This window comes from Dendropsophus ebraccatus, chromosome 7, assembly GCF_027789765.1.
Source record: "Dendropsophus ebraccatus isolate aDenEbr1 chromosome 7, aDenEbr1.pat, whole genome shotgun sequence".
Lineage (NCBI taxonomy): Eukaryota > Metazoa > Chordata > Amphibia > Anura > Hylidae > Dendropsophus > Dendropsophus ebraccatus.
Window position 1 is genome coordinate 102,942,500 of NC_091460.1, and position 222,453 is coordinate 103,164,952.

Consider the following 222,453-nt stretch of genomic DNA (forward strand, 5'->3'; position numbering starts at 1 on the left):
CGATCGCCGTGAACGGCCGGCCGGCCGTTCACGGCGATCGGGCCGGTGGCACGGCGATCACCATTACTTTTTACAGTAATGGCGGTCGGTGCCGTCCTCGGACAGCACTGACCGCCATTTTTTTCCGGGTCATCGGGTCGCCGATGACCCGGAAAGGTTCCGATCGCCGCTATTGGCTGATCTGAATTGATCAGCCTATAGCGGCGATCGTAAGCACGGGGGGTGTTAACCACCCCCCGTGCCGTGAAGCTAAGATGGCCTGCTATGATTTATAGCAGGCCATCTTCCCCAATCGCTGTGTGCGAACACGCAGCGATCGGGGAAACATCGGCCGTAAATTTACGCCCTGATGCGCCAAGTACCAGGGCGCGAGGGCGTAAGTTTACGCCCAATGTCGTTAAGGGGTTAAAAGAATTGTCAGCAACACACCGGTAATTCAATGGCCTTTGAATTGTTATGGTATTAGACACTTGATAAAGAGACTGGACCGGTCTTGAAACGCATTGTGTCGCTGGAATAATTCTATTAATAAATTTTATATCACTATTACCTCTTGAACCTGCGCCTGTGTACCCGATGTGGAGTGGAGGAGGATACTGACTATCTTTAGTCGGGAGTGGCTGTGGTTCATTCACATGCTATCAGTAAGAGTTGTGCCTTACACCAGCACAACCTACTCAGGCAAGAGTTCTATGTGCTTTCTTTCACCACTTTAGCCATGTCTGAATTATGCTATGGACCGCTGTCTTATATTTTGTTTGTGCCTTTAGGATTGGGCTCCCTCTAGTGGCAGGCATGCACCTATCCAACTGTATTTTTACGCTCAGCCCACAGGCTCTGGAGTCTTCTGATCTCCTGAGGGGGGGTATATAGTCTCCACCTTCTCACTCCGTCAGGGGCGGGCTGGGCCGGGGGGCAGGGTGGCATATGCCCCCCGGGCCGGTCCCCCCAGGACACTTAAGGGCCGCAGAGGCCGGATATTAATTTGGTCGCTCTGCCTCTTTAAGGCTCCCGGAAGTAGCGGCCGCTGCGCTGTGACGCTGTCTCTCTCTCTCACACTTCTCTTCATTGGTGGTGCAGGCAGCCTGCTGCATCAGGGAGTGAAGAGAAGTGCACTGCCCATGAAGGAGGGAGAGGAGGACGCCGGCCGGGAGAGGAGCCGCCCACTGCCAGGACTGGTATCTGGGGAGGGGGTCTGGGGGGGTCACTGTATAGTACTGGGGTCTGTAAGCTGTAAGACACCACCACTATACAGTAGCCTAGGGCTGGCTGGAGCAGAGGACACTCACCTTCCTGTCCGGTCAGCCAGCTGATTCTGCAGTGTGATTAGCACTGCCTGCTCCTCTCTGCTCTGGTCAGACCTGATTAGAAGAGGCCAGAGCAGCAGAGAAGCGTGGACCTGCTAGTAAGTATATTGGGGGGGAGGAGGAGGAGGGGGGCATTGTGCTTTATTCTACAACATGTGACTCTTCAGTTCTTGCATGACTACAACTCCCATTATACCCGGGTGGCAGGACATGATGAGAGTTGTAGTTTGGTAACAGCTGAGGAGCCACTTGTTAGGAAGCAATCATTTAGGGGTACAGTTTATTTAGTAGTGTTCTCCAACATGTGACTCCTCAGTGCAAAACTATAACTCCCATCATGCCCTGGTGGCAGTAGATAATAGGGATGGTAGTTTAGGAACAGCAGGAGGGTCACATGTTGGAGAACACTTCACTAAATAAACTGTACCCCTAAATAATTGCTTCCTAACAGTAGCTCCTCAGCTGTTACCAAACTACAACTCCCACCATGCCCTGCTGGCCAGATATAATGGGGGTTCTAGTTTAGGAACAGCAGGAGGGTCACATATTGGAAACACCACACTAAATAAACAGTACCCATAAATCATTGCTTCCCAACCAGTGGCTCCTCAGCTGTTACTAAACTACAACTCTCATCATGCCTTGCCACCAGGGTACAATGGGAGGTGTAGTTTTGCCACTGGTAGGGAAACAATAATTGAGGGGGGGGCAGTTTAATAAGTATAGTGTTCTCCAACATGTGACCCTCCAGCCGCTACAAGAATAGAACTCCCATCATGTCCTGCTGACATAATGGAGGTTGTAGTTTAGGAACAGCTGAGGGGCCACTGGTTGGAAAACAATGATTTAGGGGGGACAGTGGTACAGTACATTAGAGAGGACAGTGGTACAGTACATTAGAGAGGACAGTGTTACAGTACATTAGAGAGGACAGTGGTACAGTACATTAGAGGGGACAGTGGTACAGTACATTAGAGAGGATAGTGGTACAGTACATTAGAGAGGACAGTGTTACAGTACATTAGCGAGGACAGTGGTACAGTACATTAGAGGGGACAGTGGTACAGTACATTAGAGAGGATAGTGGTACAGTACATTAGAGAGGACAGTGGTACAGTACATTAGAGAGGACAGTGGTACAGTACATTAGAGAGGACAGTGGCACAGTACATTAGAGAGGACATTGGTACAGTACATTAGAGAGGATAGTGGTACAGTACATTAGAGAGGACAGTGGTACAGTACATTAGAGAGGACAGTGGTACAGTACATTAGAGAGGACAGTGGCACAGTACATTAGAGAGGACATTGGTACAGTACATTAGAGAGGATAGTGGTACAGTACATTAGAGAGGACAGTGGTACAGTACATTAGAGAGGACAGTGGTACAGTACATTAGAGGGGACATTGGTACAGTACATTAGAGGGGGCAGTGGTACAGTACATTAGAGAGGACAGTGGTACAGTACATTAGAGAGGACATTGGTACAGTACATAAGAGGACAGTGGTACAGTACATTAGAGGGGACAGTGGTACAGTACATTAGAGAGGACAGTGGTACAGTACATTAGAGAGGACATTGGTACAGTACATTAGAGAGGATAGTGGTACATTAGAGAGGACAGTGGTACAGTACATTAGAGAGGACAGTGGTACAGTACATTAGAGGGGACAGTGGTACAGTACATTAGAGGGGACAGTGGTACAGTACATTAGAGAGGACATTGGTACAGTACATTAGAGGACAGTGGTACAGTACATTAGAGGAGGCAGTGGTACAGTACATTAGAGGAGGCAGTGGTACAGTACATTAGAGGAGGCAGTGGTACAGTACATTAGAGGGGACAGTGGTACAGTACATTAGAGAGGACAGTGGTACAGTACATTACAGAGGACATTGGTACAGTACATTAGAGGGGGCAGTGGTACAGTACATTAGAGGGGACAGTGGTACAGTACATTAGAGAGGTCAGTGGTACAGTACATTAGAGAGGACAGTGGTACAGTACATTAGAGAGGACAGTGGTACAGTACATTAGAGAGGACAGTGGTACAGTACATTAGAGAGGACAGTGGTACAGGACATTAGAGGGGACAGTGGTACAGTACATTAGAGAGGACAGTGGTACAGTACATTAGAGGGGACAGTGGTACAGTACATTAGAGGGGACAGTGGTACAGTACATTAGAGAGGACAGTGGTACAGTACATTAGAGAGGACAGTGGTACAGGACATTAGAGGGGACAGTGGTACAGTACATTAGAGGGGGCAGTGGCACAGTACATTAGAGGGGACAGTGGTACAGGACATTAGAGGGGACAGTGGTACAGTACATTAAAGGGGGCAGTGGCACAGTACATTAGAGAGGACATTGGTACAGTACATTAGAGAGGACAGTGGTACAGTACATTAGAGAGGACAGTGGTACAGTACATTAGAGGGGACAGTGGTACAGTACATTAGAGAGGACAGTGGTACAGTACATTAGAGAGGACAGTGGTACAGGACATTAGAGGGGACAGTGGTACAGTACATTAGAGAGGACAGTGGTACAGTACATTAGAGGGGACAGTGGTACAGTACATTAGAGGGGACAGTGGTACAGTACATTAGAGGGGACAGTGGTACAGTACATTAGAGGGGACAGTGGTACAGGACATTAGAGGACAGTGGTACAGTACATTAGAGAGGACATTGGTACAGTACATTAGAGAGGACATTGGTACAGTACATTAGAGAGGACAGTGGTACAGTACATTAGAGAGGACAGTGGTACAGTACATTAGATAGGACAGTGGTACAGTGCATTAGAGAGGACAGTGGTACAGTACATTAGAGGGGACAGTGGTACAGTACATTAGAGGAGGCAGTGGTACAGTACATTAGAGGACAGTGGTACAGTACATTAGAGAGGACAGTGGTACAGTACATTAGAGAGGACAGTGGTACAGTACATTAGAGGGGGCAGTGGTACAGTGCATTAGAGAGGACAGTGGTACAGTACATTAGAGACAGTACATTAGAGAGGACTTTGGCACAGTACATTAGAGAGGACAGTGGCACAGTACATTAGAAAGGACAGTGTTACAGTACATTAGAGGGGACAGTGGTACAGTACATTAGAGGGGACAGTGGTACAGTACATTAGAGAGGACAGTGGTACAGTACATTAGAGAGGACAGTGGTACAGTACATTAGAGAGGACATTGGTACAGTACATTAGAGGACATTGGTACAGTACATTAGAGGACAGTGGTACAGTACATTACGGAGGACAGTGGTACAGTACATTAGAGGGGACATTGGTACAGTACATTAGAGGGGGCAGTGGTACAGTACATTAGAGAGGACAGTGGTACAGTACATTAGAGAGGACATTGGTACAGTACATTAGAGGACAGTGGTACAGTACATTACGGAGGACAGTGGTACAGTACATTAGAGGGGACAGTGGTACAGTACATGAGAGGACAGTGGTACAGTACATTAGAAAGGACAGTGTTACAGTACATTAGAGCGGACAGTGGTACAGTACATTAGAGAGGACAGTGGTACAGTACATTAGAGAGGACAGTGGTACAGTACATTAGAGGGGACAGTGGTACAGTACATTAGAGAGGACATTGGTACAGTACATTAGAGGACATTGGTACAGTACATTAGAGGACAGTGGTACAGTACATTACGGAGGACAGTGGTACAGTACATTAGAGGGGACATTGGTACAGTACATTAGAGGGGGCAGTGGTACAGTACATTAGAGAGGACAGTGGTACAGTACATTAGAGAGGACAGTGGTACAGTACATTAGAGAGGACAGCGGTACAGTACATTAGAGAGGACAGCGGTACAGTACATTAGATAGGGCAGTGGTACAGTACATTAGAGAGGACAGTGGTACAGTACATTAGAGAGGACAGTGGCACAGTACATTAGAGGGGACAGTGGAACAGTACATTGGAGGGCATAGGTTATATAGTTTATTAAGTAAGCAGTGGCAAACTACATTGTGGGCACAGTATAACACGGGGACAGTGGCACTATTTAATATAAACACAGTTAATAAGAGGCACAGTTTATCCAAGGGGGCGGTGGTACAGTTCATTAGGACAAAGGGGTACCATTTATTTAGCACAAAGGGGGGGCTAACTGCAGATGGAAGCACAAAGTGAGGGCAAAAAGTGAGGGCACAACTACAGAGGGCAAAGAGAGGGAGCACAACTACAGATGGGGCACAAAGAGGGGGTCTCATTACAGATGAGGGCACAAAGAAGGGGTCTTACTACAGATGAGGACACAATGATGGATCCTAACTACAGATACAGGCATAAAGAAGGGATCTAAGTATAGAAAGAAGCACAGAAAAGGGAAACGACTACAGATTGGTCTTCAAAGAAGTCTCTTCTACTGTTTAAGGGCACTATGATAGAGAGTTTGTATAGAGGTGGTTAAAGGTGCTGTAAAAGTAAGGTCCTGAAGATGTTTGTCTGGCAGATGATGCTGTGATGATTTGTGGTTGGAAGAAGTCTTCATGATGGAAAAGAAAAGGAAACCTGACCGTCTCTGATCAGAGAAGACGTCACCTGTGAGTCACTGGATGTGTCTGCACTGTACTTACACCTCTATTTGTTTGGGGGAATATTGGCCCCTGTGTGGTGAAGTGTAGTACCAGTATAGTAGTAATGCTTGTGGAGTGACGGTATTATTAAGGAACCATTTATAATGTAGTTACTGTGTGATTATAGTATGTGGTCATGGTGTGGGGGTATTATTGGTCCCTTTTATAGCAGTATTATTGGTTATATTAGTATACAGGGTTTGGTCAGTAATAGTATGATGTCCATGTCCATACCAGGTACAATCCAATCCAGAGCAGATTGAACTCTGGCCTTATATAAAAATCCTGGGCCAGGGGAACATAAAAAAGAATCTATACTTACTCAACCCCGTGCCCCTGCAGCACAGGGTCACCAGCTCTCTCACAGCTGCTGTTATCCTGTTCCTCACGTTCCTGCATTGTCATGTTCCGGCGGGAAGTACCCACTTGCCCCAGTGCGTGACATTGCAGGACCAGGAGCTGCAGGATGCCGGTCTGTGAGCAGAGACGCTGTACTGCGGGGGCACAGGGACAGGTAAATATGGATTCTTTATTATGTTCCCCTCACCCCCTGCCTGCTTGGGATGTTTAGGTTCAGCAACAGTTCTCCTTTAAGTATATGTGCCCTGACGATTGTCCGCTACTCATGGGCCACTGCTGTGTGCTTGCCCCCCAGGCCAAAGTTTGCCAGCCAGCCCCTGCACTCCGTTGTTGTTGTTTGTCAGTAAGCAACCACATCTGTGCTCCCTGGCTATCTGCCACTTCCTAGTCATTTTCTTGTTATTGGGATCTCCATCTATTCCTAGTTCCAGCTCAACTCCAGTCTGAACTATGTCCTAACGCTGTATTCTGCACTTTTACCACAAAGGAAGAGTACCTGGTCTCAGACTCCAGCACTCCTTCAGTCAGTGGTCACCAAAATCAGAACACACACTGCATCAGGGTTTGCTGCATATGGTGTAGTGTAGACACTTACTGGGCTAAGCACTTCTGTTTCTGGTGTGTTGTTGCATCAGACTTGTTTGAGTGATGTTTCATAGCAAGTCCATGGTGCCCGTCTCCTGCAAGGGGTTGCATGGAGCAGAACGTTTGTCAGTTTGTTTGTTTTTTAAATTAACAGTAATGTTTTAAAGTGTTACTGTCACCCCCTTATTCCCTATGTTCAGTTCTCTGCTCCATCCACAGGCTTAGATGCTGCACATTTAATATATATCTGTATAACACTTGTCTGTGTCTTCTTTCTGCTCTAAAGTCCCTTCATTTCATCGGTGGACAGCAGGGCCGGACTGGGACTGAAAATCAGCCCTGGCACTCACACCCCTCCAGCCCACATACCATATCACACTTAGGTCATGTTGTGTTGTATTGCAACTCATTTTTATTGACAGAAATGGTGCCAAGTCTATCTATCTATCTCCTATCTATCGAACTATCTATCTCCTATCTATCTATCTATCTATCTATCTATCTATCTATCTATCTATCTCCTATCTATCTATCTATCTCCTATCTATCTATCTATCTATCTATCATCTATCTATCTATCTATCTATCTATCTATCTATCTATCTATCTCCTATCTATCTATCTATCTATCTATCTATCTATCTATCTATCTACCTATTATGCAACAACAGGCTACAACAGTGATAATATATATAAGTAGGGTCCTAGGGAAATTGTTAGGATATGTAAAATAATATTACACATTTCCTGTATAATGTTAGCACTGGTAAGACAATTTTCTATGCATGATAATACTGTATATCTCTAAATAGCTATTATAGTTACCAAAAAACACCAGTATACAGGAAGCGAATATCATCATTACTGTTACTGGCCAATCTATTATAAAGAGACTGATACTACCATTATTACAGTATACAAGTAACAGATAATACCTCAACTACCATCATCACTACAACATGACTAATACCACTATGCTGTCACTGAATAAATCCACTACGGGAACACAAGTATTACCAATAAAATGAGTATACACAGGACAAATAATACCATGACCACTGCCATCATACAGTGACTGGATAATACTGCTGTACTGTCTATTAATAATATCCCCTTTATACCACCAGTATATAAAATGCAATATTCTACCTCAGCATTGACCAGAGATGAAGTTCAGAGCATTTGGGTTCATGTGAACCTAAACTTACTGTAAGGTCTCTCATCTCTAGCAGTGACCAAATAGAGGTAGAGATGCAGCTATACAAAGGATCTACAGACCTTAAGAGTGTGTTCACACACACAGGATTTGATGCTCAATGACAGAACCCAGCATCAAATCTGTTGCAGATCCTGTATGTGTGAAGTGATTAAGCATGATTGTGCAGTTACATCCAGTGACTTACAGGAGGCGTCTTCTCTACATGAATCATAAGTGACTTTTTGATAGTCAAAGCTGTCTGTTTTTTCCTTTTCTTTCCATCTGGCTCAGCCCATCATGAAGATTTCTCCAGCCATGACTCTTCTCCCCAGAATCTGCGAGACAAACACTTTAGGCTCCACGCTCCAGCACCAACCTAACCTTATACCTCATCATAACCTTATATTCCCCATTGCTTTACACAGTAACAGTGCCCCCTCTGTGCTCCTACATAAGCAGTCAGGCCCAATATGTGCCTCCAAATAGTAGTCAGGCATATAGCCCCCCACACATAATATAGATGCCCTGTGCAGTCCCACATAATATAGGCGCCCCACATAGTATAGCCCTTCCCACTGTGTAGCACCCACATAGTATATCCCCCTTTGTAGCCCCCACATAGTATAGCCACAACATATTATTCCCCCCTTCTTGTATCCCCCAAATAGTATAGGTCTCTGTGTAGCCAGCCCCCACATAGTATAGTCACAACATATAGGGATGTCACTCAGTATATGCACAGTATACAGGGATGTCACTCAGTATATGCACAGTATACAGGGATGTCACTCAGTATATGCACAGTATACAGGGATGTCACTCACTATATGCACAGTATACAGGGATGTCACTCAGTATATGCACAGTATACAGGGATGTCACTATATGCACAGTATACAGGGATGTCACTCAGTATATGCACAGTATACAGGGATGTCACTATATGCACAGTATACAGGGATGTCACTCAGTATATGCACAGTATAAAGGGATGTCACTCAGTATATGCACAGTATACAGGGATGTCACTCAGTATGTGCACAGTATACAGGGATGTCACTTAGTATATGCACAGTATACAGGGATGTCACTCAGTATATGCACAGTATACAGGGATGTCACTCAGTATATGCACAGTATACAGGGATGTCACTCACTATATGCACAGTATACAGGGATGTCACTCACTATATGCACAGTATACAGGGATGTCACTCACTATATGCACAGTATACAGGGATGTCACTCACTATATGCACAGTATACGGGGATGCCACTCACTATATGCACAGTATACAGGGATGTCACTCACTATATGCACAGTATACAGGGATGTTACTCAGTATATGCACAGTATACAGGGATGTCACTCAGTATATGCACAGTATACGGGGATGTCACCCACTATATACACAGTACACAGGGATGTCACTCAGTATATGCACAGTATACAGGGATGTCACTATATGCACAGTATACAGGGATGTCACTATATGCACAGTATACAGGGATGTCACTCACTATATACACAGTATACAGGGATGTCACTCAGTATATGCACAGTATACAGGGATGTCACCCACTATATACACAGTACACAGGGATGTCACTCAGTATATGCACAGTATACAGGGATGTCACTATATGCACAGTATACAGGGATGTCACTCAGTATATGCACAGTATACAGGGATGTCACCCACTATATACACAGTACACACGGATGTCACTCAGTATATGCACTGTATACAGGGATGTCACTCAGTATATGCACAGTATACAGGGATGTCACTATATGCACAGTATACAGGGATGTCACTCAGTATATGCACAGTATACAGGGATGTCACTCAGTATATGCACAGTATACAGGGATGTCACTCAGTACATGCACAGTATACAGGGATGTCACTATATGCACAGTATAAAGGGATGTCACTATATGCACAGTATACAGGGATGTCACTATATGCACAGTATACAGGGATGTCACTATATGCACAGTATACAGGGATGTCACTATATGCACAGTATACAGGGATGTCACTCAGTATATGCACAGTATACAGGGATGTCACTCAGTATATGCACAGTATACAGGGATGTCACTCAGTATGTGCACAGTATACAGGGATGTCACTCAGTATATGCACAGTATACAGGGATGTCACTATATGCACAGTATACAGGGATGTCACTCAGTATATGCACAGTATACAGGGATGTCACTCACTATATGCACAGTATACGGGGATGTCACTCAGTATATGCACAGTATACGGGGATGTCACTCACTATATGCACAGTATTCGGGGATGTCACTCAGTATATGCACAGTATACAGGGATGTCACTCAGTATATGCACAGTATACGGGGATGTCACTCACTATATGCACAGTATACGGGGATGTCACTCAGTATATGCACAGTATACAGGGATGTTACTCAGTATATGCACAGTATACGGGGATGTCACTCACTATATGCACAGTATACAGGGATGTCACTCAGTATATGCACAGTATACGGGGATGTCACTCACTATATGCACAGTATACGGGGATGTCACTCACTGTGTAGCCAGCCCCCACATATTATCCCCCCCCCCCCGTGTAGCCCCCCCCCCCCCCACATAGTATAGGTCCCTGTGCAGCCAGCCCCCACATAGAATAATCTCAACATATTATCCCCCCCCTGAAGCCCCCCACACAGTAAAAGCATCCCTCTGTAGCCCCCCACATGGCATTTTCCCCCTGTACAGCCCCCACATAGTATAGTATAGAGGGGTCTATAACTCCATGTTATAGGCCCCAAGTAAAGCTCCCACTGTGTAGGGGCATTCATGTAAAAAACAAAAAAACAAAAGTATACTCACCTCTGCTGGATCCAGTAGGTCCTCTTTGGTCCGGTGCTGTTATCTGCTTACATATTCCGTTACCGGCAGCCCGGCCCCTGAAGGCTCACAGCTCCAGCCCCGCGGCGCCTGCATCTCTCTCCTCTCCTGCTCGGGCGGGCAGCAACTGATGACGTCACACGTCTGCCGACGAGCAGGAGGGGAGAGAGATGCAGGCGCCGCGGGGCTGGAGCTGTGAGCCTTCAGGGGCCGGGCTGCATCGGGCTGCTGGTAACAGAATATGTAAGCAGCTAACAGCAGAGGACGGCAGCAAATGCAGGGCGGCCACACAAACTTCTTACGGCCGCGGCGGGCGGGGGGCGTGAGCGCGTGGTGGCTCGTGGTTTACTTAGCAGGGGGGCTGGTCGGCGGCCCTCCGACTGATAATCTGAGCAGCCCAGCGGGCATTTGCCCGGCCTGCCAGATTATCAGTCCGGGCCTGGTGGACAGTGTCACCTAGGCGGAGCTTCTCAGCAGTTGGGCCCTATTTCATGGCTGGGGAGGAGGCCCATCTGCTGTGAAGCTCCGCCTAGGTGACACAGTAAGGGGGCTGACAGTATCACTTTAATGATTAATGCAACTATCCAACCATGCAGTAGGAGACAAGACTTGGTCTTGCACTTTAAAATGTACTTTAAAATGTACAACTCAAGGCTGGGTTCACACTATGTATATTTGCGGCTGTATTTGGTCCTCATGTCAGGTCCTCATAGCAACCAAAACCAGGAGTGGATTGAAAACACAGAAAGGCTCTGTTCACACAATGTTGAAATTGAGTGGATGGCCGCCATATAACTGCCATTATTTCAATACAACAGCCGTTGTTTTAAAATAACAGCAAATATTTGCCATTAAATGGCGGCCATCCACTCAATTACAATATTATGTGAACAGAGCCTTTCTGTGTTTTCAATCCACTCCTTGTTTTGGTTGCTATACAGCCTCAAATATACATAGTGTGAACATAGCCCTTAAGTGTAAATACAAGTTGACTATGTAAAAGATTCAAAGAAATTAGATCCCATAGCCCAGGGGCCCCCAACTGGCGGACCGCGGTCCCAACCCGGACCGCGGAGGCCAGCTGTCCGGACCCCAGACCTCCCAAACACCCGGATCCGGCGGGACAATAATGTCCCGCTGTACCGGGACGGCCCCCATGTGTCCCGCTCCCCACTGCACTGCCTCCCTCCCCATAGGCGTACTGTCCTTAGATTTCAGTACGCCTGTGGGGCTAGGGGCAGTGTCGGGCCGGCCCCCGGCTGATACGCGCTCTCTGGGGACATCCCGGGAGATTCCCCAGCAGAGCACGCACCAGTGACCTCGGTGTGCGCTCTGCTGGGGAATACCCGGGACGTCTCCTGAGAGTGTGTGTATCAGTCGGGGGCCGGGTCGGCAGGGTGAGAGAAAAAGACAGCCGCAGCGGGGGAGCGAGGTGCTAGGCGAGTTGTGGTTAGTTTTTTTTGTCCAGGTGACGTACAAGGGGGCCATCTATAGGGGGAGAGCACACACGGGGGCTATATGGGAGGGGGAGAGCCCACAGGGGGGCTATATACTACAGGAGGAGAGCACACAGGGGGGCTATATGTGAGAAGTAGAGCACACAGGGGGGCTATATACTACAGGGGGAGAGCACACGGGGGGGCTATATACTACAGGGGGAGAGCACACAGGGGGGCTATATGGGAGGGGGAGAGTACAAGGGGAGAGCATGAGGGTTTTTTTATACTACTGGGGGAGAGCGCACAGGGGGGCTATATACTACAGGGGGGTTATATGGGAGGGGGAAAGCTCATAGGGGCTTGGGCTTTATACTACAAGGGGGCTATATGGGAGGGGGAGAGCACAGAGCGGGGCTATATACTACAGGGGAGAGCACACGGGGGGCTATATACTACAAGGGGGCTATATGGGAGGGGGAGAGCACACAGGGCTATATACTACAGGGGGAGAGCACACGTGGGGCTATATACTACAGGGGGAGAGCACACAGGGGGGCTATATGGGAGGGGGAGAGAACACGGGCTGTATACTACAAGGGGGCTATATGGGAGGGGGAGTGCACACAGGGGGCTATATGCTTACAGGGGGAGAGCGCACGTGGGGCTATATACTACAGGGTAGAGCACACAGGGGGGGCTATATACTACTAATGCAGTCACCCCCTTTGTACCTAATTTGAAAGGGCTACCTAATTAGCATCAATTCTGTATGTAAATAGTTGAACAACGTTTGTGAAAAGTAACAAAACACTTTTTCTACTGATGTTCAGCTCGGACCTTCACCTGACAATAGAACCCGGTAAGTGGACCTTCACTAAAAGTTGTTGAGTACCCCTGGTCTACCCTAAACTACTCTAAACATATCACCCAACTTCTTGTCCACCTCCATTTGTAACATAGCAAACACTAAACTACTGGGGATCCATAAATGCCAGGTTGTATTTTCTCCAGACTGTGGGCTGATGCCAGTATGAAGATTTTTGTCCTGTACACAGCTGAAGTAACACACCACTCTTGCAACAAAAAATTTAAATCTTTATTTCCAAAAATTATTCTTGGAGGACAAGCATCTCTCAGTGCATATTACATGAAAACTTCTTGCCTATCTAAGTACACGACACAGCAGTATAATAACTAGAATATACATTGTTTCACAGGAAAAATACATTTTCTTAAGTCTGTTATTTTTAAAGGAGTTATCAGACAAGTATTAGAGCATCTCTGAGAAAACATGACAAAATGTGGGACTAACCCTTTAACTTGACTAGTTCTGGAGGGCATGCATGCCAAGTAGCTCAGTCCTAATACCCGAAAACCCTTGTGCACACATGGCAGAACGAATTCTAAAGTAAATCAGCTTCTTACCTGTACTAAATATAGGTAGATGCCGAGGCTGTGTTCACACAGGACTTTTTTTTGCGTAAATTATGCACTTATGTTAATTGCTCGATCACCTTAAAATAGCATCATTTTTGCTGAGCACAATAGCATCAAAACCACAGCAAAAATGCAATCTAACGGAAAATGTGTGTGAACAGAGCCTTGTTATGACTCTTGTTCTTCTATGTAGGGATGTGAGCTGGCTGCCTTTGAACTCCATGCCGCTCCACTCTGGGTGCCTGGAGAAGCTGGATCCAGTCCTGGGAAACTGGAAAAAGTTCAAAGGCAGCAGACTGACAAGCCGACCGCCGAGCCTAGCGAAGCGCTTCTTTTTGCTAGTACTGTAAATTCGCTTATCCATAATAAGTATTAAATAGAAATAGACATAAAATAATTTTCTTTTAATGTTTCTACTTTAAAATGGTCATGCCTTGTGTAATCTAACAGAGATGTAATATTTCATTATGGGACGGTCCCTTTAAAGCAGACCTGTCAGCCCCCCTAACCCCACCCCAATGGAGCAATGATTTCCTATGGCCATCGGACTTATCTCAGTTTATCTGCATATTGAGCATGCAGATAAACCAACGGCGATATCTCCGCAGGGGGACCAAGACTGGGAAGCACAGGAGCCGGTATGTATGCCGGGCCCTGTCCGGGGGTGGGGTGAGTTCGGGAGGTTGACAGGTTCCCGTTAGAGCAGAGCTCTCAGCAGCTTTTTGCCTAGTAAAGTAATGACCCTGTAGAAAAGCTCTACTAACTCTCCTACTTTCTTGCAAAAACAGCACCACCCCTGTCCTCAGGTTATGTGTGGTATTGTAATTAAAGGAGTACTCCGGGCTGGGGTCCTTTTCAGTGCACAGCCGGGGAGAGGGTGAATATAGAAGGCACCGGTCACTTACCTCCCCAGTTCCAGCGCCGGGTCCTGGATTGCGCCGCCCTGTTCTCCCGTCCAGCTGCTGCTTCCTGGTCTGAGCTGCGGCTTGAGACGTGACGTCTTAAGGCAGCTCAGCCATTTATCGGTCGTAGTGGAGTCCTGCCTTGGCCACTAAATGGCTGAGCGGCCTCAAGATGTCACATCTCAAGTGAAGCAACAGCCAGACGGGAGAACAGGGCGGCGCAATCCGGGACTAGACGCTGGAACCGGAGAGGTAAGTGACCGGCGCCCTCTATATCTACCCCCTTCCCGGCCGAGCACGGAAAGGACTCCCGCCCGGAGTACTTCTTCAAGCTTCATTTGTTTCAATGAAACTGAGCAGCAAATACCACACCTAAACTGATGACAGGGGAGAAGCTGTTTCTGGAAGAAAGCTGCCATGTTTTCCTAATGCTGAACAACCCAGTTAAGCCCAGGAAACCACCTCAGCCATGTCAGTTCAGTAGTGTACTACTTTAGCTGTTTCGGCGCTCACTGCATCATAATGAACTATGATGCTGGGAGATCTGACAGTACAGTCCCTGACATACAATATATATATATATGGAACGTGTAAATCCAGCTCTAATAAATGTTTATCGTTATCTAAGAATGCTATAAAATTACAGTAGATAAAAATAAAAAATAAAAACATAATACATAATCTACATTTCTTGGTGCCAAAAAGGTAACAAAAAGTCTACAGAATCAACACAGCCTAACAGAGATGAAGAGACTGGATATAACAAGCTATATAGACAGTAATACTAATACAAGCCAGTATAAACTGCAACATATGAACAGCTGCTGTGCTTTCAATGCATGGCTCTATTGCTTGTCACACACTATATATGCAAATTTTCATGAAAGCCACGAGCCATTCCGCATAGCCCTGAGAATGTGTCTAAATGTTTCTTTCAGCATGAAAGACTAAAGAACTTTGGATACAAGGTTGTGCTGTGCAAACATACTAAAAAGCGTCAGTGTTAAAACTACAACCTCAGGATATCCTGGGATTATATAGAGTTACATACAACCACAATAGCACACGTTCTGTATGGCATTTATAATGCTGGAAAGGAAAAGGTGTGGCATTGACTCATTTATAAAAAGCTACAGTCATCGAGCTAATGCTGTAAGTGCTGATGTACAACTAAATCAGTTTTTTGGATGGATGGCAGCATATTTTACAATGACATATTAATACCAGTTGCACAGTAGTACATGCGGGAAGATTACAAAGTTTTCATGGTCCTGAAATTTAGCGAAGGTCTTGATTAGAGTAAGGGCCCTATTCCACGGGACGATTATCGTTTGGATAATCGTTAACGATTAACGATCTCAAACGACCGCTATTGCGAAAGACCTGAAAACGTTCACTCATTTCCATGGAACGATAATCGTTACTTATGATCGTAATTGCGATCGTTTCTCTTCGCTATTTATTCGCTATTGCGTTCGTATCTATTGAGAACGACCGAACGATGTCTTATTCAATGCGAACGATTTGCGAACGAGCAACGATAAAAATAGGTCCAGGTCTTATTAAACGATCAACGATTTCTCGTTCGGTCGTTAATCGTTAACTGCATTTCAACCAAACGATTATCGTTCAGATTCGAACGATTTAACGATAATCTGAACGATAATCGTCCCGTGGAATAGGGCCCTTAAGCAAACGTTGAGCATGATTGGGTTCATCCAAACCGGAGTGTGCAGCTTTTAATTAACGATGGTTGCTGATGTTGTATGCAGCCCTAGGGAGTCCTGGAAAACATGGATACAGCCTATGGCTCCCTTGGGTTTGCATCCAACTTCTGCAGCCACTGGTAATCAAATTCTGCACACTCAGGTTCCTATGAACCCAAGTAAGCTCAAAGTTTGCTCAACTCTAATCTTAAAGTGTCACAATTATTAAATTTTTTTTTGCAGAAATCAATAGTACAGGCGATTTTAAGAAACTTTGTAACTGGGTTTATTAGCCAAAAAAAAATACCATTACCATTTTTATCATGAAAAAGCAGTTTAAAGCTCTCCCCCCTGTCTTCATGGTTCTCTTATGGAGAGGGGAGGAGTGGAGGGAGATGAGGCACCAAAACAGGACAACAAAGAGTTAGCGTAAACTATCTCCTCCTCCTGAAGTTTGAACTGACCTCCGAATAGAGGCTTTAACACAAGTCTTGCTGTGTAATCCTTTGTTCTCTGCTGGCAACTACTCTCCCTCCTCCCCACTCCCCTTCCCCATAGAACAGACAGGGGCATGTCCGATGTAAAAGAGTCGAGATTTCCTGATAATGAGCAGTGGATGAGAGAGAGGAGGGAGGAAGGGAAAAGTATTTTTGAATTCAGATAATGGCATATTTGTCTAATAAACTCTATTACAGAGTTTCTTAAAATCGCCTGTACTATTGATTTCTGCACAAAAAATACGACAAAGACACTTTAAGGTGTGGAAGCATTGTGCACTAAGGCTCTGTTCACCCACAGTATTTCCGTCAGTCTTTTTTCAACCAAAACCAGGAGTGAAACCGACAGGGTAAAATTATAATGGAAAGATTTGCTCAGCTTCTGTGTTTTCACTCCACTCCTGGTTTTGGTTGGAAAAAGACTGAGCAAAAGACTGTGCTTTTCCCAGCACTCAAGCAAGAGCGGCAGTCAGTTAAATAGCAGCAGGCTGAGGAGCAGAGGGCAGAGATAATGAAATGCTTTGCTAGGTTATTACTGTGTAAATTCCCTCATCTCTCCGGTCTACCAAGATCAGGAACCTAGATAGGAGCAGACAGTCTATATCGAGAAGGACAGGTTTATTTTAATATGTGCAGCAGTGACGTTTCATCTGTTTATGTAGTTCTGGATCAGCTATTAACATAAAGAGACAGCAGATAATATAGAATAAGCACCTGACTCCTCAGAATATTTAAAGAAACCGGTAAGAGCTTAAAGATTTGCATCCTATTACTGTACATGCAAAGGAGCATTAGTATTTAAATGAAACCTCTACCTGATAGGTACAGAAGGAGGCAGGAGTCACATCACTGTGGAGCTCTACATCTACTTATCACTACATTCCATTCATTACCCACATGTATTTTGCAGAATTAGACTACACTAGGTCCATTACAGTGAGTACGCTGCATATCACCATACTATTGTGTCAGTATCCTAACACATGCCTCCGCTATAGAGCTTGAATGTAATCTAAAGGCTTCATTCACTCCATTCAAGCCATTTAGTGTTTTGGGGTTTGTTTTAAGCATGTTAAGGCTAGGTTCACACTGCGTTTTCAGCATCCGTTTAACGCATCCGTTTTTTGCAAAAAACGGATTCATTTGTGTGCATCCGTTTTTCCATTGACTTCCATTATAAAAAAAAACGGATCCGTTTTTTTTTTGGCGGACCAAAAAACGTTGCTGACCCTATTTTTCTGGACGTTAAAAAAAAACGGATCCGTTAAACGGATGCTGAAAACGCAGTGTGAACCTAGCCTAAGCAACATTTTTTTTTTTGTGGCCAGAGGTAACTGCAGTTTATTAAGTCACGTATTTATTATAGTTAAGTATATAATATTTTGTGTTTGTTTCCCCCTCAAAACACATGACGACCACAAGCAAAGGCTATTTAATTCAGAGCATACAGCCTCATTCACTCATCCACAACTATTGTCTGTAACTGCGGATCCCCAATTACAGACAAACTATGTTCTCATTGATTGCTATAGAGCCCGTTCACATATTTGTCATTTTATGGATCTGTGATTAACCAGCAGAAGTCAATGCAGTAATTTCTGCAAATTGTGGATATGTTCTAATTCTTTTGAAATCAACTCAACTTTTTGCAAATCCGCAATAACAGATGAATACAGGTGCGCTGCAGATGTAATTTTGCAGATTGTGGGCGGCCTGATTGCGCATGTGTGATCTCCAGAAACTTTTTACATGTTAAGAGTTACTAACTTCAGAGACCTGCTGCAGCACTGAGATACAGCCAGGGGAAGACAGTAGCAGCGTGCTTCAGTCCCCAGCTTCATTAGAGTCTATGGAACAAACAAGTCTGCTGCCCCTGCTGCCTGGGGAGTGGAGCACACTGCTGCTGAATCCCCAGGCTGCCTCTCAGGAATGCACTGGGTCTGAGGAGTGATCAGTAATGCTAAGAGATCTATCAAATCTTATGCAAAGGAACAGTGCAGCAACTGCCCATAGCTACCAATTGCAGCTTTCATATTTCAGAGGTGGAAAAAAAAAGTGAAGTGCTAGGGCCAGCTGTTCCTCTTCACAAGGTCTGATCAATCTCCCCACATTAGTTTTTAAACAAGTATATAAAAAATATATAATGTGTGTGAAGGGGGTCAGTCTGCTTTCACACCATACTAATATAGCTGCACATCAGGGTTCATACTACAGCCACAAATTTAAATATGCCAGTCTAATATAAATCCCCACCCCCATGCCCCGCTCCAGACTTAATGCCCTATTCCACGGGCCGATTATCAATTGCATAATCGTTAACGATGAACTATCCAAACGACCACTATTGCAAAAGACCTGAAATCGTTCACCCATCTACATGGAGCGATAATCGTTACCTATGATCGTTCTTGCGGTCGCGTTCATCACTACTGCGAGCCCATCTTATTCAATGCGAACGATTTGGGAACGAGCAACGATAAAAATGGATCCAAGTCTTATTAAACGATCAACTATTTCTCGTTCAGTCATTGAATCTATTCAAACGAACAATTATCGTTTAGATTCAAACGATTTAACGATAATCTGAACCATAGTCCCATGGAATAGGGCCCTTAGTAAATCCGGCAAATTTTAGGCAGTTACGGACAATAATTTACTCCTCAGAATTGCCCCGTGTAATAGGGGCTTTATCCTTGCTAGGAGGCGAGGGAGGAGTCATGACACCTTACCACGCCCACCTGCAGATTAGCCAGACGGGACTTACATTTGTAAATAATGGCGGTTTATTGCCAAAAATCTGTGATTTTTAACATTTTTGCTGTTTGCGTGCTTCTTAAATCATGGCCTATGAGTCTGATTCTGTAGAACTATGGATCTTAAAGGGGTTCTCTGGGCAGGTGGTGTTTTTTCGGTATCAGGAAGGGGGTGGATGAAAACAATGACATCCAATTACCTCCCGTCTCCAGCACTGGGGCCTGCATCACACTGCTCTCGGTCTCAGACTGGTCCAAGACGAAACGTTTCAAGCCCAGTCAGCCATTAAGCGGCAGAGGCAATGAATTGTTGAGAAGGCTCGAAATGTTACGTCTCAGACCAGGAAGTGGACGGACACCGCGGACCGAGAGCACCGTGATCTGAACCAGAGTGCTGGAGCTGAGAAGGTAAGTGGACATCATTGTCTTCATCCACCCCCTCCCCAGCAGTACTGAAAAAACACATCTTACCCAGAGTACCCCTTTAAAGATTGCAACCATTATATGAACCCCAAAGTATGGCCCTGTGAAACCAGTTCCAATGTACATAAGGGTGGAATAAATCCAATCCCTCACTGCTGTGTCCATGCACAGTGCCCACAAGCCCTCACCCAGATGAGCGGACCCTTTAAAGATGGTTAGGAACCACACATTCTACTTCTGCTGCCATTTTGTCCTTTAGTAATGCTAAACGAAAAGAAAATTAGATCATTTCATTTCCAAAATGAGAACAATTCATCCAGAAAAGTCAATAAAATAAATAAATACAATGCTGCGATCACTCACATGGATAGTAACGATAGAATAAAACAAAATGTCTAACAAAATATCTACATTTAACGCCCTAAATAAAAAAAATAAAAAAAGTGCAATTCCTATGGGATATTACTTTGAATGCTACTTGACACATTGAGGCCCAACAAGGTATGAGAAAGATAAAGACAACGTATTCGGGAAACCATAGATAAAATGAAAAAATATATATAAAAAAAATTATGGGGTAACATAAAGGTATAAAATAACAAACACATTGAGGAAGCTGAATTTGTTTTTCCTGTTAAGCCATTCTGCATGTCCATGGCGTAAGCATGACTAGACGACAAGACTCCACATGCTGACACCAGTTGTATCTGTGCTTAGTCCGTCCACTGGCTGAATGGATGGAGTCAGGATTATGGCCATTAATAGAGTTCAGTTCTGCTATATACTTCACCACTGCTGCCAACTAAAATCGTCGTTGCTTCCGAACACTAGGAAGAAGCCTAAAATGGTAGAAAAGATGACGGTGTTTCCTGTCAGGACGAGCGCACATGCTCCCCAATGAATCTGTGAACAAGAGAAACAATTATTATATCCACAATAAAACCTGACAGGTCATATGAATGTCATATGAGCTGATGGCACATGTGTATCCATATTAATATGACATATGTATCCATACCAGGGAAAGCTGTGGTAGTCTCTTTAAGGCTTTTAATCAGGCCAGGGTAGTGTTATTGAGGCGTGGCCTAGGGCGCCCTGACAGTGAGTCCTGCACTGTGATGTCCACTCCATTCTGGCACATCATGGTGCATTTACGGCAGTTGTGAAGGACTCTGACATAAGCCAAGTCATGCTTGCTGCTGCATATTCAAGGGCATCCATATTTATCCAGCAGTGGTTCAGACTAGGGATGGTCCGAAGCTGCTGAGGTTGGGGTTCGTACGAACCCGGACTCTCTGCAATGATTCCCGCTGTCTTAAACCTCCGTGCAGAGGGTGGATACAGCGGAAAGACCGTCTGGAAAACTGGGATACAGCCTATGGCTGTGTCTGTGTCCCGGTTTTCCCGGCGGTCCTCCCGCTGTATCCACCCTCTGCACGGAGGTTTAAGACAGCGGGAATCATTGCCGAGAGTCTGGGTTCGTACGAACCCGAACCTCGGCAGGTTCAGACCATCCCTAGTTCAGACCTAGGGCACCGGACATCCTGGACACAGCCTTAAAGCCACTCTGTAGCCACAATCTGACCCCCCCAAACCACTCGTACCTTTGGATAGCTGCTTTTAATCCAAGATCTGTCCTGCGGTCCATTTTGCAGGTGATGCACTTATTGTCCTAAAAAAATACTTTTAAACTTGAAGCCCGTGCCAAACGGGAGTATCTGTGTCCTAACTTTGCACAACCTCTCTGTCCCTCCTCCCCGCCCTCTTCATCATTAGGAATGCTCCAGGCAGATTGCCTCCTATTCCCCACCTGTGGCAGCCCGGCACATGGGCTGGATCGTTAAGGACCTGTGCAATGTTCAGCATGGAAAAAATGTTTCAGTGGCATTCCTAATGCTGAAGAGGGCGGGGAGGAGGGACGGAGGGGTGGTGCAAAGTTAGGGCACAGATACTCCCGTTCGGCACAGGGCTTCAAATTTAAAAGTATTTTTTAGGACAATAACTGCATCACCGGCCGAACGGACCTCAGGACAGATCTTGGATTAAAAGCAGCTATCCGAAGGTACAAGTGGTTTGGGGGGGGTCAGATTGTGGGTACAGAGTCGCTTTAACAACACTATTCTGGACTGATTAAGGACATCGACACAGTATTCCCAGGAATGGATACAACTGTTTTATTAAGATGGATGCACAGGTGCTTCTAATTAATATGACATTTGTGGCAACAGATTCACAGGTATAAAATACAGAAGCAAGTCTCAGCCTGATCGCAAGTCTAATGTATCACTAGGATGCTGTCAACTCAGTTTGCGAGACCCGTGGTTGGGCTGGACTGAACAAGATGGACAACCCGGATACATTCAAAGAGCCATGTTCAATCAATACTGACAGTCTATTGGTGCCAATACATATCAGTACAGCTAACCTGTCAGGTGATTTATGCTACCACATCAGAGTAGGGGTATGTGCACACTGAGCACTTGCAGCGGCTCCTGCCACTCATCCCGTGCGCTCCAGCTTCACTCTCCACCTGTGCCACTGCCTGACCATAGAATGGAGTCTATGGCACAGACGGAGAGTGAAGCGGGAGAGCGTGGGGACGAGCGTCGGAATCCCCCACAAGTCCTCTGCATGTTTTCCTCAGTGTGCACATACCCTAGCTCTGTAATACACAGATCTTGAGAGGATTTCTTCCCAAAAGGAGAGTAAGGGGGCATTCACACATCCACAAAATATTGCCTGTGCACAGGAGGGTGAGGGCCAGGAGCAGGGAGCGGTGTCGGAGTGGACTGAGATTTGATGATTCTATGCGTTTGGTAGGGGTGAATGTACCTAGATAACAGCAAAACTGTGCAGAATCTATAATAAATATTGAAAAGATGGAAAGCTATGGGTGGGCAACGTATTAATGCAAAAATAATTTTGGGGGAAATACTTCTTTAAGAGCAGCCGATATTAATGCATTTAAAGGAGAAGTATGGCCAAAATATATATTTTTGTATGTTATCGCCCCAACAAATTCTAAATATACACTAATTATGGGAAATGCACTTATAATGCTTTACTTCATGTACTACAACTTGAAGTCTTTTATTCCTAGCACAAATTGTGACCCACAGAGATGCGGGCTGCGCAGCGGTCGGGTCAGGAGCGTGAAGCAGGGTGTATCGTCAGAAGTAAAACATAATTTGTGAGAAATAACTAAAATCAATGCAAGAGCCTAGTAAGAAATCACAAATACCTCACACTGAATGAGAAGCAAAACAAGTTCAGGGCACTTACCAAGTGCGCTCTGGCAAAGACAATAGGAAGTCCAAACGCAGACACAACAATCCCGGTCGTGAGGAAGATGGCCAGTTCCTTGCACGCATTACTTGCCGCATCGGTGTCATCCACTACTCGTCTTGCTATACAGTATGGAATCGGCGCCAATACGTAGAAAAACAGCACAAACAATGGTAGATACTGACTGTATAGGGAACGGAGAGAAAAAAAAGACACACAAGGCAACCTGAGAACGACATCCATCCGAGAATGAAAGCAGAACAGTCTTCCTATTCATGTTACCATGAAAGAATTAATTTCATAGCAATAACTACGACTCTAGGTGCAAAACTACAATGTCCATCATGCCAGGACAGCAAAAGCTTTAGTTTTTTCAGGTGTGACAGGATCTGTAGTTTTACAACAGCCGGAGGGACAAAGATTTCTCCATCCCTGCTCTAAAACATAGCAAAGGATTAGAAAGGTAAGAATACACTGTTTGGTATGTTATCCCCATGGGCAGCACCATATGAAAAGTTATTTATTAAATACCCCTTTAATGGTTATGACATACAAGAAACCACTAAACCCAGTTATTGACTGCAGTAACGTGTGAACAATGTCATGTGACATATTAGCAGCATTCAAGTGGGGGATCCTGGAGTGGGATTCATATAGTATACTTTCGAACCAGTCTTTATAGGTTTTGCCCCAGATCATCATGGAGACAATATTTCCTACTTTGTACTCCTTGGAATTAGACCCAAGGAATACATAGAGGAACATACAGTCATGTACATGAGCCCTTCCTTTATGACCATCACCCTGGGTAAGATGTAACATTTATGTATACAAACCACACAATTATTCACATTTACAACTAATCACAATAGGAATTGTGCAAATGAGCAATGACACTTACCTATACTGAGGCAGCGCACATCCAAGCATTAAAAACATCAGTCCGATTGCTCCTCCGAATGAGAGGCTGATCAGAGCTACAACAAAGAAATCCTGGACATTAATCACTGAGGTTTTCTCCACACCTCCTATATCTCTATACTGGATTATACAAAGATCTGTATGTTACACCCGTCTCCCTGCTAAGGTGCTAAAAGGAACAATGAATTTTACATCCGGTTTGTTCTCCCATAAAATACAGAGACAGAAAGTACAACTCTACATTGTAACAGATTACAACATTGTCACATACATATAAAACCTTCTTTATTGAGAAGACAACAGATTCCTACCACAATTCTCCTGCCTAGTGGTTTCCATGGTCGGAGTCAGACGTCTGTAAGGCACAAACTGGTCACACTGGGATTCTGAGCTCTATAGTTGGGCAGAGAACCCGAGGAGCAGCTAAGACTGGAGAATGTGAGCATCAGCGGATGAGCCCGGCCAGTCAGCAGGCAGTCATCTGACCGCTGTAATCCCCCCCAGGCACTTTAATAAAAGACAACAGGGCATATTTCTGGATTTCTGCACACCCCTGAAGACTGGTAACATCACAATGAGAAGCTTGTGGACTACAGCAGGATTATCAGCCACCGACATGTAAGTGGGGTGCAGAATGAATGGAGTGACTCATCCACATTCATGCCGTGCCATACTAGGTCTGGATCAGGGAGGGAATGTGGATGACCCAGAGATCCCGTTATCTCTAGAGAGAAACTGGATCCCAGATCCCAGGATTAGTATACATCACCTATTCACAGGATTGGGGATTTGTATCTGATCGTGGGGGTCTGATCAATAGCCTACCTATTACAAGATCAGGGGATGACCATGTGCACTGATCCACCATTCTGTCACTAGGTTCCCACTGCGTTTTTGCAATCCGTTTTTTTGCAAAAAAACTGATGAAAAACGGATGAGAAAAACAGATGCATTTGTGCAGGGCCTAGAGCATTTGTGTGACAGGCCTACAGAGCCTCTTCTTGTTGCCCACCCTTCTTATTAGCTACGCCGCTGGGCTGGGTAGAGCAGATAGCAGGGAGAGGCTCTGCCGACAAACAGTGGTCTAAACAAGCCCATGGCACGATTGCTGGCATGTCTTTATCTCCATAGTCTGTTCCAGCGCAGAGATATACACTTTTTTTTCCCCAATTAAGTAAATGAAGCATAAAGTGACTGTACCACCAGGCCCAGGCTGAAGCACTGGAGGCGGGCTGACCCACCCTTAGTGGGAGGAAACCCTAGCCCCTCTATGATAGGGTTCCATTGATTCTAATGGAGTCACGTCATGGAGAGGCTGGAGTTTCTTCCCACAAAGGGTGGGTCGGCCCGCCTCCAGTGCTTCAGCCTGGGCCTGGTGGTACAGTCACTTTAAAAGCCCAGTGGCTGTTTCCCAGCACACAGGAGCCCAGTTCAGCCCAGCCCATGTACTCTTTTTCAAGCGGCCGTCACTAAAATAGAGTAGGCAAATACAAATGGAAAGGGTGGTGGTAAATGAAAGGACATGGGCTGGACTTACCTGGGCTCTTGCCCTGCTGGGGAACATCCCCTGGGCTTTTGAGAATCATTTACTTGTTAACTGTAAGGCGCTGGAAAGAATTTTGGAGATAAAAAAAAAGGTTTGCCCAGAACCTTGATGAGGAGACCTATCTAGCCATAGGCTTTTTTACACCACTATTTTTCTGCTGACAGCTCCACTTTAAGTCCCCATAACACATGCTTGATGGAAGAGAATGGAGACTATGCCAGCTGCTCCACAGACACCAACCATGGAGCAAGACCCAGCTGCAGCTATAACCACATGGACAAAGCGGTCATGTAACCACATCATGTCATCCATTCAAGCGGTACTCCGCTTAGGTAAAACACATGTTTAATCATTCCCCCTCCTAAAGACTAAAAATTTGTTCCATACTTATTATCTATTCAGTCTCCTTCACCCAGTTCTTAGGCTGCTGCTTTCTGCTAAAGACACAAAAACTGTATACAAGCTGCTCACACCCTCTCCCCCCTTCCGGAGACGTCTCATGTAATCAGCGTCCTTGGTTGTCTCTGCACTCTAATGCTGGAAGATCAGTAAGGTCACAAGTAACTCTACCATTACACAGAGAAGAACAGCCGGCCAGGGATGCTGTTTACATCCGCTGTCTTGGAAGGAGGGGGGAGGAAACAGCTCAGCAGAAAGCAGCTCAGCACTGAGGGAAGGAGACTGCATGGTAACAAGTATGGAATGAATTGTTAGTCTCCAGGAGGGGGCATGATTCAACATGTATTTTACCAGAGCAGAATCCCCCTTTAAGCTGCTTCTAGGCAAATTTCCACTATACCTACAACTAGGTCACCCAGCTTTCCTGGGCTCCTGAAGAGCCACACTGCTGGTGCTGATACAGTTAGCTGAACAGCTCCCTGGTATGCAGGATATAGGATACAGCAGGACTTTATGAATATCCCAATACACCATTCAGGAACCTGGGAAAGCCGGACAAGCTGTCACTTTTGCAAAACTGGATATAGGTAAGAAACCCTGGGCACACATGGACTTCTATGTTATAGTCATAGGTGACAGTTCTGTACAGCATTGCCGCCAACCTGGGGGAAACTACAACTCCCAGCATGCTGAGGGCTGGCGGGGCACACTGGGAGTTGTAGCTTTCCCACGGCTGAGAATGATTGAGGATGTGCAGTACACACGGCCGCAGGGTCCTAGCTCCCTCTCCCCCAGCTAGCTGCTTTCCCTACCTTACCTTTGATTCCAGCCATTGCCGCTTCCTTTAGCTGACCGGTACCGCACTGACGTCCACCGAGCCGGCTCCGTATTACCGCACAGCTCAATGCAGCTCGACGACCACACCGCTTCCGCCGGAAGTATCCTGCAGCCTGCTCAGCCCTGCTTTGTTTATCCTTTTGTATAACTTTATTAACAAATCGACACATATGGAAAGCCACGCCCCCTGTTCTGATGGTCGCCCAATCAGCGCTTGACAAGATTCAGGTACAGGAAGTTGTTTACATCCACGACTGATGTAACTCAGTGTAATGCGACATCTATAACAGACGCGGAAGGCGCACGTTACCGCTGTATACCGACCGACCATGACACCGCTGGGGCTGATGCTTCCGCTGCTGGCTGTGGTGCAGCTGTCCGGGGTCTGTGGATGGAGTCAGCATGGTAATACTGTATATAGTGTGTACAGCAGGGAAGGGGGGACCAGAGGCCCTCCAGCTGTTACCAAACTACAATTCTCATCAGGCCTGGAGAGGTGAAGTTGTAGCTGTCCAGGCATGATGGGAATTGTAGTTCTGTAACAGCTGGAGGGCTGCTACTTTGACACCTGTGTTTTAGGTAGTTCCTTGTGGAGTTGGGAATACAACTTTAAAGGAACAGTTCACAAAAAGGTTTTTCTTTCAGATGAACTGGTACCAGAAAGTGCCAGAGATTTGTAATTTACTTCTATCAGAAAATCTCCAGTTTTCCAGTACTTATCAGCTGCTGTATGTCCTGCAGGAAGTGGTGTGTTCTTTTCAGTCTGACACAGTGCTCTCTGCTGCCACCTCTGTCCATGTCAGGAACTGTCCAGAGCAATAGAAAATTTCCATAGAAAACCTCTCCTGCTCTACTTCCTGCAGGACATACGCAACTTCCTGCAGGGCATACAGCAGTTGAGAAGTACTGTAAGACTGGGGACTTTTTAATAGAAGTAAATTACAAATCTCTGTCACTTTCTGACATAAGTTGATTTGAAAGAATTTTTTTTATGGTGAACTACTCCTTAAAAAATATCTAGTCTTTTTGTACTCTCAGCTCTCTGCTGCCACCTCTGTCCATGTCAGGAACTGTCCAGAGCAGTAGCAAATCCCTATAGAAATCCTCTCCTGCTCTGGACCGTTCCTGACATGGACAGAGGTGGCAGCAGAGAGCACTGTGACAGACAGGAAAGAATACACCACTTCCTGCAGGACATACAGCAGCTGATAAATACTGAAAGACTGGACATTTTTTAATAGAAGTAAATTACAAATCTCTGGCACTTCCTCACACCAGTTCATTTGAAATGTTTTTTTCTTCTGGAGTATCCCTTTAACCAAAATTGTATTTATTTCAGATCGTGTTTTGCTCCGGGATATCCAGGCTGTCACATTATATGCCGATAGATACACAAATGCTCGGAGGACAAATCCTATCCTGCAGCTGAAATGTGTGGGAGGTAGTGCTGGCTGCAGCGCTGTAATACCGCAGGTGGTGCAGTGTCACAATAGAGGCTGGGATGGCATTGATATCCAGGTATTATTGACCTCCTACTCTACATTGTTTGCTATGTTGTCTCCATATGTTCTAGTGCTGGAGCCTCCTATGTACACTACAAGTTACCTATTTTAAGTGTACTTGTCATTAAAAAAAATAACTTTCAACACATGATCAGGCATGTCAAAAGTTATTGATCGTAGGAGGTCTCACTGCTGACACCTGCTGGGATCAGGAGATATAGCCGGGGGAAAGAGAGTGCAGGCGCCATGCCATCTATTCTGTGGCCACTCACTAATTCTGACAATGTAGCCTCATAGACTCCCATTGTGGAAATTAGCCGATCAGGCAATCCAGCTGGGGTGTGGATGGCGCTGCTGTCGTGCTCTCTCCCCGGCTAAATCTTCTGATCACCATAGGTGTCAGTAGTGAGACATCCTGAGATCAATAACTTTTGACATGTCTGATGACATACCAGAAGCAAAGGTCCAACAGCACCAACATTGGATCGAAGTCCAGTAGTTGGAGTGGAAGATGCAATCCCAGAATCACATATAGGTAGAGTCTGACCGCATCCAAGTAGGTTATTCACAGATTTATTTACATATGCAGGTGCAGGTAACTAGCAGCTTTTTGGCTGATGTTGTCTTTATCAGTGCTGTGTCAGTATAGTACAGCGAAGGTTCAAACCGTTCCAACGCTTCCGGCATTATAATAATATATCATGCAGAGGGTTCTGATAATCCTCTCTGTTGCATGGAAATTGTTAATGCCTCCTAACTGTAACAGTTACCTTAAGAGACTGTTGGTGGCGCTGCTGCCTAAAAGCTAGGGGTGTGTGACAGCTTATAACCCATCCCCTGCTGTCAGTTACACTGGTATCAGGGAATACACATAACACACATACATTAATACACCCTATTACATCCAGGAAACAGAACACAGGTGGGTGAGGGGCGCCATCCTAGGCCCAGCCACACTCTGGTATACTGCATTTGCCTCTGCTGTATTGAAAGGTGTAGTTGCCAATACTTCTTAAAGCGGTATTGTTTTCATCTACCACCCCCAACCCCAATTACACCATCCGCAAACCACAGGTACCGTTTGTCTCCTCTGCTGAAGTCCTTCCCGGTCCCGGGCGCATTATAAAACACAACCGGGAAGGCGTTCAGCAGAGGAGACGCACGTTACCTTTAGTTTGGGGGGGGTTGATGAATACAGTATCGCTTTAATATGTGAGTGCGAAAAGCATAACACAGAGTCTAAGTGTATGCTTCTCACTGCGATTGGATAGCAGCATATGGAGCTGTACAGGCAATGATGTATTTCAATCAGTATTATCCAGTATTATCTGTCGCTGTGATCTTAATGATATTTTGTGTTTAAAATCCAGTGGGAATGTAAGATGGACCTGGATAACGCTTACAGATTTGGGAAGATAGAAGTGAACTGCGAGGGCTTTGAGTATCCCGATGACCCCTATGTCCTGCGCGGCTCCTGTGGGCTGGAGTACACGCTGGAGCTTACAGAGGAAGGGCGGAGGAGATCTCAGAGCGACTACAGGTCTACAGGATTTGGCTCTGGATTTTTTCAAGGGAAATCAAGTGGCTGGAACTCTCAGTATTCCTCAGACGGCAGTGGGGTCATTGTCTTTTTGGTCATTCTGGGGCTGGCTTATGGTGTGTACAAGTTATTTTTGAGTGGGCCTTCAAGTCAGCACCAGCATCCTAACTCCGATTATGGACAAGACTACCAGAACTACAGCCAGGCTAGTGCACCCCCACCCCCAGGATTCAAATCCGGCTTTACTGGTAAATACCTAACTCTATGGGGGGGGTTATTTTTAAGACTTTAAAGCCAGTGGTGTCTAACACTTGTCCTTCTGGCTGTAGGAAAACTACAGTTCCTATCATGCCTGGACAGCCAAAGCTTTGCATGTTATTTATGGTGTTACATAGGACTGCAGGGAACATCTACATTATCTGTACTCTGCCCTGCAGTCCTTTGTAGGTGTCCTATTAGTTTAAGCAATTTTTTATTTTCAAAAAATAGCGCTTTTGCGAATGACCTGAAATCATTCCCCATAATATCCCATTAGTTACAATCGCAATTACGGTTGTTCGTATACAGTGGGTGTGTATAAGTATATGAACGATCGTAATAATGAACGAGCGATGTGTACATACACCGAATGATTAACAAACAATTAACAATTTAATGATCAGCTCCAAAGATGCCATCAACACATTTTTGTTAGTCGTTTGATCGATCTTTCTGTGTCATAGAGCCTTAATTGATAACTCTATGAGCAGAGATAAAGTAGTAGACGTTACTTGCAGTCCTATGTAACACCACAGCTAACACAGTGATAACTTTGACAACAAATACTTTAGTAGATGTTAGGGCTTGAGCCGCTTAGGGGAACTATCAGCGTAGCTGACTGGATCGGTGCTCAGGGCCAGTAACCTTGCCCCCAATGCTCCTTACCAGACAGAGAATTTCACAACTAACAGCATGGGAACGGGGATGAGGATGAAGGTAAGAGTCATACCTTCATCCTCAGCACCCTGTGCACATCTAACCTGCTGATAGAAATTACCTTTAAAGGGGAACTAGAGGGGGGTTGGTCAGCCTTCACCCCGGCACGGGGGGGGGGGTGACAGGTCTCCTTTAAAGAGGTATTTCCAGCCCATGTCTGCAGCTCGGAGCCTCCTATAGGGCTGAGGGATTCTCTGAAAAGGGATGTTAACTTGCTTGGTCTCCCTTGCACATAGTGTTGAGTGGTTTCTGCTCCAACAAACCAGACACAAACATCCTCCAATAAAAGAAGGTAAAAAATAAGTAATACAGATCAGTCAATTACGCATATTACCGAGATTTATTCTGTGGTGTCTTGTAGGTAGAGTTTTACTTTAATATTGGACTTTTCATTTTAATATTTCATTCAGGAGCTTCATCTGGATTTGGTAACTTTGGAGGAGCATCCACTTATGGTGGCCAGGCGAGCCAAGGACCTGGGTTCTGGACTGGCTTGGGGACGGGTGGTGTACTTGGTTATCTGTTTGGCAATCAGAGGTAAGAAGTAGACCGTATGGGAGAGATTTATCAAACATGGTGTAAAGTGAAACTGGCTCAGTTGCCCCCAGCAACCAATCAGATTCCACCTTACATTTTCCAAAGAGTCGGTGAGGAATGAAAGGTGGAATTTGATTGGTTTCTAGGGGCAACTGAGCCAACTCAGTTTGATAAATCTCCCCCTATTATGTGCGTATGACAATGTTAGCATGTATGTAGAGGACTGCATAGTTTCTAGGGTCCTGTACAGATCACACAGGGTCCCAGAGAAATAACATAAAGCCGCCCTCACCTGGTGCCCAAAGGAGCAGCTCTTCCTGGCCCAGGTAAAGAGCAGTACAGGACGTGTAGTATCAGACTGTACTGTAGAGAGGAGATGCCAGACACATAGCAGTACAGGACATGTAGTATCACATTATACTGTAGAAAGGAGATACTGTACTAGACACACACAGCAGTACAGGACATGTAGTATCACACTATACTGTAGAGGAGATACTAGACACACACAGCAGTACAGGACATGTAGTATCACACTATACTGTAGAGAGGAGATACTAGACACACACAGCAGTACAGGACATGTAGTATCACACTATACTGTAGAGAGGATATACTAGACACACACAGCAGTACAGGACATGTAGTATCACACTATACTGTAGAGAGGATATACTAGACACACACAGCAGTACAGGACATGTAGTATCACACTGTACTGTAGAAAGGAGATACTAGACACACGCAGCAGTACAGGACATGTAGTATCCCCCTGTACTGTAGAGAAGATACTAGACAGCAGTACAGGACATATAGTATCAGACTGTACTGTAGAGCGGAGATGCCAGACACACAGCAGTACAGGACATGTAATATCACATTATACTGTAGAGAGGAGATACTAGACACACACAGCAGTACAGGACATGTTTTATAACACTGTACTGTAGAGATGAGATACAAGATACACACAGCAGTCCAGGACATGTAGAGAGGATATATTAGACACACACAGCAGTACATGACATGTAGTATCACGCTATACTGTAGAGAGGAGATACTAGACACACAGCAGTACAGGACACATAGTATCACACTGTACTGTAGAGATGAGATACAAGATACACACAGCAGTACAGGACATGTAGTATCCCCCTGTACTGTAGAGGAGATACTAGACACACACAGGAGTACAGGACATGTAGTATCCCCCTGTACTGTAGAGGAGATACTAGACACACACAGCAGTCCAGGACACATAGTATCACACTGTACTGTAGAGATGAGATACTAGACACACACAGCAGTACAGGACATGTAGTATCACACTGTACTGTAGAGAGGAGATACTAGACACACAGCAGTACAGGACATGTAGTATCACACTATACTGTAGATAGGAGATACTAGACACACACAGCAGTACAGGACATGTAGTATCACACTGTACTGTAGAGAGGAGATACTAGACACACAGAAGTACAGGACATGTAGTATCACACTATACTGTAGAGAGGATATACTAGACACACACAGCAGTACAGGACATGTAGTATCACACTATACTGTAGATAGGAGATACTAGACACACACAGAAGTACAGGACATGTAGTATCACACTATACTGTAGAGAGGATATACTAGACACACAGCAGTACAGGACACGTAGTATCACACTACGGCTACTTTTGTGCGTCGATCATCTTAGTCTGTAGTATTGTATGTTAAGTCTGGTCTCAAATTACAATGGTCCATAAAAGAACATTGTATGTTGAAAATATTGTAACCTGAAGCCATTTTAAGTTGAGGGACAACTGTATATAATGTGCCTGTGCTGCTGAGCTTTTGCAAGCAATAAGTAATGAGCACTATATCATGATATTCCATGTATACCCTACAACTCTTGTGAATTAATTTTTTTTCAGATCAATTGGTGTTTAAAAGTTATACAGATCTGTAAATTACTTCTGTTTAAAAATCTCCAGCCTTCCAGTACTTTTCAGCTGCTGTATGTCCTACAGGAAGTGGTGTATTGTTTCCAGTGTGACACGGTGCTTTCTGCTGCCACCTCTGACCATGTCAGGAGGAGTAGCAAATCGCTGTAGAACACTACTTCTGCTCTGGACCGTTCCTGACATGGACAGAGGTGGCAGCAGAGAGCACGGTGTCAGACTGGAAAGAATACACCACTACCTGCAGGACATACAGCAGATGATAAGCACTGGAATACTGGAGATTTTTTAATAGAAGTAAATTACAGATCTATATAACATTCTGACACCAGTTATTTTGAATAACTGAAAAATTTGAAAAGAAAAATCACTGGAGTACCCCTTTAAGCTAAAAGCTGTCCTCTCATACCTACATCCCACAGCGTCTCCTATATCAGCGGGGTTGTGGGGTTGTCTGTGATAAGACTGTTTACCTTGATTGTTATAATGTGATTACTATTATAGTCAGGTATGGCTATAGTAAGACATGAGGGTTTTTATAATAAACATATATATTTTTTTTTTTTGCTTAGGGCTAGGACACCTTATTCACCATATACACCTTATCACAACACATGGAGTGGACCTTCCTATTCTGGACCTGTTCACGGAGACTTTCGGCCACCCTCCAGCTCTGGTGTCAGAACAGCATCAGGTAAGATTATGGTTACAGAAATATATTATCCAGGGCTCAATGGTAGACAGTGACTCCCTCTTCTTTTCCCACTGGAGGATTGCTTTAAACATGCTACTGTTAACTATTTGTTAACAGTAGCTATTATGTCAGCAATATGTAAACGTTCCTACTGCTGATGCCCCGTTTAACCCCTTAAGGACCGGGCCTAAAATGGCCTTAAAGGAAACCTGTCACCAACACCCATAGAGAATGATGGAGAGTCCATCGCTCCGCCATTCTCTATGGGTGTTGGAATCCTCTCTCAGCGCGCGCGCCGGGCTGCAGCGGCTGAAATCTTTGTCACCCGACCACCTCCAGAAGCGGGACCCGGCGAGATTAGGTGAGTATAGGGGGCTCTAACGGGGGGTCGGGAGCCTGTCACCCCGGCACGGGGGGGTGACAGGTTCTCTGGACCGAGGCAAATTTTATGAATTTGACCTGTGTCACTTTATTCATTAATAACTTCGGGATGCTTTTAACTATCCGGCTGATTCTGAGATTGTTTTCTCGTGACATATTGTACTTCACGTTTCTGGTAAAATGGAGTCGATACTTATAACAAATCTTTATGAAAAAATCCAAAATAACGGGAAAAATTGTGAAAAATTGCATTTTTCCAACTTTGAAACTTTTCTGCTTATTCAGAAAATGATTATGCCACATAAATTATATATTAAATAGCATTAGCAACATGTCTACTTTATGTTGGCGGCATTTATTAAACTATCTTTCATTTTTTTTAGACAATAGAAAGCGTAAAACATTAGCAGCAAATTTCCAAATTTTCAGTAAAATTTCAAAATCTGATATTTTTAGGGACCTGTTCAGTTTTAAAGTGTATTTGAGGGGACTGTATGTTAGAAATCCCCACAAAGCACCCCATTTCAGAAACTGCACCCCCAAAACTCTGCAAAAGCACATCCAGAAAGTTTTTAACCCTTTAGGGGAGTCACAGAAATAAAAGCTAAGTGTGTAAGAAATTTGAAAATTTTAATTTTCTGTGCAGAGATTTTATTGTAATCCAATATCTTTCATAATTATAAACCTATTACCAGAGAAATGCACCCCAATATTGATTTCCCTGTTTCTGCAGTTTATAGAAATACCCCATATGTGGCCCTAATGCGCTATTTGTTGCAACCACAAGCTTCAGATATAATGGAGTGCCTAGTGAATTTCAATGACTCCGTTATATTTGGTCATTTTTGACTGTACCACTTCAGGTTGGCAGAGGCTCTGGGGTGCCAAAACCTAAAAAACACCCCTAAAGGGACACCATTTAGAAAACTACACCCCTCAAGGAATGTAACTAGGGGTGCGGTGAGCATCTGGACCCCACAGGTGCTTCACAGATTTTCAGAACAATGTGGAGTGAAAAAAGAAAAATTTATTTTTTACACTAAAACGTTGTTCTAGCCTTCAATTTTTCATTTTCACAAAGGGATAAAAGGAATAACAACCCAAAAAACGTGTAGCGCAGTTTCTCCCGAGTACGGAAATACCCCACATGTGGAAATAAAGTGCCAAGCGGGCGCAGGACGAGCCTCCAAAGGGAAGGAGCGCCAATTGGCCTTTGGAAGCTTAATTTCACTGGAATGGATTTCAAGGGCCATGTCGCATTTACAGAGCCCTCGTGCTGCCAAAACACTGGAAACCCCCATTCTGGAAACTACACCCCTCAAGGAATATAACAAGGGGTTCAGTGAGCATATGGACCCCACTGGTGACGGGCACAAATGTGGAGCAATGTGACGTGAAAGTGAAAATTTTCATTTTTTTCACTTTCACGGCACAGATGTGCCCGTCATCAAGGGGTCCATATCCTCATTGCACCCCTTGTTACATTCCCTGAGGGGTGTAGTTTCCATAATGGGGTCACTTGTGGGGGGTTTCAACTGTCTTGGCAACACAGGGGCCTTTTACATGCAACAAGGCCCTCGAAATCCATTCCAGCCTCCAAAAGCCAAATGGCGCTCCTTCCCTTTGGAGGCTTACCCTGCACCCGCATGGCGCTTTATGTCCACATGTGGGGTATTTCTGAACTCAGGGGAAATTGCTCTACACATTTTGTGTTTTTTTTTATCTTTTAACCCCTTGTGAAAATGAAAAAATCAAGACAAGATCAATCATTTAGTGTAAACATTAAAAAAAATTTACATTAAATGTTGGTCTAGCCTGGATTTTTTTCCATTTCCACAAGGGGTTAAAAAAGAAAATGAACACAAAACGTGTAGGGTAATTTCCCCTGAGTAGGAAAATACCCCACATGTGGATATAATGTGCCATATGGGCACAGGGCAAGCCACCAAAGGGACAGAGCGCCATTTAGAGTCTGGAATGGAGGATGGAGGCCATGTCGCAATTACAAAGCCCCTGTGCTGCCAAGACAGTAGAAACCCCCCACAAGTGACCCCATTCTGGAAACAACACCCCATAAGGAATCTAACAAGGGGTGCAGTGAGCATATGGACCCCACTGGCGACGGGTACATATGTAGAACATGTGCCGTGAAAATTTAAAATACCATTTTTTCATTTTCACGGCACAAATGTGGCCGTCACCAGGGGGCCATATCCCGGCTGCCCCCCTTGTTAGATTCCTTATGGGGTGTAGTTTCCAGAATGGGGTCACTTGTGGGGGGTTTCTACTGTCCTGGCCGCACAGAGGCTTTGTAATTGCATCATGGCATCCTCTAATGGGAATGGCGGCCATACCTACTTAGCTGGGGAAAAGGGACAATTCTAATTTATTTGGGGGTATTAGGCCAATTATTGGTTTATAAGGTTGGAAATGACAGGTGTCCATCAAATTCAACCTGTGCTGATCCAAAGGAAGGCAAAAAACCCTTGTGAGGCAGACGACAGAAGCCTCATCACTGGGAAAAATTCCTTCCTGACTCGATAATGGCAATCAGAATAATCCCTGGATCAATGTGACCCCTGAAATAGGAATAAGGGGAAGAATTTAGATAATGTAGAACCCCAATGACGTGTGGTGCGCCTTGGAGCGATCCAGTATGCAGAGGCCGGGGTAATCAGGACAGGCGGCACACTGGAAAATGGTGTCCTTCCTGATCCCCCTGTTACGCAACACACTCTGCACTTCTTCTGGGGTCTTCTGTTCTCCAGTGTGGGGGACGTCACCTGGAAAATGTTGCCCTGGTGCGATACGGGGTCCTTCATATCCAGAAGCGCTGGGTCCGCTCCATGGCTGCTAAATATCAGGGCTCTATTACTGCTTCCGATATGTTCGGATCGTGCCGCAAGCTACAGTAGCTTGGGGCAGCAAGGGACCGGAAGAGGGGGGTGCTGGTATAAAAGTTATCCCCGTACAGGTGGTGGTGACCTTTATCCAGCAGTGGGAAGATCAGTTCCCAAACGATCTTCCCACTAACTCGGAGGATGGGGGGGGGGCATCTGGGGGCTGGATTCGGGTGTCCCTTCCTTCATACACTCTAAGGCTGGGTTTACACTATGTATATTTGAGGCTGTATTTGGTCCTCATGTCAGGTCCTCATAGCAACCAAAACCAGGAGTGGATTGAAAACACAGAAAGGCTCTGTTCACATAATGTTGTAATTGAGTGGATGGCCGCCATATAACGGTAAATAACTGCCATTATTTCAATACAACAGCCGTTGTTTTAAAATAACAGCACATATTTGCCAAAGGGTATATTCACACGGACGGGCTCGCAGCGAGATTCTCGCTGCGAGCCCGGCAGGTCCTGGCAGTTCCCATACACTACATACTTGCTGCGGTCTAAACGACCGCAGCGAGTATGTAATTATACCGCCCTTAACCCCTTCTGCTCCCCCGCTGTGTATATACTTTACCTGTCCTCGCTGCACGGGTCCGGCGTCCTGCTCTCCCGCCCGGCCAATCAGTGGCTGCGGCTGGGCAACACACTGATTGGCCGGACAGGAGAGCAGGACGCCGGACCCGTGCAGCGAGGACAGGTAAAGTATATACACAGCGGGGGAGCAGAAGAGGTTAAGGGCGGTATAATTACATACTCGCTGCGGTCATTTAGACCGCAGCAAGTATGTAGTGTATGGGAACTGCCAGGACCTGCCGGGCTCGCAGTGAGAATCTCGCTGCGAGCCCGTCCGTGTGAATATACCCTTAATGACTGCCATCCACTCAATTACAACATTATGTGAACAGAGCAGAACATGATGGAGGCGGTAGTGCTACAACCTGGAGAAACACAAACTGCAAAACTATAACACTCATCATGAGCTGACAGCCGGCATGATGGGTGTTGTAGTTCTGCAACCTGGAATGCCACAGGCTGCAAAACTACAACTCCCATCGTGAACTGTTAGCAGGTCATGATGGGAGATGTAGTTCTAGGGATAATCTCACCTGTCCAGGTTCCTGCTATTCTCTGGGGATCTGGCCTTCTCTGGTCAGGTCTGGCTCCTGTGTATAGGGGCGGGCCTAATCACTCTTCTCCTTATTACACTGAGTAGAAATCCCAAAAGGCAGGAGAGGAAGCCAAGGGCTCCTGCCAGCAGTATAGTCAGCTGTATCAGCTGTACAACTGAGACAGGACCAGGCTGGGACTAGAAAGCAGCCCTGGCATACAAAGCCTCCTTTTAGCCCCCACAAAATATCATAATTCCCCCACCCAGGGGCGGATTAACTTTACCAAAGGCCCCGGGCTGTTCACCAAGCCTGGGCCCCCCCCACCCCACTGTAACTATAGCGGCACTAGCCTGGCGTTTATAGTACAGGACAGATAATGTAATGATGTCCTGATTTGTGCAAAATTGCCATTAAAAAAACTGTGATTTTTGCAAATCATGGCGGAAGTGTAGCCAGGAGACAGTACACCACTGAAAGTATAAGTCTTTTTGGGTGGTCATGGGCCCCCCAGGAGCTCAGGGCCCCGGGCTGCCGCCCGAAACGCCCCTATTATAATCCACTACTGCCCCCACCCCATAAATAATAAAATTGGTGGTGCAAGGTGCACTGCAGTGAATTTTGTTGTTTTGGGTCACTCGCTCACATATACATGGGTGCTATGCATGGCTTTTTGGGCATCAGATTCATACTGTCTGGCCGCTCCGTGCAGCGGGTGGATACAGCGGGAGGACCGCCTGGAAAACTGGAATACAGCCTATGGCTATGGCTGTATCCCAGTTTTCTGGGCAGTCCTCAGGCTGTATCCACCCTCTCCACGGAGCGGCCAGACAGCGGGAATCTGATGCTGAGTGTTCGGGTTCATACGAACCCGAACCTTGGCAGGTTCGGACCATTCCTAATGTATGTATGTGTATATATATATAATATATACACACACACACACACACAGGCACATATTGTATATACACCCAGGCACATACATATAGACGCATACAGTCACATGAGTACATATGGTCTGGCACATATATACCCATTCAGAGACACATAAGCTGTACACACAAGCACATACAGTCACATAGATGCCCATGTATACATAGAGACACATACAGTCACATATACACACAGAGTCAGGCACATATACACACACATGCTGTGCACACAAGCACATAGAGACACATACAGTCACATGCACACAAGCACATATATATACCCATATACACATATGGACATGAACATACATACAGAGACACATACAATCACATATAGATAGACATATATAGCCATACAGAGACACACACACATGCTGTACACAGAAGCAGATACATACAGTCAGGTACATACATGCCCATACAGGGACACACATGCACAGAAGCACTTACATAGTCCTTCTCTCCTGCCGGGCAGTCTGTGGGCGGAGCTTCATCCTGCAGGGGGGCATGTCTCTTTGTCCTCTCCCCCATTGATCAGCGTCCTGGGACCTGTAGGCACAAGCCTTGTGCAGCACAGCAGCAGACATCAGGCTCGTCCTCCTAGTGCCATGTAATGGGGTCGGGCTGTCAGCAGTGTCTGGCAGCCATCCTCAGAAGATGCTTAGGCAGCATGGGGACGAGGAGGGGGGCCTTGGGCAGGAAGGAAGGGCTGTCCCCTGCGCTGCCTGTTACTTTTTAAATGCAGGCCCCCTATGAACTGGCAATCTGGTCAGCACACTGGTCTGCCAGATTGTCAGTCAGGCAGGGAGGGCTAAGTGCATTCCTCCTGAACTTGCTGTGATTATCACAGCCGGTTCGTGAGAACTACAGACTAGAGTGACAGGAAGTGGTGAGGGGGTCCAGCGGGCCCCCTTAGTGTAGGGGCCCGGTCGCCATGGCGACCGATGCGACCCCTATAGCTACGCCACTGTGTGGAAGTATACTAAGCACTAGCAGGGCTGAAAAATAAGAAAAAAAATCTTCTGTTTGCCTCCATCCCCTGTGCCTCCCGGATTCCTATAGACGGTGCTGACATGTTACAGACTGTAACAAAGTAGAAATTGGGGGGGGGGGGGGGAGTTATTTTCATATGGGTACTACTGTTGTGCCATCGCAATCTCTGCAATTTACATCATCTACTCTGAGAACAAGGTTCATTCACCCTTGTGACTTGGTATGCCAGTTGTATGTATATACTATGTATATACTATGTATTAGTAACTGTATGTATACAGCGCTCTTACTTTAGGCAGTGTCCTTGTTTCGGGCAGTTGTCACAGTCCAGTGCTGCTTTCTAAAGTTCATAGAATAGTGAGTGTTTCAGCTGCATGAGCATTTCCAGAGCGGCGGCTACATGCCACATGTCATTACAGGTCACTGCACCCATCAGCTGGCCACCAACCAAAGCCCAACACTGCTCTGCTGTTTGAAAAACAAAGTATTCTAGCACACGCTTGCAGGGGCAGCTATATTGGCAGTGATGGGCAGCTATATGGGACGCTTTGGGTGACAACTTTATACAGTGTCATCCATTATAGGTCACTCAGGTTTTTCTACCTATGGTCACAACTGCTACTACAAATACATAAGTTATATAGTTTCACCTCTGGACACATTTTACGGCTTATATACATATAGGATTAGTGTAAAATACTAAGTAACTGGGCAAATATGGTTTTCTTATCTTATGTTGGACTTAAGTCACAGGCTGAAACATTGACCATTGTTCTTCACAGATTTATATTGACCGATCCACATCTCCCAGCATTCCCTGCTGGCTCACTGTTTGCACATGGCTCACCCTAAAGAATTCCGCTAGTGTATAGTGATATAGGTAGAAAACATTTACACCCACAATGCAGTGCGGCACAGAGGAGTGTGTTGGAGCTGCCCAGATAAGTTGTGAAAGATAGGATTGTTAGTTGGTTCCAGTAACAGCCAGGTGACTGTCAATGACATGAGCATGTGCAAGTCAAGATGACACAAGCGTACATGTCAAGTCAAGATCAGTGCATAGTGAATCATACAGCCTCTGTTCAATCTTGTATGTCAGAGATATGTGGCGGGAGTGTTCCACTGGCTGGTATATACCTCCAAAAAAGTCTTATAAAAAAAAAATAAAGCCCAGGGACACTCATCATTATGACTACTCCCTGGTCGCAGGGCAACGATCAGATCCAATAATTATGACCTGTTATTATGATTAATGATTTTATCTTTTTTTTTTTTTCCTTTAAGGTTTTGGAGGCACAAAGAGAAGATAAAGAAGCTGAGAATCCTCCCCATGTGTAAGAAGAAGGAGCAGGGGATCAGGACTATAATACACCTGGGTTTTAGGAGCGCTTACACTGGGTAGAGCTGGTGTTTGTAGCACTTTGTGCAGGACAGATCATTTGATATGTATGGGGTGTGCTATTTTATTTATTTTGTACTGTGACATAGATTAGTATATATACATATAGCTTTATGTAGAAGTGACCTGCTAACAGCATACCTATTGCCGGGTATACAGACACAATTGTACATTTCAGACCAACATGCAGTAAGGGAGTTGGAGTTAAAGGGGTACTCCAGCGGGGGGGCACTTTTTTGCTGGGACCGGGGAGGAGGTGGCTGAGGGAAAAGATGTCCACTCACCTCCCCGGTTTCAGCGGTGGGTCCCGCATCGCGGCGCTTCGGTGCCCGTCCGCTTTCGGGTGTCTGACGTGACGTCTCAGGTCCGCTCAGCCACTCAGTGAAGGAGGCGGGATCCGTTTCAAGTCCGCTCAGATTCCGCCTCTGTCACTGAGTGGCTGAGCGGACCTGAGACGCCACGTCTCGGGCCCGTGTCAGACACCCGGAAGCGGCCGGGAACAGGAGCGCCACGATGCGGGACCCGCCACTGGAACCGAGGAGGTGAGTGGACGTCCCACCGAAAAAGTGCCTCCCCCCCCCCCCCCCCACTGGAGTACCTCTTTAATATGAATTTCAGGGCATTCAGAATCTACTAATGCTTTACTCTCCCTATCTGTCTATTGGTGTCATTCTGTTGCAGGCAGGGGGTATCGTTAGATATTGTACAGAATTTTACAGAGTTTTCATTGTAATCTAAGGATTCTAAAACAATTATTTTTATTAGAGTAATATATACACATTCCAACTGAGTCAGATATTCACATTTACACTGAGTAAAGGTATGTGCACACTAAGGAATTCTCGCAGATATCTCACTCCTGCTTGACTCTCCATCTGTGCCACAGACTCCATTCTATGCTATGGCAGATTCCGGCATAAGCCCAAAGAATTGACATGCCAAGGGGGGTTACTGAGCAATTAGAGGAGAAAAGGCAGCTCTGCAGAGCATATCATGCTTTAATCTTCTCTCACCAAGTTCCCAGACCCGCACTGAGCTTTCTGACATGTGAATCCAGTGTTTTCTGTGCCCAGACAGTTTCCAAACAACCGGGCTGTTTGTCTGCTCTTCCTGCTCACTCATCCCCCTCATCCCTTCCCCCCTCCATACATTATTATAGACTCGGCAAACCCATCTTCCCTTTGCTCATCTGTAACGTAGACTATTTTGCCTGATAATGACCAGATAAGAAATGGGGGGACAGCTTTTTGAGTACAGAAGGAAATTCTTTTGCCTAATAAAAGCTATTACATACTTTCTTAAAATCAGCCAAGAGAAACTATAAGATGTGATAAATCTCCCCCATACTATGTATAACAAAACGGAAAAAAAAGGAAAGGTTAAGAAGTTGTCAAAGCTCCACCCCCTTACTTCATGGCTGGTACACAAAGCACTTTAAATTAGGATTCGTTCAGTACCAGGATTTTGTCTTGCCGATGGTCTTCAAGAGGGGGGCTACTAAGGAAATGTTTCTAAGGTATTTGATGACCACAAAGAGAACTTGTGTGTTCTGTCCATATCCCCTCTATCAGATCAGAGACAGGAAAGTATATGAAGAAAGTAGTTAATACTTGATGTGCTATTTATTGTTTACACTGATCTATATAGAGAATTGCCCTTTGAATACTCTGTGAGTGACTACTATAGTACACTGTTATTACTATGATGCTGAGTGTAATATTAGGGTGGGGGAGGTTAGACCTGTGAGGTTTTGGGGTTCATTGTATGACACGTGCTGTGAGATTACCAGGAATTGTTCTGCTTCAAAGATTAAAGCTGTTCTAAATAAGAAATGAAGTCTGGTTTTCTGATGGTTAAACACTGCGAAGGTCGCACTCATTTGTGTTAAAGGAAGGAGGGCTGGGCGATATCAATTTTTTTTTCTTTTTTTTTTTATATTATGGGCATTTCACAATTTAAATCCTGATTTTCTTTTATTGCTAAACATTTTTCCCCACTCAGGTGCCTCTGATACTATTTTAATAGTGTTTGATCTCTATTGCTTCAAGTTATAGTAAGGGTCCCCATATAAGTAGTTATGCCCAATATGTGCCGCCAAATAGCATTGAGGCCATTCTGTGCCCCATATAGTATAGGATGTCATCTCTGTGCATCCATATAGTAGGTAGGCCCCTGTGTACACCCCCCTCCAGCTGTTAGCCCACCAAGAAGAATCCCCCATGTATCTATCATCCATGTAGGTAGTCCCCCTAGTAGTTAGACACCCCCCCATAAATTGTATTCCTCATGCAGGTTATCCCCTTGTAGTAAGCCCCCTTTTCAAGTAATCCTCCCTGCAAAAACCCGACCCCCCCACCCCCACACACAAATGTAAGACCCCCCCAGGAGTAAACACTCTCCCAGTCGGCAATCCCACCATGTAGGCATTACCCCCTTTGTAATATATAAAAAGAACACACTCACCGAGCTTGTGACCTGTCCCCCGACTGTTCTTCTGTCACTCCTGCACCAGGGAGCTGGAGGTGACAGTGGCATCTTGTGGCCGGAGGCAGAATGCTGTCTGCGGCCACAAGAGAGTGCCGCTGCTTAACCCCATGTCTGCTGCAGCATGTAAGTGACACACAGTTCACTTACATAATACAAAACAGAAGGTTAAAGAGCAGATTGATGCTTTATCGCTCTCACATAATTTTACTTGCTCTTTAACCCTTATTGTGTTGCAGCATGTAAGTGAACATTTTGTCAGTGACATGCTACAGCACATAAAGAGTTACGGTATGTGCACGACGGAATCCGCGCCCAAAAACGCAGCTTGCCCCCACCCGTGCGCATTTCTGCCTGTGCCATAGGCTCCATTCTATGGTCGGGCAGAGTCCGCCATCTGTCCAAAGAATGAACTTGTTCACTCTTTGGACAGACACGGGGGTGAGCTGCAGAATCCGTGCAGATACCGTAGTGTGCACATACCCTTGAGTAGCAAGACAGGACATTTATGCTTTATCGCTCCTGCACTGCCATCCTCCACATCGGATAACACAAGAGTTTTCTTTAAGAAACAAATTTGTGATTTCCAAAGAAAATGGGGAATCAGGCAGGAAGCATAATCCACAAAACAGACATGGGTGAAGATACATGGAGAATCAGCAGGATCACAGAAATGCACCTACACTTGGAATGCACAAATGCAACAACGCTCAGGCAAGAAGGGTCAGTTGGAACTAGTTTACATAGGTGAAGGTAGCATGTGGAGTCAAGTCAACACCAGTATCATCCAGCAGTGTTATAGTAGCCCATAGGTACCCAACAAAACCTCCTAGGTAGTCACAGCAGTCTAAGTAACAATGGCACAGCCAACCCACTTCCTCAACACCCATGTAAAAGTTACAACATGGGATTCCCAGTCCAACCACCTCCCTTCCAATCATTGCAGCTACTTCCTGTAATCATAGCAAGACTTTCTTCATCACCTCCTCCCCTTTCCCGGTAGTCACTGCAAGACTTGGAAGACACCCAAAGATGTTTTATAGTGTGACGAGTCTAAACGTGCTTACACATCCATGCACTCTGAGGCTCCAGGTTTCATGTAGAGGCATGTGTCCCCATATAAATCTGGGTGCCCATGCACCAGCGTGTCTTGATAATCCCCCTTCCCCCATGTGTATGGCTTGATTCATCTGATCATTTGTTCTATGGTTGTTTACATGCATGGCTATGTGAAGGCCTACTTGCTCTCCGCTGTAATAAGACTAAGGGTGGTATTACACGAAGCGATTATCGTTCGAATAATCGTTCAATCGGTCGTATTTGAACGATTATCTTTAAGTGTAATAGTAGACAACGATTAAACGACGAACGATTGGTCGCTGGTCGTTTCATAGGTTTTGAATCTATTTTTATCGTTTGTCTTTTACACATCGTTCGCACATCGTTCGTTTGAATAAGATGTCGTTAGCCGTTCCCTGTTCATTCGCAAATTGAAAGGGGAGTGTTCTTGAATTTTGTTGCTCCAATATAACCGATAATCTTTCCGTGTAGTAAAACGAACGATTATTAGGCAACCGCTATTGCGATCGTTGGAGATCGTTTATCGTTAATTGAAAAAAATCGCTTCGTGTAATACCACCCTAACATACAGAGATAAAGAGAACCGAAAATACGAGTCACTGGTATTAGACTTGGTTACTTGTTTATTGAAAATGATCCAATATCTGTTAGTGGTAAACGTATGTAAACCTTTGCTTCCCGTATCTGGTACTTTGTGCAGCAATACCTGCATGTAAAAATTTCTGGTAATTGTTGGATTAGTCCTGATCAGCAGCACCCAGCAAATTTGGGAAAGTGTTGGGTGCGGTGCCTGGCTCTTTAACCCAAAGCATTCATAATGAGTACTCACAGGCAAGTGATGCAGCACTATAGTATTGTATTCAGGAATAGTATGAGGGTCATGGTTATGGCAAATTTGCCTTGGCCTAAGTTTCCACACAGTATTTTTGCTCAGTATTTTGCAACCAAAACCAGGAGTGGATTGAAAACACGGTAAAGGTAGCTTCACACGTACCGACTCGCGAGCCGACTAGGTCCTGGCAGATCACTGTCACTACATAGACACAGCGGTCTGAACAACCGCTGCGTGTATGTAATTCTGCCGGCCGCTTAACCCCTTCAGCTGCCGCCCGGCTCCCGCTCTGTATACATACCTGTCCTCGCTGCACGGGGTCCGGCGAACTGTTCTCCCGCCCGGCCAATCAGTGGCTGCGGCAGGGCAACACTCTGATTGGCCGGGCGGGAGAGCAGTACGCCGGGACCCCGTGCAGCGAGGACAGGTAATGTATACAGAGCGGAGCGGGAGGCGGGCGGCATCAGAAGTGGTTAAGCGGTCGGCAGAATTACATACACGCAGCGGTCGTTCAGACCGCTGCGTGTATGTACTGACAGTGACCTGCCAGGACCTAGCCGACTCGCAGCATTATTAACGCTGCGAGTCGGTACGTGTGAAGCTACCCTAAGGCTATGTTCACACACTGAAAACTAAGTAAATGGCTGCCATTTAATGGCAAATAAGGCACTGCAGGCTGGAATCCCATGGGGCACATCACAGGGCAGTGGTTATCTGTGGTCTGACAGCTCCAGCATCACGCAGGACAGCAGTGTGAACGAGGCCTGATAAGTCAGTGGGCTCTGTGTGATTGGTCTAGCAGCTTATATCCATTATAATGCGAGAGCAGAGCCCAATAGCCGCCAGTGTGCGGTCACCTCCCCGGTTATCCCGGTACACTCCGCAGTCACTCTTGCCCAGCATTTGCCCCCCGGTTATCCCGGCATGCGCAGTCACTGTGACCCAGCACCTGCCCCCGGGTGTCCCGGAACACTCCTATTTATCCCAGTACAATCTGCAGTCACTCCCGGTTATCCGGGTATCCGCAGTCACTGTGACCCAGCACTAGCCCCTCGGGTATCCCGGTACACTGCCGGTATCTATAGTCACTGTGACCCAGCACCTGCCCCCCGGGGATCCCGGTACACTGCCGGTATCTATAGTCACTGTGACCCAGCACTAGCCCCCCAGGTATCCCGGTACACTGCCGGTATCTATAGTCACTGTGACCCAGCACCTGCCCCCCGGGTATCCCGGTACACTGCCGGTATCTATAGTCACTGTAACCCAGCACCTGCCCCCCGGGGATCCCGGTACACTCCGCAGTCACGGTGACCCAGCACCTGCCCCCCGGGGATCCCGGTACACTCTGCAGTCACGGTGACACAGCAGAGAGCCGGTGCAGCCGCCCCCTCCCCCCGCCGCCTCCCACTACATGTGCGCAGGGACTTCCGCGTTATGGCATTAGTGCTCCGGAGCCGCGGCCTGGGGACGGCAGTGCTGTGTACACGGTACCGGGGCTGCAGCCACCCTGTGCCCGCTCCTATCCCCGGCAGAGGTATACACAGCGGTACAGCACCCCGTCACATCAGCTACACCGGCTCCAGAGGGAGAGGAGGGCTCCTTATACCCAGGAGATCGGTGCCGGGGCTGAGCCGGGCCAGCCTCACCATGTCTCATAGCATCCCCGCCGAGGACGCCGGTGCAGTGTGCGGCAGTCACCACAAGCGGCGCCCTCACTGCTCCTATGACTACCTGGTGATCGGCGGAGGCTCCGGGGGTCTGGCCAGTGCCCGCCGGGCTGCGGAGCTGGGAGCCAGGGCGGCCGTGGTGGAGAGCAACAAGCTGGGGGGCACCTGTGTAAGTATTACCATGGAAACAAGAGCTGCGTGATACTTTACGGCAAACACTCCAACCACCTCACTCTATACTGCCCCCAGTGCACAGTCTACACTGCAACCTCCTCACTCTATACTGCCCCCAGTGCACAGACTCTACACTGCAACCTCCTCACTCTACACTGCCCCCAGTGCACAGAGTCTACACTGCAGCCTCCTCACTCTTCACTTCCTTATGGTGCACAGAGTCTACACTGCAGCCTCCTCCCTCTATACTGCCCCCTGTGCACAGACTCTACACTGCAGCCTCCTCACTCTATACTGCCCCCTGTGCACAGACTCTACACTGCAGCCTCCTCACTCTACACTGCCCCCAGTGCACAGAGTCTACACTGCAGCCTCCTCACTCTACACTGCCCCCAGTGCACAGAGTCTACACTGCAGCCTCCTCACTCTACACTTACCCCAGTGCACAGAGTCTACACTTACCCCAGTGCACAGAGTCTACACTGCAGCCTCCTCACTCTACACTGCCCCCAGTGCACAGAGTCTACACTGCAGCCTCCTCACTCTACACTGCCCCCAGTGCACAGAGTCTACACTGCAGCCTCCTCACTCTACACTGCCCCCAGTGCACAGAGTCTACACTGCAGCCTCCTCACTCTATACTGCCCCCGGTGCACAGACTCAACACTGCAGCCTCCTCACTCTATACTGCCCCCAGTGCACAGAGTCTACACTGCAGCCTCCTCACTCTATACTGCCCCCGGTGCACAGAGTCTACACTGCAGCCTCCTCACTCTATACTGCCCCTGGTGCACAGAGTCTACACTGCAGCCTCCTCACTCTACACTGCCCCAGTGCACAGAGTCTACACTGCAGCCTCCTCACTCTATACTACCCCTGTGCACAGAGTCTACACTGCAGCCTCCTCACTCTATACTACCCCTGTGCACAGAGTCTACACTGCAGCCTCCTCACTCTATACTGCCCCCGGTGCACAGAGTCTACACTGCAGCCTCCTCACTCTATACTGCCCCCGGTGCACAGACTCAACACTGCAGCCTCCTCACTCTACACTGCCCCCAGTGCACAGAGTCTACACTGCAGCCTCCTCACTCTACACTGCCCCACGGTGCACAGAGTCTACACTGCAGCCTCCTCACTCTACACTGCCCCCTGTGCACAGACTCTACACTGCAGCCTCCTCACTCTACACTGCAGCCTCCTCACTCTATACTGCCCCCGGTGTACAGAGTCTACACTGCAGCCTCCTCACTCTATACTGCCCCACGGTGCACAGAGTCTACACTGCAGCCTCCTCACTCTACACTGCCCCCTGTGCACAGACTCTACACTGCAGCCTCCTCACTCTATACTGCCCCCGGTGCACAGAGTCTACACTGCAGCCTCCTCACTCTATACTGCCCCCAGTGCACAGAGTCTACACTGCAGCCTCCTCACTCTACACTGCCCCTGTGCACAGAGTCTACACTGCAGAACCTTCCCCAATCTACACTGTATTGTACTCACTGTACACTGCACCCTCTTACCGTCACATTCTGCCTTGTCCGCCTTTCACTGTACTCTCTTCATTCTACCATGCACTGTTCTTGCTGGACCTCCTTTAGGCTACATTCACACCTCTACAAGTGCCATTCACAGTCACAAATTTGCAAAATTGCGTATGTGTGAATAGGCACTTAGAAACTATTGGTTTAAAACTTGTCTGTAATTGCAGCTATACAATTACAGACACATATCGCGGATGTGTCAATGAGGCCTTACTCTATAGTGCACCCTGCTTACTGCATCATTTTATCAGTACTTCCCTCCTCCTTCCTAGTTCCCTCCTCATAGGACACTGCATCCTTATACTACACAGCATTCTGATGCTACTCTACATCCTCATACTACACCGCATACTAAGGCTATGTTCACACTGCGTAAAATAACGGCCGTTATTTTGAGGCTAGTCGTGAAACTACGCCCGTTGTTTAATTTTGATAATACGCTGCATCCTCATGCTACGCTGCATCCTAATGCTACTCTGCGTCCTCATACTACACTGCATCCTCATACTATACCGCATCCTCATACTACACTGCATCCTCATACTACACTGCATCCTCATACTACACTGCATCCTCATACTACACTGCATCCTCATACTATACCGCATCCTCATACTATACCGCATCCTCATACTATACCGCATCCTCATACTACACTGCATCCTCATGCTACGCTGCATCCTCATGCTACGCTGCATCCTCATGCTACGCTGCATCCTCATGCTACGCTGCATCCTCATGCTACGCTGCATCCTCATGCTACGCTGCATCCTCATGCTACGCTGCATCCTCATGCTACGCTGCATCCTCATGCTACGCTGCGTCCTCATACTACACTGCGTCCTCATACTATACCGCATCCTCATACTACACTGCATCCTAATGCTACTCTGCGTCCTCATACTTCACTGCGTCCTCATACTTCACTGCGTCCTCATACTACACTGCATCCTCATACTACACTGCATCCTCATACTACACTGCATCCTCATATTACACTGCATCCTCATATTACACTGCATCCTCATACTATACCGCATCCTCATACTATACCGCATCCTAATGCTACTCTGCATCCTCATACTACACTGCATCCTAATGCTACTCTGCATCCTCATACTACTCTGTGTCCTCATACTATACCGCATCCTTATACTACACTGCATTCTCATACTACACTGCATCCTCATGCTACGCTGCATCCTCATGCTACGCGGCATCCTCATGCTACGCTGCATCCTCATGCTACGCTGCATCCTCATGCTACGCTGCATCCTCATGCTATACTGCATCCTCATTCTACACTGCACCCTCATGCTACGCTGCATCCTCATTCTACACTGCATCCTCATGCTACGCTGCATCCTCATACTACACTTCATCCTAATGCTACTCTGCGTCCTCATACTACACTGCATCCTCATACTACACTGCATACACATACTATACCGCATACTAATGCTACTCTGCATCCTCATACTACACTGCATCCTCATACTACACTGCATCCTCATACTACACTGCATCCTCATGCTACTCTGCATCCTCATGCTACTCTGCATCCTCATGCTACACTGCATCCTCATGCTACACTGCATCCTCATGCTACACTGCATCCTCATGCTATACTGCATCCTCATTCTACGCTGCATCCTCATGCTACGCTGCATCCTCATACTACACTTCATCCTAATGCTACTCTGCGTCCTCATACTACACTGCATCCTCATACTACACTGCATACACATACTATACCGCATACTAATGCTACTCTGCATCCTCATACTACACTGCATCCTCATACTACACTGCATCCTCATACTACACTGCATCCTCATACTACACTGCATCCTCATGCTACACTGCATCCTCATGCTACACTGCATCCTCATGCTATACTGCATCCTCATTCTACGCTGCATCCTCATGCTACGCTGCATCCTCATACTACACTTCATCCTAATGCTACTCTGCGTCCTCATACTACACTGCATCCTCATACTACACTGCATACACATACTATACCGCATACTAATGCTACTCTACATCCTCATACTACACTGCATCCTCATACTATACCGCATCCTGATACTATACCGCATCCTCATGCTACACTGCATCCTCATGCCACACTGCATCCTCATGCTACACTGCATCCTCATGCTACACTGCGTCCTCATGCTACACTGCGTCCTCATGCTACACTGCATCCTCATGCTACACTGCATCCTCATGCTACACTGCATCCTAATGCTACTCTGCATCCTCATACTATACCGCATCCTCATACTATACCGCATCCTCATACTACACTGCATCCACATACTATACCGCATACTAATGCTACTCTGCATCCTCATACTACACTGCATCCTCATACTACACTGCATCCTCATACTACACTGCATCCTCATACTACACTGCATCCTCATACTATACCGCATCCTCATACTACACTGCATCCTCAGGCTATGTTCACACTACGTAAAAGTACGGCCGTTGTTGCCATCAGCAACAATGGCCATACTTTATGTAGTGTGGAACATTTCTATGGAATCCCGGCAGGAGCGTGTACACATAACATTTCAGTTTTTTTTGCGGCCGCAATTCAATTAATTGCGGCCGTAGGAAACCCTGTCAGTTCACACAATGAAGCCAGCGGCTCTGGCCGCTTGGTTCATAGCGTGCTGTGGGAGGTTCTGATGCGGGCGCGCGCTGTTGCGCCCGCATCAGAACCCTGCGGCCAGAAAGATCATCCGGCTGGTACTTAAGTACCAGCTGGGATTATCCGGGCAGAGACCGGTCACAAAACGGCCGGTCCAATACGACGTGTGAACATAGTTCATACTACACTGCATCCTCCTCATACTACACTACATCCTCAGGCTATGTTCACACTACATAAAAGTACGGCCGTTGTTGCCATCTGCATCAGTGGGGGCATCAGTGGAGACTCTTGATTGAGTACTTCATTGGAGTTTTTTTCACTGTTCTCCTTGAGTTACATAGTTACATAGTTAATATGGTTGAAAAAAGACACATGTCCATCAAGTTCAACCAAGGAGGGGATGGATACAGGGAAGGGGGAGGGGTGATAGATTCTATACATATACATTTATATTATTTTGCTCTAAGAACTTGTCTAGCCCTGTTTTGAAGCCCTCTACTGTTGTTGCTGTGACCAGATCCTGTGGTAGACTGTTCCACAGATTCACAGTTCTCATGGTAAAGAAGGCTTGTCGCCTCCGGAGATTGAACCTTTTTTTCTCCAGGCGGAGGCAGTGCCCCCTTGTCCTTTGAGGGGGTTTTACCTGGAACATCTTTTCCCCATATTTCTTGTTGGGGCCATTTATATATTTAAATAAATTAATCATATCTCCCCTTAAACGTCTCTTCTCCAGACTAAACAAATGTAATTCTTTTAATCTCTCCTCATAACTAAGATGCTCCATTCCCCTTATTAGTTTTGTTGCCCGTCTTTGTACCCTCTCCAGCTCTAGAACGTCCTTTTTATGAATCGGGTTCCAAAACTGGCCAGCATACTCCAGATGAGGCCGCACCAAAGCTTTATAAAGCGGTAATATTATATCCCTGTCCCACGAGTCCAGGCCTGTTTTAATGCATGACAATATCCTGCTGGCCTTAGAAGCAGCTGACTGACATTGTGTGCTGTTCTGTAGTCTATTATCTACAAGTACACCCAGATCCTTCTCCATCAGTGACTCTCCCAGAGTAACTCCCCCCAGGACATATGATGCATGCGGGTTATTAGTACCCAGGTGTATAACTTTACATTTATCCACATTGAACCTCATTTGCCAAGTGGACGCCCAAACACTCAGTGTGTCTAAGTCATCCTGTAACATCTGCACATCCTCCATAGACTGTACTGTACTACAAAGCTTGGTATCATCTGCAAAGATAGAAACATTGCTGTTAATTCCAGTCTCGATATCATTAATAAACAAGTTAAACAGAAGAGGGCCCAGTACTGACCCTTGGGGTACACCACTTATTACCAGGGACCATTCGGAGTAGGAATCATTGACCACCACTCTCTGGGTACGATTATTAAGCCAGTTTTCAATCCAGTTACACATTAAACTTTCCAAACCGATAGACTTTAACTTACCCATCAGACGTCCATGAGGAACTGTGTCAAGCGCTTTTGCAAAATCCAGGTACACGATATCCACAGCTGCGCCGCCATCCAGGCTTCTACTCACCTCTTCATAGAAACATATTAGGTTGGTTTGACAGCTTCTGTCCTTAGTAAAACCATGCTGGTTATCACTTATAATACTATTAGCCACTACATATTCCTGGATGTAGTCCCTTATAAGCCCCTCAAATAGTTTCCCCACAATGGACGTTAGGCTTACAGGTCTGTAGTTACCTGGGGAAGTTTAAGAGACCTTTTTGAAGATCGGCATTACATTTGCCTTTCGCCAGTCCCTCGGCACAATACCAGTAAGCAAAGAATCACTGAATATTTCATACAAGGGTAGAGAAATTACAGAACTGAGTTCCCTAAGAACTCTGGGGTGTAATCCGTCAGGCCCTGGAGCTTTGGTTACATTGAGTTTATTTAATTTATCTTGGACCATATCTATAGTAAGCCAGTTCAGTACATTATATGTGTTAGCAGTACTGGCCCCACCCACCTCAGTACTGGCCCCGCCCACCACAGCTCCAACCTGTTCTTTTGTATATACAGAACTGAAGAAGCCATTAAGTAACTCAGCTTTCTCCTGATCCCCAGTTATTAACTCCCCATCGCCATTATCTAGGGGTCCTACATGCTCTGACCTTGGTTTTTTTGCATTAATATAGTTGCAGAATTTTTGGGGGGTTTCTATCTATGGCTACCTGCCTTTCATTGTGAATTTTTGCTGCTTTTATAAAATTTTTACAGGTTTTGTTGACTTCTTTGTAATGTTTAAAGGCTACAGCTGACCCCTCAGATTTATATTTTTTGAATGCCCCTTTTTTCTCATTTATAGCCCCTCTAACCTCGGCTGTAAGCCATGTGGGATTGGATTTTAACCGTTTATATTTGTTATCCATAGGAATATATTTGGCAGTACAGTTATTTAATGTTCATTTGAAGATTTCCCATTTATTAGCTGTATCCGTATGTGACAGCAGCCGCTCCCAGTCTATGCCCTGAAGTTCTGCCCTTAACCCAGGAAAATTGGCCCTTTTAAAATTAAGAGTTTTTGCCCTCCCAACATGTTTTTCTTTTCTACACTTTAAGCTAAAAGTCACTATATTGTGGTCACTATTACCCAGGTGTTCATGGACAGTGACATCCCCAACCAGCTCAGCGTTGTTAGAAATAACCAGATCCAACAAGGCATCACTTCTAGTTGGCTCCTCCACAAACTGGCCCAGAAAATTATCCTGCAGGAGGTTAAGAAATTCCCTCCCCTTTGTGGTTTTAGCTGAACCGTGACCCCAATCTATATCTGGGTAGTTGAGGTCCCCCATTACCACTACTGTCCCCTCCCGGACAGCCCGCTCTATTTGTCTATTCAACTGGCCATCTACCTCCTCAGTAATGTTGGGGGGTCTATAGATTACACCAAGAATAATTTTTTCACTCTTTACCTCCTTCTGTAGTTCTACCCACAATGCTTCCACATCATCACAGTCATTGCCCACTATTGCATCTTTTACACTCACTTTAATATCATTTCTGACATACAGGCCTACTCCTCCTCCCCTTCTGCCCACCCGGTCCCTTCTGAACAACGCAAATCCTTCAATATTGACAGCCCAGTCATGTGAGGAGTCCAGCCATGTCTCAGTCACACCAACCACATCAATGGACTCCTCCAGAACCAAGGCCTCTAGCTCCCCCATCTTGCTGGCTAGACTTCTGGCATTAGTAACCATACACTTTATATTACCATCGAGTTTAACCGCTTCATTATAAGAAATAGGATTTATTACTGTGCTGTGGCTGCAATCATCCTCAATGTTCATCCGCAACATATGGATCTCCCTATGCACTGCTCTTATCCTCCCCCCACAGGACCCTTCTCCTCCCTCCTCAATGTTCTGTCCCCTCTCTAACCTATCCGCCACTATATTACACACTACATTGTCCTTCCTCCACATCCCTAGTTTAAAAACCTCTCCACCCTTTCTAGGATTCTCTCCCCCAGCACAGCGGACCCCCTTCCATTAAGGTGCAAATTATCTGCGGAAAACAGTTTGTACCACAATGAAAATTCAGCCCAGTGCTCTAAAAACCCAAACCCTTCTTCTCTACACCACGACTTGAGCCATGCATTTAACTCATTAAGCTCCCGCTGTCTTTCTTGCGATGCGCATGGCACATGTAATTGCCACCAACTAGCCAGAATCCTACTCCACACTGACCAGGGGCAAATACCCCGAAACGGCTGTCTGTGGGTGGAAGCCTGCCTTGGCAAGCCCTTGTCATGATCGCAATACTCGTACCTCGAGTTAGACATTGACAAAAAGGGGGCACCCTGATGTTTCCCTATTTATGTTCCAATACTCGCAACCAAGTGGGACTTAAGGGGCTATCTATCAGGGTGGTGTGGTGCTCTCCCCATCATGGAGGCACCCCATGGCAACAGGCTAGAGATATCTGGCTATCCCGTGTTTTGAGACTCGCAACTGAGACTCCACAGACTGTTGTTTTGCATATTTAAATTTTTGGGGGCATCAGTGGAGACTCTTGATTGAGTACTTCATTGGAGTTTTTTTCACTGTTCTCCTTGAGTTCAGTGATTACTGTGTTTTGGGGGGGTTCTTTCTATGGGATCGCGGCCGGATCCCATGTGGGGCCGCAAATAACTGACATGTCAAGTTTTCTGCGGCCGCAATTCAATGAATTGCGGCCGTAGGAAACCCTGTCAGTTCACACAGTGAAGCGAGCGGCTCCTCACTTTGTGCTATGGGAAGCTCTGATGCGGGCGCGCGCTGATGCGCCCGCATCAGAGCTCTGCAGCTGGAAAGATCATCCGGCCAGTACCTATGTACCGGCCGAGATGATCCGGGCAGAGACCGGCCGTTCCATGACCCGGCCGGGGTCACGGAATGGCCGGTCCCTTACGTTGTGTGAACATAGCCTCATACTACACTGCATCCTTAGCCTACACTGCATCTTCATACTACACTGCATCCTCATACTACACTGCATCCTCAGGCTACACTGCATCCTCAGGCTACACTGCATCCTCATGCTACACTGCATCCTCAGCCTACACTGCATCCTCATACAACACTGCGTCCTCAGCCTACACTGCATCCTCATACTACACTTCATCCTCAGGCTACACTGGATCCTCATACTACACTTCATCCTCAGGCTACACTGGATCCTCATACTACACTTCATCCTCAGCCTACACTGCATCTTCATACTACACTGCATCTTCATACTACACTGCATCCTCAGGCTACACTGCATGCTCATGCTACACTACATGAGAACTCCTAGGCACTTCTACTAGGGGACTCTAGAGCAATGCTGGTGCTGGACTGTCAGCAAAACCGAGAGGGGTTATCCAGCATCGGAAAAACAAGGCTACTTTCTTCCAGATACAGCACCTCTCGAGTTGCCTCCAGTTTGGGTGGCGTTTTGCATCTCAGTTCCATTGAAGTAAATGGACCACCACTGAACTGGAGACAATAGTCTTGTCTTTGGAAGAAAGTGGCCAGGTTTTTTTAAACACTGGATAACCCCTTCAAGTTTTTTTTACTCTACTTTGAATGTTTTTGACAGGGTCTTCTGTTACATATCAAAAGTAGAACGCAGCACCAGCTTAAATTGCAAAAAAAAAAAAAGTTAGAAGTAGCTTTATTCCACCATACAAAACCAAAAGCATGCTTCAGCAGTGACATACTGACTTTTACAAGCTTGAAAAAGGCAGAAACGTCACATTTGTTTTGTTTGGTGATAATGCTCTTTGTTTTATGCAATTCAAGCTGGTGCTGTGTGTTTTTTTTTTTCTACTTTCTGGATGAGATGAAGGGGTCCCTGAAGGTCAGGAGCTGAATGCTGTAACAGACTGAGGGTCTTTTTTACTGTGGCAATGCTGATGGACTCTCTGGGACCGTTTCACCCGGTCTTCTGTTAGTTTTTTGTGCTTGGAAAACCTTTTTTCTCTGTCTCTGTAGAGGGATTACTTCTAGTGATGTAACCCACACTGCTGACTGTGTACGGACATTGACATGGTAATGGGGAACGCCCAGTTGTCAGTTTATTCATACAGTTCATGGGGAATGTAAGTATCATGGTATAGTAGCTATTATAGTACAGTGGTGCCTTGGATTAGGAACATAATTCGCTCCAAAGCCACTCTTAAACCGAAGCAAAGTTTCCCATTAGAAATCATAGAAATGCAGACAATTGGTTCCACACCCCAAAAATAATGATTTATTATTCTGAATAACATGTAAAATAGATGAAACAAACATTTAGAAACAGCTGAATATGTGATATTATAAGTTACTGTACAGTAATGGAGAGGATGGGAAACACAAGGACTGACAGAGACTGCAGAGAGCATGAAGCAATGAGTAGGGCAGATGTGCCCACATACATGCAGCACTCTTTGTCCGGGGAGAGAGGGGTTACAGCTATGAAGAGATTACCTCCACAGTCCTGTCCTCTGATGCAAGCCCCAGCCTGATGTGGATCTGGTATGTTTTGGAAGGTGAGGGAGACTTCCTGGGTCAGAGTGCAGGGCTGTAGACCCCACTATGCAGACCATGCTCCTCCTCCACTCGCGCTCCCACCCAGTACAGGGAGCTCTTAAACCAAAGCAATGCTCTGAAACCAAGTCACAATTTTGAAAAACTGTGAGCTCTTAAACTAAAACTCTCTTAAACCAAGGTACCACTGTATAGGCTATTGATACTTATTAACTAGCAAACAAGCTTCTACGTTTACCATATTACTTAGTAGCCAGAGTAACTGGTAACATAGGGCATAACCTATTCCTACAAAATCCCCTTGATCAAATACAGAGTCCATAACTGACAGTCCAGTATAGAGTTACATAGGTGTCCAGGAAGGAACACATTCCTAATCCCTGATATTGTGTTATTGGAGATAAATGTATATTATATTTGTATTAACTTTGTCTTTTTTTCCCCCAAAACTTCCAGGTAAATGTTGGATGTGTTCCAAAAAAGGTGAGTAATGCTTCCATAGACAGATGCCCCCCCAAAACTGTAGTTTTTCCTCCTTTTTGGCATTTTTCCAGGTGTTTTCTCAGTTTAGTGTAACTTACTATAGGCCGTTTCATCCTATATCATGTGATTCTATGATTTCTAGAAAAGAATTTGGTATATAAGGCAAAAAAAATACTGTTATGCATATAGACATGATGCTTTTCTTAGTGTCTTTACCCCCTTTCAGAAATCTATGGGGTAAACACGCTCATTTATTTGGGAGGGGGGGGACACCCAAGCACATAGCCAGCTGTGATTTAGCAAAAGAGCAGAAAAACACCAAAATTCCCTCAAAAAATATCAAACACAAAAACGTTGTGTAGTAGATGTGTTTCATATTGTTCCACTGACTCTCAGCTAACATCTGGCACACCAGTTTACTTCTACTTAAAAATCTCTCGTCTTCCAGTACTTATCAGCTGCTGTATGTCCTGCAGGAAGTGGTGCATTCTTTCCAGTCTGACACACTGCTCTCATTTCTGTTTTCTATGGGGATTTGCTGCTGCTCTGGACATTTCCTGACAGGAACAGGGGTGGCAGCAGAGAGCACTGTGTCAGACTGGAAAGAATACACCTCTTCCTGCAGGACATACAGCAAATGATAAGTACAGGAAGACTTGAGTTTTTGAAGTAGAAGTAAATAACAAATTTATATAACTATAAAAAAAAAGCTATGTGCCAATTTTGCCATTTTTATTGTTTGTTTTTTTCTGTAAAATGTCTTTATATTATAGCTTTCTCATGTAAAATCTTAAAAATGATGTGATAATTTGCGAAGTGCTGACATGAACAGTAGGTTGAATCCTATAGAAATGTACAGGATCTGAAAAGGAATCCTTTCATCCTTTCATCCATTCTTTGCCAAACAAGAATGTAATCACAGTCCTGTCACATGGCAGTCAGCAGATCACTGGGATTGTGGCAGTCAGCAGATCACTGGGATTGTGGCAGTCAGCAGATCACTGGCTTCTGCTGCTGGGATTGTATTATTGGGTAACCATTTAAACAACCTTCTGACATGTCATAGTGAGCTGAGACCCCCGCCGATTACTGGAATGAAGGGGCAGAGGGAATAGCCGGAAGTTCCATAGGCTTCCATTATAATTCTGTAGACTGATCGTAACAGCGGAGATAAAGAGGCAGAGCGCGCACTGCTGACACCAGTTGATTTCCTTCGCAGCCCACCAGATTACTGTCATTTATCTTTGGCATAAATTGTAGAGGAAATCTACAGAAGCTTATAGGGGCACTTTAGAGACTTTTTTTTTCTTTTAAATCAACTGGTGTCAGAAAGTTATATAGATTTGTAATTTACTCCTATTTAAAGGGAACCAATCAGCCCGTTTGAGCTGATATGGTTCCCTTGAGCATTGTATAAAGCACCTGGAGCGGCCCTTGCACGTACTGGCCGCGGCCGCAGCAGGTGCTTTATAAAGGAGAAAATGACTTTTTTTCCCCGGCTCGTGACTAGATACGAGCGGGGAAGTAGTCATGGTGGGCGGCTCCCCGCTCTAGTCACTGCGCTCTGCCTGTCAGCGCGCTCGGCTGGATGATTGACAGGCAGAGAGGCCAGTAACAAACCTCTCTGCCTGTCAATCATCCCCCTCAGCGCGCTGACAGGCAGAGCGCAGTGACTAGAGCGGGGAGCCGCCCACCATGACTACTTCCCCGCTCGTATCTAGTCACGAGCCGGGGAATAAAAGTCATTTTCTCCGTTATAAAGCACCTGCTGCGGCCGCGGCCGGTACGTGCAAGGGCCGCTCCAGGTGCTTTATACAATGCTCAAGGGAACCATATCAGCTCAAACGGGCTGATTGGTTCCCTTTAAAATCTTCAATCTGACACAGTGCTCTCTGCTGCCACCTCTGCCCGTGACAGGAACAGCCCACAGCAGTAAAGGTATTCTGTGGGGATTTGCTACTGCTGTGGACAGCTCATGACATGCACAGAGGTAGCAGCAGAGAGCTCTGTGTCAGACTGGAAAGATTACACAACTGTCTTCAGGGCATACAGCAGCTGATAAGTACTGGAAGACTGGAGATTTTTGATTAAAACTAAATTACAAATCTATATCTTTCTGACTCCAGTGGTCAGCCACTGATACCACAAATCTATAAAGATATTGGGCCCTGGTATTAAGTTTTTACTTACTTACTTTTCCGTAAAGTGTACTGTTACAAAGTCCACTGACCTGATCTGCAGTGAATTCCACTCTGCGGTCGGAAGATAGGGTATTCATGGAAACGACCACACTGTGATGGTAATGTACGCGACCTCAATTCTGATTTAATGGGGGTCATATGCGTTACTGTGACAGCACAGTCGTATCCATGAATAACCCAACATCCCACCACAGTAAGGAATTCACTGCAGATCAGGTCAGTGGACTTTGTATAGACACCTATTCCCATTGGTGTTGCTGTTTCTTGTTTCTTTCCGCTTTGTGATTAGTGACGTTGTTATATTCTCACCAGATTATGTGGAATGCCGCAATTCATTCTGAATATGTACATGATCATGAAGATTATGGATTCCAGACTTCAGATGTGAAGTTTACTTGGAAGTGAGTAAAACCCCAACAGTCTGATTAATTAATATCTATCCAAAGAAATGCCACAAATGTCTCTCATATATGTGGGCTCCACCTCTTGGGCTCCCACCTATACAGAGGTCTAGTGGTCCCAAGCTCACTTCGGTGGCCGGGAAGGCTCCCATTTATGTTTAACCACATAGCACTGTGAGCTGCACCGTATATGCAGTGCTACACTGTTTATGCGTCAACTCAGACCAAAAATATTTTTAAATATGTTATTACTTATGGAAAGTTAGACAAATTCATGTCTGCTGAGGGGATGGGGCTTGGTGAGGGGGATTTCCCTGGTAATACTCCTCCCATCATCTGCTCATACTATGAGCAGATGATGAGAGGAGTAGTAGTGTCTATCTGTCCCACTGCACCAAGCAGCGAGGGAGGAGGTAGTTAGATGCATCGGCACCTTTCTCCCTCCCTGCTGGGTGCCCTCCATTTAGGGAGCAAGTGTCCTTGCTCCCCAAATTATTCCATAAACCTAGTCCATCCATAAACATAGTCTGTCAATAAAGTGTAGTTTTTACATTACATTACATCTTCCATACACTTTAATACAGTCCATAGGCTTCTACATATAGTGCGCCCCCTGCTGGACACTCCATAGGAATTACACCTGATTCCTGACGTCACGGTTTTTGAGAGAATTTGAAATAAGAAATAACATATTAAAAAATACTTTGGGCTGAACTTCTCCTTTAATATCTATGAAAGTTACAGAAACTGTATAAAAAAAGCCTACTCAGCTGTTTTTGATTCCCCACCACATTGGGGGTTATTGAGGATTAGAAAAACATGGCTGCTTTCCTCCAGAAACAGAACAGTAACCTGAACAAATGGTGTTTTCTGTTTCTCCCAGAGTTATAAAAGACAAAAGAGATGCGTATGTGAGTCGCCTCAATGACATCTACCAAAGTAACCTTGACAAGGTATTGTATTAGTCATGATAACAGTTCAGTACAGAGGCCAGATGCTGGTGCTTCTCTAACCCTCTCAATTATTATTATTATGGTCTCATCACCTACTGAATATTTTTTGGAATTTTTGGTGATTTGTATTTTTTTTTTTTCATTTTCCATTTTACTATCTACAATTCAAAATATTTTTGATGGTTCCTTATTTGTAAGGACATGATTGGAGTTGTAGTTTTGCTTTGTTGCAGTAGTTTGATGAAATCCTTTTATTGTAATCCTTTACCTTGATCAGTAGGGAGGCCTCGCACCCATTGACCGCTGTTGGAATGAATTGAGCGTAGGCTTTAGACTGCGTTATGCACAGGTATACAGTGGTGCCTTGGATTATGAGCACAATTCGTTCTGGGACCGCGCTTGTAATCCAAATCCACTCTTAAACCAAAGCAAATTTTCCCATAAGTGTAAGGAAAATTCTTCTATATCAAGTAGGACCAAACACCGAGGTTATAGCAAGATTTTATTCCTGCAGGGAGAGCTCACACACAGATAGCATCCAGAGTGAGGTTTAAGGAAGACACAATGTGCAAAGCTTTTATAACAGCTGAGACAACAAGGAGCTAATGGTACAATACAGAGATAAAATTTGCTTATTCAGGAGTCAACTAAGCAGACCTTCAATCTTTATTTAGCCAAGAAGACCCCTTCACATTCCTTAACTGTGTCCTTCTCCCTGGCACACTACTATTCTTACACTGTACATAAATATATCAATAATACATATTAAATCAACCCTTAAACTAACCCTTTATGATATATATTTTAAATATTTTCCTAACAATAAGAAATCCACACCCCAAAAATAATGATTTATTATTCTGAATAACATGTAAAACAAATGAAACAAACATTCAGAAACAGCAGAATGTGATATTTTAAGTTACTGTACAGTAATGGAGAGGATAGGAAACACAAGGGCGGACAGAGACAGCAGGGAGAAGAAATGAGCAGGACAGATGTGGGCACATACATGCAGCACTTTCTGTCCGGGGAGAGAGGGGTTACAGCTATGAAGAGATTACCCCCACAGTCCTGTCCCCTGATGCAAGCCCCAGCCTTAAGTGGTTCTGCTATGATTTGGAAGGTGAGGGAGACTTCCTGGGTCAGAGTACAGTGCTGTAGACCATACTGTGCAGACCATGCCCCTCCTTCACTCGCCCTCCCACCAGTACAGGGAGCTCTCAAACCAAAGCAATGCTCTTAAACCAAGTTACTCTTAAACCAAGTTACCGCTGGTCAAAAGAGTGTCCTTTTGCCTCTGATGTGGCAGGTATATGCTTGTCTACCTCTGTCAAGTGAATGGGGACTTATGAATATGTTTAAAGAAGTATTCCCCCCTTATACTTTTATCGCCCCCCACTGCCAGATGCCTTGTATACTCACCTGCCATCATTACTTTCCTGTGCCGTGGCTTTACTATGGTGCTATGGTCCTGATGAGTCTTCAGTGCATCCCTATAAAAGCGCTCTGATAGAGATGCATTGAAGACCCTTACTGGGGAAAGAAGAAGGGTCAAAAGAGTGACAAGTACAATGTGAAAGTAGCCTTATATACCATTTTTGCTAATGTCTGTCTGGTTGAATGGATTTAGATCACCATGGCGGTATGTAAACATCTGGTGTATAGTCTTTCAACAACAGCAAAGCAAATGGAGATCCATCTCATAATAACATCACTGGATGTGAATAGGAGGAGACCTGATAGGAGTAAAATTGTTTCTACTGATGGGCAACGTTTGGTAGTTTCTTTCAACATATTAATAAAAATTCTATGTCTGCCTCTAACATAACAGATATTATTATAGGTGATCATAGAAATAATGTTCTTGTCAAGCATAGAACCATATAATAAATGTGCTTTTGTTTACACAGGCCCAGATAGAGATTATCAGAGGCCATGCAACTTTTACATCCGACCCAGAACCAACACTGGAGGTGAATGGTCGAAAATACACCGCTCAGCACATTCTCATTGCTACAGGGGGAAAACCCTCAATACCATCAGACGAAGAGGTTCCAGGTAAACACATTACACATGCTTTTGCCAAATAAATTAAAGGTAAACTGTCAGCTAGAAAAGACGTCCCAAAATGAGACTATACACAATCGTACCTTTACTGTAGTTGTCCAAGGCTGCAGTCTCCTAAATATAATTTCTTTAATTGCTGATGTGAAGTGTCATAGAGGCGTGGCCAATTGCGTGCCACATTTTAATAACACATCAGAGCTGCAATGAAAGGCATTTTAAGTTTTTGCTGCTCCGGACAGCTACAGTAAATTTTATTGTATATTCAATTTTATTGTTAGTTGAACTTGTGATCCAGTAGCGGATCATAATAGATCCGTTTCGGGCGGTAGCCTGTGGCCCTGAGTTCCTGGGGGGCCCATGGTCACCCAAAAAGACTACAGTTCTACCATTATTTGAAGGAAAAAAAAAATCGCTGCTTTTTTTACAGCAATTTTGCACAATTCAGGGCAATTATCTATCCTGTATTATGAACACTAAGCTAGTGCTGCCATAGTTACAGTGGGGTGGGGGGCCCAGGCTTGAAGAACAGCCCAGGGCCTAAGGTAACGTTAATCCGCCCCTGTTGTGATCTGGGCCCTATACACTGGCACCCACTTTACATGGTAAAGTGGACTGAATATTGTGCTGCTCTCCTTTGGATGGTAAAATACAGATATCGATTACATAGATATCTAGCCATGTAAATCATTTAGGCGGCTTTTTCTATCTGACAGTTTCCTTTTAAACAGTACCTATAATTTAAACAAACTTCTGACATATCATAGCAACATGTCAGAGGTTTGTATCTGTCGGGGTCCTGTACCTGTCCGGGTGCTAAAACACCCCCGATCATTAGAATGAAGGGGGTAGATGCATGCAGCGGTGGACGGAATTATAATGGAGCCCTATGGAACTTCCAGTACAGCGATTACCATAACCTCCATAAGGCTCCATTATAATTCCGTCCACTACTACTTTAGCAGTGAGAGCAGAGATGAGAGGCAGTGAGCACTGCTGCCCCTTCATTCTAATGATCGGTGGAGATCCCTGACCGCGACCAATACAAACCTCTGACATGTCGGTATGACATGTCAGAAGTTGGTTTAAATGATAGGTACCCTTTAAGTGTGCTTTTGTAGTTATTGCTTTTTTAATCTAATGGAACTAGAACTAATGTTAGTGAAGGAGAAATCCAGAAAAATAGATTTTTTCAAAAGTGCCGAAAAGGGGAAGGATAAAAAAAATAACATGCATTTACCTCCCTGGCTCCAGTGCTAGTGCTCGGATACCTCCGCTCTAGTCCTCCGGTATCTGTCCACTTCCTTGGACCTGGGATGTGACGTTTCAGGCCTGCTTAGCCAATCAGCGGCAGAGGTGAGACCCGGCTACAGCTGCTGACTGCATGGGCCGGAAACATCACATTCCAGGTCCCCTCTCAAACCATGAAGTGGCTGGGGACCAGGGGACTGGAGCAGCGGCATGCGGGCGTCAATGCTAGAGCCGGGGAGGTAAATGCACATAATTCTCTTCATCCTTCCCCTCCCTGGCGTTTTAAAAAAAAATCTCCCTGCCAGGACTTCTCCTTTAAAGGGAAACTATCAGCAGGAAACAATGCAGCGCACTCAACGGGGATACCAGAAAAAATCCCTGTCAATGCAAACAATACTAAATCGTGGGAATGACTTAAAACATAACCTTTATTAGGATGCATATAATATAACCTAATACATAATACGTGAACCAACCTATAATACATTAAAAAAACAGCTGTTGTTACGGCAAACAATCAAATAGTCAAAGGGGTGTAGGGTAGATTCCTCCCAATGCATTTCTACTACAAGAGCGTGTTGTCGTTTGGGAGAAAAGAGAACCAATCGCTCAGCACCCTCAACATAGAGTCATATTATTGTCGGTCATATGTAAATGCTTAAAAGAGAAATGCCAATATTGGAAATTCCCCTGCCAGTATTACAAGTCCAGAGGGGGAGGAGTATATTACACCAACACTGGCTATATATTTTTATTTATAGTCATTCACACTATTTGATATTGAAACTAGAGTTGAGCGAATTGCTCATGTAAATGAAGCGAAGCGCTTTGTTTAATCAGAACTCCGCTCATCGAACCGACTGCCTTTCAGCGCTGCTTCGTTCCCTGCCACTCCTCCCAGCTGGGAAAAGCTGAATTCAATCCTGGGAAACCTGGGAGAAGTTTCCCAGGATTGGATGCAGTTTTTCCTGGCATCCTGGGAGGAGTGGCAGGGAGCAGAGCAGCGCTGAAAGGCAGTCAGTTCGATGAGCTGAGTGCTTCGCTTCATTTAGATGAGCAATTTGCTCATCACTATTAATAACCAATGTCTGATTAAAATCAGTGTTTCTTTGTATTACCCTTTGGTTTTCCCAAAATGATGGAGAATTTATACTACAGTTACTAATACAGTTACTATTGGTGTTGGTTAGAGTCTGTTTTAAGTGTTTTTCAATTCATGAACAAAATCTTTTTGTAGCTAAATCGCTAATTTTGTTTTTAAGGGGCCAGTTTGGGAATCACAAGTGATGGTTTTTTTGAGCTCGAAGAGTTACCCAGGTATATGTTATTATCTACTACTGAGACCATTAATGACATATGGTCAATAATGATACTGCAGCCAATACAACCAATAAAATGTCTTTAAAATTTTTTCTTAAGTATCTAACCTGCTGATATGTCCCTATTCTGCACAGGGCACTAAGAATCAAGGTTATTATTTTTTATTTTTTACTTATTATGGTAAATTTAATTATACTTCTACAGCCTCTACAGCAACTCCAGTCCTCAAGTACAGTCCCAGCAGGTCCTTAGTATTTCACATGTGATATAGTTATAATCAAATCATGACCTGTGTAGGTACCTAAGGACTGAAATACTGCTCTATAGTTTGCTATTTGAGAGGTATATTTGCTCTTTACTTGTACACAGTCTACATGTTTCTTCTATACAAAATGCCATTTGTGTGCTCACTTTTCTTTCTCCAGCATGTGTGGGCTGTCCTCTTGGTTTTCTCTCCACTCTTTAAGCTGGTGTGGATGTTCCCATTTTGTATTCAGGAAACAAATAAACAAGATAAGAATCAGTGCAAATATATATTTAGATAGCTAGATAATTTTAAAGAGGCGACACTCCAACTTCAAGTGAAAGAGCAATGTGTTTTATTCACCCATCAAAATGCAGCTGTGAAAAAGATCTCATTGGGAGATCGAAACCTTGCATTTTGATGGGTGAATAGAACAGATCGCTTTTTTCACTTGAAGTTGGAGTGTCGCCTCTTTCCAATTTTTTTGTGTATTTGGAAGCCTGGGTCTGGTAACCTGAGCCCTTGAGCCGCACAGTGCCGTCCAGCAACTATACGTTGTGATATATATGTCCCTATAGCACAGGGGGTGCTGAAGATGTGATTAAGTTCCCCACCTTGATCCTCGTCATTATTTTCGTGGATGTTGTAGTTTAATCCATATGCACTGGTGGGGGGGGGGGGCGCTTCCACCCCTTCTTTTTTGATCAGATAATTTTTATTAAGGAGAAGACAGTGAACAGCAAAGAAAATATTCACCAGCCACCTTGCAGGGCGCAATCATGTTTTGAACAATAGAAAAGGAGCGAATGTACTCATAACGGAGACAATAAAGATAGTTACATTGTTCACATACTTCTCCATTTTTTGTTTTTTAACTTTACTTGCTTTGAACAATAAAACAATAAGAGAAAGAACCATGTGTGCCAGTCATGTATCATTCCCCTATGGACAGCCCATCATCAACAAGGGAAAGATTAAATAATCTACCTGATTTGCCGTGTGCTAGAGAAAGACCACATATGAGTAGGGTACATCACCATCCATTCCAACAATAGTGTCTGTCCCCAGTGTGCAGCGTCCTTTTAGAAGGATAGATCCTCCCTTCTCATAGAGCCCCTAGACACTATTTAGGAACATTAGCATGGGATGTCTACATATTTGTAGGAGAAGTGCAGATGGAACCCCTGGTGTGTCCAACCAACGGCCCCATATGAGCTCAAACTTGCGGAGGCACTTCCGTTTAGCATACACTCCTCGCTCCAGCCGTACAATAGTGTTCAGTCTAGTGATCAATTCACGCTGGGAGGGTGCTGATGGGCTTTTCCAATGAAACACAATTGTTTTTCGTGCTTGGTATAGGACACGCTCTATCCCTAAAGTGATATGGTCAGTGACATTCTGGTCGTCTAAAATTCCTAATAGGCATTGCTTAGGAGTCAGTCTAATGTCAGTCAGGAATACTTGTTTGATAAGGTCTACCACATCCTTCCAGTAGGATTCTAGTTGGCTTCCACCCGTTCTAATGAATATTGGGGTGGCACTCTGTAATGATGTCACTCCAGTGCCTCATTAGCATAAAATTACATAGAATAAGTACAAAGTTACAAAAACTTACCTTCATCCTCAGCTCCAAATGCAGTAGGGACATATCAGCAGTTTGGATACTTCTAACTTGCTATTAGTTTTCCTTTAAACTAGTAATAACCCCTGCCTCCTTGTTCTTAAAGGGAGACAATCAGCACATCTGTGCTGCTTGGGCTCCCAGAACGACTGCACGCACCGCGCAGCTGGCGCTCCAATGGTGTCATGGGTTTCCAGGCTCCATGGTCTTTATGTCCAGTAAAATGCATTTTAATCCCATGCCGCGAAACAGGCAGGGAGCCTTGAACTAGTCATCTGGGCTGTGACAAGTCACGGCTCTCTGTCCTGTCAGCACACGGGGTGATTGACAGGCAAAGAGGCCAGTTGGCATTCATTAACAGGACAGGGAACCATGACTAGTCACTGCCGAGATGACTAGTTCATGGCTCTCCCCCTGCCTCGCACGAGATTAAAAGGTATTTTACTAGACTTGAAGCCAGCCATTGTTGACTTGGCTGCCAGGTGCGTGCAGCCATTGTGTGCTGATTGATTCCCTTTTAAGAGGACCCATCACCACTCCTGACATATATTAGCAAACATTTGTACTCCTTATAAAGTAACCATTTTTACAACACAGCATTGTGCCATCTCCAATCCCCCTGAAAGGTTAGGAATACAATACTACATTGTGATGGTGAATGCGGTTTAGTTCTTGAGATACTTTGTGATCTGCATATGATTTGCTGTTCATTTCCTTCCTTTACATGTTGTATTTTATATCACAGCCTTTGGTATTAGTAATACTTGTGACTCCATTGTATCCCCTTCTTTTTCAGACGGAGCGTTATTATCGGTGCCGGTTACATTGCAGTTGAGATAGCTGGGATTCTTTCAGCTTTGGGCTCAAAAGCCGCATTGTTGATCCGTCAAGATAAGGTATAATTTTAAATTTTTTCCTGGCTAATATGGCCTGATGAAATTTCACAAATGCATTCTAATTAGATTCTGTCAAGTATAATGTGTATATCACTGCAGGTGCTGAGGTCATTCGACTCCATGATAAGTGCAAACTGCACGGAAGAGCTGGAAAATGCAGGTGTTGATGTCTGGAAATATGCAGAGGTAATATATAAGGCACCATTACATTTTTTATGGGGGTGGGGAGGGGGTTATGAAATAGGTAACAACGCCAGGGGGACACTGACACTGGCTTCTGGTTTGTGTGGGTTAATACATCTAACAGATAGCTCATAGAATTTTATTGGCTTATAGAAGTCCGGCCAGACCCATTTTTTAGCAAGTCCTGGGGAGGGGGAGAATAAAAGACATAAATTGCCCCTACCTCTCTCGCTCCAGCGCTGGTGGCAGCATACTGCTTCTACGGTTCCCGGACGCTTCCTGGTCTGAGTGGGACTTTAACTTGCCCTCATAAGGCAAGTTAAAGTGGTATTCTGCTCAGATAAAATACATGTTGAATCATCAACCCCTCCTGGAGACTAACATTTTGGCTCATGTAAACAACATCTCTGGCTGTCTGTCTCAGCACTCTGTGATGCTGGGAGGGTTAATTTAAGGTCAAGTTAGTCAGTGACCTAGCTGTGATTAATCTTCCTGGCATTACAGAGTGCAGAGACAGCTGGCCAGGGACACTGTTTCCATTATCTGTCTCGGAAGTGCGGGGGGGGGGGGGGATGAAGAGAGCAGCTCACACACAGTTCTCTGTGTCTCCATCACAAAGCCGCAGGCTCAGGAGGGGGATGATTTAGGCTGGGTTCACACTACGTATATTTCAGTCAGTATTGTGGTCCTCATATTGCAATCAAAACCAGGAGTGGATTAAAAACACAGAAAGGATCTGTTCATACAATGTTGAGATTGAGTGGATTGCCGCCATTTAATGGCAAATATTTGCTGTTATTTTAAAACAAGGGCTGTTGTATTGAAATAATGGCAGTTATTTACTGTTATATGGCAGCCATCCACTCAATTTCAACATTGTGTGAACAGATACTTTCTTTGTTTTTAATCCACTCCTGGTTTTGGTTGCAATATGAGGACCACAATACTGACTGAAATATACGTAGTGTGAACCCAGCCTAAACATGTATTTTACCTGACTGGATAACCCCTTTAAATATGCCTGTGCTTGGCCCACTGCTCATGGGTTCCCTGACGGTATCAACTGATCCTTCCATTACTCTACCCAGTTGGAGACTGAAGATATATGGCAACGTAATCTAGTAATAAAAAAATCTATGTATAACTTGCTAATGCTTGCATCTCATTGGATGGTTCTGTGTGATTACAGGTGGAGTCAGTCAGCAAGACAAGTAAAGGTCTAGACATCAATATTAAATGCTCTATGCCAGGGCGCAAACCAACCGTGAGAACTATCCAGGATGTTGACTGCTTGCTGTGGGCTATTGGAAGGGACCCCAACACTGAGGGTCTGAACCTAGACAAACTGGTAAATTGGCCTCTGACTGTAGAGCAAATATATATTTTTTATTTACAATGCATTCAGAAACCCTTTCACTTTTTAAAATGTTATGTTGCAGCATTGTGCTAGAGTGAAAAAAAAAATCATGTTTTGCCCCAATAATCCGCATTACCCCATAATGAGAAAGTGATTTTTGCTAATTTATTTGAAAAAAAAAAAAAAGACCCTTTCCCACAACTAGCACAATTAGCTCTTGCCCCTCCCTTCATTTGTCTTCATCATCTCTGGGATGTTTCTACACATTGATTGGAGTCACCAGTGGTAAATTCAGTGGATTATATAGGATTTGGAAAGACACATCTCTGTCTATATAAGATCTCACAGCTGACAGTGTATATATGAGCAAAAACAAAGCCATGAGGAGGAAGAGACTGCCTGTGGAGCTCAGAGACAGGATTGTGGAGGCACCGATATTGAGAGGAGAACAAAAACATTTCTGCTCAACTGATTGGTCCCACTGTGGCCCCCATAATTGGTAGTTTGGAACAACCAGGACTCATTCTAAAGCTGGATGGCCCAACTGAGTAATTGAAGGAGAAGGGCATTGGTAAGAGAGGTGACCAAGAACCCAATGGTCACTCTGCCTCAGCTTCAAGGATCATGTGTGTAGATGGGAGAAAGATCCAGAAGGTCAATTATTTTACTTTTCCCTTTTCAAAAAAATTGCAAAGATTTCTAACATTCTGCTTTCACATTCTCATTAACCCCTTCCCAGATGCCCCATGTAAATTTATGTGACAGGCAGGGAAAGGGTTGTAAGGAGCAGGCTCCAGAGCTGAGACAGACATCTGCTGCTAATGTCCTACAATGGCCATCCCATTGGTCATTTAACCCCCTAAATGCCACTATCAACAGGAAAAAAATTATTAAATTCCTGAACTGCTAATTTGCATTACTCATTGCATTGCTCATTGCATTACATCCCCAAAAAAATTTAATATAAAGCAAAACATTTATAGAGTTAGAATAGAGATTTAAAAAAAAAATAATTAAATATAATATAAGTATTAAAGTATATAAATTATGCACTGCCTACAAACTAAAAAAAAATATTTTTTTTGCTTTGTCATACATTTTATGGTGAAATGAAAAGCGTCAATGCAAAGTAGAGGTGGTCCTGCAAAAAACACAAAAGTGCTCTGTTTGTACAATACAATAAGTTTTACGGTTTTAGAACCTAGGGAAGAAAAAGTAGAAGGTCTTAAAGGGGTTATTGGGGGGGGGGATATGGGAAAACATTTTTAAAGAATTTTTTTTCTTTAATTTTAGCAAAAGACAACAGCATGACAAACTGAAAAAAATTATGATTTTGAGATTTTGTAAACGTAGGAAAAGTCCTTCTAACCTAATACTTCCCATTGTATAAATCTACATGTGTTTAATAAAATGGTATGAAGAGGAAATTAATAATTACTGTAAAAGAGCGGGAGGATATACACAATATACATCAAATATGTATATTGGGGTTAGAGGCTACAAATTAGTAAATGACTATGGTATTGGTAGCATTTTTCATAGAATCTATATCTATTTTTTTTTTATAAATCTGCATGAAATATTTTATAACTTATAACATATCACCAACAATTTGACTTTTTTCAGGGTCTTGATTTAGATGAGAAAGGCCATATTGTGGTGGATGAGTTCCAGAACACCAGCCGGAAAGGCATCTATGCTGTAGGTGATGTGTGTGGTAGAGCACTACTCACACCAGGTAAGATGGGAATTCCATTAAATTTTTTTCAGAGCGAGGTAAATCTGTGAAATGTCTTAGCACAGCTAATGTGCCATTGTAGTGACACAGTAGTACTTTTACATAGGCAGATTATCGGCTGAATAAGTGGTCATAGGAACATTCATTCCCAACAAATGGCCCTTGTAAAAGGGCCAGCGATCAGCCAGTAAAAGAGAAGCCATCCATTCGGACCTGTTGTGAGCCTGTTTGTTAGCATATAATGAGGCTAGTATCCAGGGCATTCCCCAGTGCAGCAAGAGCCTAGGGTTACAACTACCCTTCCTGATGGATAAGAGGAGGTGGGCTGGCTAATCCTGGGCTCTTGGGCCTCATTTAAATACTAAGAAACAAATCACTTTAAGGAATCAGATTTCCTTCGCTTATACCTATCTTTATATTCCGTCCTTTAGTTGCCATTGCAGCAGGAAGAAGACTGTCCCACCGATTGTTTGAAGGGCAGGAGGATTCCAAGCTTGACTATAACAACATTCCAACAGTGGTCTTCAGTCATCCCCCCATAGGAACTGTAGGACTTACAGAAGGTAAGTGGGACAGACTTAGGCACTTATAAACACTATGCATGTTGCAACAGCCCTCCCTGTATAAGTGTGGGCACAGAGGTAGCTGTCAATTATTTACTGAACAGCCCTACTAGACTCTTAAAGTCCAGAATGAGCACAGTTTTAAGTTAATAATAGAGATGAGCGCAACTAAAGTCCAATCATTGGTATTTGAATACTAGTGGCTAAAGAAGATGGATGCAGCCCTAGGGAGTTCTGAAAAACAAGGATACAGGCTATGGCCTTTGGCTGTACCTATGTTCTCCCAGACTGCCTATGGCTGCATCCATTCAAGTGCAGAATGATCGGACTCGAGCATGCTCCAGTTGTGCTCATCTCTTGTTAATTACATGTGATAGTTAGAGGCTGCCAGAATTTCTTCAGGTAAAGCAATGTTCAACTTGTGACAGTGCAATCCCCATCATACACTGAGAGCCTTTGTATCACTGTGACTTCAGTGTCCTGCTCTGTCAGCCTTATTTTGGCTTTACTTTTAGAATGAAGCTGGCTTCTCTGAGGGCCGTATTACATGGACCGATCAGTAATGTAAACAAGCGCCGGTCTGCTAGATCGCCACTCATTTACCGAGCCAATTACACAAGTCAACTATCATGCAGCAAGGGCTGTATCTATCAATCTTTTAGCGATGTCCATGCAGCTCTTGCCTTTAGTGTAAAATAATAAACTGTATACATACGGTATCTTCCAGGCTTCTTTCTCGCAGCTGCCATGAGAATTGCAGAGCCGGCTTTTGAAGTGATAGGCCACTCAGCCAATCATTGGCTGAGACATCTGCGGCCAGTGGTTGGCTGAGCGGCCTGTCACTTCAGAGATCGGCTCTGAAGTTCCAGCAGTGGCTGCGGGATCTTGCAGAAGCCAGGAAGATACTGGAGAGTGGACAGAGGCCTTTGGGAACGTGGTCAGGTATGTATGAGCTTTATTATTTCCTCTACACATTCATCAGCTGTCGGCCACAAATCATTATTACACATATCAATGTACAGTCAGCGGCCGATGTTAGGTTCAGACCAAAAGACACGATCAGCCGATGTCATTGTTGTCATTGGCTGATTGTTGTCTTTATTACATGGAGTGATAATCTGACAAATTGGCCCTAACAATCCCCTTGCTGTGATCATTAGGTTAAAGTGACTGTACCACCAGGCCCAGGCTGAAGCACTGGAGGCGGGCCGATCCACCCTTAGTGGGAAGAAACCCTAGCCCCTCCATGATAGGGTTCCATTGATTCTAATGGAGTCACGTCATGGAGGGGCTGGAGTTTCTTCCCACTCACTTACCGATCCCATAAATTGCTCGATAATCGTGCAGCAAGGGCTGTGTTCCCTGCTCAATGCTGACACTTGTGGCCCCATCTCTTTAGTGACAGGCTGCTCAGCCAATTACTGACCGAGACCAGTGATTGGCTGAGCAGTCTGTGATTGAAGAGACAGGGCCAGAAGCATCAGGGTGAGCAGGGGACACTGACAGAAGCCTGCTGGGGGAGAATAGGTAAGTATGAACTTTATGAATGTATGAATTAGCCATCAGACGCACACCATTACACACAGCGGTCTGCAGCCTGTGGCCAATGATTTTTAAGTAAGTTTAAACAATAATTAGAGATGAGCGAACCAGCCGAGGTTCGGGTTCGTATGAACCTGAACGCTCGGCTTCTGATTCCCGCTGTCTGCCCGCTCCGTGGAGAGGGTGGATACAGCCTGAGGACCGCCTAGAAAACTGGGATACAGCCTATGGCTACGGCTGTATCCCAGTTTTCCAGGCAGTCCTCAGGCTGTATCCACCCTCTCCACAGAGCGGGCAGACAGTGGGAATCAGAAGTCAATAGTTCAGGTGCATACGAACCCGAACCACGTCGGTTCGCTCATCTCTAACAAGAATCTAATTTGTAGATTACATTACTTATGGCGTCTATCAAGTTTATAAGCATCTTATGCAATATTTTCATCATTTGTGCTTTTTAGAAGAAGCAGTAAAAGCCAAGGGCCAGGAGAATGTAAAGATCTATTCCACTTCTTTTTCTCCAATGTACCATGCCGTAACCAGAAGAAAAACCAAATGTGTTATGAAGCTGGTCTGCGTAGACAAAGAGGAAAAGGTAAGATCAGAACTTATTCACATACAGTGGTACCTTTGGTTTAAGAGTAACTTGGTTTGAGAGCGTTTTGGTTTAAGAGCTCACAGTTTTTCAAAATTGTGACTTGGTTTAAGAGCATTGATTTGGTTTAAGAGCTCCCTGTACTGGGTAGAAGGGGGAGTGGAGGAGGGACATGGACTGTGGAGGTAATCTCTCCATAGCTGTAACCCCTCTCTCCCCGTACAGAGAGCGCTGCATGTATGTGCCCACATCTGCCCTGCTCATTCCTTCTCCCTGCAGTGTCCGTCCGTCCTTGTATTTCCCATCCTTTCCATTACTGTACAGTAACTTATAATATAACATATTCTGCTGTTTCTAAATGTTTGTCTAATGTGTTTTACATGTTATTCAGAATAAAAAATCATTATTTTGGGGGTGTGGAACCAATTGTCTGCATTTCTATGATTTCTTATGAGAAAATTTGCTTAGGTTTAAGAGTGGCTTTGGATTACAAGCATGGTTCCGGAAAGAACTGTGCCCGTAATCCAAGGCACCACTGTATTTTACATAATAAATCGAGCCGAAGGCCGGCACGTGACCCACAACTCCATTTATTCTCTATGGACCCGCTGGAAAGAGCTGAGTGCTGTACTCTCTCCAGTGGCTCCATAGAGAATGACTGGAGCCGGGTATCATGCACTGACCCGCAGCTCGATTCATAACAAAGCAGCCAGGTCGCAAATAGAGAGATCCCTGGGGGGCACAGTGTTCGGACACCCCTGCAATATGTGGATAGGGGACAAGTATTTTTAAATTGGAAAATCCCTTTAAATCAACTGGTGTCAGAAAGTTATAAAGTAAATAAAGTAAAATATCCAGCCTTCAAGTGCTTATCATCTGCTGTATGTCCTGCAGGAAGTGGTGTATTCTTTCCAGTGTGACACAGTGCTCTCAGCTGCCACCTCTGTCCATGTCAGGAACTGTCCAGAGCAGGAGCAAATCCCACCCCCAAACCCTTTCCTGCTCTGGACAGTTCCTGACATGGACAGAGGTGGCAGCAGAGAGCACTGTGTCAAACTGGGAAAAATACACCACTTCCCATACAGCAGCTGATAAGTACTGGAAGACTGGAGATTTTTTGAATAGAAATAAATTACAAATCTGTATAACTTTTTCATACAAGTTGATTTGAAGAAAAAATAAATTCCCTTCTAGTCATATGTTCTCCGCCTTATATAAAAGCTTTCCATTTGTCTTTTAGGTGGTAGGGCTGCACATGCAAGGACTGGGATGTGATGAGATGTTGCAAGGATTTGCTGTTGCTATCAAAATGGGAGCCACCAAAAAAGACTTTGATAACACTGTTGCCATTCACCCAACTTCTTCAGAGGAACTGGTCACACTACGTTGAATTTTGTTTTGTGCCTTGAAGAATAGTGATTCCATAGAGCATTATTTTGTCTACAGAAAGATGAATTCCACACATACACTCCATCCTTATTTATAAGCCTCTCTCTTGCTTTTCTGTCCTAGTTCTTTTAAGCAGAAGAACTCTAGAATACATTTAAAGGGCCTTTTAATAAACTTGCTATACTGTTGTATTTGATTTTAACCAAATCAACTTTGTTAATGCTAAAAAAAATAAATTGTGCTTATTTGGTTAAGTTGATGCTTCATTCTGCATTTTGTAGTCCTCATTTCAGGGGGTAGGCTGTTTGCCAGCAGTACACACATGGACTTCCTTTCCCTTAGTTGTCTACCATGCTATGACATAGTGCTGATGAAAGTACACAGGCCTAAGGCTGGCATTGTGCAGAGGTCTCACCTGCATTACACTATTATGCTATGTTCACACTACGTAAGTTCCGTGGAAATCACGTAGTGCTGCAGGATGAAGGGATCCCGGCCGGAGTGTATACACATAGTATACACTCCGACCGGGATCCCTAGCGACATCGTAGAAAACTGACATGTCAGTTTTCAGCGGCCACTATTCAGTGAATAGCACACTATAGAGCGATCGGCTCCAGACGCATGCTCCATAGTGTGCTGTGGGGAGTTCTGATGTGGGCATGCACGGATTTGCCCGCATCAGAATTCAGCGGCGCTAGAGAGATCATCCGGCAGTACCAGCCGGGATGATCTTTTCAGAGACCGGCTGTCCCATGACCCGTCACGGAACGGCTGGTCACCTATGTATTGTGAATATAGCCTAATAGACAGCATGTGGGGAGGAAAATGGCGTTATAGATGCGATGTGCTAAATAAGCAGCACAGAGAAAGGTGTTACACTCAAGCACTCAACTGCTGCTGCTAATGATGATGATTATGATGATGAGGCAGCATTGTGTACCTACAGAAGGATACAAGGGACATCTGCCCAAAACTATATGGGTGGTGCTAGATAAACGAGAAGCCTTGATTTACCTTTCAGAACTCAAAAAATGGTACCATATATATGGGGGGGGTGTTTGTCAGGGGATTTCTCAACCAACAAGTCATTGAAAAGGGGAAACTAAGTAGATGCATAGGTATTTACATTTTATTCACTATGTTGTTCATGCTACATGCATTTTATCCAGGCATGATGTAAGGAGAATAAATTGTATCCACCCAAGGAGGTATAGGCAATGTTTTGGCCGTCTTCGGACCTTTCTCAAGCCAAATCTATAAATGCTGCAGGTGGGTCTATTGGTGGTCTGATGGCTATTACCTTTCAGAAGCAGAGGATCCTTTAAAGAAGGCAGCAGACAGGTTCATACATGGTAGGTACATAGCCCAAGCCCCAAACCAACTTCTTGGTCTCCTTTCTTTAGAGACAGCCTGAGCCTAACAGGCCATGAAAAGCAGGTTGCAGAGAGGTGAGGCACCTAGCGGGGAATCGTATAAAATATTAAATGTAGGAAGGTTTTGAGATGATAGTGACCATTTAAACTGTAAAGGATTAATGTTAGTTGCAGTAACTTTTGACATGTGATCACTTTTGAGACCCACTGAGATTGTGAGATACAGCCAGGGGGGAGTGTGAAGCAGTGTGCACCACTCACCAGCTGGCATAGCATCCGATTTGTTTGCTTTATAGACTGTAATGAAGATAAAAACTTGGATTTGATTGACAGCTGAGACATGCATTGCTGCGCTCTCCTCCTGTTGTGTTTCGAGATTGCAGCGGGACCAGGTGCACTCAGTAACTTTTGACACGTCTAATGACATGTCAAAATTACTATAACCGGGAACTTGTAGGTGCTGATAGGTTGGATGGCAGTAAGCTGCTAATGATGGGAGTAGTTGTACAAACAAAACAACGTCTATTAAGACAGGAATTATGCATTTCAAGGTACAACCTCGCCCTCAGATCTGAAGATGTGCGCCTATAAGTGTCTGTGGTTTTTTTTCAGCTTTTTGATAATTTTCTGCAGTGCTGTGCTTTCCTGTAGAGAAACTGATCCATCATAGTAACATAGGGGGAGATTTATCAAACATGGTGTAAAGTGAAACTGGCTCAGTTGCCCCTAGCAACCTATCAGATTCCACCTTTTATTTTCCAAAGAGTCTGTGAGGGATGAAAGGTGGAAACTGATTGGTTGCTAGGGGCGACTGAGCCAGCTTCACTTTACAGCATGTTTGATAAATCTCCCCCATAGTGTGTAAGGTTAAAGAAAAGCCATACATCCAACCACTTCATCCTATTATACAGTGATACAAAGTGAGGACAAATACAAACAAAAAAACTATAATGTAGAAATTAATGTTTTCATCTATAGAATATAACCTTATAATATTACTACATCCTGCCATCTTGAGTTTCTATGACTGTGTCCTGCTGCAAGGCCTTCCATAGTTTTGCTCACCCCCAGGATAGACCTGCAGCCATAACTCATAGGCTTTGAAGTGTCCGATTTGTGGTCTTCTGAATGAGGTCTCAGTGTAGTTAGAGAAAACTTCAGATTTTCATGGCATTTCAGGGATAAGAAAACTTTTTTTTACTCATCTAGGTCCAGTCATGGTGGAAATATAATACAAGCTAAGTAGATAGGGTTTTCAAATCCTTTATCCATGTGTACAAAAAAACTCTCGAAATCAAAACATGCTGTGAATTTAAAAAAACTCATTCCCTGGGGGAAATGCGATGAAATTATAATTCATGGCAAAATTCATGTGTGATACATATGCAAGTTCCTCCAGATTTGTGGCAAAATCCATGGTTGGCATTACCTGCCCCCTTCAGGCCTGTTTGCAGCATTAGCTCATGGGGCTTTGCCATTTGCGCAATTCCCATTAAAAGGGTACTCTACTCTTAATCAACTGGTATTAGAAAGATATATAGATTTGTAAATTACTTTTCAATAATCAGCTGCTGTATGTCCTGCAGGAAGTGATGTATTATTTGTAGTCTGACACAGTGCTCTCTGCTGCCACCTCTGTCGAAGTCAAAAGCTGTCCAGGGCAGGAGAGGTTTTCTATGGCGAATTGCTATGGACAGTTCCTGACAGGGACCGAGGTGGCAGCAGAGAGCACTGTGCCAGACTGGAGAAAATACACCACTTCCTGCAGGACATACAGCAGATGATCAGTACTGGAATGCTGGAGATTATTAAACAGAAAGTAAGTTAAAAATCTATATAACTTTCTGGCACCAGTTGAATTAAAAACATTTTTTTCCTCCAGAGTGCCCCTTTAGGGTATGTTCACACTGAGCAAATATGGCGGAATTCCCATATGCCGCCGTTCTCAGTGAGACTTCACATTGGGACATATCTTTCAGTAGAGAGCGACGGCTGCGTAGGAGCGCGTGCTCTCCCATAGACGGACCATGACACACTTAGACAGTCAGGATTCCGCTTGTTTTACTCAGTGTGAACATACCCCTAAAATTAACCCTTTGAGGACCAGGCCCAAAATGACCCAGTGGACCGCGCAAATTTTGATCTTAGTGTTTCCGTTTTTCCCTCCTCCCCTCCTAAGAGCTCTAGCACTCTCAGTTTTTTATCTACAGGCCATGTAAGGGCTTATTTGTTACAGGAATAGTTGTACTTTGTAATGGCGTCATTCATTTTCCCATAACATGTATGATGGAATCCCAAATATATTATTTATGAAGATATAAATTGATGAAATCGCAAAAAAGAATGCAATATGGTAACGTTTGGGGGGTTCCTGTGTCTACGTTATGCACTATATGGTAACAGCGACATGATACAATTATTCTATAGGTCAGCCTGAACACAACCATATGCAGGTTACACAGATTCTCTAATGTTATATATTTTTTTTAAATGAAATCCTTTTTTTTTGGCAATTAATTATAAATAAAATGGGACTATTGTGACGCTTATAACGGTTTTATTTTTTCACCTACGGGGCTGTATGGGGTGTCATTTTTTTCCGCCATGATCTCTAGTTTTTATTAATACCATATTTGTGAAGATCGGACGTTTTGATCACTTTTTATTAATTTTTTTATATATATAATGTAACATAAAATCGGTAATCTGCGCACTTTTTCCCCTCTTTTCGTGTACGCCGTTTACCGGTCACAATGACGCTTGTTATATTTTAATAGATCGGACAATTACGCACGCTACGGTATATTATATGTTTATCTATTTATTTATTTTTATATGTTTTATTTATATAATGGGAAAGGGGGGTGATTTCAACTTTTATTGGGGGAGGGGTTTTGGGGTAGTGTATTAGTGTTTTTAACTTTTTTTTTTTTACACATTTGAAGTCCCTTTGGGGGACTTGTACATAGATTAGTTTGATTTTTACACTGATGAATGCTATGCCATAGGCACAGCATTTATCAGTGTTATCGGCGCTCTGCTCATTGAGCCTGCCTGTGCAGGCTTAGAGTAGCAGAGCGCCGATCGGACCGCATGGAGACAGGTAAGAGACCTCCAGCAGTCCGTTATAACCGATCGGGACCCCCGCAGTCACACTGCGGGGGTCCCGATCGGTAAGTGACAGGGGTCTCCCCCTGTCACTTACACTTAAACGCCGCGGTCGCGCCGTGATCGCGGCGTTTAAGGGGTTAATGACACGCGGCAGCACGATCGCTGCAGCGTGTCATTGCCGGTGAGGTCCCGGCTGCTCACTGCAGCCGGCCCCCACCTCCTATGAAGCGCGCTCCGCTCCGGAGCGCGCTTCATAGCGGGAATAACACCCGTGACGTAAGGTTACGTCATGGGTCGTCTGGGGACAGACTTCCATGACGTAACCCTACGTCCAGGGTCGTCTAGGGGTTAAAGGGAGTTACGCAAATTGCATAACATGCCCACTTTAGCTGTTTTGCAATTCCCAACCACCTCTGGGGGCAGCAAACGGGCTGGAGGGGAACAGTAAGCTGAAAAGGTAAGACAGGAATACGCCTTAATGTTATTTATTTCATTACAGCTTTTTACTGTGAAGTAGAAGAGGCAACTTTTTTTTGACAAAACTTTATGTACAATCTGTATTCGCTACAGACACAAGCATACACTTAGGTGTACATGACATTACTAAAACGTTGTAATGACAACCAGTACGCAATGTACAAGTGACAGACATGGCAGATGATGGGAGAGTTTTATTTAAACTGTCCTAGAGAGCATTCACACACTGTGTGCCATGGTCTGTAATGAGGGACAATGTGCAACTCTGTGTCAGTACAGCAGCACAAAGATTTAGGCTGGGTTCACATTACGTATATTTTGTCAGTATTGTGGTCCTCATATTGCAACCAAAACCGGGAGTGGATTAAAAAGACAGAAAGGCTCTGTTCACACAATGTTGAAATTGAGTGGATGGCCGCCATTTAATGGCAAATATTTGCTGTTATTTTAAAACAACGGCTGTTATATTGAAATAATGGCCGTTATTTACTGTTATATGGCGGCCATCCACTCAATTTCAACATTGTGTGGACAGAGCTTTTCTGTGTTTTTAATCCACTCCTGGTTTTGGTTGCAATATGAGGACCACAATACTGTCTGAAATATACGTAGTGTGAACCCAGCCTTAAACCGTTTTGGAGTTCCTGGCATCATCATGATAGATCATGCAGGGAATTCTGCTCCGTTGCAAATTGTCCGTAATTAGAAATCATGCACAGCAGCACGTGTCACTGCCCCTTAAAGGAGAAGTCCGGCGAAAAGATTTTATTAAAGTATTGTATTGCCCCCGAAAAGTTATACAAATCACCAATATAGACTTATTACCGGAAATGTACATAAAGTGCTTTTTCCCTGCACTTACTACTGCATCAAGCCTTCACTTCATGGATAAAATGGTGATGTCACGACCCGACTCCCAGAGCTGTGCGGGCTGTGACTGCTGGAGAGGATGATGGCAGAGGGATGCTCAGTGTCCCTCCAGTGCCCTTTGTCCTTCAGTGTCCCTCTGCTATCATCCTCTCCAGCAGCCACAGCCCACACAACTCTGGGAGTCGGGTCGTGACATCACCATTTTATCCAGGAAGTGAAGCCTTGATGCAGTAGTAATTGCAGGGAAAAAGCACTTTATAAGCATTTCCCGTATTAAAAGTATATTGGTGATTTGTATAACTTTTGGGAGGCAATACAAAACTTTAATAAAAATTTTCGCCGGACTTCTCCTTTATTCTCGTTCAGAGTGAAATTAGATGATACAGAAGCTGAACCATATCTATCACCGTGGTGCATGGTGGTAGATTTTATATATCTTACTAGATACAGTTAACACTTTCCCTTATACAACCTGTTGGTTACTTACATTACGCTATTATTTAAATAAATCTGGTATATTTTATGACTCTGCTTAGCAACTTTCCGAAACATTTTGGTGTGGTGCGAGAAGTGCATGAAACACTTAATCTGGCAAATGGCACTCACGCTGGGTTTTTTTTTAAATCGGAATTTGAGCCAAAAATCTTACCTATTTTGCTTAAAGGAGTACTATGGCGAAATGTATTTTCTTTCAAACAACTGTTGTCAAAAAGTTATATACATTTGTTCTTAAAAGTTTACATACCCCCGCAGAATTTTTGCTTTCTTGTTCTTTTTTTCCGAGAATATGAATATTACGTTTAGAGAGGTGTAAACATGGCTGAAAGAAACACCATTCCTACAGTAAAGCACGGAGGTGGATCTCTAATGTTTTGGGGATGTGTTAGCTACAAAGTCATAGGATACATGGTGAACGTTGAAGATGAATGCAGCACATTATTAGCAAATACTGGAGGCAAATTTGCACTCATCAGCCTGGAAGCCGCGCATGGGACGTTCCAACGTGACAACAATTTAAAACACACAGCCAAATTGACCTGTCATTGGCTACAGACTGAGTGGCCATCTCAGTCTCCTGACCTCATGGCTTTTTGTCAAGAAGATTGGGCTCTTTACCATCTGAGAAAACAAACAGCCTCATCCACAACTACCACAAAATACTTCAAGCTGTTATTAGTGTAAAAGGGGGCAATACACGGTATTAAGAACTGGGGTATGTAAACATTTGATCAAGGTCATCTTGATGTTTCTGGTTGTCATTATGATTTAAAAGGTGAAAAAACAAGAAAAAAAACATAGCCACTTCACCCAACCTCTGTCTATGTCAGGAACTGTCCAGATCAGAAGCAAATCTTCATAGAAAACCTCTCCAGCTCTGGACAGTTTCTGTCATGGACAGAGGTGGCAGCAGAGAGCACTGTCTCAGACTGGAAAGAATACACCACTTCCTGCAGGACATACTGCAGCTGATAAGTACTGGAAAGCTGGATATTTTTTAAATAGAAGTAAATTACAAATCTATATAACTTTTTGACACCAGTTGATTTAAAAGACCACCATTTGCTCTGGAGTACCCCTTTATGTAAGTTGAAAGAAGAATCCAACTACATGATTCCATTTAGATAATACCATGTGATGCAGGTAGCAAAACACAAGCTGTATATGTGTTTAGACAAGAAACAAGAATGTGTTTAATATAGGCTCTACAAAGCCTGGGATACAATGTATCAACCAGATACATGCAATGTCTTTAGTCAGGCTTCAGGAAGACAAGTGCTCTAGTTGTGAGTGTTCTAAGTAACTAAGTTCCGCCAACCTTGTGCACTGCAAGACAATGGAATTTGTTTGGTAGATGTAGGGTAAGTGAGCTGCCATCATCTATCATTCTAAACTAAGGTTAGATATACAGATCTATGCAGGATGGAGTCAAACAGATGATGCCGGTCCTGGAGCTGCAGGTGAAGAGTATATTTATAGGGAATGCAGGAGATCACGCCAAAATTTCCTGGAAAAAAAAAAAAATTAATTTCACTTGACTGTGGAGTACATTAAGACTTGCCTATTCTGGTAAGCGGTTATATAATTACTGTAATTATAGACTATATATACTAAAATTATATGTATTTTTCAAGTGAATATTTTTTCCGTTCGGCCCCCGTTCTATTTATACAAAGGAACGTCCATCACAGCCGAGTGTTCCTGTGTTCTCTGTTGGGAAAGGTAAGACGCAGCCAGACAGCTCTTTCTGTGGCTTCTCTCTCCTAGAACAGAAGGGATCAGGTAGTGATTTTCCATGGGTTGGTCAGGAAAGCCTGATACACCTTATACCAACAAAAGTATGGGGACCTTTACTGTCTTCAAGTATTACTCACTATTAGTGTTAAAGGGGTTATCCAGCGCTACAAAAACATGGCCACCTTTCCCCCTACTGTTGTCTCCAGTTCAGGTGCGGATTGCAATTAAGCTCCATTTACTTCAATGGAACTGAGTTTCAAAACCCCACCCAAACTGGAGACAACAGTAGGGGGAAAGTGGCCATGTTTTTGTAGCGCTGGATAACCCCTTTAAGCAGCAACATTCTCCGAACCAGAACGCTCAGCATCTAACTCCCCACGGCTGCAGAAGTTGGATGCAGCCCAAACAGTCCTCGAAAACATGGATGCAGCCTATGGCTCTATCCATTTTCTCCAGGACTCTCTGCAGCCGTTGGGAGTCAAATTCCGAGCGCTCGTTGCTGTATGTTGCTGAACCTGAACAGTTTGGTCTCTCCTCTCAACACCACTCACTATTTCTTGCTGTTGACTATATCATTAAATGATGATCACTGAATTTATGAAAACTGCATAGGAAAGTTAATCAATCACATCCCTTTAATTTTCCAATAAGCTTTTGAAACATCAGATCTTGCCGTGAACAACTCCTCCACCTCTTTTGTGCTGGTTTTGATAAATATCTTTCACTGTATTCTATAGTAAATATTTCAGGGTCTCCTCAAGTCTATAGCATTTTTTTCTTTGAATTGAGTGCTCCAGAGGAAAAAAAAAATTCTTTCAAATCAACAGGTGTCAGAAAGTTATAAAGCAGTACTTATCAGCTGATGTATGTGTTTCCGGAAGTGCATTCTTTCCAGTCTGACACAGTGCTCTCTGCTGCCACCTCTGTCCATGTCAGGAACTGTACAGAGCAGTAGCAAATCTTCATAGCAAACCTTTCCTGCTCTGGACAGTTCCTGACATGGACAGAGGTGGCAGCAGACAGCACTGTGTCAGACTGCAAAAAATACACCACTTCCTGCAGGACATACAGCAGCAGATAATACTGGAACACTGGAGTTTTTTTCCATTACAAATCTATATACCTTTTTTACACCAGTTGATTTAAAAACAAGTTTTTCCCCAGAGTACCCCTTGACTCTATATATAATGGCATCAACACTTTTATTTTTGCATTTTCCACTCATTGTGTTTTCTTTTTGTAATGAATTTTAGTGCTTTTAATAGACTAATGCTGTGTCTGCGATGTTTCTGTTTTTTTACTATTTAGATTAGTGCAACAGACTATGCTATTCTTTCTGTCAAGAAGCAACATGGGGTCCACGGTTCAAGTGCAACCAGGGGGACAAAATCTACAAGGTGTTTTATATTTTGGAAATTTGGAAATTAGATGTGAGGCCAACTGGGGACACAGGGTGATAGCACACAGCATTCCAAAATGTGCTTTCATAGGCTATTTATAACACAGCCTCTATATATGTCATTTGTGATATAACTGGGTAGATTTGCCATTACGGACTATGAAATCGTGATGCATCGCTCATAGAAAACTCCCCTGAAATGTTCAAACTTGCAATTTTGTGCTGTCCTGTGCACAATGCCTGTATCATGATCCAACATATAATAATGTCAACTTACATGTGAAGTATCTGTTGGTCACTTTAGTTCTGGTCTGTTTTCCAGCTTGTGTATTCTCATCTTTCGAAATTGGTGGCACAGGAGGTGGCGCTTCCAGATCATCCACAATATCAACATCTAGTTTTCGAATGACGGCCAAATTATGTAAAATGCAGCACGCCAGGATAATCTGGGCTCCTTTTTCTGGAGAATACTGTAGAACACCCCCAGATCGATCCAGGCATCGGAAGCGACTTTTTAATGACCCAAAAGTGCGTTCAATTACTGAATGAGCGGCTTTGTGTGCAGCGTTGTACTGCTTTTCTCCTTTGGTTTTAGGGTCTTTAATTGGGGTCAAAAGCCACTCAGTCAATGGATATGCTTCATCACCTGTGAAGTAAACAGGATTTCTAAATATATCTCCATTTAATGGAACAGTGTGGAAACATTTGAGATGGTATGAAGTTACTTTGTCCCTTTTTATAACCATAAAAGTGCCACTTCTGCAACTCATTCTTTTTTAATTTTACCTGTTAATACTTAGCCTAGTTATTATCTATCCCTCCGATTCACTGGATACGGAGAGCTGTGTGCCCCAGCTAACCTCAGATTGTGACCCCTTGTTCTTGTGTTCAATTTCTTATTAAAACACTTCCCTCCTGAACCTTATTAAGTCCTTTAACATATTTAAAGAGGTTGTCCAACATTTTTTTTTATTGGAAATGTGAATAATATGTAATCTGTCCCTTTCCCTTAGTGGTTTTCTCTAACCTTTTTTCGCCTCTGTGTCCCTGGGCCACATCCTCCTCTGTTGCTGCTTTTTGGATTTGTGTTTCTTTACATAAAGAACTTCCAGGTCACAGGGGTCAGCAGTGACATCATAGCTCTGCACGCCTATAGCTCCACCCCCTCCTCTCTGAATCTAGCTCCACCCACTCTACCCATAGGCAGGAAATGTCTGTATTACTACAAGTGTCCTGTTGAGCAGCATGGTGGCTCAGTGTCTGCCAATTACTTATGTTATCAAATCAACTTGTTTTTTCACACTTTTATCTATTGTAGCACTACAACCCCCAGCACACATGTACATGTTAGGACTTGTAGTCCTGGATTACATATACACTACAATTGCCATACTACTGGTAGGCGGGGTCTCAATGAGGCAGCATTCTGTTACAAGTTTACCTCAGCAATAGATGGATAGATGACATGGTGACTGCCATGAGGTGGTCTCCTCTCTCCTCTCCATATTACACACACAGCAGCTCTGCCCTTACACTGTAATCTTTACACTACAATAGTAACAATATAAAGGGAAGATTTATCACAGCCTGTGTAGAGGAGCAGTTACCCATAGCAACCAATCAGATTGCTTCTTTCATTTTTAAAAAGGCCTTGAAAAATGAAACCTAGAATCTAACTGGTCGCTATGCGCTAATTGCTTCCCTGTTCCTCTGCACAAGTTTTGATAAATTACCCTCATAGTTCCTTTATTTATTGTTTATGGCTCCAACCTATGCTGCAGTGCAGTACAGAGATTGTAGTCTGTCATGCTCTCCTTACTGCTGCAGTTTCTTCTGAGATCAGATGTTAGTTAGATGTTAGGGGTGGGGCTAAAGAAAGTGGATGCATAACTCTACCCACCTGATGACTCACTGTTCCCTCACTGACAGGAACAGGAAACAGAAAGGGAACGTGACATCACAAGAAGTAAAGAAAACACAGGCAGAGTGGTCATGTGACTGAGCCTGAGAACACAGTTAGCGCTCTAAATAAAAAATGTAAGTGTATGTAGAATATGCAACACCCACAGAGGTCAATGCAATGCTAGTTTATTAAAATATCCCGGACAACCCCTTGAGTTTTCAATCATGTCCCATCTTTACTCCATAACTCCTTTTTGCCTGACACCGTCCACCATTTTTGTAGTCAGTCTTTTCTATTTTATCAGTATCTTTATGTAGATGAGGTCTCCAGAACTGCACACAGTATTCCAGATGTGATGTCACTAAAGCTCTATACAGCGAAATCACAATCTCCTTCTTCCTACTGGTTATACCTCTAGTTATACAGCCCAGCATACATTTTAAGGCTGTCAGAAATGACTACCCCTAAATCCTTCTCTTCCGAAGTCTTTGCCAACACAGAACTGCTGATATGATACTCCTCCTCCTCAAGTGCATTATATCAACCCTATTGTACACAACAGACCAATCTTACCTAACAAACCTTTTTCTATGTCAGTAACCTTACCTTCCAAACCTTCTCCTATGTCTCTTACACACATATTAAAAAGAACCGGAGCCAGAACAGACCCTTGTGGCCACCACTTGTAAACAGTCTCTGGTCAGAATATTCACCATTAACAACAACCCTCTGATATCTATTCTTCAGCCAACCACAAATTCACTAAACTATGCAGAGTCCAATTTCTCTATCAGTTTTTTATGGGAAACTGTATCACAGCCTTTGCTGAAGTCCAGATAGGCGATATTCACGGTACCACCTTCATCTACCAATTTTGTGACCTAGTCAAAGAAATCAATTAGATGAGTTTTTGGAGGTTTCACAAAACCTTTTCTTATTGTCTAGACTCTTGAATTGCTTCCCTCAACCTTTTATTTATTTCTGTTGGTTATCCTTGTATTAAGATGTTGATTGATACCTACAGTTCTTGGTTTACTTACAGTCCACATCTTTGTATATTCTGTAATGTACTCAGAATAAGAAGATTTAAACTGGTGTAAAATACCGATAACGACCAATCACAGCTCAGTGTTCAGCTCTGTTATAATGAGAGTTGAACTGTGATTGGTTGCTATGGGCAGTGTACACCCGTTTCTGTTTTACACACAAATCTGAGCCTGTGTTGGTTCCTCAAATACACACCAAGGAGAAGACATCAAGGAGGAGGATGCAACTCAAGTTTCTCTCTATCTCCGAGGACGAGGAGTAGAAGATAGAACAACTTACTAATAAAGTACGATCTGTTGTGTAGCGTTCTGGTTTATTCTGTTCTGTGTCTTTACCCGTATCATTTTACCAAATCTTTCATCAATCCTGTAGGACGCATTATAATAGGAAAGTAAACACTGAAAATAACAACTACTCACCCAAAATCCAACCTTCTGGAAGGTTTCCGGAAGCCAAAATTGTATGTAAACTGGAATGTTTTAGGATATAGGAATCATGGGTGGATCCAGGATACCCGGCCACCAAATTAAGAATCCTCATGTCAGAGTCACACACCATCTGGACATTTAATGAATGGAAATTTTTACTGTTTCTGTAAATATCTTCTGTTGGAGGTGACAGAGCGACGTGTGTACAGTCAATGACTCCCATGACATTAGGAAAAGAGGACATTTTATAAAAGCCATCCTTAATTTTTTGTATAGCTGCTTTATCTGATGGGAAAACAATATACTGTGGAGTTAGCTTGTTTATGGCCTTTAGGACCTGTGTTAGGTGGCGGCTGAAGCTAGGCTGGGATATACCAGAGAGAGCGGACACCGTACCCTGAAACGATGCAGAAGAAAAGTAATGTAGAGCGCTCAGCAACTTCACCATTCCTGGTACAGCATGATTTCTTTCACAGTTTGGCTCTATGTCTTGCTGAATCTGTTCATATAACTCAAGGATAACCTCAGTGCTAAAGCGATATCTAGATCTGACTTCTTCTTCATTTAATCCAAAAAGGGATATCCTTGGTCTAAAAATGCGCTCTCTGTGCCTCTGGTTGGGATTAGATTCTTGCTGCAATAGTTTTTGCTGTGCATTCTTTTCATGTATGTGAAACATGCCATGAAGATCCATGGCAGACCTAAAAAAAAAAAAAAAAGGATAAGAGTAATTTTATTTATCTAGCATCAACATATTCTGCTGCACTTCCGAGAAACAAATACCATTGATTCAATAAAATTCTAGACAATTAATACTTTCTCCTAAGAGTGTCATTAGAGTTGAGGAAACTTTAAGCATGCTCGGGTTTTTCGAAATCCAGGTGTGCAGCTTTTGAATACCGATGGCTGAAGAAGTTGGATGCAGCCCTAGAGAGTCCAGGATACATGGATACAGCCTATGGTGTATGCATGTTTACCATACAGCTTTATGGTTGCATCCAACTTTAGCCACTGGTAATCAAATGCTACACGCTTGGGTTTGGAAGAACCTGAGCGTTCTCAAAGTTTGCTACAGTTGGTAAGATTACTCAGGTCTTCATTGTAAGGAACTCTACTAAGAAAAGATGAATAAAGAAGACTTAATGTGACCTTAACTTAACTTAAAAGGGTCCAATTTTGTTGCCAACATGGTGCCCCTCATTTTATGTAAGTAAAATGAAACGAATGTTTATTAGTGTTTTCTTCCCTTTCCGCCTGGGGATCCATATATTTGGTTTATACATAAGGAGCTGCCTAAAGATCATTATTCCTCTATATCTCAAAATCAGAGTGGGCAACAGTGCTTAAAGCGGCACATCACAAAAAGTTAACAGGGGTTGTGATCGCAAGCAGTTTTCAATTTACAATATTCTACATATGGCCACTCCCTGTTAAACTACAATCCATGCTCCCTCCTAGCCGATATTTAGTCTTTTATCTGTTCAAAAAAAGAGACCAAACACAGGAAGTCCCAGTCCTTTGCACACTCACAAACATGGCTCGGTATTAATTGACAGATATTACAGAGCGGGACAAGTTTTCACTGCACGTGTACAGCTGCTGCATGTCCACATTCAGAAGCAGAAAATCCTGGGGTGCTCGCATTGTATAGTCAGCTCTCCTGTCACACAGCACCAAAACCTCTGTAACTACACAGTGACATTATACTGACTAAATTTTTACATAACAAAGAGCACTGTCTGGTAATCTACAGAGCTGATAATACAATTAGTAAAAGTTAGTAATATAATAGTCTAAGCTAACTGCCCTCAGTAGATATACAACCTGCGTGATGAACAGGTGTCTTTCCTTGTGTGAGCGCACAAAGGACTGGGACTTCCAGTGTTTGGTCTCTTTTTATGAACACAGAAAAGACCAAATATTGGCACGGTGGGAGCACGGACTACAGTTTAGCTGTATGCAGGGCCGTATTAACAGCTGCTGCTGCCCTAGGCACTAAACCTGAAGACGTCCCATCTTGGGAGCGTGAGGCAGAGTGGTTTCGGCCACATGCATTTCTCTACATGTAGAAACATTGTCTGAATCACGTTCTTCACGTTTTTTTTTTACGGCTTCAAACATAAACAAATTTCCACATTGAATCAATGATTAGAGCCGTCTGTATATTGTCTGATGGAATTCTCACCAAAGACCTGAACAACACCACCATACCCCCGCCTCGAAAAGACACAAAATTTACTGGCAAGTCTAAAAGTTGTTGCCTTCCCCTTGCTCCCTGGTGCTGCCCCGCTGCAAGGTGCTGCCCTAGGCACCGGACCACGGGTGCCTACTGGTAAATACGGCCCTGGCTGTATGTATAACATTAAATCAGACATAGAAAACATATAAAAAGAGTATATTTAAAAACTGCTTGTAATAACAAACCCTGTTGATTCCTTAAAAAAAACTTTTTATGACAGGTATGCTTTAAGAATAAATGTAGCAAGTTGATGGGCATCATAGGTAGCTCAGAGGCCTTGACCATAAGCTTTTATGGGCCTAAAAATTAATACAATACAGCTAAGAGATTATATACCTCTGCTGTAAAAATATACTAACATTACAAGATATATTTATTAGACAGCAAATAAAAATAGTGTGTATATGAATAAGGCTATTTTCACACTGCAGTACCTGTTTTTGTAGGCACCAGGATGTTGATGTGTATGGTAAATGTATCTACAGACCCCCATTACGTAAAGGAAGTAAAAAACCTGTCAATCTGGCCTCAGTTCATGTGGAATATGTCAGGGTTCGCTGTATAGAATAGCACAGACAGGTATACTATGTCTGAAAAAGTAAAGATATACATGTGAAATACAATTTTTTTTAAACATTGTAACCTATATATTTGTCAGAAGAACATGTTGCCCCCCCCCCCCTACAAATTACTGGCATGAAGTGTGAAAATATAATTAATAAAGTTCACCCAAAACATATTATACTAAATCTCTGAACTTCAAGAAGTCTTGATATTACATCCCACATAATGACAGTAAAAAACACATGTACAATATGCCTGTGTGCAAAAGATTGTACTCTTTTAAGCCAGCCATAGACACTAAGATATCAGCTGCAGTTTCCTGTTCTTAAAGGGATTATCCGGTAAACATTACCACTTTCTTTCAGACACAACACCACTCCTGTCTCGAGTTCAGGTGTGATTTGCAATTAAGCTCCATTCACTTCAATGGAAGGGAGTTGCAAAACCTGCACCCAAACTGGAGGCTGGAGTGGTGCTATCTCTGGAAGAAAGTGGTCATGTTTTTCTAACGCTGGATAACCCCTTTAAGGAAAGAAAGCATATAGAGTATGCACTGATATTTATGTAAAATAATGCTATACTAATTTTAAAGATAATCCAAAATAACCTTCCCCGGGTTTCGATCAGAAATAAGCAGTTGTGCACCAAAGACATCCTGTTTTTTTTTATTTTTTTGTGAACACTGTTAATGCCTTGGGCAGATCTTATATAATATTATACAAGCATGTACTGGTCTATAATAAATCATATATACTAATCCAAACATAATATCTGCTCACAGGAGGCAGCTGCAAGTCATTTGCCTTTGTCTCTTCTCCCCTGTTCATGCATGGTAACATGTGCATCATACAGAGAAGAACTAATACTCTCTTACAGCAGCATCTTCTGTAAAACTATTTAGAAAAGCGATAACAAAGCCTGCATCAAGTTATTTAGTCCTGGCCTTATGCGTGCTGCTGCTGCTGCTGATGTGAGGACAAAAGAATGATTGCACAACTAGGTATTACATACAGGCTGCTCTGCACTGCCTATGTACAAGCCTACACACATACATGCCTGACACAAACAAACACGAACGTGTGTAAAGTGTTGGATTACCACCTGCTCAGATCCAGGAACACTGAAATGTTTCACTTCCTCTCGTCTCATTTCCCCTCCGTTAGTCCCACCCTCTATCACAGCCTTCTTTGGATTTAACCCTACATTTTCTTTGGCCATCTAAACTGTATCTCAAACCTTTAGGATCGGCTTTAGATCATTTTCATTTTAAACGACAAATATTAGTAAATAAAAAATACACATAAAAATGTTATAAAACAAAACAAAAAAATTGTCAGACCCTATTAGGAGACTGAATTGTTTATAAAAGCGATTCCACACAAAGAGTACATAATTAAAAAACAAGCAGAAATATGTTTGGCAAAATTAAAATTTCAGAATGGGCCGATCATATTAAAGTAATACTGTCATCCCCTTACTCTATGTGCTGTTTTCTGCACTATCCACAAGTTTAAATGCTGCACATTCAATATATACATGTATAAAACTTGGCTGTCTTCTCTCTGCTCTAAAACCGTAGTGTCAACTGGACAGTGTCAACTAGACAGGGCTTCACAGCAGTTGCCATTAAGCCCCGCCTATTCGACACTCTTAAATGATGAAGTTAAGAAAGAGTAAGGGGGGTTACAGTATAACTTTAACTATTTTAACAAGAAGTTTACACAGGAGAATAAACAACTAATGAGTAGAACTGGCTTCATTGACAATTAAATTGTCTTCACATTATTGAAGTGGGTTATCCACGGCTCAGGCTCAGATCCCATAGGGCCCCAAGCTAGAGGGAGCCCTCCCGGCCAGCGTCACTCGCAGCACCACTTTTAAGACACGCAAATGACTGGGCGCAGGTGGGCAGGCAGCATCTCTAACACATGCTCCTGTGCTGGAAGATAGAAGATAGGGGCCATCGACTGTATGAAGACTGCACAGAGGGGACATCTACTAAATGGAGAGTGACGACGACCTACTATATTGGAACTTTACAAAGGGGGCCATCTACTTTATGAAGACTGCACAGAGGCGGCCAACTACTACTAAATGGGAAGTGCACAGAGGGGGACATCTAACACAGAGGGTGGCATCTAATATATGGAGACTGCACAGAGGGGACCATGTACTATATGGGTAGTGCATAGAGGGGGGCTGCACATGGGGGAAATGTACTACATGGAAGTCGCACAGGGGGCATCTACTACAGTTGTACATACCACGGCAGAATTTTTGGAGAATATGAATGATAGCACAGAAACTATTTCCCACTCATGGTTAGTGGTTAGGTAAAGCCAATTACTGTTAAACTACTGTTTTAAATTTTTAAATCATAATGACAACCAAAAACATCCAAATGTAGCCAATGACAGTTTGACTTAGCCTTGTGTTTTGTTGTCATGTTGGAAAGTCCAAGTATGTCCCATGCGCAGCTTTTGGGCTGATGCATGTAAATTTGCCTCCAGTATTTGCTGATAACGTGCTCTGCTCATCTTTCCTTAAATTTTGACTATGTTTCCTGTGCCTTTGTAGCTCATTCATCCCCAAAACATCAGGGATCCACCCCGTGCTTTAAACTAGGAATGGTGTTCCTTTCATCATAGGCCTGTTGAGGCCTCTCCAAATGTAATGTTTATGGTTCTGGCCAAAAAGTTTTATTTTGGTCTCATCACTCCAAATGACCTTGTTCCAGATGTTTTAAGGCTTCTCTGTGCTGTTTAGTGTATTGTAGGTAAGATACTTTGTAGCATTTGTGCAGTAATGGCTTTATTCTGGTGACTCGACCTTGCTGCCCATTTTTCTTCAAGTGTCTCCTTATTGTGCATCTTGAAACTACCACACTGCTATTTTTCCAGAGGGCCATGTTTTCCAGCTAATGTTATTTGTGGGTTTTCTTTGTATCCCAATTTTCCTGGCAGTTGTGGTTGAAATTTTTGTTCGTCTACCTGACTGTGGTTGGATTTTTAAAGAACCCCTAATTTTCCATTTGTTAATCAGAGTTTGAACACTGCTGACTGGCATTATTAGTTACTTGAATATCAGAACAAAGTGAAGGTTCTGGAGGGGCCATCTCAGTCTCCTGACCTCAATATCATTGAGCCACTCTGGGAAGGTTTCAAGCACACAGTTCAAGCAACACAGCCCAGGAATTTACAGGAACTGAAGGCTTTTTCCCAAGAAAAATGGGCAGCTTTACCATCTGAGAAAATAAAGAGCCTCATCCATAGCTACACTCAAAGACTTCAAGCTGCCATTGATGTTAGAGGGGGCAATACATGGTATTAAGAACTGTTATATGTAAACTTTTGATCAGGGTCATTTGGATGTTTCTGGTTGTCTTTATGATTTAAAAAGAGAAAACACAGTAGTTTGACCATAAATGGCTTCACCCAACCACTAACCATGAGTGAAAAAAGAGTTTTTGTGTTATCATTCATATTTTCTGGAAAAAAAAAACCTCTGCCGGGGTATGTAAACTTTTGAGCACAAATCTAGATTTGTAATTCACTTCTATTTAAAAATGAGGATCCTAAAATGTTTGTCTGGCAGATTCAGAGTCGTGGCTGGAAGAAGTACTCATGATGGCTGGGCCAGATGGAGAATACAAGGAAAAGTGAGCAAATCAGACATGTTCCCTGTGATTGATTCAGAGAAGATGACCTCAGTGATTCACTCAGAGAAGATGTCCCCTGTGAGTCACTGGCTGTAACTGTACTATAGTCACTTATATGGTGTACAGAGAATGTTTACAGCTGGGATCTGCCTCTGTATATGGTCACTGTATGAGTTGATATTGGTCTTTGTACATTGGGTTTTATTTAACAGCAGAGGTGGTATTAGTATGTAGTCATTAATAATTATGTGGTGGTATTAGTATGTGGCAGTAATACTTGTCCCTTTTAAACTGGTACTGGTGGCATTATTACTCTTAGTATACTGGACTTGGTCAGTAACAATATATCGGTAATAGTGGCCCCTTGTATTTTGGTATTATTGGTCTCGGGGTATAGAATTTGGTCATTAACAGTATGACAGTAATATGTATGGCGATAATATTTGCTCTTTATAAACTGATGTTATTTGGTAGCTCTATGACTATTGTATTTACATATACAGAATTAGGCTATTTTCACACTATGTAAGAGACCTGCCGTTCCGTGACCCGACCTGGTCATGGAAGGGCCGGTCTCTGCAAAGATCATCTTGGCAGGTACTGCAGTACTGGCTGGATGATCTTTATGGCCGTAGTGTTCTGAGGCCGCTCGCTTCATTGCCGCTCGCTTCATTGTGTGAACTGACAGGGTTTCCTACGGCCGCAATTCACTGAATTCCGTCCGAAGAAAACTGACATGTCAGTTCTTTGCGGCGCCGCACGGGATCCCGGCCGGAGCGTATACGATGTATATACGCTCTGGCCGGGATCCCATAGAACAATAGGTATTGTTCCACAACGTGCAAAGTACGCCTGTTGTTGCTGATGGCAACAACGGCCGTACTTTTACGTAGTGTGAACATAGACTTATAATGCAAGAAAAATTGCCTTACATATTTTAACATAGATACATACAATTAGATTATAGATTTTTTTATTGCATAGGAGCCCTCTGCAGTCTGTGTCCATCCCTATGAAATGTAATAGTACACACAACCTGAGGACGGTAGGTGTTGTTATTGCAAGAAAGTAGCTGTGCTTTTTCTAATCCTGGATATCCCCTTTAAAAAAAAACTATTGCATACAGCATTTATAACAACAGCACTGATGCATGAGTCAACTGTGTGTAACGGATGTACCTGTAAAAGTCTGCTCATGAGCCATTATAGGGTACAGTAAGCACAAGCTGACATGAATGTATGTAAGAAAACAAACCCAGGGGTGTTGCTAGGGTCCTAAAACCTCTGGGGAACAGACTATCTTTGGCTAATCTGACCCACAGTCCAGCCAGCACTTGCTAATGTCATACAAACACACAAATGCATCTGAGTTATGATAGCAAGAACTCATCCATGTGTAATTCTCAGAATTACAGACAAATTACATACGGATATATGAAAGGTGCCATGTGTCTTTCTAACAGTGTCCGCAGTTTGGGGCGTGAGCTGCAGCTGACAGATTCACTCTAAATATCAGCAGCTGCAGATTTTGCTGTGGATCTGCATTGTTTTGACAATCAAACCTACAACTCTGTGGATATATTATTGTAGTGGTTGACCTTCTGGAAGTTTCTCCCATCTGAATACAGGATCTTTGGCACCCAGCTAGTGAACATTAGGTTTTCAGTCAACTACCTAAGGCCCTTCTTCCTCAATTACTTAAAGGGGTTATGCAGTGCTACAAAAACACGGCCACTTTCTTTCCGAGACAACACGACTCGTCTCTAGTTCAGGTGCGGTTTGCAATTAAGCTCCATTCACTTTAATAAAACTGAGCAGCAAAACCTCGCCCAAGCTGGAGACAAGAGTGGGGCTGTATGTGGAAGAAAGTGGCCATGTTTTTGTAGCGCTGGATAACCACTTTAAGTTTGGTGGAAAGGCCAGATCTAGGAAAAGTCCTGGTTGTTCCGAACTCTTTTTTTATTTAACCCCTTAGTGACCACCCAAATCCTCTACTCCAGGTAGTTTAATCCGTTATATATGCTGCCAAATCATGGAGGCATGGAGTAAAATACCTTTATTGGTCTCGTCTCGTTCCTGTCCTGGCTTGGTGATTGCTAAAGATCTAAGGAAGAAGGTGATCAAGCCTTCGATACATGTAATCCCTCAATACAATCTCTCCCAACTACACTTCTGGTGCCGTTTGGATATCGGCATCTTGCACTCCACAAAGACACCAGAGCTGGGTATGAGAGCTTTTAGAAACCATCCATTTCTATCTACATCTTTTATCGGAGTCCTGCTTTGGATCATTGGCTGGTGGTAGCTGCTCTTCGGCTTGAGTTACTTATACTACGCACATAATAATGTCGTGCCTGTATGCGCGACCAACCTAGGTAAGCAGACTCTGATCTTATTCTCCTGCATTTTACCTGCTACTCCTGGTAACGTTACCTTTATCATTAAATGACAGTCATATAATATAAACATCTGTCATTTTGATGGTGCGTGAACATATCCTTAGCCTGTTTTAAAGGATAACTGCCATGATACCAAGCTGCATGCTCTCAACAGATCGGCATCAAGAGTTGAAGATCATGCCTGGATTCATATTGCTGGGGCAACTGTTCCATGCTTAATGAGTTTTGTGCACAAACTATAATAATTAGAATAGGGTTTATACACAGAAATCATCGGGTGTGGGACAGGTGCATTTCTCAACCCCAATCTGCGGAAAGCACACAGCATGGTTAATAGTAGTGATTATTGAGCCCTGTTAGTTGAAAAAACTTGACAAAAGTTTTGATTGTTTGGTCATTAGATCACCAATCACTAGATACAGCCAGGAAAAGTGCACGCTAAGCATAAGGGGGATACAACCATCTCAGATTATCCTACTCACGTCTGTTATGTCTCTGATGACACTCAAAGTTACCTCTCTGGGAATGTCTACCCGGCAGTTGCAGTTGGTGGCGGGTTCTCTGGGCTTGGTTGTAGCCTCCTCCTTCATAACCTACTTAGGAATTAAAATAGGAAGGTCGACCAATTTATTATACTCTCTTAACTATACACCAATCATTCAGAAGATAATCACTGAATTGCACTCCTGGAGGACTCTCCCACTATCACTGATGGGGAGGTGTCACCTCATAAAAATGATAAGCTTTGCCCGTCTACTATACCCCCTACAAACCCTGCCACTTTTGATAAAGCATACGGACATTACGGCAGTACAGGTGGCTTACTCTAAATTTATCTGGAGTGGCAAGCGCCCCAGAATATCGTTAACTAAATTAATGCTCTGCAAAGCGGAGGGGGGAGTGAATTTCCCTAACCTGCGGGGATACAATTTAGTGAGCATCTTTCGCCACATTATGGATTGGCTACATAATTCTTCCTATTTCTCCAACTTACTTTTGGAACGAGCTTTAGCTTACCCATGGTATCTCAAATGCCTTTTACACACAACCTATTCCAAACTACCGGTAGACATAAAGCAATCCTGTCTCCTACATGACACCATAGTCTCTTGGAAAATAATTTGTAAGATGTTAGGGCTTCCCTTCTTGATATCTAAACACATGCCACTGGATCGACATCCGGAGTTTTTAAATGGCCACAATAGGGAATGGTTAAAATTGTGGGTGGAAAATGGTTTTAGACAGGTGGGGGACTTAATGGATTCCAGTTCACGCCGCTGGCTCACACCCTCTGAAATACAACAAAAATTTCACCTGCCGCAATCTCACAACATTTACATTAATCAGGTGCATGCTTTTTGTATCTCTCGGCTCAAAGATGTTAAGAAAGAGTCTCAGCACCACACACTTGACTGCATAATTGGGGATGATAATAATAGAGCGTCCATTTTCATCTTATACAATGCCTTACGCAACGATTTCCTTAAAATAGACCCCAGGAAACTCTTCCATAGATGGGCAGCTTTGATGGGGGACGACGACATCACGGAAGTGATATTATCGGGGTGGGCGACAGTCAGAAAATGTGTCATCAATGAGAGGTGGAGGGAGACATACTTTAAACTCTCACACTTTGCACTGTATGGATTTAACATTCTTCCTTCTCCGGCCTTCCCAGATAGGATTACAGCATGCCCCAAGTGTCAGACCCCCCTTACTAACTTATGGCATGGGATTTGGACTTGTCGAGCTACGATTTCCTATTGGAATATGATCATATCTTATATCCATTCCCGATACAAACTTAAACTAACACTGGCTCCAAAGGTGATCTTATTTCACCAGTTGCGGCCCCCTGAATTAGGGGATGAGGTTAGATCCATGCCCCAGTTGGTACACATCACCTTATTAGTAGCTTTACGGTGCCTGTTTACTAACTGGTTGTTACCAGATGTGCCAGATATTGACATGGTAATAGCACAGTTAAAAATTTTTCTTGGAGTAGATAGATTGGATACAGAGAGACACAAGGACACGGGAACAAAGAGGTTCCTTAAGAAATGGCGACCTTTTATTCTGACACATTATGATGCGGCGGCAATACGTGATATTGTCCGACCATTTCAGTTAACCAAGTGGTATTGTATTGAATCATTGAAAGGCACGTTGGGTGCCTTACAGTTACCTCAACAGTCGTCTCATTACAGGACTTCTTTGTCCCCTGATGCTCTCTGAAAGTGCCTTTTTCCTGTTACTCTGTTTGTCTTAGTCTTTGGAAGTTGTGCGCGTACTCCCTGTATGATGGATGTGTCTCTTGTCATATCTCCCCTGTATATCCTTTGTATTGTTGCTATTTACTATTGTGTCTTTTTTGACATTGTATTGTTAATTTTTCTTTTGTAAAACCAAATAAAAATATTGGTTAAAAAAAAATAAGTTACCTCTCTGCTCTCTAAGATCCCAGAGTTTCTGTCGGCTATATCTTCCTTCTCTCCATCCTGTTCTCTAAAATTCAACAAGGAGAAAACTAAAATATTTTTCTTTCCCAACTCACTCCACCTCCTCACCCAATCTACCCATCACAGGGAATGGCTCTTTTCTCTCCCCTGTCCGAAAAGTCTGCTGCCTTGGGGTCACCTTTGATTTTTCTCATATCTTTCCTTTTCTCAACTTTAATTCAAATAATCTACTGATACATGCCACATCTTCCTCCTTTGCGGCCTTTCATCAAACACTCTTGCATCCCTTCAATCCTTCTCAACTCTGCTGCTTGACTAATCCACCTTTTCTCCTCTGTCAAAATTAGGCCCCACCCCCTTTTCTCGGCCGAAATTCACTAAGAGACACCTCTTACTGACTTCGGCCGGCTGTGCGACCCTCTTCAGGTAAAGATCTGAATTATCATTTACACCTGCGAGCAGGCGTAAATAATGACAAATGAGGCGCGGGAGGCCATACCTCCTCCCCACCATGCCATTGGGCAAACGGGGAATATGGCAGGCGTACGCCAGGGAGAACGGGGTGCCTTCTCCCTGGCGTACGCCCCAGCCGTAAGTTTCATAAATGTCCCCCTGGCTCTTGGCACAACAATCTGTAAAAATGCATCCCCCTCTGCCCTATAAAAACGTCACTAGGTGACTTTTGGGTAAAATACATAGCGAGAGAGGTTGTTGACTGCTACACATGCCTCTATGATACGCTCACCGATATTTTGCCCAGTGCATACCTCCAGTGTTCGCACCATATTATACTATCACATCATGGTGCATGAACAGTATACTTTTTATAATGTTAAGTCAGTGGAAGAAGTATGGAACTGTATTAGTGACAGTTCCAAATGTATATTTGCACATAGTTGAGTACAATTCCCTACCCCCCAACTGTCCTAGATCCGGCAGAACATTCCCAATTTTGGGGAATGGTCCCAATGTGTTCTGCACATTGTGTGTGGCATTTTTAAATGTGAAGGCTCAAAGTTAAATGCAGCACCGAGCATCCCTGACACCATAGTCTCCCGCTCTACCAATTACCCTTGTGGCCGCAGACATCATTCTACCTCTGGCCATAAGAAGCTGCACTCACAGAGCTGGATATTGGGGAGAGAAAAAAGGAAAGGCAGGAGGCGGCGCCTCGTGTAATACCTTTGGTGCTTGGTAGAGAGATGGTAGTAACGATTTAGGGCTCACCTTGAAGCCCCTTGGGCTTTGTGCGTATCACCCCTGCTCTGGGGTATAGGTACAGGATTCCGACGTGACTGTAGTGTCTGCTTGCAGGCTGCAGGAAAAGCTAGCCAGGAGTGGCGCTCCGGGATACTCAAAAAGATGGGGCCCGTGTGTACACAAGTGAAAGTAAAATAGAAAAACTTGCCAAACACCTATGGGGGCCAGCTCTGCCGCAAAAGATCAATGGCACGAAGAAGCGCTGGCCCCCATAGGAGTTTGGCAAGTTTTTCTATTTTACTTTCACTCACAGAGCTGGAGAGGAGATGCCAGAGGACTGCAGGGGTGATATGCCTACATGGGGGGGGGGGCAAACTAACAGAAAAAATACCTACATAGGGGGTTATCTTACAAGAGGAATGCCTATATGGGGGGGGGGGCTATCTAACAGGAGGAATGCCTTACCGGGGGGAGGGGGGGGGCGGGCTTTTTAAAAGGAGGAATGCCTACATGTGGGAGCTCAAATTGGGGAACACTAGCTACTGGGTGGTGGGGGAGTTAACTACCAGGGCGACTACCTACCTACGGAAGTCAATAGCTACAACTGTGGGCACTCCTGTACAGTGAGGCAAATATGGATGCACAGAGGAGGCATGACTAGTATATGGGGCAGAGGAGAGCCTAAAATGTAGATAGAAGGTCCAGCAGCATCCAATAATTATTTTCAATCTTTATTGAAAGCCAAGCTTACAGTATATGAAATTTCAACCCCCTGTAGGCTTGGCTTTCCAAACTTCATATTCTGTAAAGATTGAAATTCATCACTGGATGTTGCTGGACCTTCTATCTAAAAGTTACGTGAGCCTTCCGGGGGTTCTCGGCGCTCCAGCGTGCATCCCTCCATCTCTACCTACCAGAGGGTCAAGTGGTGCTGCTGACCCTATCTACCCTCCACAAGCCTTGATGTCTCTCTAACATGTCAAAAAATGTTTTTATAACTACACTTATAACTACAGCCTTTACAACTTACAAGTGACACTTTAAAGGGGTACTCCAGCTAAAATCTTTTTCCCAGTAATTGAAACACATTACAAAATTTTATAACTTTGTAATATGCTTCAATCACCTATCTGTCCCCCTTCCCTATCTTTTTCCCCTCAACCCCCCACCAGGAAGTAAAATAAATTCATTCTTACCTAATGACTGTTGACCCCAGGCTTTTTTGTAGCAGCCATTTTGTAGCAATGACATCACTAAGTGGGAGGCGAGTCTAAGCCCTGTTAAGCCAGCCTCCCTTTGTCAGATGACTCAGGTTGCTCAGCTCTGATTGGCTGAGCAAGCTGTAAGCCATCTAACAGTTCTACATAGTCAGTTAGACATCGCAGGAGACAAAGTGCATCATGGGAAAGCCCAAACCAGGAAGTGAAGAAAAAAATGAAGACACCAACTGGAGCTTCAGTTGTGTGTTTTTTTTTCTTTTTAATCATCGCCGGAGTTGTCCTTTAAATAGTTTTGCCGGTCGTAACTAGTACCCCCCCCCCCACACACACACACAATAAAATCATGGGGAACCAACTGGTCATTTGCTAGGCTTTAATGGCTGATAAGGTCTGGCACAAGCAGGGCATACCAGTAAAGCAGCGATCTAACAGATCACTGCAATGCATTTTGATTGCATTGGTCTACATAAAAAAATCAAATGATTGCTTACAAAAGACCCCTTTGGAAACTAAAAGTAAAAAAAAAAAAAGAGAATATGTCCAACTATGAAAATAACTTTATCGATCCAGATCAACTGTGCAAATGGAAAAAAAAAAACCAAAAGCGAAAATTTCAGATATTTGGACACATCACGAACCAGAAACAAATGGCCTAAAAAGTAAACAAAAAGTCACATTTTTTGCAAAAGTAGAACTAATGAAAAAATACAGGTCATAGTGCAGAACGTGAGGCCTCACACAGCTCTGTAGGTTTAAAAATAAAAAAGTTGTCTGGATCACAACATTGTAAAATTATTAGAAATTAATTTAACCCAGCTGAAATCATAGTGACCCATTGAATAAACTTAGCATGTCAGTTTTACCGTACAATAAGCTTAAAGAAAAAAATATTGCGAGTAATTTTATTACCTTATTGCATTATTTCTTTCAATTTTTCCCTCCAAATCTTTTTCTGGCTATGTGATACATTATATGGTAAAACGAAGAGTGCTAGTAAGGCCTAGTGTCCTAGAAGTCCGGCCAAAATTTATTTTTGATATGTTATTACTTATACAAATTAATTATGGGAAATGCACATATACTGCTATTTCCCTTAATTTAGTAGATGAGGAAGTGTTAGAATTCTCTCAGATCCAGTGACGTCACGACGAAAGGTGTAATTCCTATGGAGTGTCCAGCAGGGGGCGCTCTCTATATAGAAGTCTATGGGACTTTATTGTTTCTATGGATTTCTATGTAAAGTAATGTAATGTAGTGTACGGTATGCTTTATTGAATGAATACATCTATGGAATACTTTGGGGAGCAAGTGTCATGGAATCTGACAGATTTTTTTTAAAAAGAGAAATCTCAGTCTTTCCTTTATTACATGTTCTCTGTGTATAGTCCATTCCTGGCTTTGGCTCAAAAAAGTCTGTCAGATAATCTGTTGGTGTAATAGGGCCCTTAGTCAGTGCTTGGTTTTCACCCCCCAGACAAGTCCATCTCAAATGAGGAGGAAGGATCGCTAACCTGGGGACCTAAAGATGACGCAGGACGACACCAGGCAACATGGAAGGGTAAGGATAGCCTGTTTGGTGTTATCCCCATTGGCAGTAACAAATGACAAGTTTTGAGTGGAGTACCCCTTGAAGGGTCTGATCTGAGGGCCTAATTCTAAGGCCTGGCATAGAGCCCTATGCACTAACCAATCAGTGTTTACCCAAACTATAGAAACCCATATATATGGATACCACTGACATATTATGGTACAGTGTAAGGGAGCCTGGATGAGCCATATCTCGTGTCCTTATACGTCATTACTGCGTACACTCCAGCACACTCTGGAAACTGCCCACACCAAAAGAGAAGTGAGAAGAGGCGTAACGCCTCTGTGACGTCATCCACCCTGCGACCGCTGCTCCAGTTGTGACGTATAACGCGCGACACTGCTCACTTTTCTTTCCCCGTAAAACTTTATTGAAAGACAAAGAACAATCACAATGTAAAATCTGACCGAGCGAGCCGGCGTGTGTGGGAACTGACGGTGTGGAGACGAGAGGAAGGCTGCGGGCTGCTCTTATACGCCGTGAACCCGTGAGTTTCATTGTCCTGAATGTGTAGAGATGGTCCATGTGCCAGAGGCTGCTGACTAGTCCGGTGTGTGACCACCGTGTAACTACCGGAGGAGAATAGTCACAGGGTAGCCGGGCTGTGGAGCTGTACTATGCTATTGTCAGGGCACACAGTAGAGGAGGGGGCTTGTTGGGACGAGCTACCATAACTTCCCATAGGTGAAGACCACCTACAACTAGACTGGCATACAGGTCACCTGCAAGAGCAAGGTCAGGTGACCACCGAGCCCAGTGATTGGCTGCATCTTCACCTCGGAGCAGCAGCGACGCTAACCTGGGAAGACAGGAAGGGTGAGTATGTTGTGTTGTGATATATATATATATATATATATATATATATATATATATATATATATATATATATCCCTGCTCCTGGCACTTCTATGTGAAGTCTGGAAAACCCCTTCAAGTGAGATTCAGCAAATATTTAAAGAAGTCCAGTCAAAGAGATTTTTTTTCAGTAGTGCTAGGGAAGACGGAAAAAATAAAAATTTACCTACCTCCCTGGCTCCAGCGCTGGTCCCCGGCCACTTCCTGGCTTGAGAGGGGACTTGGGATGTTACGTTTCAGGCCCGATTAGTCAGTCAGTGTCTGTATTGGGGTCTAGTCTATGCTACTGAGTGGGCCTGGAACATCACATCCCAGGTCCCCTCTCAAACCAGGAAGTGACCAGAGGACTGGAGTGGCAGCATACGGTCACCATGGTTGGAGCCGGGGAGGTAAGTGCATGTTATTTTTTTTAACCTCCCCCTCACTGGTAGCTCTGAAAAAAATCTAGCTGCTTAGACTTCTTTAAATTAGTAATTATGCAATTATTTTTTGTTAAAAAGCATGAAGAACTGAAACAAAGATCTTTGCCTCCTGTTATCTTAATAAAAAACTTGATCAGGTACCATGATATCTGGAGGCCTGAGTCACCATACTGCTCATAGATGAAAAGATAGAGGTCAGAATATGGCAATTTAAAACTTTCTTTTCATTTTCTTTCAGTACGTTTTATGATATGATGGGTGCTATTTGTCCTGCACTTGTATGGCTCAGTATATAGGGAAAATAAAGGGGCATTCAGACATTGCTTGGACAATGTGCTACAGACCAGAATCACAGAACTCCCGGCATTGTAATTCATTATGATGCAGGGAGCTCTGAATTAGAGATGATCGAACAGCGCTCATGTTCAGGTTTGTACGAACTCGAACCATCTGTATATGACTCCCGCAGTCTTCCAGTTCCGTGGGGAAGGTGGAGACAACCCAAGTCCCGCCTGGAAAACAGGAATACAATCTATGGCCCAGGCTGTATTACTGTTTTCCAGGCTGGACTCGGGCTGTCTCCACCGTCCCCATGGAACGGGAAGACTGCGGGAGTCATATACCGATGGTTCGAGTTAGTACCAACCTGAAAATCAGTGCTGTTCGATCATCTCTACTGTGAATCAGGTTAAATCTTTGAGCTACTGTACTGACAGAGCTGCGTGGCTGAATAGTTTTAAACATGGCATCATGACCCACCACACCCATGTCTTGTGATCTGGTACTCAGGTACCACAGTTCAGGCATCCAACAGGTTAATAGTAGTTTATTGAGGAGTATTGAAGTATTGCTTTGTACTGCAGTATTGTGTCTGTGCAGGGGCAGCCCTAACATTGTTCTCCCAGAATCTTTTCTGTGTGTGTTGTGTATGGGTTTTGTACAGATTGGACTCAAGCATGCTCCAGTTGCTTTTATTGGTAGTAGACAAATATCTGTCTGCAGTATTGAAGTTTTTTCAGAAATCCTAGAATGGATGTCAATCAGATTTGGTTGAATTTGACCAGTGGGCACATTATGTATCCATTTTGTGTTGTATATGAATTATAGTACATTGTTTAAAAAAAAAATATATATATTTTTTTTCTCCTCACCAGCACCATGGATCCTGCTCTCTTGAGAGATCGGGAGCTCTTTAAGAAAAGAGCGCTAAGCACTCCTGCAGTAGAGAAACGCTCATCTGCCTCATCAGAGTCAAAGAAGAAGAAAGCCAAGCTTGATACTGGGGGGACATCCAGCTCAAAGCAAAGCTCAGGTTAGTGTACATATTCTTAAGAATTGCTTACTAGTGTTAGCGGTGGCTGCTGAAGTTGGTTGCAGCCCTAATGTTGCCTGTAAAACATGGACCTAGCCATAGGTTGTATCCATGTTTACCCAGACTCTCTAGAGCTGCATCCAACTTCAGCAGCCACCAGTAATCAAATCAGTGCTGCATACAAAGTATATAAAAAAAAGTGCTTCACTTCGTTATTACTTTAACGTTGCTCATCTCTAGTTGAAACCATTGTATCCTGAGACCAAAACGTTATGGAAAACTGGCATCTGTTTCTGAGCCCCAAAATGACAAAAATGACGAGTTAAGAAAAATAAACATATAACTAACATAGATAAAGCAAGCCCTTATTACTGCAGTCTGAAAGAGCTACTGGAGACTATAAATTACATTCTATGTAGAGGACCGTAGTGTTTCTAGGGTCCTGTACTGATCACACAGGGTCCCAGAAAAATAACACCGGATGCCCAAAGAAGCAACTCATCCTGGTTCAAGTAAAGAGCAGTACAGGACATGTAGGATCACACGGTAATGTAGTGAATCACTACTAGACACACACAACAGTACAGGACATGAAGTATCACACTGTACTGTAGAGGAGATACATGTCCTGTATTGCTGTGTGTCTAGTATCGCCTCTCTACAGTATAGTGTGATACTATATGTCCTGTACTGCTGTCTAGCATCTCCTCTCTACAGTATAGTGTGATACTATATGTCCTGTACTACTGTGTGTCTAGTATCTCCTCTCTACAGTATAGTGTGATACTATTTGTCCTGTACTGCTGTGTGTGTCTAGTATCTCCTCTCTACAGTATAGTGTGATACATGTTCTGTGCTGCTGTGTCTAGTATCTCCTCTCTACAGTATAGTGTGATACTATATGTCCTGTACTGCTGTGTCTAGCATCTCCTCTCTATAGTACAGTTTTATACTACATGTCCTGTACTGCTGTGTGTCTAGTATCACACTGTACTATAGAGAGGAGATGCTAGACACAGCAGTACAGGACATATAGTATCCCACTATACTGTAGAAAGGAGATACTAGACCCACACAGCAGTACAGAACATGTAGTATCACACTGTACTGTAGAGAGGAGATGCTAGACAGCCAACCAGTGCATGCACTTCAATAATACTGGGGTATTACCTTTTAAAATAGCCATTTTTATTGGTCAATCATTTAGTTATTCGCATGTCCTGCAGATCCTGACTGTCTAGCACTGTATGTTGAGTCTGTTCTCAAGTTACAATGGTCCAAAAAAATAACATTGTGTGTTGCAAATATTGTATCCTGAGGCCATTGTTGTAAGTATGATTTTCCATATTGATTTGTTGTACCATTATGCATACCAATAATAACGGAGGAGGGTGCGTTCACACTGAGAAAAAGAGGCAGAAATTTTGAGTGGAATCCCCTCCGCTCTGAATTCCACGTGCCTCAGTGTCTCAATGTTATGTATAGGGCGTCTAAATTCTTTGACCGGGGAGCAGTGGAGAGCGGAGGTGCCCTATACATAACATTGAGACACTGAGGCAGGTGGAATTCTGAACTGAATCCACAGCTGGGATTCCGCTTGGAATTTCCACCTCTTTTCCTCAGTTTGAACGCACCCTAAGCTTCACACTGTGTAATATAATATAATGTGATACTTATGTTTGATCGCACATACCCGCTCTGCACTTTTTGCAATGATATATTTGTATCATTATGCACATTAATAATATTTACAGTGATCCCTCAACTTAATATGTATTTGTGTTGCTTATTCTTGCTCTTATATGCTTGTTCTGCACTTTAGCTTGAATTTGCTTTTGTTTACACTGTGCAATATGATTGGACATGATACTTACCTTGGTTCCTAAATGCCTGCTACACACTTTAACTTCCATCTGAACCTTAGGACCCTGTAATTATTCATGACGTGTTATACCATGATTGGATGTTCTTTTTTTTCTTTTGACTTATGTGCATGTAATTTAGGCCACAATTAACCTGCGCAAAACACATTGGTGAAATAAAGTTTTTGTTTTTATGGATTATGGAGTGCTGAGGCCATCACCTTTACAATTCTTGTCCCTGTTAGTAAATAGTAAATCTGTCTTCTGCAAGTTACATTCCAAACTTTCATATATATGTCTGTGCTTCCAGAACGTATAAAAATGTTTTGGCAGCAGCAGCATGCATAGTCATTCCAATGACTTTATACTAGAACAGATAGAATTGAATTGTTCTGCCATCACCAGGCCTCCTAGCTGCTCCTTTAACCTCCGTTTAAGACCAGTTTTATTTATATAATGAATATGAATCTGCTGGGGAGCAACTTACAACTTGTATTGTTTAAAGAAGCATTCCAGAAATTTTTGTTACTTGACACGGCCCCCCCCCCCCGCCCGCTGCGTACTGGTGCGTATGCTCAGCAGCGATGATCGGTGTCCCAGCTTTGTCCTGGTGCTGCGACTCTGTACAAATCCTGGGTGTGTTCATGGCAACGCTCTTCTGTTTCCATGCCGATTGAACCCCAGAAGTCACACTCTCCAATGCATTCTCTATGGGAAAACATGACTTCTGGTGTTCAATCGACATGGAAACAGAAGAGCGTTGACGTGGAGTCGCGCAGGATTTGAACGGTGTTGCAGCATCGGAACGAAGCCTTGCCCCAATATGTTCTTGCCTTAGTTATCTCTCCCATCTTACCGTCTTCCCTGACTGTAGAGCCTTGACTTCTGAGACAAACTTGTCTAGGAAGTGACAGGCCGCTTAGCCAATCGCTAACTGAGAAGGGTCAGTGCTGCAGCCAGTGATTGGCTGAGCAGGCTGTCGCTCCCCTGACGAGTTTGTCTCAGAAGCACAGGCGCTGCAGTCACTGGGAGAAACCAGTTACACCAGAGGAGGGCACCAGGGGTCTGTGGATAGGTGAGTATAAGCTTCTTATTGTGTTCTATATAACAGCAGCAAGATATTAAAATTTGTCTAACGCTGGATAACCCCTTTGAGGTGTGGCAAGATTTCTCTGACTGCTGTTTATTTCTCCAAGAAGAAAATGGTTGGGCAGTGATTTTTCTGTCTTATGGGGTATGGCAGACAAAAAAGTATAAAATGTATCCGGACCTTAAGAGTCCAAATAAACCCTGTCTGCAAGGCTTGTTCATACCTGGTTGTTGATTGGCGTGGTGCTGTGACAAACTAATAGGCACCTAGTGTATTTTAGTGAATTTAGCCACTCAGGTTGGATACAGTCATACTTTTTAATAATGCCTAAAGCTAGATTCACACATAACGGATCCAGAGTGGATTTCATGCTGCAAATTTGCAGCAAAATCTGCTGCGGATCCATTGCCTTGTGTTTTCTATGAGATTACATACTTGCAGCAGGATTGTTATCCCGCTGCGAGTATGTAAGTTAACACCCATCCGACTGGTACTTACATTACCTGCACCGCTCTCCAGCTTGCTTCAGGGGCTCCCGGCGTCCCACTCAGCCAATCAGTGGGTGCGACAGAACAGCCCACTGATTGGCTCTTGGGACGTCCAGCCAGGAACTCCCGAAGCAAGCCGGAGCGTGGAGCAGGTACAGTATACTCCGGCTGGCCGAGGGTTAACTTACATACTTGCAGCAGGATGACAATCAAGGCAATAGCTTGGCTAAGATCAAGTGTAGTATCTGTTCTTATTGGTTTAATATCTGATACGTCTGGGGACCGTATATTAAATTAATTTTTAGAACATGGAGATGAAAAAGGGCTTGCTCTGTCCTCTCCAGGAATTGACCTGGTATTGCAATGCTTCCAGGTTCAGTGCACAAAAAAAAAAAAAAAAAATCCGCAATTGATCCGCAGCGGATTTGGCTGCGAATTCAGAGCGTGAAATCCGATGCGGATCCATTATGTGTGAAATTATCCTTACATTTGTTCACATGAACAGTCACTTTGTTCCCAAAGTAGTACATTTCGCACATACATATTATATATTGCATTGTGTTTATTATGGTACGTGGATTAATACTGTGACAAATGATGTAAATGTTATGCAAATTTCATGTCCATATATTTTTAAATTAAAGTCTCAAAAATGAGTTACACCGTTTAGTATAACCTGGCAAAACAGAGTAGATGCATTATGTTCCACGATGACTGTGCAACCTGCAACAAAACTAGGAATTCTGTGGTAAGACAACTTATAAGGGTATCTTAACAATTCACATGAAAGAATGGACTAGATCGTGGCCAAGGAGAAGTTAGTGCTGTCATAAGCAGGTGAAAGTAATGGCATCTGCTCACGAATTGTCCTCTAACCCAAATAGCGGGCCGTCATCTGCCAGGTCTGGCCTACACAACTTCAGTTTTCCGCTTCTTCATACTGCTCATAAAAGCTCTTACGGCGTTCGGCTCATTCTCTAGATCTTTGACTGTCTTGTGTTTGGCGCAACAGCAGCAGTCCAGCATTTCGTAAAGAAATGCCAGCAGGACCAGAGAGAGTACAGTCAGGATAAACAGCACCAGGATTACAAAACAAGCTGTGTTCCAGCCATCGTGGAATGGGTAGATCTTCTGAACCTGGAACCCAACTTGCTGCTGGGTCAGGGTTGTGTCATTTTTCCAGGAGCCAATGGATGACATCTTGTTAGGCACTCTTCTTGAGGTTATTCTCTGCAATGGTAATACCAGTGATTAGTATCATACATAGATTTTTCTGTAACAGGTTTTCAGTTCCATTACATCCTATATACTTATTTATCCTCTACCGAGCTTCTAAGGCAGGGATAGGGAACCTTCGGCCCTCCAGCTGTTGCAAAACTACAATACCCATCATTCTTGGACAGCCAAAGGTGTTTCCTGTTCCAAGGTGTTTATAAGTTTTGAACCAGGACACCAGAAACACTATATTTACACAGTGCAGCCTTATAGAAAACCATCTTTGTGTTCAAGGGAACTCTGGCTCTTTTCCTTCAAATCCCCTGATCTACATAAAAATAAAACCTGAAAAGACTGTCCCACTGGCTTCAGTCACATTATCAGATGAGAGCACTCTTCCCCACAGGCTGCAGTCACATAATTAGAGGCTCAGGGTATGTCTTAAATAGGCCAGAGAGAAGCTGGGTCATTTTGCTAGTGAATACACATATAAATATGAGGGAAAGGTAAACCTAAACAGCCCCTCCTAAACATTTAAAGCGAATCTGAACTGATCTTCCGCGCTGTACAAATGACAGGCCTAATGCTAGTGATGAAGATGGCACAGGTTCAATGACTCGGGACCCCGGCTGCATTACTGCCCCTGTGCTGCTGCATGTTGCAAAGGTGCATGTGCAGGATTGGGGAGGCAACAAAGAAGATTATCCGGCCCTGTAGCGTAGCTAAGTAGGAGGGCAGGAAGAAAGAACTGAAAGGCATTGCAGGCCTAGTGCATGGGCTATCTAGGCTCCACCTCTTTGACACTGCTCCTCTTCAATAAAAGAAGATTATTATGGAAAGGATGGCACCAGGACAGATTTGGACCCGGGGACAGGACATGAATTGATCACCGCTACCGAACAGTACCAGTGGTTGTGGAGTTGGGGGTAGGCACAAATTCACTAGCTGTACTTGCCGTACTGGCAGTTCCTCTGTGTACTTCTGGTCTCGACACCTGGGAAATAAACACTTGATCCCCATCATTGGTCGCAGCTGGGACCTGCTTCAGCAGACAATAGGCTGGGTTGGCATTTCCATGTGCTGAGATGGGGACCAGGAAGTGGTGATCAGCAGGAATCCTTGGCGCTGTGTGAATGCCAGCAGTGGGGGATCAGGAAAGGAAGTAGACCTATTATATTTATTCGTTTATTTTAATATATCTATTAAGTCTGTGTTTGGGTGGGAGATAAATTTGTATTCCAAGAAGCTCCCTCCAGCTACGGTGCATACTAAAATCATTACAATCCAGCTTTATTCTGGCATTATGCAGTGTATAATTATTTGTATCTCGATCTGTTTTCCATAGTCTAGAATTCGGGAGCGTTACATGTTCCCGTTCGCTCTCATTAATTGTGGCTCTTGCTGCATGTAGTGGATTTGTAAGTCATTATAAGGAGTATAGCGGCATATCATTTATTTGTTCTAATAAAGGTTTTTTGTTCTATACAGCGACCGTCTGCTAAAGAAAGTACAGTATATTTTAGTGTAACATTATCCTTGGAGATGCTTGTCAGACTTTAATAATTCATTGGTAGAGTCTTCTTACATTGCGTTGTTTCACTATACCTGAGGCAGTAACTCATTATTTTCCCCATTGTAGGTTCTTTAGAGCTTTGATCTATGCTCTCATTCTGTGTTGCAGTTACTTTTGGAATTTTGCACATAATATTGTGGTACTTCATGTGTAGTATCGATCTGGGTGGTATATAAAATCCAGCCATGACACCGCCTTTTTACAGCAGCAGTCTAGCAGCCTGATGCCAGTTTCTCGCTGTGATATTGCAGGGGCTTAGTTAAAACCTCTGCTACATTGCAACTTTTTGTAGAACTAAACAGATTAGTTTTTCTGATTTTTTTTTTTTTTTTTTTTTTTTATTATTTTTATTTATTCTTTTTTCTTAAACATTTTTTTTAGTTTAACGTTATGGGGGCTCCCATCTTGCTTTTTCTATTTTACCAGCATTTAAAAAGACTTTCAATAGATTTATGCTCTCCTATAAATAAGGGTAGCATAAGCAAGTGACAGAGAACCTCAGCAGAACAATGTCTCATTTACACTGTTCTGTGAGAGATCCTTCTGAATAACATGGAAAATAAGTAGTCCTCTCCATTATGTTTGTATGTTTAGTAGTCCTGGTTATTCATGAGTTTCAGCAAGTTCCACCCACTGCTTTTTGGCAATTTTTTTATCCATTCTGTGTATAGGCAGTCAACTGTCAAACAGCAGCTGGAGGGCAGGAGGGAGGGTTGTGGCAAGAATCCCATTCTCCTGCATATCCGGAGAACAGCTGAATAAGGCCAGGGCTAGGATCAGCCATGCAGACAGTGCCAGTATGGTTCTGCTATTCCCTGCTGCTGCCCATACTGCAGAGTACAGGCAGCAGCAGGGAAAAGCAGAGTGCTTCCTACACTGCACATTCAGCTGTTTCCTGGTGCTATTTAAAGCTAGAAATAAAAAATGTAGAGAGCCATTACACAGATCATCAACTATATCCCATAACCTTCTTTTACATGGACAGATGACAGCCTTATATGAAAGCTATTAATGGAAGCTTTTACATGAGTAACTATTGAGTTAATAGCTGCATGAACCATCACTAGCCTGGGACTGGTCTTAGGACTGTTTACTTTCTGCAGTCAGCCAGCAAGTCTGTGTGTTTGTCAACCGATTGATGTGACTCTTACACAGGGAAGTAATTTCCCTGTTCTCTATTCACCCCATCTTGGTGGACCTATATGTAACTTTGTTTCATCTAACACAATCACTTGGGCTCTCACCTTGCCCTTCTCACACAAAACAGGACTCAACAAATTGATAGATAGCCCTGGTACTCCAACCTGAACAAAAAAGTAAAACAGGACCTTTAGCCAAAAAACTGAAATTTTACTATCATTAAATTCCCATTATTAAAACTAAGTTTACGCCCATCTCCCAATTTCCCTGAACTAGCCTCCCGACTTATGCTTACCCTTTCCACTAAAATAACAAGAACATGATAGGTTTGGTTGATGGTTGTCTGAGTGAGCATTAAAATGAAACGTGAACACGGGGATGGCTTAAATATGATTGCTTGCCAGCTATAAGGCATTTGTATGTTCCCACAGGTTGTACCTGCTGTGTTTTTTTCCAAAGCAAATCTGAACTGTAATCCACAGGAAAATATATTGCATTGCATATTTTATAGTGGATTTTATACTGAGGAAAACTGGGGAAAAAAGCAATTTAGGGCCTCTGTGGTAACATTATTATTATTATTATTATTAGTAGTAGTAGTAGTAGTAGTAGTATTAGTAGTATTAGTATTATTAGTATTAGTATTATTAGTATTAGTATTATTATTATTATTATTATTATTGTTTTTGACAACTAGTCTCTGTGCATCAAATCTTGGGGGACATTTACATGTTCTGTAATTACTGTCCATGGACTATGTGCTGCATAGACCAGAATTCGGAACTTCAAGCATCATCATTCATTATGATACCAGGAGCTCCAAAACTGTTTACATTTTTATGCCATACATATTCAATAACTGTAGACCGAATGATCGTTCAGCAGACAGTTCTTTCCCATCCTTCCCATACACATTTAACATAGCAGTTAAAGGTGAAGTCCAGTGAAAATTTTGAATTAAGTCTTGTATTGCCCCCCCAATAGTTATACAAATCACCAATATACACTTATTATGGGAAATGCTTATAAAGGGCCTTTTCCCTGCACTTACTACTAAATCAAGGCTTCACTTCCTGGATAAAACGACCCGACTCCCAGAGCTGTGCGGGCTGTGGCTGCTGGAGAGGTTGATGGCAAGGGGATGCTCAGTGTCCCTCCAGTGCCATGTCCCCCTGCTATCATCCTCTCCAGCAGCCACAGCCCGCACAGCTCTGGAAGTTGGGTCGTGACATCACCATGTTATCCAGGAAGTGAAGCCTTGGTGCAGTAGTAAGTGCAGGGGAAAAAAAAGGACTTTATAAGCATTTCCTGTAATAAGTGTATATTGGGGATTTGTATAACATTTGGGAGGCAATACAATACTTTAATAAAATTTTAACCCGACTTCTCCTTTAAGGAGGGGAGGGGTAAACTGCAGGCAGACTGCTCTAGTGCTGGCTATGCCTCCAAGAACAAGAAGATTGTGAGAATCCACTTTAGTATAAAGTATATAGACACTTGAACAGCCCATGATAACGCTGGTTTGTCAGCTGATTGCATGGCTTCGATATGTTAAGGAAATTCTCCTTCCTTGGCCAATCAGTGGCTGCAGCAGTTTCCTGCCTCGCCAGTGATTGGCTGAGCAGGCAGGTCCCTGTGCCAACACAAGGAAGTACTGTTCAGTGGGACCAAGCTCCTTCAGAACTGTGCCAGCAGGGGAGCATAGAATTTTCTTTAAAACCTAAAAACAAATTCCTGGAATACTAATTTAAAGGAATACTCTGGCCAGGCCACTGCTTTATTCCCTCAACTAAAGCTTATGTAATCTTTTTAGCACCCCTTTTGGAGGTCCTAGACAGTCAGCCGGATATTGGGATCTTCTTTTTATTTGACCTTAGGGACAGATTTTGTTACTAACCATGTAAAGTGATCCGGTTAGCTTAATGTGACGTCTGGCTTCCTTGACAATAATAACATACGGTAAGAGTTACTCCACTACTGATTATTATTCTGTAATTATCAGGCACCACACATTATAAAGGCTGGATAAGCAATGGGACGTTGGGTGCATTAATGGGTGGGATGTTGTTGAAGCCCTGAAATAGTATTAAATAATTTACAGATGATAATACATTGTGTACATTGTATTTTATATACCACTGTCCTCAGCTACTAGCACTACCCTTGTGAGCATTAGGGAGTGGCATTGTAATTAGATTCTACAAAGTGACAGACCACCAATAGTCGTACAAAGAAGGTGAGAGGTCATATTGCACTGGGGGCATATATTAGGCTTGCGAAGCAGAACAATATATGTCATGGATTGTTTTCACCCAGTGCTGAGGTTACAAAGCATATTTTACTGGTTGGATATGTAGTAGAAATCCATATATAAAGACCATGTAATGTGTGCTGCTGAGCTATCTATTTACTACGGCTCTGTGGCTTGCATAGTCCTGCATATGTTCCCATGTGTGACAGGCTGACAGGCGTGGGGCGTGAGCCATGTTGAGGAAGAAAGGGTCCATGATTTGCCTGCATGCTAAAATATTTCACATCCCCATCTCGGCACAGCACATAGACTATGCAGCCGAGAAGAGAAAGAAGCCCCAATATCCTACCCTTCCCATTTTATTCGGAATACAATATGTAGCAAAGAGGTGTTTTTCTTCATATGAACCTACCTTCCTGTGTGAGAAGCAGCCGGGCTCTGCTGTGCCGCTCAGTCTAGATTGCTCAGCACAGTGTAGATGACACAGAGCCTGGCTGCCATTGGACAGAGCAGAATGCAGCCAGCCGACTGTTACACTGCTTCATTAGCATCCCATCCCTCCACCCAAAGGACTGTGCAACTCCATGGGGGAAAGCTGCCTGCCTTTTACATTCTCTTTTTTTTTTCTAAATTAAACCCCCTTTGTAACCTGATTAACGTGCTCAGAAGCTGCGCCCCCCCCCCCCCCACCTTCAGCATCACAGTGGCTGCTCATTCAGAGCTATTACAGCTGGGATTAGATATCTCTGCTTGTATTTCTTTATGCATATTATAGCTTTGTGCATGTACATGGTATGAGGTTATTTCAGCATCCTATTTAACAGTGAATGTGTCTCTTGGTTTCTTTTTTAACTGATTACCCAGAAAAAGAAACATATTTTTTTTTTTTTATTTATTGGTTTCTATTTTCTGTTTTTGTGTATAAATTTTATAATTATAATTTATAATTATAATTTAGTATATTATTATGTTAAGGGGGCAGCAGTATTGCCTCACCTGCTTTTGACACCATTTAGAGAGAGATGCTTTATAGTAAGGGGGCAATCACACCGTCTGTGCACGGAAGATGTGCTATGGACCGGAATTCGTGACTCCCGCCATCATTGTTCCTTATGATTCCGAGAGCTCCAAAACTGTTTAAAGAGGTTCTATGAAATAGAAAAAATCACGGCAGACGGCTCTGGGAACTTAATTACCAATATACTTTCTATCCTTGTGCTGCCTAGCACCGCTTCCGGGCAGGGCTGTATTAACAGCTGCTGCCCTAGGCACTAAACCTGAATACGCCCCATCTTCACACACCTATTGGCGATACCAGACCTGACCAATACCACCATACCCCCCACCCCTCTGGAAAAGACACCAGATTTACTGGCAAGTCTGAACGGGAGGAGGGAAACTAAAAAAAATAAAAACAAAAAAATTAGTTTTTTCTGTCCCCCTGCTCCCTGGTGCTGCCCCCCTGCAAGGTGCTGCCCTAGGCACCGGACCAGGGGTGCCTAATGGTAAATACGGCCCTGCTTCCGGGTCTCACTGACAGGAGTTGGCCTTCTGCAGCTCTTTCAACTGCAACATCATGTACCCGGCTTATCAATTACCTGCTCAGTCAATCACTGACTGGCTGAGCGACCAATCAGCTGGGCTGCGACATTGCAGCTGGAGGAGCCGGGTACGTGACGTACCTAGATTCCAGCTGAAATCAGCAGCCTGTAGCCATCAGCGAGAACCTAAGGCACGAGGACTGGCAAGTATGCATTGTTTATAAAGTTCCTGCCCCTTCCTGCCTGCCTGTTTTTACTTTCATGGGACTTCTCTTTTAAATTTTCACGCTACTGTACTGAGACATTATGAGAGCTCCTGGCATCATAATGAATGAGCACATTCTGTAGCACATAGAGATGAGCGAACCGGGTTCGGATTCGAGTCCACCCGAACCCGAACAATCGGCATTTGATTAGCGGGGGCTGCTGAACTTGGATATCGATCTAAGGTTTTCTGGAAAACATGGATACAGCTAATGACTATATCCATGTTTTCCACATAGCCTCAGGGCTTTATCCAACTTCAGCAGCCACCGCTAATCAAATGACGAACGTTCGGGTTCGGATGGACTCAAGCATGCTCGAGGTTCGCTCATCTCTAGTAGCACATCATCTTTATTTATGGACCATGCACGGAATGTGTGAATGGCCCCTAAATCCTGTGGACATAGGTAGCAATAGTCTGGAGCAGAACGTATTAACTTCTATGTGAGAATTTTTTTTAGGCAAGTGTTGCAACTGGAAGTACTGGGCTCTTATTGAATGAATATTGTGAATGCCCTGCTATCTATGTACTGATGCCACCTTTCATTGTAATCCTGCCAGTCATCATAAGACGACGACTGCTGAAAAACGACCTCTGCATGAATTAGGCTTAGTGGTCAGGATGAAAACTGCAAGATTTTACAATTATTTTATAATATAGATGATAAAATGGAAATTTAGTGAAAAAAAATCTTAAATTTGTTGAAGTTAAGGCGGAATACCCCTTCAATATCTATTTGTTCTTTGTGGGAGAATTTTAAAAAAACACATTCAACAGAGATACTTGGTTAGTGTGAACTCTTTTTTTTTTTTTTTTTTTTTTTGTAGTCCCCGAGAACTCCTTTATAACATCTGGCTCCCATGTGTTGAGTCAGTGAAGTGATGAAGTAACATTTCTGTAATCTCTTCTAAGCCGTCATCTATGTATTTACTAACAAATGGAGGAGATGGATAAAGCACATTACACTTGGTGGTCAGTGTCTAGGATGATGCATCTCCTACATGGTATTCCAGACTAATCTTAATGTCTCTTTGACAGATGGAAGCAATGGATCATTTAACCTCAAAAGCCTTTCGGGGTCTTCTAACTACAAGTTTGGAGTTCTTGCAAAAATTGTAAACTACATGAAGGTAATTCTACTACTTTCTATGATATATTAAGCCCATGTTGGTGTTTTTCCATTTGTAGGCATTTTAGAAGGAAAACTAAGTTTGCACCCACCTTCTACTCTGTATACTTACCACCAGCTGTTATATGGAGTTCTGTGTGACTGCATCAGTCCCCACAGGAATATGGGGTGTGGTCACTTGCTGGCTCCTGTATTAAGTTCTAGGCAATGATCCCAGAAAATTATTCACTAGGGAGTTTGACTCCGCCCTTCAAGCTATATTTGCTGTGCAGCGAGTGGACACTCCAGCTGTACTCCACCGCACATCACAATAACCCCTGGCCACCCCTATACATGAAGTGCACTGACTACTTGCTGATATTGAAGGGTTGCAGCGCCTACCCAGACCTATAAGTGAATCCTGTCTGCAGTTTCCTAAGTTACATGATGTAGCGGGATTCCTAGCACATTTCTCCTGTTTATGGTTTGTGTTTGTCAGGGCCAAAGTGCATCTATCCTTCATAGTAGGCTGGGTTCACACTACGTTTTTGCAATCCGTTATTGCAATCTGTTTTTTGCAAAAAAGGATAAAAAAACGGATGCATGTGTGTGCATCGGTTTTTCCATTGAATTCCACTATAAAAAAATAAAGGATCAAAACGGATCCGTTTTCTAACGTACACAAAAACATAGCTGACCTCATTTTTGTGTCCGTTAAAAAAAAAACGGATCTGTTTTGATCCATTTTTTTTAAATGGAATTCAATGGCAGTTTTTGCCATCCGTAGTTCGTTTTTTTTTTAAAAAACAGATGGAAAAAAAAAACGTAGTGTGAACCCAGCCTAAGCTTTAGAAATGCTTACGTTGTGTATAGAGATGAATGAATCTCGAGTATACTCTGTTCCGTCCAAACTCGAGCGTGCAGCATTTTATTGCGCTGGCTGTAGATGTTGGATACATTCCTAAGGTTGGGTTCACACTTCATTTTTGCAGCCTGTTTAACTTATTCGGTTTGTGGGGGGGAAAAACACATGAGATTGTGTGCATCCTTTTGGATCTATTTTTACATTGACTTCTGATATAAAAAAAAAATAAAAAGTATCAAAATGGATCCTTTTTTTTTTTGGGTTGGCCAATTTTTTCTGTACGTTTAAAAGTAACCATTTAAAACTGTATCCTTTAAACGGACTGCAAAAGCGCAGTGTGAACCAGACAGACCATTTACTCATCACTAGTTATGTAAGGACAATACAGCACAATAGACCACAGCTCTGAAATCACTATATGATGAGACCAATGTTCCCTTCCAGTCAGCAGTAAACATTGTGGTGCCATAGATGGGTTGTTCATCACCAGCATTACTTCTATAGCCATCATTCTGCACAGTTCTGTGTGGCGATTTGTTTTTCTGCATTACTGTGTATGCCTTTGCTGCTGATTTGCTAGCAATGTTAAGAGACAGTTAAGCTGGGAATGGTACTGTAATTGCTTATGTATCTCATATGTTTTATTCTCTAACAAAAATGCTATATAACTAGTAATGCAAATGGTGCTTCAGCTGCAGCTGTCTTGTCTGCTTTTTGGATTCTGGCAATCTGTTTTTTGACCATGAAAATCACTGATGAACAAATGCCAGGATCTAAGTGACTAGCAATGGTATTTTACCTGTAATAAAGATGAGGTCTGCTGGCGTGCCTTCATCACTGTTTTTTCCTGTTCTTGTCGATGCATAAATCAGACTGACATTTGTAAATCTGTTGCTCTACTCTATGCAGACACGACATCAGCGCGGTGATACACATCCGCTGTCATTGGAGGAAATATTGGATGAAACGCAGCACCTTGACATTGGGATGAAGCAAAAGCAATGGCTCATGTCAGAGGTAAGGATATTCTACTGTAAGTATGTGGTTGTTGTCTACTACACTGGAAGACAACTTTTCCCTGGAAAACTCCTTTAGGCAGTGGCTGTCATTAAAATTTACAGGGGTTGTGATCACAAGCAGTTGTGCAATATACTCACTTTATTTTTTCAAAGGGAACCCATCACCAAGACAATGCTATCTAATCTATCGCCATGTTATAGATCAGGAAGAACTGAGCAGATTGATATACTGAATCTTTTCCCACAAAGATAAGTATAACTTGTAACTTGTTGATTAAAATCTCTGATCATTCTGTGTTAAGGAGTCCAGTGGGCGGTGTCACTCAATGGACTGGACTCCTTTGCATGAAAATGTCAGAGATTTCATTTAGCAAATTACAAGTTATACTGAATCTTTTCCCATAAATATACATATCGATTCACTCAGCTGCTTCTGCACCATAACATGATGCCAATAGCATAGGTGGCATTTTCATGGTGACTGGTTCCCTTTAAGTTTTCTATGTTTAACTCAGTGTTATACATATGGCCAAACTGCGTCATGCTCCCTCCCTGTTGATATTTGCTTTTTTTTTTTTATCTCTGTTCAAAAAAAGAGACCAAACACAGGGCGTCCCAGTCCTTTGTGCACTCACACATTATGTCCATTATGCAGGTTGCAATTATGAGGGCAATTACCTTAGGCTAATTATATTATTGACGTTTACTAATTATATTATCGCCTACGCCGCTTACCAGGAGACAATGCTCTTTGTTATGTAAAAATTCAGTCAGTATGTCATCACTGTGTGGTTACAGAGGATTTGGTGCATTGTGACAGGAGAGCTGACCATACAATGTGAGCACCCGCAGGATTCTCTGCTTCTGAATGTGGACCCGCAGCAGCTGTACACATGAGCAGTGAATCCTATTTCTCCTGATCCACCTTATCGCACAAGACTCATCTGCCAGCAGCTTATGTCATTGAAAGGATTGGACAGTTGAAATCCAACATACCTGATCCTTCTCCTTCTGCTGTAGGAGAGTCAGGAGGCCAGGGCACAGACCACCGCTCTTGCTGAAATCAGCGGGTGTGACCCACTTTTTTCTAACGTGTATTGGGACTTGTAAGCACATGTGACACGTAAATTGGACGTCTGATTATGAAGTGGGCAAGTTTTGTACCAGATGTCTGTAAACAAAAGGACTTTCCTGATCTTTTTAGCTGCGCTGGAGTTAGTCATCTTTAATTTTACACACACACACACACACACACACACACACACACTTCCCTGGTATTACACAAAGTCACATTAGGCCTTTGCTTTTCATAGAGCAGAATAAATGATAAGCCATTGTGATCTGCAGCCTGTGGCATCTGAGAAGCAGTTCTTTGAAGAAAACTCTTGTGTTACTGAGAAGCCTGAGGAGAGGAATGGGAATGGTTTTTGATTCATCATATAATATAAAAAGGAAGAAGAACACGTTCTATCAGACATCCTGAGTGACGGAGATGTGTGTGGGAGTGGACACTCGCCATTCTTCCTGCAGGGATAGCAGCACATTTTAGTCTTTTGTCTGCTCACTTGCGAACCACATTATTATCTATAGATATCTATATCTATTATCTATATTATCTATAGAAATCGACAGATCTGCTAGATGAGGGAAAACCTGCTTTGTTATTAGCTGGTGTTGTGTCTGCTGATGTGTGTAGACAATTGGAGACCATCTTATTGTGTGAATATCTGGTATTTAAAGGCATACTCCGGGATTTTTTTTTTCCAAATCTACTGGTATTGTTAAATTATATAGGTTTGTAAATTACTTCTATTTAAAAATCTCGAGTCTTCCAGTACTTATCAGCTGCTGTATGTCCTGCAGGAAGTAGTGTATTCTTTCCAGTCTGACACAGTGCTCTCTGCTGCTACCTTTACATATTTACAGTGGGGAGAGTAAGTATCTGTTACATGACTGATTTTGCAAGTTTTTCCACCTACGAAGAATGAATTTTTATTATAGGTACACTTCACCCATGAGAGACAGAATTTATAAAAATAAAATCCTAAAAATCTTATTGTATGATTTTAAAATATTTTATTGCATGATATAAGTATTTGGTCACCGACCAGAAAGAATTCTGCCTCTCACCGACCTGTTAGCTCCTCCTACTCTGCACTCATTACCTGGATTAATTGCACCTGTTTGAACTTGTTATCTGTATAATTCACCTGTCCACACACTTATTCAATTAGTCAGTCACACTCCAACCTGTCCAAGATCAAAGAGCTGCCTAAGGACACCAGGGACAAATTTATAGACCTGCACAAGGCTGGGATTGACTTGGTGAGAAGGCTACAACTGTTGGTGCAATTTTTACAAAATGGATGAAACACAAGATAACTGTCAATCTTCTTCCATCTGGGGCTCCGTGTAAGATCTCGCCTCCTGGGGTAAGGATGATACTGTAAAAGGTCAGGAATAAGCCCAGAACTACGCAAGAGGGACCTGGTCATGACCTGAAGAGAGCTGGGACCACAGTCTCAAAATAATACGGTTGCAGGGCACTCGAGATCCCCACACCACACATGTCCAGGCTAATTTGAAGTTTACCAGTGACCATCTGGATGAGGAGGCATGGGAGAAGGTTATGTGGACCAAAATAGAACTTTTTGGTATCAACTCCACTCTCTCTGTGTTTGGAGGAAGAAGGGTGAGTACAATCCCAAGAACACAGTCCCAACCGTGAATCACGGGGGTGGACACATCATACTTTGTGGATGCTTTTTTGCAAAGGATGACAGGATGAAGGGAGGATTGATGGGGCCATATATTGTGAAATTTTGGCCAACAACCTCCTTCCCTCAGTAAGAGCATTAAAGATGGGTCTTGGCTGGATCTTCCATCATGACAATGACCCGAAACACACAGCCAGAGCAACTGAGGAGCAGCCCCATAAGAAGCATTTTTGAGGTCCTGGAGTGGCCTAACCAGTTTCCACACAATGGGAAATCTTTGGAGGGAGCTGAAACTTAGGGTCCTATTACACGGAGCGATTTTTAACGATAAACGATCGCAAACGAGATTGTTTATCAATAACCTGAAATCGTTCACCATATTACACAGAATGATATTATGATCATTATTGCGATAGTTTATTCCTTCTGATCTCAGGAAAACAATGGACAATGTGCTATTACACTGAACGATTAGTGAAAAAATGAGCGAACGAACGTGGAATTATAGCGAACGATTAACAATTTTAGGTTCAGATCTAAATCAACGATCAATGACATGCGAACGATTTTTCGATCGCTGCCTGCAATTACACAGAACGATTGTTTAAAATCGAACGATATAACGATTTTTCACACTATATTTGTCCAGTGTAATAGGGCCCTTCGTGTTGCCGCAGTGACAGCCCCAAAACCTGAAAGATCTTGAGAAGATCAGCTGCTTCTAAGGCCAGCAGGATATTATCATATAAAACAGGCCTGGACTCTCGGACAGGGATATAATATTACCGCTTTATAAAGCTTTGGTGCGGCCTGGAGCATGCTGTCCAGTTTTGGAATCCGATTCATAAAAAGGATGTTCTAGAGCTGGAGAGGGTACAAAGACGGGCAACTAAACTAATAAGGGGAATGTAGCATCTAAGTTATGAGGAGAGATTAAAAGAATTACATTTGTTTAGTTTCGAAGAGACGTTTAAGGGAAGATATGATTAATTTATTTAAATATATAAATGGCCCCTACAAGAAATATGGGGAAAAGATGTTCCAGGTAAAACCCCCTTAAAGGACAAGGGGGCACTGCCTCCGACTGGAGAAAAAAAAGGTTCAATCTCCGGAGGCGACAAGCCTTCTTTACCATGAGAACTGTGAATCTGTGGAACAGTCTACCACAGGATCTGGTCACAGCAAAAACAGTAGAGGGCTTCAAAACAGGGCTAGACAAGTTCTTAGACCAAAACATTAATGCATATGTATAGAATGTACCCATCATTCATCCCCTCCTTGTATATCCCCCTTCCCTGCATCCATCCCCTCCTTGGTCGAACTTGATGGACATGTGACTTTTTTCAACCGTATAAACTATGTAATTAAGATGTGAGTGGAGGAGGCGGACAAAATCCCTGCTGCAGTGTCTGCAAACCTGGTCAAGAACTCCAGGAAATGTCTGACCTCTGTATATCCAAACAAAGGCTTCTGTACCAAATGTTAAGATCTGTTTTTCTACTGTATCAAATCTTTTTCCTGTAATAAAATGCAAGATAATTATTTAATTATCATACGTGAATATATTTATTATATATATATATATATATAATATATAATATATATATATATATATATATATATATATATATAGATGGATAGATAGATAGATTCTGTTTCTCAGACAGAACCCGAGCATTCGGCATCTGATTAACGGGGGCTGCTAGGCTGCCCCCTGAACCCAAGGGTGCTCGAAATTTGCTCAACTCTAGTACCTACCATAAATTACGCACTTCTCCATTCTTTGTAGGTGAGAAAACTTACAAAATCGGCAGTGTATCGCATATTTATTTTCCCCACTGAACGTTGTCCTGGTGGGGTAACCCTTTTTTAAAGAATAATTTCCATGGAAAATACAAGTTTTTTTTAATTATGTTTTTGGATATATGCTTTTGTAAAACTGAGTGACAAAGCGCTGACTAGTTTTTGTTTCTCTGTTTATTTTTTACCTTTTTTCTTTTTATCTAGGCCTTGGTGAATAATCCTAAAATTGATATTATAGATGGTAAATATGCATTCAAGCCTAAGTACAACTTAAAGGATAAAAAAGCACTATTGAGGCTCCTGGATAAGCATGATCAGAGAGGACTGGGAGGAATTTTGCTGGAAGATATAGAAGAAGGTCTTCCTAATGCACAGAAAGCTATAAAGGTAACTCCTCAATTTAATTGCCATAGACTTTGAATAGCTGGCAGCACACATGCTGGATTGCATTATCATTAGGAGGTTTTCCACTATTAGAAGTAATCATATCTAAACTTAGCAAGAAATTGTAAGATTTTTATGTACTTTTATTTTTTTCCCCCCACAAGGCTTTGGGAGACCAAATTATATTTGTGACCAGGCCCGACAAGAAGAAAATCCTTTTCTACAATGACAAAAGCTGCCAGTTTACTGTAGATGAAGGTAAGAATTGCCGCCTTGAAATGACGGCATTATTGGATTATACATAACATATGTATCTTTGTGTCGTTTCACACACCTATCTAATAGTGAAGCTGTCTGCTGTATTTCAAATTTCAAACTACTGTCACTATTAGATTTTTGGTAACTAAATATGATGAAGAGATCGGACCAACCTAGAATCTCATCATCATTGTTGCTAAAGTGTCGCTGACATGTCATAGAGACATGTTAAAAGTTTTTATCGATGTGGGTCTGAGTGTTCAGACCCGTACCAATCGGGAGAGCGAGCCGGGAGAAGACCACGCTAAGAGCTGTCCCCTCCTTGCTCCCTGTCACGTGATATCAGTCGGGCTCCATAGACTTGTATAGGCAATCATACGGTCCCTGACTGATCAAATGACACAGAGCCAGGAGAGGACCGAGCCCAGCATGGTCTTCTCCTGGCTTGTTCTCCCGACCCGTACGGGTCTGAACACTGGGACGCGGACCAATCAAAACTTTTGACACGTCTCTGTAACATGTTAAAATTTTTTACAAATGTGACACTATAAATTTCTTTCAAAGGGGTACTCTGACAAAAAAGTCAGAATTATGACTTACCGATAATTCGGTTTTCATGAGTCCATCATGACAACACCACCTAAAGACTGGACCCTTGATCCTAATGGGAACAGGAAGCCCTGGGAGGTTAAAAATCTGCCCCTCGCAGCAGCTGCTAAGTGTTTATAACTTTACTACAGAACGTAGCAAACGAACACCATACATGGGGGGAGGGGGGAATAAATGGGTGCTGTCATGATGGGCTCAGAATTGTTGCTAAGTTATAATTCTGACTTTCAACTTCGCCCAATCATGACAGCACCACCAGGAGACATACCAGATTATCCATTTAGGGAGGGACTGTGGCTTGTACCACCTTACGTCTGAATGTTAAATCATGGGAGAATGCTATATTGATCTTGTAATGGCGGCAAAGCTTGTGAGGCGTAGATCAGGTGGCCGCTCTACAAATCTGCTCAAGAGAGCCCACAGTTAACGATTAATGACCGAACGAGAAATCGTTGATCGCTTTATAAGACCTGGACCTATTTTTATCGTTGCTTGTTCGCAAAACGTTCGCAAATCGTTCGCATTGAATAAAACGTTGTTCGGTCGTTCGCAGTAGATACGAACGCAATAGCAGAGAAAAAACAAATCACAAATACAATCATAAGTAACGACTATTGTTCCATTGAAATGAGTGAACGTTTTCAGGTCTTTCGCAATAGCGGTCGTTTGAGATAGTTAACGATTATGCAAACGATAATCGTCCGGTGGAATAGGGCCCTTAGTTACATAGTTTATTCAGCTGAAAAAAAGACACATGTCCATCAAGTTCAACCAAGTAGGGGATGGATACAGGGAAGGGGGATATACAAGGAAGGGATGGATGCAAGGAAGGGGGATATACAAGGAGGGGATGAATGATGGGTACGTTCTATACATATGCAATAATGTTTTGTTCTAAGAGCTTGTCTAGGCCGGTTTTGAAGCCCTCTACTGTTGTTGCTGTGACCAGATCCTGGGGTAGACTGTTCCACAGATTCACGGTTCTCATGGTAAAGAGGGCTTGTCGCCTCCGGAGATTAATCGTTAACGATTATGCGAACGATAATCGTCCGGTGGAATAGGGCCCTAAGTGCTCATCTGGCTTAGGTTGGATTCACGTATATCTGGTGAATGTCCGTGATGGGAATGAATGGGGACACCTGATGCCACAAGCTGGATCTTTTGCATTTGCCGTCCCATCCGCTGCCCCATAGGTTGATTTTGGAGTACAGCGTCTGACATGAACCATCCGGCATGGCTTCACTGGATCAAAAAACACTATATACAGCCTTTATTGACCCATTGCGTGCACATCGATTGGCAAATATGCCAGATGACCTTAAACTTTTGTTATGGAAAATGGTAACACTGCATAATCGTGCAGCCCCTTTACTTAATCATTACACAGAGTGATGTGTGACCCCTACACAGATGGAATTTTCCACAGCTGTTCCACAAGTGTTTTCTTGTTCACTGAACATTATACACAGACCAGTTATCAGTAACCTGCACTCCTACTGAATGTAGAGGTTTCACTTTTATCCACTAGGTGGCAGCAGATAACAGTAATTTTTTTTGGCTTTTGCAAAACTTGGCCAGGCATTAAAGCCCTATTCTCATCGTGTTTTTCATCTACATTTAGTGTACACACAGGGAAGCTCCCAATGTACACAACATTTTACCAAATAAGCTGTGACTGGTGGCTTTGTTCACACCATTTTCTATTTTACGCAGTAATAAAATAGAGATAAATCTGGGCCTGTGTCTTAAGGGTTACATTAGCTCGGTAAGTGTCCTTTTGACCAGTGTGGGGCCAACATTATACTGCAAAATATATAGAGCAGGCTATGCTTTTCCATGCTTCTCTAAAAGAATGCCATCATCTGTGGGTGATGGATGTTAGCATATGGCATCCCATCACAGGCATACATTTATAGTATACATCATGAGTTTTTATAGCTGTGCAATATGTTGAGCATAACAGTCCATAAGTGGTGTGTGCGGCACTGACATCCATCACAGCCTCTGTTTAACATATATGTCAGGTTCATTAAACCACATACTTGCTGAGCAGGGACAGATAGAGATCCAAATCTGTGGCGGTCACTGTGGTACAGTTCCTTATTTCCAATATCTCAGCTTGATGTCAGTGTATGAAAGCATTCTGGCTTATATCTAGAAGCTGGCAGCGCTGCAGATCTTAAGTCAATGGGTTACTTCTGTTGTATCCAGCAGGTAATCCTCTGTCATCCAAGGTTTTGTTCACATCACCGTTGTTTTTGTTTTTGTTGTTGTTGTTGTTGTTGTGGTGTCTTTTGTTCTGTTTCATCATAGGAGCAGAACAATGAAAACAATGGTGGCATCATGTCCATTACATGATAGATGGTAACTGTTCCTGGCTGACTTTGGCATTTTGGTAGCACAACATGCAATGCTATTTTGTCCAGGTTTTTTAATCAAATCTGTGATGTGGGCTGCTAACAAAATATACAGCATACTGTAGGTGTGAATGAATCCCAAACAGCAGTAATCGTGTTCCAAGTTTGTTTCAGTGAAGGTAAATGTATCATCCCAGAGTCCAGTCTGTGTAGCTCACACATGCTGCATACACTTAAAGCAATTTTTCAGATAAGTGTCTGCAGTCTGCGTGAATTGGTCTGGCCAACGCCCAGGATTTCGAGCACCCGTCCCTGCACTTAATCTGTTGCTGCTGTCTCTGAAGGACTGGTGAGCTGTATCCTCTTTTTCTTTTTTCAGATAATTTTAAAGGTGAACTCTGGCAAAACCAATTTTTTTTAAATCAACTGTTATAAAGTTTTATAGATTTGTAATTTTTACTTCTGTATAAAAATCTCCAGTCTTCCACTACTTATCAACTGATGAATGTCCTGCAGGAAGTGGTGTATTATTCCCAGTCTGACACAGTGCTCTCTGCTGCCACCTCTGTCCATGTTAGGAACTGTCCAGAGCAGTAGCCAATCCACCTAGAAAACCTTTCCTGCTATGGATAGAGGTGACCAACAAAACACAGTAATCACTGAACTCCAATGAAGTACTCAATCAAGAGTCTCCACTGATGCCCCCAAAATTTTAATATGCAAAACAAGAGTCCGTGGAGTCTCGGTTGCGAGTCTCAAAACACAGCATAGCCAGATATCTCTAGCCTGTTGCCAAGGGGTGCCTCCATGATGGGGAGAGCACCACACCACCCTGATAAATAGACCCTTAAGTCCCACTCGATTGCGAGTATTGGAACACAAACAGGGAAATACCAGGGTGGCCCCTTTTTTGTCAATGTCTAACTCAAGGTACGAGTATTGCGATCATGACAAGGGCTTGCCAAGGCAGGCTTCCATCCACAGACAGCCGTTTCGGGGTATTTGCCCCTCGTCAGTGTGGAGAAGGATTCTGGCTAGTTGGGGCAATAACAAATCGACCAACAAAACACAGTAATCGCTGAACTCAAGGAGAACAGTGAAAAAAACTCCAATGAAGTATTCAATCAAGAGTCTCCACTGATGCCCCCCAAAATGTAAATATGCAAAACAAGAGTCTGTGGAGTCTCAGTTGCGAGTCTCAGTGGTGTGGTGCTCTCCCCATCATGGAGGCACCCCGTGGCAACAGGCAAGAGATATCTGGCTATCCCGTGTTTTGAGATTTGCAACCGAGACTCCACGGACTCTTGTTTTGCATATTTAAAGCGTAACTGTCATTTCAGGGTCATTTTTCTGAAAACATTAAATATCAACAGTACAAGCGATTTTAAGAAACTCTGTAATAGGTTTTATGCACTAAAAGAGTTTCCTTCTCTACTGAAAAAGCAATCTCCCAGCCTTCCCCTCACATCAAATGAAGCAGGATTTCTGTCTCCATTATGTGGCTATGGAGAGGGGAGGGGCTGTTAGGAGTGAATGAGCACGGAGGATTTCTGCACAGCACAACACCCTGCAATCTTCTCTCAGTAAGTTCATAGATAAGCACTGACCTTTCTGACCCCAGAATCCTGCGGTTTAGGTGCCCAGAGAGTCTAGAAGCAGCTGACCTTCATGTCCCCTCTTCCTGCCCCCTCATCTCCCTCGGCCCCTCCCCCCTTCATAGGCTTACAATGGAGAGAGCAGAACCCGTCTTCACTGGCTTCTCTGTAATGAAGACGTGTTTGCCTGATAATGCACAGATAAGAAGTCAGGGGGGGAGGCTGGGAGATTGCTTCTTGAGTACAGAAGGAGGCTTTTTTGGCTGATGAAACCTATTACAGAGTTTCTTAAAATCGCTTATACTACTGATTTCTGCAATAAAAAAAAAACATGACAGTTAGCTTTAAATTTTGGGGGGCATCAGCGGAGACTTTTGATTGAGTACTTCATTGGAGTTTTTTCCACTGTTCTCCTTGAGTTTAGTGATTACTGTGTTTTGTTGGTCGATTTGTCATTGCCCCAACTAGCCAGAATCCTACTCCACACTGACGAGGGGCAAATACCCGAAACGGCTGTCTGTGGATGGAAGCCTGCCTTGGCAAGCCCTTGTTATGATCGCAATACTCGTACCTTGAGTTAAACATTGAAAAAAGGGGCCACCCTAGTATTTCCCTGTTTGTGTTCCAATACTCGCAACCGAGTGGGACCTAAGGGGGTATTTATCAGGGTGGTGTGGTGCTCTCCCCATCATGGAGGCACCCCGTGGCAACAGACTAGAGATATCTGGCTATCCTGTGTTTTGAGACTCGCAACCGAGACTCCACGGACTCTTGTTTTGCATATGGATAGAGGTGGCAGCAGAGAGCACTGTGTCAGACGGGAAAGAATACACCACTTCCTGCAGGACATTCAGCAGCTGATAAGTACTGGAAGACTTGAGATTTTTTTAATTGAAGTGATTTACAAATCTGTAATCTGTTGATTTGAAAGAAAAAAAATTCGCTGAGGTACCCCTTTAGGTTGAATATATTAAATATGGTTTTTAATAATTACATGATAATTTAAAGGCGATTACAAATAGGTACTTGCCTCTCCTTGTGCCCGCGGTTAGCCGCAGGAGTGGCCGCTGGACCCCCACCAGAAGTAATTTCCCACCAGAATTGCCTGTCCTAGCTGCTGAACTGGCCGCTCAGCCAGTCAGTGACTGTAGCGGCGTCCCATCCCTCCCCCTGCAGGCTGCAGGATTTTGGCAATCGCCAGATTTCTCCTTTAATTTATTACAGCTTAAATTGCTCTGTTTAGGCCTGTTGGTAGCAGATGCTCTGGGGCAGCACCCTAGTGTTGTCATCTGTACTCTGTGTAAGTGTAGATCTAGGTCTGGGTGAATGGTTTATGCTGATGAATGAATGCAGCATTGGATTCCTACTGCTCATCTCCTCCCTTAACCAGGATCTGGAATACCAGGAATACCGTATCACGGCGGCGTCTGGCACTGTTCACTCTCCCTTCGTTTCTGGATTGCATCGTAACATACGCATTCAACAAGCAGAGCCCACAATTCATACACAGCCATCTGTTTCACCTGCTGAGAATTATAGTAGATACCAGATCTAAGCCGCAGCAGGGCTCTTTCCTATATGCTTGATGGATTATTGTTGGGTCGCTTGTATAGGTTGAATAACTATCTACAACATAGTAAATATCTACTAGGAAAGTGTGAATATTCTTCCAGCTACAAAAAGGATTACATTAGGAAAAGTAAGAAAACTAGCCAAATGCAAAACAAGGCCACAAGAAATCAAATATACAGGATCTATTATGTTTAGGTCGTAGAATCCATTTACTTACATAGAGCATGATGTCAAAAACGTATAGTGTCTTAGATTTACATCAATATTACACAGGACTATTCCCATAAATGAGCATCCACAAGAATAGCCTAAAATCCAAACTAGTGAGTATAGTTACATAGTTAATACGGTTGAAAAAAGACACATGTCCATCAAGTTCAACCAAGGAGGGGATGGATACAGGGAAGGGGGAGTTGATAGTGGACTCCTCAGACAATGGCACCCAACCACAGGATCCCAATACTTGTATTACTTTATGGAATCATTGAGCAAAAGAGGTGTATTTTATATCTGACTTTTTATTTTCAGACTAGAATTTTTCTAGCTGTTAATCACATAGACAATAGAGATGAACGAACCTTGGTCATGCTTGGGTTCATCCAATGGCTGAAGAAGTTGGATGCAGCCCTAGGGAGTCCTGGAAAACATGGACACGGCCTATGGCTGTCAGTGTTTCCTAGCTGTAAAAACTGAGTTATGACTCACTCATGTGCTGCAATGCTTGGCGGGAGGAAAGGCCTGTTGTGGCTGGAGGTATAATTCTGCTTCCAGCCACAAGAGTTAAAAGGAACTTACTGTAGTTTCTCTCATCTTTTAAATATTTTATTATGACCTGTACTTTTAGGTATGGCTAAGATAGGTAAGATTGTGGAATTGTTGGCTTGTCACATGTTTGTGACGTGTTTTCTGTCTCATTAGAATTTCAGAAGCTTTGGAGGAGCGTCCCAGTAGACTCCATGGATGAAGAGAAGATTGAGGAGTACCTGAAGAGACAAGGCATTTCCTCTATGCAGGAATCCGGACCAAAGAAAATTGTAAGTCATTTCCCAGGATATTGTTTAAACTTGTGTCACTGTCGTACAAAAAAAACTTTCGACGTGTCAAAAGTTTTGATTGGTCCGGGTCTGAGTATATAGCATAAATATCTTCTTATAGAAGGTCAGGCTGATGGCTCTTCCACCAATCCCAAGAATAAGGGCCCTATTCCACTGGACGATTATCGTTCAGATTATTGTTAAATCGTTCAAATCTAAACGATAATCGTTCGGTTGAAATGCAGTTAACGATTTACGACTGAACAAGAAATCGTTGATCGCTTTATAAAACCTGGACCTATTTTTAGTTGCTCGTTCACAAAACGTTCGCAAATCGTTCGCATTAAATAAGACATCGTTCGGTCGTTCGCAATAGATACGAACGCAATAGCGAATAGGGCCCTAAGGTTGCCTGATACCTGATTCCCAACTTTAAATATGTGTTAGGGAATGTACTAGACAACACATAAAAAGCAGGTTCTTGTCAGAGGCAGGAACATGGACATATGTGACTTTTACAAGGACCAAATTGTAATAGCTAGACGACTGCCTCCAGGCATCTCTAATACAGCAGGTCTCTCAGTGTTCCCAGTGTGCAGGAGGTAATAGCTACCAAGGGCGGTCCATAGAAGAGCAACACAGACGTATCAGAGTGCCTATTCTGTCCCTTATTTTTTTTTTATCTAGCCATTGTATATAGTAGGGTTTATGTTGTCAGGGCTGAACTAATCTTCTAACAAATAGTAGAGACACTTGGACAAATATAACTCTTGCATTCATTGTTCTCGAGCAGTCACATGTGGGTGTATCAGATATAATATGAATAGAAAATCAATCACCCAGTCAGACATATGTAGTCTGGCTAATCATCTTTTTAGCTAAAGTGGACGTGACACAGGTAAAGGCGGTGGTAAATTGACAGACTATATACGTATACTATCTGTTAGAGGTAAAAGACAGGTTCTTCCTAAGGGTCCTTTTTATATCTGTGGCCACAAACGAGCGCCATTCAGCAAGATCAGCACTTGTTTGCAGTGCCTTTTAGGGTGCCTTCACACGTATCGTATTGCGTTTTTATCGCTGCGTTTTTGCTGCTTTTTTTACATGCGCGTTTTGATTTTCACATGATTTTCATGTGAAAATCAAAACTCGCATGTAAAAATCGCACCAAAAACGCAACGTTAAAAACGCAGCGATACGGTACGTGTGAAGCTACCCTTAGAAGGCATGATTAATCGTATGGCCGGGCCACACCAACAATCGCTATATTGTCCATGCTGTCATTTAAATGTATTGCTATTGGCTGCACATCCCCTAAGACAGGCATGTCCAAACTTTTTTCGAAGAGTGCCAAATTTGATGAAGTGAACATGTGCGAGGGCCGACCATTTTACATGCTACATGCTATATGCTTTATAACACAGGCAGATAATAGCAAGCTGGATACCTGGGGGGCCGTAAGAGTTCGGAACGTGGGCCGCAAATGGCCCTCCGGCCGGACTTTGGACATGCCTGCCCTAAGAGATGCAGTCAGTCAATAGCGATAATTTTTACCTAAGTCAGTGACTTGATGCTTTCTTAATTGACAACTTTGACAAGTTTCTGCATATTGAAGAATCCCCGTCGTTGGGTGACCATAGCAAGGAGTTTTAGTGAAGTAGCGGTCAAGCTCTTTTGCTCCGTCCATTGTCTATTGAGCCGACAGAAAGGGCCAAATGCAGAGCCCTGATAATGCAATACATTTTCCATTTGTTTTGTTTTTTCAGATTCCAGTACAAAAGAGAAAGAAGGCAAACTCACAGAAGAAGCGGAGATTCAAGACTCACAATGATCACTTGGCGGATGTTCTGAAAGATTACACAGATGTGACTCCCAGCAAACCGTGAGAAAGAGGCAGTCATTTGGGAGTAGGGATGTTTACAGAAGAGCACGGGCTTTACTTTGCTCTTATTGCCTCTGAGCCTTACTGACACGTCATCAATCAGACTTATCGGTCAAGTGCTACCTTCTCCCATCATCTACCAGAGACCATTTTCAGCCCTGTCCTTTTAGGATCCTGCTACGTATTGAATAATTCTACACTCTATTCTGTGAGTCAGATGATGGCTAAAACTGGTCCTTAGTGCTAGTCATGTGGATACTGCAACAATCTGAACTCTCAAGTTGTCTTCACTGTACATATTGGCTCACCAACTTCTGGAAAGTGCATTTTCTTTCTTTAATGTCTCCACTTGTTGCTTTACGTCCTACTTATAGACAATATTTTATATTGCAATGTCTACTTGCTTTTTGTGTTTGAATAAAAATCATTTAATTTCTCGAGTGAAAATGTGAAAAGTAATAACTGTATTCCATGGTAGTCATCTCCTGTTTATGTTTATGTGTGAACGTACCCTTAAAGGGAGTTTGTGCCCTCTACCTTATGCTCAGGGCTTAAGTGTCACGGAGGCTGTGTTAGCTGCAGGACCCCAACCCTTCCCCACTCCTTCCTGCCTTGATTGATTAATGTACTGTGCTTGCCTTTCAGTACTAAAGCCCCTATTACACAGGACTATTATCGACAATGAATGTTGCTAGAAACACTCATTCGGCTGATAATCGGCCAGTGCAAAAGTGTCAGTGGTCAACTGAGGAGGGAAAAAAGCCTGCATCGTTTGTGTGCCAGCAAAATTTATCGGTGACATCTCTCTGTGTAAACAGGATATGTAGCTGATGGCAATATATTTAAATAGCCTCACGAACACTGCATCGCGCCTGGTCGCATGATTAATCTTGCCTTGTAAAGAAAGACGATGGCCGAAGATCGGCAAGTGTAAAGGCACTGAAAGCCATGCATGTCAATATATGAAGGTTGAGGTGATGGGCACAGAAGCTTTCTTACCTTGAGTATAATCTAGACCTCACGGATTTCATCAGGTACATCCTCTTTAATCTGACCCAGGGATAGAACGTCGCCGTCACGGGGAAGCCGGTGCCGTAGTCCGTTTTTTGAACCGCGGCCCGGTTCCAGTGTACAGCGCCGTTCTATCAACTGTTCCCGAGCCGGAGCTGAAGCACAAAAGGCGGGCCGGCCCGCCCCCAATGGGGGAGAATTCCCTCCCCTCTATGACGCGGCTTCATTAGAATCAATAGAGCCGCGTCATACAGGGGCGGGGGATTCCTCCCACTGGGGGCGGGCCGGCCCACCTCCTGTGCTTCAGCTCCGGCCCGGGACCCTTTGATAAAACGGCACCGTACACGGGAATCGGGCCGCGGTTCAAACAACGGACCTCGGCACCAGCTTCCCCGTGACTGTGCCGTTCTATCCCTGGGTCAGATTAAAGAGGATGTACCTGATGGTACATCCTCTTTAAACTGTTAGGGCCATTGCATGGGATTATTTATTATGTACAAGAACATTGTAAGTGCTAAAAGTACACTACAAATCACCTAGTTTAACTATAGTCTCTTTCCCTTAGGTGGTACTTGGGATCTGCACAAAGCATCTGTATACTGAAACTTATACTGTAGCGATTAGAGTAGAGGGCTCAGTTTAAAAGAGCAATGTTTGTGAAGACGGTTTGTATTTCTCTGGTAACATGCACTTTGCCTTATTGGCACGTTATCACATGTTTATCATGATTATGTATAATATGCCTGTGCCATGTAGCATGGGCATGATGAGTGGACTGGTGGAGGAGGTTTCATTTCTCTTTTTTTAACTATTATGTTTGGTATTAAGTAAAAGCTGGTTCTATTTAATTATATAAAATTCTATTGTGTGCAGATCTAATATTTCTTAATATAAAAGTTTCATTGCAAAGAGTCATCAAGTTGATATACAGTGGTCGGAGACAGTGCCAAGTAGCCCAGTCAACTGTAAGCTGCCTGATGTGTATGATTATGAGTAATGATACCCCTTATTTATTAATACTATAGCTTCTAGTTGGAGTTTTGTGAACCTTTTCTTACTATCCTAAAGTATGTACTGGCCAGTTAGAGAAGTCCGGGCAGGAACATTCTTTTCAAAGTTGCCGAGGAAGGGGGTACGTGGGAAAAAAATTAACATGCCTTCACCTCCCTAGCTCCAGAACTGCATCCCGCAGTCCAGTGCTCTGTTCCCCCGCCTGCTCAACGGGTCAGCAACACAGCCCGAGCACCGTTGCAGCCGCTGACTAGCTGAGCGGGTCTGGAACGTCACCTCCCAGCTTCTGTGCCTACACTAGGAAGGGGTCGGTGACCGGAGTTGTGGATTGAGGTAACCAGCAATTATTTCAAGTTTAAAAAAAAAAAAAAAAAAAAAAATGTCCCTACCCCAGACTTCTGCTTTAAACTGTAAGCCTGCATGGTTAGCACAATTAAAGTTGCCTAGGGGTAGCTCAGAGGCAAAGTCAAAATAAATACACACGAACTCATTGCTGGCCTATCAATGGGATGGGCCCTCAGCAGCTGATTGGTGGGGTGCCAGCTGTTCTGCACAACCATATCACCAGAAATAAACACTGTTATTACACGGATGGCAACACAGCTCAGCTTTCATTCCTAATATAAAAAGAGTGAACCCAGAGCGTGTGGCATTTGATTACCGGTGGCGGGAAGAAGTTGGATGGAGCCCTAGGAAGTCCGAGAAAACATGGATACACCCTATGGCCATAGTCTGTATCAATGTTTTCCCAGGCTCCCTAGGGCTGTATCCTCCGCCACAAGTAATGAAATGCAGCACAATCGGACTCAGCACGCTTCAGTTGTGCTCATCTATACTATGTATTTGTAAACAATAATTATAGAACCCTTTTAATTCCACAGATTGTTATAGGTGTAGGGAAAAGACTGGTTCTTCACAACTAATTATGTAAGTAAGTATTACAACCTATCAGAATCAGTGATAGCCTCCTTATCAGTGATATTGATGCCATATGTTCCATTCCAGCTGGCTTTTCTCTCGTCATACTGAAAGAAGTCAGGTGGATACATTGTAATCTTCCTATACATAAAAATATGTTCATGGCCTTGAAATCTGGGATTAATAGCTCCACATTCTCCAACCTTCTTTTTATAGATGAACAACATTGTTTCGTATTAAATGGCTTGTTCTCAGAATTTAGGAACGTGTAAGGTAAATGGGGTCCATCCACTGAAGCAGTAGAACATACTGAAATACATTAGATCTTGGCAAGTGTTGGGAATTCTTAAATATGTTTCCAGTTATTCCCTTATGAGTACCTGTCTACGTGTCTGTATAATCTTAAGCAGGATTTCCAACCATAACGTTGATGTATATTAGTAAATCTGAAGCTTTAAGTACAAAGTTTAGCAATTGTTTTTCTTACTAGCATTTTTATATCTTGTTGCAGCAGTCATTTCCCTTATTATGCCCATGACTGCACCAATGAGATTGTGCCTCTGGCCAATTGGATCCTCTTTCAAATTCTTTAAGATGGCGGCCAGCTTCTTCCTCCTCAGTTCCTGTTTCCTGTCCAGGGGCAAGAAGGAAGAGCCCTTGGAAGCTATATTTTGGGTCTGCAGAGCTGACTTCCCTGAGATAAAACAAAAGCAGGTGGAGGTTACCTTGCTGGTGCACAAGCCCCAATGGAGTCAGAATAGGCCTCGAGAATTATGGTGCCATGGTGTCCACATGGCAGAAGTGACTGGACACTGATCGGTCGAGGAAACTTAATGGCTGGTATGCTTTAGGCCTAGGAATCCTCTTTTCCGCTTTTGCATTTAGACCCACTATTGGAACCTCCTCCGTGGCTTTCTCGCTTAGGGAATGTGCACACTATGGAATTTGGGCAGAAATTTCAAGCGGAGTCTGTGTGGCGAACTCTGAAGTTTTGCCTGTCCCATAGACTCTGATATTCTGAAGCTCAATCCGCCATCCACCCAAAGAATCGATATGTCAACTCCTTGCTGCATGAACTCTGCTTGAAATTTCCACCCAAATTCCGTAGTGTGCACATAGAGTCTGGATAAATAGGTTGGGCTCACGTATCGAGCCTAGAACAACTTATGGAAAATATCCCTATCATAGTTTTGACAAACAGCCAGGAGAGCATTGTTAGAATGGCAGGGTTGGTTGTGGTTGGAATTGTGTGCTGTTCCTTGCCAGGGGGAATTTTTATTTGTTCTTGAAGAAATTCTAGAGCATCTGATGGGAAGAAGGGTTTTCCTGTAACCATGTTCCCTAAAGATATATGGCCTTTTAATAAAGATTTAGTAGGCTGTGTAAATATTTTAAGAGAAGGCTTCCTACCAGACCTTTTCCTCACATCACCAGAAAAATTCAGAGTAAAGGATTGGAGATATGATGTCAAATGATTTAATGCTGTGTTCATTCATATAGTCAAATCTGCTGCTGATCCGTAGCAGAAAATCATCTGCGATATGGTACGTGTAAAGCTACCCTTAAAGTCTATGATATATACACTTTATTTCTTTTTACGTTTTTTTTTAATGTTTAAATCAACGTCCATACATGCTGTATGGCCAAACTGTGCGCCATGCTCCCTCTGTGCTTATATTCGATCTTTCCTCTGTTCAAAAAAAAGACTAAATACAGGAAGTCCCAGTCCTTTGTGCGCTCACATAAGGAAAGACACCTGTTCATCATGCAGGTTGTATATCAACTGATGGCAATTACCTTAGGCTAATTATATAATTAACTTTTAGCAAATTATATTATCAGCTCTGCAGCTTACCAGGTGACAATGCCCTTTGGTATGTAACAATTCAGTCAGTATAATGCCACAAATCACAACCCCTATTGATTTTTTTTTAAATTCACAAAAGCGTCTCTTTAAATCAGCATATAAAAGTGTTTTCAGACAATGTGGAAGTAGTAGCATATATACATAAACACCGTCCCTTCCTGTTGTTCAGGTTGCCCAGATGATACTTTCTCTAGTAGAGAGCAGGTCTCTTATCAATATGACTGTCTACTTGAAGGAATGTGGCGGCATATTTTCTGAGTTGCCACACCATCAGTGAAGAGGAGTGGGTGCTGAACCAAGTGATGGACCTTTGTACTCTATCTCACTCCCTTACAGACTAATCTAATAATACAATCTAACAGACAATGGGAAGCTACTAGGGTCCCAGTGCAGCTGCACAGGATGCACATGTGCTATGTTTACTCCTGGGGCAGTTAAGCTCTCTTGTGTTCCAGTTACCTGCTCTGTACGATAAAATGCATAGACCTTCTTTACGGAAACTTTGTCCTATCGAGGCTAGTTCCTCTTGTACTCAGGATACTACCCTGCTCTTTGTAGATGTGTTCTCTGCGTGGGTTAGGATGTTCTTTGATGACCTCTCCCTTTAAAGTGCTTAGCACTGCATAGTAGATATAGTAGAAGTAAATAAAACACTGTTGGTCTCTAGCTGCATTTATACATTACTTTGTCTAGACTCAACTGACTTGTTGTCCCCAACAGGGGCCCTGGCAGCAGCCAGGCCCTGGCTTAACTACAGCAGGGACAGTAGGTTTTGCGTCTTCCCTCTCTGAGAATCTGGTAAGAACTGAACTGCACTTCCTCCACCATGTACCTCCTCCTACAGGGGCCTCTGTATGCCTACCTATGAGATGTGTGTGCAGAAGAAAGGAGAAAAGGGATAAGTTAGAAATAGAGAGCACCTCCTATTGGTCAAAAATGAACACATGCTATATATAAAACTTTAACCCATTACTGACTTCAGCTGTGCAATTAATAGAAAACACTGACACCTAGTGGTTAATACCTCATCACCACCGCTTTTTGAGAGGTGCACAAGAGAGAGAAAAACACCCCTGGTGGGACACTACATTATCACTTAGTAACTGGTTGGCAGAGTCTTATATCTGAGTCTACAGCTGTATCTGGACCTTTGTGTAATGGAACACCCCATGCCCTATGTCTGAACATTCCTGGGATTAAACATCAGTCCATGTTTTCCTCATGGGAACTGCTTGCTATGTTGGTTTGCACACATCTGCTCATGTTTTCCCCCCTTGTGGGGGGAAAAAAATCCTAGAAATGCATGTTATCTATGATGAAGCTGCACATGGTTGTCTTCACTTCACTTTACCTTTATGTATATATAGCTTTATGTCACCCACGATGCATATTTTAAATACCAGGCCCTTGCATCTAATAATCGTCAATAATGTTTAAAAAAGAGACAAATTTAAGAGTATATGATGTGAAAAAGCGTCCAACCAGTTCTGGAAATGCCGAATATTCCACACGGTTTCCTAATTTAGATGGTAAAAGCTCGGGCAGTTCTAGCCCAGTCCTCTTGCATGGCCAATTATCTGTCCAATCAGGCAGATATCGCCACATGTAATGATGCCAGCGATCAGCTGATAAATTGGTGAATGCTCACTCATCGTCTGATCACTCAAATGAATCTGCTGTTGGTTCTGTAATAAGGGATGTGCAGAAGGCAGCTGATTAAAGAGGAAGTCCCATGTAAATAAAAATATGCTGCAGGCAGAGGGGTATGTGAATGTAATAAAGAAAATATACTTGCCTTCATGCCTCCATGCCTCCACTCGCACCTCTTTCTGATAGTCGGCCGGCTCCTTCATATATCAGTCCTGCTACTGGAACGTCACAACCCACTTGATAGATTGTCCGCTCAGCCAGCCTATGAATGCAGTGGTCGCCCATCCCAGTCATTGATTGGCTGTAGATCAAAGGAGGACAGTGGCTGGCAGCTATCGTTAAGGTTGTACTGCAGGTGGAACAGGGACAGGTAAGTATATTTCCCACACCCTCTGCCCCAACACTGGTGGAAAGGTATCAGCCTCTTGAGGCCGGAGGTATAATGCTGCCTCCGGACAGAAGATTGATTGATTGACAGGGTTATGAGCCAGCGGCGATGCATTTAACTGTATGTGATCCTGAGTAAAAGTGCGTACAGTTAAAGAGCCAGTGTCAGCACCCGACCTCACTTGCATGAATGCTGATGCTGGCTCGGCCTGCTATCTGGAGCTGTGCGGAATTCTGGATACACTCATAGGGTTCTATGGGCCATCCATGCCAAAATTCTGGACAAATATAGGACATGTCGTATATTTTCTGGAGCTATTTTCTGTCACGGACACCCTTTAGGAAAAATCCTGAAAGGTATATGTGTCCAATAGAAGCCTACGGGTCCATAAATTTATTTGGATTTCTTATCAGGAAATAAATTTACCGGACACCTGAAGGGGGCCTGAGTATTGGAGAGTAGTAGAGATGAGCGAACCGGGTTCGGGTTTGAGTCCATCTGAACCCGAACGTTCGGTATTTGATTAGCTGGGGCTGCTGAACTTGGATAAAGCTCTAAGGTTATCTGGAAAACATGGATACAACCAATGACTATATCCATGTTTTCCACATAGCCTTAGGGCTTTATCCAAGTTCAGCAGCCACCGCTAATCAAATCAATCAAAATCAAATCTAATCAAAGTTCGGGTTCAGATGGACTCGAGCATGCTCAAGGTTCGCTCATTTCTAGAGAGTAGGATTCCTATTGTGAGTAGTAAAGGCCTTGATGCCAACCCTGAGAAAAGGGGATGAGACCCTGTGGTTGTTACATGGGGAAGCCCTTCTATAAGTACCGAGAATAGGTGGGCCCTGCTGTTACTGATGTGAGTTATGGTTTCCACAACTGAAACTAGAAAGCAGCAGATAAAGTTGGATGACACGACCAGAATATTTATACAGGATGCTTCCAGTGGCGGTCTTTGGCACCAAGCACCCCAAGCGATCGCTTGGGGCCCCCAACATCCAGGGAGGCCCCCACGCCCCGATCTTGTGCTCAAGACCGCTGGACAGGGCCGCTGCCCCGCTCGCTGCTGCCATCTGAACTGTAACTATGAGCAGTCGTAATGAGCGCTCATAGTTACATGCAGCAGCACTGACAGGGCGGGAGACATTGGGCCCCCTTCCTGTCAGTCACTCTTGTGGCCGCAGGAAGGGTTTTCCCTGTGGTCACAAGCGGCAGCTTTGTCCTTGTGGTGCCAGCGCTCCAGTGACAACACTGGAGCATCGCGCCAGGACAAGGGGAGTGCGGCCTCTTGTGATCGCAGGGAAAACCCTTCCTGCGGCCACAAGAGTGAAGAGAAGAAGAGACGCCCGGACCCAGGTGAGTATAAGTGTTTGTTTTATTGTGTTATATACTATATGGGAGGGGGAGCACACAGGGGTCTGTTTAACTGGGGGAGCGCACATCGAGGGTCTATATAAATGTGGGGAGCACACAGGGGAGCTATAGATTAGTGGGGCTTCACAGAGGGGTCTATATACTACTGGGGGCAGCACACAGGGGGTCTATATACTACTTGGGGCAGCAGAATGAGGTCTATATACAACTTGGAGAGCACACAGGAGGTCTATATCCAAGTGGGGGAGCACACAGGGGGGCTATATACTACTGGTGGGGCACACAGGGGGTCTATATACTACTTGTGAGTAGGGCTAAAAAAGTGGAAAGGGCGCCATAGGGTGATAACGTAAACAACAGATTGTAGGTCGAACAAGCTGATAATAAAACTGCTCACAGTGAAGAGAGAGGTAGTAGCCGTAGCAGCCAGGCTCCAAGGGTAGATGCCGAGATCCCAAGCCAGGAGATCAGGGAATGGAGAATGGTAGATGAAGTGTCGGATCCTCGGGGTAGGCGGGGACCACATGTCTCTCCTACTTGACAAAGGGGCAATTTATGCCTCGAAACGCGTTGTTTATGAGACCATTAAAATTCATCGTTTTACTTCATTAAACCTGAAGCCGTGAAGCGCCGTCATTCTGGCTCCTGTGGTCCCCGCCTACCCCGAGGGTCCGACACTTCATCTACTATACTACTTGTGAGGCACACAGGTGGTCTATATATAACTGGGGGAGCACACAGGGGTCTGTATACTACTGGGGCAGCACACAAGGGGTCTATATAATACTGGTGGGGCACACAGGGGGTCTATATACTGCTGGGGGAACCACACGGGGGGTTTATATACTACTGGAGGAACACACAGGGGTCTATAGCCAAGTGGGGAAGCACACAGGAGGTCTATATGCAAGTGGGGAAGCACACAGGGGGGCTAAATACCCCTGAGGGAGCACACAGGGGGCCTATATACTAGTGGGGGAGCACACAGGGGGTATATACAACTGGGGGCAGCACACAGGGGGTCTATATACAACTGGGGCAGCACACAGGAGGTCTATATACTTCTGGGGGAGCACACGGGGGCTATATATAACTGGGGGAACACACAGGGGTCTATATATTACTGGCAGTAGCGCACAAGGGGTATATACTACTGGGGGCAACACACAGCGGTCTATTGTTTTGGAACGTGTGTCGAGGGGGGGCCCCAGACATAAGCGAAGTTATGTCTGGGCCCCCCCCCTCCCTCGACACACGTTCCAAAACATTTCTGGGCCCCCAGAAATGCCAAGACCGCCCCTGGATGCTTCTGTGGGATGTACCTAAAGATTTTAGCAATATCTGATTGTTTCCAGCTCCGCTGCAATGTTCTAGAATTCTTCCCTGTGCTGTTGCTTAGAAACCCTAGAATGACATAGAGCATGAGGCATGTACAGATGCAGTGGGAGTGTGAGCGGCCCATGGCTGCCAGCAAAGTTTGCTGCATGCTCGCCTTATAACCCCTGTGTGTTTCATCCACTTGCATAGGACGGTTTTAGGTATGGCAAGACACCAAGTACCGTGTGCTTCATCCCTACAGACAGTGTCCAGAATTCTGATAATATATTAGTGTTCTGAAGGTTTGATGCTGGAAATGGGCATCGTCTATAGAAAGTCTCCAGTCTGTGTATTCTTAGATCACTGTGTGATTTCTGGACCTTTCTCGACAACAGCTGCAAATTGATAACTGACAAACCATGAAATAAAAGAGGAAAGGAAACCGGCCAGAGTCATAACATTACATGGGAAGAAAATGTGAAGTCCTAGAGCGAGACCTCATCTTCAGAATGTGCGGCTGACACGGTGCCTGTAACATGATCTGACTTTGGGCTCAATTCGTACTGTTTTACAAATAGATGGATGAACTTGTATATTTAAGGGAATGTCTCTGGGCTATAGGACCGCATTAAGAAAACGAATGAAACATAGTTTTTTAGGGGCATTTTTACTAGTTTTCTTTGTGAAGATCTATTTATATTAATGACACAATGACTATGTAAGGAAATGCATAAAAGCTCCAATGTTGTAAAACATAATACGTCATGATTGAAGGTTTATGCTGGAATGAGATATTTTCTTATTTAATTTGTTGTGTCTCTGTTCTTACTTAAAGGGGAACTTTGGTAAAAAAAAAAAAATTTCTTTCAAATCAACTGATGTCAGAAAGTTAGATCAATCTGTAATTTACTTCTATTTAAAAATCTCCAGTCTTCCAGTACTTATCAGCTGCTTTATGTCCTGCAGGAAGTGGTGGATTCTTTCTACCTCTGACACAGTGTCCTCTGCTGCCACCTCTGTCCATGTCAGATACTGTCCAGAGCATTAGCAAATCCCAATAGATAATCTCTCCTGCCTTGGACATTTCCTGTCGCAGACAGAGGTGGCAGCAGAGAGCACTGTGACAGACTGGAAAGACTATATACTACTTCTTGAAGGACATACAGCAGCTGATTAGTACTGGAAGACTGCATATTTTCAAATAGAAGTACATTACAAATCTATATAACTTTCTGACACCAGTTGATTTGAAAGAAAAAAAAACTGCTGGAGTTTCCCTTTAATAGATGTAGTCTCAATTAAAGACAAAACAAGAAAAAAGTACACCTGGGAAAAGTTGCACGTTTTTATGCAAAGCCTTAGGTTATGCAAAAATTTGTGACTTTTTTTTCTGGTCTGCATTGTTTTTTTCTAAGCAGCATCTCTCAATAAATCTAGTGTAGCGGACACGGGTGGAATGTCAGATAGGGGCAGTGTAAGAAGAGAAACCCTTGATCGTTTCCTCCTACAGTGGCATTCTTCACAGCACTGCACCTGTCCATGGATTGTGTCTGTGTGTCTATAAAGGCTGCCATATACAGATGAGCGGAACTGGAGCCCAATCGTTCGACATTTGAATACTGGTGGATACAGAAGTTGGATGTAGCCCTGGGGAATCCTGGAAAACTGGGACAAAGCCATAGGCTGTATCCAACTTCTTCAGCCACCGGTATTCAAATGCAGAGCGTTCAGGATCAGACTAACTCAAGCGTGGTAAAGGATGTACTGCTGACCTCTCCTTCAGAATTCTTGTGGAGTCCATGTCTGGATGGGTCAGGGTGGTTTTGGTTGCCTGGTTTTAATAATATAATGGATGGTATATAGAAAGCACAAAAATAAGGAACACAGACAAGCAAACCATACAATAATATATTTTATTTAAAAATAACAATAGAAAAGTACCTTTAAACAACTCTAAAGCTTCAGATACCATTTTATGTTGGTATACACACAAAACACACAACAAGAAATAAAATTTGGCTATACATTGCAACAATATCCCTTGTCTTTAATGCAATCAGTAATCTGTCATTTAAATAAACCATTTACAAAAGGCACAAGAAAAGCCATTAAGCAAAAATACTATAACAAATAAAAACTAAATACTAGGAATGCACCTAAAGGACGATGGATTGTATAAGGCTGATGGTCATATGCCAAATAATAGTAGAAAGAGAAGATATTCTTACCTAAGGCCTCACACGTATTGCTATATTTTTACTATTATGCTATCCCTATATTTGTTTCACCAGTAACAAGTTGGTTAATACTTATATATATATATATGTAAAGGTGAGGGGTTGCATGTAAAAATCAAAATGGAGCCTCCCCACGCATCACAACATTTAGCCCAGTCCTCTTTATGTAGAAGAGGCAGCCCAACTGTCTGGGCCCAAAGCTTCCAATATGTACTGTATTAGTTCATCATTTATATTTTCACCTTGTAGCCCATGATTTGTTTGAAATAAAAAAAAAGGAAATTTTTAAAAAATTTTGGTTGTTGCATAGTGTTAAGTGGACTTGCTGAGTGTTCGGATTTAGAGAACGTTGCCGATTCCAAACCAGTCGGCAAGTCTCATCAACACTTCCGTTGCACCTGAAAAATTTGAAAGACAAAGAAAATTTTATTTTGTTATATTGACCCTTTTAAATATGTTTAGAAGCTATACTGGGCTAAAGAGAGTGGATTTCTCTCGCCTCTAGTTGTGGACATGAAGAGAAATCCATCAATATCCATTGATTCCAACAAGGAATACATAACCTATATTTTAAAGCTAAATTGGAAAGATTTTTTACAATAGGCCCATAGTACACAAGCCTTAACCCTGCCCTTTTGGTGGTGAAAAAAATGATGTTGGAAATTGCCTAATAAATCCCCCCCCCCCCCCCCCCCCCATGATGTATTTGACTCCTATTTTGATGCCCTTACTCAGTATTATTAAGTTCTGGTTTACAGGAACACTTAAGGAACTTGTGAAAGTTATCCTGGCACACACACACACAAACCACCACAAACTGCATAAAACACACTATAGTACAGGGCAATATTAATAACATTAACACAGAAAATTGGGGCAGTCTATAAGCAACTAGAATAAAGCCATTATTAATTGTATTAAATATATCAAATAAAAACACTAACATATATCAGAGGCAAACAATGCCAACATCACCCACTTCAGTGGTTTATACCATCATGGACTAGAATGTTTCCAGCTAAGGAATGTTTCTCATTTTGTGGTTACTTCTCCAACCACTATAGATGTGTGGAATAATCCTACAGCCATACATGGCGGCATTCCCTCTGTATGGCACAGCTCCCACCATGTTTATATGCATTAGTTCCAGCTGCAGTATTGTACATATAAGGGAAGGGCCCCCATTACAAAGATCAAGATAGGTCCCCATAATGGTGCCAGATATTGCCACCCAGGATACAAGGGCCTGGTGCTTGTTCTTCTTTCCATGCTCCGGGCTAGTCTTGTAATTCAAAGGGAATGACCAGGAAAGGACACCCTACTGCCAAGAGCATAGAAATATTTCCTTAGGCCAAATATCAATGATTGATATTAGTATAATATTTTGATTTCTACTAATTTCAGGACAACACTATATATATATTGGAGCCAGAGTATATGGGCTTGAGGCGGCATCACTGATCTACAGGGTGGGCATGTTAAAATAGCAAAATCTTTGCATCAAACAGGTAGACTGTTGGGCAGATCTGTCAAAATGATCAGGTTTGGCAATGTTATTCCAACTAGAGATGATCGAACATTGGGAAATCTTAGGAACATTTTCGAACTTTCTTTATTCGATTCCCGATGCCTTTCCATTCCATGGGGAAGGTGGAGCAAGCCCGAGTACCGCCTGGAAAACAGGGATAGAGGCATTGGTAGGCTCCGGTAATCAAATGAAGAAGGCTTGAGAGTGTTTAAGTGTGATCGAACCTAAGATTTCCCGTTGTTTGATCATCTCTAATCCCAACCTGAACACTTGCCATTTGATTTACTGAGCTGCAGAAGTTGTATGCCGCCCTAGGGCTGCCAGGAAAACATAGATACAGCTTATGGCCTTAGGCTGTACCCATGTTTTCCAGGATTCCCTAGAGGAGCATCCAATTTCTGCAGCCGAATGGAATCAAATGGTGAGTGTTCGGGTTGGGATAACATTGCCGAACCCGATCATTTTGACAGATCCACTCAACACTAGTAGCCACTTATATGGATAGCCTTTCTTGTAGTACCTCTCTGCTATGGCACATAAAGGGGGTCTTGAGTGGGGGTCCTCCTCTATAACATCCTTATGGCTGGATAGATTCCTAATTGAGATGAGCGAACCTGGAGCATGCTCGAGTTGATCCGAACCCGAACTTTCGGCATTTGATTAGCGGGGGCTGCTGAAGTTGGATAAAGCCCTAAGGCTATGTGGAAAACATGGATATATAGTAATTGGCTGTATCCATGTTTTCCAGACAACCTTAGAGCTTTATCCAAGTTCAGCAGCCACCGCTAATCAAATACCGAACGTTCGGGTTCGGATCGACTCGAGCATGCTCGAGGTTCGCTCATCTGTAATCCCTAATATTCCTAATGTCTACATTCTAGTAGTCTGTTGAACGATTATTCCAACAATGCTGTATTTGTCACGCCATAGACTTCAATAAAGACAGCCAATGGTTTAGAGGAGTAGTAGTGGACATCTGTGGTATATCCTATGGCTATCCTATATGCATTATTATAAATATATTACAAAGCAAATTACTGCTCATTTCTAAAGTAAATTCAAGTGATAAATAATGATATTATCTATTTTTCACCAAAATAAGTTTGTAGATGGACAACCATGGAACTTGCATATTTTTTTTGTATTATTCGGCAATGGACGGCAATGAAAGTGATACTGGACAGACGGACTACACTACATTTTCTCCTCCATCTGCAAACAAGGCAATGAATATTGCAGTTCATTCATGCCATGTATTTCACTGCACAGTGATGAGCTTCATACCATATGGGGATTACTATAATTAGACACGACTGCTACTCCATCCCCAAGACTTCCAGCACCAACAAGTTTCCCTAATTGAGTATAAATTGCTATCGTGTTTCTTATACAGTATGTGTAACCAAGGAAACAGAACGAATGGACACAAAATGATGAATCATGATCTGGCATCTACCGTATGTATGAACTAAGAGCTAAAAAGTGAATCCCAGAATAAACTTCTATTCCACTTTATCAATTACAAAGGCCGAATAATATGATGTCAGTGACATATTACTGATCTTAACATATTACAGGCAATTTCATATTAAAACAATGAGCTTGAATTGCTCATAGCCGCATATTATCTAATCATCTTTCAAGCTGGAGTTAAAGCTTAGCATAACAAGTGTTTTATGAATATTAAAGGGGAACTCCGGCAAAATGGCAGAAAGTTATATAGATTTGTAATTTACGTATATTTAAAAACTCAAGTACTTGTTAGCTGCTGTATGTCCTACGGGATGTGATGTGTTCTTTCCAGTCTGACACAGTGCCCTCTGCTGCCACCTCTGTCCATGTCAGGAACTGTCCAGAGCAGTAGCAAATCCCCATAGAAAACCTCTCCTGCTCTGGACAGTTCTTGAAATGGACAGAGGTAGCAGCAGAGAGCACTGTTTCAGACTGGAAAGAATTCACCACATCCTGCAGGACATACATAAGCTGATAAGTACTGGAAGACTAGAGATTTTTAAACAGAAGTAAATTACAAATCTTTAAAACTTTCTAAGCCCACTGTCTAGAATGAGGACCTATAAAAGTTTCTATACCTCCATGTGCTTCCTCTTGTTTGGATACAGGTGTGTTTGGATGCACTTTATGTGCAAATTTTCCCTTATAAAGTCAATAGAGATTAAAAAATAATGGAGAGGTGAGAAGTGTATAACTTCATCTCCTTTACCCAAGACAAGGGTCAGCAGTTTTATAACTGACAATACATAGTAAATCACACAGTAGCCATATGAAAGACAGTATGGAGCTCATATAAAAGTATGCTGACCTTTAGTACATAATGTAACATTATATACATTTACTCCAAAATATGGACTTTCACAGGTAAGATTTTCTCATCCATATGAAGTACTGTATTGATTATTGAGATCTAGATAATGGTCTACAAATATTCTAAACTTTTATTAATCAAGTTGAATGGATAAAGAATAGATCAATGCAGGGTGCATTAAATGGCAATTACGGCAAAAAATATATATATTTTTTTTCAAATTAACTGGTACCAGAAAGTTATATAGATTTATAAATCACTTCTATTTAAAAATCCCAAGTCTTCTAGTACTTATCAGCTGCTGTATGTCCTGCAGGAAGTGGTGCATTAGTTCCAGTCTAACACAGTGCTATTTGCTGTCACCTCTGTCTGAGTCAGGAACTGAAGGTTTTTTCTATGGGGATTTTTGACTGCTCTGACACGGACAGAGGTGGCAGCAGAGAGCACTGTGTCACAATGGAGAGAAAACACCACTTCCTGCAGAACATACAGCAGCTGATAAGTACTGAAAGACTGGAGATTTTTAAATAGAAGTAAATTACAAATATATATAACTTTCTGGTACCAGTTGATTTAAAAGAAAAAAAAATCACTGGAGTTCCCCTTTAAATGTAGTTATTTGGCATGCTATGTTCAGCACCAAATGTAAACTATGACACAATAAATCCTATAAGGCACACTTAAAGGCCAATTTTTCGTTTTTTTTTTTACTATTAACATTTTAAAGAGATATTTTTTCTTAAACAAGTACCAAAACCCATATATATATATATATATATATCTATGTACAAAGAGTAAGATGCGCACATCCACACATAATCTTCTGTACAGCTGTTTCCTAGGATGATCTTTGGACTTGTACACGACTGACCTCACCTCTTACTGAAGCATAAATCACATGCCGATTGAATCCTATAAAATCTGTTTTGTTTCTCTTTGTTGAAATTATTGTGTTTAGCCTAAATGTTTACCTAATTTTAAAAATTTCTAAAATATTCATAAATAGCTAGAAGGTAGTACAGAGAACCACGTTAAAGAGAGGACTTTTTGGTCTAGACATTTTGGAATAGATAGACACTTACTGAAGCAGAGGGGAATCACTGTTGTCTGGGTCCAGAAACCATGGATAGTATTGCGGCCCAGTTACATTCACTTTAATGGGGCACAACCATAGTTATAGGCCCTGTTTATGGAAAAAAGGGCAGCCTACTTTCCAATTCTTGAGAGCTTCTACTGTCTATTTAGTATAGCAGACCAGAAGTTTAGGTGTGAAGAGTAATCTCTGCTCGCTACCTTCACATTGAGTTTCATTGACCTCAGTGGCTTTCTGTTTATAGTCTACTAGAGATCAGTGAACCTCGAGGTTTGTCAAACCTGAGCAGGCGGAATTTGAATACCAGTGGCTGAAGTTGGATGCAGCCCTATGGCTGATCGGTAAACATGGATACAGCCCATGGCCTATGGCTGTATCCATGTTTTCCAGGACTTCCTAGAGCTGTATCCAGCTTAGAGCATGGAGTCTGGGATCAAGCTGTATACCAAATAGGGAGGGAATCATCCTGTAACCACATTGCCCTTTGTAGACCCCTGAATAACCACTGATGGGTAGAGTTTGCTTCAATTGTAGCTCAGAAACTATTTGATAAAGACACTTTACCCCAAAGGAGGTAATAACTATTATGACTTCCCTTTGCAACACATTTTGTCATTTCTTTTTGTTCCGAACAACCTGTAAATTATACTACAAGCCTGTGAACATAATTTTATCAGGGGGGGGTTATGTTGTAAAGTGCAGATCGCACCACCTAATTCTACATAGGGAAAAGCTGCAATACCAGACACAATCCATGTGCTAAAAGAACAGCTGTTTTTGTGAAAAAAAATTTGTTGGCCTGTTGCAAGCACAAATGCTATATGATGTGGTCTAGAGGTCATTATGGGCTTAAGGCACTTTTACACAGGCCAGTTACTGGCAAGGGGTGTTGCTGTAAACACTCCTGCAGCTGATAACCGTCCTATGTAAAAGTGACAGCGATCAGCTGAGGAACAGGTAAACGCCCGATACTTGGCTGATCACATCTTTTGTACGGGCTTTAAAATCCATTGATATCGGCTGCACATCTCCTTGTGTAAATATGGGATGTGTGGCCAATAGCAATAGATTTAAATGGGCACACAAACAATACCATGATAGTTTGTGCAACCTGGCCGCTCGATTCAGTACTAGTATCAATCTTGCTGATCGGTGCTCACTTGCGTCCTTGCACAGCCCCACATCATCCCCATACTCCATTGGTAATTGCATGCCTGTGTAAAAAATATCAACAGGGACGTAACTAATAATCAGTAGACAACATTGTAAAGCATGGATCTCCCATGCCCAAACAGTAGATCATTTATTGAGTCATTACTAGAGATGAGCGAACCTGGAGCATGCTCGAGTCCATCCGAACCCGAACTTTCAGCATGTGATTAGCGGTGGCTGCTGAAGTTGGATAAAGCCCTAAGGCTATGTGGAAATCATGCATATAGTCATTGGCTGTATCCATGTTTTCCAGACAACCTTAGAGCTTTATCCAAGTTCAGCAGCCCCAGCTAATCAAATGCCGAAAGTTCGGGTTCGGATGGACTCGAACCCGAACCCGGTTCGCTCATCTCTAGTCATTCCTGATCAAAATGATCCCATAAACTAAGAAAGAATGCTGTAGATACTTTAGTCTGAGGCCATCAATACTTTGACCCTGCACCCTGCGGAATTTTAGCAGCAAAACAGTGGAAGGAACAGAGGCAAAGATGCCCTCACCATAGGTCCTATAGCAAACACTTAGGCTGGTTGCAGGCAAGTAGTGGCCTAGGGCTACACAAACCTTATACTTGGATTTTTTATAGAAAATGTTGCTAAAAGTGTGGTTGAGCCAGCAATCTCACAGTTTATCAGCTGGCAGTTTAGGAATAGCTGGAGATCCTCACATTGACAACTTATTAAAAAAACAAAAAACAAAACACATGTCTCTCATGCGCTTGCTTTGGTCCAGACTGGCTAAAAAACAGTTTAAAACATTTGCAAGAAATCTCTAACAAAATAAATAGTGCAGTTAAAAAACTTCCTTTACTGTTTATTCGAGAGGAGAATCCTCAGACACACTTGGGTTCATCCAAACCGGAGCATCTGGCATTTCCTTTCATTTGGATGCAGCCCTAAGGCTTCCTGGAAAACATAGATACAGCCATAGGCCATTTTCCGGGTCTCCTCAGGGCTGCATCCAACTTCTTCAGCCACCAATATTCAAATCCCGAACGATCAGACCCAGCATGCTCATCTCATCAAGTTCGCTCATCTCTGTGGTTTATAGATAGACAACAAAATTAATTTTCATCTCGTGCTAGTGAAACTATACAGGTTACAAGTTGAAATGTGAGCCATTGCTCGCATTCTAAAAGGCAGGTGGCCACTATTAATTTATGCTTTATTGGGTTTATTCCAATCAAACTAAAAAATCTGAAAATCTTTTAAATTTGCACATCTATTTTCCAAAAAGTCTAATTAATTTTTTTTATTTAGTGCTGCTTTACTATCTCTGTGCACAGCAAGACCTCTTGGCTGACGTAGAGGGTGAACAACTAACTGGACTGGCAGTCTCCTCTTCTGACAGGCAGAGACACTGCATCAGCACTGCTATATTTCTCTTGGATGTCCACTCCCAAGTCATTGTTCTACCAGTGTATACACTCCTGCCGGGATTCCCTCAGGTGCAGGACTATGTAAGTACTGTATAAATCACAACTGTGATCAACAACGGCCGTGATCACTACAGTACTTACGTAGGGTGAACATAGCCTTAGGCGGGATACTAGTATTGCTGCACGTGTTTTTTATTTTTTGGGATGGGGATGGGGAGGAGCAGGACCAAATATTGAAAGAAAAACATGATCAGGAGGTGCCCTTTCCATGAGCATTCCCTATACCCTTGTTTGCTGTTCCTCCCTACAGGGGGGTTCTACATAGGTTCTCATTGATCAGTATGAACATGGAAGGCCCATGTTAATCAGCTTATATTATACCCTCAATAATATGGATCTTAAAGCCAATGTATCACTAGATCGAGTCAATAAAGAATTCCATAGAACCTGATCAAGTTTACCTCTGGCTTGTATCTGCAAATGTGCTAGTTTGGTGCACTAGCATCCAGTGTCCACTAGCACATTTCCAGATATACAAACCGGAGGAGATCTCGGGAACCGGAATGGACAGCACTGTTACAATGTACATGGCGGCACCGATCAAGTTCTATGGTAATCTTTATTGACGCAATCTAGTTGTACTTTACTTTAATTCACTTTTATGAAGGCAGGGGTTCTTAGGACTAAGGGATAAAGTAGTTACCAAAGGACTATTTTTCTGGACTTTTTGTCACTTATCCTATTGTAAAAGTCAACGCTCTGCCATTTACAAGGTTGAAAAGTGGGCAATAAAGTTGAATAGATTCAATTGTACAAAATATTCAGCAATACACCAAATTCAAAGACAAAAGTGGAAACGTGTGTCAATTATATTACAACCTATAAAAGCCAGAATGGAGAATAACAAGTAATGTGCCAGCCTAATCTGGGGTGACGCACAGCACGGGGGGACGGGTAAAGGAAATCTATTAACTGCACTTTCCATGGGTTTGCAGTACAACATAATTCACATACAACAGACTCACAGAGAATCCGCTCTTATTAAATAAACCGCTTCTTTTTTATAATATTAAGTACAACTAGAAATTGCTTCCTATTCTGATAAGCTCCTCTGCTGTTATATAGATAGAAGGACAAATAATACTGGGGAAAAGCTGATCTAGTGCATGAAATATATACAGCTCCCACATATAGCACGGACAGAATCTCCATATCTTCAAAATACAGTTAAGTTTTTAGTTTTTCTTCCTATAAACATGGTAACATCTTAATCTTCAGAAACATGCAGCTTAAAAATAGATTTTTTTCCTTTAATTACAAATATTGAAAAAATAGTCATCCATTAAACTATAGTCTCTGAAGACAGTAGATTTCTTGGGACGGAGACTACTAGTTACATGCCCCCGAATGGTTCTCTTAGGGTTGAAAGCATGAACTAGACCACAATGAAAGAATGGCAAGCCAAGCTTTCAGATAAGGCACTTGCAGTTCTTTACAGTGTACAAGGGGAAGGGGGGGATTCACTTATATTTAATGTCAGTTTGACAAGGCAGATGTGTGATGGAGGCTTGGTCGGATCTTGAAGGAATCGTGATGTAACGCTGATAGGTTATCTTCGGTGGTTGTAGCCTGCGTTTGAAAAAAGTGAAAATGTTATGTTAGGAAGCAATGGTGTACAGAGAGAAACCTTTACCCAAAATTCAGCCCAAAGTCCCATTTATAAGAACATTGAGGGCTCAGATACTAGATAAGAAATCATCCTTTAAAGGGGTTGTCCGGGATAATAAAATAATTGGACATCCTGCCGGGGCCATGTCAGTTAAGTATACTTACTTGTCCTGGTCCTCTGGCGCTGCCAGATCCTGGGCCACCTTCTCTCTGACGCTGTCAGTGTTTTAATGACATACTCCCACTGGAAATGGCTACTCAGTATAGAGTCTAGAGTCTATGTTGTGTGTCCATTTCCGGAGGGAGCAGAACATCACTCAGGAGAGTGGGTGGCTGGGGATCTGGCAGCAGCGGGGGTAAGTATACATTACTGAAATGCTCCCAGCAGCCCCAGCAGGATCTCTGATAAAGACATGTTTAGCAGTGTCGGCTGAAATCCAGTTGACAGATTCCCTTTATCTGTATCATAAACTAAATAAAAACAGAATATAACACATACCTGCCCCTTATCATCTTCACATGAGATTATCTACAGATGGGATTCATAAGCAGTGTAATAGGAAAGACCGCATATCTAGTAATGATCAAACTTCATGAAAGTGTGTGGGTTTTACAACTTCCTCAAACACGGACCCTCAATGTTTAACTACTCATGTCTGGAAAAGTTGGATACCACCCTAGGGAGTCCTGGAAAATCTGGATACAGTCATAGGCCATAGGCTGTATCCATGTTTTCCTGGTGGTCCTCAGACTGTCACCATCTTCTTCAGATGTAGGGAGTTAAATGCTGAGCGTTTGGGTTCTGAGAAAGCTGCACACTTTCTTGAATCACGTCAAACAGCCCCATTCACTGCGATTGCTCGCTCAGCCAGGCCGTGGTATTGCTGCTGGAAGAGCAGAAGGTGACAGCCGGCTGCTGTGAACGGTACCCGGCGCAATGGAGGCACAGGGACGGGTATTTTCTCTCACCCCCCTCTACCTGCTGATTTCAGTTTCCTTGGGACTTCCTCTTTAAGGTTCCAGAACTTATAAGCCACCTCTAAGAAGAGTTTCAGTGAACTGTGTAGCTCAGCCCTTTATAGTAAATGATATCCATAAGCTAGAAGACTGCTGGTTACTGATTACTCTATGTGTAGCCCCCAAAAGGGGAGAGATGTAGGGTCATCAATCTGGTGAATCATCGGAAACTTTACACAGGGATCTGCTCTAACCTGCAGCTGCATCATAATCTGTCAAGTCTTTCTTTGGCACCCAATTTCTTAGACTAAATCATGAGAATCATTAAGTAAATTGTGTAAAGCTCAAGGAACTCGGAGTATCCCTGTAATTTGTGAGTATGAGGTAAATTCTCGGCGCACTTAAGCGCATCTTGCTTCACTTTGTCAGGCTTCTTAAAGAATATTCTGTTTTATAACAAAGTATAAATCTTTCAACCTCTCTTGGGGCTGACATTGGTGATAAATACTCTGCTGGTTAACCCCTTCTGCCAGCAGTATACTGCTGACATCTGAATAATCAATATGGACTGTTAAGGGTCAGTCAGTCCAAACCCGGAACACTCTGTATTTCAATACAAGTGTCTGAAGAAGTTGGATGCAGCCCAGGGAGACCTGGTGGATACAGCCTATGGCCTATGGTTGTATCCATGTTTTCCAGGACTCCCTAGGGCTGCATTCACCTTCTTCAGCCACTGGTACAGGGAATTTGAATTCCTATAGATAAGCTGATGTTTTCTTAAAAAGTGATTGTTCACACTAAGCTACATGAGACGACATGTTAGTGTGATATCCCACAGTTAAATTCCCTGGGCACCTGTCGTTAAGTTATCTCTTCAGTTCAGTTGAGCTAAAGGTAGCATTCTCTAGTTTCACCACTAGGTGTCAGTGTTATTTCTAAACTCTTATGTGTTGCACCGCTGAAACAGGCAAAGGGTTACGGTTGTTATTGTACCATGTGGTCTGTGCTGGCCTATAGGGGATACTCTCGCTCCTTCTACCTATCCCTGCTCTCTCCACACACACAGCCCCCAGGGAAGTAGCTAATTAGCCCTGTGTGGACAGGAAGTCAGTTAAGTGTGTAGACAGTGTGAAGTGAGTTAAGTACACAAGTGTATGAAGCAAACAGAGACACTCAGTTTCTCCAGTCTATCCACTGTAGCTACTACGCAGTGCTAGACACCACAAAGGGAGGAGAGTCGGGGATAAACTCAGCCCACGTCGAGAACCACTCTACAAAGTGGTTCTGGTATAGAAAGGAACTAGCCTGGATAGAACAAAGATACTGGAAGGTCTATGTATTCTATCGCGCAGGGCAGGTGAGACCGGGACACCCTTGGACACTTAGCTTCACCCAGATAACCACGGCTGGGGTTTGTATCACCCTATTATGATGAGAAACTCGATACTATAGGGCAGAAGGTGGTCAGACATCAGTCTAAAAAAAGGTACAAGTAAACTTCTCACCCTCAAGTCTCAAGTATTTCTATAAAGTTCCAAAAGAGAACAGTGCTACTTTGGGTTGGGACTCCTTTGACAAACTCCTCTCCTCTACGCTGCTCCACTCTACTCTAAACTTGACAAGCACCGCTAAAAGTACCTCAACTGTATTCAACACTTTCAAGTATCTTGGCAGCACAGATCCATTTGAGCACTATTACCTGTACAATGATTATCTATTTGCTACCAAAGTGTTCTTTATAATTCAGAGACTGCACAGTAACACTGTTCTATTTATTCACTGGGACTCATCATCTCTTTCTCTGCACCAGCACCTATACACATTCGCCACACACGTTGGGTCATTTTTCCCCTTTCTGTGGCTGGCAATACTGATAGTCCTGGTGGGTTCAATTGCCACTCAGGACTACCGTGACAGGAGCCCAAGCGACCTATCACAATCCAACAGGTCACCAATAATTTTGGGAAGTACAGCCAGCCACACTCTACAAGGCAGGTACTAACATTACACCTCTGTGCTGGACTAGCACTGGGGTCACAACACATCACTGGCTGAGCTGTGCAACACAACCGGCCAACCACCACAGAAGTGGCGTCACACGTGACACCATAGCACGGCACCAGTCGAGTACCACAGAATTATACATTACAGTTCATCTGTCTATCTTCACTAGTGATTTTTTTCTTTTTACACATGTGTTGTTTTGTTTTGGGTGGTAGTTTGGTTTATTAAAACAATATTCTGCTCTATGGCTATTGTATAGGCACGCCCTACTCAAGTTAGTACAATACAACTCATCAGTACATTGTTTAAAGTCAGAATTCTTAGGTCATATAACATACACAGATGCATTGGGATAGAGGAAGTATGGAAATCATGACTCATATCCAGTATGCCTTTCCAGTGTATTCCCGAGGGGTCTGTAAACTTACCAGCACACTGTTGTTTTGATGAATAGCCTGAGACTCCAGTGGCCAACAATGAATTGTACATCAATACCCGTAAGACAGACTATAGCCGCCATCACACACCTGGTACCTGTAAAAAAAAATTCTTGAATCTTGCAATTTTAAAACAACAAAATAGTTTGTCAATATCACTAATATAACTAAACCAAACTTTACATGGCCATATTCCTGAGCTCATCCAAAAAAAAATGTTACCTAAATCTCAAGAAAGGTGCTCACCACTGGAATACCCCCTTTAAATATTTTGGTGGCAGAGAAAAAAATGTTTCAGTTGATTTGGCAACTGATGTCATAAGTTATACAGATTTGTAAATTACTTGAAAATCTCTTTTTGAATTTGAAAAAAAAAAAAAAAAAAAAAACAGTCTTCCAGTACTTATCAGCTGTTGTATATTTTGCAGGAAATGGTGCAGTCTTTTCAGTCTGACACAGTGCTCTCTACTGCCACCTCTGTCCATGTCAGGAACTGTCCAGAGCAGTAGCAAATCCCCATAGAAAACCTCTCCTGCTCTGGACAGTTCCTGACATGGACAGAGGTGGCAGCAGAGAGCACTGTGTCAGACTGAAAAGAATACACCACTTCCTGCAGGATATGCAGCAGCTGATAAGTACTCGTAGACTGGAGATTTTTAAATAGAAGTAATTTACAAATCTGTATAACTTTCTGATACCAGTTGATTTGAAAACATTTTTTATCTCCAGAATACCCATTTAAGATTTCAAGTCTTCCTCCTGGCTCGTGTGTATTTTAATCAGTAGATAACAGGATTTTGGCTTAGATACTATTTATATAATATTCTTATGTTGTATGTGTCAATATTTTTGGCATAAAATGTGCAGTTCTGTTTAGTCCCCAGACGTACAATCTGTTCTATTAAAACTGTAGACGTATACTAAAATCTGTAAGCCTTTGGCACTCTAGTTATTGTAAAAGTACAACTCCCAGAATGCTTTGATAATTTCATATTGGAAGTTGTATTTCAACCACTGCATAGTATGCTCAGGACACAGCAGAGAGGGCTCCAGCATAACACATAGGGCTATCTATTACAGAAGGTGGTATCCTCTAGATACAGAGTAAGGCTATGTTCACACTACGTATGAGACCAGACGTTCCGTGACCCTGGCCAGGTAACGGAACGGCCGATCTCTGGCCGGATCATCTCGGCTGGTACTTTAAGGACAAGTGCCATGAAAAACTTTTTCCCAGTAATTGAAGCACATTACAAAGTTATATAACTGTGTAATATGCTTCAATCACCTATCTGCCTCCCTTCCCTGTCTTTTCCCCCCTCCACCCCCCACCAGGAAGTGTCCTACCTCACACAGACCTAATTACTGTCGTCACCATCACCAAGCTCTTCTCTCAGCTCCTTCTCCTGTTACAGCAGCCCCCCCTCCCCTGCCTTGTCAGGTGACTCAGCTTGCTCAGCTCCCATTGGCTGAACAACTGCAAGCCATCACTTGGACTGGGGAGGGGGGCTGCTGTAACAGGACCAGGGGCGGAACTACTGCAGTAGCAGCCATAGCCGCTGCTACGGGGCCCGGCACATCAGGGGGCCCGGGCATGCTGTCATGTTCCCGGTTAGCTGTTCAGGACCTTTGTTCTGACATCTGCTAACCCGGGAGAATAGTGTGTAGTGAAGCCGGCCGGGCCCCCCATCCCCTTCTTCCCAACTTCCTGTTTCCTGACTCCTATGATACTGCAGGGTGAGCAGAGCGGGGACTTCCTCTGGCTGTATATACCCCCCTGTCCTGGCTGTATATACCCCCTCTCCTTTCCTGGCTGTATATACCCCCCCCCTGTCCTGGCTGTATATAACACCCCCTCTCCCTGTCCTGGCTGTATATAACACCCCCTCTCCATGTCCTGACTGTATATAACCCCCCCCTGTCCTGGCTGTATATACCCCCTCTCCTGTCCTGGCTGTATATACCCCCTCTCCTGTCCTGGCTGTATATACCCCCTCTCCTGTCCTGGCTGTATATACCCCCTCTCCTGCCCTGGCTGTATATACCCCCTCTCCTGTCCTGGCTGTATATAACCCCCCCCTGTCCTGGCTATATATAGCACCCCCCTCTCCCTGTCCTGGCTGTATATAACCCCCCCCCCTGTCCTGGCTATATATAGCACCCCCCTCTCTCCCTGTTCTGGCTGTTTATATATCATCCCCCCTGTCCTGGCTGTATATAACACCTCCCCCCCCTCTCCCTGGCCTGGCTGTATATATCAACCCCCCCCCCCCGTCCTGGCTGTATATAACACCCCCCCCCTCCCTGTTCTGGCTGTATACAACACACACACACACACTGCTGTTCTGGCTGTATATAATACACACGCTGTTGTCCTGGCTGTATATAACACACACACTGTTATCCTGGCTGGATGTAAGTATATAAGTAGTACTATTAATATTATTGCGGGGGTGGTGGTCACTGACCGGCACGGTGTGGACTTAGTGTAGGGACCCATGTGTATCAGATACCTGCACAGGGTACATGGGGCAGTGTGGCTTGATCAATTCATACACAAAATTCTGATGTTTTTTATGCAGCCGAGAAGCACTAGTGTCAGCCATAGGTGTGAGGTGCAGCGCTTTTTTCTCTCCTGTATTGTATTAATATTATTGCCGTGACTGCAGGAGGGGCCCCATTCAAAAGTTCGCTATGGGGCCCAGCCATTTCTAGTTACGCCCCTGAACAGGACCTAGAGCAGCCCTTCTGCTAATGACTCATCCTCACAAGAAGGAGCTGCCTGGTGACGGTGACAACATTCATTAGGTCTGTGTGAGTTTCTTACACTTCCTGGTGGGGGGTGGAGGGGGGAAAAGACAGGGAAGGGAGGCAGATAGGTGATTGAAGCATATTACACAGTTATATAACTTTGTAATGTGCTTCAATTACTGGGAAAAAGTTTTTCATGGCACTTGTCCTTTAAGTAATGGCTGGATGATCTTTCTGGCCGTAGGGCTTTGATGCGGGCGCATCAGCGTGGCCTACATCAGAGCTTCCCATAGCCCACAGTGCGCCTGTCAGTTTTTTCCGGCGCCGCACAGATCCCGGCCGGAGCGTATACGATGTGTGTACGCTACGGCCGGGATCCCATTGCACATAGGCTATGTCCCACCCCGCAAAACTACGGCCGTAGTTCTGCGGCAAGAACTACGGCCGTAGTTTTACGCAGTGTGAACATAGCCTTAGGCTGGGTTCACACACAGTATATTTCAGGCAGTATTTGGTCCTCATGTCAGGTCCTCATTGCAACCAAAACCAGGAGTGGATTGAAAACACAGAAAGGATCTGTTCACACAATGTTGAAATTGAGTGGATGGCCGCTATATAACAGTAAGTAACTGCCATTATTTCAATACAACGGCCGTTGTTTTAAAATAACCCCAAATATTTGCCATTAAATGACGGCCATCCACTCAATTTCAACATTATGTGAACAGAGCCTTTCTGTGTTTTCATAGAGGACCTGACATGAGGACCAAATTCTGCCTGAAATATACTGTGTGTGAATCCAGCCTTGAACAGTAAAATAATGAGAACATCCCAGTGAGACACATTTCCTATAAGGCTGGGCTCATACATAATAGTTTGGCATTATACCGTTCAGCCACAAGAAGCTGCAATTCCCGACCCCCCAGTGCTGTGACCCATGGGTGACTTCACTTGTATGCAAGCAGCACCAAAGTGGAGAACCGCTGCAGCCTGCATCAGATGAGTATAATTGTTTTTTTGTTTTTTTTTACTCCGAACACTGATGGTTTCCTGACGTCTCCTGATCAGTGTTTCTGTGTCATGAACTGCAGGAAAGGGATTTCTATGGGAATTTGCTACTGCTCTGAACAGTTCCTGATATGGACAGAGGTGGAAGCAGAGAGCACTGTGTCAGACTGGAAAAACTACACCACTTCCTGCAGGACATACAGCTGCTAATAAGTAATGGAAGACTGGAGATTTTCTAAACAGAAGTATTTTACAAATTTGTATGATCTTGACACCAGTTGATTAGAAAGATTTTTTTTTTTGCAGGAGTACCTTTTTTAAAATTAAAATTAGAAAATTAGGAAATTAAAAAAAATAAAGAGAGTATTTTGCAAAACTGCTCACGATCACAACCCCTGTTGATTTCTTAAAAAAAAGAAATCATGTCCCTCCTCTCACATGCGCCTCCTGATTACAGATGACTATTTTCACACATGAATCACACTGGTAAGAACCAGTCCATTATAAAGGCCCTGAAACTGAGTGCAGGAGACTTCTCCATCTAGAACACTGACTGTGGTTGGGGGCTGTCACAATTCTCATGTTCACAAATAGGAATTAACTTGTCATCAAGTAAGAAGCATTTCATGTTGTCTTTCCTTTTATTTTAGGCCTTACTTGCTATGACTTGTACATCCACGATGTGTAAATCAGGTCACACAGCAATGAAAGAAGTGTAATTTTTTTTCACAGTGTCATTCAACTGTTGGGAACAGTGGCTCATTGTCCTAGTGTTGTTCTAGTTTTTAACACTGAATTGTGTATGTGGACAACTAAGGTCAGGGTCACACACAGCAAAATACATCTATAATAAGCTACATTAAAGTCTTTCAAATAAAAACCTGCGCACACATTGTGACATTTTCTATAGACTTTACTATGCCATCTACATCCCAGTGCGACAAATCTTTATCTAGTTAGGATTTCCAGTTTATTATAAAATATAAAAAAGCAAAAACATTTATGACTGTTGTTTATATAGTTGTTCATATATTGTTCATATATGTTTACACAGGATTCACTCATCTTGGTCAGAAAGATATTAGGTCTAAAAAAAAAAACTAAATAGATACTCTTGCGAATTATTTCCCTTTAAAATAAACTGGTGTCAGAAAGTTATACAGATTTGTAATTTACTTCTATTTAAAAAATCTCGTCTTCCAGCACTTATAAGCTGCTGTATGTTCTGCAGGAAGTGGTATGTTCTTTCCAGTCTGACACAGTGCTCTCTGCTGCCACCTCTGTCCATGTCAGGAACTGTCCAAAACAGTAGCAAATACCCATAGAAAACCTCTCCTGCTCTGGACAGTTCCTGACATGGACAGAGGTGCAGTGGCAGATTATAATATGGGCGGTTTGGGCGGCCGCCTGGGGCACGAGGCTTCGGGGGGGCCCATGCCACCCACATTATTACTATGCATGAGGTTACACAGCAGCACATCACTCAGGGGCCCAGTGGGCCCCTGAGTGATGTGCTGCTGTGGCGCTCTGTCCCTGGAGTCCGCTCCCCCCTCCGCGGCACTTAGCTCTCCTGTCCTGCGTCAGGCTGCTCCAGATGGGCGGGACGCAGCGCAGCGTTCAGAGGAAGCTGGTGATGCTGCAGGAAGTGAGGCTTGAGGCTGAGCTGACCGAGTCTGTGCCTCATTGCAGCCAGCAGTCTGGGGCCCTGTTTCATCCCCCATCTGCTCTCCTCTGCTGTCGGGGGAGGAGGGGAGGAAGAACCCGGTGCCCGGACCTGGAGGAAGATAGAAGCGAAACTACAGCAGTCTGGGGTCCTGCTGGGGTCCTGTTTCCCCCTCTTCCTGCTCTCCTCTGCTGTCGGTGCATGGGAGGAGGGGGAGGGACGGAAGAACCCAGTGCCGGGACCGGGAGGAAGATGGAGGAGGGAGGCATGGAGCTGCTGTCTGCTGACAACCAGGAGTTTCTTCATAAAAAGTAAGTGTGTGTGTATGTGTTACACTGGGTCAGGCTGTATACTGTGTGTGTGGTGTTACACTGGGTCAGGCTGTATACTGCGTGTGGTGTTACACTGGGTCAGCCTGTATACTGCGTGTGGTGTTACACTGGGTCAGGCTGTATACTGCGTGTGGTGTTACACTGGGTCAGGCTGTATACTGTTTGTGTGTGTGGTGTCTGTTACACTGGGTCAGGCTGTATACTGTGTGTGGTGTTACACTGGGTCAGGCTGTATACTGCGTGTGGTGTTACACTGGGTCAGGCTGTATACTGCGTGTGGTGTTACACTGGGTCAGGCTGTATACTGTGTGTGTGGTGTTACACTGGGTCAGCCTGTATACTGTGTGTGGTGTTACACTGGGTCAGGTTGTATACTGTGTGTGGTGTTACACTGGGTCAGGCTGTATACTGTGTGTGTGGTGTTACACTGGGTCAGGCTGTATACTGTGTGTGGTGTTACACGGGGTCAGGCTGTATACTGCGTGTGGTGTCTGTTACACTGGGTCAGGCTGTATACTGTGTGTGTGGTGTCTTTTACACTGGGTCAGGCTGTATACTGTGTGTGGTGTTACACTGGGTCAGGCTGTATACTGTGTGTGGTGTTACACTGGGTCAGGCTGTATACTGTGTGTGGTGTTACACTGGGTCAGGCTGTATACTGTGTGTGGTGTTACACTGGGTCAGGCTGTATACTGTGTGTGGTGTTACACTGGGTCAGGCTGTATACTGTGTGTGGTGTTACACTGGGTCAGGCTGTATACTGTGTGTGGTGTTACACTGGGTCAGGCTGTACACTGTGTGTGGTGTTACACTGGGTCAGGCTGTATACTGTGTGTGGTGTTACACTGGGTCAGGCTGTATACTGTGTGTGGTGTTACACTGGGTCAGGCTGTATACTGTGTGTGTGGTGTTACACTGGGTCAGGTTGTATACTGTGTGTGGTGTTACACTGGGTCAGGCTGTACACTGTGTGTGGTGTTACACTGGGTCAGGCTGTATACTGTGTGTGGTGTTACACTGGGTCAGGCTGTATACTGTGTGTGGTGTTACACTGGGTCAGGCTGTATACTGTGTGTGTGGTGTCTCTTACACTGGGTCAGGCTGTATACTGTGTGTGGTGTTACACTGGGTCAGGCTGTACACTGTGTGTGGTGTTACACTGGGTCAGGCTGTATACTGTGTGTGGTGTTACACTGGGTCAGGCTGTATACTGTGTGTGGTGTTACCCTGGGTCAGGCTGTATACTGTGTGTGGTGTCTGTTACACTTGTGTCAGGCTGTATACTGTGTGTGGTGTTACACTGTGTCAGGCTGTATACTGTGTGTGGTGTTACACTGTGTCAGGCTGTATACTGTGTGTGGTGTTACACTGGGTCAGGCTGTATACTGTGTGTGGTGTCTGTTACACTGGGTCAGGCTGTATACTGTGTGTGTGGTGTTACACTGGGTCAGGCTGTATACTGTGTGTGGTGTTACACTGGGTCAGGCTGTATACTGTGTGTGGTGTTACACTGGGTCAGGCTGTATACTGTTTGTGTGTGTGGTGTCTGTTACACTGGGTAAGGCTGTATACTGTGTGTGGTGTTACACTGGGTCAGGCTGTATACTGTTTGTGTGTGTGGTGTCTGTTACACTGGGTCAGGCTGTATACTGTGTGTGTGGTGTTACACTGGGTCAGGCTGTATACTGTGTGTGTGTGTGTGTGTGTGTGCACACGCGCCTGTCTCTGTGTATGAGAACTGTAAATGGAAACATGCAGTGTGGAAGTGTATGTGTATAAAGTGTGCTTCTGTATGTAATGTGCTCAGTAAATGTACTATGTGTGTTTAAAGGTTGCATTTATGTATGTACACATGTACAGTATGTGTATATGATGTATGCATGTAGTGTGTGTGTGTATATGATGTATGTATATGGTGTATGCATGTACAGTATGTGTATGTGATATGTATATGTGTATACATGTACAGTAAGTGTATATGTGTACGCATGTACAGTATGGGTGTATATGATGTATGTATATGTGAATGCATGTACAGTATGGGTGTATATGATGTATGTATATGCATGTACAGTATGGGTGTATATGATGTATGTATATGTGTATGCATGTACAGTATGGGTGTATATGATGTATGTATATGCATGTACAGTATGGGTGTATATGATGTATGTGTATGCATGTACAGTATGGGTGTATATGATGTATGTGTATGCATTAAAGTATGTGTGTAAATGATGTAAGTGTATGCATATGGTGTATGTATGCATGCACAGTATATGTGTATACAATACGCAGCTCCTGCTTAAATAGAAAGCTATGTGATCATTATTAAGATTCATTCTGCAGCATAATTCTCGTTTTCCTCCCTAAGATGCAGAAGGAAGTTTACAACTCAGCTGTTCCATCATATAGTCACTCAGGAGCTAATCAGGTCTGCTGTTTGTATAAACTGTACAATAAGACTAATAAACATGGGGCCGAAACAGAATGCGTGGGATAATCACATTACACCTACTTATAGCCAGAAACATAACCGGGGAGAGTTTTGCCTTCAGTTTAAGTTGGGATAAATTTATCAAAATATTTCAAAGATTTGGTATTACGGCAGCAGTTCCATAACATATAACCCCAATGATATTATGGCTGGAATAATAAAATGGCGCCTATTCACTGCTTATCCACTTCTTCCTGAAGCTCCTATGTTGGAAACATCAGTCTACTAATCTTTAAAATAAGAGACCACCAGACATGTGAAACATGTTTCAACAGAAGACTATTCATATTCTAGATGATCAAGAATTTCCAAATACAGCAAAAAAACGGATGAAATGTGTGCATCCATTTGGTCCGTTTTTCCATTGTCTTCCATTGTAAAAAGAAAAACGGATTAAAATGGATCCGTTTTTTTGACGGACGGATCCTTTTTTTTTTTACAATGGATGTCAAATGCATCAATTTTTTTCATCTGTTCTTTGAAAAAAAGGATGAAAAAAAGCGGATTGCAAAAACGCTGTGTTAACCTACTCTAATTTTGGCCATGCCGATCTGGAAAAGTTAAAAATAAAAGAAGAACTTGCTTGTAGCAATCCACCATCACTCTGATGCAGGGGTCACGGTGGCGCGGTCCTTTTTTTGAAACACCACCTGGTTCCCATGCTTGGCACTGGTCTCTTCCCTAGCACCGGCCCGGATCGGAGCACTGGAGGAAGGCTTCCGCCCCTAGTGTGATGAAACCCCCTCACCTCTGTGACGTGGTTCCATTGATTCACAGAGGGGAGGGGATATGGTGACACTTGGGGGTGGCAAGACTGTCCCCAGTGCTCTGAGCCACGCTGGTGCTAGGGAAGAGACCAGTGCCAAGGGTGGGAACCAGGCAACATTTCAAAATAAGGACTGTGCCACCGGGATCCCCGCGCTGGTGCTAAAGGTTAAAGTGTCATTGTCGTTATAACTTTCAAAATCTAAATAAACAGTAGATGTGATATAAAATGCGGCCCAGGGAAGAAACAGAGTGCTGCACCTCACACCTATGGCCGATACTAGTGCCGCTAGGCTAAATAAAAAACACATCAGAATTTTGTGTATGAATTGATCAAGCCATACTGCCCCATGCACCTCGTGCCGGCATCCGATACACATGGGTCCCCACACCAAGTCCACACCGTGCCAGTCAGTGGCCACCAACCCCGCAGGCGTGCACAGTCAGGGAACGGGGGCCATGGGAGGGCCCCGCGACCCCCATGCCACAGGACCAGACCCAAAAACACCACACCAGAACCCGGCCAGCACCGCCGGCGGAGAAGGTCGCCCCCAAGCAGCACAAGTCTGGAAAAGGAATTACACTCACCATAGCTGCAGCAAACAGAATGGGAAAAAGAGGAGGGACCAAAACCATGTGCACTCAGGTGTCTCCTGCCAATTGCGGTCATGTGGGTCTCACCAGGAGGAGCGCAAAACACGGAGAAAAGAGAGAAACAAAATGCGGCCCAGGGAAGAAACAGAGTGCTGCACCTCACACCTATGGCCGATACTAGTGCCGCTAGGCTAAATAAAAAACACATCAGAATTTTGTGTATGAATTGATCAAGATGTGATATAAAGCAAATTTGCAATTTACATTCATTATTTTTTTTTAGTTATCATGGAAAACACGGCACTTCCCGTTTTTCTCAGAAGACAGGAAACAGTCAGAAAACAGGAAGTCCTGTGTTTCCCAGGCCATCAGAGAGAAGGCAGCCTTGTGATTGACACATTGAGCCGTGACTCTATGTACTGGCTGTTTTTTTCAACCAGAAAATCTGCCTTCAGGAGACTGGACCTGGATTTCTGGTAAGTTCAGCTTTGTTTTACAGCATCATAAGAACATAAAAAAATAATCAATGTATATTACAAACTTGCTTCATTTCACATCTACTGTTGTTTTAGATTTTGAAAGTTATAATGACAGTGACACTTTATGGTTAAAAAAAACAACTATGTATGTGCCTGATGGTACATTCACTTTAAATAGACATGTTTAGTTTAGTAAATGGGTTAAAAGCATCCTTAAACTGTTATTTCCTGGCATTCCATTAAGGAAAATGTTACAGTTACAGATGTAAAATGTTCGTGTTGCATTTTCAAGAATCGAAGATGGAAAAAAGGAAGGAAGAGCGCATGTGACATTGCAATGTAAGAGTAAGATCCTAAATCTAATGTGAATGACCTAAGAGTGGAAGGTATGTGACCCCTCTCATTTCAGAGCAGTGACATCAGATGAATGTATCACTTCTATGCTGCTTATCCTCTTCTGGAATGTATTAAGGGATTAGCGTGTAAAAAAAATATATACTTTTTAAACGTAAGTTTAACTCAACGTTCATTAGATTTAGTATTTTCCGATAATCTGTTTGAAATCATATTGTAATTCTATTTTGCCTGAAACAAGATAAAACATAAGAGATTGTTAGAAAAAATAGTACTTCTGAGTGGGTCCCTAATAGTTGCTCTATTGTTCATTTAGGAGAAATTGTTTTTTTTGTGTATACATGAGATATCTAAATTTTTAGCTGTCATTGATTTGGAGTGGTTAGGGGGATTGGGGTTGGGGGTCTTTGATAATTGGTGCGTTTACACAGAGAGATTTATCTGACAGATTTCGGAAGCCAAAGCCAGGAATGTGTTGGAAAAGAGGAGAAATCTCAGTCTTTTCTTTATTACCTGTTCTCTGTTTTTAGTCTGTTCCTGGCTTTGTCTTCAAAAATCTGTCAGATAAATCTCTCTGTGTAAACAGACCATGATTCATACTAGTTTTGTAGAAAGGATAGTTCCTTTAACTGTCCAGCAGATCAGCTGACTTTGTAATGTTTGTGGCTTTATTATAGTCTCTTAATGGTATATAATGGTGAATGAAGAATCGGACATGTTGGATTTTAACATGTCCAATCTTTTGTTTGTGAAGGGGATTCTCTTCTGTAAGGGGTGACTGCGGGAGCTTATTTTACCCCTGTGCCAAAGGGATTTATTTGCTACATAGAGCCCTATGTTTCGTAGAGGTAGTCCAAGATCACAGCCTTCGCGTATCCATTTATGACTAGTGTTGAGTGGACTTGCTAAACTGTTCTGGTTCTGCAATGCTCTCCGACCCAAACACTCAGCAATTGACTGGAAAAATTGCTTATGGCCTATGACTTTCTCTGACATTTTTATGGACGGAGGTCATTTTCACATTCATTGCCGTTATTTGATTTGAAAATAGCGGCCTTCCAAAAACCGTCCGAGAAAATACATAGTGGGAACATAGCCCTATTCAGGTGGTATTTTCAAAAGCAATTTGCTACATATATGGCTAAAGGCAGCATTACAAGGATTGGGAAAGCAAGCGCCGACCCGTCAGCTCAACGCTCGCTCCTCCCCCCCGTTCCCTGCCCTCTGCCTGGCTGCCCATTAAAGTCAGTGGTGGTCTACTGCTGCCGCTCTTATTACATGCATCGATAAACAGCAGACAGTTGCTGGCATAACCGTGATTTTTCAGCATGTTGAAAAACCACAATCAGCCGACATTGTGCATGTTAGCTGATCCTTGCCTTTCAACATGCGCTATTCCACTAAACCATTATCTGAATGGTCGGTAATCAGCCACGTAAGGCCGATAATCGGTTAGTGTAACAGGGCCTTAAGATGTGGGAACAAAATCAGATGCTACGATACTGTACGTGTTCTTTCCAGATACATTATGAGATAATGTTAAATCAATACTAAATGCAACAAGTCTCCATTGTTTGTCTAGTTCTGCATTTGTATTATGATGCCACCTATTTCTATGATACTAGGGTATAATGAACTGCGATCCATATTTATGGCTGGATAACTACATAATAAACAGAGATTTTTTTCCCATTATAAACCTTGAAGTAGGAAGCAGAGTGATGGAACAGAACACACACGGACATATATTACATAGTTCCACAAATGCATATTTTGTTCCGTAGACAATTTAAATGTCATGGGTGAATGGGGAGAGGATAAGGAATGTAGGAAGAACATGCCTTGCGGATAATAAGTGATTGAAATTAAAGTAAATATTTATTGGTCTAGCACAGGGAGAAGGGTGTTTTATCTTTGTAGTCAACCACCTGTCAGATGTGTTTTGGGTTATCCAGGGGTCTTGAATTCTTCAGTGTGTATGGTGCCATTAATTAGTAGTGCAGCGCCCAGACATCTCCCCTATGGGACTCCCCTAATGAATTGGAGTAATGGCTTCACAAACAAGCAGGCAGACACCCAATCATGTTTTCCTCGCACATCTTTCTGCTATGCTCTGTTTAGAAACGTGTCCGACAATACCAACTATTAAGGACGGGATTCTGAAGGAAATGAGCAAACACTCAGCATGCGTGCTTTTATTGAAATTATTTGGAGCAACTAATGAGCTTTTTTTTGTAAAGAAAGGCTATTTATATTTTTCACATTTCTTGTGAGTTGTTAAAAATGGCAAGTTGGGAATAGAAATTTTATAGAAGCACTCTGACATTTTTCTCGTACAGTGCAGCATAGGCCATTATTAGAACTTAAAGGGGTACTCCGGCTAATTTTTTTGTTCTTTCAAATCAACTGGTGTCAGAAAAATATATAGATTTGTAATTTACTTCTATTTAAAAAATTCCAGTCTTCTAGTACTTATCAGCTGCTGTATGTCTTGCAGGAAGTGGTGTATTCTTTCTAGTCTGACACAGTGCCACCTCTGTCCGTGTCAGGAGCTGTCCAAAGCTGGCAAGGTTTTCTATGGGGATTTGCTATTGCCTTGGATGGTTGAAGAAATCACCAAAGTGCCCCTATAATGAGGAAAGAAAAGTGTGTGTGCCTCTTTTAGTTGAAGTGGCATGAATAGGTGGTCTGCCATCTTGCTTTTTTGTCCCCTCTGGTATGATTCTCCTAATGCAGCCTACATTTCAAATGATTCCTTTAATTTCGCAGAGACAGAGGGGGTGGAGGATAATCACTGGACTTGCTTAAAGTCCTTTCTAAGGGTAGCAAGTGATAGATCAGTGACATAGAACTTATGTGCTCTTCCTCCGTATTGAGTATTGTATTATAATGTAAGATGCAGCTTCAGCATCTTGCCGTGTGATAAATTTCCACCTGTCAGTTTTTACCAGCAAGAGAAAACTCAAGCTGAATCCCTTATATTACACTACAGAAATCGACCCAGGAGGATTTAATAACTGATGCAGTGTCCCTGTAATTCACAGGAAGTGTGCCACATAGTAGAGAACCCTGTCTATACAGGTAAGCATGTATTGGATTAGTAGTCTAAGTAGTGATCACATGACCTAGCTGCTGTAATAAAAGGACTTTTATTGATGAAACTGAGCTAGGATGAAACAAATTACACTATAGGTGTAACTTGTTGCTGGCAGGTTAATTTAATGTTCACTGAATAAAATGTGCTCTTTTTTCAACCAATTAAATCTATACTTACTTATATCCAGGTCCAGTCTCCTGAGGCTTTTTAGTCTGGTGCTGGTTGAAACAAGTGACTAAATGCAGGCTGTCTCAGCCAGTACAGAGAGTCATGGCTAAATGTGTCCATCAAACACATGACTGTCTTCTCTATGATCGCAGATGACTGGGACTTCCTGTGTTTTGTCTTTTATTTTTTATTTTTTTTTTAACCAGCATAGGACTAAAGAGCTTCAGGAGACTGGACCAGGATACAAGTAAGTATAGCTTTATTATAAAGCTGGATAACTAAAAAAAATATAATTAATGTAAATTGCAAACCTGCTTTATATCATATCCCCTGCTGATTTCTATGTTAAAAATGGATTTCGTTTGTATTGTCTGTCTAATTATATTATTTTCCATCCTCTTAAAATGACAGCTGTTAACTTCACCCCTTTATGGTAGTATTCTCATCTCATAAAGCTATATAATACCACTAGGCTGCCATTACTTGTAGAAAAGAAGGGGATACATGGCTGGTGTAGTTCTGCATGTTCTTTACTGTCTTATCCCATTCGGCCCAGCTGAGCAGGGAACTGCAGTGCAACCCCATGTAGGTGGAGAGGGCCGGCTGTACACAGCCGAGTCGCAGAGGAAAAACTGATTCAGCAGATCATCGCTCTGTGTAATAAAGACGCCGATCAGCCAGTGACAATGATCATCGGCTCATTGTGTTTTTAGATTCTGACATAAAATCATAGGTTGCTGAGCGCGCATCCCTACGTGTAATAGTTATGTATGGCCAATGGCTGATGAGTGTGAAAAAAAAAGTTATACATACCTCTCTGCGCTTCCTGATGTTTTGTATGCTTTTGTCTGCTCCCCACAGTGTCTGAAGTGACAGGCTGCTCAGCCAATCACTGACCGTAGCACTGTCCTAGTGATTGGCTGAGCGGCCTGTCACTTCAGACACTGCAGGGAGCAGGCAAAAGCTAACAGGACATCAGGGAGCGCGGAGCGGTATGTATAAGTCTATTTGGAAACACGGTAGGGTTTCTGTAGGCTGACTCTTTTTTTGACAACTAGGTTGTCTTTTTTCAACCTTATTATCTATGTTACTATCACTAAGGGACTTATAAAGAAGTATTCACTTCTCAAATATTGCTGACATGCCATCACCTTATGACTGGTGGGGATCCATAGAGTGTACATGTAATTACACGGCCTTATGACTAATTACACGGCCTCGACTGTAATCGAGCGCTGATCTGGGCTCGCTTACTGATCCCAGATTACTGCTCGATAATCGTGCAGCAAAGGCTATATATATATATATATATATATATATATATATATATATATATATATATACACATATACACAGTACATGCAAAAGGTCCTTTTATGAAGCTGTTTTACCCAGTGTTTTACTATTAAGCACATAACTGTACTATCAGTGGCGTAGCTACCGCGGTCGCAGCGGTCGCTGCTGCGGCCCGTACCGCCCCCCGTCCCATCATATCACCCCCCGTCCCGTCATATCACCCAATCTTGTGACCGCAAGCAGTGTTTTGCTTGCTGTCACAAGATGCAGTTTCTGACTGCCCCCGGCTGGTGAGCGGCTCCCTGGGGGTGTCCCCGGGATTCCCGGGCAGTGCACATACCAGGGAGCACTTCCGGGTCAGGAGACGCTGCCTGTGCCGGAAGTACTAGCCCCAGCGCACACAGAGCTCCCTGGTGTGTGCACTGCCCGGGAGTCCCGGGGACACTCACAGGGAGCCGCTCACCAGCCGGGGAAGAAGAGGAGAGGTCAGCCAAGGGGGGAGCATGTTGTTAGGTGAGTAGGTTTTTTTTCTAATCTGCTTTGCATTGGGGGCATCTATGATGGGAGACTCCACAGGGGGCTTCTATAAGGGGGAATACACAGGGGGCTTCTATAAAGGGGAATACACAGGGGCTTCTATAAGGGGGAATACACAGGGGGGTTCTATTGGGGGAATACACAGGGGGGTTCTATAAGGGGAGACTACACAGGGGGCTTCTATAAGGGGGGATACACAGGGAGCTTCTATAAGGGGGAATACACAGTGGGCATCTATAAGGGGAGACTACACAGGGGGCTTCTATAAAGGGAGACTACACAGGGAGCATCTATAAGGGGGGACTACAAAGGGGGAATCTAGAAGGGGGGGTTATACAGGGGGCATATACAATAGGGATGCATGTACTATAGTGGTCTAGTCAGAGGGGGGCATATACTACAAGGGGGGTCACATAGAGTCAGCCTACCCACTAAATGAGGGTGTAAAGGGGCTAATACAGATGTGCAGTGTGTAGAGAGATGAGGATGGTGACAGAGTGAGGAGTCTAATATGTCTGTCTGGCAGATTCTGTGGATTCGTGGCTCAGAGAAGTTCTCATAATGGCCCAGGACAGATGAAGAAGAAGATGGAAAGGGAAGAACTCCGATTAAAGAAGACGTCCCCTGTGAGTCACTTAATATAACTGCGCTATAATGTATATGGTGTATATGAACCTGTGCAGAGCTGCGTTCACCTCTATATGACTGGATAAGGTGATAGTGATCTGCGTACAGTGGGTTATTCAGTAGCAGCGGTGGGGTTAGTATACTGGATTTGGTCTGTAACAGTATGGCGGTATTATGTATGGTGATAATATTTCCTTCCTATGTACTGGTATTATTGGTAATATCAGTCTTGGTAAATATATATACACAGCAATAGCATCGCTTGGTCAAGGAAGGGGGGGCCCCAAGTTGACTTCTTGCACCAGGGCCCAGGAGAAATTAGCTATGCCCCTGTGTACTATGGTATTATTTCTGCGGCCAAAGTGCATAACCTTACATTTATTCCCATCAAACTTCATTTGCCATTTCTCTGCCCAATCCTCCAACTTCTCCAAATCCCTCTGTAATATGATATTATCCTCCTCTGTAGTGATTACTTTACCCAGTTTAGTATCAAATATGGAGAATCTACTCTGTAGCCCCTCAACAAGGTTATTAAGAAATATATAAGAAAGAAGTGATGTTCTGAAATGTTTGACCATATAGGACTATTGCTGTATATTTTGCTGTCTGTGCTAAAGAGCAATTTCCTCTTAGCAAACACAACCCTTTCATGTGATAATCACTCTTTAGTGCAATATCAAGCATATATTGGCTTACTTAGATTCATGGAAGTTGTAAGCAATGTTTTTCCTGGAGAAGGACAAGGGACAAATGGATAAACTGATCACCCCACCAGCATATTCCCAGCTTCCACCTGTCAGGATATAGGCTGCACAGACCTGCTATTACTATTATTAGCACCACCAGCTATTCTTTTGATAAGCAAACATGATAAATTTTGACCCACTTTGATGCTATTACAGCTGGCTAATAAAGGATTACCCGAGACTATAAATATCGTTAAGTAACATTACAAATGGCAACAGCGTAGGCCACACTAAGGTTGATGAGCAGAGGCGGGTAGCTTTTGTCCGTCCTTGCTCTGAAATTTAACTTTTTGTTTTTATTTAATCATCTAGCGACATGATGCTCAACCCTAAAGATGCACATGTTACTGTCAACCAATATTTTATTAAAAGTAAGTTCAGGGGGCTGAGTGAATATATTATAAATCTCTTAAGGGGGACTAAGGTGAACTTTTTTTGTTTTTCAAATCGACTGGTGTCAGAAAGTTATATAGATTTGTAATTTACTTCTATTTAAAAATCTCCAGTCTTCCTGTACTTATCATCTACTATATGTCCTGCAGGGAGTGGTGTATTCTTTCCAGTCTGACACAGTGCTTTGCCACCTCTGTCCATGTCAGGAACTGTCCAAAGCAGGAGAGGTTTTTCTATGGGGATTTGCTGCTGCTCTGGACAGTTCCTGACATGGACAGAGGTGGCAGCAGAGAGCACTGTGTCAGACTGAAAAGAATACATCACATCCTGGAGGACATACAGCAGCTGATAAGTACTGAAAGACTGGAGCTTTTTAAATATAAGTAAATTACAAATTTATATAACTTTCTGACACCAGTTGTTTTAAAAGGAGAGAAAAAACTCCTTTAAGTACCCGTTTAATCTCAAGGCCAAGTACACTATTTGTACAATGTAAAGAAGATCTCAGGATCATAATCTGTAATTTCTTTTCTTGTCCATGTTATGAGAGAAAATAAAGTTACATTAGTCTTAGAGTATGTTTACTTACGAGATAAGAGGCAAGAAGATGAGGTCATCTGCTTATATATCAATGATGTCACCCCACATTATAACAGACATCAAAGATGAATCTGATTCTTGGGTCAGAAGAATAGATCCTCAGAGTTTTGTTGAGTTTATAAATCAACATTTCCTCAAAAATGTCCAATATCAGATATAACAGCGAGCTATTACATTTGCTCCAGAAATCCTCATTGGTGTCCAAATAACAACTTGCTTTCTTCTCTTTAAAAAGAACAGCCGCTGAATGCGGCCGTGCAAAAGAATGATCATGTCAATTAATAACGGCTGCTGTTCCACAAACAGTTTGCATTATTAATCTTGTATGCACACACTAATGGGCTGTACGTAAATAAATGTTCCTGCGGCTGTCAGAGTTCTGATGGCTGCAGGAACATTCAAACACCTGACTGTGTTCGGCCAGTATAACAATGCTAAGCAACAGCCAATGTTCTACTGTGTGTAAACATAGCCTATACCTGAAGTTGCTATTTCCTATCTCTATTGTACATAGTATAATACACAGTATATACTTTTCAAAAATATAAACACAGACAAATATAAAATACATACACATTACTCAGCAGAACTGGCGGGATTTCCAGCCCTGAGAAGTAGCATCTGAAGGAGGGAGCCAACGGACCTGAAAGAGACAAAACCAAGGCGTACATTAAATAGAACATTTGCCGTCGTCAACTATTTTTACAATTTTTACATTTTTAAAGGCTAAAAGTAAATGAATTGACCTTTAGGTTGGGGTCCAATGTTGCCCTTTCTTCTGGCATGCACAAGTCAAACCTCCCCCAATGGACACCAAGCCAACCATACCCTAATCCAAGGGTCCTATTAGACAAAGTGATTTTTCATTTCCTCCAGTCAACGATAAATGATTGCAAAAGAGTGCTTTTGTGAACGACCAAAAATCATTCACCATAATACACGGAGCTATAATCATTACTTATGATCGCAATTACTTAATAAGGAAGAAACAATGAGGATGTACACCGAAAGATTTGTGAACAATCAGTGAATGATAAATTATGTTTTTATCTTTTTCTGTTTTTTATGATCAGCTCAAAAGAAGCGATAAACAACATACAAATTAATTTTCGTTAGATTGCTTAAACTCAACGGTAGGACAATTTTTCACCCAATAATCTTTCCTTGTAATAAGGCACTAACTATGCATTTTCTCATCTTGAGATAGGGTTAGGAGGGGACCAATACTATGGATGCCATAGTATCGGTAATATCATGATACTGGGTATAGGGCAACAAGGCTATTACCAACAATAATCATGTGGTATAGTGCTGCATAGTGAGCAGCATAGTGGTGCAACATAGTCTCTGCAATTCCTATTTACTTCTATGAGAGTTAGAGAAATAGGGTCCATTTACACAGAAAGATTATGACTAGAGATGAGCGAACCTCGAGCATGCTCGAGTCCATCTGAACCTGAACTTTCAGCATTTGATTAGCGGGGGCTGCTGAAGTTGGATAAAGCTCTAAGGCTATGTGGAAATCATGGATATAGTCATTGGCTGTATCCATGTTTTCCAGACAACCTTAGAGCTTTATCAAAGTTCAGCAGCCCCCGCTAATCAAATACCGAACGTTTGGGTTCGGATCGACTCGAACCCGAACCCGGTTCGCTCATCTCTAATTTTGACTGTTTCAGGCTTTGGTTTCAAATCTTTGGCAGACAGTCTGACTATAAACAGAGATCAGGTCATAAAGGAAAGCCTGAGATTTCTCCTCTTTTCCATTCCATTACTGGCTTTTGCTTCAAATCTTTGGCAGATAATCTGTCAGCTAATCTTTCTGTGTAAATGGACCCGTAGCCTAGAACCCACTCAACTGTTTATGAAATCCCAGTCTCCTGCGTTTGATGCACTTAGGGTTGGGGGAAAGGGGGGGGGCACCATTATCAAGATAGGACCCACATCTATCTGACATTTATAACATATCCTCAGGAAAATCCATTTGAGTAGAGACAAGCGTATATAATGTAGGTGTGGAATTTTTTTTTTGCCGATTGCATTTGTACTTGCTGCATTATAAATTATTATGTTTTGTACGACTAAACTGTGGTCTTTTTGCCAAAAACTGCATAATAAAACTGGATGTGTTGAATCTTAAATCCACAACATGTTCCATTAAAAAATGTCATTGTCCTAAAAAAAATTGAAATGTTATCCATATGTTTTGATTTTAAAGTCAACAGCTGCAGAAAAAATTATTATCCACAACCACCTAATAAATAGTAGTTCTACTACAAATGGTAATCTGTATTTTTAGTGGTTTAGGCCACATTCACGTTCTGTACTTGGGCAATACTTAAACCGAATGTACCTGATGGTACATTTGCTTTAAACATTGCGATCCATATCACAAATCCCGGTCTGCGTTTTTTTTGCGATACGGACCGCAGCCCTGTACACTCTACGGGGCTATTGAATAACATTGGTTCTATGTTCTGTCTGCAATTGTAGATGGAACTACAGACGTGTGAGTGAGGCCTTAGTTGTATTTTTTTGTCATGATTTTGCAAAAGATTGTGAAAGGCGACAAGTGAGTCTATTGTACAGGACACAATCCAACACAAGGCCTGTGCTCCATGCTTACGCTGTTTATTTTTCTTCTCTTTCTCTTCTCTCAGTGATGGCTGACACCAGGCATTGTTATCTTACAGCACTGTCTTGTTTTGTTAAATGTAAATGTCAGCGTGCCTTTTCTTTCCATGAGCAGAAACAAACACACCTCACAAGTACAAAAATCTCTGTATCTGCATCACAGCATGCCATTATCACAGGGACAGAATAAAATAAAAACATATTATATAAACTCCAGAGCATCACAAGACCCCCCAATTATCCTGCCACTTATAGTTCTTATGTCTTTGTTGTTGTGTTGCGATACTCTGACAGGCATACTTTTTTTCCCATTGATTGAGTTGTGTGAGGTCTTTTTGTTCTCCTTGGTAACATTTGGGGTACCGATGACTTTTTGACTACTTTTTTCTTGTGTTTTTTTAAATCCCCTTTGACCAAAGGTCATTGATGTCTTGATGTCCAGGCCAGAATGAAGCAATGTATCTCATCGCCTTCTAAGAGCCATAAAACTTTTATTTTTTCATGTAGAGGACTGGTTGGGGGCCCATTTTTTTGCGCAATTTATCATATTGGTGTAAAAAAAAATTCGGGAACAATATCGTTATATCTCCATAGATCAGATCATGCCTCAATACCAAATATATATATATATATATATATATATATATATATATATATATATATATATATATAATTTGTATAACGGGAAAAGGGGCGATTTAAACTTTTATTTGGGAAGGAGTTTTTTAATGTTTTAAAAACTTTTTTTTACACTTTATAAGTCCCCCTAAAGGACTTATATATGCAATCATTACACTGTATATGGTGATCAATGCTATGCCATTGCATAGCATTGATAAGTATTATCAGCAATCTGCACATAGCGCCTGCCTGTCAGACTCCGTGATAAAATTGCTAATCTGACATGGCAAAGGTAAGTATTACACCCCTGCTGTTCAGGGAAAGTTATTGGGCTGCAGGGGTACCGATCAGACAGAGACAGGTACTTCTCCTGTCACTGACTGCCTTAAATGTTGTGATTTCTATAGATGTCAGCGTTTAAGGGGTTAATGGCAGGCAGCTCTGTGATCATGGTTGTCTACAGCTCCTGGGACACCAATGTGTGTGGGGCTGATCACAATATAGCGGCCCTGCACAGATTCAAACCCCTTCACAGCAGGAACGTATATACACATTCCTACTGCTCAGGGCATCAGCAATAGGAACGTATTTATATGTATTGCTGACATGAAGGGGTTGGTAAAAGAGGAGGCGTCAACTGTACCTTACAAACCAATCCCTGCTCTAAACGCATAGGGTCAGCTGCTAACCTTGCAAAATACATGTATGGCAGACTGCAGCAGAAATTCATACTTAACCATGCTGCAGATTCCCGGGACCACTGCTCTGTATCGCTGTCAGTGTTTTCATAACATTCAATAACGTCTCAATCCCACCGGCAATGGTTGAGCGTCCATTTCCAGTGGAAGCAGCACATCATTGGATGTTTTCAAAAATGCTGACAGCAGCACAGAGCGGGGGCCCCTGGGAAACGGCAGCGGGACAGGTAAGTATACATCATTGTCATGTCCTCCGTAGCCCGGGCAGCATGGCTAAGTCTAAGTTTTTCTCAGACAACCCTTTTAAAAAGACAGATAACAAATTAATAGAATATGTACAGAATCCGCATATCAAATCCACTGCGTCTTGACCTGGATTTAGACTTCTGAATGGCGAATCTGAGTTTCTTTTTGCTAGACTTTTTGGTTGCCTAAGTTATTTTTTGTTTAGAATATTAGAAATAACAGCTGTATCATGTCAATGGGGTGCATATTGAGGGATTTCATAAATGTAAACTAGAAAATGGCTGAACAATGGATGACTTGAGGTGTGACAAGCCTAGACATTTTCAAAGTGCATCTTCCTGAAGATCACCAAGATAACTATCAGATGCGCACTTAGAAGAGATTAGCGAACCTGCCAAAAGTTTGGGTTTGCATAAATCCCATGAATCTGAAGGTAGATGCTGCCCTAGGACTGCCTGGAAACATCCTCAGGCTGCATCGACCTTTTCCTGGCAGCAGGATAAAAATTGTTCGGGTTCGTAAAACCTAAACTTTCACCATGTTCGCTCATCTCTAGCACTTACGTCAACCCCTGTTCCCCCTTTTTCTAGTATTGTTCTTCCCAACACTCTCATCACACATTATTCCTAGAATGAATAGTATGGATAGTATGGATTCTAGAGACACAAATAACAATGTTAGAGGGGATGCACTAACCAGTAAGTCCTGCTGTTTTAAAGAGACGTGCAGTGACCATGTGGTATATATATTCATTATGGGAGAGATTTATCAGACTGGTGTAAAGTAGAATTGTCTTAGTTGCCCCTAGCAACCAATCAGATTCCACCTTTCATTCCTCACAGATTCTGTGAAAAATAAAAGGTGGAATCTGATTGGTTGCTAGGGGCAACTGAGCCAATTCTACTTTACACCAGTTTGATGAATCTCCCCCATTATGTATAATCATACATGCCTGGGCATGATGGGAATTGTACTTTTGCAACAAATGGAGGGCCTCAGTTTGACACGCCTGATCTATATGTACACTTCAATTATATATATATATATATATATATATATATATATATATATATATATATATATGAATTTCCTGTCTTTCCTGTCTATATTACTGTTGCCATTTGCCATATTTTAATGTATAACTGGATATGTAATGTCTTTAAGTTCATTAATATTTAACCATGGCTTCCAAGAAAAGGCCACAGGTGGGTCAGAGCACCATGGATCACTAGTCACATAACTTGTGCTTTCTTACAATAGAACATTGTTCAGCCATTACTTCTGTCAAGATCCTTCATCTCTACCTAAGACAGACATGAATCAAGTGAGTGGAGAAAGAACATCAGGCTTTGTCACCTGACTGACGGCCATATATTTTAGGGAGTGCCTTATTGCTCGGAGGTTTCTTGGGAGATATCAAAGTGAAATAACCTTGTATGCATGCTTTCTTCAATGTCCTTTCATCCCATCTAGTGAACCGTATAATACTTAGGAGGAATGCTGACATGAGCTTCTCAGGCCAGTGAAGGACATCTTTATCTTTCATGTGTTGTCAGATTTGTGAATGAGCCTTTATGATGGAGGACGTCTAGAATCAATTAGTACATACATCTACTGCTAAATATGGAATCTACCCAGATACCCCATGAAAAACACAAGAGCTATATAGGATAGTATGTAGAATTTCCTATATGAAAGTTGAATCTGGAAAAATCTCCTCGGTGGTGTCTTACTGCCATAACAAAGATTCTGTAATAATCGGCCAAGAGCTTTATCTATCTAGTAAAAAAAAGTATGTAAATAACCGTAGGGCAGGATGCTAGGGAGTCCTGGAAAATATTGATCCATCCTATGACCAATGATTGTATCCATGTTTTCCCAGACATCTTAGGGATGCATCTAACTTCTTTAGCCACCGGTAATCAAATGCCAAACACTCGGGTTTGGATGAAGATGAGCATCGCTCATCTCTAGTTGCAATGTAATGTACAACCTAGTTTACCATAGGAAACATTGAGGTGGTATTGTGGTTATCTTGTAAATTTATCACAACTTGACATGAATCAAATAATGTAGCCTATGTTTACAGTAGCTCTAATAATAAACTTGAGATGATCGAACAGGGCCGAAGTTCAGAAGTTCGTACGACCCCCAACTATCGGCATTTGACTCCCGCTGCCTTCCCGTTCAGTGGGGAAGGTGGGGACAGCCCAAGTACCGCCTGGAAAACAGGGATACAGCCTAGGTAATAGACAAGAAGAGAGGGGACAGCGCTCCATAGCGAGGATCAACTAAACAAAAGTGAGGGAGGGAGTAAAAGGTAACCCTCACCTGATGAGGTTGTGCTACCAAAGAGGCACAACACTCGGAAACACATGTACAGCGGACCGCAGCCACTCCCGATATCCTCCGGGGAACATGTGAAAAACAACACCTCCAACCACAATCAATGGTGCGTTTACACAAAACGATTATCATTCGAATTTTCGGAATAACGATCGCATTTGAGCGATAATCGACTCGTGTAAACACAGCAAATGATCAAGCCCTTCTGGACCTGATCTTAACCAATAGGCCAGACAGAATATCAAAAATAGAGGTGGGGGGTCACCTAGGTAATAGTGACCATAATATAGTAAGTTTTCAATTATCCTTCAATAAAATAATTAGCAGAGGGGCTACAAAAACATTAAATTTCAGGAAGGCTAATTTCCAAAAACTAAGAGAGGACCTTGGGAACATAGACTGGGACAATGCCTTCAGAAATAAAAGTACACAAGAGAAATGGGACATATTTAAGAGCATCCTGGGTAAATCGTGTGAACGGCACATACCATATGGGAATAAAAGTAGTAGAAATAAGATATCCAATGTGGTTAACTTCAGCTGTAAGGGGTGCAATAAATGATAAGAAACAAGCATTCAGACTACTAAAACAAGAAGGTAGTGGGGAAGCATTGAGCAACTATAGACAGAAGAATAGAATGTGTAAAAACCAAATAAAAGAAGCAAAAATAGCAACAGAAAGAAGGATAGCCACAGAAAGTAAAACGAATCCCAAAATGTTCTTCACTTATATAAACAATAAAAGACTTAAAACCGAAAATGTTGGTCCCCTCAAAAATAATCTGGGTGTAATGGTGGAGGGGGGAGAGGAAAAGGCCAATCTACTAAATACATTCTTCTCTACTGTATTCACAGAGGAGAATCCCATAACAGACGACATGACTAGGGATAATATAAATCCTCTCATAAATCTCACCTGCCTAACACAACAAGAAGTGGGGAGACGCCTTAAAAACATTAAAATCCATAAGTCACCGGGCCCAGAAGGTATCCATCCTAGAGTTTTGCAAGAATTAAATACTGTGTTAGACAGACCGTTATTCCTAATATTTAAAGATTCTATTACGACAGGGATTGTTCCACAGGACTGGCGCATAGCTAATGTGGTACCAATATTCAAGAAGGGGTCAAAGAGCGATCCTGGAAACTACAGGCCCGTAAGTCTAACATCTATAGTAGGTAAAGTATTTGAGGGGTTTGTAAGAGATGCTATACTGGTGTATCTTAATGAAAACAATCTTGTGACGCAGCATCAGCATGGATTTATGAGGGATCGATCCTGTCAGACTAATCTGATCGGCTTCTATGAAGAGGTAAGTTATAGACTGGACCTGGGGGAGGCTGTGGATGTTGTGTATCTGGACTTTTCAAAAGGCATTTGATACTGTGCCGCATGAAAGGTTGGTCTACAAAATGAGGATGCTGGGACTCGGGGAAAACGTATGCAAATGGGTAAGTAACTGGTTGTGTGATAGAAAACAGAGGGTGGTCATTGATGGAACATATTCAGATTGGGTTTTAGTTACTAGTGGGGTACCACAGGGGTCAGTGTTGGGTCCACTTCTTTTTAATATTTTTATTGATGATCTTTATGAGGGGCTACAGAGTAGAATCTCCATTTTTGCAGATGATACTAAACTGGGTAAAGTAATCACCACAGAGGATGATAATATCATATTACAGAGGGATTTGGAGAAGCTAGAAGCTTGGGCGGTGAAATGGCAAATGAAGTTTAATGTGGATAAATGTAAGGTTATGCACTTGGGCCATAGAAATAATAAATACAGTTATGTGCTAAATAATAAAACACTGGGTAAAACTACTTCCGAAAAGGACCTGGGGGTATTGGTGGACAGTAAACTCAACTTTAGTGATCAGTGCCAGGTAGCAGCTGCCAAGGCTAATAAAATAATGGGATGCATCAAAAGAGGTATAGATGCTAAAGACGAGAACATAGTTTTGCCTCTTTATAAATCAAATATTTATGTGTTCTCTAATGGGAAAGGTTAGCAGCAGTCAGACAGCTCCAGCACCGATTAATAGGGACAGGTATTGAAAATCCAACATAACTAGTGTTGAGAGGACTTGCCATATTATTTGGGTTCAGCAACATTCTTCAAACACCAATCACAACCAATTCTTATGTATACCATCATCATGGGCAGTTTAAGGAATGTCCAACCTCTTTTGCTCATATTGATTAAAAGAGCCACTAAAATCAATACTACATTAAGATACATAAAATACAAAAAATGGTTCTTTGGTGGTTTTACATGATGTCCATAAAACATATATGGTAGTACTGCTCCTCTGATCTCAGACATGATGTGGTTTATGTAACATGTACACAGATGAGCTTCCTATGACAGCTCGGAGGAGTCACTACTTCTGGAATTCCATTTATCTTACATGTTTTCCTAGTTACACAAATAATAGAAGAAGGTGTGCCACACCAAGACGGCTTTATAAATCATTAGAAACAGTAAGTAGCTATTAATAACATTCTGAGACACACTCACAAATATCCCCAACTTGGCACAAGCTGAAATCTCCCATACTGTATTGGAATATCACATCTATTATGACACCATTCTGAATCACCATATTCATAGGGATGAGTTCCCGAATAAGAAGCAGGAGCTCTTCTGTTTTCTAAAATTCCCATATCGAAGCAGATTTTTGTATCCACATACGGAAGGTGTCTTATAGTCTGACACTTGATGGGTCAGAGGTCCTGATAGATCAGAAGAAAAAATAGTCCAAAATGCCATCCTGATCTAGAATGAAATAATACTTTTCAGGATGCAACTGGAGTGCAGAGCATAGATGAGAAAATCTCGAGCACACTCAGTTCATCCAAACCCAACAGTGCAGCATTGGATTACCGGTGGTTAAAAAAGTCGGGTGTAACATATATACAGCCTATGGCTATAGTTTTGTGCCAATATGTAGCTGCCACTATGGTGGGATTGTTGTATACAGCTTTAGGCTGGGTTCACACTACGTATATTTCAGTCAGTATTGTGGTCCTCATATTGCAACCAAAACCAGGAGTGGATTAAAAACACAGAAAGGCTCTGTTCACACGATGTTGAAATTGAGTGGATGGCTGCCATATAACAGTAAATAACGGCCATTATTTCAATATAACAGACGTTGTTTTAAAATAACAGCAAATATTTGCCATTAAATGGTGGCCATCCACTTAATTTCACCATTGTGTGAACAGATCCTTTCTGTTTTCAATCCACTCCTGGTTTTGGTTGCAATATGAAGACCACAATACTGACTGAAATATACGTAGTGTGAACCCAGCTTAATTATACAGATGACTATAGTCTCCTTTGAGCACAGTGTCTCAGTGGTTAGCACTGCAGCCTTTCAGCACTTGGGTCTGGGATTATAATCTGACCAAGGGCAATACTTGCATGGAGTTTGAATGTTCTCTCTGTGTTTGGGAGGATTTCCTCTAGGTCAGGGAAGATTCTAGTTTTCTGCTGCCTGAGGCAAAACCTGAAATGGCGCCCCTCCCGCCCCCGAGTGCACACTGACCCATCATCCCCCCCCCCCAAGATTATTGAAAAACATAAGTAAAGCCTGTATTACACATAGCGATTATCGTTTAAAGATTTGCTATAACGATCGGTAGTAAAAACTAGTGATTTTGTAACAAAAAATTCTGAGGTTATTACATGCACAGATTACTGTTATGAACAATCGCTTTTACGTTATTTGGTCGCTAATCATTCCGCAGGACAACCCACACATTATGTTTTATCAGTAAACGACTTATTACATGAACAGATATGCAAACGATTAGCGAACTACCAACAATAATTTTTCAACATGTTGAAAAATAAAAACAAACGATTTTTTGTTCGTCATTTGATTGTCGGGTGTTATCACGCGGATAGATAATCGCTCATTTTCGATCGTTATATTGAATTTTTAAACGATAATCGCGTCGTGTAATAGGGCCTTAAGGTGTGTGTGAGGAAAACCTGCAGTTCACACACACAGTCCAGCTCCACCATACATCACCTTGGTCAAGCACTACCTGCGTCCAGCTATCAATTGCAGGTCATGGGGTCAATGATGTCAGTGGTGTAAAGCAGACAGTATAGTAGATTGCAACTCCATAAAACAGGCCACCACTACAAATCTGCCGCCTGAGCAATAAACTCTAGGGCCCTGCTTTTGGTGCTCTGGTTTCTACCCAAAATGAAACAATATTCTGACAGTTAAGTTAACAGTGCAGACAATATAAAGTGCAGCTCTGGCCGCACTTTACATTGTCTGCAATGGTTAATTGGAATGTGGGCACACCCGAACATGCCTGCATTCCAATTCAAAAGAAATGAAGTTCATCCGGCTTGTACTGCAGTACTTGCCGGGGTGAACTTCACAGAATGTCTCATAATGGCCACTGTTTTACAGCATGTGAACCCGGCCTTAAAGGGATTATCCAGTCTTACAAAAACATGGCCGCTTTCTTTCAGAAACAGCACCTCTCCTGTCCTCACTTTGGGTGTGGGTTTTGCAGTTCAGTTTAATTAAAGTAAAAAAGAGTTGAATTGTAATACCACACACAACCTGAGAACAGAAGGGGCACTGATTTTGCTAATTAATTAAATTAATTAAGTCCCTTAATTAAAATGTGTGTCCGCCTTCTTGGACTGGGTTGATTATGACCTTTGCAAAAAGTTTGGTTATGTAACTAACCAAACTTTTTGCAAAATTTATAATGAAACTGGGGTTGTGACGTTCGGTTTGCTCATATGTATGGCACCACAAGGCTAATGTACCATAAACATGTCTTACATATCTGTACATTCCACCCTACAGGAAAGACGCTATGTAATCTAATGGCCCAATGCCAACCCCTAGAAAAACACTATATGTCATGCAGTCAAAGGTTAAAGAGTTGAGAGGACACTGAAAGCCCCAGTGCAATGTAATAATAATTCTCTCACTATTGTGCGGGAGTTGTTGATTGGCTTATGAGCTATATATATGAGATATATATATCACTAAATATATGGCAGGGCGGCTCAAGCCTATATAGTTTTCCTATAGAGCTAAGCATAATATTAAATGAAATATGGCAGTTAAGGTTACAAAATTGGCTGCACTCATAGGATGAAATCATTTTCTATATCTTGTGCTAAATCATCAGGGATCTGCAATCATCTTGTTTCCATTCTGAGATATTCAATTACATACAACATTTAAACAAGATGACCCGCCCCGGAGAAAACAGACTGCGCATTTATACCATATCTCATCATCCACATAATGAAGCTTTGACAGCATGACACATTGTATAGGTTACCACTATTCCTTCTTTCATGTCAGTTAAGTAGAGTTTACCAAATCTTATGCGTTTTTTGGATTTTAGCCCAGGTTTGCATCATTGATTTGTATTCCCAAAAATCTCCATTTTCTTTCTGCGGATGGCTTAGAGGGAATGATGGAATTGGACTGAACTTGATTTCATTATATCAATTACCAGGTCAAGCTTCAAGCTGTCATGGTCTGTCGAAAGTTGTGCATTAAAGAACGTGTCAATGATTAGCTATTCCATTAAACTCTGGCAAAACGCAGCAAGGGAAACAGCACACGATACACTGGTCACTGCTAAAGCTGATCCATATAGGATGTACGTGTAGCTGAATCTTGAAAAATTCTCCTGTGCATTAATTTGAAAGTTATATAGATTTGTAGTTTACTTCTATTTAAAATCTCCAGTCTTCCAGTACTTATCCGCTGCTGTATGCCCTGCAGCAAGTGGTGTATTTTTTCCAGTCTGACACAGTGCTCTCTGCTGCCACCTCTGTCCATGACAGGAACTATGCAGAACAGGAAAGGTGTTTATGGTGAGTTCCTGTTCTGGGCAGTTTCTGACATGGACAGAGGAGGCAGCAGAGAGCACTGTGTCAGACTGAAAAGAATACACCACTTGCTGCAGGACATACAACAGCTGATAAGTACTGGAAGACCTGAGATTTTTAAATAGAAGTAAATTTCAAATCTGTATAACTTTCTAACATCATTTGATCACCAGCAATCCAATCTGGTTCAGTACTGAATCAAAAGAGAGCTTCATTTAAGAATTTGAGCCGAACCAAACTCTTACCTTGCTTTTACCTGTCCTATGACAATATATTATTACACCATCTTTTAAACTTTTATCTTTTTTTTCAGGATGTCATGATACCAATTTAGAATACGACCAACCAATAATTATCACCGCTGGCAAAACTTTCATTGACTTTGTTAAACTCCGAAATAAACATTTAAAATGCGGCAAAGAAAATAAAAACTTTTTTTTATGTCTCTAGACTCTTCTTCCCTTTATGCATTTAGTATAACAGGTTTGGGAAGCTGTTGGGTCCTAGGTTTCTTTGTCTTTGGTTTTCTGCTTCACACAAAAATATCCTGTTTCTGGTGTCTGCGCGTGATAGTGCCGGAGCAGAGAGCAGCTGCGAGGAGCATCTTTCTCTTTGAAGGCCCAACATGTCGATACATTACATAGACAGCTCATCAATTTCTATAAGAACCATGTAATGCTTACATTTTCCTCGGTTTTTGGGGTGGGGTAAATAAATGTTTGATGCCAGGTGTCCACACAAAATATGGCTATTAGCTGGGGTCCCAATGGTACAGCCTGTGACCAGCTTATTTTTGGTGATTAATTGTGCCATGACCCAACAGCTTCACTTTGATTCCAGGATTATGTAACAACAAGAACTTTCCAAAGCTATAAAAAAATGTTCCCCTAAACACTAGAGTTGCATTTGGTTACACCCAGTTGAGTAGAATATATCTAGCGCTTCTGTCACTTTTTGGTCACTTTTCAATCAGTGTTGATAATGCAGCAACAGTAACCCCATTCCCCATTTGTCAAGCAATAGGGTTAAATGGGTATCCCACTCAAATTAAAGTGTACCTTTCATTACAAAAAACTTTTGATATGTCATAGAGACATGTCCAAAGTTTTAATCGGTATGGGTTTGAGTGTTAAGACCCGTACCAATCGGGAGATAGAGCGGGGAGAGGATCGTAGCTGTAGTGTGTCCTCTCTCTGCTCTTAGTGAGAAAAAAGAGCCGTGCTCCATAGAGCTCCTTTATAAGTTGAACTCCTTTTTCTAACTCAGAGCGGAGAGTGGTGCAGTGTGTCTTCTCCCCACTTGTTATCCCGATCGATCTGAATATTTAAACCCGGACCAATCACAACTTTTGACATGTCTCCATGACATGTCAAAAGTTTTTTGTAATAACAGCGACACTTTAAGCTTTCAATATACTGCTGCCCATGGGGAGAACATAACAAGCATGCTATTCTTACCTTTCTGCAATTCCCCGGTGTCCTCCTTTGTCATCTTTGGGTCTTGGCTGAATGATACCATCTCCACTTTCGAGGTCAATTCCTGCTAAGCCAATCACTTACTGCCTCGCTGTCCCGTCTCAGTCAGTGATTGGCTGAGCAGTCAATGACCCCAGAGATAGATCCGGAAAGTTAAGAATAGGCTGTTTACTATTTTCCCCCCAAAGCCAGAGGCATATTGAAAGTTTAATTTGAGCCGAATACCCCTTTAATATATGAAAACCTGTTACAACCACATGAAATGTGTAAATTTCATAAATAAAATGAAAAATTGCTGTACAGGTAAAACTCTGGTGAAAATCTGAGAATAAAACATTTGGTTACCATTATGATTACAACTGCAAGGTCATTGTGTGTTTCAATGTATGTGTACTGAAAATCACATTATCTATCTATCTTTCTATATATCTCATACATCATTCTGTTTAGATGGTCTGCTGATATGCAGGAGAATGGGCTTTGTGCCACACCCCTCCCCGCCCTCTGGTTGCTGATTGACAGTTGGCTGCCTATAGACAGCATGGATAGATAACTGCCAATCAGCAGCTGGTGGGCAGAGTTTTCTGGTGCTCATGAATATCCAGAACTACTGAGCATACACACATAATAGAGTGGACTACTTATTCTCCATGTTATTCAGGAGGATATCTCAGAGTCAGCTGCACAGAACAATGTAAGTGATAAATGATTCTGTTCAGCTTCTCTGCCACTAATTTATGCTATTTTTGAATAGGACAGTATAAACCTGCTTTCTTTTTAGTCATTTTAACTATGAAAACAGCAGATTGGCACTTTAAGTTACACCAGCCAATAATTGTTATAATGTTCCCCTCTGGCTTGGTAAAGAACTTTTATAGTTGTCGCTTTAATCACTCTGAAATATATAATGTTAGATTTCCATTGAACAAATTATACTCCTTTCCCTATCCACATTACAGATACATTGTGTGTTAAACTGTAGAGAAAACCTCAGATCAGCAGCATCAGTGGTTTGATTTGATATTAATTCTAGATTTACAAATCAGAGGTGTACGGTTCCCGCCACATGAGGAGAGTCTGTGGATGAGTGAGGATAAGAGAGGCATCATTGGCCACCTGTAGTGAGCCAGTTAGCTGGTGGGACAGTGGTTAGTGTGTGGGGTGCTCCGTGGTACCAGGAAAGGGCAGGTGGGATACAGAGTGAGGATGTGGCTGATTGGTATCAATTACCTGGGCATGCAGTGAAGCGGGATAGGTAAAAGCAGGAGGAGGTAGAGCAGGTGCTAGTTCCGCTGGGTAGAGGGGGTATGGCGCCCACACTTCAGGGCTACCCGGGTAAAGTGCAGGCACTGTGAGTTCATCTGTAAGAAAAGAATAAGGACACCAGGTTAATAATAACAATACTGAAGAACCATAGAGAGTACTGCTGTTCACAACTTTTTTTTATGTTTTAGTTTTGTATTTTTTCATTCTTACATAAGTGGCAAACTGACCACATTAGTAAAAGTTGTACAATACTATGTGCGTAATGACCCGAAAAGGCAAGTAAAGGCTTGTAGCTTTACAGTTTGGTATTCCTATATTCCTTTGGTACTGCTAGAACCTGTTCAAATGGAAAGATTTGAACAGCTTTGGAGCTCTGACGACCTGCAGCTTCATGCACCGTCGGGTTCATGGAATACAGAGCATGTGCATGACCTCTAAATAATAGGACGTTTGTTTTATACCTGTGTAAGTGACTGTGAAATTATAAGCCTATTCATCATTATAAAGGAGTTATGCGAAGAGCAAGAAAGGTCCCACCTCTTCTGCTCTCCGGCGCTCCTATTCACCCTCTGCCTGTATGTGCTGATAACTTCTTCAGAGGAGGGCGGGAGCCAGTTGTGAGTAATGACCAATAGCTATTGGACATCGTGTGTGGGTGCGGTGCAATGCCCGCAGCTACTTGTATAATCATGCCTGTTATTATAAAATAAAGGACATTATTTGACCCCTAAAAATGGGCAAAAAAGAGGTCCAGATATCCAGAGAGCAGGAAAGCTCCTGCCTCTTTTGCTCCCCGACACTCCTCTTTCTCTCTCTGCTCGTCCGTGCTGATACTTCTGCAGAGAGGGTGGAAGCATGTTGGAGGCAGTGATCAATAGCAGCCTGATGTTACTGATGTTGTGATGACATCAGGCAGCTACTCGACATTGTGTGTGGATATGGTTTTGCCCACATGTGATGCATGCAGTATGCTCCTGTCTCCCTTTCTTCTGTGAAAGTATCAGCATGGACAGGAAGATGGAGGAGATGGAGCGCCAGAGAAAAGAAAAGGTAGGACCTTTTCTGATCTCCAGATATCATCTTTAAAGTTTTATCCCAGTACAAAAATATTGTCTATTGGCAGGATAGGTGACAACCCAGTGGCCGTTCCCCCACCAAACAGAGTATCCTTGCACCCTGAGTAACTGGAATGGCAATAGATATACTCAGTCAAGGTTCTACTGACTCCCTCTAAGACTGTATCTGTTTCTGCACTGTGCTTAGTGTTCAGAAGTCCCATAAAGAGTAAATGGAGCTGGGACCAAAGCCCACCTAGACATCACCCAGTGAACTTTAAGGCTTGGGTCTGTTCATGTATAATAATAATTGTTATGATGTGTTCCCTTCCAAAATATTGTAATAATAATATATTGCCTACAGGAAAATGATGTTCAGTTGTGGTAAATTTTGCCTGTCCATAAGGGGCATTATAATGATCATTATGCATACATGGACCATTCACAAGATCAGAAGGTCTTCACAAGTCACCATTATTGGGTTGTGGAATGTCACACATCAGTGTTACTCATTAAAAGGATATTTAAACATTTATTTAGTTTTTTTTTCTTTTGTATTTAAACCCTTTTATTACCTGTGGCCTTTTGGCTTCACTGTTATATCCTGGTATCAGCTGTTGGCTACAGAACAGATAAAGTAATGAAATACGCAATGCCCTAGATCCATTTGTTCATTTAAATTTGTTTTCCTGTGCCTGCGAATGGATATTGTTCCTTAGATGCAGCAGGTTTTGTTTTTAGGCTAAACATTCTACAGTTGGCACAGAGCTAGAAAACATTTTAACCCCTTAAAAAGGTTGGTCACTTTATAGTAAAATAGTCCAGTGTACAGTAATAGTAAGTGTACTCACTGTATATACTGACAGCAGCTCCCTGTGTACCTCATAGAGCTAATATCAGACTCCCCTCCTCCAGGCTGTGGTGCTCTGTGTTGAGTCTGTCCATAAGATGGCCGACATGGAGGAGCATGTGACCATTCCCCCGTCTGAACTGTCCTACACTGAACCTGTATATGCCTATGGTGGACACTGGGGGCGGGGCATGGTCACATGCTCCTCCATGTCAGCCATCTTATGGACAGAAACACCACAGAGCAGGGCAGCACAGGAGGAGGAGGGGAGTCTGATGTTAGCTCTATGAGGTACACAGGGAGCTGCTGTCAGTAAGTGCAGTGCACTTACTAATACTGTACAGTGAATATTTTACTGTAAAGTGGCCAACCCCTTTAATGACTGGCGTATTTTATAATGAGTTTGCTCAAATAAACCAGAAACCAGCAGCACTACCGTTCAGAGGAGATGAATGTGGTGCACGTAGCTCAGGGCCAAACTGAATATAGAAAAAGGGATGAACTGCAGAACTCCAAATGTAGCCTCATATGCCAAAAAAGAAACACAGCAACATTTCAATCCCCTCTTGGGATCAAGCCCAAAATATAAACATATACCAAGATAAAACATATTTCTTGTTTTAAAAAAAATGTCTTTAAGTTGCAATTTTACAGGAGGCATATTTTCTGAAGGAAGACCGAATAGGATAAATGACATGATCATTTTATAGTTATTATTAAATACAGATACAATTTGCATGTAATTGTTGTCTTTTAAAAGGGTACTCCAGAGAAAGTTTTTTTCTTTCAAATCAGCTGCTGTATGTCCTGCAGGAAGTGTTGTATTCCTTACAGTCTCTTTTCTGCCACCTCTGTCCATGTCAGGAACTGTCCAGGGTAGTAAAAAAAAATTCCCCATAGAAACCCTTTTGTGCTTTGAACAATTCCTGTCACAGACAGAGATGGCAGCAGAGAGCACTGTGTCAGACTGGAAAGAATACACCACTTCCTGCAGGATATACAGCAGCTGATAAGTACTGAAAGACTTGATATTTTCAAATAGCAGTAAATTACAAATCTATATAATTTTCTAACACCAGTTGATTTTAAAATATTTTCTTTTTTTGCTCAAGTACCCCTTTAAGCAATTGTTAAAATACTGACCATAAAAGAAGTATACAGCAATAAAAATATAATCAATGTTAGTGTCAGCATCTGTTCTGCAGTTATACAGATGTGCTTTGTCACGCATTACTGCTAGTAGGCCAATGTCACAATCATTGGAGATGCGTAACTCTCACAGACTGTCCTGCCTGGCTAGGAGCTCAATTTCTCAGGCCTATTTTTCCACAATCTGAGAAATAAACATACAAACACATGTACACCCACAGGCCATCTCTGCAGTTCCCAGATTTTGGACTGAGAGAACTATTACTTCTAAGTATGTTCCCACAACACCCAGGGGACCATATTCCCAAGTCAATATGAGGAGGTGAAAGGGAAAAATAAACGGACTACTTCCTGGAAGCTTCGTTTCCTGTGGCTAGCCCCATTAACAGATATTAGAGCATTTAACTTCCATATTATTCTAAGCACAAAGCAGTTAACTGAGTAATTAAGAACACATTTGTCTCCTGAGGAATGTATGTACCATGTGCTGCGACTTCCATTCATTTCACATACAGATATTACTGACCAATCACATTGCTATAGTGCCCTGCAAGAGCCTCCGTCTACCAGAAGATAGGCTACTGTTCCTGTTATTGTGCTATATTGTGGATTTTATAAACCAGCATGTGCTGCAAGAAATCCTGCAAGACCTATTATTATAAAAGGGTAAGAAGAACCTGCTGCTATGTCCCTATTGCACACAGGGCGCTGAGGATGAAGGTAAACTTCTTATCTTCATCCTCAGTACATTTTATGTACTTTTAATACATATGCTAATTAAGTGTTTTGGTGCACTGGGGGCGGGACTACCACCCCCAGTGCACAGATTTCCTCTGGGCCACATTGCAAGGATTCAGTGGGCTAAAGCTAAAGACTAAACCACAGTGATTCATACAAATTAATTCTTGTTAATTAAACTTTCACACAAACTTCGTACAACAACTGTAAAAGAACTTTGAATGCTGTCGGCAGCTCTTAAGATATTGTAAGATATCCTCCTGGATATCTGAATATATGGAGATTTATGAAAGAATAAGAGTGCTTAAAATATTCCTGAGTTACAGAAAACTGTAATTATTAGTACTGAGATAAAACTGTAGCTATCCTAAAACACAGGAAATCTGACTCGAAACACAAGCGACAGTACAGAAAACGTCTTGTTCTAATTATACACGGGAAGAGAAGACGAATGATATCAAAGTCAACCGTCATCTTCTGTCTTAAGTTGACAATTTACGACTCTCATGGCTTTTAGAAGCATTACACATACCAAAGTGTATTTAAGGTTCATTTGCAGTTTAGTTTTAACAGATGCTTTTCAGCTGAGTCATTAGTTACATTGAAAGGAGAGAAAAGACAAGATCACTCTCATTCCCGCTTATTTTCAGCATGGCGATAAAACATGAACAAAAATCACCTCAGTTCCTCCTGATCGGCTCAGAGGGAACATGCACTTTAGCTTACACTGTAAGGCTATGTTCATAAAAGGAAAATACAGCCATATGTAATAATGCGGTCCATTGAAATCAATGAGAAATTTGACACACCGTATAGAATAACGTCTATAATTGATTACGACCGGCAAAATAATGAAGATGCATGAGCTCACTAATGTAAGAATGACTATAGTACCCCCATGTGTCCTACATTAACATGAGACTGGGTGATCCTACATGCTGGCAATACATGCCATAGCTTGTGCTCTATCTGTAGTCGTGGCCAAAGGTTTTGAGATTAGTTTTCACAAAGTTTGCTGCTTCAGCGTTTTTAGATTTTCTCGTAGATTTGTTAGGCAGACGTAAAGCACATCTATAAGCAATTTATAGGTTTTTGAACTTTTATTGACAAATACTAGAGATGAGCGCAAGTCGAGCATACTCGAGTCCGTCCAAACCCCGCAGTGGCTGCAGAAGTTGGATGCAGCCCTAAGGCTGTCTGGAAAACATGGATACAACTATAGGCCATAGGCTGTATCCATGTTTCCAGGACTCCCCAGAGCGGCATCCAACTTCAGCAGCCACCAGTAATCAAACGCCAAATGATTGGGTTTGGACGAATCTGAGCGTGCTCAGTTGCTCAGCTCTATTTGGGGCATCTTCGAGAATATGTGTCATGCCAATATTAAAGCATCCTGAGACCATTGGGTTTGAGCATGCTTGAATTTCGCACAACTGTTGTCCCAAACAGTGGGAAGGGGGCTTTATCATACAAAATAACATTACCCCAGTCTTCTGCCGTCCAATCCCCATGATTCCTGGCACTTACTGGACTCTCTTAGGTACCCTGAAGCTTTCTTCAACACAGATGAGCCTCTCTCCTTGAAGTTCTTGATGATTTGATAAATGGCTGATTTAGTGGGCAGTCTTATTACATGGGACGATTATCGTGCAAAAAATCATTAAATCGTTTGAATTTAAACGATAATCGTTCTGTGTAATTGCAGAAAAATTGTTCGTATGTCGTTGATCATTGATTTAGATCTGAACCTTAAATTATTGTTAATCGTTCTCTAATCGTTCGCTGTAATTCCACATTCGTCCGCTTAAGTTCCGCATTTTTTCACTAATTGTTCAGTGTAATTGCACATTGTCCATTGTTTTGCTGGGGTCAGAAGGAATAAACGATCATAGTGACGATCGCAATAACAATCGTAGTAACGATCGTAACTAACGACCCTCGTTCTGTGTAATATGGTGAACGATTTCAGGTTAACGATAAACAATCTCATTTGCGATTGTTTATCGTTAGTCGTTAATCGTTAAAAATCACTCCATGTAATAGGACCCTTAGGGCCCTATTATACAGGACGATTATCGTGCAGAAAATTGTTATACCGTTTAAATTTAAATTTATTCTTTAAGTGGTATGCAGGCAATGATCAAACGATTATTATTATTATTATTTTTTTTAAATACAAGTCGCAGCTCCAGGACCTGGAAGCGGGGGAACAGTGGGACAGAGGATATTGGTGGTGGTGCTAGAGCCGGGAAGGTAAGTGGGATTTATTTAAAAAAGTGCCTTGCCCAGAGTACCCCTTTAGGCTATGTTCCCACGACATATTAAAGTTTAATAAGAACAGCCGTTGTTGTTAAACAATGGCCGGAAATAATGTTAACGGCCATTCTTTTTAACCTTTAGTACATCGTGGGAACATAGCCTTAAGATGATTTTCATGACTGCAGTATATTACAATTCATCTGAGCACTCATAACAATTCAAATCAATTGTCAATGCAAATTGTCACTAGAAAAACCAAAGCAGCAAATATTGTGAAAACCAAAGTTTGTGTCAGTCTCAAAACTTTTGGCCCCAACTGTACTTTGCAATGAATTGCCATGGTTTCACATTAGAAGTACAGAGAGTTACTGCCTTCTAATATAACTAAATGCATATGAGGTTATTAATTAAGTAAAATCATGTGTCTCACATTATTAGTAATTACATGTACCTCATAGTAGGCGTATGCTACTCTTTAGCCCCATGCACCGTGTTTTAACTTCAAGTGCTTCAATTTAATTTGATTTCACATTAGTCACATCTTTGATTCAGAATGCCCACCTTTGATGGAATATTGCACAGCTCCCTAAAGGCTATCTTCCCAAATTTTTTAGGTAAAAAAACTGCCCTTTTATGTTATCAAGAAATGGCTTTTTTTTAATCTTAAAAAGATGTTGTGGGAACATAGCTCAAGGCCTCCTAACATAGCCTGAAGGCCTCCTAATAGCCTATGGCAGGGGGCAAATATCATCCTATGTAATAAAGACAACACTCTAGGAATCGTCCACTTGTTGGCTGTTTATTGTCTTTTTAATATGTTAAAAAATCACTGGCCATTTGGCCCGGATCATTCCATATAGTAGATGATACATAGCCAGCAGCTGATCCGGTATATAGAAAATAATAAAGAAGCTATGCTTACCTCTCCACACTCCCGGTGCCCTCCTGCCTTGTCTCTGCGTCCTCCGCGCCCTATTACACGGTGCGATGCTCTGCAGAACGTTAAAAGACCACGATCAGCCGACTTTGTGCATGTCAGATGATTGTTGGCTTTCAACAGGTCCTACTACACTAAATGATCGGCCTGAATAGTCGGTAATCGGCCAAGTAAGGCCGGCCGATAGTTGTTTAGTGTAATATGGCCTTAAATGTTCATGATGAGCCCATGTGTCTGAAGGAATAAGTGATGTACAGAAGGAGGAAGTTAATTTTGCGTTCAACAATAGACTCCTCTCCTATTGTTCCCAATGCAGTATTTATAAATACATCAATATTTTTCATATTTACATCACTATGGTATTTTTTTATAAGACAACTTATGATTTTATTGTAAATCCATTCATTGCATATATACAGATGTAGCCAGGCTTAACTTGAGTTGTGGCCAAGGTTACCTTGATCACAATAACGCGTTTAACTTGACTTTCTAATTGACTTACTGTAACATACAGTAGCTCTCTGACACAATTGTTGCATCAGGGATCAAGTTAACCCTGGCTACAACTCATGTTAAAGTCTAAATCAACAGTAGATGTGATATAAAGCAAGTTTGCAATTTACATTCTTTATTAATTTTTTAGTTGTAATGGTAAACATAGCATTTCCTGTTATCTGAGTAATTTTTTCTAAAAAAAAAACAGTAAACAGTCAGAAAACAGGAAGTCCAGTGTTTCCCAGGCCATCTGAGAGCTCACAGAGAAGGCAGTATTGTGATTGATGGAAACATTGAGCCGTGACTCTCTCTACTGGCCAGAATTCCTGTGTTTAGTCTTTTTTTTTCAACCAGCACAAGTCAGCAAATCTGCCTTCAGGAGACTGGACCTGGCTTTCTGGTAAGTTCAGCTTTCATTTACAGCATGATAACAACAACAAAAATAATGAATGTAAATTGCCAACTTGCTTTATTTCACATCCACTGTTGATTTAGATTTTGAAAGTTACAACGACACTTTAAGCCTGGCTATATATATATATATATATATATATATATATATATATATATATATATATATATACATATACAGTGGTGCCTTGGATTACGAGCATAATTCGTTCCGGGACCGTGCTTGTAATCCAAATCCACTCTTATACCAAAGCAAATTTTCCCATAAGAAATCATTGAAATCAATTGGTTCCACACCCCAAAAATCATTTTATAATCATTATAGCAGCAGTGTGTATAGCTGAGTGTGAGTGCAAGCACATTATAGCAGCAGTGTGTATAGCTGAGTGTGAGTGCAAGCACATTATAGCAGGAATGGACAGGATGGGAAACACAAGGACTGATAGAGACTGCAGGAAGCATGAAGGAATGAGCAGGGCAGATGTGGACACAGTATAGCAGCACTCTCTGTCCGGGGAGAGAGGGGTTAAAGCTATAAAGAGATTACCCCCACAGTCCTGTCTCCTGATGCAAGCCCCAGCCTGAAGTGGATCTGCTATAAATTGGAAGGTGAGAGAGACTTCCTGGGTCAGAGTACTGTGCTGCAGACCCCGCTATGCAGGCCATGCCCCTCCCCCACTCACGCTCCCACCCAATACCAGGAGCTCTTAAACCAAAGCAATGCTCTTAAACCAAGTCACAATTTTGAAAAACTGTGAGCTCTTCTTGCAAAACGCTCTTAAACCAAGTTACTCTTAAACCAAGGTACCACTGTATATATATATATATATATATTTATATATATATCAAGCATCATGGTACAGTACCTTTTCCCCATAGAAAGATATCTACAAGGAACCCTTCACCCCAGACTTGTTACTCATAACTGGCTCACCAACACATTCCTGGCAGCCTCATTGAGATTACAGAATGGGATCACATTTCCTAATTATCACAGCGTAGTATGGGGGATGTGTCCTCGCCAGCTGTCATGGCTTTGTCTCCTAGAAATCTTTTTTTTTTTTAACAATTGTAATTTTTATTTTTTTTTTTTTCCAACAAAAAGGCAGACAGACATAAAATTGTACAAACTGGGTGATGCATATGTAGAGGCAGCAGAACATTGTTATAATGCATAACGTAAAATAAATGTCGATAAGACAGTTTAGCCCCTCCACAGGAGCAGGCAGGAAATTCAGAATAATAAACCGTAGCAAAACAGCAGCTACCAGATCCCGGTCAGGGTTCAGAGATAACAACGTCTGCATGGGTAGGGTTCTGAGACCATACTAGTCCAGTAGCAAAAACAAGACAGGACAAGACATAGACGCGGGACAAGAAGGGAGCAAGAAATGATGGGGGGGGGGGGGGAGGGGGGTGGAGGGGGAGACAAGAACAGGGGAAGACAACGACGGGAAGAGACGGACTAGGGAGGGAACCTAGGATGAACCAGTGGCAGATGCTGCCGGGGAGGAGTACAAGTCCCAAGGGGCCCAGATAGAGTCAAAGGCCTCCAGCCGATTGTTCAGGGATGCCGTAAGGCGCTCCAGGGAGCGTAGCTCCCTGACTCTAGCCTTAAAGTGTATAATGGAAGGGGAGGACGATTGCCTCCAACCTTTAGCGATTAGGGACTTGGCTGCAGTCAGGAGGACCAATAGCAATTTGGCTTGTTTTTTCCTGATAGTTTTAGGGAAAAGGTTAAGGAGGCAGAGGCCTGGGTCCCTATGGATTGTAACACTGAGGATAGTGGATGATATCTCGCACACCTCCCTCCAGAATGGTCGGATAAGCTCACATTCCCAGAATATATGGAACTGGGAGCCTAATTCTCTAGCACATCTCCAGCAGTGAGGGGATATTGAGGCATTGAACTTATGTAACACCTCCGGAGTGCGGTACCAGAACATCAGGACTTTATAGTGGGACTCCTTATAGGTAGTACATATGGAGGAGGTGGCAGCCCTGTCCCATATAGTGGCCCAGCACTCCGGAGGCAAAGTCCTCCCTAATAGCGTTTCCCATTTAGACATATAGGCATGCTGCACCAGGGTTCCTTCTACAGGGGAGCCAAGGATGCGATAGATGTCAGAGATAAGGCCCGAAGTGGAGGTCCCCATTCTGACTAGTTGCTCGAAAGCTGAAGGTTTAGAAACTGTGAGAGCCCCCAGACGTGTCATCATAAAGTGTCGGAGTTGGAGGTACATAAAGTGCGCCGAGGGAGGGAGAGCATATTTGTCAGTCAATTTATCATATGGGAGGAGTGTACGAGATATGGGATCAACGATGTCAGCAAACTGAAAGAGTGCCTTAGATCCCCAGAGCTTGACAGTATGAGACTGAAGACCAGGAGGGAAGTTCGGGAAGAGCAAAAAAGAGTTCAGGGGGGAAGCAGAAGAAGTGAGCTCAAACCTGGCAGAGCACGAGGACCATATGTGGAGGGTGAAACGGATAGGTCCCAGGAGTGAGAGATGTGAGGAGCTAGGCGGTGAGGAGTGCCACAGGAAAGAGTTAGGGTGGAAGGGAGCTAGCCATATTTTTTCAATTTCCGCCCACTTCTTATACGCCAAATATTTGGACCATGCCGTGATTTGGCGTAGGTGCGCCGCCCAATAATAGTGAAGAAAGTTAGGGACCCCCAGCCCTCCTCGAGATCTGCTACTCATCATTACCGAGTTGGGGATCCGGTGCCCCTTGGACGCCCAAATAAACTTAAATACTGCTCTTTGGACACCTCGCAGCTCTGAGAGAGGAATACGGACTGGGAGCGTCTCAAAGTAGTATAGAAGTTTAGGCAAAATGGTCATTTTTACTGCCGCCACACGGCCTAAGAGCGAAATGTAATGGGGGGACCATTTAGTTAGGAGGTTCCGTATATCTCGGAAGAGGGCTGGGTAGTTAGCTGAGTATAGGGACGGATAGGAGGGAGTAAGGCGGATACCCAAATATTTAATGGAGGTAGAGGTCCATTTAAATTTGAAATTTGAGCTAAGCTGGGCAATCAAGGGGGCCGGCAGATTGAGAGGCATAGCTTCAGATTTAGAGGTATTGACTTTGTACCCTGATAGGCGACCATATGTACCCAAGAGGGAATGCAGGTTCGGGAGGGAGATGAGCGGGTCTGACAGGGTGAGGAGGACATCATCTGCGAATAACATGATTTTAAACTCCTTGCCTCTGACCGACACACCTCTGATGTCCGGGCAGTTTCGAATCGCCGCCGCCAGGGGCTCAATGCAAAGGACAAAAAGAAGGGGTGACAGAGGGCAGCCCTGGCGGGTGCCATTCGAAAGGGAAAAGGTCTCAGACAACATATTAGGGAATTTAAGTGCTGCTGTGGGATTGGAGTATAAGGCCCTGACCGCTGTTAGGAAGGGCCCAGAGAAGCCATAGCATTGCAATGCCTCAAACATAAAAGGCCACCCAAGGCGGTCAAAGGCCTTTTCCGCATCCAGGCTCAGCACAAGGGCACTCTCCTCTTGTTGATTAACGACATCAATGAGGTCAATGGCCCTCCTCGTGTTGTCCCCACCCTGTCTCCCCGGCACAAACCCCACCTGGTCTGCATTAACAAGGGAAGGTAGCCAATACCCCAATCGAGTAGCCAGCAATTTAGTGAATATCTTAAAGTCTGAGTTTAGAAGGGCGATCGGCCGGTAGTTGGAGCAGTCCAGGGGGTCCTTGCCAGGTTTGGGGATAAGAGTGATGAAAGAGTGGGACATAGAAGTAGGGATAGGAGAACCCTGGAGAAAGGAGTTGTAGAGGGAAAGTAGTTTAGGGGACAGTTCAGAAGAGAAGGTTTTGTAGTAGAGGTAGGAAAAGCCATCCGGCCCAGGTGCCCGCCCCGATGGAAGGGCCTTAAAGACCTCTGTAAGTTCCTCCACTGTAATCGGTGCATTCAGTTCCTCGAGCGCAGTAGCGGTCAGGGAAGGCAGATTACACTCGCTCAGGAAATCAGAAAGGCATCGGGTTCGGGCCTCCGGGTCCGATGGTAGGGTTGAGGGGAGGGAGTAAAGTTTAGAATAGAATTGGTGGAAAATGGAGGAGATGTCTTTAGGGTGATAATGTAGGGTCCCCTTTCCATCCCTGAGAGCCTGCGGAGACTGTGCGGCAGCCCGGTCGTTGAGCATCCTTGCCAGGAGGGTATGAGCCTTATTGCCCTTTTCATAGAAGCGTTGCCTAGAGTAGAGGAGAAGCTTCTCCACCTTTTGCAGCAAAAGATCTTTGAGTTGTTCACGGGCCGCCACAAGCCTCCGCAGGACACCCAGGGAGGGTCGACGGGCCAGACGCTGTTCTAGGGAAGCTATGGCGGATTTAGCATTCTGAATGGCTAACATGGAGTCTGTTTTCTGGCGGGAACCTAGCGCTATGCAATGACCCCGCACAACTGCTTTGTGGGCCTCCCATAGAACCCCTTCAGAGGTTACAGACCCCTCGTTTTCCGAGAAGTAATTAGAGATACTAGTCTTGATAGAGTCTCTGGTGATCTGATTTTTTAAGAGGGTGTCATTCATACGCCAGTGACAGTGTCGCGTAGGGGAGAGAATGGCCTTGAGGTGAACTATCACAGGGCCATGATCAGACCAGGAAATGGGGTCAATGGTCGCACTCTGGAGCAGTCGGACAGTGGGAATGTTGCCAAAGAGGTAGTCAATACGAGAGTGGAGTTTGTGGGGGTGGGAAAAGAAAGTATACCCCCGCTCCGTAGGGTGGTCAAGCCGCCAAAGGTCATAGAGCTTATGAGCACGTATGAGCTTGCGGAATTCTGCTGATAGTTTAGCCTGTTCTGTAGGGGTAGGCCGGCCGTCTACGGAGTGCCTATCCATTATCTCAGAGAACGGTAAATTGAAATCTCCCCCAAGGATCCGTGGAGCCGGAGGGTACTTTGCCAATCGGTTGAGAACCCTACGGAGGAAGGGTATCTGGGAGCGGTTAGGGGCATAAACGTTGCAGAAGATAAATTGGCGGCCTTGTAGGGTGCCGTCTACAATAACATATCTCCCCCCCGGGTCAGAATAGGAGGAGGAAATCTGTATGGGGCACCTGTGAGAGAATAGGATGGCCACTCCCGCCGTCTTATTGCCTCTAGAGGCCGAAGCAACAGTGGGATAGGAATGGCGTGCAAACCTAAAAGTTGCCTCCTGATCAAAGTGCGTCTCCTGAAGGAAGGCAACGTCTGCATGTAGGTTGCGGAGTTCCCTCAGGAGAAGGCGTCTTTTGGTGTCAGAGTTTAGGCCCTTGACATTGAGGGATATACACTTAGCCATTGGGAGGGGATAAAAGAATACTAACGCAGATGAGGGTACTCACTCCGTCCCAGTGGGTGAAAGGAAGCAGTCTCCAGAGCAGCATCGGCCAACATGGAACCCTAGGGGGCAAAGGAGAAAAAAGGGGGGGGAGGAAACAAGAGGGAAAACCCAGAGACACATATACACAACAAAAAACAGGAACGAGAAACCAAGAAAAGGAAGGGCGCAAGGCCCAAAAAACAAGCCTAAGCGGCCTGCAACGAGGCAGAAAAAAATGCCAAAACAGCACCATGGCTGTCAACTGGCAGCCCCATGGGGGAAGAGGGCGCCACCTGAGGGGAACAAAGAACATGGGAATACTCCGAAGAGGAGGGTCAAATACGACCACACAGCTACATATAACAAATGAGTAACGAAAAGAAGGGACCCAGAATATCAGCAACAATGTAAATCACTATAACAGATCATGGAGGGGGGGGGGGGATCCTCCCTCAGCCAGTAGGACCAGGGGGGGAGAGGGAACTCTCGGATCTGGGACGTCGCCTCTTCTGGCTAGCCGAGTGCCAGATGGATGGTGGGGGAGGGGGGGGGGGAGCCACCGTCCAGTCAGAGATTTTGGGGACTGGAAGGTCCAGGGTGTCACAAAACACAGGCAAATCCACCAGACTGCGGAGAACAGCAGAGCGTCCATCCCGTCTTGCAGTAAGGCCAAACGGGAAATTCCATCTGTAGGAAGCATCATGGTCCTTGAGGGTAGTGAGCAGAGGCCGCAGGAGCCGTCGCTTTTGGAGGGTAATCCAGGAGAGATCCGGGAAGAGCTGTATTTGGGCACCGTAGAAATCCAGCTCACGGAGGGAACGGGCCTTGGCCATGATGCTTTCCTTCAATGTATAATCATGCAAGCAGCAGATGACATCTCTAGGTGGGCCGGAAGAGTTCCTGGGTCGTAGGGCCCGGTGAGCTCTATCAAACTTAATTTTGTGGGTGGATGGCTCGCCCAGAAGCATATTGAAGAGGCCCTCCAGGGTAGATTCTAGGTCATTGTCCTGTGTCGCCTCTGGGAGACCCCTGACCCTGATATTATTGCGCCTGCCTCTGTTGTCGAGATCCTCAATGTGGCGCTGCATATCATCCAAAGCAGAAGCTTGTGAGGAGGCAGTGGAGTGCAGGCTAGAAATGTATGCCCGGGTAGAGTCATGGTCATCCTCCAGGGTTTCAACCCTTAGTGCAATGTGCTGAATGTCCTTCCGGACAGCGGCGATTTCAACCCTTAACGCATCTTTCACTTCAGTGATAAGGGTTAGTAGGTCACTCTTCGTAGGCAATTGTGAGAGCATGTCCCGAACACCCTGGGGGGATGCAGGCCCCAGTAGGGAAGCTTCAGAGTCCGAGTCAGAGTGCCGTCCCCCCTGATTACGCGGGACCCCAGATCGGGCGACAGATTGAGAGGTTCTAGGCAGGGTGACATCCTGGTTGTTATTGCCAGCCTTAGTTTTGTCCTTTTTAGGCGGTTTTGGGGTCGCCATCATGTAGGCAGAAATGCGTTGCTGGCCCTTTAAGAGCCCGTGAGATTTGGCTGTAAGGTCACTGGGGGGTGATGGAGGATGGTGGGGTTCTAAGGCACTGGGATGGAGAGTCTCGGGGGTGGGATGAAGCAGGGATATCTTCTGGCTGCTGGCAGGCCGCAGGGAAGGGGTTAACTCACCCACCAGGCCGGAGGCGCGCTCCGGAAAGCAAGATGGCGCCGCGGCCTCCTCAGGCTGCACAGAGGACTCTGCAGGGCAGCGTGGCTCCAGGGTCTGGATAGACAGCGCCTGCGGTTGTGGCTCAGCGGAAAGGCCGGCGAATGGGAGCGGGTCTCCAGGCCCCCGGTTCCCAGGTGAGTCTCGGGCCTCCGGAGCGGCGGGGAAAGATGGCCGCGGTCGCGGCGTGTTAGCAGCGGCGCCCCGTGTGAGGTACGGGGACGCCGACGGAGCCCCGGAATCCGGTCCCGCTGGAGGCGGCCGATGTCTGGGGGTCCCCCTCTTGCCCCTCCACATATGCTGGGGGTGCTGGGTCGGGTAAGGCAGGTCTGGGTCCCTGTAATGCAGCTGTGTGGCTGAGGAGCTCCCTCACTGCACGTCCATTCTCCTCAGCGGCTCGCCACGCCCCCCCTCCTAGAAATCTTTTATGCTTACAAATAGAAGGCAACAACTGTATTTTACGTCACCAGGCTTCTTTATTATAAGCTTAAGACATTGCTTGGCATTAGCCGCTGCTCTTGTGTACGTTCTCCTGCTTGTGTATTTGTTATATTTAGTCTCAAAATGTGTATAAGTGCATTACTTTTATGCATCCAATACTAGCAAAGATAGACAGCTGTATTGAAGAGTGTCCCTGCTCTGTCTGGCACTGTCTTCTTTCTTTGAATAGTCTCAGACAGTGCAGGGACCACCACTCTCCTCCATGGGCCACCTGGATGATCTAAAGATTGTCCGGGCAGCCCCTCCTCTCATCAAGATCATCTATCAATTTCTGTTGCAGGTATCAGCTCTCCCCTCTTTCCTTTAATATCATTAACCTACCCTCCACAGGTCTAAGGGCCCTATTCCACGGGACGATTATCGTTCGGATAATCGCTAACGATAAAAAACAAACGGCTATTGCGAACGACCTGAAATCGCTCACCCAATTACATGGACGGATGATCGTTATTTATGATCGTTCTTGCGGTCGTCTTGTCGTCACTATTGCGTTTGTCGCTACTGCAAACTACGTCTTATTCCATGTGAACGTTTTGTAAACGAGCAATGATAAAAATAGGTCCAGGTTTCATTAAGCGATCAACGATTTCTCGTTCATCGTTTAATCATTAACTGCTATTCAAACGAAAGATTATCGCTTTGTTCTGAAGGATTTAAACATTATCCCAATGATTATCGTCCCGTGGAAAAGGGCCCTAAGGTATAAGTACCATTTTTCCCTTTTCCACCCCAGTATCAGCCCTGTCAAGGTATAATGATTCCCCCCTGAAGACTGAACACTTGTTTAACTTAAATCACCCACTCTTCATGTGTTCTGAATGGGAAGAGGGAAATTTAAATCCAACAGCATAATTTCTTCTCTGCCCAAACACCAGTCTACTTCATGTAGGTCTAAAGTTAGTGTTGAAGAAAAAATACTTTCTAATTAAAGGGGCACTCCGATACTCAAGGGTTACTCAACTGGTGTCGAAAAGTTATATAGATTTGTAATTTACTTCTATTTAAAAATATTAAGTCTTCCAGTACTTATGAGCTGCTGTATGTCCTGCAGGAAGACACGTATTCTCTCCAGTCTGACACAGTGCTCTCCACTGCCACCTTTGTCAGGAAAGGTTCTCTATGAGGATTTTCTACAGCTCTGGACAGTTCCTGACATGGACAGAGGTGGCAGCAGAGAGCACTGTTTCAGACTGGAAAGAATAACCCACTTCCTGCAAAACTAGAATTAATTTACAAATCTAAATAACTTGCTGGTACAAGTTGATTTGAAAAATAAAATTTCACTGGAGTACCCCCTTAATAAATATTCTTAAAGATTTGACTGGTCCTCTTCCTTCAAATGAAAAAACAGTTGTCTTGAAAGAACTGAATTCAATGTTCATTTCCATAGATATAAGGAAAGAAAAATGATAACTGGTACACTGATATATTGTAAGATGTGAAAAAGTTCTAACAATTTGTGAAATGGCATTGAGTGCAGGATTTCTTGCTGTACAAAATGATATATCTTTGCTTAGAAACTGTTCAAAACTAGCATTATAGATCTTTTCTGTCTTTTGGGGAAAAATATGTGAAAATTCATCAAAATAGATAACTTTGACCCGAACAGGATTTTGATGAAAAATGCATCAATTTTCATTTCTCATCATAACAGGTATCAATTACAAAGGTACAAAAAATTGTTGCAAATTGTTATTAGACATGAGTTATTAGATAAGTTATAAGAGATGTTATTAGATGAGTTATTAGATGTTATCAGGGATGATAGAACTCTGAATCTGAGTGTATGGCATTTGATTGACTGATGGATGAAGAAGTTGGATTAAGCCTTAGGGAGTCCTGGAAAACATGGATACAGCCAAGGTGAAGGCACAATGGATAGAAAAGTCACAAGTCGACTGAGAACAGTTTTTGTGAGACGCATCAATAACTTTATCATCATTTCTCATCTCATCAGATGAGAAAAAATATATAGGTGTGAACATCATCCGATTGTCACATCTATAAGGAGCCACAAAGTGAGAGCTATGGTATATTAAAAGCTCACTATATTTAAACCACGTGATATAAGAACTACTATGAAAACAGTAATGACTATTTTGTAAATAAATTATAACAGAGTAAATCAGATGAGTGGTAAAGCAGCATCTATAGGTAACATTATATTGTAGACGTTATATAGAGCAGGACTGAACATATTACATTGCACACACTAATACAGTCTATGGCCAAGAATGTTCTCCCCAGAGATGTACTAACAGACTACAGTATATATCGGTAACATTACACCTATAGACGTGATATAACCTAAAATGCATCTGCTGATGAAAAATTAGTTATGACATACCAGTTAGCCAAATTAAAGAAAATAAAGGATAGAAGCAGCATGAGCGTCCCAGCGAGGAAAGCAATAATGAGTGCCAAAGTTTGTCCAAATGGATCAAGCAATGGCAGGAAATTATAATTGTTGGTCCCCAGAATAACATTACATTCAGAAAAGGAATACAAGACCGGTGATGTTTCTGCTTACACAGAAGCCTTTCTGAGGCAATGAAATAAGTGTCAAAGAGACTGTACATAGCCAACATATTCCTGTATCTTGTAGAGATGAGCGAACCGAATCCTATGAACTGAGATTTGTAACAAACTTTTTGTAACATGGCCAGTGTAACATGGCTGTTATTCCTGAGCCAAGTGTGACAGCCTGCTCAGCCAATTATTGACTGAGACAAGACAGTGCTGCTGCCAGTGATTATTTGAGCTCTGTGTCAATCTCACCTCAGGAGTGACAGCCCGCTTAACCAATCACTGGCTGCGGTACTGTCCTGTCTCATTTAATGATTGGCTGAGCACGTTGAAGGTGCCTGGAGACACCGGAGACCAGGAGGAGGACAACAGGGAGCGTTGACAGATAAGTAAACCCTTTTTTGTTTCTTATTTGTATTAAATTGTACAACCACCATTTTTACGAACTTGTGGCGCACTAAAAAAAGTTTGTAACAAATCCTGGTTTGTAAGATTCGGTTCTCTCATCTCTACAATCATAAGATATAACTCTGAGGAAGTCATTTGGGAGCTGATGGAACTTGTGGGACAGGGTCAGTTGTGCCGTGACAGGTCTCTCTCCTCTTACACCCTTACATTTTGGGGACAGACTAGAGAGAATTTTAAGTGACATTTTAAGGGAATTTTTTGTTACTATTTTCATATATTTAGGCTATGTTCACACTGCGTATGAATCCGTCCGTAGTGCGAACCGCGAATACACGCACGTAGTTTTGAGGTTGATGCGTTCGCTTGAAAGTATATGATATACGCCCGCACAGTGCACACTACGTATGAGCTTACGGCCGGATCGTATAAGGCGCCGTGAAAAATGAACAAGACCATTGCTTGAGGACGGAAATGTTCCAACTCACGGCCGTGGATTTCCATGCGGTCCCGTACAAAGTACTTATTTCAGCCAAATTGAACTTGATTTTTCGATCCAAAAGGTTCTGTGTGGTTGACGGGGCTGGGCGAATGACTTGCCTCAGATCGATTCGAAACAAGCTAGAGAAGCATAACTATACTACAGGCGTATGTTCGCGGTTCGTACACATCCGGCCGCATGTCGATTTTTCCCACGCCCGTAGTTTTAGCCGCACATGTACGTCGGCATACGAACTACGGACGGATTCATACGCAGTGTGAACATAGCCTTATTATGATTCTGTGACACATGTTGGCACTTATTAAAAGGTATTGTTTTCATTTGTTACATTTCATCTATGGTTTACTACTTATGACTTCTTACATTATTGTCTTACCATTGTTATCATCATGTAGAGGAGGAGCTAGGGGTTTTCACACATTGTATCCTGTGTGGGATATATTGTGACCCCCCTATTCCCCATTGTTCTATTTTCTGTATACAGATTGGTTTTAGCTTGCTCGATTAATAAAAATATAAATATACATATTTTATATGTGGATGTGCATTAATCATTGAGTCTATCTTATGGTCCTTTTACATAGAGAAATTATTGTTCAAATCTTTATGTTCCCGAAGTAGCGTGTGTGCACTCTATTCATTTACTTTTGACAAACTATTTGGTGATACTATATAATAAAGAAAACTAATACTTACATTGATCCCTGGAGATAAACTGAGGTACGTTGTTCAGTTGAGGTGTGCTGGGATTTGGGGTTCCGACAAGTTTGCTTTTGGCCATTTTTGTATTTGCTTTTGCAAACTCCAACCGTAACGTCTGAGGAATTTCAGGGTCAAAGCGTATTCCCTGAAACCATAAAATGAGAAATATTTTATACATTAAACCAATAACATTTAAGACGATCCATACAGTAAAACCCTTGTGACATATATTTAACAGAATGTAAAAAAAAGTGGTGACAAAGTATATTTCATAACATCCAGTAAGATATCATGGCCTCTGGTTACAATAGTGACCTTTTTTTGGGTCATTGTAACTTAAAACTACACTGAACATACAGTGCCAGAGATACTGCCAATGTGTGACTGGCTAAAGGTTCAACCAGACTAGGTTCAACACTACACCTTATACTGGACTAACACTGTTCTGCTACTCACCAGTGCTGCTCTATGCTGGCTGAACACAATCTGCAGTCCAGCATGTGAAACGCATTGGAAAATGCCTGAACTGAACCTTAAACACACTGCACTAACACAGCTACAAAGCCCGCTTAGCCAATAACTGGCCGTGGCACTGTCCTGTCTCAGTTAGTGATTGGCTAAGTGGCATAAAGGCAGCTGGAAACACCCATAGAAGGACACTGAGGGGCACAGACAGGTGAGCATGCCCTTTTTTAACCAAACATTTTGCTTAGAACGAGTGTGAGTATTGCGATCATGACAAGGGCTTGCCAAGGCAGGCTTCCATGCACAGACAGCTGTTTCGGGGTATTTGCCCCTCTTCAGTGTGGAGTAGGATTCTGGCTAGTTGGGGCAATGACAAATCAACCAATAAAACACAGTAATCACTGAACTCGCTCGCACCTTGAGTTAGACATTGACAAAAAGGGGCCACCCTGATGTTTCCCTATTTATGTTCCAATACTCGCAACCGAGTGGGACTTTAGGGGTTACCTATCAGGGTGGTGTGGTGCTCCCCCCATCACGGAGGCAGCCCGTGGCAACAGGCTAGAGATATCTGGCAACCGTGACTCCACGGACTCTTGTTTTGCATATTTAAATTTTTAGGGGGCATCAGTGAAGACTCTTGATTGAGTACTTCATTGGAATTTTTTCACTGATCTCCTTGAGTTCAGTGATTACTGTGTTTTGTTGGTGGACAAACAAAAACCAACAAATTCTGACAAAATGCAAGCATTGATTGTGCAAGAATGGACTGCTATCAGTCAGGATTTGGTCCAGATCAGGGAGAATTGCAGAGGTCCTGAAGAAGAAGGGTCATCACTGCAAATATTGACTTGCTGCATTAACTCATTCTAACTGTCAATATAAGCTTTTGTTACCCATAATATGATTGCAATTATATTTCTGTATGTGATAAAAACATCTGACAAACACACATAAAAACCAGAGGGCAGCAGATCATGTGAAAATATAAGATTTGTGTCATTCTCAAAACTTTTGGCCATGACTGTACTTTTACCTAACCATGCTGCAGGGCTTCTCCTGCTCTCCTTCTTCCGGTCCTGTGCGCAGTAGCAGCTTTGGAGCGCCCTGTCTGAGCTGACAGATCGCTCAGCCAATCACTGGCCGCGGCGGTCCTGGCCAGTGATTGGCTGAGTAGTCTGTTAGCTCAGACAGGCCACTCCAAAGCTGCCGCCATGCGAGGGACCGGGAGAAGGAGAGCAGGAGAAGCCCTGCAGCATGGTTAGGTAAAGTATGCTGCTTGTGAGATCTTCGGTTGCCCGCCGTGCACCGCTATTCCAAGTAGCGATGCGAGGTAGGTGCCTGATGATTTTAGGTTTGCACCTAAATAAACGATCAGCCAATGACACGATAATCGGCTGATCGTTGCCTCTATTCCACGCAGCGATATCGGGCCGATTATCGCTCCATGGAATAGGCCCCTTACACGGAGAAACTATATATTAATAACTTAACCCCTCCATCTGTAAAAAAAACAAACAAAAAAAAAACACAAAAACAAACACTCAGATTCAACAGGATTATTGAAAGATTGTTTTCCTAATCAGGATACTTATGGTTGTAAGACAATAATCCGTAATAAGTTACTAAAATTGTACATGTAAAACTGTCCCTGTCAGGAAAAAAACATTAACATGTTGTAGAGTTTTGATCGGTTATGGCGTTCAGACTCCACTGATCTCTAAAACAAGTTTCGGTTAAGTGCTTCACTCCATGGCTCAGTGCATGTATAAATCTATGGTGCAGTGTGCTCCAGCTGATCACAGGCCTGGCTTCTGTAATCTCCAGTGCACCAGCTCTTCTTACTGACAGAAGCCATGTCTAGTCAGCCAGTTTCTGGCTCATGGAAAATGTAGCATTAGACTGGGTTCAAATGTATTATTCCCATGTGCTATGGTATTGTGCTATGGAACGGAGTTTGGAGCTTCCGGCATCATGATTCATGATGATGTCGGGAGGTCAGAAATGGTTAAAAAGGAACCTGCCACCATAAAAATGCCACCTAAGCTATCAGCATCATGTTATAGAGCAGAAGGAGCTGAGCAGATTGATATATATCTTTATGGGAAAAGATTTAGTATAACTTGTAATTTATAGATTGAAAACTCTTATGTTTCTAGACTAAAGAGTCCAGTCCATTGAGTGACACCACCCACTGGACTCCTTAACACAGAATGATCAGGGATTTCAATCAACATGTAACAAGTTACTGCTCAGTTTTTCCTGCTCTATAACATGATGGTGATAGATTAAAAAGCTTTGTCTTGGTGACAAGTTCCGTTTAAATCTTTATGCAACTTTACTGACAAAACCTCACAGATTTAGGCTATTTGGTAAGAGACCGGGCGTTCCATGAGCCGTCCGGGTGACGGAATGGCCGGACCCAGAAAAAGATCACCCCGGATGGTACTGCAGTACTGGCCGGATGATCTTTAGCGCCGCTGAGTTCTGATGCGGGCGCATCTGTGTGTGCCTGCATTAGAACTCCCGCACACTCAGGGCCGGACTGGGACTAAAAAGCAGCCCTGGCAGTGAAACCCTACCAGCCCACATACAATACCCCTGGCGCTCATTTGCAGCGCCCTCAGAAGGTACAAGTAATCAAGCAGCCAGCCACAGGAACGATCACTGTATTGTTCATGTGGCCATTGAAATATACTAGAAACAAACGTAAAAACAAGAAGTGGCTTGAAACAGCCGTACCCGAGTGATAACCAGCGCTGCCCAACACAGTATTCAGGAGTAGAGTGCAAATAAAAATGTAAAAGTTTATTGCATGCTGCACATATTACGCGTTTCAAGAGTACTAGGCTCTCTTCATCAGATTAAGTGCATGCACTTAATCTGATGAAGAGAGCCTAGTACTCTTGAAACGCGTAATATGTGCAGCATGCAATAAACTTTTACATTTTTATTTGCACTCTACTCCTGAATACTGTGTTGGGCAGCGCTGGTTATCACTCGGGTACGGCTGTTTCAAGCCACTTCTTGTTTTTACGTTTGTTTCTTGTATCATACGGGCCCCTTTTTTCTGGGAGTATCCCGTTCATGTACCCTCAACTAGCTCTTGCAGCCTAACATCACATCAGAAGGACTTCCGCCTGGACCCACGTCAGGATCAACCTTCCATCCACCTACCCTACCTCAGGGTGATATGCATAAAGCCCAAGGGGCAACAAGGTGAGCCTTGCTACCTTCCCTTTCTCATTACCAACAACTTTTGCGGTATCACACGAGGCACCGTCCTCTGCCTGTTTTTTCTACCCTTTGTTCCTTATTGAAATATACTGCTATTGTCCAGTGAGATGTGCGGGCCATAGCGATATATTTTACTGCCCGCACAAAAGATAAGATCAGCTGAGGTTTCTGTGTTAAGGACCTTTTAGACAGGCCGATTATTAGACAAAGGAACATTTCTAGCAACGCTCCTTGCCAATAATCGGCCCACATACCAGCCTTAAAGGGGTACTCCGGTAAATATCTTGTTTTTCCAAATCAGCTGGTGTCAGAAAGTTATACAGATTTTGAAATACAGTGGTGCCTAGGAGTTCAAGCCTAGGAGTTCTGTGCTTGTAATCCAAATCCACTCTTAAACAAAAGCACATTTTCCCATAAGAAATCACTGATATGCAGACAATTGGTTCTACACCACAAAAATAATGATTTTATATTCAGAATAACATGTAAAACAGATGAAACAAACATTCAGAAACAGCAGAATCTGTGATATTATAAGTTACTGTACAGTATAGCAATCAGCATGTGGTGTATAATGTATAGTGTGGTGTATAATGTGGTGTATAATGTAATGTAACTCAGGGGCGCCGCAATCATGAGGCGACCTGAGTCGTCTGCCTCAGGCGGCGCCACCAGCTGTCTTCATGGGGGCGGCATTCCAGGGCCGCTTTAACCAGAGGGCACATGGTGCACGTGCACCGGGCCCGCTGGTTAAAGGGGCCCCCCCGAGCAGGCCGGCCGTTGCTATGTGCGACCAATGCGGTCGCACAGGGCTCCGGCCACCAGCCTGTCAGGGGGGAGCGCCATGGATGGGTAATCTACTTACCCCTCCATGGCGCCCCCTGCAGGGCCCCCCCCGTCCGCCGCTGCCCCCGTCCGCTGCTGCTGCGGCGCTTCAGCGCTGCAGCAGCAGCGACACTGACAGAGAGAGAGCCATTGGCTCCCTCCCTGTCAGTCACTCTTGTGGCCGCACTTCCTGCGGTCACAAGAGGCCGCACTCTCCCTCTAGCGGCCGACGTCACTGGAGCGTCGGCGCGAGGGTGAGGGGAGTGCAGCCTCTTGTGACCGCAGGAAGTGCGGCCACAGGAGGGAAGAGAAGAGGAACGCGTGGACCCAGGTGAGTAACAGTGTTTGTTTTTTTCAATGTTATATGGGAGGAGGAGCTATATACTATTGGGGAGCACAGGGGGCTATATACTATGGGGGAGCACAGGGGGCTATATACTATGGGGGAGAACAGGGGTCTATATACTATGGGGGAGCATAGGGGACTATATACTACTGGGGGAGCACAGGGGTCTATATACTATGGGGAGCACAGGGAAGCTATATACTATGGGGGAGCACAGGGGAGCTATATACTACTGGGGAGCACAGGGGAGCTATATACTACTGGGGAGCACAGGGGGCTATATACTATGGGGGAGCACAGGGGGCTATATACTATGGGGGAGCACAGGGGAGCTATATACTACTGGGGAGCACAGGGGAGCTATATACTACTGGGGAGCACAGGGGGCTATATACTACTGGGGAGCACAGGGGTCTATATACTATGGGGAGCACAGGGAAGCTATATACTATGGGGGAGCACAGGGGGCTATATACTATGGGGGAGCACAGGGGGCTATATACTATGGGGGAGCACAGGGGAGCTATATACTACTGGGGAGCACAGGGGAGCTATATACTATGGGGGGAGGACGGGGGGCTATATACTATGGGGGAGCACAGGGGAGCTATATACTATGGGGGAGCACAGGGGGCTATATACTATGGGGGAGGACAGGGGGCTATATACTATTGGGGAGCACAGGGGAGCTATATACTATGGGGAGCACAGGGGACTATATACTACTGTGGAGCACAGGGGTCTATATACTATGGGGAGCACAGGGGGTCTATATACTATGGGGAGCACAGGGGAGCTATATACTATGGGGGAGCACAGGGGAGCTATATACTACTTGGGAGCACAGGGGACTATATACTACTGGGGAGCACAGGGGTCTATATACTATGGGGAGCACAGGGAAGCTATATACTATGGGGGAGCACAGGGGAGCTATATACTACTGGGGAGCACAGGGGAGCTATATACTACTGGGGAGCACAGGGGGCTATATACTACTGGGGAGCACAGGGGGCTATATACTATGGGGGAGCACAGGGGCTATATACTATGGGGGAGCACAGGGGAGCTATATACTATGGGGGAGCACAGGGGACTATATACTACTGGGGAGCACAGGGGTCTATATACTATGGGGAGCACAGGGAAGCTATATACTATGGGGGAGCACAGGGGAGCTATATATTACTGGGGAGCACAGGGGAGCTATATACTACTGGGGAGCACAGGGGGCTATATACTACTGGGGAGCACAGGGGAGCTATATACTATGGGGGAGCACAGGGGGCTATATACTATGGGGGAGCACAGGGGGCTATATACTATGGGGGAGCACAGGGGGCTATATACTATGGGGGAGCACAGGGGAGCTATATACTATTGTGGGAGAGCACAGGGGGGGCTATATACTACTGGGGAGAGTGCACAGGGGGGCTATATACTAATGGGGAGCACACAGGAGGGCTGTATATAACTGGAGGAGCACATGAGGGGCTATATACTACAGGGACACCTTAAAACTATGGAGGCACAGAGGGGGTGTAACTACTGTATAGGGGGTACAAGGGACCTAACTACTGTATGTGTTGGAGCCTAAAATATTTGTCTGGCAGATTCTGGAGAGAAGATTCACAGCCAGGGGAAGACTTCAAGGTGGCCCAGGCTGGATGGAGAGAAAAAGAAAAGGTGACAGACTCTGATTGGAGAAGACGCCCCCGGTGAGTCACTGGATGTAACTGCACTCTGTTATAGGATTGTAGTGTTAGGGGTCATGATGTGGCGGTATTATGTAATGGTATCATTGGTAATATCTTTCTGTTTTGTTTAGTGCAGTTTTTATGTAATATATAATCACTGTATGGTGGAAAATAGTGTTATAAGGTAACTACTGTATGTATTGGGGCTCTTGATACAGTGTGGGGGCAAATTCAGTACATTATACAATGTGCCGAAAGGGAAGGGGGGGCCCACTCTTGAGGGCTGTGCACTGGGCCCACCAATGTATTAAAACGGCCCTGCGGCATTCAGTGGCAGACTATAATATGAGCGGTTCGGGCGGCCGCCCACATTATAATCCGCCACTGATTGTACCATGTACCGGAGTCCCCCTGCGCCCGGACAGCATCTGTAATGAGATGCTGTGAGCGGGGGAGACTGTATTCATAAGCGCCGCGCTGTAATGAATCAGCCGCGCGGTGCTGTTACTACAGCGCGGCGCTTATGAACACAGTCTCCCCCGCTCACAGCATCTCATTACAGATGCTGTCCGGGCGCGGGGGGACTCCGGTAAATGCATTCCACGTCCGTGATCCGTCAGGATCACGGAACGTGGGAATGCAGCCTTAGTCCCCCGGCTGATGTGCGGCTGCCGGAGGTGTCCCATCCTGTCCCCCGGCAGCGCGCGCATCAGAGAGATCCCCGTGCGCCGGAAGTCACAGCCACAGGTACACGGGGAGCTCTCTGATGCGCGCGCTGCCGGGGACAGGACGGGACACCCCGGGCAGCCGCACATCAGCCGGGACCAGACCAGAGAGGCTCGACGGGGGAACGGAGGGCAGGTGAGTTGTGTGCTGTTTTTTGTTTTTGTTTTATCTGCTGTGCAGGGGGGGGGGGGGGAGGGGGACCATATATAAGGTAGGGGGGGAAGAGGGGGACCATCTATAAGGTAGGGGGGGAAGAGGGGGACCATCTATAAGGGAGGGGGGAAAGAGGGGGACCATCTATAAGGTAGGGGGGGGGAAGAGGGGACGATCTATAAGGGGGACCATCTATATGGGGAGGGGGAGAGGGAAGAGGGGGACCATCTATAGGGGGGGGAAGGGGACCATCTATAAGGGAGGGGGGAAAGAGGGGGACCATCTATAAGGGGGGGACCATCTATAAGGGGGGGGAAAGAGGGGGGCCATCAATAAGGGAGGGGCGGGAGGGGGACTGTCTATAAGGGGGGGGGGAGAGGGGGACCATCTATAGGGGGGGGAAGGGGACCATCTATAAGGGAGGGGGGAAAGAGGGGGACCATCTATAAGGGGGGGGCCATCTATAAGGGAGGGGGAGAGAGGGAGGGGGACCATCTATAAGGGGGGGACCATCTATAAGGGAGGGGCGGGAGGGGGACTGTCTATAAGGGGGGGGGGAAGAGGGGGACCATCTATAAGGGGGGGGGAAGAGGGGGACCATCTATAAGGGGGCATCTATAAGGGAGGGGGGAGAGGGGGACCATGTATAAGGGGGGGGGGAGGGGGACCATCTTTAAGGGAGAGGGGGACCATCTATAAGGGAGGGGGAGAGGGGGACCATCTATAAAGGGAGAGGGTGACCATCTATAAGGGAGAGGGGGACCATCTATAAGGGGGTGGGATAAGAGGGGGACCATCTATAGGGGGGGGGGAGAGGGGGACCATCTATAAGGGGGGGGAGAGAGGAAGAGGGGGGACCATCTATAAGGGGGGGGGAGAGGGGGGACCATCTATAAGGGGGGGGGGAGAGAGGGGAAGAGGGGGACCATCTATAAGGGGGGGGGGAAGAGGGGGACCATCTATAAGGGAGGGGAAAGAGGGGGGACCATCTATAAGGGGGAAGAAGGGGGAGAGGGGGACCATCTATAAGGGGGAAAGAGAGGGGGGGAGGGGGGGACCATCTATAGGGAGGGGAAAGGAGGGGGACCATCTATAAAGGGAGGGGGGGAGAGGGGGGACCATCTATAAGGGAGGGGGGAGAGGGGGACCATCTATAAGGGAGGGGGGGAAGAGGGGGACTATCTATAAGGGGGGGGAGAGGGGGACCATCTATAAGAGGGGGGGGGACCATCTATATGTGGGGGGAGGAAGGGGACCATCTATAAGGGGGGAGGAGGGGGACCATCTCCTAAA

General features: G+C 43.5%; 7 protein-coding genes and 1 non-coding gene across 17 annotated transcripts in view; 4 read left to right on the forward strand and 4 right to left on the reverse strand.

Annotated features, from left to right (window-relative positions):
- Positions 1–14,737: 14,737 nt before the first annotated feature.
- Positions 14,738–27,456, reverse strand: LEPROTL1 (leptin receptor overlapping transcript like 1). Its single transcript, XM_069978043.1, has 4 exons — positions 27,091–27,456; positions 24,309–24,384; positions 23,405–23,591; positions 14,738–21,025 (listed from the first exon to the last, which is right to left on the reverse strand). The coding sequence occupies exons 1-4, from the start codon at positions 27,278–27,280 to the stop codon at positions 20,909–20,911; spliced, it is 570 nt and encodes a 189-aa protein (XP_069834144.1). The 5' UTR covers positions 27,281–27,456; the 3' UTR covers positions 14,738–20,908.
- Positions 27,331–43,854, forward strand: SARAF (store-operated calcium entry associated regulatory factor). The gene is made up of 6 exons (XM_069978042.1): positions 27,331–27,515; positions 28,450–28,628; positions 29,983–30,400; positions 31,538–31,664; positions 34,189–34,310; positions 41,908–43,854. Exons 1-6 carry the CDS (start codon positions 27,440–27,442, stop codon positions 41,931–41,933), a joined length of 948 nt encoding a protein of 315 aa, XP_069834143.1. The 5' UTR covers positions 27,331–27,439; the 3' UTR covers positions 41,934–43,854.
- Positions 43,855–47,844: 3,990 nt separating this feature from the next.
- On the forward strand, positions 47,845–77,558 carry GSR (glutathione-disulfide reductase). The gene is made up of 13 exons (XM_069976683.1): positions 47,845–48,257; positions 58,960–58,986; positions 61,500–61,588; positions 62,472–62,541; positions 64,455–64,602; positions 67,122–67,176; positions 69,841–69,940; positions 70,040–70,126; positions 71,313–71,471; positions 73,107–73,218; positions 73,650–73,781; positions 75,782–75,915; positions 77,156–77,558. Exons 1-13 carry the CDS (start codon positions 47,856–47,858, stop codon positions 77,303–77,305), a joined length of 1,665 nt encoding a protein of 554 aa, XP_069832784.1. The 5' UTR covers positions 47,845–47,855; the 3' UTR covers positions 77,306–77,558.
- Positions 77,559–83,411: 5,853 nt separating this feature from the next.
- Positions 83,412–105,782, reverse strand: LOC138797635 (putative nuclease HARBI1). 9 transcript variants are annotated; one of them, XM_069978045.1, is made up of 6 exons: positions 105,628–105,782; positions 99,492–99,602; positions 92,824–92,979; positions 90,142–90,851; positions 87,050–87,418; positions 83,412–85,143 (listed from the first exon to the last, which is right to left on the reverse strand). In XM_069978045.1, coding segments are annotated over exons 3-6 (1,140 nt in total). In that variant the 5' UTR covers positions 92,883–92,979; positions 99,492–99,602; positions 105,628–105,782; the 3' UTR covers positions 83,412–85,141. The 9 variants fall into 9 exon arrangements, with proteins under 9 accessions (XP_069834146.1, XP_069834145.1, XP_069834147.1 ...); XM_069978044.1 differs by lacking the exon at positions 105,628–105,782 and adding an exon at positions 103,865–103,917 and having other exon boundaries at positions 99,492–99,605; XM_069978049.1 differs by lacking the exons at positions 83,412–85,143; positions 105,628–105,782 and adding exons at positions 85,150–85,399; positions 103,865–103,921 and having other exon boundaries at positions 99,492–99,605.
- A 16-nt stretch (positions 105,783–105,798) lies between these two features.
- Positions 105,799–137,140, forward strand: GTF2E2 (general transcription factor IIE subunit 2). The gene is made up of 8 exons (XM_069978053.1): positions 105,799–105,963; positions 107,908–108,065; positions 120,529–120,620; positions 122,373–122,480; positions 127,207–127,389; positions 127,551–127,644; positions 134,696–134,811; positions 136,578–137,140. Exons 2-8 carry the CDS (start codon positions 107,912–107,914, stop codon positions 136,695–136,697), a joined length of 867 nt encoding a protein of 288 aa, XP_069834154.1. The 5' UTR covers positions 105,799–105,963; positions 107,908–107,911; the 3' UTR covers positions 136,698–137,140.
- On the forward strand, positions 111,708–111,894 carry LOC138797972 (U2 spliceosomal RNA). The gene has a single exon (XR_011364056.1). It is a non-coding gene; the product is annotated as a U2 spliceosomal RNA (small nuclear RNA).
- SMIM18 (small integral membrane protein 18) lies at positions 112,071–118,139 on the reverse strand. The gene is made up of 2 exons (XM_069976684.1): positions 118,097–118,139; positions 112,071–112,735 (listed from the first exon to the last, which is right to left on the reverse strand). Exon 2 carries the CDS (start codon positions 112,703–112,705, stop codon positions 112,415–112,417), a length of 291 nt encoding a protein of 96 aa, XP_069832785.1. The 5' UTR covers positions 112,706–112,735; positions 118,097–118,139; the 3' UTR covers positions 112,071–112,414.
- A 17,715-nt stretch (positions 137,141–154,855) lies between the features above and the next one.
- The window catches only part of RBPMS (RNA binding protein, mRNA processing factor), a 163,825-nt gene continuing 96,227 nt past the window's right edge, over positions 154,856–222,453 (reverse strand). Inside the window, exons 5-8 of one of the 2 annotated variants that reach the window (XR_011363967.1) lie at positions 213,706–213,856; positions 179,551–179,620; positions 161,059–161,164; positions 154,856–157,630 (exon numbers count right to left, since the gene is read on the reverse strand). Coding sequence is in view for 1 of the 2 variants with exons in the window: in XM_069978054.1 (XP_069834155.1) it covers positions 179,558–179,620; positions 194,119–194,249; positions 213,706–213,856 (345 nt within the window). In the remaining variant the exon portion in view is untranslated. Of the gene's footprint in view, positions 157,631–161,058; positions 161,165–179,550; positions 179,621–194,118; positions 194,250–213,705; positions 213,857–222,453 lie in introns of those variants that run through there. The other variant, XM_069978054.1, reaches the window with a different exon arrangement.

What these genes read in the sequence shown, in the direction of transcription:
- GSR (XM_069976683.1), top strand. Translation starts at nt 47,856, where the DNA reads ATGGCATTAGTGCTCCGGAGCCGCGGCCTGGGGACGGCAGTGCTGTGT. An exon ending in ACAAGCTGGGGGGCACCTGT is followed by an intron (nt 48,258 to 58,959) that starts GTAAGTATTACC and finishes CAAAACTTCCAG; the next exon opens with GTAAATGTTGGATGTGTTCC. An exon ending in ATGTCTGGAAATATGCAGAG is followed by an intron (nt 70,127 to 71,312) that starts GTAATATATAAG and finishes GTGTGATTACAG; the next exon opens with GTGGAGTCAGTCAGCAAGAC.
- SARAF (XM_069978042.1), top strand. Translation starts at nt 27,440, where the DNA reads ATGACACCGCTGGGGCTGATGCTTCCGCTGCTGGCTGTGGTGCAGCTG. An exon ending in CTGTGGATGGAGTCAGCATG is followed by an intron (nt 27,516 to 28,449) that starts GTAATACTGTAT and finishes TATTTATTTCAG; the next exon opens with ATCGTGTTTTGCTCCGGGAT. An exon ending in ATTCAAATCCGGCTTTACTG is followed by an intron (nt 30,401 to 31,537) that starts GTAAATACCTAA and finishes TATTTCATTCAG; the next exon opens with GAGCTTCATCTGGATTTGGT.
- LOC138797635 (XM_069978046.1), bottom strand. Translation starts at nt 92,882, where the DNA reads ATGGGGGTCTGTAGATACATTTACCATACACATCAACATCCTGGTGCC. An exon ending in CCTGGTGCCTACAAAAACAG is followed by an intron (nt 90,852 to 92,823) that starts GTACTGCAGTGT and finishes TTTTTTTTTTAG; the next exon opens with GTCTGCCATGGATCTTCATG. An exon ending in TCCAGAAGGTTGGATTTTGG is followed by an intron (nt 87,419 to 90,141) that starts GTGAGTAGTTGT and finishes TTTACTTCACAG; the next exon opens with GTGATGAAGCATATCCATTG.
- LEPROTL1 (XM_069978043.1), bottom strand. Translation starts at nt 27,280, where the DNA reads ATGTGTCGATTTGTTAATAAAGTTATACAAAAGGATAAACAAAGCAGG. An exon ending in TGTGCGCTGCCTCAGTATAG is followed by an intron (nt 23,592 to 24,308) that starts GTAAGTGTCATT and finishes TTCCCTATACAG; the next exon opens with TCAGTATCTACCATTGTTTG. An exon ending in TCTTTGCCAGAGCGCACTTG is followed by an intron (nt 21,026 to 23,404) that starts GTAAGTGCCCTG and finishes TCTTGTTCACAG; the next exon opens with ATTCATTGGGGAGCATGTGC.
- GTF2E2 (XM_069978053.1), top strand. Translation starts at nt 107,912, where the DNA reads ATGGATCCTGCTCTCTTGAGAGATCGGGAGCTCTTTAAGAAAAGAGCG. An exon ending in AGCAATGGCTCATGTCAGAG is followed by an intron (nt 122,481 to 127,206) that starts GTAAGGATATTC and finishes CTTTTTATCTAG; the next exon opens with GCCTTGGTGAATAATCCTAA. An exon ending in AATCCGGACCAAAGAAAATT is followed by an intron (nt 134,812 to 136,577) that starts GTAAGTCATTTC and finishes TTGTTTTTTCAG; the next exon opens with ATTCCAGTACAAAAGAGAAA.
- SMIM18 (XM_069976684.1), bottom strand. Translation starts at nt 112,705, where the DNA reads ATGTCATCCATTGGCTCCTGGAAAAATGACACAACCCTGACCCAGCAG.